Here is a 248,259-nt window from a genome sequence, read left to right as displayed (position 1 = left end):
CCAGTGGCCCTGAAGCACCCGTGCAACGCGTGGTATTAGGCTGGGGTCCTTAAAGGCAGAGGCGGGGACAGGCATTTTGGTGCACTAAGGGGTCTATTGGGGAGGCGGATGCCTGGGCCAGATCCACCTTGAGCTGTGGACAGAGTTTCTCACGAGGCTGTGCAGTGGGGCCAGGACGCCCACACTTGTGTCATCACCCAGTCATTGGGCAGGGGCCTCCAGGGTGCATCTGTAACCTCCCAGGCAGTCCTGGGGCAGGGACAGCCGTGAGTGGCTGGCAGTGATGCCCCAGCCCCAGGGAATGGGTACTGGGCTCAGAGAAGGGGACTCAGGGGCCCCAGCAGCAGCTCCAGGGGATGTTGACACACCCATGGCCCAGCAGAGCACGGGCTGCCCGCCGGCTGCTGTGGTGTGGTGCTGGGGAGGGAGGTCTGCAGCCGCCAGAGGGGACGGCCCTTTACAGCCGCAGGCAGGCGCTGCGGGACTCTGTGCTGCCTGGGTGGGGCCTGTGGTGGGCGGAGCTGCAACAGGGATGGGGCAGGGATGGGGCCGGGTCCCAGTTGGGAGCAGCCCGGGATCCTGTGGGGTCAGAGGCCTGTTTTCCAGGCCTGGGTACCTGCTGAAGCTCTGGTTACTGGCACCAGTCTGCAAAGTGGGTTGGGTGGTGGGAGCCTTCAGGATGGGCTGGGAGGGCATACTGGGGGAGGGGAAGGGTTACCACATGGGTGGGGGGGTCCAGGTGCTGCCGCAGCCTGCTCCCCACAGTGGGTGGCCAGAGCCCCTAGTATCCAGCACCCACACGTGGCGGCCTTGGCATCTGAGTGGCTTTCCCTGTGAGCCCCTCCTTGCAGGATGGAGCCTCTGGGAGTGGGGAGTGAGGAGTAAAGGTGTTGGGCCGTGCAGCCCCTGCCTCCTCACTGGTGGGACCCTGCCCTGCTGTGCAGTGGGGTCCTTCATGCTGGGATCTCTGTGGTCCCCATTCTTGGAGAGATGCCCAGGGCAACAGACAGAAAGGGTGGAGGGCAAAGGGTGGGGAGGAGAGAGAGGCAGGCCGAGGGGTGGGTCGGGGGGTGGGCTGGGGCAGTGACTTCCATGGAGGAGAGGCCTTTCATAAGCTCCAGACTTCCTGTGGCCACAGCAGGACCAGAGTGGACCAGCGCACCCCAGGAGAGAGGACTGGGGTCCTGGGAGGAGGAGGAGGTGAGTGAGTTCCCTGTGGTCCTGAGGCTGGGTGGATAAGGGGCTACCAGGAGTTCCACTCAGCCTGTGATCTGAGGATGACTTTGACTTTCAGAAAAGTCAAGATAGAGACCAAGTGCCCCTGTGAGCCACAGGACCGGGGTGCCCGGCATGGAGTGTGGCCAGGAGGGGCTGGGGCAGTGGGAGCCTGCGGCTGCCTGAGCTCTCCCGAAGGACTCCCTTCTGTGGGTCTCAGACAATATCAAGGGCTGTGGGGGAACAAGGAGAGTGGACGTCGAGCAGAGAGTGGCTTGTACTTCAGGCTGGATGCCTGTGGCCCTGGCAGGGGTCCCACTGAGTCAAGCCAGGTTTCTGGGGTGGGAGGGTCCAGGGACTGGGGAGCTCTTGGGCTGCCCACTGGTGCCTCTGTGATCAGATCAGGAGCCCAGCCCACAGGTGCCTCCTACCCCAACGCCTGGGTCTTATCTGACTGGCCTTGGCTGGGGCGGGCAGCTTTCCCACCTAGTGAGGTCTTTCCCTTGCAGAGGGGCTGAAGTCCCTGATTTAAGCCAGCAGCTTTCCTGCCGGGTGAGGCCTTTGCCTTGCAGAGGGGCAGATTCCCTGGTGGGGATACTGGGGTCACACACTAGGAGGGGGTGTGCAGTGGGGGGGGGTCCCTGCTCGGCTGCAGGGAGTGGGAGGGCCTGGGTCACTCAGGACCCTGGAACCCTACTGTGTGGGAGGTTGGTGCTCCTAGACCCAGGGCCTTCACTCAAGTCATGCCCTCAGCTTGTGCCCTCAGCTCAGCACAGGGGGGTAAGGGGCCTGACCGGGAGTACTCTGCCTCCTGAAGGCCAGCATTGGTGCAGGGTGAGGGGCTGGGGTGAGCAGTCGAGGGGAGCGGGAGTGCAGGGGAAGCGGGGAGTGCGGGGGAGGGGAGTGCGGGGGAGGGGAGTGCGGGGGAGGGGAGTGCCGGGGGGGGGGAGTACAGGGGGAGGGGGGTGCGGGGGGGGGGGGAGTGCGGTGGGGGGGGGAAGCAGGGAGAGAGGGAGTGGGGGGAGTGGGGGTGCGGGGGGGGAGTGCGGGGGGGGTGCGTGCGGGGGGGGGGGGGGGGAGGGCGGGGGGGCAGGGGGAGTGCGGGGGGAGCGGGGAGAGGGGGGGGGGTGTGGGGGAGTGGGGGTACGGGGGAGCAGGAGTATGGGGGAGCCGCATGAGGGGGAGCGGCGTGCGGGGGAGCGGAATGTGGGGGAGGGCGGGGGAGGGGAGCGCGGGGGGAGCGGGAGTGCACGGAGCTGGAGTGCAGGGGAGCCTGAGTGCGGGGGGAGGGGAGTGCGGGGGGAATGGAGTGCAGGAGAACCTGCAGCATTTCTTCTTCAGCCTCGGGCCTGGCAGCTGACATGCGCCCCACATCTCCGAGTGGCACCTCTGGGCACTGGTCCCTGGCCTCTGAGTGCCCCTCAGCTGCTCCTCAGAGCACCCTAAATCCAACCTCCATTCCCAGCCCCTTTGAGCGGGCCCAGCCTGGTTTTCCTTGGCGCTCCTTGTGGCCCACTGAGTTCTCCAGTGGCCCTGGCCGCCTCCCTGTCTCGGCCTCAGAGCGGCGTGCCCATGGCACACACACCTTGCACCCCCGGCTGGCGTCCCCCAGACCCACCCGCTGCCCACTCCCTCTTGGGCAGCTGTCACTCTCCTCCACAGGTCTCTGATGACCCTTCTGCCTCCAGGGCCAGGCTGGGGCCAAGGGACTCCACTGTTCAGCAATCAGACATTGCCTGGAAAGCTCGCGCGTGGCCTCAGCCCTCCACAGCCCTGAGGAGCCCCAGGAGCAGGAGGCCCCGTGCCCGTCCCAGCCACCCCTGCACTGGGCTTGGGGACAACTGGGGGCTGGGGGTCCTGCTGTCACTCAGAGCAGCCCCCAGTGGTGTAAATGCCAAGAGGAAGGAGAGAGTAGGAGGCAGACCCAGCTCCAGCCTTGGGTCCTTGAGTTTCAGGCAGCTGGGAGGTATCCCCTAGACAGCAGGTTGCAGGCCTGTGGTCCCCACACGTGAGGAGTGGAGCCTGTTGTGGGGACAGCCTGCCTGGCCTTCGAGGATGTGGAGAAGCTCTGGTGTTGTGGTCAGGGAGGGGACAGACCCAGGGACGGCTGAATGGCATGGCCTCTTCCCCTCCACAGCCCGAGCACCATGAGCTCCCGAGCCCCTGCACACCTCGGCCTCGGCCTCTGCCTCTGGCTGTGGCTGAGCACCACTCTGGGAAGAGAGCAAGGACCAGGTAAGGACACTGGCAGTGGACCCCTGCTTGCCCCCAGGCCACACCTGCCCCACCAGTGCCCACCAGGGCGGATGAGCCCTCTGCCCCTGCGCCCGGCTTTCCTTATAAGTTGAATGCCTGCTGAATTCCGAGCAGCTCCCACAACAAAGGGAAGAGGATGGGACGGACGGGAGGGAGCGTGTGCTCCTGCCAAACCCTCAGCCTCGCCTTGGAAACGCGCCTGTGTGGTTTCGTTCTCTGTTACATCAATGCTTGGCTGAGAGTTACTCCACGAACACCTTTTGGAGCAGTCTCCAGGAAGCAGGAGGCTGGGGTGAAGATGGGGCCGCCTTCCCTCCTGCCTGCTTCCCACTGGCGCCTCCCACTGGTTTTTTGGGCACATAGCCCTCTGGCTTCTCCCAGTGAGGCACCCGCATTTCCACGCAGCACCACCTCCTCCGTGCACATCCCCGGGCGACTGAGCCACAAGCACCACGTCCTCAGAAGGCCCCTCCAGTCTGGCCGCTACCGGTTGGGGCGTTTGGGTAACATAGGGCACCGCCCATGGCAGCAAAAGGAAATGTCAGAGGTGCTGTGGGCTCACCTGTCTGAGCAGCTTCTTCCTCCCGTTGAGAAATGTGGGTTTAGATTGATTCCAGGAAGGTGAATCTCTGTCTGTGGAAAAGGCTTTGGGCCTCGGCCACGCTATAAACTTGTTCCTGGGCTGGGCCAACGCGGCCCCTCCCGGCACCTGCAAGCTCCTGGGAGGTTTTGGGCTCCCACTGAGTGATGGTTTTATTCCGCTGGGGTGAAAAGCAGGAGGCGGCAGCTCCCCCTTCTAATGTGCATTTAAAGGACCACCACCAGGGCCTGACAGGCCGGGCGAGGGAGCCTCCACGGGTCGCTGCCGTTGCAGAGGGGCAGGTGAGATGCGGGAGCCCAGGTCTAACATGCTTCCGGATTTCGTGGCTTGTCTCGCGTGCTGAGGTGCCCAGTTTGCCCTGCACACAGGCAGCAGGCTGTTGCATGAGCAGGTGCCTTGGTCCCCTCAGCTCAGGCAGGGTAACCCTGCCCTGAGGCCAGTGGAGGCCGAGATTTCAGTTTGAGAGAAGCTTCCACTGTCAATTTGAGACAAATCAGTAAGTGGTTCTACAGAAACAATTTGAGTTTAGGCAAATCTAGTTCTGTCTAGTTCAGGATTCAGCGCGATGGGGCCGCCCCTCACAACAGCCTTTCAGAGTCCATTGAGTCCCCGAGGACAGCCAGGTGGGCCGGGGGCACTGAGTCCAGCCCAGGACAGGTGGGAGCCCACACGCTGGGGCAGCCCTTCCCAGGATGGCCGCAGTGCGGCCACAGTCCAGGGAGGGGAGCGTGGTCCTGGTCCCACCAGCCGCTGTCTGCCCAGCACCCTGCTCAGGCCCCAACAGTACTGTCCCCCAGCAGGGAGCTGGGGAAGGGCTCCCTGACATTCTCAGGCAGAGTGGAGCAACAGAAGGCTCTTCACAAGCAGGGGCTGCGGGAGGGGCCCTGCTCACAGCTGGCCTTCAGAGCCCCCTTCTCATCCCCCCCACATTCCTGCCTTTCAGCTCCATCCGGAGACCCGGCCCAGCTGCTGCCCGCTCTGAATGGGTCATTGTGTCTGCCCCAAGTGCCCCCCAGCCCCTGCCCTTCCCCCTGAGCCCCAGCTTTCCGGGGGGCAGCCCAAAGAAGCCCATCTCTGTCCCCATTTTCCAAAAATAGCTGCCCCTACTGCAGAGCCCCGGAAGCTTCCAGGGGCCCCAACCCTCTCCAGAGCTCCAGGAGGTTGGCCAGGCCCCTGCCGCCCCCTCCTCCTCTCAGATGGCCTGGCACCCATCCCCCACCGTGGGAGGCAGCCCTGTCTTGGGGGTGCGGGGACACACACGTGCCAACGCGCACGCACTTCCAGTGTGGGATTCTGCACCCACACTCCCCACTGAGGGGGCACGTGCACCTGGCAGTGACCTTGGCAGCGAGGGGTCTGCAGCTTGCATGGGCACTTGTCCCGGGACCCAGCTCGGGGGACTCAGCTTAGGGGCCCCAGCCCAGGGACTCAGCCCAGAGGACTCATCCCAGGGGCCCCAGCCCAGGAGACTCAGCCCAGGGGACTCACCTCAGGGGTCCCAGCTCAGGGGACTCAGCTCAGGGGCCCCAGCTCAGGGGACTCAGCTTAGGGGCCCCAGCCCAGGGACTCAGCCCAGGGGACTCACCTCAGGGGCCCCAGCCCAGGGGACTCAGCTCAGGGGACTCAGTTCAGGAGTCCCAGTTCAGGGGTCCCAGCTCAGGGGACTCAGCCCAGGGGTCCCAGCTCAGGGGACTCAGCTCAGGGCCCTGGGCACGTTGCCAGCTGCTGTGTTGGCTCGGGGCCTCCGGTCACCAGTGGGGCAGTTGCTGCCCTCCCAGGCGTGGGCCTGAGCCTCTTCCTGGTGGGAGGAACCCTGGAGAGCCAGGCCGGGACCTCCCTGGTGGGACTGGACTCCCTCTCACCGAAGCTACCGGGGTGGCCCTGTCACTGCGGACCCCGGGGAGGGCCGGGTTCTCCTCAGTGCCCGGGCGAGGCCTCGTCTCCCCAAGTGGGGCTGAGTCCCGCTCAGATACCCTGGATGGGCTGTGTCTCTTTGGGGTCCCCCGGGATAGGACTGTGTCCCTCCCAAATGCTGAGGGCAGGATGCCTGTAACCCCCACAGCTGGTTAGGTGGCTGGGGAGGCCGGGTCAGTCCTGACCACTATGTCCTGTTTCTGTAGCAAGTGGCCACCTGAGGCTGACTGTGCTGCCTGAGGACCGGCTACAGATGAAGTGGAGAGAGTCGGAGGGGAGCGGCCTCGGCTACCTGGTGCAGGTGCAGCCCATGGCAGGTGAGGACCTGCGCCCTCCCAGGCCCCCTTCCCCGTTAGCACATGCTGAGGACAGTCAGTGTGGCGGCCGCAGCCACCACTCAGGCCCACGGTGTCCCTCCCACCAGCCCCTTCGTGTGAGCAGCTTTCTGGCCTCAGTGTCTGCTGTCCCCACATTGCTTTCCAAGCCCTGTTGTGTACAACACAGAACAGGGAATGCGGCTCGTCTGTCCCTGGCACGCAGCCCCTGCAGAACGCATTCAGTACATACTTTTCATTTTTTTAATTTTTAATTTTAATTTTTAATTTTTTTAAAGACAGGGTTTTGCTCTGTTACCCAGACCGGAGTGCAGTGGTGCAATCAGAGCTCCCTGGAGCCTCAATCTTCCGAGCTTAGATCCTCCCACCTCAGCCTCCCGAGCAGCTGGGAGTACAGATGCACGCCGCCACTCCTGGCTGATTTTTGTATTTTTTGTAGAGAAGGGATTTCACCATGTTACCCAGGCTAGTCTTGAACTGGGCTCAGGTGATCTGCCTGCCTCAGCCTCCCACAGTGCTGGGATTACAGGCATGAACCACCACTCGCAGTCTGTATTTTTTAAATAAATGACTCCCTTCTCAGAACGAGTCTCAGCAACTCAGGGGCATTCAGAACAACCTGGACTCCGCACAGTGAACCCCAGAAGCACCTGCTCCCCACGTGTTAATCCTTGTTTACAGGAGCAGGGCCTTGAGGACACCTTTACAGGGAACCCTGTTCCTAGAGCACGGAACAGCCCTAACCTGACGATGGGTGCTAATTTTAAAGCTTTTCAAAACTCAGGTGGAAAAGCACACAGGCGTAAATGCTAACTGTATGAGTCAGCACAGTGGGGTGGCCAACACAAACCCCTCCTGGGGTGGAAAAAGACCGTCCCGGGTGCCCTTCCCAACGTCCACCCTCCCCTGCTGCCCAGACGGCCGCCTCCGACAGCACAGACTAGTTTGCCTGTTTCAGAACATTCTCTAAGTGGAATCACACTGTGGTGACTCCCTCATGTCTGTGTCTTTGGTGGGCATTTTGTGAGGTTCACCCCGTGGTGTGTAACAGCCATCTGTTTTCTTTGCTGTATAGTATTCCCCTGTGTGATTTGTTCTGCTGTTGATGGACGTGTGGCTTGTGTCCAGGTTGGCTGTTGTGTAGATGCCGTGTGAGGGATCGTGGTCCGTGCGCATGTTGTTCTGGGTGTAAACCCAGGAGTGGAAGCACCACAGCATGTACGCGTTTTCAGCATCAGTAGAAAACGTTGAACTGTTTTCCAAAGGGGTCGTGCCAGTGTATACTCCCATCAGCAGCGTACGATCGCTTCCGTTACATGACGCCCTTGGCAACCAATGCTTGGCGGCGTGACTTGAGCTACTCTGGTGGGTGTTCAGTGGTATCCTGTGTTTCTTTATTGAGCTGTAATTTACATGCAGAAATATTCACCCTTTTGAGAATAGCTCTGTGAGTTTTATTTATCACATGAATTCAATCCTGTAACCACTGTCACAATTGATGTGGAGGACAGTTCTCTTACCCCAAGGTCAGCCCTTAGCCCAGTACCCCATAACCACTGAGCTGTTTTCTGTCGTTCTGCCTTTTCCAGATAGATGTGCCTTATCAGGTTAAGTCCTGTTCTGTTCCTACTTAGGCTGAGTTTTTACCAAGAGAATGCATTATTTTTTCCAAATTCTTTCTTCAGTGAGGTGGTCATTTTCTCCTTTATTTGATTCATGTAGTAAATTACAGTGGTTGATTTTTTCAATATTAAATGTAATATATATATCTCTCAAGAGACAGGGTCTCACTCTGTCCCCCAGGCTGGAGTGCACAGTGCAGTGGCACAGTCATAGCTCACTGCAACCTCCATCTCCTAGCCTCAAACCGTCTTCTCACCTTGGTCTTCTAAAGTGCTGGGATTATAGGGGTGAACCACTGTACCTGGCCTATCCCCTTTTATATATTATTAAGTCAATTTGCGAATATTTCATCTAAGTTTTTTTTTTTTTTTTTTTTGAGATGGAATCTCACTCTCTTGCCCAGGTTGGAGTGCAGTGGTATGATCTCAGCTCACTGCAAGCTCCGCCTCCCGGGTTCAAGCGATTCTCCTGTCCCAGCCTCCCAAGGGGCTGGGATTACAGGTGCCCACCACTACGCCTGGCTAATTTTTGTATTTTTAGTAGAGACGGGTTTCACCATGTTAGCCAGGCTGGTCTCAAACTCCTGACCTCGTGATCCGCCCACCTCGGCCTCCCAAAGTGCTGAGATTACAGGCGTGAGCCACCGCGCCCAGCCCATCTAAGATTTTTATACTTATATTCATGAGGGAATATTGGCCAAAAACTACCCTTTCTTATAAAGTCCTTTTGGTATCAGCTTTATACCTCATAAGATGAGGTGGGGAAGGATTCCTCTTACTCAGTTTTCTTGAAGAGTTTGTGTAATGGTGGTATTTTTTTCCTTAAATGTTTACTAGAATTCGCTGGTGCTGACTTCTGGGCTTGTGTTGTGTGTGTGTGTGTGTGTGTGTGTGTGTGAACATTTTACATAATTGATTCATTCTCCTCAACAGACATAGGACTACTCAGATTTCCTAACTTTTTTGGTCAGTTTTGGTAAGTTAGTTTTTTAAATAGGAATTTGTATTTTATATAAATTTCCTGATTAATTGGCATAACATTTTTCATATTATCCCATAGATGCTGTAGTTATAGCACCCTTTTCATTCCTGTTATTGATTGAATCTTCTCTCTGCTTTCAAAAGGCAATCTGGAAGTTTATCTACTTTATTAGTCTTTTAATAAAACACTTTTGTCTTGGTTGGTCTGTCATTGATTTCGTTTGTTTTTTATTTTATTTGTTGTTTCTATTTCTTTTACTCTCTTTGTGTTTACTTTTCTGTTCAAACTTAAGATGGATGCTTAAATTCATTGATTTTCTGCCCTTCTTTTATAAGATATGAAGTTAAAACTATTGAATTTTCTTATAAGTATTAGCTATAACTGCATTTTGATATGTAGAATTTTCATTGTCATTCAGGTAAAAATATCTAATTTTTGTCATGATATTTTTATTTGACCCATAGGCTACTTAGAAGTGTGTTTCTTAGTTTTAAAACATGGGGGGATTTTCTTACTTTTTGTTTTGGATTTCTTCCTTAATTGCATTGTGGCCAGACATGTACAATATGCTTTCAGTCATTTGGAAAGTACCTTGCTGGCCGGGCGTGGTGGCTCATGCGTATAATCTCAGCTCTTTGGGAGGCCAAGGTCGGCAGATCACTTGATGACAGGAGTTTGAGACCAGCCTGGCCAACATGGCAAAACCCCGTCTCTACTTAGCTGGGTGTGGTGGCACACACCTTTCATCCCAGCTGCTTGGAAGACTGAGGAAGGACAATCGCTTGAACCCGGGAGGTGGAGGTTGCAGTGAGCCGAGATGGTGCCACTGCGCTCCAGTCTGGGCGACAGAGTGAGACTCTGTCTCCAAAAAAAAAAAAAACGAAAAACCTCGCTTTATGGTCCTGCATATGATCCATTTTGGTCAGTGTTCCATGTGACTTTGAAAATATATGCAATTTGCAGTTGTTGGGTAGAGTTTTCTAATGTTCCAGTTAAGTTATTTACCTTATTTTTCAGATTTTTTATATAGTTACTATGTTTGGGGTCTACTTATCCTGCTACTGAAAAAAGTATTTCATATCTCCATTGTGATTGTAGATACATCTTTCTTGTGGTTGTCTTACTGTTCTTTGCTTTGTGCATGAGGCTCGGTTGTTGGGTGCATACAAACTTGGAATGATTGTATCTTCCTGGTAGGTTGACCCTTTTTCATTTTGAAGTGCTCTTCATTATCTCTCTAGTGCTGTTTTGTTTTCCTTGTATCTTACTTGTTGTGATGGTCTTATTGCTTCACCAGGTAGTGTTTGCATTAAATCTCTTTTCTCCTTCTCTTACTGTTAACTGTTCTCCGGCCTTTCATTTTAGATGTGTCTTCTAAGCAGCATATAATTGGGTATGGTTTTCATCCAGTGTGACAGTCTTTGTCTTTTTATTGAAAGATTTTTTCCATTTATATTTAATGAAATTAATGATCTGTTTGAGTTTATATCTATAATCTTCCCTTTTTATTATACTTGTTATACATTTTTATTCTCTGCTTTCTTGTCTTTGTTTGAACTGATTTTTTAATGGAAAAATTTAAACACATGCAAAAGAAGAGACCATAGTATAATGAAGCCTCATGTTTTCATGATGTAGCTTTCAGCAATTACCAGTGTGTGGCCAATATTGTTTTATGTCCCTCTCCTCAACCCCCTTCTACATTCTATATTATGTTAAAGCAAATCTCAGACATCATATAATCCTGTCTATAAATATTTCAGTATGTTTCTCTAAAAGAAAAGACTCAAACATAACCCCAATACCATGAACAGCTCCGAAATTTAAAATGTTTCGGTACTATCATTGAATATTTAGTTGTGTTGAGTTTTCTAACTTGATGCATGTCATTTATTTATTTATTTATTTATTTATTTATTTATTGAGATGGAGTCTCGCTCTGTCACCTAGGCTGGAGTGCAGTGGCATGATCTTGGTTCACTGCAGCCTCCTGCTTCCAGGTTCAAGCGATTCTCCTGCCTCAGCCTCCCAAGTAGTTGGGATTACAGGCTCATGACACCATGCCCAGCTAATTTTTGTATTTTTAGTAGAGACAGGGTTTCTCCACGTTGGCCAAGCTGGTCTCGAACTCCTGACCTCAGGTGATCCACCCGCCTCGGCCTCCCAAAGTGCTGGGATTCCAGGCGTGAGCCACCACGCCTGGCCTTAACACGTGTCTTTTACAATTGATTTGTCTGAAATGGGATGTGAACAGAGTCTGCACAATGTTTAGTTCCTGTGTCTTAAGCAATTTTTAATCTAAAACAGTTTTCTCCTCTCCGTTTTCCTTGACATTTATTTGTAGAAGAAGAAACAAGATTGTTCTGTCGAACTTCCCACTTTCTTCTCTTGCCAGTGGCATCTTTGGGGAGCCATTTAGCTCGCTCCTTCCTCTCTCCACCCTGTCTCCACAGACTGGCAGTTAGATCCTGGAAGTTTGGTAGAGGCAAGTTTGATTGTGTTTGTTAAGAATTCTTTATCAGTGGTGCCGTGTAATTCCTACGTCACCTCAGCTGGCAGTACATAATGTCTGGTGTGTCTTGTGAAGTTAAGATTGTTCAGTAGGTATGGGGTGATTCTTCCCTGATACCATCAACTTGGTGATTCTATGTTTGTTTACCCTTCAAGTAACCACGCTAGTGACCACAGCATGCAGTCTTTATTTATCAGTATATGATATACATGATGGTTGTCTTGGCTGTCCCCAGGCAATGCTAGGACCTTAGAACATCACAATAACATTTATCCCATTTTCAAGCACCTTATTTGTCGATTTTTGAGATGGGGTCTCACTATACTGCCCAGGCTGGATTCAAACTCCTGGGCTCAAGTGATCCTCCCACCTCAGCCTCCCAAGTAGATGGGATTATGGGCATGCCCCACTTTTAAAATTCTATATTTGTATTAAATGACATAAAACTTTTCCATGGTTGTCATTGCTTGTTAATCACATGTTTGTGCAGGAAGCTTGGGAATATGACAGACCTGGGCTGCTATGCCACTTCTCCTGTGGAGTAACTGTGTGATTGATCCTTTGTGCCTCAGTTTTCCTATCTATAAGATGGGTGTAATGGGGCTGTGAAGATTATGAGGCTTGATACCTGTGAAATGCTTAGGATACTGCCAGGCACGCAGTGAAAACTCAGTAACAATTAGCTATTGATGGTAATGATAACACCCCTGCCTCCTATTTGCTCAGCCGAGAGCAGAGGGTCCTCCCTGGCTGGTCACTCCCTGGCGCAGCGCTGGGTAGGGCTGTGGGGAGCTGCTCACTGCGCAGGGAGGATGGTGTCAATTTTCTTTCCAGGTGTGCAGGTGTGAGTTCCTCCCTCCTCTTCCCCCTCCAGGTGTGCAGGTGCGGGTTCCCCCCTCCTCTTCTCCCCCCAGGTGTGCAGGTGTGAGTTCCTCCCTCCTCTTCTCCCCCCAGGTGTGCAGGTGTGGGTTCCCCCCTCCTCTTCTCCCCCCAGGTGTGCAGGTGCGGGTTCCTCCCTCCTTTGCTCCCTCGTCTTAGCATTTGAGACCCAGAGAATCACCCAGTGCCCAAAGTGCCTCTTTAGGTCTGACTGCCACCTCCTGAGTGCTATTTCAAGGCCATTTCTTCTTGCTCTTTCCTCTGAGAATATGACAGTGTCCCCTTTGGAATCATTTGTTTGCTTTTCACACTTGAAATCCAGCCCTAACTTTAGAATCATGGGGTCACACAGCAGAAAATACTGCGGCTGGTCAGTCTGCGCGGCCCATAGGGTGGGAGACTGTGGGAGTGGGCAGGGCCCTGGCCCCAGACTCTTCCTTCTTGGACCCGGCCCCTCGGGTCGTCATCCCCGCCCTGGGCAGCCCCATCTTCATACTGGACAGTGTCTCTGAGGGTTGATGGGTTCTCACCTCACCATGTGACGGATTCCTCTAGGAGGTTTAGTAAGTGACATCTTCTTTTTACTGCCCCAAGACCCATTCCCTCTCACACTGTTACCCAGGAGCCCATGTCCTTGCATCAGACCCTCTCCCTTTCTCTCTCCCTGGCCTCAAGGGGAGGAGCTGGGGTGGGGAGGAGGAGCCAAGAGGGTTTCACTTCCCACCATGACAGATGCACACACGTGTGCCCACCTTGGCCTCTAAAGCTCTCCCTACCCCCACCCAGGGGACTCGGAACAGGAGGTGATACTGACCACCAAGACCCCTAAGGCCACAGTGGGGGGCCTGAGCCCCTCCAAGGGCTACACCTTGCAGATCTTCGAGCTCACTGGCTCTGGGCGCTTCCTGCTGGCTCGGAGGGAGTTTGTGAGTAAGTCCACGGGGTACTGCCAGCTGGGTACCCCCTCCTCCAGGCCGGGTCCCACCGTCCTCTGGGCCAGGGTTCCGCTGTCCTCCAGCTGAGTCCCACCATCCTCCAGCCCAGGTCCCACTGTCCTGGGTACTGCCAGCTGGGTACCCCCTCCTCCAGGCTGGGTCCCACCGTCCTCTGGGCCAGGGTTCTGCTGTCCTCCAGCTGAGTCCCACCCTCCTCCAGGCCAGGGTCCCACCCTCCTCCAGGCTGTGTTCCAGCCCCAGGGGTGGGTGTGTGTGAAGCAGCTCTGGGCTGGGCTAGGGCCAGGTTCGAGTCCTGACTCACCAGCGAGGCTGCCTTGCCCCTGACGTCTTCGCATGCCAGCCAGGGTCCTGGGCGCTCAGCACCTGCAGATGCGCCCTTGAGGGAGTGTGTGTGCAGCTGCGCCAGCGGGCCAGGCCCTCCGCTCCCACCTGATTGAGGGAGGGTGTGTGCAGCTGCCCCAGCCGGCCAGGCCCTCCGCTCCTACCCGATGGCCCTCGGTGTCTCCCTGCAGTTGAGGATCTGAAGAGTAGCTCCTTGGACAGGAACAACCAGAGACCTCTCAGCAATGGAGCCCTGGAGCCCACCCCCTCCCTCATGGGGAGCCCAGACCCTGAGCAGGCTTCCGAGCCCCGAGTTGCCTTTGTGCCAAGCCGGGATCCGCCCATTCCTGGTGGGTCAGAGTGGAGGGAGAGTAAGTCTCTGGGGAGGGAGTGACCTTTGGTTTCCCACCGTGAGGCCAGGAAGTTCTTCCTCGTGTCTGACCACACACTCTCTAGCTTTAACTTAAGGCTGTCATGTTCCCAGGTTCACTCAAGCCAGGCCACTGGGAGCAGATGGTCCCACTACCTCTGACCCCTTTGGGAACCTCCAGCCTGGGTCTAGGGGGTGGTGAGAGGGTTGGGTCATGCTCCACCAAGAGTGGGATCAGGAGCAGAGCTGGTCCGGGGGCCCTGGAGGGAGGGCCCTGCCCAGCCAGCCGCAGGTGTGGAGAGGCAGAATTACACCAGGACAGAGGAGAAGCCGGGTAAGGGGTAGGCACAGACAGGGGAGGTGCCCTGTGTCTGCCCACAAGGCCTCTGCAGGTGGGGCCGGGCTTTGTCTCCTCCATCAGATTGGGGTCCTCAGAGGCAGGATTCTACCTCCCCTGTCAGACTTGGAACTGAAGGAAGTGTCCACCTCCTCAGACTTGGACACATCCCTCCAGAGGTCCTCGGGTCTGGTGCTGTCCTCCCCTCAGAGCAGCTGGGCCTCTTCGGTCGCCCCACGGGGGGCTCCACCGTGATGGCTGCTGGCCTCGTTCAGGCATCTCCCCAGGGATCTGGTGCTGGCTCTGCGGCCCGCCCCACCAGGCACTGTCCCTGCCCCACCAGGCACTGTCCCTGCAAGACTCTGGGGAGCGCCAGGCTGGGGGTAGGGGTTTTGTCTCCACAGCACCGCCAGGGCAGTGCTCACGGTGGCTCTGCTGGAGCCGTCTGCGGTGCCCACCCTCCCCTCCTCATCCGGTTTGCACCCATTGGGCTTCTGGGCCTGGTATCTGGGTGGGCAGCAAAGGCCGGCTCCCGTGCAGATAGCCACGTGCAGCCGTGGGGGACAGAGGTGCCCGAGCACCAGGCTGCCTCACGTTAGTGGTGGCTGGACTGTGCAGCCGTGCCGGCATGGGGCTGTCTAGTCTGGTGAGGCCTGAGGGTCTTGGAGTCCTTTCCCTGATACCTGGCCCAGCCTGCCTCACTCTTGTGGCTGGAGCCCCAGGGAAGGTGATCTGGGGGCTGGGGCCAGGCCGGGAGCAGTTTGGGGGTCTTGGACCAGGGATGGGCTTCACCTAACACCTCACCCGCTCCCACCACCCCAGCCAGCCCCCAGTTCCGCTGCCTACCCCCTGTGCCTGCTGACATGGTCTTCCTGGTGGACGGGTCCTGGAGCATCGGCCACAGTCACTTTCAGCAGGTCAAGGACTTCCTGGCCAGCGTCATTGCACCCTTTGAAATCGGGCCGGATAAGGTCCAAGTAGGTGGGTGCTGGCCTGGCCTGCCTCTTGCCCTACCTGGGCGTGGTCCCCACAGCTCTGACTGCCGGCGGAGGCTGTGACCTGTGGGGGTCCCCGCACCAGCCAGGGCTCCCACCTTGTGAGGTGGGACACCTTCTCCCCTGGGGTGTTCTGGGGACGCTCTGTGTGGAGGCCCTGGCTCTGCAAGCGTACTCTCTCTGGGGACTGGCTGCTGTGGCCAGGGACACCGCAGAGGCACGTGCAGCTCTCAGGTGTGCCTTGCGCCAGCTCCCTGGGCCCCTCAGCATTGGAAACTCAGCCCGTGGCCACGCCCCTGCTCCCCAGGCCTGACTCAGTACAGCGGCGATGCCCAGACTGAGTGGAACCTGAACTCCTTCGGCACCAAGGAGCAGGTGCTGGCAGCTGTGCACCGCCTCCGCTACAAGGGGGGGAACACGTTCACAGGTACGGCCCAGGCCGCCCCTCCCTCCATCCAGAGGGCGGACCTCCTTCTGCCGCCCTCCCAGACCCTGGGAGCGTGTGTGTAAATTGAGCTCTCAGTGGTGTGGACCTGAGCCCTGTTCACACCTTTATAAAGGGCAGAGTCACCCCCTTGTTTACCTTGGACGAAAACGAGGGCCCATGTCCAGCATGTGGCTCCTCTGTTCCATGGCAGCTCTGGCTGGGGCCACACCCAGCCCAGTCGGGGTGCTCACCTTGCAGGTAGGGCCTGGCTGGGGAACTTGGGGTGCCACTTGGGGCCCCTTCACAGGCAGACCCTCCCTGCTCCCTCAGGCTGCCACCTGGCCTCCTGGCACCCTGCAAGGGAAGGAGAGGAGCATCTCTGCTGTCTGGTTGCTGCCAGCCGAGCACCAGGAGGGGATGCTGGCAGCTGCCTGTCACTTTATTCTTGCTGCTCCCAAGGCCTCGCCCTGACCCATGTGCTGGGGCAGAACCTGCAGCCGGCGGCCGGCCTCCGTCCAGAGGCGGCCAAGGTGGTGATTCTGGTGACGGACGGCAAGTCCCAGGACAATGTGCACACTGCTGCTCGTGTCCTCAAGGACCTGGGCGTGAACATCTTCGCTGTGGGTGAGCACTGTGCAGCCCCCTGGCCCTGGGCTGGAGCCTCACTGTCAGGTGGGCTTTGGGTTGCAGCTGGGAGCTTACATCGGGCACCTGGTCCCTGAGCCCCAGCTTCCACATTCACGACATGGAGCTGCACGCAGAGCTGGGCACTACCTGGCACTCAGAGGCGACTGCTCCTTTTCAGTCACCTGCTGTTTGGTGCCTTCCGTAGAATCCCCCCCAACCCCACCCCTGTGGCGTGAACCTCCCTGGTGCAATATTCACTGAGCAGCTCCAGCTGCCCCCTCTGGCCACCATCCCTGTGCCTGGCGACTCCCGCCTGCTGTCCCCTGGCGAGGAGCTTCCTGGCACCCTCCAGGGCCTGGGATTCACAGGTGAATCAACTCTGTCCTGTGGGGAGGAAACCCCAGATTTTGAGGCAGGAGTCCTGGGAGCAGAGACCCTTCCTTGATGCCCCCAACCCCTCAGAAGCTCCTGGCCCGGCATGTGGGTGGCAGGTGGGCCGAGTACAGCCTATAGGCCTCTTCGCTCCTGACCCACTCTCCACGGAGACCTCCACTGCAGGCGGCCCCTCGGGTGACCCCAGTGCAGGCCGACCTCACCTCCCTCCTCTCGAGCAGGTGTGAAGAATGCCGATGAGGCTGAGCTGAGGCTCCTGGCGTCCCCGCCGCGGGACATCACCGTCCACAACGTGCTGGACTTCCCGCAGCTTGGCGCACTGGCTGGCCTGCTCAGCCGCCTCATCTGCCAGAGGCTGCAGGATGGGGGCCCGCGGCGGGGCCCAGGTGCGGGGCAGGGTCACCCACACAGGCTGCAGCCCCACCTGGCTGCTTTGGGCAGGGGAAGGGGGGACGCTGTGGCTCCCGGGTGGTACCTGAGGCCGGTTCCTGTGGCTCTGAGGGGGTTTGCAGTCCCCGCTTACATCTGTCCACAGAGGGTCTGGGGAGCGGCTCTCCTGTCCCTCCTGTGAGTGGCCGCCAGGGGGAGCGTGGACACACGGACTCCTGTCCCTCCTGCGAGTGGCCGCCAGGGGGAGTGTGGACACACGGGCTCGTGTCCCCTCCTGCGAGTGGCCACCAGGGGGAGCGTGGACACAGGGGCTCGTGTCCCTCCTGCGAGTGGCCACCAGGGGGAGCGTGGACACAGGGGCTCGTGTCCCTCCTGCGAGTGGCCACCAGGGGGAGCGTGGACACACGGGCTCGTGTCCCCTCCTGCAAGTGGCCACCAGGGGGAGCGTGGACACACGGGCTCGAGCGCTGACCACCTGTCCCCCACCCCCACCCCTCCAGCAGCAGCGGCTCCAGCCCTGGACACCCTCCCCGCCCCCACCGGCCTGGTCCTGAGCCAGGTGACCTCCTCCAGCATCCACGTGTCCTGGACTCCAGCCCCCCGGCTCCCCCTCAAGTATCTGATTGTTTGGCGAGCCTCCAGAGGTGGCACCCCCAGGGAGGTGAGGGGCTGACATACAGGGCTCCCCGAGCCGGTCTGCAGCCGTTGTGGATGCGATGAGCCAAAGGGAGGGCGGGAATAAAGGCCCACAAATGACTGGGTCCAGGCTGAGAAGGGGGCGGTGAGGGGCTGGCCACCCAGGGACTCACCATGGAGCTGTGTCTGGGAGGTAGCCTGGGGTGAGTGCGTTTTGGTGGCCGAGGAGGGCAGAGCAGGGGACGTTCCGAGGGTGCTGGGGATAGGTTCAGACTCAGAGCGCCTTCTCCCTTTGAAGGATCGATCAATTGATCGATTGTGGTGGGCCTGCCCACACCGTGCCTGGCACCACTCTGTTGTAGGTACCGGGAGCCCAGGCCTGTGGGAAGTGGGGTACCCGGCGGGCCCCAGCTGAGTTCACACGCCAGATGACAAGCTCCCCGTCTCCCAGCACCCCCCTTCCTGGCTCCGTCCTTGCCCACTCTGTTCCAGGTGGTGGTGGAGGGGCCTGCCGCCTCCGCAGAGCTGCACAACCTGACCTCCCGCACGGAGTACCTGGTCTCCGTGTTCCCCATCTACGAGGGCGGGGTTGGCGAGGGCCTGCGGGGCCTGGTGACCACAGGTGGGTGGGGCAGAGGCAGTGGCCAGGTTCTGGGTGGGAGGCCCCACTTGTGACCGTCCCTCAGAGCCTGGCACCCCAGGGTAGCATAGCCCTGGATCTTAACCACCCACAGTTGGCACCATGCCCAGCTTGCTGTGTGACCGAGGCCGAGCCACTAGGCCCCTCTGACCTTGGTGTTCTCTTCTGAACACCAGCTGTACCATTGGTATCATCACCCCAACCATAATCACAACCCATTATACTCCCTGTCCACAGTGTTCATGGAGTTCCCCACTGGTTGGGCCCCAGCACGTGGCTTAGCTTGCTGGGTTCTTGGACCCCCAGGGACTGCCATGAGCTCATCTGTAATAGCTTTGCTGAGATGAAATTTACACACCGTATAATCTAACCATTTAAAGTGTACAACTTCAGGGGCTTTGGTATATTCAGAGCTGTCACCCATGGCTACAGTCCATGTTAGATCATTTTCAACCCCCCCCAGAGGAACCCCTGTACCCCTAAACACCCGCCCCCCACCCCCGCCCCAGCCACCTTCTGTCTCTGGATGTGCCTGTCCCAGATGTTTCCTGCAGGTGGAGTCACACCATGTGGCCTTTTGTGTCTGGCTGTTTCCCAAGGCCCCTTTCACCCTGGAGGCCACATTCCTCCCATGATCTCAAGGCAGATGGCCTTAAACAAAACCTGTGGGGTGGCCTTGTGTCCCCAGAGCTGGAGCCACAAACCTTGGCCCAAGGTGAAGCCTGGGAAGTGCCACTTCGAATCCTGTGCATCTGCCGGGCAGTGGCCGCGCCCACCCACTCTGGTGTGGGTCCTCCCATGCGTGGGTGTGATCTCTGTGTGGGCTCCCTTCCTAAAGTGCCCCCCCATGGCCCCCCAGCACCTCTGTCTCCGCCCCGGGCGCTGACCCTGGCCACAGTGACTCCCAGAACCATCCACCTCACCTGGCAGCCCTCGGCCGGGGCCACCCACTACCTGGTGCGATGCTCACCTGCTTCCTCCAAGGGTGAGGAGGAGGAGCGAGAGGTGAGCTGGGCCGGGGGGTGATGGGAGGCAGAGGAGTGGGGCAGAGCGAGTGGGGGCTGACCTGGGACGTCATGTTTCTGCAGGTGCAGGTGAGGCGGCCCGAGGTGCTGCTGGATGGCCTGGAACCAGGCAGGGACTATGAGATCTCGGTGCAGAGCCTGCGAGGCCCTGAGAGCAGCGAGGCCCGGGGCATCCGTGCCAGGACCCGTGAGTGTCCCAACCCTGGCTGCCCTGCAGGACAAGTGCCCCTTCTTGTTTCTCAGTCTTCCATGGCGTGGGGGACCTCAGGCCCCCTTGGTCCCAGCCCCTGCCCTACCCCACCCTGCTGTGGAGGCCGCGTGCTGGCCTTGAGGCTCTGCTGTGCTCTACAGCCGTCCTGGCCCCCCCGAGACACCTGGGCTTCTCAGACGTGAGCCACGACACAGTGCGAGTGATCTGGGAGGGCGCCCCAAGGCCTGTGCGCCTGGTCAGGGTCACCTATGTCTCCAGCGAGGGTGGACACTCGGGGCAGGTGAGAGCAGAGCCTGCCAGGGGCCCGAGTGTCTCGAGGGACCACAGGGCCCTAAGGCAGGCCTGGGGTAGAGCCAACCATCAATAACACACATAAAACCACGGCCGCCACGAGGCGCACTGGGGGCACCTGGTGTGGGGCACCTGGTGTGGGGGCAGATGCGGGTGTAGGGGCAGATGCGGGTGTAGGGGCTGTGGGGGACCAGGCTGGGGAGGCCCCACCCCAGCCGTCCTGCAGTTCTGTTGCCCTCCCATCTCTCAGGACAAGCCCATTTTCCCATTTTTTGGGGGGTCATGGGGTAGTCCTGGCCGCAGGTGCTGGACCTCGGTCTCCGCCTCAGCAAGGGCTCCAGGCACCGGCTGGGCCTGCCATGTCGGCCTCCCGCCTATTGCAGACAGAGACTCCTGGGAATGCCACCTCGGCCGTGCTGGGGCCCCTCTCTTCCTCCACCACCTACACTGTCCGCGTCACCTGCCTCTACCCTGGGGGTGGCTCCTCTACGCTGACTGGCCAGGTCACCACCAGTGAGTGGGGAGAGGTTGGGACTGGGGGCCCGGCGAGGGTTCTTCATCCTACCCCACTAGACAGTTCACATCAAGTGTTGTGGGTGCCTGCCCTGGGCTGGTGCTGAGCCAGGTGGGGATGGGCACCTGACGGGTGTGATGGATGGGGGTATAGGGTGCTCCTGGGTGTGGCTGCCCCTTCTCTGAGGCACCCAGACTCAGGGGCTGCACCCCCAGCCTGTGTCTCCACTTCCTTCAGAGAAAGTTCCCAGCCCAAGCCAGCTGTCCGTGACGGAGCTGCCAGGGGACACAGTCCAGCTGGCATGGGTGGCCGCAGCCCCATCTGGGGTGCTTGTCTACCAGATCAAGTGGACACCCCTGGGAGAGGGGAAGGCTCACGAGGTGGGCAGGGATGGACATGTCCTTCAGAGGGGCCCCCCCTGGGCTCCCAGTCCTGAGGCCCAAGTCCAGGGCTCAGAGCCCTGTGTGCACCCACCCTGTCTCCCAGGGATGCCTCACTGCCCATGGCCTGTGCACCGGACCCCCCAGTCTGAGGACTGCACTGTACCTGGTGACCCCTGGGGCTCTCCTCTCCCTAGATCTCTGTCCCAGGGAACCTCGGCACGGCCGTCCTGCCTGGCCTAGGGAGGCACACGGAGTATGACGTCACCATCCTGGCCTACTACAGGGATGGCGCCCGCAGTGACCCTGTGTCCCTCCGCTATACCCCGTGTAGGTGTCCCTCCACTTTCCCTCTGCTGAGTGTTGGGCAGGGATGGCCCAAGGGGACCCCTGACTCACCCGCTCCATAGGCCCAGGACCCTAGACTCCCAGAACTGCTGGCAGGCCGGCTCCCGGAGCCCCTGACCACTGGCCTGGTCACTGGAGTCTGCACGGGGATAGGTGTTCCCCCAGTGGCCGAGTGCACAAACCACATCATGTAGTGTCTTGCATGGTGGGTGCATAAACCATGTAGTGTCTCACAGAGCAGCCCAGGCAGCAGCCCAGGTTGGGGGTATGGTGGGAGCCCTGGCAGGTGGCATGATGTGGGTGTGGCAGGGGCCCGGCGTGGGCTGTGGCAGGGACGCAGTGTCAGCTGTGGCGGGGTGCAGTGTGGGCTGTGGCAGGGGCGTGTTGTGGCGTGGCAGCGCGATGTGGGCCGTGGCAGGTGGCGCAGTGTGGGCCGTGGCAGGTGGCGTTATGTGGGCCGTGGCAGGGGCACAAGTGTGGATGTGCTGGGGTGTGGTATGGGCTGTGGCAGGGGCATGGTGTGGGCTGTGGCAGGGGTGCGGTGTGGCATGGCCGGTGGCGCAGTGCAGGCTGTGGCAGGGGCGCAGTGTGGGTGTGCCAGGGGTGTGGTGTGGGCTGTGGCAGGGGTGTGGCTTGGTGTGGTGGGGGCATTACACAGAGCAGGGTAGGGGCTGGGCGGCTGGTCCTCTGGCCACTGGGTGCCTCCTTTCTGGAGGGGCCTGAGCCCCAAACAGCCCGTGCTCTCTGCCAGCCACAGTGAACAGGAGCCCCCCCTCCAACCTGGCCCTGGCCTCGGAGACCCCCGACAGCCTGCAGGTCAGCTGGACACCCCCACGTGGCCGCGTGCTCCACTACCGGCTCACCTACACGCCCGCCTCTGGCTCAGGACCCGAGAAATCTGTGAGTCTTGGTAGAGTCTGAGACTGCCCCACCTCATGGGGCCTCCTGGAAGGGGTATGGCCCTGCTGTCTGCAGAGGGCGGCAGCTCTGCCGTGGCGGGACTCGGGGAGGCAGCTGAGCCGTGTGGACAAACAAAGTTGCCCAGGAAGTGGGGACCAGGTACCCTCCCTTCCCCTAGGTCTCCGTGCCAGGACCCAGGAGCCACGTGACACTCCCCGACCTGCAGGCAGCCACCAAGTACAGGGTCCTGGTCTCAGCTGTCTACGCAGCAGGCAGGAGTGAGGCTGTGTCTGCCACCGGCCAGACAGGTGAGTGGGCACCAAGACCCCAGACCCAGGTAGACCCAGACTCTGGCAGGCCCTAGCTCCCAGCCCCAGCCAGGCCCTAGACCCCAGACCCTGCCAGCTCCAGACTCATCCGACCCCAGACCCAGCCAACCCCAGACCCAGTTGACCCCAGGGGTCACAGGCAGGCAGGGGTCCCGGGGGGCTGGAGATGCCTGGTCCCAGGCTGGCCCCGCCTGGATTCTCCAGGGACGAGGACATGGTCACAGTTGCCTGGGGTCTTCCACGGTGGGAGCCGCTGTTGCTGGTTTTTTGTCTCTCGCTGGTTTCCTGGAGAACCACAGGTACAGGGCGGGGGCTGTCAGAGGCATGCAGCTCGACCTACCGGCTTCCCTCTGGGGGAACCTCCCCATTGTGGGGTCTTCCAGTCTTGGCTTGCACGCCCTTGGGGTCGCGGTCCTCACTGCCTGGGTGGCTACCCTGGTGAGGCGGCCTTCCCATGGGAGGGGAGAGCAGCTTCTCCTGTCAGGGGTGCTCCTTCCTGCCTTCTCTGCCCATGAAGGGTTCTGAGCACCTGCCATAGGGCAAGCCCATGTCCCGAGGCCCCCAGGACACGCGTGCCCCCAGCCTGCCCGAACACCAGGCATCTCCCTGCCCCCAGAACACACATGCCCCCAGCCTGCCCGAACACCAGGCATCTCCCTGCCCCCAGAACACACATGCCCCCAGCCTGCCCGCACACCAGGTATCTCCCTGCCCCCAGGACACACGTGCCCCCAGCCTGCCCTCACGCCAGGCATCTCCCTGCCCCCAGGACACACATGCCCCCAGCCTGCCCGCACACCAGGCATCTCCCTGCCCCCAGGACACACGTGCCCCCCGCCTGCCCTCATGCCAGGCATCGCCCTGCCCCCAGAACACGCGTGCCCCCAGCCTGCCCTCACGCCAGGCATCTCCCGGCCCCCAGGACACGCGTGCCCCCAGCCTCCCCGCACGCCAGGCATCTCCCTGGCCCTGCCAGCTCAGGGCACACCTGGGTGACCAGTACCCTCGAAGGGTATCACACCCAGTGGGATGCCTGGTACGACCCTGGGCCCACCGGCCTGTCTTCTGTGGGGACAGTGGGGGCAGCTGCTTCACTCAGTGAGATCCAGAGGGGCAGGGACCATCCCTGTTCCCTTGCTCTTCTGGGAGGCGTGGGGACCACTGGTCTTGCGGGTGGCAGATGGGACACAGCACAGTCCCACCTGTGCAGATGGAGCTCAGGCTGGGGCATCATCCACGAAGCGGCCGCTCCCCAGTGGTCCGTCAGGCATGGGGGGCCGGGCCGCGTCCACTCACACTGACCCCGTCTCCTCCCAGCAGCCTGCCCAGCCCTCCGCCCGGACAGCTCCCTCCCAGGTGGGTCCTGCGCGCCCTCCCCTGCCCGCGCGCCCTCCCCTGCCCGCCCGCCCTCCCCTGCCCGCGCGCCCTCCCCTGCCCGCGCGCCCTCCCCTGCCCGCGCGCCCTCCCCTGCCCGCCTGCCCTCCCCTGCCTGCCCGCCCTGCCCTGCCTGCCCGCCCTGCAGTCTCTCAGGCTCTTCCTGGGCTTGGGGGCCAAGGGTGTCGTGACCTGGGACCTGGGGGTGGTGCAGTTGGAGGATGTTTGGGTGGGTTTGCACCTCCACAGACGTCCCTGTGGCTGGCTGGGCGGTGATTATTCTTGCTTCTCACTGAGGGAGCCGAAACTTGTGCAAGGTCAGGGCCAGGACCTGGCAGAGCCCAGGCAGCGCTGGGGGCCCTGGGTCCTTTCCAGGCCCATTCCAGGGTCTCGGCTGACCGGAGCCTGGGGTCCTCATTCCAGTTGCCTGAGAGTGAGGCCCTCCCCGGAGAGGGGCTGAGAGGTGGACGACTCGAGGGCAGGGGACGGTGCCCCGAGGGTGCAGGGAGGCCTGCGGGTGGTGAGAGCTGAGTCTCACCTAGGGCTTCAGCGAGTGAACCTCCGTGGGGCTGTGACTGCTCTGAGCCTGCAGCAGGGACAAGACAGGACGGGGGGGCAGGCGGGGATGGTGGGAAGGCAGGGACGGCCGACTTGAAACAGGCCTTGGAAGGGGCTGCGGCCTCTGCCGCCTCCTGCCCAGACCTGCTGGCAGCACCAATAAGCAGCAGTGTGAATGGGGTTTCGCCCTTCACTTTGTACCAGTTAGTGCGGGAAAGGAGCTGGGGCTTCGAGGATGGCGTTGGCCCCTACGGCTCTGTGCGGGTGGGGCTCGCCGGGGAATGGGGTCATTGCGGGCCCCCAGGCAGGGTGGATGGAGCGAGCCGGCCACGCTGTGTGCCAGCAAAGGGGAGCTCACTGGCGGAGGCTTCCTCCGAGGGAGAAGGACCCTAGGTGGGCTGGGATGCTGTGCAGTGGGCTTGCTGGGGGGCAGGGGTGAGAGGTGGGAGTTGGAGCTCATGGTCGGGGGCTGGGCTTCCACCCTGTCCATCTCTGGGTCTCTGAAGCTGGGCGTGTGGCCCAGTGATTTCCCAGGGAGGCCTGGGGGGCCCCTCCCAGTGTGTTGGATTCCCCTGGGGAGGGATGGGGGGCGATGCCCAGCCCAGGGCCTGAAGCAGACCCCTGCCCAGCCCCCAGCCCCTGTGCTGACTTCCCACCCACCCCACTGCGTCAGCCCCTCCCTCCCACCGTGCTGCAGCCACTGGGTCCCTCTTGAGTCCCCGCTCCTGCCCCTCCCTCCCCCCCCGCCATCTCTGATGGTCCCTTGGTGCCCCCTCCCCCCTCCATGTCCCCCAGGGTTTGACCTGATGGTGGCCTTCGGCCTGGTGGAAAAGGCTTATGCTTCCATCCGGGGCGTGGCCATGGAGCCCTCTGCCTTCGGTGGGACCCCAACCTTCACGCTTTTCAAGGACGCCCAGCTGACAAGACGGGTCAGGTGTGAGGGCGAGGGCTGGGGTGGAGCTGGAAGCCCATGCTGGGGCCACTGAAGGTTAGGAGGAGATGGAGCCGGGGCACGGGCAGGAGACCTCCTGGAGGCTGTGGGACGTGGCAGCGCTGCCACAGCAGCAAAGGGTTGACTCACCCCAGTACTCACACTTCGGAAATTCACATTTGACAAATTAATAAAATCTCCATGGGCGGAGTGAGGGCAGCCCCTTGGCATGTTTTTGCACCCAAGTATGGGTCTGTTTGCCATGATCAAACGTGCAGGAGCCCCAGGCTGACCTCCTGTGAGAGCCTTTCTCCCACCTGAGGCGATGGGATGAATCTGCCAATAGCTGGATTTAGAGGAAGCGATCACGCTCAAATAGCTTCTCATGAGATTTGGGACGACTCCTGGTATCTCATGACGCTCCTACCTTATTTACAGAGGTGTTGTTAATTGTGAGCCTGAATTGTGATGTATGCTGCTGACATTTTAAGTTGAAATGTTTGATTATAAAGGTGGAGGTCAGGTGTGTTGGTGCACATCTGCAGTCCCAGCTACTGGGGAAGCTGAGTCCAGGAGGCTGAAACTAGCCTGGACAATGCAGCAAGACCCAACCTCTACAAATAAACAAACAAACTTAGCCGAGTGCAGTGGCAGGCACCTGTGTTCCCAGCTACTCAGGAGGCTGGGGTGGGAGCATGTCTGTCTCAGGAGATGGAGGCTGCAGTGAGCCAGGATTGTGCCACTGTAGTCCAGCCTGGGCAACAGAACAAGACTCCGTCTCTTTTTTTTTTTTTTTTTTTTTTTTTTTTTTTTTGAGACGGAGTCTCGCTCTGTCGCCCAGGCTGGAGTGTAGTGGCCGGATCTCAGCTCACTGCAAGCTCCGCCTCCCGGGTTTGGGCCATTCTCCTGCCTCAGCCTCCTGAGTAGCTGGGACTACAGGCGCCCGCCACCTCGCCCGGCTAGTTTTTTTGTATTTTTTAGTAGAGACGGGGTTTCACCGTGTTAGCCAGGATGGTCTCGATCTCCTGACCTAGTGATCCACCCGTCTCGGCCTCCCAAAGTGCTGGGATTACAGGCTTGAGCCACCGCGCCCGGCCAAGACTCCGTCTCTTAAAAAAAAAAAAAAAAAGTTACAAAGGTGAGTTACATTCTGTAACAGAGATTTTAAAATTACAGAAATATATTTATTTAAAAACTCATCTAGCACTGCTGGGGCTTAGGAATGTCTTTCCCAGCCTGTTTTCTCCCCCCACAGCCACCAGCCCCTGTGCTGTGCTCGGCCGTGGCCCCCTGGTCACCACGGCGTCTTCGTGACTGAACTCGATGACTGTTCCCCAGCTTCCCTCACCATCCTCTCCCTCCCCCAGTCTTGCTGCGCACACCCCCTGCGCTCCGCCCCCATGGCAGTTTCTTTTCAGGGTGATGTAGACACCCTGCCCTCCTCTCTGGGCAGCGGGCTGCAGAGCCCTCTTACTTGGTGGTCTCAGGTGGTGTAGATGCCCCCTGCCCTTCTCTCTTCTTCCTGAGATGTGACCTGAGATGTGACCTGAGATGACCTTGGGCCTGGTGCCTCCGAGTACTTCTGTTGAATCCTTCTCATTCCATGGGAGCGGATTCTGTCCTTTATGTACCCGATGTTACTCATGGGAAACCGAGGCAGGGAAGCCCCATGTGGCCTCATAGACCCTCAGCTCTGTGGACCCACCAATCTGGGCTCTCAGGGAGCCAACGGCCTCCACGCTGAGTCTACAGCTGGGAAGGGCGTGCGGGTGCAGGGGTCCACCACGACCCTCAGAGCAGCTTCAGGGACTGGGGCTGGGGCTGCGGCTGGGTGAGCGGATCGTCCTGCCAGGCTTGGCCGCCCTCGGGTCTGCTCATGTGCCTCCCCCTCCCCCAACCCCACAGTGACGTCCACCCAGCCCCGCTCCCTCCAGAGCACACCATCGTCTTCCTTGTGCGCGTGCTTCCCGAGACGCCCCGTGAGGCCTTTGCGCTGTGGCAGATGACGGCCGAGGACTTCCAGCCCGTCCTCGGGGTTCTGCTGGACGGTGATGTGGGCCCCGCATCGCCCCCAGCAGTCAGGAGGAGTGGGGGCAGGGAGGCCCCAGAGCCCTGGGAGGCTGTCGGAGGAAGTCCAGCCTCCAGGCCAGGCCCTCAGCGCCCCCAGGCAGCAGGGGTGTGGGCGCCCACCCTGGGTGGGAGGCAGGTGTCCCGGTCAGGGGGCCGTGGGCCACATTGAGGGTCACCTTCAGTTTGGCACCCTCAGGGCTGCTCCTGGCCTGTCGTGAGGGCCGTGCTGCTCAGGGTGTAGGCCCGGCTGGCTGCAGCCCGTTCTCACCTGCTCCACCCCTTCCCTGGCAGCCGGGAGGAAGTCCCTGACCTACTTCCACCGCGACCCCAGGGCTGCCTTGCAGGAGGCCACCTTCGACCCGCAGGAAGTGAGGAAGATTTTCTTCGGGAGCTTCCACAAGGTCCTGGAAGGCTGCAGTTCACACCACTCTCCCCCGTTCCCCCAGCCCAGCCCCAGAGGGCCCTGCTGGATCCCTACTCCTCTCTCTAGAAGAGCAGGACCTTCCTTGGGAGGGAAGGTTGACCTAGGCCTCTGTCCCTCTACCCAGCTCTTCCATCTTAACTGGAGTCGAAGAGCTTCCCAGCCCGTCTCTTTGAGACCCACAGACCCCAGAGGCTCCTGCAGCAGGTGCCATTTGGTCCATTTTACAGAGGGGAAGCCGAGGCACAGCAAGGGGGAGCTCTCCCAGGGTCCCCCGAAACCTAAGGGGAGATCAGGCTCCTGACCCCAGGCCCCGGTGATGGGTGTTACTCCCCAGCTCTGGCCTGGCCTTGGGGGCTCAGGTGGGCACTGGCCCTGCCTGGGCTGTGGGGAACCTCCCGTGCTGTCTCGCAGGTGCACGTGGCTGTGGGCCGCTCCAAGGTCAGGCTCTATGTGGACTGCCGAAAGGTGGCTGAGCGGCCCCTCGGGGAGGTGGGCAGCGCACCCTCTGCCGGCTTCATCACACTGGGGAGGCTGGCCAAGGCCAGGGGCCCCCGGAGCAGCTCAGCCGCAGTGAGTTGTCTTGCTGGGCCGCGCTGGTTGGGGCTGGCCGCCTCTCTGAGCCCCTGGGACTGAGCCGGCTCCCCTGCGTTGCAGTTTCAGCTCCAGACACTGCAGATCGTGTGCAGTGACACCTGGGCCGACGAGGACCGGTGCTGTGAGCTCCCTGCCTCGGTGTGCCCCATCTCTTGCCCCTGTTCCACGAAGCAAGTTAGGGCTGGTGCCCACTGAGGGTCAGAGTGCCTGGGGTCTTGGCCTGTCCAGATTGCCACTGTGCTGGGAGAGATCAGGGAAGGCTTTCAGAGGAGGTGGCCTCAGGGCCAGAGGGTGAGCCCAGGGGGGCTGGACGGAGAGTCCTGGAGGCCCTGGGAACCCCTGGGCTGGGAACCCCTGGCCCCACTCAGGGCCACGCCCACCTCTGTGGGCCCAGCCACATGCAGATGAGTCAGGAAGGGTCCCACAGCCAGGCCAGAGAGCCCCTCCCAGCCTCGGTGACTCCTCTGTGTACCTGTGCTGGGCTTGGCTGTACTGGGGGCCCAGATGGGGGGGAGAGGGAGGGAGAAGGCACCACTCTGTCCTGGGCTCATGCGGACAGCCTGGCAGGGTGGGTACCCAGGGCTGGCTGCACACGCAGGGGCTTATGGCCTGAGCCCGGGACCTGCCCACTGTGCACTTGTGCCCCTGACCTTCACCCCTGCCTCCCAGGTGTAGGCCTGGAAGTGTCCCTGGAGCCCAGGTGTGCTTGGCTGAGCTCAGCTCTCGGGTCAGGCGAGAGCCGGGGAGAGGGTCTCTCTGATGAGCAGGTGTCTTTTCTTCCAGAGGGATGGAGAGACCTGCCCGGCCTTCGTGTCTGCCTGCTCCTGTTCCTCAGAGACCCCTGGGCCCCCAGGGCCCCAGGGACCCCCAGTGAGTCCAGTGGTGTCTCCCTGGGGTGACCGGGGAACCCTGGCCAACGTATTGCTGCCACTGGTGGATGTGGAATCCAGGCCCTCCCGCCCCAGCCCATCCCCCCCGTCCTGCCGCAGAGCTGGGATGTACTTCATGAGCCTCCGCCCTGAGACCTGGCCCAGCGCCTGCCTTCCCCCAGGCTGGGCCTCCCGGGCAAGCCCTCCTCTGGTGTGCAATCCAGTGTTTCTCTTTTTTTTTTTTTTTTTTTTTTTTTTTTTTGAGACGGAGTCTCGCTCTGTCACCCAGGCTGGAGCGCAGTGGCCAGATCTCAGCTCACTGCAAGCTCCGCCTCCCGGGTTCACGCCATTCTCCTGCCTCAGCCTCCCGAGTAGCTGGGACTACAGGCGCCTGCCACCTCGCCCGGCTAAGTTTTTGTATTTTTAGTAGAGACGGGGTTTCACTGTGTTAGCCAGGATGGTCTCGATCTCCTGACCTCGTGATCCGCCCGTCTCGGCCTCCCAAAGTGCTGGGATTACAGGCTTGAGCCACCTCGCCCGGCGAGTGTTTCTCAATGTCAGGGTTGGGCAGGGAGTCCAGGCGCAGCTCCTTCCTTCCCCCAGGCTGCCCCCGCCCCCACGAGCCCTCCCCTGGTGCAGAATCCAGTGTCAGGCTTGGGACAGGTCCAGGTGCAGCTGGGATCCAGAACTGTGCTGTGGCTGCAGGGTGTGACGCGGGCCGGCTGTGAGTCACAGCCACTCGGACGGCCGCTGTCCTGGGTGCTGGCAGCCCAGCTCACCTGCAGCAGGAGCTGTAGAGTCCCTCTGCCCAGGCCTGGACCCCTGCTATGGGGACCTGAGAGGTCACTGGACCTGCCATGGCCGCAGCTGCCTCTGCTCACCCCAAGGTTCCAGCACCCCGCAGGTGATGGCTGGGGCTTCCAGAGCTGGCTCCCTGGGACCGGTCAAGCACACTCACTCTGAGCGCAGTGTCCACAGCCCTGTCTGCTCAGGGGGCTGGGGTCTGAACCTGGAATGCCTGACTGTGAGAGGGAAGGACGGGCTCGTGTGTCCTTGCCCTGGAAGCCCCTTTCCTTCCGGCTGACAGCAGTGGACAGACCAGGGCTGGGTGGGGTCAGGTGCTCAGGGTGGACCCGGCATGGGGCTGAGCGGCTGGTCTGTGCCCCTGTGCCTCGGTTGGGGTGGTTCTGGGGGCTTAGCCCTGTTTGTGCCTCTGCAGGGCCTCCCTGGGAGGAACGGCACTCCGGGAGAGCAGGGCTTCCCCGGGCCCAGGGTAAGTTTTTGGTGAGTCCTGGGAGGTGGGGGGCCTGGATCCGGCCTGCCAGAAGAGGACACCCCTCCCAGGGTGCTCTTGAGAGTGCAGGGAGCTGCATGGAGCCTCCCTAGGCAGGGCGGGGCCTCCCCAAGCTGCAGACAGGCAGGGACCCCAGCACCCCAGGGGTCCAGGGGGTTTGGACTGGCCTCTCCCGTGTGCCTGCTGGGCGCCTGGCCTGGGCCTGGTTACGGTGGAAGTCCCCTTTTCACCCAGAGAGGGAGGATGAACCCCATGGCCCGACGGGGGAAATCTGAGGGTTGGGGAGGTGAGGCCACCTGTCCTGTCAGCCCTGAAGGCCGCCCTTGATTTCTACGGGGCAGGCACGAGCCAGATGCCTTCTCTGTGCTGGGCTGGGCCCAGGAGCTTAGGCCCACAAAGTATTTTCAGATGTAGCAGCATATGCGCAGTGTGCGGGGAGGTGTTTCGGGGGTGGGGGTTCTGGTTCTGCAGAGACGGATGTTGAAGGCAGTGCACCCAGCAACGACAGCAGCACCCACCCCAGACGTGAGAGGGCCGCCCTCCGGGCTCAATTCTAAGCATTTACCTAAACCACGGTACTGCACAAGCATGACGCAGATGCCAAAAGTGTGGTCGGCGTGCAGCGAGGCCGTCCTCCTTCCGACCCCGACACCCGCCTCTCTCCCGGCAGCCTTCCGGAGAGTTCCACATCCCCGTGAGCACAGACGTGAGCCTGGCTCCGGCGGGGCTGTCCTGTTGCACCTGCACTGCCTTTGTTGGTGGTTGTGCTGGAGCCTGAGCGCGCATCCCAGGCTCAGATTCCCTAGGAGAGTTGCTGGGTGGAAGGGCACACACGGGCCCCTGTGCTTTGGGGTGGATGTCCCCACACTGGCCCTGCAGAGCCGTGCAAGGTGCTCCCCCGCGACAAGCCAGCACTGGCTTCCCACCCCCATCTTGTGTAACTGGCTGCTTCAGGAGCCATCTGATAGATGAAAATGCATTTCTCTTCCAAGCAGCGTGAACGCCCTTTGAAAGTGGCCCATGTTTTCTTGCTGGAGATGTCCTCTGCCTTCTCCACTGTTACTTTTCTTAATAATTGGTGGGCACGCTTTTTACTTGCTGGAACCAGCCCTGTGTCTGTGATGTGAGTTTTGACTGCATTTGGCATTTTCTTGTCTTTTGACCTTGTTGGCAATGTGCGTTTCCATACAGAGTTTAAAATAACTTTGACGTAGTCCGTGTTAGTGCTCTGTTCTGTGGCTTCTGTATCCTGTGTTAAAGGGTCTTCCTTACTCCGAGAGTAGAGAGCGCCTCCTCCTGGTTCCTCCTGGTGCTTGCAGGCCCTTTTCAGTACTCCAGGTGGATTCCTCTAGAGCTGATTTTGTTACAACGCTGGGGAGGACGGAGGACGGGGAGGACTCCAGCTTCACCTCTTCACAGACCACCGATGGTCGCCTGAGTCTTTCCTTACACAGCCCGCCCCTCGTGGAAGTTAAACGCTGTTGCTCTCGTGATGTCCCGAGGCCCCTGTGTATTTTGGGGGTTTTCAGGCGCTCCAAATCCGTCCTGTTGATTTGTCTGCTGTTCACATGCGAGGGCGGTGCTTCTTAAATTACTACAGATTTCTTTAAAATTTTAATGCCAGGCGGGCTGGTCCTCTTTTGTATTCCCCAGAATTTTTTTCCTGGCTCTCTTTGCTTATTTCATTGTTCAGTGAACTGTAGAATTGACTTATCCATTTAACCTCAACAATTCAGTTGGTGTTTTTATTGGGACCGCATTCGCTTTATAGACATACTCGGGAACAGATGACGTTTTTATGGTATTGAATCTTCTCGTCCAAAAACACGGCCATCCTGCCGTTGGTTCACAGGGCCTTTTGTGGCCCTCAGTACAGCGCGGGGACAGTCTCTTCCTACAGACCCGCTCGGTTCTCCTTCATCCCTACGTAGTTCCTCTTTTTTGTTGCTATTATAAGTTAGGTCTTTTCTCTCATTACAGCTTCTACCTCATTATTTTCACACAGGTTTCTTTCTTTTTTTTTTTTTTTGAGACAGAGTCTCGCTCTGTCGCCCAGGCTGGAGTGCTGTGACACAATCTCGGCTCACTGCAAGCTCCGCCTCCTGGGTTCACACCATTCTCCTGCCTCAGCCTCCAGAGTAGCTGGGACTACAGGCGCCCGTCACCTCGCCCGGCTAATGTTTTGTACTTTTTTTTTTAGTAGAGATGGGGTTTCACCGTGTTAGCCAGGATGGTCTTGATCTCCTGACCTCGTGATCCGCCCGCCTCGGCCTCCCAAAGTGCTGGGATTCCAGGCGTGAGCCACCGCGCCCGGCCTCAGTTATCTTCTTTATGATTTTCTTGGGTGTTCCAGGATTACAGTGACATCACCTGCAAAGAAACACTTCACCTTCGGCTTTTCAGTCTTGATCAGTCCGATTTCTTTTTCTTATCTAATGGTGTTGGTGAATACTCCAGAATTTTGTCAGAAAGCCGTGGTGGTAGCAGATATTCTCATTTTCTTCTTGGCTTAACAAAAGTGCTTCTAGCATTTGACCATTAAAATGCTGTCCTGGAAGCAGAGACAGGTGCATTTTGTCATGTGGTAGTGAAGTCCATCCACTCTTATTTTATTAGATTTAAAACATCAAGAATGCGCATTAAACAAGCTCTAGTGCTGTTATGGACATAATGAAATGACTGTGCCTTTTGAGCTATTAATTGTAGGATATCCCTCAATACTGGATGATTCGTGCATCTGTCGAAAATCTGACACGGTCGCTGAATTCTCGTTATCCATGTCACGTGCTGCAGAGTTCAGCTTCTGACATTTTGTTTTGGATTTTGCATTGATGCTTATAAATAAGACTGTCGCAGTTTTCTTTATAGTGTTTGGAACCTCGATTTGCTTTGTTCAAAAGATAATTTGAGTTTAAATAGCAGCAGTGTGCGCCCCACAGGGCTGGATTTCCCGTAAAACCTGAGTCTAGTGTTTTGGGGTCCAGGGCTTAAGAAAGTCTTCTATCTCTTCCTTACAGTTGGCCTGTGGGGGTCTCTGGCTTTTCCTCAGTGATTTCTGCAATGCCCCCCACACCCCCGTTGGAACCCAGAGTTGGGCAGGGGAGGGCTGGGGGTGGAGTTGGTTGGAACTGGCTTCACAGGCTTGGCTTGGCCGTTCTCTGGCGCTGCAGACCCCGACTGTGGGTGCTCCCAGACCCTCCCAGGGTGGGCAGTGAGGGTGCTGGGGCTGCCCCTGCCTCTTTAATGGAGATGTCTCCATGTGGGCCTGGGCCTGAATGCCCAGAGGGCTGGGAGGGCTGGCTGTGACCCAGAGGGACCACAGGAGGGGCAGCCAGCGTGACCTTTTCAGGCCCTCCCCACTGCCTGTGTCTCCAGGGAGAGCCCGGGCCACCCGGACAGATGGGACCAGAAGGTCCTGGAGGCCAGCAGGGGTCACCGGGGACCCAAGGCCGCGCAGTCCCGGGGCCTGTGGTAAGTGTCACCCATTCCCCGCCCTCCTGCCCTGTGCCCCCTCCGCTTCACTGTCCAGCCCATCATCCCCCTCCAGGGTCCACCAGGGGTCAAAGGAGAGAAAGGAGACCATGGGCTCCCAGGCTTGCAGGTAGTGTGGCTGGAGCCAGGGGCCACAGGGGTTGGTGGCGGCGGGGGAGGGGGGAAGTACAGGGATGGAGATGGGGAGTGCATGGGGGACACAGGGGTCGGGGGGTGAGGCCTTACAGGCAGGGCCACCTCTTCTGGATGTGACCTTGGCCCCTGCCTGGCTGGCTCCTCTGTTCTATCCCAGGGCCACCCCGGCCACCAGGGCATCCCCGGGAGAGTTGGCCTCCAGGGACCAAAGGTGCTGACTCTGGGCTTGGAGGGTTCTGTCAGGGTGGTAGAGACTGGCCTGTGGTGGTGGGGGGACTTGGAGATGGAGGCTGTGGGGTAGGGAGAGGGAGGTGCTTCCTCCTGGGCTCCTGCCTCACCCACTGCACCACCCCCTTCAGCCTGTGGCCTGGCCAGAAGGCAGGAGAGCTCCAGCCCACCCCAGGCAGGAGCTGTCACTGAGGTGGGGTCAGGTGGGGGGTGGCTAAGTAGGAGCCTGGCAGCCTCAGCTGCCTCACCTTTGCTGCTTGGGTTACAGGGTGTATTGGGTGCTGCTGGGGGCTGTCACCATGGGAGGGCTGGGTACAGGTACAAACCCCACCCAGCTTGTGCCTTCCTATGCCATCAGGGAATGAGAGGCCTGGAGGGAACTGCTGGCCTGCCCGGACCCCCTGGCCCCAGGGTAGGCACCAACCTCCCATGACCCCCACCCCCACCCAGGGCTCCTACGTTCCAGGGTCCAGGCAGAGGCTAGTCTGAACACCAGCTGTCACCCCTAGGTCACCCCAGGAAGTGGCCTGGGAGGGCCTCACTTCTGCTGGAACTTTCTGCAGGGCCCTGTGGGTGGGTGAGCGTCTGCCCAAGAGCACTACATGCCCCCAAGTGAGGGCTCTGTGCTGAGGACTCAGTTCCTGGGAGACCTTGATGGGGGGTCTCCTGGCGTTGGCCTCGGGCTGAGTGCTGCAGGCCAAGTTGCCTCCCCATAAGCACCACTTCGGGGGAAGCCTAACTTGCAGTCACACTGGGGCAACTGGAACAGCTAGGGACATTTAGAGCAGCGTGGGTGCTGACAGCACTGGAGGAGGAGCACAGGGCATGGGGAGCCAGGGCCTGGAGGCAGGGGAGGCACCGCCTGCCAGAGGAATGGCCTGAGGGAGGCTGGGGCCAGCTGGGTGTCCACTGCCCTTGTCAGGTCAGGGGGGCCCTGGGACGTCCGGGAACCAGGGCTGAAGTGGGAACAGATTTGCTGGGGGCCTAAACCAAACCCTGACTTCTGTGTCTCTGCAGGGGTTCCAGGGCATGGCAGGGGCCAGGGGCACTGGTGGAGAGCGAGGACCCCCAGGGGCTGTGGGGCCCACAGTAAGTTCACTTCCAACACCCACCAGCCAGTCAAAGGTGGGGGAGGGAAGGGTGCAAGCCCCATATTCTCAGGGACTTCCTGCTAACCACCCAGGGACTTCCTTTTTTTTTTTTTTTTTTTTTTTTGAGACGGAGTCTCGCTCTGCCGCCCAGGCTGGAGTGCAGTGGTGCGATCTCGGCTCACTGCAAGCTCCGCCTCCCGGGTTCACGCCATTCTCCTGCCTCAGCCTCCCGAGTAGCTGGGACTACAGGCGCCCACAACCGCGCCCGGCTAATTTTTTGTATTTTTAGTAGAGACGGGGTTTCACCGTGGTCTCGATCTCCTGACCTTGTGATCCGCCCGCCTCGGCCTCCCAAAGCGCTGGGATTACAGGCGTGAGCCACCGCGCCCGGCCACCCAGGGACTTCCTGTTGACAGCCCATGGACTTCCTGTTGACCACCCAGGGACTTCCTGTTGACCTCCCAAGGACTTCCTGTTGACTGCCAGGGACTTCCTGTTTACCACTCAGGGACTTCCTATTGGTGGCCCAGGGACTTCCTGTTGACCACTCAGAGACTTCCTGTTGACCACCCAGGGACTTCCTATTGACAGCCCAGGGACTTCCTGTTGACCACTCAAAGACTTCCTGTTGATCACTCAGGGACTTCCTGTTGACCGCTCAGGGACTTCCCATTTGTTATTGGAGGCCTGTTCTGAGCTGGGAGCTTGTTGTTGGTGCTAGTGCAAGAGAGTAGAGCCAGGGGCTGGTTCTGCACCTCCCCCAACCCCACCCAGGACAGACCTGGTGGAGGGGAGGTGGTGGGGCGGCAGGCTCCGTGGAGGCACCACCATCCCCCGTAGGGGGACAGACGTGGGAGATGGGGGTGTAGTATCCCCTGGGGGATGCCTTGACTTTCAGCAGCTCCATGGGCCCCCACTTAGGTGGGCTCCAGGTTCCCCAAGGAGCTGGAGAGGTGGAAGAAGACAGAAGTTGGCAAGGAAGCACTGGCACAGGCCTGGCCTGGGCCCGGGAAGGGTCTGTTCTCTGGGCAGTGTCCCACACCCACCATCTCCCCTAGCACAAAAATCTACAGCCAGAGGCAAGTCCTTTGTGGCACAAGTTCCAGCCCCACTCAGGACTCTGCTGCAGAACCAAACTCCTCACATGCCTGCTCTGGGGTGCAGGCAAGGACCACAGGCTCCTAGGATCTGGGAATTTGGGATTGGGCTTTGGCTCTGCCTGCCCTGTGGGGTCACACTGCCACTGTGGCTATCAGGCTGCCCAAGCCATGATCCACCCCAGGGCCATCTCGCACTTCTCATGTGTGGTCTCAGGCCATCCCTGCTGACTTCTTTTCTCTTCTCCTCCTCATCAGGGGCTGCCGGGGCCCAAAGGGGAACGAGGAGAGAAGGTGAGTGAGACTGAGAGTCTTTGGCTCAGCTCGGGATCACCTGGGAAGGCACCAGCCACACGGGTCCCAAAGCTGCACCACCTTCCCTTCCAGGGCGAGCCGCAGTCCCTCGCCACCCTCTACCAGCTTGTGAGCCAGGCCTGTGAGTCCGCCATCCAGAGTGAGTGAAGCCAGTAGCCCTGCACCTGTGCCCAGCACACCTGTCTGTCCTCACAGTGGCCAGGCTGAGGGAGGACGCCTTTACCCACCGTTAGCACACCTGGGTATCCTGGCATGGCCTGCCCAGGCCTCGCATCCCCTGGCTCCCACTGCATCCCGCTGCCACCCTTCCTTCCCACAGCACACGTGTCAAAGTTTGACTCCTTCCACGAGAACACCAGGCCCCCAATGCCCATCTTGGAGCAGAAGCTGGAGCCAGGCACTGAGCCCCTGGGGTCCCCTGGCACCCGCAGCAAGGCCCTGCTTCCTGGAGAATGGAGGCATGGTAGCCGCCACCTAGAGGGCAGAGGTACTGGGCTCCTGGCTCTTGGGGAGGGAGTTGTGGCCAGCGGGGAGCCGGTTGTCCCCTGGTCCTGGGGCTGGAGCATCGATCTGTGTCAGCACAGCAGCCCCTGCTGGAGACACCACTGTCCAGCCTCTGGGGTGCTGTGGCGAGGACACGGGGCTTCCCTAAGCCCAGACAAAGCCAGTCATGACGCAGAGCTCAGCCTTGGCCTGGCCCTCCGAGGCCCTCAAGGTGACCCCTTCCCCAATCTTCAGGAAACACGAGCTGCCTGCTTAGGGCCACCCAGGAGGGCCCAGCCTACCTCCCATCCTCCCTCCCTCCCTCCTGCCCTCGCGTCCTCCCCGTCCCCCCCCTCCCACCCTCTCATCCTCCTGGCTACTGCTTCCCCCACCTCTCCCCACCCAGCACGGAGCCGCAGGCTCCCGTGACCTTGGTGCTCCTCCTCCTCTGAGGCGGCAGCGGTGGGTCATGACTTGGATGCTGAGATGGAGGAAAGGCTGATTTGGGAGCTGGAGCTGGAGAGGGGCGTCCATGGGGAGGACAGACAGGGAGATGACCCAGCCAGATGAGGACTGAGTTCTGCACTGACCGAGGCAGCAGCAGCTAGACAAGGGTGACAGGCACTGTCACAGGGCCCCTACCTGACACCTCCCCACCTGGCCATGCCCCCCCAAACCTGTCATGGAGCCCAAGGGGCACCTGTGTGGGGCACAGGGACCTGGCACGCTGCTCTCCCTCAGATCTCAGCCTCCATCTGAGGACCAGACCTGCTGCCTGCACCCAGGGAGGGGCCCTGACACCCTCTGTCCCCGTCAGAACAGGGCCCCAAGCCACTGCATTGCTCCATCCTCATATACTCTCCCTTTCCTCGCAGGGGAGCCTGGAGCTGTTGGTCAGACGGGCAGCCCTGGGCAGCAGGGGGGCTAGCACCCAGGGCCTCTGGGAGCGACAGGTGAGCCCCTGCTGCCTGCACCTGCCAGGGCTGAGGGCATCCAGGAAGGAGGAGCTCCTGAGGGGCTGATGGGTGGGGCCTTGTGCTATCCAGGGTGGGGTGCTGCGAGCACAAGGCCCAGCACAGGCAGGTGAGGTGGCCCTGGGGAAAGTAGGGTCAACTGTGGACCCCGTAGGGGCAACAGGAATGTGGGATCACAGGCCCTGGGGCCATAGGGCGTGGGGTCCCAGGGCGTGGGGTCCTGGAGACGGATTGGCATGCCGGGAGCCTGCTCGACCTCGTGGGCTGCAGAGTTGCATGCTGGGATGGAGGACGCCCTGACCAGGGTATAGTGCAGTGGGGAGAGTGGAGCTCAGGTGTTTGCTCAGTGGGCACCTGGTCCAGTTGTGGGGAAGCTCACAGGAGTCCCAGGAGGGGCCTATGAGGCCCCGGGTATGTCGATGAGAGAGGCAGGGTGGGGGCTGTGGTAGCCCCAGGTAACCTCTGCCTTCCTCAGGAAGCACTGGGCAGGTGGCCCCTGTGTGCAAACTTAGCTGAGGGGCTGGTCCCAGGAGCAGGTGTGGGGACAGGGTGCAGGTGGGTACAGCACAACTCCGGCCTCAAGTAGCTTCAGGGGCCAGAGTGTGGCACGGGTGTGTGACCTGGGCCCGTGAGGGGCCGGTGCCTTTGAGCGAGGGGACTCAGCAGGGGCTAGGAGGGCCAGGGAGCACAGGCAGGAGACTCAGGGGCTCCTGGCCAAGCTGGGGCAAGAGGGCAGCTGCCCGAGATGCCTGAGAGTCAGGACAGAGCCCAGGGCTAAGGACAAGCAACCTTGCTTCTCCTCCACAGACCCATCAGAGAATGACCCTACCCACAGCCCTGCCCACAATCCTGCCCACCCACGGCCCTGCTGGACGCAGCGTGTGGAAACCCAGGCACTGGCCCTGAGCCTGTGTCCAACTGTCTTCAGTCTTTCAGATCTGTCCGCCCTTCTCTCCTGCCGGGACATTTTCTGCACTGTCCCGAGGAACCCTGCGCCTTCCTCCATGGTTTGTCTGGACACCAAGAGCGACCACATCCTGGAAAAGCCAGGAGAAAAGCTCAGGAAGCACCTGCAGGTGGAAGGAGAGGGAAGGAGCAACCTTGGCCAAGGCCCACCCCACGCCCTTGGCTCTGTAGCATTTCCAAGTTCAGATAAACCACTGAGTGCTCACCCACCCAAGCGAGGCGGGAGTCATTTCCCTGGAGGGTGTCCCCCACCCTGGCTCCGTGCACCCCACCTTGAGGTCCTGCAGCTCCAGCTGCAGTGGAGAAGGGGAGGGGCTGGGCTGATGGTAAATCGGGTCCAGGAGGGCAGTGGTGCCCCATGGCCGTCTCACTAGCTGTCACACAGGCTCACCAGCATGCCCCGCCCCTTTCTCTGGGCCTCATCAAAGCCTGGCCGGGGCCCTGCAGACCCGCCTCACGCAGGGAACAGACGGCTCCACTGCTGTCCCACTGGTCACCTGCACGGTGGTTCCTGCCTCAGAACAGCACTCCCACCCTGACCCCAGCACCTTTGCATCTGGGAACAGGCAGGGTCCTGCCTGCCTCATCGTCCCCTCTGTCTCCAGCCCAAGAAGGAGTCCAGATCCTGTGTGTGAGTGGCCACCCCTCACATACCCGGCCCTGTGCTGAGTTCCTTGTGCAGGGCCATTGCTTTGAGACTTGGCACCATCAGCCCTGGTCCTTAGGGTCTCAGAGCAAGGTCATCCCTCAGCAGGCTTCTGACCTGCGTGCTCCTCAGCACTTCTGCCCAGGTCTCTCCCAACCATCACAGACACTATGAGCTGGACTTCCTGCCTTATCTCCACTCTGTCCCAAACAGCATGGGGGCAAGCTCAGAACACATACCTGGGCTTCTGGGCCTTGTGGCCTGTGGAGGTGATGTGGGAACTTCTACTTCCTTTCCAAACAAATATTCAGTAACTAGTCCACTATTACCACTTAGCCAGCTAAGCAAGATAGGTGCCAGAAATGAAGAAGGAACCCATATCATTGAGGAGAGAATGAAAAGTATTAAAAAGGAACAGAGAGAGACCCTTGATATTGACAGAAGGAAAACCCACCAAGATCCCTAGTGCAGCACTGCATGCACCAAAGCATACCTCAAAGAGGTGAGTGCAAAACAGCTTCAGGGCAAACACTTTGTCTGTGATTCAACCGTTCCAGGAACTGACCAGACCTGGAGACCAAATGGAGAGTGATAGGCAGGGTCAGCAGGATGGGAGAGAGTGCCTGCACCCACAGGAGCTGCAGCCCTGACTGAGGCCAGGAAGTACCCCCAAATGCCAGCTCCCACTGCAGCATGAGGACAGAAACAGACCACTGAGAATTCCCAAGGTTTGTGGACAAGTCAGAAGTCAAAGAAGTCAGGTGGCATCAATACAGATTTTGCCCTGAGGGACAAGGAGAGCATGTGGCCAAAGTAGGTGCAGGTAAGGCAGCATCTGGGGAAGAGTCATAGCCTTCAGTGCAGGTATCAGACACAGTTGTTGAGAGCAGCAGCCCAAGCCAGCCCCTCCGTCCTGCAGGGAGGACACCTAGGTCACTTGACTTCTGCTGGGGAGCTGAGTTGCTTCAGATCGTGTGACCAGTGACACAGCTTGGTTGCACTCACTTGGTTTCTCTAGGGCTGGGAATTAAATGTCTCCTGCTGAACTGAGAAGGCTCTTTGAGCAGTGGAGTGAGCAGGCTTTGTCATGAGGCAGGAGTGGGGCTAGAATCAAGCCCAGAGCCCATAGGGCATCCAGAGCCTTCCAAAGGAGCCCCTCTCCTGGGCTCTCCAATTTGAAGGGACTGGGCACTGGGTGGCTCATGGAGACCACACTGGCAGCCGGGAGGAGGCAGCCTGGCGGGGAGGAACCAGGGTCACTCCAATCCCCACCAACCTCTCAGCTGCCCTACCCTCACCACCCTGCTGACACCAGTGATAAGGCTCAGCCTCAAAATGGGAGTCCGGGTGCCTTCAGGAAACTGAGTTCATGCTGGAGGCCAACTAAAATGGCACAGCAAAGGCAGCGGCCAGCTGGTGCCCAGGCAGCTTAGGGACTGGTTCCTGAGGCCCCACCCACCCCAGCCTGTGCAGTGAAGCTGAGTACGAATCAAAGGTGAGGATGGGCAAGGGAGCTGACAGCAGCCCCCGAATGCAACGCACCGGCCTGGCTCCTCTGTTTACAGGAAGGCAGCCTCCCCGAGACCCAGCCGACCTGCGCGTCTCCCATCAGCCCCGACTCCACTGCATCCCTCCGGGTTTTTAGGAGCCCCTGGGGACTGAGCTGAGGCTCACGCTCCTGGCCAGAGCTCTGGGTTCCTGGCAGTGTCTCCCCGGCTCCCTTCACGGCCACAGCTCTCCCCTCCAGAGGCCCCTCTATAGTGGGCCTCAGTTCCCTCTCCACCCCCAGAGGTAGCACAGCTTCAGCCCTATGCAGTGTGGGGGTTCGGTCTTGGCCTGGAACTCATGGCCTTAGGCGCTGCCCCCGTGTCACCCCCATGCCCTTGCAGTCCAGGATGTTCAGCTGAGGCCACGAAGGTGGTGTGATGCGAGGCTGATCTGATGCTAAGCTCAGGCCCCTGAGGTCATGGGGGTTGTGGGGAGGTCTTGGAATCTCGGGGCTCATGCTGGCGCCACAGGGTGGTGTGGTTGTGTGGACTGTAAGGGGCCCTGCAGCCATGCATATCTGACTTGCCCTGCCCAGGTCTGCAGGCAGTGCCAAGTGACTGCCTGAGGCCCCAAGAGCAACCCTGGAAGCTCCAGGCCTTCACGGTCCCCCCGAGAGCCACCTGCAAGGTGGGGAGCTGGGAAGAATGGCTCAGTGATGAGCTCGGAGGGAGGGATGGGCACAGCCCCCAGGAAGGCAGGTGGGTGCAGGCCTGGGAGGAATGTGTAGCAGGAGGCAGGGGGTGCTGTGACCACAGGACCACCAGGTGAGGCATGTCCACCCGCAGAGGATGGCTCTGGCCCAGGCAGTGTCAGAAACGGGAGCTGAGGAAACCCAACCCCAATTGTAGAGGAGGCTGCCCTGATGCCATCTGCACCTGGGGGGTGATGTATGGCTGCCAGGCCCTTCATCTACCAAGGACCAGGGCAATGGCAACGGGAGAGCAGGGACACGTGGACCCACACATGCACACACACCAGGGCAGACGGTGGGGGAAGCCAGTGTCTGAAGATTCAGTTCATTTCTTGGGGAAGGGCGTGGAACATTTGAACTTGAGCCAGAGCCCAGAGATGATTTCCTAATACAGCCCACCATCATGATCTGATGGTGAGCACAGAACTCCATGCCCAGTGGAGAAACACTGTCCTCTCACATGTATGGAATATCCACACACTAACCATGAACTCGGCCACAGAGAAACCTTACATTCCCAAGGACCATGCTGTTGAGAACTCACTGACTGATGAAACTAGAAAAGCAACCAACGATAACAAGCTAAACAATGCCTCTAGAAGCTAAAAGACACACCCATGACTCCACAATAATTCATGGGTTAAAGAGAAAAAAGGAAACGTGAAGATACTTGTAACCACATAAAGATGGATGCAGCACCATGTCAGAGTGTCTGTGCTGCAGCTAAAGGGGTACCTAGAGGGCAATTTATAGCCATAAATACAGTGCTTTGTTTTGTGTTTTGTTTTTTGAGACAAGGTCTTGCTCTGTCACCCAGGCTAGAGTACACTGGCATGATCTCGGCTCACTGCAACCTCTGTGCCACCCTGGGCTCAAGTGTAAAGTCCTGTGGGCAGGAATGGACACTGAGAGAATCCCAGGCTGTTTGGCCGTCCTTGGCATGTAGCTGGTCTTCATCAGAAGATGGCTGCTGCTGCTCCAGGAGTTACACCTCACTGGGGGGAAGGGGCGGGGGTCATACTGGGTGAAGAGCAACAGCGTTAACAGGAGTCCCGCTTGGAGACATCTGCTTGTACCTGATGACAAAGACTGCAACTCTCCTTGTCCAGAAAACAGAGGTTTTAGCTGAACACATGACCACCTCCCACAAAGTCAGTAAATGCATCATGTAGGGCTCGATGTGGCTTCAAGTAACAACAACAGGATAAGAGTGACTCTCACAGCATGGGAAGTGACCCTGTCAGAGGCACGGGGAGGCCCTTTCCCTCGGCTGGCTCTGCATCCTCCACACAGGACACTGCCCTGGTCTCCGCTGCTGGGTCACCTTCCAACAACAGGAAGAAGAGAAGGGAGGAGAAGGGCTGGCCTGGAATCGGGTCGTATTCCAACAACAGGAAGAAGAGAAGGGAGAAGGGCTGGCTCGGAACCTTGAAGGGCAGATTCCAAAGGTGTCCTTGCCACTGTCAGCTACATCCCCGTGGCCAGACGTCGTCCCACGGCCAAGCGGAGCTGCAAGAGTAGAGCCTTTTCTGGATCCTCCCTGAGGCAGGAGGGGAAAGGGAGGGTGGGGCCAGCCGTGGGCCAGCCACGGGGAGGAAGGCGGCCCCCATGTCCCCCAGGGCTCAGTGAAGTGCACCTGGCCTGAGAAACCACAGAAGCCACCACAGCGCTGGGGCAAAGAAGACAAAACCACAGATGAAGAGGCTGAAAACCAGAGCCCTCTGACCCATTTTACGCCAACAGATCTGCAGGCCCAGGTGAAATGGGCGTTCAGGCATCCACATTTCCAGAAGAGTCACCACAAAGACTCCTGGAAACAAGATGGCCACTAACAGAGGCTCCTGCCCAGCGAGACGCAAGGATTGGGGAGGGAGCCCAGCAAATCCAGGATCTGAATACAGAAGCTGAGAAACCCTGAGGATGACTCAGGCCACCCTGTGTGTGCACGTGTGCGTGTGTCCGCGTGCACGCGTGTCTGCATGCCCATGTGTGTGACAGTAGCCCACAAGAAACCATTACATGACAATGGACTGTCTCCTCCCCAAATGCGTACACACACACACGAGGCATGCATTTGCACACACACACCCGTACACACACGTCCTCACACATTCGTGCACGCACAGCGCTGTTATCCATGTTGAGGGGACGTATTCACAAGGGAAAGTGAGGTGTCCGAGATCAAAAGCATTGGGAGAGACAAAACAGAGAATCTGTACCAGGCAGAGAAGAATTCACGTTTGTTCTCTTTGGTCTATTAATTTTTTAAAATTGTAATCTCTTTAAGAGGCAAGGAGGGATATCAGTAACATGACACCAGAATTACAGGTATAAAGGAAAACCAACTAGGAATATGATGTGTATAAAACAAATGAGAAATTTTAAAAGCGGAGCTGTAAGATCAGGTCTGAGACGCCTCCTGGGAGGCTTTGGGGAAAGATAAAAAGGAAACAGAACATGTGTTAGCACCCACACGACGGGGGCTCTACGAGGAAAGAAACAGCAAGAAGTGGGGAATGGTGAACATAACTGGGTTTTCTGAAGATTTGTGCATTAGAGAAAGATTTAAGAGCTCAGATTTAAAGGGCTCAGAATGTCAAATGGAGTGAGTTTTTAAATGTACCCTTAGGTTCCTCAATGCCATATATAATGTAATACATAATGATGACGGAGAAAAGAATTCTTTAAAAAATCTTTAGTACAAATACTAAAATTGGAACGATACAGAGAAGATTAACATGGCCCCTGTGCTGGGATGACACACAGTCAAAAGAAAAAAAAAATAGAAAGATCTTTCCAGGGAAAACCTGCAGCCCAGACTACAGAAGAACCAGGGGCCAGCAGAGGAGACGCTGGGACGGTGGCTCCATAGGGTTCAAGAAAACATGCTCACGTTTCATATCCAGAGAATTATCACTTAAATGAAGGAGACAAAAATACCTTCTGCATCCCAGAGCGTCAGAAGGAGTCAAACACAAGATCTTCTCTGAAAATACCACTGGAGGAAGCATTCTGCAAAAAAGGGAAAATGATCAGAAATTATGCCAGATACCTGGGAAAATCCCACAGTCAGTGTAAAACTTAGTAAAGTTCACTATGGACCAAATAACGAAGCCCTTCATCCCAGACAAATCATGTCTGTGGCAATCCAGAGCTGAAATTCTAGGTTATTCCCGTGTGGCTGGCGTGGGGGAGGCCACAATTCCTGAAGGCTCGCTGGGGTACTTGTCTTCTTTGGAGGTGGGAGGCATTCTTCAGATCAATATACTGAGCTCTTGAAAAACATAAATGCGCCGGGCGCGGTGGCTCAAGCCTGTAATCCCAGCACTTTGGGAGGCCGAGACGGGCGGATCACAAGGTCAGGAGATCGAGACCATCCTGGCTAACACAGTGAAACCCCGTCTCTACTAAAAAATACAAAAAAAAAAATTAGCCGGGCGAGGTGGCGGCGCCTGTAGTCCCAGCTACTCGGGAGGCTGAGGCAGGAGAATGGCGGGAACCCAGGAGGTGGAGCTTGCAGTGAGCTGAGATCCGGCCACTGCACTCCAGCCCGGGCGACAGAGCGAGACTCCATCTCAAAATAAATAAATAAAAATAAATAAATAAATAAATGCTTGTTTTGAGTTAGGAGCAGTCACCAGGGAATGTGTAGCTTCCAGAGCAACTGACTATACCAGTTTCTCCCACAGAAGGGATGGAACGTATTTCCACAACAACAACAACAAACCACAGAGATGGCCTAAATATATCCCGCTGTAGTAGAAATTGCAATACCTCTCGCTGATCGAAGGATGAATTCTCCAGATGGCATTTAAAGACGACATGCAGCCTTCTGCTTCCAGCCATGGTAGAGCCGTCCTGGGCCAGTAACAGCCGCAGAGCTGGGCAACACGCTCGCAACACCATCTCCAGCCACTTCCACGGGAACGGAGACCAGACAATGGGCCTCCACCCTCATCTCACGCCAGACACAACAGTTAGTTCAAAGACTCTCACCTAAACACCAGAGCCAAAACTACACTTTCCAGAAGGAAAAAGCGGAAGATCACGTTTACAGCCTTGGAGTGGGCAAAGGCTTCTCAAACAGGATACACGAAGCACTAACCGTTAAAAGAAACAGAAGGAAAAAATTTTTGTCAAAATTCAAAGCTTTTCTTCAAAAGGCAGCATTAAGAAAATGAGGGCTGTCAGAGGCAGAGAGGACCTACTCTGACCACAAGTCCTGGAGGGAGGTTTTATATCCAGAATGTACACAAAACTCATACAACTCACTAAAAGCAGACAATCTGATAAAACCATGGGCAAAGTATTTCAACAGATCCTTCACAAAAAGAAGACATACGAGTGGCTTGTGAGCACCTAAAATGATCAACATCACCATCATCAGGGAGGCACATATGAAAATCACACTCACTGCAACAGCTAAGACACTGGGTGCTGGTGAACACGTCGGGGCGTGTGGATGCTCCAGCCACCCTGGAAAACAACGTGGGGGCCCCTTACACTAAAAATTGAAACCCCGTCTCCACTAAAAATACAAAAAATTAGCTGGACATGGTGGCATGCACCTGTAGTCCCAGCTACTCGGGAGGCTGAGGCAGGAAAATCACTTGAACCCAGGAGGCGGAGGTTGCAGTGAGCTGAGATCGCACCATTGCACTCCAGCCTGGCGTCAGAGCAAGACTCCATCTAAAAACAAACAAACAAAATCAGAAAAGTACAACTATCCTATGCCCCCAGCAATTCTACTAGGTATTTGCCCCAAAGAAATGAAAGCAGGTGTCTGCACGAAGCCTGCACTTGAATGTTCACAGTCACTTTAATCAGAGCAGGTCCAGACTGGAAACAATCCACATGTCCATCGATTACTCAACTAATTGCAGCAAATTCATAAAGACGAGTGAATTATGTCATATCCACATAGATGAATGAATTACATCATATCCACAAAGACAAGTGAATTACATCATATCCACACAGATGAATGAATTACGTCATATCCACAAAGATGAGTGAGTTACATCATACCCACAAAGATGAGTGAATTATATCATATCCACACAGATGAATTACGTCATATCCACACAGATGAATGAATTACATCATATCCACATGGATGAATGAATTACGTCATAACCACATGGATGAATGACTTACATCATATCCACGTGGGTGAAGGAATTACGTCATATCCCCATGGATGAGTGAATTACGTCACATCCACGCAATTGAATGAATTACGTCATATCCACAAAGGTGAATGAATTACGTCATATCCACGCAGATGAACGAATTATATCATATCCACGCAGACGAATGAATTACATCATATCCACAGAGACGAGTGAATTACATCATATCCACACAGATGAATGAGTTACGTCATACCCACAAAGATGAGTGAATTATGTCATATCCACACAGATGAATGAATTACATCATATCCACACAGATGAGCGAATTACGTCATATCCACGCAGATGAATGAATTACGTCATATCCACGCAGATGAATGACTTACGTCATATCCACGCAGATGAATGAATTATGTCATATCCACAAAGACGAGTAAATTACATCATATCCATAAAGACGAGTGAATTACATCATATCCACACAGATGAATGAATTACATCATATCCATAAAAATGAGTGAATTACGTCCATTCAACAACTTGGGTGAATACCCCAAGGACTAAGCTCTGATTTCTTATCTTGCCCAAATTCCTATCAAAGGGGTCTGGGGAGTCATGCCCTACAACCATTCTCACCAGATGTGCTTTATTTGACCCTATATATCATGACTTACTTTCCAGTCTCACTCTGGTGTAATATTATGAGACAAGGAAAAAAAAACATTTTACGCCAAAATATATTTCCTTGCCATACCTTGAAATTGCCCTGCGAAGTCTCTTGTGGGAGAAACCCACATTCTATAGAGAATCCCCTTCCCCTTTGTTTTCGTTCCTTTCCAGATCCAGGAGATAATCAACTAAGCGCCAGGCACCCTTTTAGGTCCAATAAGAAACATTTCACAATCTGCTGTCTCTGAAGTCTGCTGTCTAAGAGCTTCCTCTGCACCAATCAAACTTGGTCTCCACAATCCTTTATCTCAACCTGAACATTCCTTTCCATTGATCCCAGGTCTTCAGATACACTCAACCAGTTGTCAACCAGAAAATGTTTGAATTCACTGTGAATTGTCCCACCTCTCTGAACCAAACCAATGTATTTCTTAAATGTATTGATTGATGTCTCCTGCCTCCCGAAAATGGATAAAACCAAGCCGTGCCCGACCACCTTGGGCACGTGTCCTCAGGACCTCCCGAGGGCTGTGTCACGGGCCATGGTCACTCATATTTGGCTCAGAATAAGTCTCTTCAAATATTTTACAGAGTTTGACTGTTCGTCTACAACCCCGAACGCCATGCTGTGTGACAGAGGCTGTCCACAAACGCACCTGTTCCACCTACATGAAGTTCTAGAACATAACAGAAGTGATCCACAGAGCTGGGAATCATGTCAGCAGTTTCCTGGAGCGCAGAGGGTTTTAGCTACACAGGGACATGAAGGAGCTTTCCGGGTGACAGAAACATTCTGTGTCTGACTAGGATGGTAGTTACCTGTTGTCTGCAAGAAACCCTCCTTATATGTAATGAAATGGAACAGTAAGGTTAAAAGGAGAGACTAGAAAAGGATCTACCAACAACTCTCGAAAGACGGCTGGAGTGTCAATGTGACGATGAGAAAAGGAAACTTGAGAGTGTGGAATGGTACGAGGGATAGAGAGGCCGTTCCATAGTGAGCAGGTGCCCCCACCGTGAGAACACAGTAGCCCTGAACGCGACAGAACAGAGCTTCCAAATACGCGAAGCAAACGCCAGCACGCCCGCGAGAAGGGGTAAAGCCACGATTCTCCTTGGTGACCTCAGCTCCCCTCTGAAGCCTCCTACACCATGTAGACAGAACACTGGCCTGGGTGTAGAAGGCTTGAAGGATGCCTCAGCAGGAGGGACCCGGCTGGCATTTCTAGAACATTCCCTGAAGCAGAGTGGAAGATGTGTTCTTTTCAAGGCTGCGCAGAACCCTGACGTGGACAGACCATATGCTGGACCCGATAACAAGCGTGACAGATTTGAAAGCACTGAGATGAAATGGAATACTTCCCTGACTCCAGAGGAATTAAATTAGAAATAAAAAATAGAGATTCAAAACCCTGACAAAAGATAATAGGCACATCATAGAAGAAACTTGAATAGTCGATAAACGTGTGAGAAGATGCCCCAACTCTAGTAACTAGAGAAATGTAATTTAAAACAGAGAGAGAACTGCATTCCCACCGGACTGGTAAAAATTAAGAACCCTTGGTACGGGGGAGAGAATCGGAACCCTGAGAGGAGGTGATGTCAATGCAGTCGCGTTGGCAAACCCTTCGTCAGCAGCTCCTTGAGCTGACCACGCGCCCTTCCTTCCCGCCACTGAGCCGGAGCTGCTGGGTCTGCCTCCCACGGAGACACATAGGTGCCAAGGTCTGTTCACAGCAGCCACGAGCTGGCGATGGATAAAGAAGGTGGTGCCACACGGCAGAGCCCGCAGCACAGCGAGTAACGACCCGGAATCGGGAGCCGACAGACGGGCACACCTGGCACGGCCATGCACAGAACCCAGGGCCAGCAACGCCAGGCAGAGGTGTTGGGTGACCTCGGGGGGGTCGTGGCTGGCCGGGCTGAGCAGGGGATTCCCGGGCGCTGGCTCTATGCACACATTCGGTCTGTGAAAGAAAATGCCTTGTCATGCCGCCGAGGATTCATATGCACGCCGTGTACGTTACCCCGCAAGGCAGGCAAATGCCAGGAAATGTCAACTCGGATTAGCGCAACGGGAGCGCCTGTCTGCAGATGGGGAGTGTAAACGGCACAGTCACATGGAAAGCACGTTGGCGTTATCTCCTAAAACCCAGTGCAAACCCCTAACAATTCCACTGCCAGGTATTCTGTCCTAAGCAGCGAGCTTCCAACCGTGGGTCAAGAAATCAATTCTGTGGGTCACACCCAGCCTTTCCTACAGATTGAAATAGAAGAAACTTGAATAGAAAATGCAGGGCACAGCACACGTGGTGAAGGGGCATTTTACTCACTGAAGTCTGTGCACACGCTGAGAGCACGTTCCAGGGCTTGGCAGACGTTTCCTGCAGAAGCCGGGAGCCGCACCTGGGCTCGGCGGGCCACACGGTCGGCGGAACTTGGTCTGTGGGGCTGGCTGGGCTTGCGTCCCCAGGTGCTATGTGTGCTGCCTGATCCAGCATTTCTAGTGCAAAGTGAAAGGACTCAGCCACTTTAGAAACCCGAAGCCACCTCTGCTCCGGGGGGCACCTGCTAACCCAGCAGTCCCGCAGCAGCTGCGTGCCCTGGAGTGTCCTGGGCCCAGCCATAACTTACAAGGGAGCCTGAGTGACAACTCCGGAGGCCGATGCCCTTGAGAGAGTACCACGCTTCCTGAGAGGAGGGCCACGTCACCCCAGGCCGGGCCACACGGGAAGCACCCAGGCTGTCCGGAGGCAGAAGGGGCTGGGAAGCCCTGGCCGGGGCCTTCGTTGGGGCCTCCCCTGGGAAGGACCGGGCAGGGTGGCATGAGCAGTTGCAGAGGGGCCGGCGCCCCACAGGCTTTGAGCTGCAGCGGTGTCTCCCGATGCCTGGTGCCCGGCTCGCGCAGGGCGGGGAAACACTGGCTTAGTGTAAGACTTTGATAGGGAGTCGGGGGACACAGCCCTGGCAAGGCGGGCTCTAGGCAAGCTGTCCACCCCTGGGAAATAACTGGCCCTAGGAGGAGCAGTCCCGGGTCTGAAAGATGCTAAAACATGAACAGATACAGAAAATCAACATACACAATGGATAGAGCGCGAGACCATCCGTGTCCCTGTGCACACACCGGCACCTCCGTTCCTAACCACTGACAGCTGCAAACAAAGTCCACTAACAGGTGATGGACAAACTATGTCTTAGTTTATTCGGACAGAAGAACACTGCTCACAATTAAAAACGAAGGAACAAATAGCAATGAGCTACAGACACACACGACAGCACGGATGAAGCTCTAAGTCATATGATCAAGAAGCCAGACATCAAAGTCTCCAACTGCAGCATTCTGACTCCTTGAAGGTCATGAGCCGGAGAGGTCAATCCACCGCGCTTAAGTCAGAGCCACAAATGGGGAAGGGACGCCAACAGGAAGGGCTGGAGGGACCTTCTAGGGGCTGGGGTCCCCGCTGAAGAGCATGCATCTCACCATACGTAAATTTTACCTTAATTAATAAAAACAGTGGACGCAAATACGCCAACATTGTTGTCCAGGTTAATTTGGCGTGGTGGGAATATGGTGCTTTATTTGGATTTTTTTTTTTTTGAGCCTCAAAAAAATATATATAAAGAAGAAGAAGAAAGGGGTCTTCCCCCAGGCAAGCGGCCACCCCCAGCAGGAGGGTCCCCCAGCAGGAGCGTCCCAGCCACTCCGCAGTCGCTCCCGACCCAGAAAAGAACAACCACAGCTGGGCCCAGCACCCCGGGCCGCTCCCTGCAGCTGCCCACACATCTGGCAGCTGGATCTGCTTATGCAATGCGGATCCGGCTGCTTATATCTGAAATCTGCGTCTCTCTCCCTCCTCTGAGACCAGTGTCTCCTGCCAGCTTCCATGGCCCCAGGATGAACTCACTCGCCCAGGGTCTCCCTGCATCCTGGGTTCTCTGGCCGTCTGGGGTCTCTCTGCATCCTGGGAGCTCTGGCCGAGGGGCAGCAGGGGCTGATGGCGAAGCGGGGACAGGTCAGAGTTCAGCAGATGGAGTCCTGAATACACAGGGGATGTGGAGGGGCCGGGGGGCTGGGGATGCCCAGGATTTGGCACGAGGGTCTCTGCGTCCCACCCACTCCTGGCACAAGAGCCCCAGCCTCAGGACCCCAGTCACAGGCACCTGGGGGTGGGGGTGACCAGCAGCAGTTCAGAGGCAGGTGTGGGCAATGTGAGCCTGAGTCTCCTCCCCACTCATGTCACTCCCCGCGGGGACACAGTGGCATTTCCTGGGCACTCAGTGTGCTGCGTTCCAAACTTCAATTATTCATTCTGCTCTCAGACACCTTCTGAGGAGACCCTGGCCCAGGAGAGCTTGGCTCAGGGACAGACGGATGAGACACAGTGGGACACAGGGCCCGACCCCAGCCCCGCCCCGGGCTGGATGGGGTCTGGGGGTGGCAGAATGTGGACCACTCAGTGGGAGGTTTCCTGACTGCCTTCCTGAACCAACGTCACTCTCAGGCAAGGGACACGCCGTCCTGGCCCCGCCCCTCTGAGCCCTTAGAATCATGGAGGGGTGGGGCAGCCTGTGCCCACCCCCCGGGGGAAGTGTGCCCCTGGGGATGCTGGGGGCCTGCCAGGTGCGCCGTCTTCAGGGGGTGCACTGCCGGGCTCCAGGGTCATGCCTGGAGACACTTCAGGCCTCCGCCACCTCTGGGTACCGCCTGCAGGGGTGAGGCCCTGCTTAGCCCTGCTTGCCCTGCCAGGATGGAGGGCACAGGCCTGCGTGGAAACCCCAGGGCTCCCTGACCCCCACGAGGTTTCTCGGGAGCTTCCTGCCCCGAGGGTCCCAGCATCTCTCAGGTGGAGGTTCTCAGGGATGCCCCCACCAGCTCCCCAAGGCTACTGTGACGGGAAATCCTTCTTCCCAAACCCAGAGCCCTGGGCAGATCTCCCAGGCTGTGCACCAAGGTAGAAACCTTCAGGGTCCTGGGGGAACCAGGGCCCGGGTCTGGGCTCCATTTGGGACCCTCCCAGCCCTGGGAAATCACAACACAGAAGTAATCCCGGGGCCAGAGCCACTAGGCCTCTGTGGAGCCCTGGCCACCTGCCACAGAGCCCTGGCCCCACACCGGGAAGGCAGAGCCCTGGTCTCGGGACTCTCTGGGGCTCGGTGCTCCTGTCCCCCGTGGAGGGCCTGCCACCCGATTCTCCCCACGCGGGACCAGCTCCACAAAGCTCTGTTCTCCAAGGGTCCTCGGGCACAAGACTTGAGTTCTAACTTACCCAAAACACAGCCGAACACAATCCCTGCCTGGACCCACTCCTAGTGAAGGAGATTGGAGCGCCGCTGACTCACGCTTATGGGGCCAGCGAGGCCCGAGGACCTTGGGGGAGAAGCTGAGGCCCACACAGGTGCGGGACGCGGTGGGTGGGAGAGGTGGTCAGGCCTCCAGAAGACGGGGCACTTGGGGCTGAAGGAGCATGAAGTCCCTTCAAGGGCCCCTCGGGGCAGTCGGGACCATCGCCGGGTCTGCTGAGGGACCGGGAGGAGGGAGTCCCACCTGCAGGGGAGCTCAGGAGACTCTTGCACTGGACTTAACCTGAGTCCTGCAGGTAGAAGGCGCTGCTCCAAGCCGCTGCTCCAAGCCGCTGCCTCCTGGGGCCTCAGCCCAGCTGGAAGCAGCTCTGCACTCATTCTCCCCAGAGGCTGTGTCCCTGTCCAAGGCCGTCTTACAGCAGACACAGAACAGGAAGGATAATGTGGCAAACGTGTGGCCCTGCAGAGTCCAGGGAGGAGCCAGCCTGGCCCCAGGCCGGCCGCATGGACGCCGACCCCGTGTGCTGCAGCCACAGGCCACGCAGGCTCCTGGTCCCTTCCTAGATCATGCCAGCCAGCCAGGGCGGCAGGAAGAGGCCCACGGTCCCCAGCAGGCAAACGATGATGAACATCCAGAGGAAGATGCGGTCGATGACCATGGCCACGTACTTCCAGTCCTCCTTCACCTGCAAGCACAGACGCCGTCACTCCAACAGGCCCGGCCGCCCACGGGAGAGCCCTCAGGACCCTGGCACCGCCGGCGGCAGCTTCTCCACCTCCCACCTTCCACCCGAGGCAGCCACGCTGCCGGTGCACCCCGCACACACCTGCACCAAGGGGAGGAATCGGGGAGCATGGGAGAGCCAGTGCTCTGCAGGGGGCGGCATCACTACGGTGCAGGGCAGGAGGACCTGGGAACCCTGGGAATTCCGGCTGGGCAGACCCCCATGTGGAGACAGGCTCTGCACTGTGCCCTGAGCGCCCCCACCTCTCAGCAGGCAGTCTGCGCTTCAGGAAGGGGGCACGGGGGAGGGGGGTTCAGGCGCCCCGTGGGGGGTCTGCTCTCAGTTCACCAGCGCTGGGAGGCGCACCATGGAGGCCCATCCTCCTCCCTGTTTTGCAGATGGGAAAATGAGGCCCGGTGGGGGCACAGCCTCGCTGAGCAGGGTGAGACAGGGAGCCTGCTGGGTTTGGGATAACGGGGCCTAACCCCACATACTGGTCGTGGGCAGCATTGCCAGCTGATGCTCCACAGGGAGGACCCGGGGCCAGAGGGCGGACGAGAACAGCACACATGGAAACCGCACAGCCACCACCGTCTGCGATCTCTCACTCGAGCTTCCCCTGGCCTGTCCCATTTTCACACTGAGGTGCACAGCTATCAGGGGTGGCTGCGGTTACACATCTAAACAGGGACAGTGGGTGCCGGCTCCCGGTCCGGCATCTAATCCCACACTCCTGGGGCTGATGCAGGGCGGACCCCACCCTGAGTGACCCCTAGGAGCAGAGGCCTGGGGACGGCAGAGGCAGTGGCCCGGTCAGGCCTGGAGTCGGGAAGCCATTCTCAAGACAGCTGCTGTGTGCAGCTAAAGGTACTCGTGCAGCTGGTCGCTTCCCTGGCCCCGGCTCCCCTGTCCCGCGTCTCCGGCTCCCCCGTCCCGCGTCTCCGGCTCCCCCGTCCCGCGTCTCCGGCTCCCCCGTCCCGCGTCCCCGGCTCCCCCGTCCCGCGTCCCCGGCTCCCCCGTCCCGCGTCCCCGGCTCCCCCGTCCCGTGTCCCCGGCTCCCCCGTCCTGTGTCTCTGGCTCCACTGTCCTGTGTGTCTCTGGCTTCCCCGTCCCGCGTCTGTGGCTCCCTTGTCCCGCGTCTCCGGCTCCCCTGTCCCGCGTCTCCGGCTCCCCTGTCCCGCGTCTCCGGCTCCCCTGTCCCGCGTCTCTGGCTCCCCCGTCCCGCGTCTCTGGCTCCCCCGTCCCGCGTCCCCGGCTCCCCCGTCCTGTGTCCCCGGCTCCCCCGTCCTGTGTGTCTCTGGCTCCACTGTCCTGTGTGTCTCTGGCTCCACTGTCCTGTGTGTCTCTGGCTCCACTGTCCTGTGTGTCTCTGGCTTCCCCGTCCCGCGTCTGTGGCTCCCCCGTCCCGCGTCTCTGGCTCTGCTGTATAGAAGGACCTGAGACGACCCCAAGCTGACGAGCTGCCTCTGGGCCAGGCCATGAGGGTGTCCTGGGTCCCGGGCCTGTGGATGATGAGGGATGGGAGGGGACAGTGCCGCCTCCTGCTCTGATTTTTTGCAGCAATCCCGGGTGTCCTGATCATGTTAAACTGAACCAAAATGGCCGTATTTATTTACGGGGAGCCTGAAGGCAAACGGGGTCACTTATAAATAAAGTCCTGCTCGGGCCTCGGCTCTGGGGGAGGGACGCGGCCACCCTCTCACCCTTTCCCATGTGCCTTTAGTTCCCTGGGTTCTGTGTGCCGCGTTCCATCCGCCCTGAAGATGAAACGCAGCGACAGACCAAAGCCTTCCCTCTGTCCCCGAGGCGCCTCCTGTGAAGTCAGCTCTGCTCCCCACAAGCCCAGAACCAGGTCAGGCAGCGGCAAAGATCGGCCCGCAAGGCTGCTGGAGGGGGCCCAGGCTGCGCTGGCCGCCGAGCTCAGACCCACTGCCGGCTTCAGGGCCGTTTTGATCAAACACCTAAAAGCATCTGACCTCACAGTGGCACGGCCTGGGCACAGTTGCCTCTGGCTTCAACAGCTGGCAGCAAAGCAGGGTCCTGACACTTCTCCAGGCTGCTCTCGTGACCCCAGAACATTCTGGAACGTGCAGGTGGCTTTGCAGCTTCTTGGGATTCAGTGGGGGTGGCTGTGTGGGGCAAGTGACTCCCTCATTTCTCAGGGGTGTAGAGCATGTGCCCCTTGCTTTGGGGCTCACTCAGTTAGTGGGGGCAGGCACCAGATGCGTCCTAATAAACCATCGAGGATGGCACTCTGGGATCCTGGCAGAGGCGGCCCACTGAGGGCGCCAGGCCCTGGCACTGGGAGGAAAGCCGGGAGGTGCCGGCGACAGCAGGCGGATGGCAGGACAGATGCCAAGTTGTCGCTGTGGACGTCACGGGCTGCACGGCTGAGGCTGAGACCCTCGGCCGCCTGCGTGCCCCACCCATCCGGCCCCATTGTCCCGTCTGTGGACCCTGGCCCCTGCGCCTCCCCACCTGCGACAGACAGCAAATGTCTGCGGAAGGAAACAGGGAGGCTACCTGGTGCTAGGGTCAGGCAAAGCTGGGTCTGCCCCGGGGCCTCTCCTGCAGGGAACGGGTAGGAGACCGCAGAGCCGCGGGTAACACAGACATGGCTGCCACTTAGCAGAAACCACGGCTCTGGAGGCCGCTGTGCGGCCGGTGCCTGGTGCGTGAGGGTGAGGGCAGGTGGGCTGGCCCAGGGCCCCGGGGGGCCTTAGCAGTGCGGCCTGTGTTTTCTGCCCCCAGCCCATGGCTCTCCCACCCCTGTCCCCAGCGTGGCCGCGTGGGGCTGACGGTCTTGGGGCCGTGTTCCTGTCCCGGATCCTTCTCTCCTGCCACCAGCCCATCCCATCCCATCTTCTCCAAGCCCCCTACCTCCAGGCCCCAGGTACAGAGGGGCCCTAGGGAGGCCCACGGGGCAGGCACAGGCAGGCCCTGGGGAAAGGGACTTGGCAGTGCCTTGTTGCGTTCTGGAGACTTGGGCGTCGCTGGGCAGGAGTTCCCAGAGCGCCCCCGTGCTGTGCTGGAAGGACGCCGCCTGTGGCCCCTCACCCTGCCATCTGCGAGGCCCAGTGTGTCCCAGAGCCGGAGGCGGCACCAGGATCCACCCTGTGCCAGCCCCTCGGGGCCACCTGCCCCGCTCAGCCTGGGACCTGCAGCCACGTAGCAGCTCGGGGCAACGCTGCTGCAGCAGGGGCCACGCCCTGCACCCCAAAGCAAAGCAGCCTGAGGCCTGGGCCCAGCTCCTGGATGACGCACCAGGAACGGAGGGTGTCCACCGACTCCATCTGGGCCAGAGGCGCCCAGCACGGCCATGGGCGGGACTTACCGAGAAGTCTGCGTCTTCAGCCTTCAGGTGGTCCGCGATGTACTGGACGCCCTCCACCGCCCGGGTCAGGGCCGGCGACAGGGGCAGGTGCCGGGGCGGTGCTTTGGTGCTGCGGGCCTTGAGCGTGGCGCTCGGGGACACGGAAGGGGGCTCCTTCCCGCAGGTGCATTTGCGCGGAGAGGGCTGGTCTGGGGGCGGGAGCTCAGCCGAGTGGGTCTTGCGAGAGGCCAGGGCGCCGGCAGCCTGGACGTCCGCCTCAGGGGCGGCATTGTCTCGGGGAACACAGTACTGGATGCTCCGAGACCGGCACCGGACACCACCTTCCACCGCTTCTCCAGGGCTGGACATGTGCTGGACGCTGAGGGACCTGGCTTTGGCCAGCCCTGGTGCCTGGGTGCTGTGGGGTGGGCGGTAGGGTCCAGGCGAGGGGTGGGGACTGGCTTTCTCAGCTTCCGGGGGCTGCAGAGCGGGGAGCTGGTCGGAGGGCGACTTGCAGGCAGGCCCAGACTCAGCCGGCACATCCAGGGGGACACAGGACGGCGAGGGCGGGTGCCGGCTCTGGGTGCCGCTTGTGGCGGCGGGCTCCCCCTCCGGCTCGGGCCAGAAGCGCGGGGCACTGGCCATCTTGTGCATGGACTCAATGAGTCGCCGGCAATTGTCCTTGACCACGGACGGCCGCTTCATGAGGAGCAGGCGCGGCACGATGTCCAGGAAGACCCTGCGTACCCAGGCGGGCATGGTGTGCGTGCGCGGCGAGCGGTGGTGTACGTTGAGCACAAAGACCGTGATGACGATGGACAGGGTGACGAAGATCATGGTGAACAGCAGGTACTCGCCGATGAGCGGGATGACCAGTGAGGTGGACGGGATGATCTCGGTGATGAGCAGCAGGAAGACGGTGAGCGACAGCAGCACGGAGATGCACAGTGTGATCTTCTCGCCACACTCGGAGGGCAGGTAGAAGACCAGCACGGTGAGGCAGGAGATGAGCAGGCAGGGAATGATGAGGTTGATGGTGTAGAAGAGCGGCAGCCGCCGGATGACGAAGGCGTAGGTGATGTCTGGGTAGATCTCAGCACAGCACTCGTACTTCCTGGTGTTGTAGGTGCCCACGGCGTCCACGATGACCCATTCACCACTCTCCCAGAAGTCCAGCTGGTCCACGCGGCTGTGCATGTTCACCAGGTCAATCTTGGCCTTGTCGTAGGTCCAGGAGCCGAATTTCATGGTGCAGTTCTGCTGGTCGAAGGGGAAGAAGGTGACATCGATGCTGCAGGAGCTCTTGTAGATGGCCGGGGGCGTCCACTGCACCCGCCCGTCATGGAACAGGTGGGCCTTGGTCAGGTGGGTGACTGCGAAGTCCCCATCAGCACTGGGCAGGAAGATCGAAGGGAGTGAGACCCCCACGTCCATGCCCACGTCCACATCCACACCCATGCCCACATCCACGTCCACGCCCACGTCCATGCCCACATCCACATCCACATCCACATCCACACCCATGCCCACATCCATGTCCACGCCCACGTCCACGCCCACATCCACATCCTCATCCACATCCACATCCATGTCCACGCCCACGTCCATGCCCACATCCACATCCACATCCACACCCATGCCCACATCCATGTCCACGCCCACGTCCACGCCCACATCCACATCCTCATCCACATCCACATCCATGTCCACGCCCACATCCACGCCCACATCCACATCCTCATCCACATCCACATCCATGTCCACGCCCACGTCCATGCCCACATCCACATCCTCATCCACATCCACATCCATGCCCACGCCCACACAGAGGCATTCTCACATCACAGGAGCATAGAAAGGCTGGCGGCCTTGCCCAGGTACACTGCTCGTCTCTTCATTTACTCGCGCACCTCAGTTTATCATCCCTGAGCTGGGGGTAGCATGTGGTTCAGAGAACAGGAAGGGACCTACAGGTGTCTGACACACATAGTCACTGCTGCTGCTGATTCTTCTTACCCGTGAGTGGCACAGGGGTGGGGCTAGTCTTCCAGCGACACCTCCTGGGACACACAGCATCCCCACGTCCCTGCCCCTCCAAGCAGCACCCCGGGCCACCACAGGAATTCCTCACCCAGCTTCTGCCGTTAACCCCAAGGACTTGGAGGCCACCTGCCGGTGTGTGAGCATGAGGACACCAGGGGCCACAGAGGCAAGGACAGGTGCTCTGGCCACCCAGGGACAATGCAGTGAGGCTGCATATGCACTGCCCAGTTCCAGGGCCACATCCGAGCCACTGGCTCTGGACTCTCTTTTGCCTTGAGGACATGGGTCTTCTGTCCACAGGCCCAGGTGGGCAACAGAGCAATGGAGCGAGGGGCTGATGTCCCTTGAACTCCTCCTGGTAGGCAGAGCTCCCAGACCCAGCCCCTAGTTCCATGGACAGTGGCTGGCTGGGTAGGACACACTGCAGGAGCACGTTCCGGCCTGAAGCAGCTGATCCCCCACCCCCCACCCACAGAAGTCCCCACCGATGGGAAGCCTGAGGCACCATTAAATCCACAGCGTTGGTGGGTGTGGGGCCAGGCTCAGCTCTGTGGAGGACGGTGGGGCACGACGTGTCCCGGGGAGCGGCTGCCCAGCCACACACCTTCTGCCCACCTCTGCCAAGTTGCCTGGACCCCTGCCCATCCCTCCTCTGTCTCATTCCCTGAGAGCCTGCTCAAAGGCCAGAGCCTCCCCAGGTACTTGGGCAGACCTGGCCACTGTTCCCTGAGCTTCCTCTGTGCCTGCCCAGGAGTCCCAGGGCCGGGCCTGCACCTCAACCTCCCTCCCAACCCTCAGGGACCCTCCCTTTGTGGAGCTGCCGCTGCTGGAGCTCTGCCCTCCAGGTCATGGAGCCCTGGCCCCCCACGGTCTCGGTCGGTGCTGAGGCTCTGCCCCGCTGAACTGGTCCTGAGCCAACACCGCCGGCTGGGCTGCCGCTCGGCTGGGAGGGAGACCCGGGAAGAGCCACCAGCTGCATCTCCACACAGCTCCGGCCCAGCACAGCCTGGCCCCCGATTTCAGTTTGGGTGGAATCAGGCTCAAGTTTGCTCCTTCCCCCCAGCCCATCTCTCCAAAAACCAACGCTCTCCACCTTCTGAGGCACAAACGGAAACCTTCTCATACGGGAAGCGGGTGACTACTCCATTCAGCACGCACGCTGCAGGGGCTCAGGGCTGTGCTTGGGAACAGTGCAGGTCACTCTGGGCAGGGCCCCCCTCCCAGGGTCCTCCACCCGTGTCACAGGAAACGGGACAAGGTCAGGGCCAGGTCCCCCAGCCCCCAGGTCCCACAGCATCCCTGGGCCACGTCCCTGCTGCTCCCTGCCCTGCCCACCCCTGACTCCGGCCGCCCTCTGGGGAGCCTTTGAGGAGAACCCTGTTTGGGCTGAACCACCCAGCTGTGAGCTGGTTCTGGAACGCTGCACCCTAGGAGCAGGCAGGGTCTGAGGAGCCGCCCAGTCTGGCAGGTCCAGGTTCCTGCTCCAGGGCCCACAGGGTGGCATGAGACCCTCTGTCCCCTCCACCCCGATCCCCAGGTCAGGGATTTCTGGGCTCCTGCCCCAAAGGGCCAATCTTAGAGAAGCCCCAAGTGGACAGCAGGGCCCCCAACTGGCGGTGGCCAAAGCCCAGAGAAGGGCTGAGGCCTCCCACCCTGCAGCCTGGCCGGCCACCAGCCACGGTCACCTGCTGTCCCAGAAACAGGCCTTGGTGGGAGCAGACCCCAGCCCCAGCACCGACTCCAGGAACCCCAGGTCCTGTCCAGAGAGAGCCTCAGTGACAACCCCAGCCCTGAAGAGAAAACTGGGGTCACCCGACTGTATCCCACAGGTTACCCCACTACCTCCCACAGGCTGTGGTGAGGAGGAGACCCAGGAGGACATGGGGTGGCAGCACACCCCCCTCTCCTGAGCGGCGGTCCTAGGGGGCTGCGGTCCTAGGGGGGCTGCGGTCCTAGGATGCTGTGGTCAGGCGAGAACTGTGATCCTTGCAGGCACTGCGGTTCTGCGGGAGGCGCTGTAGCCCTAGGCAGGGATGTGGTCCTGGGGGGACTGTGGTCCTGGCAGGGAATGTGGTCCTGGGGGAGCTGTGAACCTGGTGGAGGCTGCAGTCTTTGGAGGGCTATGGTCCTGGTAAGGGTGTGGAAGCTGCAGTACTCGGGGTCTGTGGTCCCGGGGGTTTGAGGTCACAGTGGGGGCTATGGTCCTCAGAGGCTTTGTTCCTGGGGGCTGCATTCCTGGAGGGCTGTGTACAGGCACCCAGAGCTGCTTCTCTGCCCGGCCCATCCTGGGCATTTCCACTTCTCCCTGAAATATGTCCCTGTGAGTCACACAGGCGGATTCGGTGCACGGTCCTGGTGGCGGGGAGCTAGGTGGCTGGGCAGCTTGCAGGGGGCAGGGAGCCTGTCCTAAGGGAAGACCACTCGCCACCCATTCACCACTGACCACCTCCCCTAATGCACCCTGGAAGAGCGTCCGGCCCCCTTTCACCCCCCTTCCCACTGCCATTACTGGAATCAATTGAGTTGGAAGAGGAGCCCAATGGTTCTTAATCATACAGCAGCGTTTGTAGGTCAGGCAGGCGCCCTGGGGCCTGGAAGGGGCTGTGGGCAGATGGCTGGGACAGGAGAGGAGGAAGAGCTTCCATTTGCTTTGTTTGTGGGAGCTTTGACCCTGCCGCGCCCAGGCCCTGAGCCTGTCGCGAGAGATAGTCCCTGGAGGACTCAGCTCAGAGAGTGCTGGCTGCCAGGCGCAGGGCCCTCGGCACAGATCTGTGGGAAGGACAAGGTGGAGGACAGCAGCCTCTGGAGGCCACCGTCTGCCATGGCCAATCCCTGGCAACGCTGCCCTGGTTTCCAGGCACAAGAAACCCGTTTGCATGACCGGACTTCATCTTGGCCTCCCTGGAGCCTGACACAGGCTTGGCCCAGCCTGAGGCTTTGTTTGCTGGGGACCTGGTGTGATGCTTGTCCTGGGCAGGGCCTGAGTGTGCAGAGCAAGCAGAGGCCTTGCTGGTGTGGGAGCCGTCTGGGGCTTCCTCACCCCTCTCCACGGCACCCTGCGGCCCACACTATTCTCCCAGAAATCCCAGGATGGGGTCTGACCGTGAAAAGCACTCCAGCCCAAAAGGGCTCTCCTGCAGCCATCAAGGGTGGGGCAAAGACGTCCGGGGTCAGGAGCCAGCCCCCAGGCCTCAGGACTGGTCCAGGCAGGGATGTTGTGCCCAGGTGCCACAGCCACTCTCAGGCCCCTCTGTCTCTGAAGCTCCAGTGCTGACCCAGGGATGCCCTCAGTTTCTTTGCTGGCCTGGAGGGACCCTTCCCTCCTCAACCCCCACCAGTTTCTCCATTGCTCCTGCTTCTTCCTTCCTGGACCTGGGCTGGCATGGATGGGGCTGGCATAGGCCCTGCTGGGCCAGGCTGGGCCTTGGCAGAGCTCCCCAGGGGACTCACTTGTTGTAGAGGACGATGTCCGGCCGCCAGATGAGCTCGGAGGGGATGCGGATGGAGGTGACGTTCTCGTAGTCAGCTGGGTCCCAGCGCAGCTTGTAGTCATGCCACTCCTGGACGGGGTGGGGTGGGGGGAGGCCGCAGGGTGAGGGGTGTGGGGGAGGGTGGGGTGGGGCAGGGCCAGGGCAGGGCAGCAGGGTGAGGGGTGTGGGGGAGGGTGGGGTGGGGCAGGGCCAGGGTGGGGCAGGGCCAGGGCAGGGCAGCAGGGTGAGGGGTGTGGGGGAGGGCAGGGCTGGGGCAGGGCCAGGGCAGGGCAGTGCCCTCCCACTAACCTGCTTCACCCATACGTTCGTGGTCATCATCTGGTTCTTCTCGTCCTAGGGCACAGAGAGAAGAAGGGGGCCAGTGACCCCTTGGTGTCTGTCTCTGGCCCTGGGTTTCCTCATCCACAGCCACTGGCACAAGGACAGGGCCAAGGTGAGACATGGTGGATGGGCGACCTCTGGAGGGGGCGAGTGCCCCGTCCCTGGAGGCAGCTGAGCCCAGGATGGGGACTCTGAGGAGACCTAGGGATGTGGGGACAAGGCTGCAAACATCTCCAGCAGGAAACTGGAGAGGAGGTCAGTGGCCTCACAGGCTCCCCCAGCTAAGGACGGGTGTGGCAGGCATGGGGAGCCTCCTTCTGCCTGCCTGCCTTGCTCCCTCCTGGCCCTTGGGGGCAGCCCCTCTGCAGACGAGGCCCCCCACGTGGGCACACACAGCCAGCAAAGCTGCCCCGGCACATAAGTGGGTTCCACTGCTGGCCAGGGTGGCCACTCCAGGACTGTGCCTCATGACCTGAGCAGGTGGGACCTGTCACTCAAGGTCACTGTGTACAACTGGGCCACTCACCCCAGCCCCTTCCAGCCTGCCCCACTCACCTCCTTCCACATCCCCACAGACCACATCCCCACAGGACCACATCTCCACAGACCATGTCCCCACAGAACCATGTCCCCACAGGACTACATCCCACAGGACCATGTCTCTATGGACCATGTTCCCCACAGGACCACATCCCCACAAGACCACATCCCACAGGACCACATCCCCACAGACCACATCCCCACACAACCATGTCCCCACAGGACCACATCCCCACAGGACCACATCCCACAGGACCACATCTCCACAGACCACGTCCCCACACAACCATGTCCCCACAGGACCACATCCCCACAGGACCATATCCCACAGGACCACATCCCACAGGACCACATCTCCACGGACCATGTCTCCACGGACCATGTCCCCACAGGACCACATCTCCACAGACCATGTCTCCATGGACCATGTCCCCACAGGACCACATCCCACAGGACCACATCTCCACAGACCACGTCCCCACACAACCATGTCCCCACAGGACCACATCCCACAGGACCACATCTCCACAGACCACGTCCCCACACAACCATGTCCCCACAGGACCACATCCCCACAGGACCACATCCCACAGGACCACATCTCCACAGACCACGTCCCCACACAACCATGTCCCCACAGGACCACATCCCCACAGGACCATATCCCACAGGACCACATCCCACAGGACCACATCTCCACGGACTATGTCTCCACGGACCATGTCCCCACAGGACCACATCCCCACAGGACCACATCCCACAGGACCACATCTCCACAGACCACATCCCCACAGAACCATGTCCCCACAGGACCACATCCCACAGGACCACATCTCCACAGACCACGTCCCCACAGAACCATGTCCCCACAGGACCATATCCCACAGGACCACATCCCACAGGACCACATCTCCATGGACCATGTCTCCACGGACCATGTCCCCACAGGACCATGTCCCACAGACCACATCCCCACAGACCACGTCCCACAGGACGTCTCCACCGAACCTCATCCCCACAGACCACATCCCCATAGACCACGTCTCCACAGGGCCACATCTCCCCACAGGACCTCATCCCCTCAGGACCTCATCCCGTGTATCCGAGGAAGCTCCAGGGTCCTCAGAACCAGCTTCATGTGGCCAGGCCTGGCCCTCCTGCCCAGTGTCCTTCCCTGCTCCCTTGCAGCCATCACTCTCAGGTGCCCTTGAAGCTGGAGGGCAGGTCAACACCGTACATTTCACCACCACTCAGCATTGGCTGGTTAGAAAAGCACTGGGTCTTCCAGACCCTCCTGTGCAGCCAGTCCTGGGGCCTGAGCTTACATATGCAGCTCACATCCCCTCCAGGACAGACCCTGGTGATGGCATCTATAACAAGTATATGAGCTCGCAAAGGGGGCACATGTGAGTCCCCAGCCCCTGGTGGGACAGACAGAGTGGGCCAGACACAAGACAGCCCCTTCCGCATACACGTGACCCTCGGACTTAGGCCGGCACCCAGGAGCATCAGCACCCACGTATGGACACAAGGCAGCCCCTTCCACACATACGTGGCCCTCGGCCTTGGGCACCCAGGAGCATCAGCACCCACGTGTGCATGCTCGTGTAAGTCAGCCGGCTGCAGGGTGGAGAGAGGGGTGGGCAGCTCTGGGAGTCTTGGTGCTGGGTGTGCTCCTGGCCTCAACGTCTCCTGAGCAAACTGGGGGCTCTGTGGTGGTGTAGGGAGCCATGGACTGAGCCCTGAGAAGCTCAGGTAGGCAGCCAGGTGGGGGGTGGCAGACCTAGAGCCTTGGGCAGCCGCCAGCGGCCGCCTCTGCCAGCCACCACTTTGCAGCCGTGTTTGCAAACCTCAGCAGGCTTGCCAAGCCTGTACAACCCGCATTGTCTTCTGGCTGGGCCTCCGCCAGAGACACTCCACAGGAGCCACTCAGGGGCAGTTCCAGGACACTGAGGGTGGAGGTCTGGTGGCCGACCCTGGACGGGGCTGGCTGACTGGAGTCTCCATGGGCAGCCCTGCGCAGGCAAGTGCCACCACTGACCAGCCTGTCCGTGGGAATGTGGCTGCAGCTCCCTACACCTCTCAAAGCCCCTGGGGTGTGGTCCACTCACCCTGGGATAGTGAAGCAGCTCTCACCCCGTTCCACAGGCCCCAGGCCCAGGGTTACCCAACACACGCCAGCCTCCCAAAGAGAGGAAATACTCCTGCAACCTGGCAGCTCCTCCCACAGCGGCAGACCCAGGCTTGGCGTCCTGGCAAGGTGTGGGCTGGGCCTCTGCAGCGTACAAATGCCTCCCCGTGTGGGGGTGCCCTCCCTGGACCAGCAAGCTGGGATTTGGCAGCAGGGCTGGAGCTGGCGGACTCCAGTGTGGAAGACACAAGCCCCTGCAGCCCAGCTGGCCATCAGCTGCCCACTCGCAAGCAGGCCAGCTCCCAGCGGCCACGGCCTGCCCAGCCTGCCTCTTCCATGGCAGGAGCTCCCAGGTTATGCACCCCCACCCAGCCCGGTACCCTGAGGGATGGTCTCACCCTATCTGGAGTGGCTGAGCCTGGCTAGGAAACGTGGAACTGTCTCTGCTGCCCCTCCCCCGGCCCCTCTAGGGCCGCTGAGACCCCCAGACGGTCTGGTTCAGGCCTGGGTAGGTAACCAAGCATCTCAACCGAGCACAAGGCCGAGCCTCCCACAGCTCAGTTCTCTCAGCCTCGAAGCCTCCTGGTTCCTATCCCCACCTCGGGGCTCCGTGTGCACTGGCCCACGCTGCAAGGGCCTGGCTGGACCCCTAGGCATCCTCCCAGCAGCCTCCCGGGCCCCCCACCAGAAAGGAAACACACTTCAGACAAACAGAACTTGCCCAAGACTCGCCCAAACCCCACATTCCAGACCTGTGGGTGAGGGGCTCTGGGGCCAGCCGAGGTTAGGGTGCTACCAGGACACCACAGTGCCTGCCCCTGCCCCGGCCCCTTCCCCGGTCGGTTGTCCTTGTTGTTCCCAGGTCACAGCGTGCCCCGCCACCCCCAAGCAAGGCCTTTGCTGTTCTTCCGAAGGTGCCTGGGCTCTGTACTGAGAACCTGGCCATGTGGAGTGTTCCCACATCGAGGGGGAGGAAAGGGTAGGGCCTGGCTGGGATGCTCTGAACCAACCCTTGGCCGGGGCTCCGGCAGGACGGAGCTGGTGGCTGCTGTTCTGGCATACTAGCCCAGGCCGGACACTCACAGCCACGGCGAGTGTTGATGGCTGTGTCCCCTCTGCCCACCCAGACCCCGGCGCTCCTTGCAGGGTAACCTCCGTCACAGCACATGATGGCCACGCCCCCACCTACCACATCAATGAGCTGAGCAATGGACAAGCCGAAGCGGACAAGGACCACGTCCGAGATGTTGGCCACGGGTCGGGACCACTTGTTGTAACCCGAGAAGAGTTTCTTCAGGAGCCGCTCCTCGGCGTGGGCCCGGGTCTCCACATGGCTGCTGGCTGCGGGGAGAGGCAGGTCAGTGCTCAGGTGCAGGTGGAACAGGAGCCAGGAGCTGTCCTGGCTGCCCCAGTCCCCTGCCCAGCACGCTCAGCCACGTCCACTTCCTTTCAGCTCCTCACAAGAGCACCGCCCACCCCAGGACCTCTGCGTGTGCCGGGCGTGGCATGCGCTGCCCTCCTTTGGCTTCCGTCTCTCTCCCACCCCTGGGTGTAACTGTGATTTCCTCTGGGAAGCTTCCCAGGCCCCTCAGCCCACAGAGGCCTTTCCAGCAGCTTGCACCGCACCACAAAACCAGGCAATGGATGGGTGAGAACTGCTTTGGGTCCCCTAACTGACTTCTAGGGAAGGGCTGTGCATCCAGCGGCCGGCGAGTCAGAGGACACTTGGGGGTAACAGCAGCACGGGATGGGGCACAGGGCAGCGGGGCCAGCCCAGGCAGGGAGAGGGAGGAAGAGGAAGGAGGAACGGCCCCCAAAAGCGCCCACTTCCTAGGGAATCTCCTGTGGTTCATCAGTCCCCTGATGCTGGAGAAGTGTTTCAGATGCAGGTGCCCAGCCCCCTCCGCACCCCAGCCCTCCGCACCCCAGCCCTCCGCACCCCAGCCCCCTCCGCACCCCAGCCCTCCGCACCCCAGCCCCCTCCGCACCCCAGCCCCCTCCGCACCCCAGCCCCCTCCGCACCCCAGCCCTCCGCACCCCAGCCCCCTCCGCACCCCAGCCCCCTCCGCACCCCAGCCCCCTCCGCACCCCAGCCCCCTCCGCACCCCAGCCTGCCCGAGCTCTTGGTCAGACCCAGAACGCCCTTGATGAGTCGCTCTGGAGGAGCACAGCCCCAGGTCGAGCACAGCCCCAGGTCCATCTGTGCTCCAGGTCTGGGCCCCGGGGTCTGAGGCGTTCCCCGCCTGTCCTGGGCGCTGCCACATGGGGCGGGTCTGGATGGAGGGGGACCTTCCACCTCCCTGCTGGGCCCCGCTCGCCTGAGAGCGCAGACAGGACTGGGGAGGGGGAGGGGGAGGGGTCAGTTCTACACCCCTGGGAGCCTTGACTCCAAGTCCAGAGTCCCTACTCCCGACTTTGTTCTTCCTGCAGAAAATGTGGGTGGGGGCCGCCAAGGGCAGAGGCCACCCCTCTGATCCCCTAAACCGGAGGAAGCAGGCATGGGAGTCTTCAGGGAAATTTAGCCTGATGGATGGGGGAAGGGCGAAGGGGGCCCCACCTCTGTTCAAGTTCGAGCTTTTGGGTCCAGCCCTGAAACAGCAGCGGAACCCCCACCCCCCGCGGAAACCCCCTTTCCCAGCCCTCCGCATTCGTCGGCGGTTAACTCCCTCCTCGCCTGGCTCAGCCCGGGTGCGAGCGCAGCCTGTGCGGCTGGGGATGGGGAGCCTCTCTGCCGCCCCGTTGCGCGCACCCGCGGCTTGGGACCGCAGTCAGGAGCCGCCCTCCCTCTGGCTCCGGGGGTCCCAGGCCACCCGAACGCGGGCGAAAGGGGGCCCATCCCGCGCCCCGAAACTTACCGCGCAGGAGGCCGATCCCCAGAAGCAGCAGCAGCGGGGGCAGCAGCCGCGGCGCCCCGGGGCCCCCGAGCTCCATGGCGCACGCACCTCGCGGGCTCTAGATGCGGGCGGCTCCCGGCTCCCCCCGGCTCCGAGGCCCGTGCGCGCCCAACTTCATGCCTCCCGCGCCTCGCGGGCCGCTTCGGCCGCTGGGCCCGGTTCCGCTTCTTCTGCGGGGCGCGGTGCGGCGGCGGCGGGGCCGGGAGCGCCGGGCTGTGGGCTCCGTGGCGCGGCCCCGCCCGGCCCTGCCCGCCTCAGCCGGCTGGGAGGGGGAGCAGGGGAGGGGAGAGGAGGGGGAGCAGAGGAGGGGGAAGAAGGGGAGGGGGAAGTATGGGGGGAGGGGACGGAGGGAGGGAAGGGAGGAGGGAGCAAGGGCCGGGGAGAAGGAGCGGTGACGGACCGCGCGCCCAGGGGGACTGGGAGGCTGCGCTGGGCCCCGGGCAGGGGTAAAGTTTCCTTGTCCGCCCGGGGTTCCAGACGTGCCTGAGTCAGGGATGGGGACCTCGGGGTCACTGCGTGCGACTGGGGGGTCCCGGAGCGGGTCTGACCTCCCTCCCCACATCTCCAGCCTGGGCGCCCGCTGCCTGCCTGGAGGGGTGGGGGCGCGTCTAGGGGATCCGGCTCAAGGAGAGGCGCCCCTAGCACATCTGGGTTACTCCATCGCGCCAGCCGGTGTCTGCAGCCTGAAAATCTCTGGTCTTGTTCTCCCGCTAGCCGTTCAGGACTCTCTCCGCCTGCAGCCCCCGCCTCCCCCGGTACCTCCGCCAGGATCCAAGAGGCATCCAGAGGGGAGCCCAGGCCCTGCGCCCGCCTTCTGGTGAGGAAGATCCCCTCCCCATCAAGGTCCAGCCTGGGGTCAGGGTCTGTCGGCCCCCACCCCTTGCGTGGCCTGCGAGCCCCGTGGACTTCGTGGCATGAAGTCACGCCCCCATCCCCCCTGCAGTGGGTGAGGGCGTGTAACAGAGCGTCTCCCCGGCCGGGTGCTTGGAGAGCAGACCCGAGGCGCCCCTGGCCTGGCATTGAACAATACGGGTCGCCCCCGGAGGTGGCGCACGGTCCCCAGGGAAGGGCCCCGCCCTCAGGTGGGTGGCGAGGTGGCCGCCCACAGAGTAGCAGGTGCGTTGGAGGAGGGGCGCCTTGTGCGGCTGAACTTCGCGTGCAGGAGGAGAGGGCACTGGCTCTGCGGAAACATCAGACCCGGCCATCCCTGCAGCCGCGCCCCTGGCCCAGCCTCAGGCTCAGCCGCTGGGACACAGCCCCCGAAAACGGAGACTTCCGTCGTCGGTAATGGAGGGCAGAGCAGAAGGGGCTGGAGAGGTCCCGAGGCCCTCCGCTTTCACGCCCCTCCCTCCAAGGCTGCAGGTCGGGCGACGGAGCTGTCAGTCAGGAGTCCCCTGGAGCAACCCCCACTCCAGTACAGGCCTCTGGAGCCTTACAGCTCCCTTCCTATCGACTCTCCCATCTCCTCTGTCCCCACCCCGCACCTTCCTTCTCCTCCTCCTCCCAGCTTCTCTGAGCAGCCACTGCTCCTGCCCACCTGCCTCTCCCCTCTCTGCCCACCTCTCCTACACTCCTGATTCCAGGTTGAGCTCATGGCTCCTCATACACCTGCTCTGGGACGGGCAGGAGCTCCTCCTCACTGGCCGGAGTTGTCTGTCCGCTCTGTGGGCAGTGCCTGCAATTAGAGCTTTCAGAATGCACAGCTGCTGCGCAGTGGCCGGTTCCGCGACAACACCTGGCCTGCTTCTGTGGCCCTCCCAGTGCTGCTGGCCCAAGCAAGCTGGACGCAGGGACCCCCTGCACTTCCACGGCCCCCTCAAGGTGGGCTCTTAAGAGATAATGCAAGTGCAGAGAGGTTAAGCAGCTTGCTAAAGCTCACACAGCAGTACTGGGATTCCAACCCAAGCCATCTGGCTTTAGGGTCTGCACCCCGGCCTCCTACTGGCCTCAGGTGTAGTTTTGGGCTGAGGTGCCCTTACTGGGACAGATCCCAGGTCTGCTTTCCTGCAGTCTTTCCTGGAGCCACCAGTCTCCACCACCCACCCTGCTGACGGCTCTCCCTCAGACCACCCTGCAGATCCAACCCTCAATGGTTTCAAGGTCCTGTTTCCCTAGGCAGACTGAAGTCCCCCAAGGAAGGATTCCCTCTCTTCCTCCTCCTCTCCTTGCTCTCCCCAAGCCCCTGGGCAGTGCAAGACCCTGGTCCTTCTGGTCTACATGAAGCCCCTCCATGGGCAAGTTCTGTGCCAGGAACTAGAAGGTTCCAAGCTGGATGGAGATTTGGGCTGAGCAAGCAGCTGGTAAACACAGGGAGGGGAGAAGAGCAAAGTCCCCCTGAGGCCCCGTGAGGGCAGCCTGCTGACCTCTGACCCACTCACAAAACCCCACCCCCGCTCCCTGCGGCACAGCCCACGAGGCTCCCTGCTCAGGAAGGGGATGGAGAGGTGGCAAGGCCGGTGGCTCCCGCACAGGATAGAGCAGCCTGTGCCCTTTGGTTCAGGCCCCACCTTGGTGAGAAACCCCTGCCTGTGGTGTCGCAGAGCAAATGCCATTGGCAGAGCTGATTCCACATTCTTTTGTTGGTGGAGAGGCCAGCCACGCTGCGGTCCCGGCTGGAGTCCCTGTGAAACGGGGTTTTCGTTTCTCTGACTTGGCAGCTGGTCGAAACGGGGCTCATCTGCTGCTGATAAAGTGATGTCCGCCTCGTGGGTTCCACGCCCACACCCTGTGCCCCACCCTCCCGTGGCAAACCAAAGACCCCTTTGGGAAGGGGACGCCCCTGCTTCTGCGCTTGAGCTCATGGTTTCGCCCTGGACTTGCTAAAATTGAGGCCTCCTGCGGAGGTTATCTGGGGTCAGAGCAGGGGAAGGGGCGTGTGGTGAGCTGGGTGAATCCCTGAAGGGCAGCCTGAGGGCCACGGGCATCCACTCAGCTGGGCACAGAGGAGTTTGTTTAACTCCAGATTCTGGAGCCCCACCCTCAGACACGGTTCAGTCTGGGGTGAGGCCTCCACATCTGTGGCTTCCACCAGCCATTGCTGGGCAGCTCTGATGCAGGCAGCCTCGGAGTGCCCCGAGAAATGTCGGCTTAGAGCCACTTGGCGCAGGGCTGATGCAGAGGGTCAGTGTCCCCCATCCCAGCCAGGGCTCAGCCCGAGCCTGGTGTCCTGGCCTGGGGCAGGGGCTGGAATTTGCCCCGCGTTGGTGCAGGGGAAGAGGCCATGGGCCTCTCGGCAGGAACCTGGCAGAGGCTGGGAGGCTAAGCCAGCTTTGCCTTTTCTGTCTCCTGCTCACTTTTCCAACAAAACAGGCCCAGGCTTCCACAGGGTCTAGCGGTCTCAAGCCTGCGGCTCTCCCTGGTGGATTCCCGCAGGTGAGTTTGCTCTGAGAGCTCAGCCAGGGCCAGCAGGCATGTCCCTACCAGAGCCAGGGGCCAGGCCAGGTCAGCTGGATGTCCAGGGCTCTGGCGACACAGCCCTGTGGCCAAGTGCGCACGCTCCCACGCATCTGTCCAACCTCGCCGGCTTCCCCTTTGGATTTGCTAATGCAGCAAGATTAATCGGGTCTAACTCATTAATTTGCACAGCCCCTCCCTTCCACCTGCGCCCGCTGGAGAGCGCTGGTTGTGGGAACCCAGTAATCACCAAGGCTGAATTAGATTTCGACTCTGCGTCCTGGCCCTTGCCTCTGCTGCTCCTGAAATTTCTGCTGCAAGGGAAACAAAAGCTCTGGGTTCAAAGTCCAGTGAGACCAGATTTGGGGGCACAGTTCTTCCTTGGCCTGAGTCGCCCTAGGGGGCTTGCGGGTGGGTTTGGGGACACAGCCAGGCCCTTGCAGACACCAGCCCCCCACCCCCACCCATGTCACCACCAACTCCAGGCTGTCACTGGCTACAGTGCAAAGCAGCTGCCCCAGGAGGACGGCTCTGGGGGTGGTTTTTCTCCCTCCCTCACTGCCCTCCACCTGCCCATGGTAACCAAGGGTTTGTAGTAAAGGTGAGAGCATTGGGGGGCACCAGCTGAGCCTGAGCTGCACCCGAGGAGATGGCTGCGGGAGGCAGAAGGCACCGCGCTGTGGGCTCAGCCCATGGACGGGGGGCCCTGCCTGTGCTCCCATCACCCCCGAGGACTCAGGACCTGGGCTCAGGACCAAAACCCTCTGTGGGGCCAAGTCACTCGCACCCCGTCTGTGAGGCCTGAGCACGACGCCACGCTTTGCTGCTCACCTGAGTCTGGCCTGCGTCCCTCCCACCCTGTTCCTCTGAGGCAGGAAAACCACGAGGCCACACTAGTGAGCAGCCACGTCGGCCCCCAGGCCACCTGCCCCTTCACAGACATGAGTAACCCGTAAATGAGAGTGGCCTCCTGGAACCTCACCAGAGCCCAGGTGCTCCCGCAGGCTTGGCTCCCTGCCCCAGGCTGTGCTCCCAGCTCCCTGCCCTCTCCTGGTGCTCCCTGCCCTCCCTACCCTCTCCTGGTGCTCCCTGCCCTCCTTACCCTCTCCTGGTGCTCTGCCCTGCAGGGAACAGACAGTGCTTTTCCTCCGGCTTAGAGAGGAGATCTTGGAGCCCTGTCTGTCCATTTTACTCAGCCCAGGTTTTGAAGACCGTTAAGTATAGGAGAAACATGGGAACTGGGCCCAGATTGCCAAAGGGGCAACGCGTTCTCCTCACGCCCCCTCTTTCCCCACCTGCAGCTGCTTTCATCCTGGGCCCTGGCTAGAGCTGCGTTTGCTGAAAAGCTGTAGGGCACAGCTGCTGGGGTGATAGTGGGAGACGGAGGGTGATAGTGGGAGACGGAAAGGTTGGTTGAGAGGCCTGATTCCTTCCAAGCATCACAACCTGAAAATCACCAAAGGTTTTCCTTGTTGAGAAGGAGTGAATGGCAGCACTGGAAGCCAAGGCCCCTCCCCACCAAGACACCAGCAGCTGATCCCCACCTTCCCAACCAAAGCCACGAAGCAGAGGCCGAGCCGAGCCAAGGTCAGGGCCTGGGGCCACGGTGGATTTCCTCTCGTGGGAACGTCCTTAACATCCGCAGCTCGGGCCTGAGGGTCTGCCACCGGACCCAGCAGCTGCCACAGGTGTCCTGGCTCAGGGCTGGGGCTGTCTGCAACTCCCCTCTCCCCTGAGCCCTCTGAGTGGAGTTCCCCAAGCTCCGAGGGGCTCCCGCCACACCTGGGCTTCCTGGGGGCTCTTTGTAGACAGTGATTGATCTCCCATTGGCTCCAGTTTCGTGGCTGTGTTTCTGCCCCTCCCTCCACACTCCCTGCCTCTCTGCTGAGTAGCTAATTCACTCTAAGCACGCTCCAGAGGAAGGCTCCAGCCTCGCAGTGGAACTGCAGCCATGCATGAGAATGATCCGGCACCCAGGTCTGCCTCCACGTCCCGCTGATGGCCCAGAGACCGTGCAGCGGGAAGGTTGGCAGCGAGCTGAGGGTTGGAACTCTGGCTGCGCCCCTGCTGCCAGGGGACCTCAGGCAAGTCATCTTTTTCTCTGAGCCTTAGTTTCCTCAGCTGTGGGGACGGTTCCAGCCCTGAGTCACTGGGCTGTTGTGAGGATGGAGATGAGGTCGTGCAGGCTCCTGGGTCCAGCAGTCATTCTTCTGCACTCTCAGGGGAGCCCTTGCCAGCATCTGAGGGTCACGGTCCAGTGGCTTCAGGGTCTGGACAGGGCCGGAGGCCAGGCCCAATGTGGTGCAGCTAGGGGAGAGGGCAGGCCCTGGGGGCCGTGGGCCATCGGCTCACAGCCACATCAGGGGCCAGGAATCCCACTCAGGGCTCAGCCCTAGGCTCCCCCCAGCACCCCCTACCAATCCAGAGGACACTTCCAGCCCTGAGCAGTGGGCTCTGGGCAAGCGACTGGAGAGGGAGTGCATCTCGGTTCTTTGTGAGGAATTATGTCCTGACAGGTCACTGGCACAGAAAAGCCCTTTGTCCCAGCCAGCTGGCTGCCTAATGATGTCCAGCCTGCACCCTTCCAAGGCCACCTCTGAGTCCAGAAAGGATGGAGCTGGCTCCTGCCTGGGAGGCACAAGGGCCACAGTTTCGCTGGGGTCGGGGTGGGGAGGGTGGGTGAAGGCTCCGAACACCTCTGCACGTTGCCCCGGAGCTGCGGACGGAGCTCAGGTGGCCGCCAAGACTTGCTGTAGATCCGGTGACCCCTCCAAGGAGAGTGCTGAGTCCTGGAAAATTCTCTTCCTCCTCCTCCACCTCCCTGTCACCTTACCCTCTCCTGTGTTCCCCAACCAGGACCCCAGTAGAGAGGAGACCCCTGCCGTTGTGGATGTGGCTTTCCCCAGTGCCCACGAGACCCCTGGGGCCTGGCCCCTCTGGGCCCATAGAAGCTCCCATGAGATTCTGATGCATGGTGAGGGCCTCACACCCTGCCCTCTGGCTGCCCCTCCTCCCTAGGGCATGTACCCAGTGCCCACCTCAGCCTCCCCAGGCATATCAGGGCCCCCACTTTCTGGGGTATGTGTGAGCCACGGGACCCCGAGTCAGGAGATCCACGCCTAAGCCTGATTCTGCCCCCTCCAGGTTCGGGACCCTGGGCAAGTCCTCCCACCCATCTTAGCCCAGCCTCCCCACCCATAAAATCGGGGCTGCTTGTCCCGGCTCTGAGGCTTTGCGAGCAGGCCTGTCTCTAACTGAGGGAGGGTGCTGCAAACTCCAAAAGGCCCCCGTCCCAGGGAACACTGGGGGGAACTGTCAGAGAAGCGACCCCTGGACCAGAGCCCTGAGTGGGCTTTCTTCCCCTCCCCACCCTGCTGAGACCACCCAAACCTTGTTAAGATCAAAGGTTCCCTGGGGAGCCACACAGCCATGCTGGACACTCCCTGCCAGACCTTCTAGACCAATTCCTGGGGACCCATGTCCCACAAACACCAGCGGGAAAAGGCAGCAACATGGGGTCTCCCTCCCCCTCAGCCAAAGTGAACTGTGTCAGCAGGTGTCTCCCCGCTGCTGAGAAGGAGCCAAGGGACCAGGATGGCCGCTGGCTCCTGCAAGTGGAGAGGGTCTCCCTGGGGCCTGAACTGGCTGAGGTCTTGCAGCAGGTGAGGAAGCTCTGGACAGTCCCGGCATCTCCACCAAAGTCAGCAGAATGGCTGCAGGCCCAGAGGCACAGAGCACAGATCATTTTCCTGTGTGTGTATGTGGGATGTGTGTGTGCGTGAGATGTGTGCACAGTGTGTGTGTGCATGAGATGTGTGTGTGCATGAGATGTGTGTGTGCATGAGATGTGTGTGTGCAGGGTGTGGGTGCACCAGGCTTGTAGATGCATGCACAGGGTGTGTGTGCACACGTGTGTGTGCATGGACTGTTTCATGAGATGTATGTGTATACAGGGTGTGTGTGTGCACGTGGTACATGCTTGAGATGTGCCCTGTGTGTGCACGCACTGTGTGTGTGTGTACAGTGTGTATATGTGCATGGAGTGTGTGTACACAGGGCTTGTATATGCACAAACATGGTGTGTGCACAGGAGCATTTTTTCACAGGCATGAGTGTGACAGTCACCTGCTGACAGGCGGCCTCACCCCTGCCCTCTGTCCCAGAGCCCGGCCCCAGGGCCTCAGCTCATTTACCCCAACATCTGCCTGGGAGGGTCTCGTGCAGAGGGGTGTGGCCCACGCATCGGCAGCCTCAGTCTCTCTGTGTTGTTTTCCCTGGATCTGGGGGTGGGGACCCCCATAGCACTGCCTTTTTCAGCCTGTAGTTATGGGATCTCAGGTCCCCAGGCCCAGGGGCTAATTTCAGAGGGAGAGGTTTCCTTTGCCAGGCAGTTGAATTTTCACATCAGCAAATTCCTCTGAAAGTCAGGGCAGAGGGTGGGCTTTATCCCTGCAGCCGCTAGGGGTCCTTGGGCATCCTCAAGCTCTGCCTCCCAGCACCGGGTGCCGCAGACTCCTGAGGCCGCTTGGGGAACTCGCAGCCTGCAACTCGGGCACCTTTCGTAATGTCGGGAAAGCAGGGCGCTGCTGTCACGCTTGGCTGAGTGCAGGACACCTGAACGCCTGGTGCCAGGCCCACCCTCCCATGGCAGCGTCGGTGCCAAGTCTGGGACCCTGCCTGCCTGCTGAGTGGCACACCCGGTTCTCCAGGAGCTCAGTTCTTCCTCCACTCAGTGCCTCCTCCCACCTGTCCCTCCTCAGCCCTGCCCTCCCCAGCACTCAAGGCAAGACCAAGACCACACCTCAGTCAACCCCTCCTCCTTCCCAGCCCCACCCACCCTCCTGGCCTGGTGTGGGGCCAGCACCGCCACAAGTGTGCCCCATGCCAGAGTCTCCTCATGCCCTGGCCCCAGCTGGGGGCCCACAGCAAGCCCCCCAGCCTGGTCTCCTTCCTTACAGGAAGGGGACACTGGACACTTGACCCCCTACAGGGAGCCCAGAGCCAGGACTGGGTGAAGGTGCCTGTGGGAGGAGGCAGAGAAGTGTATCGATTGGGACCCAGATGGACAGGTCCCTGTGAGCCGGCACAGGTCCTTGGTGGGTGAGTGCCAGGTTGCCCTCACGGGGACTTTGCACTCTGAGCAGGAGGGACAGCTCAGGTCCCGCCCGCCTTGGGTTTCTGGGCATAGCTTTGGAGGGCAGGGGTCGTTTGCAGCACGGAGCCCTTGTCAGCTTCCAGCGTGTTCTAACATTTGTCATACCAGATGGATTGTCGCCAGCGTCTGGGGTGACATTATTATTCTGTTACTCCCATGATGACAGAGCCAAGGGCTGGGGAGAGGGACCCAGTTCAGCCTGACCAAGCCCAGGGCCCTTCTCCTTCCTCCACCATCACAGCTTCTTGACACCCCATTCCCCAAATCCAGGACCCCAATGCCCAGGGACTTGGGCTGCCCCCGCCCCAGCCCCAGGAGAAGAGCCCTGTCCTCCCCAGCCGTGCCAGAGGGTTCTGTCAACTAGCGCTGCTTCCTTATCAACAAGGACATGTCTACAAATAGCTCATCACGTCTCCAATCCAGAAGTGCTGTGTCGTTTCAAAAATGAGCAGAGCCAATGCAGCCGCCAGCCCAGCCGTGGCTACCTGGGCAAGGCTGCTGGTTCATGAATATTCACGGCTCCGATGGCTCCGCGAGCCTCCTCACCATCCGGAATTAAACCAACGAGCTTCCCCTCACAGGCTGCACTCACTGACTTTCAGCTCCTCTCCAAATCGTTCTCTTCCTCGCAGCAGATGGGGACGTGGGGCGGCCTCGACCCTCCTGTGTGCCTGGGCTGTTGTGGCACCAGCACCTTTGCCCCAGTTCCCCATCTCTTAGGCGCTTGACACGTGTCTGCCCCGTTCTCAGGAAGGCCTGGACCCCGTCCCAGCCCTGGTGGGGATAATTACCCCGATGTTCGTTTGCAGCATTTAATTTGCTTCCTCCGCGCTGGAAGCCCACGTTTGGCGATGTGTGTGTTAGGATGGCCACGTGTCCTTCCCCCATCAGCGACAGGATCTGGGGAGGCCAGGGAGGCTCCTCATTACGCTCCCAGCACCAAGCCCAATCACAGACGTTGCACATGGAGGCACCAGACCCTGCCTGTGGGGAGAGTGGCTGCCAGCTGGGGCACCCGGACGTCCCTGCGTGCCCTGTGCTGGCACAAGGCAGCTCTTCTGTGCTTCCGTGGTGCCTGCGGTGAGGCTGCCTGGGACGCCCCCTGTAGATGCTGCCTCCAGGGTCTGCTCCAAGGAATGGGGAGAACGGGCTTGTGGTGCTGGGGCCTTGTGTGAGGTGGGATGCTACAGACTGGAAGGGTGGGTGGCCTGGAGCTGCTCTGTCTCCAAGCACTGACCACAGCCCGCGCCTCTGCGTAGGTCCAGGAGAAGTGTGGCAGGGCTGGGTGCCACCACCTGTGAGCCCCTGAACCTCCCCAGGCTGCCAGATCTCACTTCAGAGTGGCCCTGGGCTGCGACGGAGGGGCCTGGGCGTGGCCTCAGGTCAGTTCAGGTGAAGACTCTATTCCTGGCTCAGGAAAGCCACCAGGACAGGTGAGCCCAGCGGCACCTTGTGGAGTGAGGCTTTGAGTCCCGTGTGAACAAGGACAGGACACCGGGACTGCCACAGGTCACAGAGACCCTGCGTCGGCACCTGCGTTTTGAGGTGTGGAGACCAAAGTTGAGACCTGGCCACGAAGCAGGTCTGCAGGGACCTCAGAGCCCGGGGCCACTGTGCTGTCCCCAGTCCCATTAAACGCCCAGGGCCACTGTGCTGTCCCCAGTCCCATTAAACGCCCAGGGCCACTGTGCTGTCCCCAGTCTCATTAAATGCAGTAAACGTCTTCTGGGCATGCCGCCAGCCCCACAGAAAACCAAAGCAAAGCAGACTCACAGCTCCCACATCCCGGAGCTCAGGTCCAGGAGGGTCTCTGGAAAGGACGGGGCAACTGGAATACTGTCCTAGTCCCGTCTCGGCCCCAGGGCACCGCAGGGGTCTCTCTTGCAGGTGTGTGGTTGGTTTTAGAAGATGCTGAGCCCCTCCCTGCGCACTCGTCCCCACCTGCCTGGCCCTGGCACACCTGGCTGCTTCTCATTCGGGCCTTGAATGAAAGGCCCCCTTCCCCAGAGTCCTCCCTGACTCCCCTCTCACAGGAAGGGTCTCTCCCGTTCCCCGCCATGGAGAGTGTTGGTCAACTCTCTCTCCCCAGCCACCTGCGGGGCCCAGGAGGGCTGCACCTGCCTTGGCCATCCCAGACCCACCACCCAGGGCAGACCCTCCACCCAGGGCAGAGCCTCGGACATGGTTGAAGGCAGGAAGGGCTGAAGATGAGGGTGGGTGGTGAGAAAAGGCCTCTGGACGGCAGGGACTTAGACATGGTTCCAAGTATGCACGAGGGGAACAGCTGGGGGCCGTGGGCCCCTGCAGGCCTGATAGAGGAACCCACGGGACTGACTTTTCCTACAGAAAATCCTGCGCAGGGAGATCAAATCCTGGCATCCCAGAGGAAAGGCCCGTGCCGGCCGTGAGCTGCCCACAGCTGCCTGACCCCAGTCTTCTCCAATGAAGTGGCTCTGAGAGGTTTTGTGGTCAGTTATCATTTCTGTGTTTGATTTTAGCGCCTGGTCTGGACGGCAAGCAGGAAGAGCTCAGAGCTTCCTCCAGTGTCTCGGGGTGCAGCCGGGAGGAGCTGCCTCGCCCCTGCCTCTGCCTCTGGCTCCTTGCCCCACCGCCTGGCTCTCACCTGCAGCCTGAGAGGAGTCCAGGCCTGGGCTCTTGAGTCTCTCTCTGGCCCGCGGGAGGGGCACACCCGGGTCCTGTTCAGAGACGCAGGCTGTCGCCCCTGCTCCTGCTGGAACGTGCAACCCAGAGGCCCTACAAGCACCTCATGCTGCCTCCCTCTTTGTGATCCCCCAGCCCAGCCCTCAGTTAACTGAGTCCCTGCCTGGTAAACGTGCAGCAACACGGCCACAGCAGGCTCGGCCCAGCCACAGCCACAGCAGGCTCGGCCGCCACGGCCAGCAGCACGGCCACAGCAGCTCTGCCCAACAACGGCCACAGCAGGCTGGACACAGCAGGCTGGCCCACACGGCCACAGCAGGCTCAGCCCAGCCACGGCCACAGCAGGCTCGGTCCAGCCCGGGCGCCTCCCCGGGTTCTGGTGCTCAGGCAGTTTCCTTCACCTACGTAAGCCCCGACTTTCTCATCCGTAGAGTGGGACAAACGACGCCCAGTGCTCAGCGTGATATCAGAAGAGCCCAAGACAGTGGAGGGCTCAGCACAGAAGACCCATCCATCCACAGAATCGCACCGAGAGCAGCTCCTTCAAGGGAGCCCGGGACGCCCCGGGGAAGCCACGCTCAGTGACTGGCCCCAGCTGAGGGCCGAACGGGCCAGGGGCTCGGCCGGGGGAACCCCAGGGCTGAACGGGGGCTTGGCCGGGGGAACCCCAGGGCTGAAGGAGCGGGGGCTCGGCTGGGGAACCCCAGGGCTGAAGGGCCGGGGGCTCGGCTGGGGAACCCCAGGGCTGAACGGGCCGTGCTGGACTGAGGGACACTGCCGGGGGCTCGGCCAGGGAGAACCCCAGGGCTGAAGGTCAAGGCCACTGCAAGGCCCCGGGCTCAGGGGAGAGTGGGGACACAGGACCCATCCTCCTCATCTCAGGCTGGTCCTTTTCCCTCCCATGTGGGGGCACCATTGCCAGGCCAATGCCAGTCACTCTGTGATGACCAGGTTGGAGAAAAGCTGAGAACCCCAAGTACTGGGCAAATCCAGAGTCTCGTGTCTTCAAACCAGAGGACGTTAAAAGCTAAGTCAAGAGGTTGGCTTCTTCCACGAGTCCCCACCCTGGGCATTGCCTGGAAGTGAGGGGCCGATGGATTGTCAGGCCACATACCTGAGGGGAAGGGAGCGGTCGGGGCAATGCCCTGGGCAGGGCGCTGGCTCGGGATGGAGGGAGGAGGGTCTCAGATGGCAGGCTTAGGCAGACAGCTCACTCATCCCTGCCTCCAGCGCCCTCGGCCCCTCCACATCAAACTTCCGGTTAACGAACCTCCTCCACGCTGGGAGGTGGAGGCCGGGGAAACCGCTAATTAAGGTTGCTGCACTTTGGCTTCCGGCTTAGTTAGCTGCAACACCCCCAGTGCCCGCAGGGGTCCTTTTCTGTCTCCCACAGAGATGCCCAGGAAGCTAAGCCCAGGCAGTCACCATGGGTGGGTCCTGTGTCTCCTGCGGGCTCCAGAGGCATGGGCGGCGTTCCACCTCCAGCCGGCCTGATGGGGCAGAGACACTTCCCCTCAAAGAGATGCACGGTTTTAATAGGCTCTCTGTGCCCAAGCCGAGCTGGCTGGATGCAACCTCTAGGGAGGAGGTGGGCAGGTGGGAGGCAGTCAGGGCCCCCCCTACTCCCTGCGCCCCTGGAGACAGCTCCCAGGCTCCCCCACTCCCTGCGCCCCTAGAGACAGTGCCCAGCCTCTCACCAGAGGTGCCATCTCAGCAGCACATGACAAAGGCATAAGGTTACGGCTTTCCTGGCCCCCAGAATGCGTCCCAGGGTTGGGCAGGGCTCACCCTCACCAAGGTTTAGGACATAACTGGTGTCCACTCTGGAGTCAGCTGACCTGGCCCAGCCCCGAGGTCTCTCCTCCACCTGTCTGCTCCAGGACAGTCGCAAGCCGCTGTGTTGGGCGGCGTTTCTAACCTTGTTCTATCCACAGAACTCGTCTTCAAAAGAAAGTTTACATGACAGAACTGTTTAGAAGAAGGAAAAAGCAGAGAGGCCTTAGCTGAGGTTTTGGTGGTGCCGAGTCAGATCCACCGGCCTGAACTCCATCAGCCCTGCACCCCACCACCCCTGTACCCCACCACCCCTGCACCCCACCACCTCTGTACCCCACCACCCCTGCACCCCACCACCTCTGTACCCCACCACCCCTGCACCCCACCACCCCGTACCCCACCACCCCTGTACCCCATCAGCCCTGCACCCCTTCAGCCCTGCACCCCATCACCCCTGTACCCCACCACCCCTGTACCCCTTCAGCCCTGCACCCCACCAGCCCTGTACCCCACCCCCCATGAGCCCTATACCCCATCAGCCCTGCACCCCATCACCCCTGTACCCTACCACCCCTGTACCCCACCACCCCTGTACCCCTTCAGCCCTGCACCCCACCAGCCCTGCACCCCACCACCCTGTTCAGCCCTGCACCCCACCACCCCTGCACCCCACCACCCCTGTACCCACCACCCCTGTACCCCTTCAGCCCTGCACCCCATCAGCCCTGCACCCCACCAGCCCTGTACCCCACCCCCCATGAGCCCTATACCCCATCAGCCCTGTACCCCATGAGCCCTGCACCCCCCTCCCACCAGCTCTGCACCCAACAATCCCTGAACCCCACCCCTACCATTCCTGCACCCCAGCAGCCCTGTATCCCACAAGCACTGTACCCCACTCCCTACCACCTCTGTACCCCCAACTGGCCCTATGCTGCTACCACTCTTGCACCCCACCAACCTGACCCTCACCACTCCTGTATCCTCCAGTCAGCCCTGTATCCCACCCCCACACTCCCCACCAGCCCTGTACCCCCCACCAGCCCTGTACCCCCACCACCCCCACACCACCAGCCCTGTACCCCCACCACCCCCCACACTCCCCACCAGCCCTGTACCCCCACCACCCCCACACTCCCCACCAGCCCTGTACCCCCACCCACCCCCACACACCCCACCAGCCCTGTACCCCCACCAGCTCCCCCCACCAGTGTACCCCCACCAGCCCTGTACCCCCACCAGCTCCGTACCCCCACCAGCCCTGTACCCCCACCAGCCCCGTACCCCCACCAGCTCCGTGCCCCCACCAGCCCTGCACTCCAGCCCCAGCTCCCTGTGCAGACTCCGAGGCATTTCCCGGGAACCCAGGATTCCAGGAAGCACCGTTCAGAAACGGTGGTCTGCTTGTGTCTGTAACTCAGATCTTGTGTCAACTTTCTCAGCAATAAGTGATACCCACTTCGGGGGAGAAGCTACTCCCAGGTTCACTGATTTTTCTCTTTGTACACTTTTCTTTTAATGAATTTTTAATTCCGTGGGTAAAACACGAATAGGTTTTCCTTAGAAAAGAGTTCAAAGCAGCCAGACAAAGGGAACTTCCCGTGACGGCTGCCCAGTACCTGCTGTGGAGGAAGCGGGGGGTGGGGGGAGGGCAGGCGTGCCCCTCCCTCTCCACTGCTTTCCCACAGCGGGGTGTGGGGTGGGGGTGTCGAGGTCGGGGGAGCCCAGGAGCAGAGGTGTGAGGCGCAGGTCCCCACCCTGAGAGTACACAAGGGCCTCCGTGGGAGCTGCTGACCTTTGCGGGCTCGTTGGCCACTGGCTTGGGTCGGCAGTCTGGGCAGAGGCCACACAGCCTGGGCCCCTCGGGACGGGTTCCCTGGAAGAGGGGCTCCCATTTTCACCCTTGACGCACGGTTCAGAGGCCAAGCAAACCAAGTGTCTGTGGCAGGTGGGTCGGCAGCTCACGTCCAGGGCCCCCTGCCTGGGCTCGGTGCCAAGGCCTCTGGGAGACCCCTCTACGCAGCCCCCAGGGTCACGGTCTGCAGGCTCTCAGGCATCTGCTCTGAGGACAACTCAACCCAGGGCTGCCAGGGGCGCAGCTCTGCCCCCAGCCACTCTGGTTGAAGGGCTGCCGTGGAGCTGTGCCGGGGAAAGCCCCTCCCTGTGGGCCTCCCCGACCTGGGTGGGCTGGCGAGTGGCTTTGCCTGGGAGAAATAAAGGCTCTGGGTGTAGACACAGCAGAGGAACTGGTGGGCCCACCAGAGAGCCCCCGGGCGACTGCCGGGACCGAGGACCTGGGTTTCCCCATGATCCCTCCTTGGGGGGTGGGGGCAGAGGGAGCCCCCATTCAGCTATCTGGGGAGCTCAGTTCTTTGGCCCTTGGCCTGGGCTGAGAGCCAGGGGCACCCAGGCCCCTCCAGCTCGGAGCTGCGCCGGGGAGGGGTGTGTCTGGGGGGAGCGTCAGCAGCCAGTCGTGGTAGCGGCTTTGCGTCTGCACACCCAGACCAGGGAGAAACGGGGAAAGCTTCCATCCCACGGCTGGCTCTGCCGAGACGTTTCTAAATAAATGAGCTTTGCGGGCGGCAGGTTGATGCGTCTGGAGTGTGGGGTCTCCCCCAGCTTCCGGAGCACATGCCTCCCACTGCACCACCACCTCCCTGGCTCTCTGAGGAAAATTCATTCATCTTTCAACACCTCATCCCTGGCGAGACCATCCAGGCCCATCCCCCACCCCGAATAGCCTGTGCGTGTTTCCATAGCAACCTGCATGTGCCTCTGCCGGCCACATTTCATGAGGCCGTGAGCTCTTTGAAGGCACGGCCTTGACTTGAATCATTCACAGGGTGCAGAGTGGACGGGTGAACCGTGACCCGAAGCCAGCCTCAGGGGCAGGTGAGCCAGCCCCTCCCGTACCATTCTCTGGACCGTAGCTCATCCCCCCGCCGATTGCGTCTTACCATCATTTGACAGACAGAGGCCAAGGCCCAGAGAGAGGGGGCCCTCCCCTTCAGCAGCAGGAAAACGGGGGTCACGCTGGCCCGAGACAGCACGCCCCTCCTGGGGGGCGGCACAGGAGACGGAGCTCTGCAGATGGGAAAAGCCAGCTGCCCCCCTGCACACCGGGGCACGCTGGCCCTGCTTCTTCGGAATGAAGGCTGCACTGGCAGAAGCAGCTCAGACGTTCACCTGCTTCAAATCCCGGGCCGTCCTCTGGTCTCAAGGCCAGGAGGCAGGGCCCACTGTCTGCTCCCTCCTGCCGGATGGAGCCTGGGGAGGCTGAGGATAACGGGGGCGTGGGAAGGGCTTCTGAGCCCCCGTGCTGAGCAGCAACACCAACCCTCCGAATGCCGGTGAGAATTCCGGAGCAGCTGGTTGACTCCGTCTGGCAGGCGTTTCCCTCCCAACAGCAAGGCAGCCCGGGCTTCCAGTGTCTACCTTGTAAATATCTAGGGCATTGCAGGGAAGCTGAGCTGGCACCGGGTGAGCCGACGTGAGCTAAGGGTCAGCCCCGGGGCCGGTGGTGTGATGGCACAGCTGTGGCCCAGCCTGGGGGCTTCCGTCGCTGCTGAGTGCCTCGCAGTGTGGCAATTGAAAAAGCCTCCTCCCTCGGCATCGAGCTGCTCCTCGCCGGAGGCATCTGAACAACTAGTATAATTTCAGATACACACAGGCACTCTGTTTCAATTTTTGACAGTAAAACCATTATTTCTGATGCCCATTTCTCACCCCACAGAAATTACTGGAATTTATCTGCATTAGGAAATAAGGAACGGGCACCGGGCCGGGCCAGCCTCTGTTACCCTGTGCATTAATTAATCCATTCATTCATTCTTCATCAAACTGTCACTCCTCTCCCACCATCTTCCAGCCAACACTTGGCAAAGTGCAACGGGGGGAGCCGTGCCATGAGGACATCTTCTCGGTGGGCTGTGGGGTCGCGGAGCTCTGACCCGAAGCTGCACGCTTGCAGGAGTGGTAGTAGGGCTGTTAGGAGCTGAAGCCAGGGGGCCTTACTCAACGCGGGGCCTTCCCCAAGCGACAGAGCTATCCAAGGTGCTGACCTCACCTGCTCCCCAGGATGAGCAGCTCCAAGGGTCACCCAGGGAAAAGAGCAGGGGAGAGTCTGAGGTGGAAGACGCGGAGTGTGGGGGAAGGGGTGCATGCACACAAAACAGCAACTCCAGCCTCCCAACACCACCCTCCGCCTTGTGCTCCAGGGCCCCCCATTCACCCGCGCTGCGTGGTACCCTCCTTTAGGGCCATGCCTGTGCTGTGCTGTGTCCACACTGCAGTTTGCTCACAGCTGGCCCTCCATACAGATCTCCTGGTGGATACCCTGTGTTATTCCAGCTCCAATTTTCAGAGAAAAGGAGGGGCCTTTCTTCAACTGCTCAAAAATCAGAGCTCAAGCCCACAGGTGCAGCGTCCCCTCAGGCTCCTTCTGCATTTTTTCCATGACCTGTTCCCTTGATTGTGTTGGAGGCAGGGGGAGGTAGGAGGCCGGCATGTAACCAGGCTGGAATACCCAACGGTGAAGGTGATAGCAGCGGCGGCCCGTCTAGAGTGGGCTGCCATGATGCTGGCTGCCATCGGGGAGGTGTAGCCGGGACTGTGTACTCTGTGGAGCTGGTGGGAGCTGGGCACAGGTGGAAGCTCCACCCACTTCTGAATTGACAGGGTGGGGGCCCAGCTGTGGCTGCAGACCCAGGCATCTCTGCACTCTCAGAGGCCCAGGAAGCCCCTGCCCCCGCTGCCTGGCCTCTGCCTTCTCCCAGTGCCTGTTCTGATTTCAGAGCAAAGCAGAGGCTGAGCCCAGGCACTGTCACAGCCCAGCCAGGTGTACTCACGCTTGCAGCAGCACTGACACACCAGCCCTGCTGTCTTGGCCCACTTCAGACTCTGGGCACTGACAAGCATGGGAGGGAGGCTGAGGGACGCTAAGGGCAGGTCTGCGTGGGCCTGCAGGCAGCCTTCAGCACAGCCTGGGCACGGTGGGCACTGTGGATAGCAGGTTAATGGTGGCAGGGGGCAGATGGGCTCCTGGGTGGAAAGGCAGGGTCCCAGTGAAGCCCCATCTTCAGGCCAGGGCTGCCAGTTCTGTGGACCAGAGTGAGAACTTGTGGTGCTTTTTCTGGGCCCACCCATGACCACCCACGGACCAATCAGCAAGCACTTCCTCCTCTGAAGCCCATAAAAACCCCAGACTCAGCCAGACTCCAGGTGACAACGGGCCACCCTGCTTGCCAAGAGGAGTGACCCGCTGCAGGCCACCTCTGAGTTGTTCAGTAAAGCTCCCCTTTGTCTGGTCACCCTCCACGTGTCCACATTCCCCTTCACCTGGTCACCCTCCACGTGTCCACGTACCTCATTCTTCCTGGTGTGGGACAAGAACTCGGGGCCCAAATGGCAGGGATGAAAGAGCCATGACAGAGTTGAAACATGCCCCCTTGCTCGCCACGCTGTGGGTGATGAGAGGGAGATAAGAAAGGAGGAGAGAAGAGCTGTGGCCCTTCGGGGAGCCCAGACCTAGGAGCTCCCTGAGCCAGGGCTGTGACACTCTCTTTGGGGCTCTGCAGTTCCTGGCGCCTCCAAGCTTCCGAGCACCACTGTGTTCCCTGGTGCCAGCTGTGGAAGCCACTTGTGGGGTTCACCTGGTCCAGCTCCGGCCTCACAGGGAGCCGGCGTGTGGAGCTGTCCACCCTGCTGCAGCCAGCGTGCCTGGCTGTGCGTAGTGGCTGGACCCCACACCCACTCACTCACACACCGCTCACCACTCTGTGCCTGGCTCACCCTCAGCCAGTGTGGGGCCCAGGTGGGTAGCATGAGCCAAGTCCAACCTGCCAGGCCGAGTGGGTGGAACGAGCCCAGCAGGCCCCAGCAAACCTTGGCAAAGGTGCCATCAGCCAGAGTCTTCCAGCAGGAAAAGTGATAGCCCAAGGGTCCCGTGACAAAGGGAGAAGCCTTCCAGCAGAGGCAGAGGGGAGGCACGCAAAGGTGGAGGGCTCCCACCCTCCCACCCAAAGGCCGAGGCCTGGGTGCTGCCTCCTGTGGCACCCTAAAAGCCCCTACGATGTGTGCTTTCTCCCAAGACGAGCTCATTCAACTGCCAAGATAAGCTCCCTCAGCCTCCTCCAGCCCCCTCAGCCTCCCAGACTGGCCCCCTCAGCCTCCTATACCAGCCCCCTCAGCCTCCCAGACTGGCCTCCTACACCAGCCCTCTCAGCCGCCTAGCCCAGCCCCCTCAGCCTTCAGAACCTGCTCATTCCAACCCAGGGTCGGCTCCTTCACCTCCAGGGCCCAGCTCCCCAGCCTCACAGACCCCTGGCCTCTGTGGTGTGCCCAGTGCTGCACCACAGGTAGCACTGCCTGTGCTGAAGGTCTCTACTTTCTGGGAGAAGGAGGTTAAAATAGGAGCTCATGGGAACTGAAGCCTGATGGCTGCTTGGATGTGAAACCCCATTCTCACGGGTTACCCAGAGCTAGAGGCAAGGTCACGTGAGTCTGGGGGTCCCCCTCATTCCCCTGGTGTCCCCTGACTTCCATCAGAGGAGAAAGAAAAGTAGGGAGGCACAGATGTGAACTCGGGATCCAGGGTCTGCCCCTGCCTTTACACAGAGAGCTGCTTTGGCTCAGAGAAACAGAAGGGTAAGGCGGGCACCTGTCACCCACCTCGGGCCCCTCCCAGCCCGTCCCTCACCTCCTGTGTGGCTCAGGGCCCCTGTGGCCTGCAGGCCCTTCCTCCTGCTCTCAGGCTGTGCTGGTACTGCACCAGGAACCACGCTCCTGCCTCTGTGTTTTTGGCTGGGGAGTTGGCGCAGGGGCTCAGTTTGTCTCCAAGGTGGCTCCTGCCTCTTCTCGGGTCAGGGCAGAGACGGAGCCTTCCCAGGCAGAAGGCAGCGTGGAGGGGGCTTCAGGAGTGTGGGGCTAACCGCTTTCCCTCCAGGGCGCTTGACCTGTCCAGAGGGACCAGGGAAGATGCAGCTCCAGGGGAGGGAACTGGGAACTGAAACCCAGGAGGTGCGGTGACTACTCTGCAAAGCACTGCTGGGCTTGGACTCAACACTGTTTACCTGAAATCCGTTTCCAGTTCAGGAGGAAACAGACTCCGTGGCAACACGGTTTTTCCACTGGCCTCCGGATGCTCGGCTTTCCCTCTGCCAAGGGGCTCCAGTACTGCAGCTGCAGTCGCGGTTCACCGCAGGCTGGAGGGAGACCCTGACCCCAGCTCCAAGCCCCAGCGCGCAGCCGAAGAGCCGGGGCCGCGGAAGCTGTCCCTGCAGCACCACCTGCTGGACGGTGCTGGAAGTGCTGCGGCACCAGCAGCGGCTGGGGGGCTGCAGCGGGCAGTGAGGACCCCGGGGTCACGGGTCAGGGTATGAACCCTGAATCTGCCATTTGGTCCTGACCATAGTCTCCTCATCTGTAAAATGGGGTCACCAGCACCCCCAGCTGTAAGGACCCGGTCCAGGTCCATTCTGGGGAGGGTGTCGATGGAGAGAGCTGGGGGTGGGGAGGTGGGAAGAGAAGATGAGAAACCAGAAAAGGGGGGACCTTCTGTCCTTCTCAAGGTGAGGGTGGTCCCTCTGGGGACCTGGACTCCTTCATGGCCGGCACAAGCCCCCAGTGGTCCTGGCCCTGCAGCCTCTGGGGTGGGGTGAGCTCCTCGGGGTGGCATCAGGGCAGAGGGCCTGGGCAGGACCAGGAATCTCCCCACGCATTTTACCCCCAGAGAGGTCTTAGCCAACCCGCTGATGGGCTTGGTAATCTCCCCAACCCGTGTCCATGAGGGGTTCCAAGGCCCCCTAGATAAATGCTTGTGCACCCAGTGCCAGCTGGACACAGTGCCAGCCGGACCCAGTGCCAGCCGGACCCCAGTGCCAGTCGGGCCCCAGTGCCAGCTGGACCTCCCGCCGCCCCACCATCCCTGCATGGACTGTCACCGGCCCCACCCCTCCCACAAGCAGGTCTGGCCTCCCCTGGCCCAGTCCCCCTCCTTCCCTTAGGGCTGGGCTGCACCCCAGTGGGTTTCTCCTGGCCGATGGCAGCCCTGGTCCCCAGCTGCCCAGAATAGCCCTAGGAACCCTTCCTCCCGGTGCTGGCAGTGAGCAGGTGAGGGGCAGGACTCAGCCCGGGGGCATCTGACTGAGAAAGCCTTCTCTTAGCTGATTTTTTTTCTTTTTTTTAGACCCAGTTCACTCTGTCACCCAGGCTGGAGTGCAGTGGTGCAATCTCAGCTCACTGCAGCCTCCATCTCTCAGGTTCAAGCGATTCTCCTGCCTCAGCCTCCTGAGCAGCTGGGATTGCAGGTGTGCACCACCACACCCAGATGACTCTTTGCATTTTTAGTTGAGACGGTGTTTCACTAAGTTGGCCAGGCTGGTCTCAAATTCCTGATCCCAAGTGATCCACCCGCCTCGGTCTCCCAAAGTGCTGGGATTACAAGTGTGAGCCGCCGTGCCCAGCCTGAATATCTCTTTTAAAGGCACAAAAAATATTTACCAGGCCATTTCTTGCCTCTGGAACCCGAAGAAAATAAAATTCACTTTCACATCCGCAGCAGCCAAACGGCCCCTTCAGATCCACCTGCTGAGGTCATGGCCAGCCCCGTCCCCAGCGGTTTCCCCGCCCCCAGCGGTTTCCCAGGCTGCGTGGCTCGGGGGTCCAATCACAAACCACAGGAACTTTATTTTCAAGGCTCCTGCCTGGCCAGGGGGCTTGGGTTCCCACCACACAGGCCAGTTTATCACCAGCCAGCTCTGCCTCGCTTCTTTTTTATTGTTTTGTTTCCTTAGCAATAAAATCGTTGACTGACTTGTCTGGGTTTTTTAAATTACAAAATGAATGCATGATGCCTGTAACCATCTCAAATAAAGAGTTATGCACGGAATTAGAATGAGAAAGTCTGTCTCACACCTCCCCTGACACCACCTGCTAGGGCTGGAGGCGGGAAAGGTGCTCCCATTGACTCTGGCAGCCAGGATCACTCAGGGGACTGGGACGCGGAGAGAGCTCGGGGATAGGGCCTAGGAGTCACCAGGTCCCGCCACCCCCCGGGCACCCGTCCAAGCCTCAGCACCCTTGCTGTGCTGGGCCTGAGTCGGCCTTCTGGCGGCCTGGAGCTGGGGAGCATGGCTCCCCCAGGATGGTCAGGGATCTTTGGGAGCAGGAGGACAAAAGCCCAGGACAGCTCACCGGGGCTTCATCCTTGTGGGCCACTACAGACAGAGCCCACAGCTGAGAGGTGCAGAGAGGAGCAAGCCAGTGCCACCCAGACTGCAACCCTGACCCCACTCCACGCACCGTCCTCCCCCAGTGGCCAAACACCCCCAAACTCACAGATGCCACATCATAGGCACCACCATGGAAATGAGACCTGTTTCCAGGAAACCCCTCTACCCCCACCCCATCCCCCAACCCCAACCCCAACCTCACCCCCACTCCTCTTGTCACCTCCACCCCCCACCACCCATCCCTACACTCTCGGTGGCTCTCAGTGGCGGCCACATCAAGAACAAACCCATTGGGTCTCTGGGATACCCCACAACAGGTGGAATTCTGAGAGGTGGGTAGGGTGGGCATTCAGGGGCTGAACTTGGATGAGTGAAGGCCCAGGGGCAGGGAGATAGAGGCAGCCATGTGTGGGACAAGGATGTCATGGTGATTCAAAGAGGCTTTGGGGCCAACATGCAGTAACAGGGCCAGGGTCACCTCCCGCCTGAACAACAACAGACAGAATATCCAGAGCCACAGCGTTAGAGACCTGGGACGTTGACAGCATCATTAGAGACCTGGGACGTTGGCAGCATCATTAGAGACCTGGGACGTTGGCAGCATCATTAGAGACCTGGGACGTTGGCAGCATCATTAGAGACCTGGGACGTTGGCAGCATCATTAGAGACCTGGGACGTTGGCAGCATCATTAGAGACCTGGGACGTTGGCAGCATCATTAGAGACCTGGGACGTTGGCAGCATCATTAGAGACCTGGGACGTTGGCAGCATCATTAGAGACCTGGGACGTTGGCAGTATCGTTAGAGACCTGGGACGTTGGCAGTATCGTTAGAGACCTGGGACGTTGGGAGCAGAGCTCCACAGTCCCTGAGAGGACGAGCCCTCCGGCTGCTGCAGCTTCTTCCTGGTGCAGTTCTGGGTTGACAGGACCGAGCTGGGAGCCTGGGGAAGCCAAGGCTCCTGGTAGAGAGGGAGAGGAGGGAGCTGCACTGACACGGAGCCTCTGGGATCTGCTCTGCACACCCTGGGCGGAAGCGGCCCAGGCCAGGGAAAGGCCCAGCTAAAGGAGTCGGAAGGAGCAACCCTGCATTCCCACAGGACCGGGAGAGGACCTGTTTCCCAGCCCGCCTGGAAAACCTCAAAATCCATGGCACTGTCAGGGGAGAACTCAGAAGGGAGACACTGGGCAGTCTCAGTGGAGGAATAATTAGGATGAACAAACCTGAAACACAAAAAAACCCAAAATTAAAGTATTGCGAGTAACACATCACCCCATAACAAATGTCAAAAACCAGGACTAACCAAATTATTGTGAATTAAAATTCACAACTTACGGCATTAAATCAAAGATTACTAGGCATGAACAGAAATATAAAAATGTGACCCCCAAATCAATTGATTGAAACTGGCCCCAAACTGATGTAGATTTAGAGTTAATAGACAAGGATATTTAAAATGTTATCAGAGGCTGGGCACAGTGGCTCTTGCCTGTAATCCCAGCACTTTGGGAGGCCAAGGTGGGCAGATCACTTGAGGTCACAAGTTCGAGACCAGCCTGCCCAACATCGCAAAACCCCATCTCTACTAAAAATACAAAAAAATTAGCCAGGTGTGGTGGCGGGCAGCTGTAGTCCCACCTACTCAGGAGGCTGAGGCAGGAGAACTGCTTGAACCTGGGGGCGGAGGTTGAAGTGAGCCAAGATTGCACCACCGCACTCCAGCCTGGGCAACAAAGTGAGACTCCATCTCAAAACAACAACAAAAAAAGTTATCAGAGCTGTGTTTAATTTTTGCAAAAGGTTAAGTAGAGACATGGGAAATGTAGAAAAGAACCAAATATAAAGTATAACTTCCAGAGATGAAAATTGGCCGGGCACGGTGGCTCACGCCTGTAATCCCAGCACTTTGGGAGGCTGAGACAGGCGGATCACGAGGTCAGGAGATCGAGACCATCCTGGCTAACACGGTGAAACCCCGTCTCTACTAAAAAATATAAAAAACTAGCCGGGCGAGGTGGCGGGCGCCTGTAGTCCCAGCTACTCGGGAGGCTGAGGCAGGAGAATGGCGTGAACCCGGGAGGCAGAGCTTGCAGTGAGCTGAGATCCGGCCACTGCACTCCAGCCTGGGCGACAGACCGAGACTCCGTCTCAAAAAAAAAAAAAAAAAAAAAAAAAAAAGTATAACTTCCAGAGATGAAAATCAAGGTACCTGAGACATGAACATACTGCATAGGATCGATGGCAGACGGACGTTGCAGAAGAAAAGAGGAGGGAAGTTGCAGCAATAGAAACTGTCCACAATGAAATGTGGGGACAAAAGAATTTTTAAGCAATTAAAAGAGTATCAGTGATGAGTGAGACAACATAAAGTGGGCAAATATATTTGTAATTGCTGTGGCCAAATGAGGAGAAACAGAAAAAATATTTGAAAAAGTAAAGTATGTTCCAAAACACTGCAAATTTTATGAAAACAACAAGCCCACAAAGCCAAGTTCATCACCCCACGCACAAGACACAGATGACGAAAACCACATGGAGTCACATCATCTTTAAATTGTTCAAAATCAGCAAAAAAGGGAAATCTGGCAGTGTCAGGAAAGGTAATCAATAAAGCAGCCAGAAAAAAAAAAAAGACACATTAGACAGGAGAATAAAGGACAAGAGCAGGTTCACCCTCAGAAACAACGTGAACAGCAAGGGTTTTGGAGCAACAGCCTTAAAAGTCAATCTAGAATTCTATACCCAGCACAACTATCCTTTGCAAACGAAGACAAGCCTTCCAGCCTGGGCTAAATGCAAAGAGACGAAAAGACCATCACACCCGTGCTTACAATGCGGGAAACACAGGAAAGCCTGGAAATGAGCACCTTCTGGAAGCTATCAGAAAGCTCAGGTCTCGGCCAACCACTCATTCCAAATCTGTGGACATACAGGGACCAGGCTCTGGATGCGAGACACAGAACCTTTGGAACCTTTGGTTCCAGTCTTTGGTTGCCTGGAACACACTGCTGGATGCCAGATAAGCCAGGAAGAAGATCCAGCTAAATGTCAGCACATTCTAAAGTCTGCGTGAGGCTGGTCTGACCCTGGGAACCTCCACAAAGACACGGGGTGGAGGGTCCCCCTTTTGCAGAGTCTACCAGGGGCTCACAGGAAAGGTCGTGGAAAATCATGAGCAATCTTTCCTCTGGTGCTAGCGGGCGAGGAGGATGGCAGCCACCGCCAGACAGCACCATCTCCTCACCCTCCTGTGAAACGCACTATTCACTTGCAGAGGGAAGAGTGCAGAAACCGTCACCCCAGGACACTGCGGGAAGACACTGTGGTTGAGTGAGAGGAAGTGAGAAGGGAGAAGCCCTGGTCCTGGGGAACAGGAAGGAAAATGCTTGGCCCAGCTCCGTGGCTGGAAAGGAACCAGTGCACTCGTGAAAACCACACGCCTGAGACCCGAGGACACAGTGCCTGCCTAAGATGGAGCCAGAAGCATTCTCCACCCTTTCATGCAAGACTAACAAGGGCTCCATAAAAATAAAACTGGAAGAGCTGAAGGAGAAGCATTCTCCCTGGGTATGAAACCAAGAAAAGACACAAAGCCAAGGAAAAGTCATTGAGAAAATACCTGGCACATGGCCTATCCCCTAAACACAGAAGGTAACCATAGCAACAACCTCAAACCAAGTCCAAGTCCTGACCTGAGTAATAAAACCTCCACACCAAAGACCTAGAGAAGGAAGGGCAGGTCATCACCCAGCATAAAGCCGCTCATGGCAGTATCTACTGTCCTCCACAAAATGCCTGCCTTCCAGTAAAAAATTGTAAGACATGTGAAAAGCAAGAACAAACAGACTCCAAAGATGCAAAATAATCATCTAAACCAGAATTGTGTATGACACTGATGTTGGGACTATCAGGCAGGGACATAACAACCTTGAGTAGTATGTTAAGGGCTCTAACGGAAAACGTAGACAATGTACAAGATGAGATGAGTAATTTCCACAGGGAGATGGAAACTATAAGAAAGAACCAGATGGAAAGACGTCAAACCAAAACCCCAGCTACAGAGATGAAAAATGCTTTCGATGGGGCAGTAGAAGCAATGCAGTGGAGGAAAGGGTCAGTGAACGTGAAGATAGATCAACACCCAATAACCAACACACGCACATGCACACACACACACATGTGCATGCCTGCACACATGCACAAGCACACAGAAGCACATGCACGTACACGCCCACACACATGCACAAGCACACAGAAGCACACGCACATGCACACCCACATACACACGCACACAGAAGCGCACACACATGCACGCCCACATGCACACAGAGAGAAGCACACTTATGTGCACACACATGTGCATGCCTGCACACATGCACACACACACAGAAGCACATGCACATGCACATCCACACACAACCACTTGCACGCAGAAGCACCTGCACGTGAATGTACATGCATGCACATGCATGTGCATGCACACTCACACACCCATGCACACATGCACACACATAGGCACACACACATATGCACACACATGCACACACACGTACACACCCACACACGCATGCACACACCCCCACGTGTGCATATGCGGACACACACACATGCACACAAACACACATGCACACACACGCACACACACATGCACGTACATGCTGACACACACACGAACACACATGCTAATCCAAACACACTTATGCACAAACGCATACACCCCCACACACATGCACATGAACACACATGCCCCCCCACACATACGTGCATGCATGCACATATACACACACAAACACACACGCACACACACACGTACACATGGAGGTGAGGGAAAGGCAGAGCATCCAAGATCACGAGGAAAAGAGAAAGTGGGGAAGAGCTGTTTGGAGAAATAATGGCTGTATCTTTTTCAAAATTAATGACAAACACTAGGCCACAGATCTAAGAAACTTAACACTAAGGAGGGCAAATACCAAAAATAACTGCACCTAGGCATATCAAATTCAAACTTTTGAAAACTAAAGGCAAAGGCAGCCCTGGCATGGTGGCTCACACCTGTAGTCCCAGCTCAGGAGGCTGAGGCATGAGAACTGCTTGAACCTGGGAGGCAGAGGCTGCAGGGAGCCGAGATTGCCCCACTGCACTCCAGCCTGGGTAACAGAGCCGGACTCCATCTCAAAAAAAGAAAAAAGGAAGCTAAAGGCAAAGTAGAACTCTTGGAGGGATCCAGTGGCCTGGGAGTGCGGGGGTGGTGGGAACACAACACCTAGAGAGGAACAGGATATAAGAATCACAGCTGACTTCTTGTCATAAATCATTCAAGGAAGAAGCCAATGGAGTAGCATCTTTAATTACTGAGAAATGACACAAACCTGTCAACCCAGAATTCAATCGCCAGCAAAACTATCCACCAAATATGAAGGATGCAGTCTTTCTCTGGCAAACAAAACCCAAGGGAATGCACGGCCCTCAGGTCTACTCGACAGGAAATGCCGAAGGAAGTTCTTCAGGCAGAAGGAGCGTGGTGTCCACCGGGAACTTGGGTCTACACAAAGCAATGAAGAAAGTTGGAAATTGAATAAAATAATTTAAAATAAAGTTTACTTTTTCTTATTTTTATTTGCTCTAAAATATAATTAACTGTCCAAAGCGAAATGTACAAAGTGAAAAACAGAAGCAATGTATTTTGTGTCTATAGCACATATAAATGTAAAATATGCAATAATTCCCAATATTGCAAAGGGTGTGAAGGAGTAGCTGGGACTGTTCAATTACTCCAAGAAAGATTTTTTTAACAAAGGGAGGAAAGAAACTGAGCCAAATGAAACAAACACAAAGTAGCTAGCAAGATGGTAGATTTTAATCCAACCATATCAATAATCACTACAAATGTGAGTGATCTAAAAGCACCAGTTAAAAATAAAGAGATTGTCAGATTGGATTTTAGAAAACAATATCTAACTACAGTGTGTGAAAAAAATCACTTTCAGCATAACGACAAAGATGGTAAAAAGCCGAAAGATGGAAAAAGATGTACTATCTAAACACTAAGCCGCAGAAACCTGGAGGAACTCTGTTCATATCAGAATAAGTAGCTTCAGAACAAAGGATATTATCAGGGATAAAGAGGAACATTTACCTCATGATAAAAAGGTCAGTTCTCCAAGAAGACATAACCATCCTAAATGTGTAGTCAGCTCATAACAGAGTCTCAAAATGCATGAAGTAAGCACTGAGAGAATTAAAAGGAGAAACTGGGAAATCCACAGTTTCAACTGGAGATGTCAGCACTCCCCCAGCAGTAATTGACGGAACAGTCAGGTAGAAAATCAGTAACATCTTGGCCAACATAGTGAAACCCCGTCTCTACTAAATACAAAAAATTAACCAGGCGCGGTGGCGGGCGTCTGTAGTCCCAGCTACTCAGGAGGCTGAGGCAGGGGAATCGCTTGAACCCAGGAGGCGGAGGTTGCAGTGAGCCGAGATCGCACCATTGCACTCCAGCCTGGAGACAGAGCGAGACTCAAAAAAAAAAAAAGAAAGAAAAGAAAAGAAAGAAAATCAGTCACAATACAGATGACCTGAACAACCTCAGCCAATTGGGACTAACTGACACGTGTAAAACAAAGTAACACGCAGAGACCCACAAGCACCTTCCTCGCAGGCACACGTGAGATTCACCAAGACAGCCTGTATTCTGGTCATAAAACAAACTCTCAAATTTAAAAGAATAGAAATCACGCAAAGTATGGTCTTAGTACATAAAGAAATTAAACTAGAATTAAATAACAGAGTATGTGTGAAGTCTCACAAATATTTGGAAATTGAATGGCACACTCTAAAATAATCTATGAAAGAGGAAGTATCAAGAAAAATTCGAAAATGTTTTGAACTGAAGTGAAAATGTAAAGAATAACATCAAAATTTGTGGTAGGTAGGTAAAGCAGTGCTTACAGGAAAATTTATAGTATTAAATTATTAGAAAAAGAAGAAATATTTCATATAAGTAACTCAAACTTCCACCTAAAGAAACTAAAAATGCAGAGAAAATTAAACCTAAAGTAAGTAGAAGGAAGGAAATAATAAAGATTACAGCAAAAATCAATGAAATTGAAAGCAAAGTCAACCAAACCAAAATCTGGTTCTTTGAAAAAATAAAATTGATAAACCTTAGACTGAACAATAAAAAAAAGAAAGAAGGAGGCTGGACATGGTGGCTCACGCCTGTAATCCCAGCACTGTGGGAGGCGAACATGGGGGATCACTTGAGTCCAGGAGTTCACGACCAGCCTGACCAACATGGTGAAACCTCATCGCTACTAAAAATACAAAAATTAGCTGGGCATGGTGACGGGTGCCTGTGATCCCAGCTACTCAGGAGGCTGAGGCAGGAGAATCGCCTGAACCAGGGAGGCAAAGGTTGCAGTGAGCCGAGATCGCACCATTGCACTCCAGCCTGGGCAACAGAGCAAGACTGTTGTAAAAAGAAGATGCAAATTATATCAGAAACAAAAGAAGAGGACATCACTCTCAATACCACTCATTAAAGGAACAATAAAAAAACACATTAAAGGAACAATAAAAAAAATACTAGGAACAACTCTATACCCAGGTTCAACAACTGAAGTGGACCAATTCCTTGAATGACACAAACTACCAAAACTCTTTCAAGAAGAAATAGATAACCGAGATAGTCTTATGCCTGTTAAAGAACCTGAATTTGTAGCTAAAAGCCTTTCCAGGCCGGGCGCGGTGGCTGAAGCCTGTAATCCCAGCACTTTGGGAGGCCGAGACGGGCGGATCACAAGGTCAGGAGATCGAGACCATCCTGGCTAACACGGTGAAACCCCGTCTCTACTAAAAAATACAAAAAACTAGCCGGGCGAGGCGGCGGGCGCCTGTAGTCCCAGCTACTCGGGAGGCTGAGGCAGGAGAATGGCATAAACCCGGGGGGCGGAGCTTGCAGTGAGCTGAGATCCGGCCACTGCACTCCAGCCCGGGCGACAGAGCCAGACTCCGTCTCAAAAAAAAAAAAAAAAAAAAAAAAAAAAAAAAAAAAAAAAGCCTTTCCAAACAGAAAATTTTAGGCTCCTATGGTTCCACTGGTAAATTCTAACAAACGTGTAAGGACGGAGTAACGTCAGAGTTACAGGATCAGTTTCAGGAAAGAGAAGTCGCTGTGTATCTGTTGCTGAATAACAAATTGCCCTAAAACATAGTGGCTTAAAAATATGAAAACCATTTATCATCTCATAGTTTCTGCAGCTCAGGAGTCAGACAGCACGCAGCCGATCTCCACTCCCAACGTGCAGGGCCTCTGCCATAAACCTCGAAGGCTCGTTCACTCACATGTCGGGGGCTGGTACAGACTGTCGGCAGAGGCCTGAGCTGGAACTGTTGACCAAGACACACAAGTGGCCATGTGGCCTCTGGGCTTCCTCACAGTGTGATGTCTGGATTCCAGGGGTTGGCATCCTGAGAAAGAGCCAAGCAGAAGCAGCCCTCGGATCCTTGCCTAGCCCTGGAGTCAGGCGGTGTCACTCCCGTACCTTCTAACCTGGGCCCCCAGGCCCAAGAGGAGGAAATGGAGACCCCACCTCCCAGTGGAGGGAAGGCAAGGTCCCGCTGTTGGGGAAGCACATGGGATACACCCGTGCGGCTGCTGCTGGAGAAGTGAGTTTGCCATACCCGTTTCTTCTATGGGAACATCTGCCTGCATCTCACCTGCTAATTCCTGGGTGCCGTTTGTCCATTTTCACTGCAACAGGGGCCCCCACAGTACATGCAGACCAGGCTTCTTCAGAGTCCTGGCAGGGCCTGTCTGAGGGGAAGGCCCAGGTTGGTCCCTGGGTGACAGGCAGCCCTCCGAGCAGCGCCCACATCCCCACGGAGGCCACAGCACCCAGCCTGCCACTTAGAGAGACCCCTCAGGTTCCCTCTGGCCTGGTCTGCACCGTGGAGGGCGGGGGTCTCACAAGCACAGAAGGAAGAACACAGGTGTCGCCCACAGACCCCCATCTCCTGGCTATGTCTTGAGGGCTGAGCAGGGGCTGGGGGGCACTGGGACCTGTGGCCCCTCCCAAACCCCTACATGGGTTCCTCCATGCTCCTGTCACTCTGCCCTCCTCAGATTCAGTGCCCCTCGGGGCAGCCCGGGCAAAGCCCGCAGTCCCTGAGAAGGCATAGGGTTGCGGAAGCATCCCCCTCCAGCCACGCTGGCCTGTGCTGGATCCCGGGACCTCACCCGTTCACCTGTGGCAGGAAGTGACCCCGTCTTGGGTAGTGACTATCTGGGGCTGGTGCTGTGTGGCCATAAAAAGAATTTACCACAACAGTTGTAGGTAAAGAAAGGCAGATTTATTAGAGAAGGTAATGCACCTGCTGTGCACGTGGCTGGATCCAGGAGGCACTGCTGGCCCTCAGGGCGGACGGAAGGGTGGATGGATGCATGGTGGCAGGCCCCCGGCTGCAGGGAGCATGCAGCACAGGCTGATTGGATATCAAGTGAATAGCCTGTCCTGTGCTGTGCTGGGGTGCAAAGGAATGAGCCACGTCAGCCACGACCCAAGCGGAGCTGACCAGGGCTACGTCTATGAAATGATGGAGGGGCTAGGTGTGGCCAGAGCTCACCAGGGAAGAGTGACCCTCCAAGAGGGCCACTCAGGGAAGCTTCGTAGACGAAGCAGAGCTTGGGCGAGGCCTTGCGGTTGGGGGAGGGCCAGGAAGGGCAGCTTTGTCCTTCCAAGACAAGGGGGCTGGAGGTCTCGGGGGGGGCAGAGGTGGGGGCACTGCACGAGCTGTAGAGCGCCAAGTCTGGGCCTAGGTGGTCTCGCGTCCCAGAGCCTGCCTGTGGCGAGGCGGGCAATGAGGCAGGTGGCCCATCCGGCCACTGCCTGAGCAACCAGGAGGATTTGGTCTCCGACCAGCAGCAGGGAGGAAGTTAACGTAAATCTGTTCCAATGCAAATGTCAAACCAACCCTGCACAGGAAAACTTAGCAGCTCTGAATGTCAAGGAGGGAGTCCCGGCTCTAGCTGGCAGCGCGGCATGGCTGAGCTGTTTCCTCCAGCTCCTGGGCTGTGGGAGGAGGCTGCTGGCACGGGGCCACTGCCTGGCACGGAGGGGCTGCCAGGACCTTTGAGAACTGAGGCACACCAGGGAGACGATCTGGAGACTTATCACTGGGGGGAAGGAGCCCCAGCAAGCACAGCCCAGTCCAGGGACTCCTGTCCGCATAGCCTGAGGCACACGGGAGCCGGTGCGCCAAGGGGCCTCCCCTCGAGACCAGGGCTGCTGACGACAGAGCCAGGATGCAGAGCAGAAGGTAAATCCTGCAGCAGCAGGATGGCATCTGAGCCAAGGCTGAGGAAGCAGCACCGGGATTCACTGTCAGGCCAGGAAAAAGCGGAGGCGCTGGTGGGCCTCAGTCCCCCGGACACCACCTGGCTGTGTTATGAAAGATCTCCTGTTTGGACAGGGGAGGGTCTGGGGCCACCGTCTGGGTGTGATGCCCGAGGGACCTGAGTCCAGGCGGGGGCTCCACCCTGAGGGGTGCGTGGGTGACGGGCTCCCAAGACATGACCAGGCTGGGTGTGAAGACAAGGCCACATGAGGCTGGAAGACAGTGCAGGGCAAACCAAGGCCAAGCAACTACCCATCGTGAGGCTGCAAGGACCGACCCCGCACGCAGAGAGGCACAAGGTGACATCTGAGGCAGGGAGCACATCCAAGACCACACAGGACGGCATTTCGGAGAGACCGGGCACCATGTGCTCCCCACCCTTGGAGCTACCCCCAGACCCTGCTCCTCCCTCAGTCCCCCTTCAGCAGGTACAACCTCACTTCTCTTTCCCTTCCCCCACTTCCAGCAGGTGCGGCCTCACCTCTCTTTCCCTGCCCCCCAGCAGGTGCGGCCTCACCTCTTTCCCTGCCCCCACCAGCAGGTGCGGCCTCGCCTCTCTTTCCCTACCCCCCCAGCAGGTGCGACCTCACCTCTCTTCCCTACCCCCCCAGCAGGCGCGGCCTCACCTCTCTTTCCCTGCATCCCCCCAGCAGGCGCGGCCTCACCTCTCTTTCCCTACCCCCCCAGCAGGTGCAACCTCACCTCTCTTTCCCTACCCCCCCAGCAGGCGCGGCCTCACCTCTCTTTCCCTGCCCCCCAGCAGGTGCGGCCTCACCTCTGTTTCCCTACCCTCCCCCAGCAGGTGCGGCCTCGCCTCTCTTTTCTGACCCCACAGCAGGCAGCAGGTGCTCCTGCCCATGTGAGAGGTTGGTGCAGCTCCCTCTCTCCGCTGGCTGACGGCAGACCCCGGGGTCCCGGCCAGAGTCCCTCCAGGCAGAAGACGACACCCGGCACGGTCCTTGTCTCCTGAGATGAACTCGAGCTGAACCATTTTGCTTTTAAATTTAAGAAGAAATGAAGTGTTTTGCATTTTATTAAAGCAGATATGGCTGCAATCGGGCTCCTAAGGACTTAGCCAAGCTCAGATGCTGGGACTTTCCGGTGGTCACCGTCAGCGAATCCCCAAGCCCGCGGACATGGCCCCGGCTGGAGGGAAGGGTGGGGGGGACGGATGGAAACGGAACCAACACCCTCAGGACGCAGCTCCAGGCAGGGGATGGTGGTGGTGGTGTAGGGGGCACTGGTTCAGGGCAGCTGGGGGGCTCCAAGGAGGAGGCAGGGCTGGAGGTGGACTGGGAGGGACCAGGAAGTTCAGGAAGGTTCTAGAAGAGAGTAGAGGCTGGGCTCGGTGGCTCAAGCCTATAATCCCAGCACTTTGGGAGGCCGAGACGGGCGAATCACGAGGTCAGAAGATCGAGACCATCCTGGCTAACACAGTGAAACTCTGTCTCTACTAAAAAATACAAAAAACTAGCCGGGCGAAGTGGCGGGCGCCTGTAGTCCCAGCTACTCGGGAGGCTGAGGCAGGAGAATGGCTAAACCCGGGAGGCGGAGCTTGCAGTGAGCTGAGATCCGGCCACTGCACTCCAGCCTGGGCGACAGAGCGAGACTCCGTCTCAAAAAAAAAAAAAATAGTAGAGAGGAGGGAAGGTGGGTGTGGGGATGGCACAGAGGGTTGCCTTCAGAGGGTCCAGTGCTGCTAGAGAGCTGGGGACTTGTGCACCATGCAGACTTCAGGGTAGGGAGCACCACAGTTGGGGGATCCGCGGGCAGCGGCCAGGAGGGAGGAGGTGGCCGGGGCTGCAGGAGGAGGTGCGGGCTTGGCTGGGTGGAGGTGGAGGGGCTGCAGGAGGAGGCACAGGCGGGGCCTGGTGGAGGTGGAGGAGCTGCAGGAGGAGGTGCAGGCCCAGTGGAGGCGGAGGGGCTGCAGGAGGAGGCACGGGACAGGCCAGGTGGAGGGGTTGTAGGAGGTCCTGGACAGACAAGCTCACAGGAGCAAGTGTGAAAGTCCAGCTCTGTACACACAGAAGCAGCTTCCAGTCGGAATCCTTAAGCTGGCAGCTTGTGGGTTGGTCTGAGAAGATCCATGTGCTTATGTCTGGTGTGTGGCTTGGGGGCTCCCTCCCTCCTTCGGGGAGTGACCCAGGTGCTCCGCCTCAGTGAGCCTCTGTTCCGCTCTTGCGAGCTCCCGCGTCTCTCAGTGGCGTGGACGTTTGGGGTTGGCGGTTGGGGCGGGAGGTGCTGGAAGGTGAGAGGTGCCTGTTATCTGCCCCTCAGGGACACCCAGTGACCTGGTGGTTCTGAGTCCTGCCAGGAGTAGGGGCCACAGGCGGCCGACTCCGGGTTCTGCCCACAGAATGGCTATTTCCCTGGGCCCCCTTGTTCTACTCTTTGGGCCTCAGTTTCCAATTCCTCAAACCAGCAGGTGGATGCTGTGGGCCTTTCCTACAGCACCCCAGAGCCAGGGGAGGAGGCGAGGAGGGTGTGGACCAGGCAAGGCGTTGTGTGGGGTCCGTTCCCGGGTGTGGAAGGTGATGGACGGGGCAGGGAGTGAGGAACAGGAGCCGACTGGGATGGGGCTGGAGCGGGGCTACACTGGCGCGTCCACACTGGACACAGGATGAGGCCATCTCGGAAGTGCCCGGAGGCGATGCTGAGACCTCTAGGCCATGGAGGATGAGGGAGCCCTGGAATCCCTGGCCCAGCCCACGTGTGCTCAGATCCACTGCCCTGAGCCCCGCCCCAGCGCACAGACCTCAGTCTGCTCAAAACTGACGAAGTTCTTGTAGCTGCTAAGCCTGGTTTCAGGCCCCAAGGAGATCGCCATGGACTTGTCGAGGCCTCTCTGCTGGCCGAGACCCAGCCCAGGAGGAAGAGGGCTCTACCCTTGTTTGTTTAAATTGTAAAACACACAGCAAAAAAGTTACCATCATCACCATTTAAAGCACGCAGTTCAGCGGTTTAAGTATAGCACATTCCCACTGTTGTGTGACCTTTGTCACTGTCCATCTCCAGGACTTTCATCTTCCCAAACTGAAACTCTGCCCCCATTAAACACTCACTCCCATTTCTCCTTCCCAGCCCCTGGCACTCACTTCCTACCCGTTATCTCTGAATCCGGCTACTCTAATACCTCCTACAGGGAGAACCATCCTACCATCCATCTCTCTGAATCTGGCTACTCTAATACCTCCTATGGGTAGAACCGTCCCACCATCCATCTCTGAATCCGGCTACTCTAATACCTCCTACGGGGAGGTATTAGAACCATCCTACCATCCGTCTGAATCCGGCTACTCTAATACCTCTTACGGGTAGAACCATCCTACCATCCGTCTCTCTGAATCTGGGTACTCTAATACCTCCTGCAGGTAGAACCGTTCTACCCTCCACCTCTGAATCTGGCTACTCTAATACCTCCTGCAGATATAACCGTCCTACCCTCTGTCTCTAAATCTGGTTACTCTAATACCTCCTACAGGGAGAACCGTCCTACCCTCTGTTTCTGAATCCGGCTACTCTAATACCTCCTACAGGTAGAATTGTCCCACCATCCGTCCCTGAATCCGGCTACTCTAATACCTCCTACAGGTAGAACCGTCCCACCATCCATCCCTGAATCCGGCTACTCTAAAACCTCCTGCGGGTAGAACCGTCCCACCATCCGTCTCTGAATCTGGCTACTCTAATGCCTCCTGCAGGTAGAACCGTCCCACCATCCGTCTCTGAATCCGGCTACTCTACTTCCTACAGGTAGAACCGTCCTACTATCCATCTCTGAATCTGGCTACTCTAATACCTCCTACAGGTAGAATCATCCCACCATCTGTCTCTGAATCCAACTACTCTAATACCTCCTACAGGTAGAACCGTCACACCATCCGTCTCTGAATCTGGCTACTCTAATACCTCCTACAGGTAGAATCATCCCACCATCTGTCTCTGAATCCAGCTACTTTAATACCTCCTGCAGGTAGAACTGTCCCACCATCTGTCTCTGAATCCAGCTACTCTAACACCTCCTATAGGTAGAACCGTCCCACCATCCATCTCTGAATCCAACGACTCTAATACCTCCTACAGGTAGAACCGTCACACCATCCGTCTCTGAATCTGGCTACTCTAATACCTCCTACAGGTAGAATCATCCCACCATCTGTCTCTGAATCCAGCTACTTTAATACCTCCTGCAGGTAGAACTGTCCCACCATCTGTCTCTGAATCCAGCTACTCTAACACCTCCTATAGGTAGAACCGTCCCACCATCCATCTCTGAATCCAACGACTCTAATACCTCCTACAGGTAGAACCGTCACACCATCCGTCTCTGAATCTGGCTACTCTAATACCTCCTATGGGTAGAACCGTCCTACCCTCCATCTCTGAATCTGGCTACTCTAATACCTCCTACAGGTAGAACCCCATCCCACCATCCGTCTCTGAATCCGGCTACTCTAATACCTCCTATGGGTAGAACCGTCCCACCATCCATCTCTGAATCTGGGTACGCTAATACTTCCTACGGGTAGAACCGTCCCACCATCCGTCTCTGAATCTGGGTATGCTAATACCTCCTACGGGTAGAACCGTCCCACCATCCGTCGCTGACTCCGGCTACTCTAATACCTCCTACAGGTAGAACCGTCCCACCATCCGTCCCTGAATCCAGATACTCTAATACCTCTTATGGTAGAACCATCCCACCATCCATCCCTGAATCGGCTACTCTAATACCTCCTACAGGAAGGTATTAGAACCTTCCTGCCGGGCGCGGTGGCTCAAGCCTGTAATCCCAGCACTTTGGGAGGCCGAGACGGGCGGATCACGAGGTCAGGAGATCGAGACCATCCTGGCTAACACGGTGAAACCCCGTCTCTACTAAAAAAAAAATACAAAAAAAAAAACTAGCCGGGCGAGGTGGCGGGCGCCTGTAGTCCCGGCTACTCGGGAGGCTGAGGCAGGAGAATGGCGGGAACCCGGGAGGCGGAGCTTGCAGTGAGCTGAGATCCGGCCACAGCACTCCAGCCTGGGTGACAGAGCGAGACTCCGTCTCAAAAAAAAAAAAAAAACCTTCCTACCATCCGTCTGAATCCGGCTACTCTAATGCCTCCTGCGGGTAGAACCATCCCACCATCCGTCTCTGAATCCGGCTACTCTAATACCTCCTACAGGTAGAACCGTCCCACCATCCGTCTCTGAATCTGGCTACTCTAATACCTCCTACAGGTAGAATCATCCCACCATCTGTCTCTGACTCCAGCTACTCTAATACCTCCTGCAGGTAGAACTGTCCCACCATCTGTCTCTGAATCCAGCTACTCTAACACCTCCTATAGGTAGAACCGTCCTACCATTCGTCTCTGAATCCAACACTCTAATACCTCCTACAGGTAGAACCGTCCCACCATCCGTCTCTGAATCTGGCTACTCTAATACCTCCTACAGGTAGAATCATCCCACCATCTGTCTCTGAATCCAGCTACTCTAATACCTCCTGCAGGTAGAACCATCCTACCCTCCGTCTCTGAATCCGGCTACTCTAATACCTCCTACGGGTAGAACCGTCCCACCATCCATCTCTGAATCCAGCTACTCTAATACCTCCTATGGGTAGAACCATCCCACGATCTGTCTCTGAATCCGGCTACTCTAACACCTCCTACAGGTAGAACCATCCCACGATCTGTCTCTGAATCCGGCTACTCTAACACCTCCTACAGGTAGAACCGTCCTACCGTCCATCTCTGAATCTGGCTACTCTAATACCTCCTACGGGTAGAACCGTCCCACCATCCATCTCTGAATCCGGCTACTCTAATACCTCCTACGGGTAGAACCTTCCCACCATCCATCTCTGAATCCGGCTACTCTAATACCTCCTACAGGTAGAACCGTCCTACCATCTGTCCCTCTGAATCCGGCTACTCTAATACCTCCTACAGGTAGAATCATCCCACCATCCGTCTCTGAATCCAGCTACTCTAATACCTCCTGTGGGTAGAACTGTCCCACCATCTGTCCCTGAATCTGGCTACTCTAATACCTCCTGCGGGTAGAACTGTCCTACCCTCCGTCTCTGAATTCCTGGGGCACTCTGGAAAACCTCTCCTGACCATCCTGGCTAGCTTCGGGGCCCACTCCTGACGGAGGAGCAGAGGGCGGCGGGTGTGGGCCCCTCAGAACTGGAGCTGTGGGAGGACCCGGAGCTCGCCATAAACACCCACCGTCCCTGGTGACCCGGTTTTGGCTCTGGGTCTGAGTGGGCTTCCCAGGGCATGTTAACTCGGACTGGGAGGGCACACTGGCTTCCAGGAGGTTCCGACGCCTAGGAGGAGACCATGGCTGGAGCTGGGGGCCCGCTGCCGGACAGGGTGGGGGCAGGATGAGTGCTGGAGGGAGGGTGCTCTGGGTGCAGGGCTGAGTCCTAATTAACAAACACACCTGGGCACAGGACGGCTATAGAAAGAAAGGCAGGAACAAGCACGGTGAGCACGTGCAGACGCAGGAGCCCAGCGCTGCTGCCTGTGTGTTCTCTGCCGTGGCTGTGCCATTTCACCTCCCCCCCAGCACGGGCGCCCCTGAGTCTTGGGCAGGCGTTTCCGTTCCCCCGTCCCTCTCCGGAGCAGCAGGCAGTGGCCTGTTGAGTTCTGTGATTCCTGCGCTGGGTCTGGGCTTCAGGCTCCTGCTGGACTCAGTCTGTGGGAGGTCTTGGGGCACGTGCCTGTTTGGTGAATGAATGAATGAATGAGTGAATGAGTGAATGGGAGAATTCGTGCCGTCACTTGCTGCAATGCCTCTGGGCCTGTTTTCGGGCCTGCCATAATCGGGGGCAGAGCAAATTCGGAGAATTTAGGTCACAATTCTGATTCCGCCTGTCCTTGGGACTCCAGGTGCTGGCTGACCCTGCACAGTAGGGGGCGCTGGCGTCCAGGTGGCTGCTGTGGCCCAGCACAGGGCAGGCGAGGAGCAGGCCGGGGGACTGGACAGCCCAAGGCCGCCGGGCCAGGGTGGAGTCCAGGCTGCAGGGACTGAAGCCACAGAGCAGCCCCTCCTGCTCCAGCCCTGCAGGAGCTCCCACCCAGGAGCCAGGAGCCAGGCCTGGGGAGCCTGGGATCTGTGTGCCTGTCTAGCTTTGCCCGCCTTGCCGACGGATGGGCACACACAGAGGGATGGGGACTAACGCACACGCCTCTGCCATGCGTCCAGAGCTGTGGCTGTGGCCTCCCTGTGGGGAAGAGCCAGGTCATCTCAACTTAGCTGTGGGTTTAGCCGAGCAGTTCCCGCCCAGGGTGCAGGTCAGGTGGGCCTTTCAGGGCCTCTGCTGCCAGGTGGAGTGGGTGCCCATGGGGAGGAGTGGGTGCCCATGGGGTCCTCCTCTGGGTGAGCCTTGCAACCAGGTAGGCATCGTAGGCTTGGTCACCAGCTGGAGGGGGCCGTGGGGTCCGTCCCTGGAGGGGGCCGTGGGGTCCGTCCCTGCAGGGGGCCGTGGGGTCCGTCCCTGCAGGGGGCCGTGGGGTCCGTCCCTGGAGGGGGCTGTGGGATCCGTCCCTGGAGGGGCCGTGAGGTCCATCCCTAGTGAGGCCCCTGCAGGCCCAGCTCATGGTGGGGCTCCGCACTCACTCTCTGGCTGGCCCTAGACAGGGGACTCCTGAGCTCCCCTGGAGACCCCTTGTTCAGGTGGTCCCCCCACCCTGTTTCCCATCACCATGTTGACCATGGCCCCCTCTAGCCCCTCCCACACCCTCACATGTGCCCCTGTCCCCGTGTCCTCTTCAGACTGGAGCACTCGGGGGCTCCTGCAAATGTGCCCCCTTTGTGAGAGAACCCGCAGGTGTGGAGAAGCACCCAGCAGCCCCCAAGGAACTCAGTGTCACAGCAGGAAGGCGGCAGCGTGGGCGGGTGGACACCTGCGCCCTGTGTGGGGGCATAAATCACCCTACAAGGCGCTCGTCACCAGGTGGGATGTCGGCCTCGCCACAGAGCTCCCCAGCTGAGGGCCTCAGCGAGCGTGGGGGGCAGAAGAGCTTGTCCAGAGGCCAGAGATGGGCAGAGGAAGATGTGGGCAGGGAGTGGGGGCAGGGAGACAGACAAGCAGACGGGGGGCCAGGCCAACAACAGGAGGTACCCAAGTGGACACGTGGTGGCCGGCGATCCTGCCCAGGCGAGCTGATGGACCGCAGGTGCTCCAGGAGCAGGCCCAGGCCCCAGCATCTGTCTGGGTGGCTGCAGGCCTCAGACGGGAGGGAGAGCTCGGCACCCCCAGAGAGAGCCCAGGGACCACAGTGGCCCCTCCTCTGGCCAGAGCCCTAGGACCCGGCTGCCCCTGCTCCTCACCCACTGTGACCCCCAGCCCCACTGTTCCACAACACCCCAGCTCTTTCGTGCCCTGAGGAGAGGGACCACCCGTCCGCACACCCGGTCCACGGCACCGCACCCGACCCAGCCCCAGCATCGGCCAGAAGTCCCCGGCCCTCAGACCGGCCACCCAGAGACAGTGGGAGTGAGGAGGCCACACACTGTCCAGGTTGAATCACTGCGTTTTACTGAGTGCACAGGTCCACCTGGCGTCCGAACTCGTCCCCGTGGCAGCAGGGATCCCCAGAACCTTCCACCGCCCTCCTGGCCGCAGGACCCCACACCCGACGTCCCCCACAAACCCGCACTGGCGCATTCTTGTGGCTCTGGCATCAACCTGTCCGTGTAAGTTAATATCTCGGCTAATCTGTTAGAAAACTAGAGTTCATTCCCTGGGCGTCTATCCCTAGAAAACGGACGGTGCACAAAGTTGAGATTGAAGTGTGCGGGGTAACACATCCACCAAAAAAAGGCCTGGTCACTATGGCACAAGGACACATACAAAATGGTCAGAAGTGTACGTCGGTACTGAAGGCATTATGAAATATTCTTTGGAGCATGAACAAAAGTGCAGACAGCCAGAGGCAACGGCGCAAATGGGGAAGCTGCAGCCACCGGCACGGCCAGAGGATGGCAGACTGCAATGGCGTGGGGCGCGGGCGTGGCGGGCGCGCGAGGGCTGAGTGGATCCCAGGCAGAGGGATGGCGTCCAGCGGGACCGCCTGCTCTGGGCGCCCCAGTGCGAGACTCCTCCGTGAGACCCCTCCTGCCCTGCACTTGTCTCTGGAGCCCACCCCTTGGGCCCCTCACCCACCCCACCTGGAGGCAGGGTCCAGGGCGTCCGTACCTGGCAGAGCCAGGGGGCACGGGGTGACCTCAGGGAGTTCCTGTCCACATGCATTAAGGCAACGACTTTGTAAAACCCAGGCAGAGTTGGTGTGTGGCGTATGGCGATGTGCATGCGCCTGCCTGGCAGCCCTGGGGACCGGCCCCTCCTTGCTGGTGCCTGGCCAAGAGTCAGATGCTGAGGACCTCTCAGGACGGGGCCACTGGCCAGAGCCAGTCTCCTCGGCCAGCCAGGGGCACCACAGCAAGTGTCCAAGCCCAGAGCACACTCAACCCCACCCCACAAATGCCTTTTAAAACTTTGAAGAGGCCCCTCCCTCCCAAGCGGCCCTTTCCCGTCTCCTCCACCGTTTCCCACAACCTCCTCAGTGACATCACCTCCTCCTGGATCTGCCATCAGCCCCCACCCTTACAAGACAGCAAAGTTCAGCAAACTGGGACCCCCATTCGCTCATGCTCCCGGGCTCACGGAAAGCTTCTGGGTGTGCAGCTTCTCCAGGTCTCCCGGAGGGACAGGAACCTGGGTATTCCCTCCACCCCGGAGTCCACCATCCCACATCCTTCAGGAAGCTGCCCTGGCTGTCTGTCCTGCTCCTTAGCGCTTTGCTGGGGCCGAGGTGGAGCCTGCCCCACTGGGTGGGAACACAGGACGGCTGGCCCAGCACAGCCACACAGGCTCCCCGGGTGGTCATTCCATCCTGCAGCCCCCAAAGGCCCTGACCAGGCCTCTCCACCCCACCCTCATGCCCTGAACATACATACATGTGGCCTGGGAGTTTTGCATGGGTGTGGGGGTTGGGGGAGGTACTGGACAGGGTCGGAGGATACTGGGGGCACCCGTGCACTGAGCGCCCACCCCTCAGAGCTCAGCCCCCTGCCGGGCACCCTCCACGGCAGGTCCAAGCCTGGTGAGCCATCCCTCTCACACCACGTTTGCTATAAGGGTTTGTGTCACTGGGGCTGTGCAGTGTCCACCTGTGATCTCGCCAGTGCCCCGGCCTCCGCTCGTACGGCACTCACAGCTCGGGGTGGTGGGGACAACAAGGGTGTTTCTGCGAAGCTCTCACGGCTCCTTCGGCTTCTAGGAAGCGACTAGAAATAGCTCAGGGCCCAGTTCTTTCTAGAAAGAAGGGGGTGTCCTTTACGGGGGTCCCTGACTGTGGGGGACCGAGCCCAGCTGGGGTCTTCCTCCCCTTCTCTCTAGCAGCAGGTCTCTCCGGCAGCAGGGTCTGGAATCTAGAAAAACAGACCTCCAGCCCTGAAGGGGGTAAATGTTAAAACGCACGCCCCGGCTGTGCCTCTCCTCCGGGCGGGACTTGGGGTGATCAGACCCACAGCTCAGAAGGTGCCCCTGGAGAAGCCCTCACAGTGCCTGGGGCGATTCCAGCCTCCAAGTGGGGGCTTGAGACAAGGTTCCCCAAAAGTTAGGGGCATCGCTGAGGGGCAGTGTGTCCTCCAGTGGGGGATGTCGGGCACCTGCCCTGCTCAGACATCTGTGTGTGGGAGGCGTGGGAGGCGCAGGAGGCGTAGGAGGCGCGGGAGGCGTGGGAGACGTGGGAGGCGTGGGAGACGTGGGAGGCGTGGGAGGCGCGGGAGGCGTGGGAGACGTGGGAGGCGTGGGAGGGGCCCTCCCCCAGCGTGTCCCAGCCGCGGTCACAGATGGAAGATTCACGGACTGCAATTTTACGCAGAGGAATAAGGAGAAGCTGGGCCAGGAAACCACAATGGGCAGCAGCGCCTGCCTGGGCCAGGGCCTGGGATTCGAGGCTGGGCCACCCATCCCAGGAGGGCCCAGCACCTCTAGGGCAGACCAAACACAGGACCCAGATGAACACACATACAGACGCTGGGACACCTTGGCATCTGACAGAGCCCCTCCTCTGGATGGCTGCCAGGCTGTGGGCGGGGGCAGCACAAGACCCTGACTGGGCTCTGCCTAGCACTCTGCCACTGTGGACCAGGAACCCAGACAGTCGGATACCCCACCACAGGGCTTGACATTCCGGCATCACCACGACCCCTAAAGCCACAATTACTCCCTGTAACCCCTCCCTAGGCAGCTTAAACCCAGCAGGGTCAAAGAGAAAGACCAGAGACAGAAGGGCTCCAATGCTGGAGGTGGGAGGAGTGTGCACGCATGCGTGTGTGTGTGTGCATGTGTGCCATGTGGTCTGTGCACTTGTGTGTGCACGTGGTCTGTATGTGTGTGCTGTGTGGTCTGTGCACTTGTGTGTGCATGTGTCAGTGCTGTGTGTGGTCTGTGTACTTGTGCATATGTGTGTACTGTGTGTGACCTATACATGTGTGTGCATGTAAGAGTGCATGTGTATACCTGTATGCAGGAATGTGTGTGCACATATGTGTACAGTACATGGTCTATACACGTGTGGTCTGTGCACATGTGTGCACATGTGTGTGCATGTGTGCAAGCATGCACGTATGCCTGTATGCGGGCGTGTGTGAGCACGTGTGTGTGCCAGTGGGCATGTAGGGATATGCGCTCTAACAAACATCGTGGGAGCTCTTTGCCATGAGGCGGCACCAGTCCTTGGCCACGCTCATTCACGCAGACACCCGAGGCGGCGCCGCACCACCTCCAGCCTCCTTCCCGCTGCACTTCTCTGAGGTGAGGTCCCGGGGCAGGGGGTGGCTGCACTGCTTAGGCTGGAGTCTGGGGGGGCCCAAGAGAGACCCTCTACCCCCTTGTCTCCCAAAACAGGGCCCCCCAACCATCCCAGGACGTGTACCTTCCCTCTTCCCAGGGACCAGAGACTTCCCAGGTTACACACCACAGGCTCCTTGCTGGACATGAGTCTGGCCTCAGTCCCTCCTGCTGGGCGGCCAGCTTCTGGTAGGGAAGGGATTGGCCTGTCTTCCCCATCCTGCAGAACCCCAACCTGTGCCCAGGTGCTCATGCCTCAGAGGCCCTGGGGGGAGGAAAGAGCAGGCGGGGCCACACCTGGCAGGGGACACACAGCACAGCCTCCCTCCACTGCCAGGTCTCTCTTCTCCGGGATCTGGAGTCCGGGTGGCTGAGCCGGAACTGGGGACGTGGGGAGCGGTGGCTGGGGCTGGTGCTGCGCTGGGCGGGATGCACTCACACCCCTGCCTGTGGGCCCCGCTAGGGATTCCCTGTCCCATGATGGGAAGGCGAAGGGATGTGGTCCCCGGGCTCGAGCCAGCCCAAGGGAGACAGCAAGGGCACCGCCCGTGAGACGCTGCCCAGGAAACACACCAGAAGGGATGCTTCTTGCCACCGCAGGGCCCGAGGCCACACACACGCTGCCTTTGGGAACAAAGCAGACAGGCAGTGGGAGCCTGGACAGTGGCTTCTGAGGCCTCCCAATGGGCACCTTTTTGGGACAGGCTCCGGCACAGGGAGGGGTAAGGAGACGGCCCAGCGGAGGCACCCCAATGACGATGTGGCCTGGGAGTGCCCTGGCTGGGCTGGGGGTAGGCACAGAGGCCAGGGTAGCAGCTCCCCACAACGGACGCCAGACATGGCTCCCCAAACACCCTGAGCGCCAGGACCCCCACCAGCCAGGGGCGTACGACCCTCACATGCTGCTTTCAAAGTCCTCTCCCTCAGGACGTGTTCCCCTGCTGACCTCAGGGCCTCAGGACCTCCCAGCCAAGCCAAGTGAACTTAAAACCAAGGTGGACGAGAAACGGGCCCAGGGCTCCCGAAGGTGAAGGAGAAACGGGCCCAGGGCTCCCCGAAGGTGAAGGAGAAACGGGTCCAGGGCTCCCGAAGGTGGAGGAGAAGCAGGCCCAGGGCTCCCCGAAGGTGAAGGAGAAACGGGTCCAGGGCTCCCGAAGGTGGAGGAGAAGCAGGCCCAGGGCTCCCCGAAGGTGAAGGAGAAACGGGCCCAGGGCTCCCCTGCCCTTGCTCTCTGGGAGTATTTGTGCCCATGACCCCAGCCCTGCTCCTTCCCAGGGAGGCCACTCTCCAGGAGCCCAGGCCCGCCTTCGATGCCATCACCCCAATGCCAGATGCTCCCAGGCTCTGGTGCTTAAGTCTGGAGCTAGGGACTCGCTCCCCCATCACAACCGCCCGCCCCAAGGGCCACGGTGCCCGCAACAGGACAGGTGTGGGATGGTGCATCCCTGAGGCCTGAGACTCCAAGAGGCCCAGTTAAGGAATCGGTCAGTGGAGAAGGGGCCGTCAGCTCCAGGGGCGCAGGAGAGCAGGGAGGGCGCTCAGCTGGGCTGAGGTGGGGGCGGCTTCTTCCGGAAAGGCGGGGAGGGTGGCCCTGTGCTGGCGTGAAGGCTTTCCTGGCCCACCGCATCACGGCCCAGCCCTGCCCCAAGTCTGTCAGGGCATTGGTGGACAAAGGTGAGGCGGATCCCTGGCTAAGAACTGTGAGGCCTGCTCACCAGGCAGGTGTCCCAGTGCCAGCACCCAACCAGGGCAGTCAGGAGAGAGGGGAAGACTTGGGGTCCTGCCCCCTAGGTCTCCGAGGCTGGGGTGCTGCTGGCTCTCACGCACCCACGGAAAGGCCAGGGCGAGGCAGCTGGAGCCCCCAAGGACCCCCTTTCTGAAGACGCTTCAGAGCTGGATCCCTGGTCCCACCGTGAGCCAGGCCTTCCCCCCCAGAGGCCAAGACCAGAGGGTTGGACGTCCACTCTGGGCTCCAATTTGGTTCCAGGCCCCACCTGCTCCTCAGCTGCCAGTGAGGGTCTCCACCTCAGGGCTGGTTCCCACCAAAAGATCCCTCAGATCCCAGGAGGTACGGGAGAAGATGCCAATCAATAGCTCTGTAATTGGGCACCCCTGAGGTGGGGCACGGGAAAGTCCGCCGGGCAGGCCAGGTGTGAGGGCAGAGGCCACACGCAGTGGCCGGCCACACCCACCCGCAGCTGCCCAGAAATCCCACCAGGCCCCAAGGCCCACAGGTCCTCATGGAACAGGCCTGCCCCTTGTGCCTCCCCTGGGCTTGGCTCCCTGAGACCATCCCCCGCCCGTCGCCATGCCAGCCACACCCCGTCATCACTCCCGCCCCTCCTCACACCAGGCCGATGTCTGCCACAGCCCTGAGCAGAGTGGACAGGGCGGCCTTACTGCTGCACGCTGCTCCTGGAGCCACAGGGCCCTGCCCGGCCCTCCAGCCCCTGTCGGAAAATAACTTCTGTAAAAGGTCACTGCCAGGAGCCCCGTCCTTCAGCCCACATGGGCCCCTCCAGGGCCCACCCTTCCCGCCACACTCAGTTACTGTAACAAAAGGGCCCCAGAGGGTTCCTGCCTCAAAACCTCGGAGGCACTGTGCTGAGGAGGGCCGCGGACGGGTCCACTGGCCCAGCGCTGCCTCACTTCCTGGGCCCGGCCCAGCCCACGTCACCAAAGGGGCCCTCGCCGGTGGCCGAGCGTGGCGGTGGCCCGCAGGGGGTACAGAGGTCGGAGTCGGTGTCTGACTCTCCCTCCGCGATGTAGGGCCTGACTTTGGCACAAGGCGCCACGGCCGCGTAGCAGCTGTTGAGAGCATCCAGGTTCTCCTTGGACTGGGAGATGCTGAAGCCGCTGAAGGAACGCTCCAGCTCCTCGTGGTCCACGGACGGGATGGAGATGGACGTGTCGCTGTCCCGCAGAGTCCCCTCGGGGGGCCTGCAGCCCGGGGCGTCTTCCTGCCTCAGGAACTCTGTGCTGGCGCGGTTGCCCCCGCCGTAGGCGGACAGTGACCGCTCGTGGGCAGGTGGCGGCGGGATGCGCACCAGGGAGCCAGGGTCCCCCACGGGGGAGGTGCCGTGGCCCTGGCGCGGGTGGCTCTGTGGCTGCCAGGAGGTGGAGGGCGGACACTGGACAGGGGGCGCAGCCGGGGGCGCCGAGAAGTTCTTCTGGCCCGTGGAGCTGCTGGAGCGCACAATCTTGACGATGCAGCCGTGCCTGTCGACGTGCTCCCGGCTGTCTTCCGGGCTATGGTACGGAGGTGCCGGCTCTGGCTCTTTGGCCCCAAAGTAGGCCTCAGTCTCTGTCGGGGGGATGCCCATCCGCTGCATGTAGATGTTCACCAGGAAGTCCAGCTTCTTCTCCATGGACAAGACCTGCAAAAGGGGCTGCTGGGCTGGGCTGCGAGGGCCCGTGCCAGGAGACGGGGGGACCTGGGCTGCTTCCAGGAAACGGGGGGACCCAGGCTGGTCCCAGGAAACAGGAGGGACCCAGGCTAGTCCCAGGAAGTGGGGAGGACCCAGGCTGGTCCTAGGAGATGGGGGGACCTGGGCCACTCCCAGAAAGTCAGTCGACTTGGGCTGGTCCCAGGAGGTGGGGGGACCCGGGCTGCTCGCTGGAGAGGTGCAGGGAGGGGGGACCCCTGCTCCCTGGAAGCTGGAGGAGCAGGAAGAGGAGGCCCCCGAGCAGCTCCTCCTCCTTCCCAGACCCCTGGGGGCTCAGCCTCCAGCTCCACGGTTGGGGCATGTGTTCAGAGCCAGGCCCTCCTGCTGCCCACTGTGGAACCCCCTTCAGGGAAAGCCCCACAGGGCAGGACCTGGCAGTTCCTCCCTTACTGCTCAGGCCCAGTTCTCAGACGCAGACCCCAAAACAGGGGTCCTCTGCGGTGGTTTCTGAGAATGCACCCCCAGAAGACAGTGGCTGGGGTGTCGGGCAAGGAGGACAGAGAGGAGGAAGGCCAGGCAGGTACAACTTCTGGCACATTCTACAGGGGACGTGGAAGCAGCAGACTCTTGGGGACTGTCAGGAGGGAAGGCACCCCAGGCCAGGGGCGGGGGGCTCATGGTGGGGTGTGAGGGGTCTGCACAGAGCAGCTGTCAGTGGTGACAGGGGCATGTGCCCCCTAGACTTGAGGAGCCTTCTGTGGCACCCAGCCCTTGAAGCCCACACTGCCACAGGCTGACAGTAAGGGCCCCAGGACAGCAGGCACCACAGCCCTCCAGACCCGCACCCCTCCTGCCCAGCCTCTCGCACCTGCTTCTCCACCTTCCCAAGCCGTCCCATCATGCTGGGGTCCTCAGGCAGCTCCGCCTCGGCCGGGCCCTTGGTGCGGTCCTTGTCCGTGATCGCTGGGCCCCGCCCCACAATCTGGTCCACTCTACCAGGAACAGAGACCGCAAAGCATGAGTTCGGGTGGGTGCAGCAGGGCCCCTGCCCTCTCCTCCTGGGCCAGGCTGCAGGCCCAGCCCAGAGCCGACCAGGGGGCAGCGGGTGCCAGGACAGATGGACGGGGTGCACCCCGTTCTCAGCCCGTCTTCTGGCACTGCGAGGTTCTGCTCCTGCCCGCTCTGTCCCCGAGGGGCCTGGCACATTAGCGAGGAGTAAAGGAAGCTCCCACCAGGACCAAGTCGCCTGGCTCCTCTCCGTGGGCTCCCGGCTCCCTCCAGCCAGCCCCACCTGCTCACCCTCTTCCCTGCTCAAGGCCTATTGACCCCACAGCCCACGGAGGGTCTCCCACTGCAGGGCCTGGAGCCCACTCCGGAGGATGCCCCTCCCCCTACCCATGCCCACCCTGGAGCTTTACTCCTACGTAATGTGCCACTGAGGCCGTCGGCCCCACCAGGTCTGATGGGGACAGAGTTAAATGTCTGCGGCGGGGATAACAGAAGCAGAAAAGGCGTGAGAGCTGCAGCTCCATGCACCAGGACAAGGAGGGAGGGCACAGAGCAGCACAGGAACCAACGCACAAACCAGAGGAGGGGAGACAAAGCTGCGAGGGTGTGTGCACGTGTGTGTGCACGTGTGTACCCAGGCATGTGCATACTGCATGTGTGTGTGCACGTGTGTACCCAGGTGTGTGCATACTGCACGTGTGTACCCAGGCGTGTGCATACTGCACGTGTGTGCACGTGTGTACCCAGGCGTGTGCATACTGCACGTGCGTGTGCACGTGTGTACCTGGGCATGTGCATACTGCACGTGTGTGTGCACAGCCAGGCGTGTGCATACTGCACGTGTGTGTCCTCAGTTGTGTGTGCCCTCTTGCATTGCACAAGTTTGTGTGTGCACACGTATGCATGTGTTCATCTGTGCAAGACTGTGCACATTTGCGTGTGTGCCTATGTGTCTGCAGGATGCAGAATTCAGCTGAGCTGATCTCCAATGAGGCCATAGGTCACTCATGACAATAAAAAGGGAGGGAGGCTCCTTTGCCCTCAGGGACAGGGGCTTCTGACCAGTCTGGTAGCCACAGAGCCATGGCCGCTGCTGGGCTGGTGGGGGCCACCACGGTGGGTGTGCGCTGAGGCCTGCAGCTACATGGGAACTCACTTGGAAACGAAGGCCCTGCGGTAAGTCTATAAAAGTCCAGCTGGACAAGGGCAGCTCGAGACAGGGTGTGGCTGAGCAGGACCCACCCAGGCGAGGGCACGAGCTCCCGAGTCTCCTCTGGACTGGGGCCTGGTACATGAAGAGCGCCCCACACCAGCCCGACGGGGCCGAGTCCTCACTTCCTGCCACTGGGCTGCCCTACCTGCCTCTGATGGGGGGGGGTGGGCCGGGGGGGGTTTTCTTCTTTCTGTTGCAAGAAACAGACGGGGTTTCAGGCTCGCGTCGGCCACAGTGCAGCTCCTCATGCTCTGCGGGGCTTCATGCTGGACTCATGCAATAGGGCCAGGAGGGCGGGAGGGGACGGGGGAGGGGCAGCGGGAGGGGACCCTCTGGCTCCGAGCAGACGCCAGTGGCGATGGAGGAGATGGGGGTCCCTGGTGTTCGGGGCGTCCACACAGTCCAGGCAGATGCTCAGCACCTTCGCCCCTGCCACATGACGGGCCGCCCGCCTGCTCAGTCCCAATAGGAGCCCTGGCCACGGGCTCGGCCTGGAGCTGCTGCTGGGGGCTCCTCTGAGGACCCTGTGCCCCTCCTGCCCTGGACCCCAGACTGGGGGAGACTTGATCCTTGAGTGCTCAGTGCCCCGTGAGGTGGGGCAAGTGCTCCAACTGTCCCCCGGCCCCCTCTCTGTGTGAACCTACGTCTCCTGAGGACAGAGGACCTTCCGAGTTCACAGCTATGGACGCCCAACTGCTGTCCCCTGTGGCAACGCACAGGAGGACGGAGGACCAGCCCCAGGGCACAGCACCCTTGGGCCTGGGGGGCACCGCAGAGCAGGGAACCCTGCAAACACTGTCTGGGGCTGCCTTGGGTTGGGCAGTAACAGACGACGCCCTGCCTGCTCCCAGAAACTCCGTTCTCATGCGAGGAGCACGGGGTTTACGTGTCCAGTGCACAGAACCTCAGCCTCACGGGCAGAAACCCCACCACAGACGGAGGGGGCGTCAGATTCGCCCCGGACGCTGCCCCCAACAGCCTAGGCCTGGGCTTCATTTGCCCAGACACTGGCATCGGCTGTGCCCAGAAACCCTCTGCCCTGAGCTGTCAGGAGGGCCAGGGGTCTATGCTCAGCCTCCAGGCCTCTGCCCGGGGGGCTCTGCCCTCCCTCAGCCTATCAGACTTGCCAGAAGACGGGGAACCACCATCATCTGAATGGTCCCTGGGAGGCAGGAAGGCCTTGGAAAGTCTGAATTAATCACTACAGAATCGGCTTCTGCCAGCTTACGTGGGCCGCGCCTCTTCTGCCCATCGGCTGGGGCTCTCGCCAGCTCCTTTATCAAAAACACTAATTAGGATGCTGGCGGCTTGAAAGCCAGCACCGGAGCTGCTCAGCACACGTCTGTGCCGGGCACCTGGCAGGCCTTTGCTCACATTTCTTCCCAGTGGCTTAAGGGGTAGATGCTGTGACCATCTGTATCTTCCACGAGAGGGAAGAGCCACAGACACGCAGCTCCACCTGCTCAGAGCCACACGGGGCCGTGCACACGGCCAAGCCCACCCCCGCCGTGGGCAGGTGCTGAGGGGCAGGTCAGTGCCTGGGGAGGCTGGAGGGCCCTCTGCCAGGAGGGGCCTGTCCAGGGGGCGGGAGCAGGGCAAGGGGGACATCCCTGAAGGTCTGATGGCATCTGATCCTGGAGGTGCTGCCCGGGGGCCCCCCAACTCCAGAGGGAAGTCTCACAGGGCGTCCAGAGCCCCCGGCTTCCCCAGGGCACTTGTCGAGAGGAGCAGTGGGGCCCCTGGCAGTCCTGACATGGGCACAGCCTGCCTGGGGCCCTGGAGGAGGAAGGGCCTTCTCCCTCATGTGGCCTTTTCAGGCACAGAGAAAACCCGAGCATCCCCTCTGGCCCGGGGAAAGGGTGGTACAAGGTGCTGCCGTCATGTGGCCTGGAGCGAAGGGGCCGGCCATTCCACAGACACGTCGGAGAGGTGCTGGCATCCTAACCTAGGTGAGTACTGGGGTGACTCTCTCGGAGGGGCCGTGGGTCCTTTGGTGGGGTACTTCTTGTGCCGGGGAGTTGAAGGGGGTGGGGGGCCCACAATCATATCTATCCTGGCAGAGTAAACAAGAAAAGAGACACCAGCAAAATGCATCGTAAAGCCACATGAAAGAAGGAGCTGGCCAGGAACTGGCGGAAACGGAAGGAACACCCAACAGAAGCAACAGTGAGGCTTCATCAAAACAGGTGCTCTCCCACAGAGGGTGCGGATGCCACCTCGCTGGACCTTGGATTTGCCAAGTCCTTCCCGTGTTTCAAGCAAAGTGTTTGACTCGGGAGCAGTGGCGGGAGGCCCCACTGCGGAGACCCGGGTGCTGCGCCCCGGAGCGTGCAGTGCAGGGGAGGTGCCTGCAGCGGGAGCCGGTACCAGACAGGCCGCTGCGGGGCAACGTGAAACGCATTGTCAGGAGCCGGCCGAGGACTCCTGGGGTCCTTGGGCTGTTTGGTTTGGTTTGTTTGTTTTTCCAGAGAGAAAGGGAAGGGAAGGAAAGGGAAAATTTAGGACGAGATCCTGGTGAACAAAAACAGCTGAAGTGAGAGAGATGTGGAGACAAAGCACAAAAGTCGACAGGAGGGCGTTCCGCACGCGCACGCACACGCACACGAGGCCAGCGCTGGCCGCTGCTCCAGAGACGACGCTGGAAAAGAGGCCTCGCGGCTGGAGCCCAGCGAAGCGCAGGGGATGGCTCGGCAGCCCCTGCACAGCAGCAGTGGGCTAAGGCCTGGAGGCGCCCCTTCCCTGGCCCCCTGAAACAGGACTGGGCAGGAGCCCCAGGCTGGGGTTCTTGACTGCCTCAGAGGAGAGCTTCACTCCGCTGGAAGGCCCGGAGTTGGGCTGTGACCCCGGGCTGTCCCTGACCATCCCAGCCTCCTCCCCGTAACAGGGGCCCAGCCTCGCTTCCAGGGCTGGGAAACTGCTACAGCCTTGGTTGGGGGGCCTGGGAGAGGGAGGGGACCCTGATAGGCAGGAGCATGTCCCCTACTGCAGGAGAGACTCCCAACAGCCGTGTGTCCCCCTTACAGGCAACATAAACACCCACTCGTGTGTATATGCCTGTTTGTATGTGCCTGAGGCTGCATACGTGTGGACTTAGGGGACACCTACACCAAGAAGGGCAGGTAGAAGAAGAAAAGGTGCCAAATAGCATAACTGCTGCCTGGCGGGGCCCACGGGAACCCTGCAGCTTCATGTCTCAACAGAATTACTCCATCCCCAACACACATGCACACACATGCGCACATGTGTACACACATGTATGCACTCCCCACACACGTGCATACATGGCAGAGCAGAGCCACATGTGCACACCACACACATACACCTGTGCGGAAGCACACGTGTGCATGCGTGACTTATACACACACACATGCACACGCACGTTTTCAGGGACCCACACACGCAGGTGCACACACTTTTCCACCGCAGTGTGGATGGGGGAAGACGGGGGAAACAACAGAAATATTAAAACCGACTTTGTGAAGACACAACAGAAGCTGACAGAGGCCGACATGGGTGGGGGGGAGGCCTCCCCCGCACACCCCCCTGCACTCCCACCGTGGGCCACAGTGGGCTTTGTCCCAGAAGCCCACCCCGCTCTCGTCCCCTGCTGGACAGGCAGGCGAGGCTCTTGCCTGGACTGCAGGCTCTTAATTCGGGACAGCATGTCCAGGTGGCCGGCTGAGTACTGCTCAATGACGTCCATCACGTCGTAGGGCCGCAGGCTCTCCTTGAACTTCCGCTTGGACACCAGGAACCGCATGACACTGCAGGGGGTGGGTGGGGTCGTGAGCCCTGGGCCAGAGACCCCAGCCACATGCACCAGGCTGGCCTGCGTCTGCCTGCCTGTCGCCCTCCCAGCACCTCTGAGACCACGGCCCCTGAAGATGGCTGGACTTGCCCGTCTTGTCTGCCTCCCACCAGCTCTACACACAGAAGGGCCTGTTCGTGGCCCTGCTATGCCCGTGACAGGTGGGGCTTGCAGGCCTGGCCATGCCCCCCGGACTCCGTGCCACAGCAGGCACAAAGTGGCTGAGCTGCTTCCTAAGCCAGGTGGCACCAGGCCTCAGGCCTCTTGCTGAACCAGCGTCCCACCCGAAGCCCACCCGAGTCCCAGAGTGGACTCCAGGACATTCAGCCAGGTTGCCGTGTCTTGGCCCTTTCTTTTCCTGGTAGACCCTGTCTCTGGGTGGCTCTGTCCAGCCCCATGAGCACCTGCAGGAGGCAGGACCACCGAGCGGGAGGCCTCTCCTCACTCCCCCAGGCTCCCGGCTGGGCAGGGGCCTCACCACACGGCTCTGATGCTGACTTTGAGGCCCGGGGTCAGGTCCTCAGTCACAAACTCGCAGGGGCAGCTCTTGTCATCCACAATGTCCTCTCCAGGGAGGCTTGCTTCTGGGGGGAAGGAGACAGGCCGTGAGGGGTCGAGGGGGCCGGAAGACCCATTCCCGGGGTCCTGCAGGGCACACCAGCTGGACAGAGCGCCAGGGAGCCCTTTGAGGCTCCCTGGGGTGCCCCATGGGTGCACCTGCTTTTCTGGAAACCCTCCCCTCTGCATCCGGCTGACCTTCCCCGGCAGCCTGTGGCCACAGGGAGTGGTCGACGTGGGGCATCAAAGGACACCCCAGCCAACGGATGAACAGAACATGGTGCATCCACACACACATGTTAACAGTGGAAGGTGCGGGCCTGACACCTGAGGCTCAGTGAAGGAAGCCAGACCCGACGGCCGCGTGCAGGAGCCGCGGACACACACGGCCCGAGAGCAGTGGGTGCTGGGGCTGAGGCGGGGAATGGGGTGACCACTGATGGGGCCGCAGTTTCCTTCCTGATGAGAATGTTCTGGAACTAGGCTGAGGTGGTGGCAACCATGCCACCATGAGTGTGCCAAATGCCACTGAATTCCTACACTTTTAAATCGTTAATTTTAGGTTGCATGAGTGTAACTCAATTTTAGAAAGGATGGGGGTTCCCACTCCAAGAGCAAGCACAAGAGGCTGTGATGCCACCGGGTGTCCCAGTGGCTCGGGCACCACCTCCATCCCCGGAGAGGGCGGCGCGGCCAGACCCACCTTCGGAGTTCTGCCGTGACGCGGCGCCCTTGATGCGGAAAGCCTGGCGCGCCCGGCTGCGGTCCCCGAAGCTCCAGCTCTTGGGCACCTTGCTGGGGCTGTCCTCGAGGCTCTGGTCGGCACTGGGCGACCGCCGCACAGTCTGGGCCTGCGGGGACCCCTTCCCCTTGGCAGCTACGCCTCGGGGGCTGGAGAAGACACGATCTTTCAAACTGACCTTCTGGCTGCTCCCATGGGAACCGACAGACAGACAGACAGACAGACAGAAAAACAGCGAGAGAAGTCACTCTGGAATGTCTGCTCACGGCCAACGCCACCCACGCGCTGCAGGGAGACACAGGTCTGAAGAACAGCCAGCCACACAGGTGGCTCAGAGCAGATGCCACGGGGACTGAGCACCGGGCGGGAGGAGGGAGGGAGGGGAGGCCACGGGGACCCAGCACCGGGCGGGAGGAGGGAGGGAGGGGAGGCTGGGTGGGCGGCAAGCTCCCCCGGCTGGCCCAGGCGTGGCCAGAGCTCGGCCGTGTCGGGGGAGTTGATGTCTGTGGACTCTTAAATCACTTTCCGCTACCACCGTGAGGTGCCAGTGCCTTCTTCACGCTGTCCCGCCAGCCCCTCACCCAGTGACACGCAGGGCAATGGGCGTCCCAAACACCAGGGCTGCGGCTCTCCTTCGGGCACCTCTGTCTGCCCTGGCCCCACCCGTGGTTTCCCCTGTGGCCTTTTCACACCCGTAACTGCTCCCAGGAAGCAGCCTCCCTCCTGCCCGCCCACCGCCTGTCCCTCTCCTTCTGCCCCAGAGTCAAGGGGCCGGGGGACAAAAGGACGTTGGGGGCCGAGTCTGCGGCGGACTCTTCCGCCACACTCCAGCCTTTCCACCCAACCCGGGGGACTGCCTGGTGGGACGGGCTTCGGGAGGGCTCAGGCCTCCCCTGTCGGGCTTCCCTCCCACCAGGTGCGTCGTCAGAGAACTGCTCCTTCAGGCTTCTGGAAGGAAGGAATGGATAACGGGGCTCCTCCGCCAGCCGGGCCTCAAGCAACAAGCCTCACTGTCCAAGTCCTGCCCCAGGGCAGGGGGAGGCAGCCTCGGAAGCTGCAGTGCTGTGGCCCACCCCCTCGGCCTGCGAGGCGTGAAGCAGGATTTGCAGCTGTGTCTGGCTGGATCTCCAGCTCCATATTCTCGGGGGTCCTTGGGCCTGCCTTGCTCCTGAGTTTTTTGGTGACCGTGGCGACAGGTTTGCACCCAAGTTCTTCAGCTCCAGCGTCCTCCGGGCGACAGTGAGGGGAGGGGAGGGGTCACTGTGGTTGGGATGCACCCGGCAGATGCGGCCTCCTGAGGTCTGGAAAGCATCAGAGTCCTCTGGCTCCCTTGAGGACAGTGGGGCTCTCGTGAACTGGGGACCCGCTCGTGCCCAGCCATGCTTAGCAGCCACGGAACTTCTCAGGGCGGCTCTGGGCAGGGCCCAGAGTACCGTTCCGGGGGCCTGAGACCAGCCCTCGGGTGGGGAGGCCCAGCAGATCCCTGACACACTTCAGAGAGGAAGCCCAGTGCCTCAAGGGCTCACTGATCCCACGGCAGCTCCACAGCCAACAGCGAGGGACTGAGGTCCCGGTCAGCAGCCACCATCAGCCCCAACCCCGGACCCACAGCCAGAAAGACACGCCACCAGACGGCACAGAGATAACCAGCCACAGACACGAGACCCACCGCGCCCATCTGCCCGGCCTGGACACGCGGGTGGCTTGGCTGCTCCTCCCCACCCCATCCCCCGGGCAGCAGGTGACCGCCCAGACCATCTGTGCCCACTCGGGTCTCTGAGAGAAAGAAAGAAGCCCCCGGTGTGGTGCCCGCTTGGAGAAGCAGAGACGGAAGCCCCCGGGTGTGGTGCCCGCTCAGGGAAGCAGAGACGGAGTGGCTGAGACCCCCCGAGGTGGCGCGTGCTTGGGGGCATCAGGAGCCGATGGTACAGGCTCGCTCAGGACCCCAGCCCTGAGTCCACAGCCCTGCACTGCCTGAGGCCAACACGCTGTGCCCGTAGGGGCCAGGGGTGCTCAGAGTCCTGGTGCCATGGGGGCCTCTGTCCCGACAGCCTCTGGTCCCTGTCCCAACAACAAAAGCACAGGTGGCCGGGGAGCACCGGACCAGGGCCGGGGAGCACCTGGGTTCCGTGGGACTCTGGTCTGGAATGTTTTCTCTTCCTCCACTGCATGAGCCATTCCAGAGGTAGGAACAGGCCCTCCTGGCCCCGCTCAGGCCTTAGGACAAGTGGGAGTCACTGGAAGACTCAATTCCTCTCTCCACCTCTCCACCCCAGGCAGGTCCAGTCGCCAGAGAGAGAGAGAAGCAGCCACCTCCTTTCTCATGGCAGCTGGCAAAGCACCGGGTGGAGGGCAGAGCCGGTCGGCCCAACGGCAGCTTCGGGGCTGCCCCTGGCTGGTCTCTGGGCAGAGCCCAGTGCTGAGGGCTTGCAGTGGGAAAGGCACAGCTTGAGGAATTGGCATCAGATTCCTTCCTGCGGCTTCGGAGACAAACGGGTCAAACACCCAGGCCGCCACACAGACGTGCCGGCCAGGAAGGGTCAGGCCCCGTAGTCCGCAGGGAGTTGCAGGAAAGGAGTGGTGTGGATTCCGCAGGCCCCAGGAGAGAAGACCCGGCCCCAGTGACGTCTGCTTCCCATTTTCCAGTGGGGAACTCCCCCTCCCCGACACCACGAGGAGCCGCAGTCCCACAAGCGGCAGGCATGCCCTGCTGGACCCGATGCCAGCACAGTCCCAAGGGCCACCGGGACGCAGCCCACGTGCACTGCCCCAAGACGGAGCCGGCGGGAAGGAGCCTGCCCTGGCCTCCGCACGGCCCTGCCGTCCCGGGTCTCGGGCTCCGCTCCCACCTCAGATCTGTGAGGGAGGCTCTGCCAGGGAGAGGAGGCTGGTGGGGCCTGGACGTGTCTTTCCCTCCCCTGGACCTCCACCATGACCCAAACTCTGCACCCTCCAAGCACAGCCGGTGAGGCTCCATGCTGCAGCCACCCGACCCCGCCAGCCTGAGCTGCCAGGAGCGCACATGGCCTCACGGGAGCCTCCCTCGGCGCACAAGCCAGGAACAAGCACACGCAAAAAGCTGCCGACGCCCGCGTGGGAGGAGCCCTCGGCCAGAGCTGCCCTCTGCGTGCGAGGGGCGTCCGTGGCACCTACGCTTGGCGCTTACGGGGCTGGGGCAGGCTCAAGAAGCACCTAGGAGTGCCACCCCCACCCTGCCTGCCACCCTCCCTCCCCGTGGGGAAATTCAGATGTGCGGTGCCTGCAGGAAACAGGAGGCTGAGGAGCATCCAGAGCCCCGCCCAGCTGGTGTCTGGACCAATGATGCCCAGGGAGTGTGAGGATGAAGGGGCTTCCTGTGGGGGCTGCTTGCAGCAGGACAGGACCTGCCACGGGTCGTCTCTGGCCTGGGCTCCCACCCCCACTTCCAAACCCTCTGGTCCCCAAGCAGCCTGACCTCAGCCCCTGCCCTGAGGGACCAGCATGCGGCCAGAAGCACCCTGGACGGAAGCTCTGGACAGAAGCTCTGGACAGGCAGAACATCCTGCTAGAACCCCAGCAGGCCGTGCCCCGGGCAGCCCACATGCCCGTCTCCCTCTCTGAGGCTGCCAACAGTCTGCCCGCAAGCACCGACTCCAAAGCACACAAGCAGCAGAGCAAAGTCGCAGGGAGAGGGTGGCCGGGGGAGGTGGGGGCTGCGGGTCCCCCGTGGAGCAGGGTCTGGAGCATGCGCGGATACAGGTAGGCAGCATGCAGCCCCACCAACCCTCCGAGGCCAGCACCACGGGCGGCATGCACGCGCCAAGGAGGCCCCACGTGAGCACGACACAGCCGCCTCCACCTTGCTGGGCTGTGCTGGCCAGGAGGGAGGGGCCCCCAGTGCAGGCCTGCACACACCCCACAGCAGACAGGGGACGCAGGGACAGGGGAGGTGCGGGTCACAGTGCAGGCCAGGAGCCCACGGTGCAAAGGGGGCGGCTCCTCCCCCGTCCTGTTTCCACCTGCCCTAAACCAGGCCTGTTGTTGGGAGAGGGAGCCGCGGGCCTCTGGCTTTCTGGGGCTTCTGATGCATCAGGACCCTGAGGAGCCCGGCACACGCAGACGGAGCTGCCTCCCGCGGGCGAGGCAGCCAGGAAGGCTCAGTCGTCCTCAGGTGTGCAGCAGAGGTGCTAGAGTGACAGCCCCAGGGGAACGCTCCCTGAAGAGCAGTCGGGGACCCCAGGAGGCACGGACGCCTTGCTGGGTTCAGAGCCCCTGGCTGGCCCCTCCAGCTGCGTGCAGGACATCGCCAGGCGTGGGGAGCAAGAAGAACCACCTTCGCCCAGCTCCGCCCTGCAGGCAGCTGTCGGCTGGAATAGAAGGAGCTGAGCCCGCACCGCGAGGGCGGTGGGTCAGAATTGGGGTTGGGGCGCCAGCCTCCCCCTGGCTCCTCCAGAACCTCTAGTAAGCAGGGAGGGGCAGAGGAGCCGTGCAGCAGCGGTCAGTCCGTGCGGCGCGTTCCGCGGTACCTAGAGCGTCCGGGGCAGCATCCACACAGGGGCCCTCTGCACGGGCTGCCTTTACTGGAAATGAGGAGAGCACAGTTAGTCCTGGGCGCCGGCAACAGCACACGGCCGGGAGCAGGGAAACTGAGGCACCGCCACCACCCAGGGTGTTGTGTGCAGTCCCCAGCAGCAGAGCTTGCGCCCAAGCAAGGTCAGCGAGGAAGGTGCACCATCGTCTCCACCGTCTGGAGAAGAAAACACTTCCCTACTTCTGAAGGAAAAAAAAATCCCTGGTTTTTGTGGATTTTTTTTCCTCCAAAAATACCTTTTCCTTCCAAAGCCACAGTTTGGGTTCATGTCTTAAAAGATGTATTATTTTTTGCAGTGTTCATGCCACAAAACAATAATACACGTGGCCTCAGACGCTGCAGAAGCCCCGCTCGGGATGGACGTGATCCCAGGAAAGGGTGTGGGTGGGAAGCACATTTTTTTTTTTTTTTTTTTTTTGAGACGGAGTCTGGCTCTGTCGCCCAGGCTGGAGTGCAGTGGCCGGATCTCAGCTCACTGCAAGCTCCGCTTCCCGGGTTCACGCCATTCTCCTGCCTCAGCCTCCCGAGTAGCTGGGACTACAGGCACCTGCCACCTTGCCCGGCTAGTTTTTTGTATTTTTTAGTAGAGACGGGGTTTCACCGTGTTAGCCAGGATGGTCTCGATCTCCTGACCTCGTGATCCGCCCATCTCAGCCTCCCAAAGTGCTGGGATTACAGGCTTGAGCCACCGCGCCGGGCCGGAAGCACATTTTAGGGAGAAAAACGTGCAGCTGTCCCACTTCGCAAACCAATCAGTGACGTTTGGCCACGCCAGCCAGGCCCCCAGCTGGAGATGGGTCTCGGGTTACTCAGGAGGTGTGGCTGCCGCTGCAGGCGTGGCTACCCGGGGGTTCAAGGGCTCCCCTGAGGATAGTCACGTCGGGGCTCGGTGGATCCCCTCAGTGCAAAGCCCTTCACCGGGGCAGCCCCCGCTGGGCGTTCCTTAGAAAAGGCTCAGAAAACTTGGCACGCTTTCCCAAGAATCTCCCCGAAAGCCCTGGCGATTTATCTCTGCATCACAGTATGCAAATGATTAAGCAGAAAATGAAAGCAAATCACCAAGAACGACAAGAACCCTTCCTTTTCCCCGCCCCAGCCACCCCCACCCGCTTTGCCGCTGCTTCCTGAGACAGCACTTCTCAAACGAGGCGCCCCAGGAACCCCAGCGTGACGACGGCCTTCCACTCAGAACACACAGGCTCTGGGAAGAAAGTGTCCCGCCTCCTGCCTTCTTGCACACGCGTGTTTAGACACCAGCGTCCCTGCATAAACCCGCTGGCAGCTCTCCACGCGGCGTCACGGACACGGCTAGCTCCAGTCATGGCAGCACTCGGCCACCCGGGTAGCTGAGGGCTCCGGACCCTTCCGCGAGCCCCACCGGCCTGCAAGACCCCAAGGACGGGTGACCAACTTCCACCCCAGCCCCCGTGCCGGTCCCGCTTTTTAGGTCACAAGCAGCTTTGGGGTCCCCAGGCACTAAGGGATATAGCAAAAGGCCGGACTCTGTTTGCTGGTTAACCACGAACGCGAGGGCGGGACGGGGCCCGACGTTCTGGCTGCTCACAGAGTCTCTCCACTGTGGCCACCGAAGCCACGATGACACCCAAGCCTTCCTGGAAGGCAAAGACCTCAGACTCCCACCAGCGCCACCAGGGTGCCCAGGCCCAAGCACAGAGCCCCTGCCTGGAGGGCCCCAGGAGACCTTCGCCACCCCGGGGAAGGAGCATGAAGGAGGCAGAGTCCCACTTCCCCAAACCTCCCAAGGTCTCCTGTTTTGACCCCATCACGATCGCCTTGACCAAGAGGCCCCTCCCGGGCTGCCCCTGCCACCCAATTCTGCGATGGAATCGTCCTGTCGCCACACTGAAGCCCTGGCTGTCGCCACCAGGCACCTGAGACTCGAGAGTGAATCTCTAATCGTGCCCATTTTAATGCACATTATTTTAACAGCCACCCGTGGCTGGCAGCTCCTGAATGGGGCAACGTGGTCTGAGAGCCAGGGAGAGCTGGTGGGGAGGTGCTGCAGCCACAGCCCCCCAAGACCCCCAAAGTTTTGTGGGGGGCCCATGCAGCTGCACCTCACCCTGGGGTCTGCAGCTGGCACTGGGCTTCCTACCTGCCCCATCAGCCACAGGGAGCTGCACACTGTGTGAGAAGGCGCCGTGACCCGAGGCCGGACAGGCAGGCGAGCCCGAGACCCACAGATGCTGACCAAGACCCGACAGGACAGACAGGCACCAAAAACACGCGGACACTTGTGCTTGAGAAGAGGAGGAGGAGCCCACAGGCATGAGGGAGCCCACACAGGCACGAGAGGGCCCACACAGGCACGAGGGGGCCCACACAGGCACGAGGGGGCCCACACAGGCACGAGGGGGCCCACACAGGCACGAGGGGGCAGCTGCTGTTGGGGGCTCCTCCAAGCACGGGGGCAGGAGGCAGTGAGATGCAGGATGCGACAAGACAGCACAAGTCAGAGCCGCCGTGGCCACAGAGACCCCCCAGGACCCCCCTGGGGCAGCACAGCCTGAGCCCCCCACCTTGCCACAGAGACCCCCCTGGGACCCCTGCCCCGGGCAGCCCAAGCCCCAGCCTGCCTGGCTCCCCACCCAACCCCAACGCAGACGCCTCCTCTGACTCCAGCACAGCCCCAGTGGTCCCTACGGGAACCGAGCCCCCGCCAGCCGGGTCGCTTGCCACCACATGCCTGTGTTCCGTGCTAGGATGGGGGTGAGGGTCTCAGCAGTGAGTGAGGGTCCCTGTGTCCACACCATCCACCTGCCAAGACCAGCTGACACCAGCGGGGTCCTGCCATGTGGGGTGCGGGCTCCACCTCCAAAGGGCAGGCAGAGGCACGGGTCCCACCGGACTCACAGAGCCCAGGTCGGGCAGCAGAGGGGCACCAGGAGCCGAGCTCTCCCTCAGGCTTCACAGAGCAGGCCCCTCACCCAGCAGCCCAGGGACGTGGCAGGTAATGATTGCGGAACAACTTCCTAAGCACAGCCCTGCACTGGACAGGCTGCGGCGGCCCCAGGCCAGGGAACAGAGACGCCACCCCATTACCTGACAGGTGAGCACCCCAGGACGGGCAGGGAGGGCCTTCAAGGGCAGAGACCGCTCCTCCCTCCCACTGCACCCCAGGCACCTTCCGGAAGCCCCAGACCCAGCAGCCCCACGTCCCTCACCACAGGCGTCCCAGGAGGAGGGCCGGGGCAGGTGGGCGCTCGCCCATGGGGGAGGGCATGGGAGGCACAGGCAGGCAAGGACCCCCGGACACATGGGGAAGAGACGGGGGAGGGGTGGGGAGCCACAGAGCTTACCGGAGAGCCCGGAGGCTCCCGCGTGTCCTCACCTGGAGTTCGCTTTCAGGGCCAGCACCTCATCCCCAAAGAGGGCAGACGAGAGAGGGGCCCAAGAAGGGCAGTAACAGGGATTAAAGCGCTTGGGGGCAGCGGGTGTCCAGATGGGTGGGGTGGAGGGCGGGAGGGAGAGAGAGAAAGAGAGAGGCTGAGACGAGAACGTGGAGCGGCCGGGCGGGGGGCGTCGAGCACGAGGGCCCTGAGGCACGGGGCATTTCCGGCGTCGCTCTCAGCAAGGGCATGGGGCCCGGCTGCGCGGAAGCCTCTCGTCCACCTGGGACAGCACCGAGGTTCCGCCCAAATCACAGGCGAGGGTGCCCATTGTGGGGGGCACGGTGTCCATCCCCACAACCACTCCCAGCCTCAGGGCCAACAGCAGGGGCGGGGGAGGCAGTGACAGGAGAACGACGCGGCCCCGGCAGTGGCAGCAGTGGGGGGGCACCAGCAGAGGCCGTGCTGCCCATCCAACTCTTTCTGGGCCCTCGTCCGTTTTCTTAGCCTCTGAGAGGACGAACGGGCCCCTAGTGGTTCTCTTGGTTGGTTTGGGCCGGAAGCATTGCCCATCTTTCCAGCTCAAGGCACTGACCGTGACCCCCCTTCTGTGGGATGTGGGGTGGCTGGAAAAACGGAACTCAGCCCCACTCCATCTCCCCACACCCAAGCCCCCCAGTGTCTCGCCAGCTGTCACCCTGTCCAGGAGGGCACGGGCGTGAAGCAGCCAGGCATCCATCTCGGACTCCAGGTCCGAGGGGCCAGATTTACTCTGCAACATGTGGATGGGGCTGAGAGAAGCCTGGGACCTCCTCAGGGTGACGCATGGGGGGCTGGGGCTTGGCAGACATAGAATTCACTTGTGAAATGATCTTGATTTTCTCTGTCTCCATCCTTCACCCCTTACACGAGTCCTGTCTCCAATCTGCCTGACCCGCAGAACCTCAGGGGCCCGGGAGAGGGAACCAGGCTGAGCACCTGCACCCTTGGCTCACCTTGACCTTGGCAAACAGGGAGAGGAGGCTGGCCAGAATCTCCACCCAGGGGCGCGAGGCAGAGAGGATGTCCCACCCTCCCCGGAGGACAGGGGGCCCCTGGTCTGTGCCATGTGCTCCAGATACTCCCGACCCAGAACAGCGGGAGGGAAGGCCAGAGGCCCACTCGGAGCTTCCACTCCGGCCGGCCCGACTCAGGCCAGCTGTGAGCTTAGGCTGTGTGCCTGCGGCTGGAGGGAGTGCGCTAACAGAAACCCCTGCCTCCGAGAGCCCTGGGGCCAGACTTGTGGGCGGGGTGGGGGATCCCCCCGAGAAGCCACCCAGCTGCCCGGATCCACAGTGCTGCAAAGTAAAACCGAATCACTGGGGAGGGGTGAGCAGGAAAAGTGATTTAAGGGCCCACATCACCGCCAGGCGGGGGTCTGGACACAGTCACACGGTCACACACGGAAGCACACACGAGGCCCTCACGTCTCCACAACAGGTTGTGCCAACGTGTGGGAGAGAGACCAGACGGTTGTGTACACGGCAGACACCAGGGCAGCGGCGAGGGGCACTGACCTTGGAGACGGCTCCGGCGGGGGCTCCTTCCTTCAAACAGAAGCAATAGAGAGTTAGTGGCCGCCCGCTCAGCACCCTTGAGGGTCCCCTAACCAGCCCAGCCCCCCACAGTCCCATGGGCCAGGGGCTGCAGGGGAGGGGGTCTCAGAGAAGGCTGGGCAGGGGTGGAGCTGGCTCACCCACCCCAGAGAGCCCACGGCCCCAGGAACGGGCACCCCAGGGCCCATGGCGGCAGCTCTGAGAGGAAAGAGGGACTCCGCCGGGGGCTTCTGCTCTTCTGACCTGGGGGTCACTACCCCCCACATTCACGGACACTCATTTTAACCAGAACCACACCAATATTAATAAAGTTCCAAAAAGTACATGTTTGCTGAAGAAAGCTCCGCAAGGGAGTTTAGTTTACAATCAATTTTCGAGACAGACTGAGCTGCTCCGACTCTTTTTCCCACGCTTATCCCAATGGAATGATTCTCTTCCGCACGACTCTCCGGGGTGGCTCCATTGCGCCACAGTCAGTGAGCCCAGGGTTTGTGCCACCAACCAACTGTCCCGGCCTCGCCCTGCAGGCAAAGCTGTCTGGGCCTTCCGGCGTCTCACTTGGGGCTGTTTCTGCTGGTAAAGGCATTGCAGATCGAGTAGAGATCGGTGGATTGTGATTCGGCTCATCCATGGGGAGGCCCCAGCGATCTCGTCCAAACACCTGGGCTGGTGCCCCGGCTGGTACGCCGTGTTACAAGCAGGTTCTTTGGTGCACTTCCAAATACTTCATGTGGCAGGGACCGTGTTGCCGTGCTCTCGGGGAGGGTCCCTCATCGCCTCCGTGCTCTCGGGGAGGGTCCCTCATCGCCTCCTGCAGCTCCCGGTGGCCCAGGTGTCCTTGGCTTGTGGCTGCACCACTCCGTCTCTGCCTCTGACTCTCCATGGCACTCTCCATGTCTCTGTGTCTTCCCCTCCTCTACCTCTGTAAGGACAGCTGTCACCGGGATAGGGCCCATTGGGATGATCCAGGGTGATCTCATCTCAAGATCCCAAACTCAGTTATAGCTGCAAGGACCCTCTTCCCAAATAAGGTCACATTTGCACATTCTGGGACATTTTGGAGACCAGCATTCAACCCACTGCAGTCCCCCAACCCCCCAAAATTCATGGCCGTCTTATGTCCAGAATACACTCACCCCTCCCAAGATCCCCCAAAGTCTCCACCCTCTGCAGCACGGAATCTGTGTCCAAAACCTCATCGAACTCCCATTTGTTGGCCGGGCGTGGTGGCTCACGCCTGCAATCCCAGCACTTTGGGAGGCCGAGACAGGCAGATCGCCTGAGGTCAGGAGTTCGAGACCAGCCTGACCAATATGGTGAAACCCCATCTCTACTAAAAATACAAAACTTAGCTGGGTGTGGTGGCGGGCGTCTGTAATCCCAGGGACTCGGGAGGTTGAGGGAGGAGAATCACTTGAACCCAGGAGGCAGAAGTTGCAGTGAGCCGTGATCGTGCCATTGCACTCCAGCCTGAGTGACACAGGGAGACTCCGTCTCGGAGAAAAAAAAAACAGAAAAAGAAATCCCATCCATTCAAAAAGTCCCAAATCCCATCATCTAAAGTCATGGCAATCACTTAAATCAGGTGTGTGTGAGACTGTGGGTGTGCACCAACCTGGGGCTAAAGTCCTCCGTGCACGCACCTGTGAATCTACAAAACAAGTCATCTGCTTAAAACATCAACGGCAGAGGCCGGGCGCGGTGGCTCACGCCTGTAATCCCAGCACTTTGGGAGGCCGAGACGGGCGGATCACGAGGTGGGGAGATTGAGACCATCCTGGCTAACACGGTGAAACCTCATCTCTACTAAAAAATACAAAAAACTAGCCGGGCGAGGTGGCGGCGCCTGTAGTCCCAGCTACTTGGGAGGCTGAGGCAGGAGAATGGCGTGAGCCCGAGAGGCAGAGCTTGCAGTGAGCTGAGATCCGGCCACTGCACTCCAGCCTGGGCGATAGAGCGAGACTCTGTCTCAAAAAAAAAAAAAACACATCAACGGCAGGACCGCCCTTCCCACTCAGAAAGGGAGAATGACAGAGGGGCCACCGGCCACCACAGTGGGCAAACTCCACGTGGCACAGCTCTGGGGACGCTCCTTGGGGGCTCTCGGCCCCACCGGCCTCTGCGGGAGCCTCGGCGTCGCTCTCCGTTTCCTGAAGGGCAGCTTGTGTTCACAGCTGAGGACGCCACCGGCCTGTTTCCTGCCTGCAGACTCCCGGAAGTTCGATGCCTTCTTACCTTCGTCTGACGCTGTCTCTGCCCATCTAGTTTATGCTAGTATGAAACTCCCCAAAACCTCCAGGGCCTCCTGAATATGTCACAGGGCGCGATGCCGTTAGACAAGAGGCCGCCCTGCACGTCCTTCCCGGATAGCTCCATCTTCACGCCTCTGTAGAGACGCTGGAGGCTGCGGCCGCACACCTGGCACCTTATGAGGCTGTCTGGCCACACCTGTGGGCTTCTCGCCAAACCAGGCTTTGCCAACAGTGAATCTCCTAATTTAAGACCCTTTGCAAGCTGGACAGGCTGAGCACCTCCCAAACCTTCACGTTCTGGTTTCTTACAGCAGTTCTGCCCTGAATGCTTTCTTCTTCTTCGTTTTTTTCTTTTTTATAGTCTTTTGGCGGATCGGCCAGGTGCCATTCCAAATCTCCCTCTTTCCTCTCTCACTTTACTATGAGCAGCAGAAACAAATTAGGCTGCACCTTCCACACTTTGCTTGGAAATCTTCTTGGCTCAATATCCCAGTTCATCACTTAAAAATTCTGCCTCTGCCCGACAGCAGTGCACAGCCTGGCGGATTCTCTGCCACCAACAACACAAGGACAGCCTTCCCTCCAGCTTCCAATAGCTGCATCCCCACTTCCTCCTGAGCCCCACCATCTCTTCAGGACACCTCAGTTTCTTCCAGCCTGCACCTCAAAATATGTCCAAAATCTCATCTAAATCCCATCAGTTCAAAAAGTCCCAAATTTCATCATCTAAAGTCATCAGAGGCCGGGCACGGTGGCTCCCGCCTTTAATCCCAGCACTTTGGGAGGCCGAGACAGGCAGAGCCCTTGAGGTCAGGAACTTGAGACCGGCCTGGCCAACCAACATGGTGAAACCCCGTCTCCACCAAAAATAACAAAAATTAGCCGGGCGTGGTAGCAGGTATCTGTAATCCCAGCTACTCAGGAGGCTGAGGCAGGAGAATCGCTTGAACCCGGGAGGCAGAGGTTGCAGTGAGCCGAGATCGCACCACTGCCCTCCAGCCTGGGTGACAGAGCGAGACTCCATCTCAAACAAAAATAATAAATAAAATAATAAAGTCATCAGAATCATTTAAATCAGGTGTGTGTGACTCTGGGTGTGAAGCATGCTGGGGCTGAAATCCTCCACGCGTGGACCTGTGATTCCAGGAAACAAGCCCCCGCATCACGCAGTTCTGAAGTCGCGCCCACACTTGTAGGTGTTTAGCACAGCAGCACGCGGCTCCCGGGATTAAAGTCTGGATTCACGTGCTACAGCTCCTGTAACTAAGTGCCGCCGGAGTGTACAACAGACTTTTGTTCTTTCACCGTCCCAGAGGCCAGAGTCCAAAACCAAGCGGCGGGCGGGCGGGCGGGCGGACGGGCAGGCGGGCAGGGCCTGCTCCCTCCAGCAGCTCCGGGGAACGCTCCTTTCTGCCTCTTCCAGCTTCTGTGGCTCCAGGCAGCCCTCGGCTGGTGGCCACATCACTTTAGTCCCTCTCCATCCTAGTTGGCTGTCTCCTCCATGTGTTTCCCCATCTCCCTCTCCTTGTAAGAACACTGATCGCTGGACTCGGCCCGCCCCGAAAATCCAGGATGATCTGAGATTGTCCTGACAGGTTCCAGGACAGAAAGGTGTCTCCAGGAGGCAGAGACCAGCATCCAACCCACCAGAAGCTCCTGCCCCACCAAGGGCTTTCCGACACAGAACTGCATGAGCACGGCCCTGGGCCTGGGCAGGCCTGGCAGGTGAATGCGTGGTCCACGTCTCCCGCTCAGCAGGCCCTTCTGCAACCTACCTCGGCGCCCGGCACTCTGACAGCCGTGGGCTTTGGGCCGGAAGGAGAGGCAGCAGGTGCCGCCGGTGCCTGAGTCACCACCAGGCCCTCGGGAGGATGCAGGGCCGGGGGTCCGCAGGGCCGGGACACTTCGTGTCATACGACCCACACACCTGGGTCCCACGTCAACCTTTGCCCCTCCCTCTCTGCCCGTCCCCCAGACCAGCTGCCCGTCTGGGGATGGAAGTCCAGACCAGGTCAGCAGACACGGAAAGAGAAAGCACCACCATCACCAAGTCCAGCGTCCCTGTGCATCCCAGCTCCCTGGAGGCCCCGGGGCACTGTCCGGGGCGAGTCTTCTGTGGGCAGCCGGGGCCCCCAGAGGACTGAAACGCCCACCCGCCCCACCGGGAGCTCCCTGGCTGACCTGAAAGCAAGTCCAGATTTACTCTTGAGGTTCCTCAGCAGCTCCAGCTGATTCAACGGGGGGATGAGTCTGGGGGAGAGGAGAGGGGAGTGAGCGTCTCACCCGCCCGAGTCCTGGGACACCTCCCTCAGCTTGCACAGCTCCACCGGCCGACGCCTGCGGTGCCAGACACCCGGCAGCGTGTGATGTGGTCAGGCTTTCAGGCAGCTGCCCACTGGGTCCTGGGCTCAGGCCCACCTCTCCTGGGCAGTCCCAGGAGCCACCTTCGTTCTCTGGCTGTGCCTGGGGCCTTGTCAACCAGCAGGGACAGCAGAGAGGAGGGAGGAGGGAACAGGCCACCCATGCAGCCCCAACCCTGCAGCCTGGAGCAGGTGGAGGAGGGCGCGCAGGTCGGGGGAGGCCCTACTCCCTGCCCCCCTTCTAATCCCTGAACATCCCAGAAGGACAGCACCCGAATATATTTAGGGCACCGGCCTCTCTCTACACAGCCACTTTCTCTGCCAAAGCTGGAGGAGTTGGGAGGTGGGGATACAGAAAAGGATTTTGCTTGGCAAAGGGAATCTTATTCTGGAGTCTATAGGATGAGCCCAGGCTCATCAGGCCCAGATGCCCAGCTCTGCTCCAAGCCCCCTTCCCAGTCCTGGTCATACCCACCCCCATCTTCCTGCCCTGCCGCCCACAGCCACCAGCAGGACCAGGTCCGGGTCCCCTGAAGCCCCCCAGGTGAGCGTGCAGGCGCCTCCCCATGTCTGGGTAGGACGTCCCCCTCTTCACCCCCCCACCACTCCCCCCCACCTCACTCCGCCTGCTCCTCACCGCCCGTGCCCTCAGAGTATTCCAGCTAGCCTCAGAAAAAGATGCCCTCCTCGGGAGCCTCTGCCCCACCCGGCTCCCTGACCCACCCCTCCGCCTCCTCAGCCTCTGCTCCTAGGCCCCGCCATCCCGTCCACGGCCTCTTTGTTCCCTCTGCAGCCCCAGAGGTGCCCCCCAAAATGCTGGCAGGAGTGGGGCTCCTGTGAGCCCCCTCCCTCCAGAGGGCAGTCCGCTGTCCAGATCAGAGCAGGAACCCAGGCGACTGGTGAGCTGGTGTTGTGGGCGCAGCAGAGCCCAGGTTGGCTGGAGTCTGTCCGGGGGCCACAGGTGGCTCCCCACCTCTCCTTGGCGGGACCCACACGCACACAGGCCCAGATGAGAGACACACACGTCAGCCCTCAGAGCCACACAGGAGGCCATGCCTCGAACACACAAAGCAGCAGCGCCAGGGCAGACAGGTGGGCAGCATGGCCAGGGCAGGACAGGGCTGTGGGACGAGGGCGCAACAAGGGGAGGGGGCGGCCCTGGGAGAGAGCAGAGGCTGGGGAGGGGGCAGCCGGCTTCAGCGCCAGCCACCTGGCCCCAGGGGCGTCAGGGCCTCTGCAGACATTGGAGATGTCTTATGGCTGAGCATGTCGGGGGCAGAGGTGCCGGGGACCCACCACTGCCCAGCATCGCACCCACTTCCCTTCTGGGAATGGAGGGTCAACATTCTAACAGTTCCCAGGAAGGGTGGCCAGGTCTCTCCTCCAGGATGGGTGACTGGCCCCTGGAGGAGTCATCAAGGGCTTCTGTGCAGGAAGCCCTCCCAGTCCATGTGGGGAGCGGCTGGCCCCAGGCTCTGCAGGGCGGTGCCGTCACAGAGCACAAGCTTGCCCACCCGACAGGGAGGGCCCTTCGTGCTGTATGGGGGTGAGGCTTCCCATAGCGGCTCACTGCCCTCCAGTTTGAACAAACAGCCCTGTTTCCCGCTCTCAGCAGTGGGGAACGCACAGGGGTGGGACGGCCCAGAGCCTTGGGGTTCCCCTGTGACACCAGGGCAAGACTCAGGAGAAACTTGAGTCCAGGGCAGAAGACCCTGAAGCAGACCCCTGAGGTGAGCTGCCCGCAGAGGCCACCCCGTGAGCCACGGTGGGACAAGGACCATGGCCGGCCTGGGGGTCCTGGCCTGGGAGCACCTTTGGCCCCAGATGGGTGCCCAGTGCCAGGGTGGGGGAAGCCCCCCATCCACCATTCCTGCTCTGCTCACAGATGGGGCCCGTGGGGTGGGGATGGAGGCACGAGGGGAGCCAGGCCGGAAGCAGGACAGGACAAGACCACAGGGGACACAGGCAGGCCGGCAACAGGAAGCAGCGGCTGGGGGCAGGGACATGGTGAGAAGGGTGGATGGGCCTGGGGAGGGCAGGGTTGACACATGGGCTCCAGGGAGGGCAGGGTTGGCATGTGGGCTCCAGGCAGGGGAGGGCCCAGGGTGATCGGGCCGCCCAGCATGGGGCCACGCAGGGCAGGGGTGCAGGGATGCTCGGTGGGCGGGGACAGTGGTCACTCTACAGACTGGGTGGGCTGTGGGGCTCCGGGGGCTTGCCTGGTCACAGTTCCAGACACAGAATGAGAACCACACACACACACAGGGCTTCTGTCCATGCATTTCCTACCTGGAGGCCCCGTAGGTTTGAGTTTGCGAACTTTCAAGTGTTTCCACACACACAAAGGGAAAAGAACGGAAAATTTCAAAAAGAACGGGATAAGAAAAAGAAAATGAAACAAATAGTCGAGGAAAGTAGGGGAAACAATAGAACAAAGAAAATTAGCACAAGGGCTGCTTCTGTCCCCGCCCTGGGCTGAGAGAGGCCGCTTTGCAGAAACAGGGGCATGGCCAACATTCCTAGGAAAGACGGGCAGGGCCAGACTCCTAAGGTCAGGCTTCCAGGAGGTGCAGGGGGGATGGTGCTGAGGGAGGGGTCGGGGCAGACCCCGGAGGGCAACTGCAAACATCAAGGACCACCAAGGGCTCTGGCACCCTCCTCCCAAGTGACACCCTGAAAAGGCAGGTAGCAGCTGAGGATGGCCATGGGTCTGTCCACCCTTGCCAACTCAGGATCCTCAAGAAGAATCCTGGGCCCCACCCCAGCCTAGAAGTCCCATCCACACTGTGCACCTGCCCCACCCTCAGGGAAGGCTCTGCTCTCAGGTAAGTCTCCACCCACAGGGAAAGCTCCACCCTCAGGGAAGGCCCCACCCACAGGGAAGGAAGACCCCACCCACAGGGAAGGAAGACCCCACCCACAGGGAAGGAAGACCCCACCCACAGGGAAGGCTCCAGGCTCAGGGAAGTTCCCACCTACAGGGAAGGCCCCACTCACAGGGAAAGCTCCACCCTCAGGGAAGGAAGGCTCCACCCTCAGGGAAGGCTCCAGGCTCAGGGAAGACTCCACACACAGGGAGGACTCCACCCTCAGGGAAGGCTCTACCCACAGGGAAAGCTCCACCCTCAGGGAAGTTCCCACCCACAGGGAAGGCTCCACCCACAGGGAAGGCCCCACCCTCAGGGAAGGCTCCACCCTCAGGGAAGTTCCCACCCACAGGGAAGGCCCCACCCACAGGGAAGGCTCCACCCTCAGGGAAGGCCCCACCCTCAGGAAGGCTCCACCTTCAGGGAAGGCCCCACCCCCAAGGAAGGAAGGCTCCACCCTCTGGGAAGACCCCACTCTCAGGGAAGGCTCCACCCTCAGGGAAGGAAGGCCCCACCCACAAGGAAGGAAGGCTCCACCCACAGGGAAGGCTCCACCCTCAGGGAAGGGAGGCCCCACCCTCTGGGAAGGCTCCACCCACAGGGAAGGCCCCACCCTCAGGGAAGGCTCCACCCACAGGGAAGGCCCCACCCTCAGGGAAGGCCCCACCCACAGGGAAGGCCCCACCCTCAGGGAAGGCTCCACCCACAGGGAAGGCCCCACCCACAGGGAAGGCCCCACCCACAGGGAAGGCCCCACCCACAGGGAAGGCCCCACCCACAGGGAAGGCTCCAGGGAACAGAAACCCCCTAGCAGCAGGTGAGGAGGGCGCCTGAGCTGGGAAGTCCCCGGGCTCAGTTCCCCACGTCAGAGCAGAGGGCGGGCGCGCGGGCAGGGTGGTGCCCACATAGACGGACTGGAGGGGTCAGGCCCACGTGGACCAGGAGAAAGGCCCTCGGAACCCCTCATCTCAGACCTTAATTTAAGCAAGAGCTAGGCACCGAAAATCCCAACTGGCTGCCACCTGCCCTTTTGTAAAACAAACAAACACGGGAAAGCTGCCCTCCGACCACACAGGCTCACAGGACCTGCTGGCACTGCCTCGACTGGCACTTTTTAGGCCCCCTTCTCTGCTGCCCGAGGGGCTCCAAGGTTGTCTGTGTGCTCTGTCCTGTTGGGGGACACCTGGGACCCCCAGGATAATTTGAGTCTCCTGGTCCGAAAGCCTCACTGTGAGCCGGGGTTACTTTCCTGCCCCCCACGCAGGAGCCCTAGGTCCTTGCTGGGGGATGGGGTCACAGTGCTGGTTCCACTCATGAAGCCTGGGCACCTCGAGCTGCTGGTCCAGAGCAGCCCGGGGAGAGCTGTCAAGCTTCCTGGGGAGCGTCCTTGCAACGCACACAACACAGCATGACCCATGGCCAGGACGATAAAGCAACGGGGGAGGAAATGAAAGTGAAAAGAAAGCCGCAGCTCTAACACAAAGGGCAGAATCAACGCCTTGAAATAAACCACACACAGAACTCCTTTGTGAAAAATACATACATTTTAAAGAAAAAAAATCAATCAAAATAATGAACAACAAAAAGTGGGGTTTAAGAACAAATGGAAAACAAAAACGAAACAGATGCGTGGTGGCAGGTGCCTGGCGGCGGTACCTGTACATGGGCACGGTGACCGTGCGCTCGTAGTACTGCCACGTGGAGTGCAGGTCTGTGCGCGAGAGGTTGGTGGCGTAGAATCTCCAGGCCGACTGCGGAGGGAGAGACGAGGCGGTTGTCAAGGGGCAGGTGGTGAGGGGTGCGCCCAGGAGGGCCAGGCATGGAGGGAATGGGGCAGAGAGGACCTGGGACACCCATGCTGTCAGCCCGGCACTCAGGACTCTGGGCCAGCAGGCTGGGCCCCAGTGCTGCATCAGCCCCACAGCCTCAGTTTACCCCCTGCCGGACAGACAGGCAAGACCGCGTGTCAGACGGTGGGGCCTGAAGGAGGGGAGCGGTCAGGGCTTGACTCGGGGCCCTCAGATAGTTCGCAGGGAGGCTGCGTTCTTTCCTTTCCATGACTCTCGCCTGGCCCCTGGCGGTTATCACCTGTCCTGGGTGTTAACCTTCCTGCCCTCCCTGTTGGGCCCTGGGCAACCTGAGGCACTGGGGGTATGGGTAGGGCCAGGGACCCCAACCTCCATCCTCCCAGGGCGGGGACTCAGCCTGGCTCGGGGCATGAGCCTGTGGGTTAGACTGAACCTTGCCTGGCTGGATTTCCATTCTCTATGCCTTTGTTTTGTTTTGTTTTGCGGTGCTGAAATAGACATATCCTAAAGTTCACCATTTTAGCCATTTTAAAGTGTGCGCTTCAGTGGCACCTGCACACGCAGTGCTGCGTGACCACTGCCCCTATCTAACTCCACACTTCTTCGTCGCCCCCAAAGAAACCCCCTACTACCCCCCACGTCCAGCAGGCACTCCTGGTTCCCTGGTCCCCCAGGCCCTGGCCACCGCCAGGGTGTACGGGGCTCCACGGACTTCCCCGCCCCGGGCGTTTCCTGCCAAGGACATCGCAAGCTGCACGGCCTTCCCTGTCCGGCTCCCTCCGCTGAGCGTGACATCCCCAGGGCCCATCCTCGTCGTAGCAAGGGGCAGCGCCCGCTCCTCCTCATGGGAGGATCATATGGATAAATCATATTCCGTTCATCCATTAATAGACATTTCAGCTGTGTCCACTTTTTGGTTCCTATGAGTGGTGCTGCTGTGACATTTGTGTGCACGTGTTGGTTGAAGGTCTGTAGAACGGCTGGGCTACGGGGTAACCCCACGTTTCCGAACTTTCTGAGAAATAAACTGCTTTCCCGGGTGGCCGCATCGTTACATTCCTCCCAGCAGGGGGCCCAGTTTCCACACATCCTACGCTTGGTTTCCCATTGGTTAACACGTCAGCCACCCTGGCCAGGCGCCGAGGCTCGCCGCACCTTGGAGGCTGAGGCAGGTGGATTGTCTGAGCCCAGGAGTTCAAGACCAGCCTGGGAAACATGGCAAAACGCTGCCTCTCCTTTAAAAAAAAAAAAAAAAAAATTAGCCAGGTATGGCGGCGCACCCCACAAGGAATTCCTTGTCAGGACTGCAGCAATCCAGACGAGATGCTGTAGGAGGAACGCTGGCCCAGCAGCGGCATCTCCACCAGTGAACGGACGCCAACTCTGGTTTTCAGCCTCCAGAGCCAGTGAACTCTGTTTCCAAGCAGCTTATGTGAACTTCTCAGCCCGGGAGAGCTTCCCTGCCCCTCCCCCTCCGGCACACGGGCAGCCTGCCACACTGGTTCATCTCTGGATGAGAGCTCCCCACCCTCCGGCCACAGTGGTTCATCTCTGGTTATAATCCTTTCTTCTAATTCCCAAACACATTGGACACATTTGGAGATATTTTTTCTGGTTTTTTTTTTTTTTTTTTTTTTTTTTTTGTCGACAGAATCTACTCCAGGTGAAGATGCTGTGAACAGTGTTGAAATGACAAGAAGGATTCAGAACATTAAATAAACTTAGTTGGTAAAGCAGTGGCAGTGTCTGGGAGGACTGACTGCGAGGCTGAAAGCAGTTCCACTGTGGGTAAAATGCTATCCAACAGCATCGCATGCCACAGAGAAATCTTTCGTGAAAGGAAGAGTGAATCGATGTGGCAAACCTCATTCTTGCCTTATTTTAAGAAATCGCCACAACCACCCCAGCCTTCAGCAGCCCCACCTCATCAGCAGTGGCCGCCGGCATCGAGGTGAGACCCTCTGCTGGCACAAAGATTACAACTCGCGGAAGGCTCAGGTGATTGTTAATATATTTTAGCAATTAAGTATTTGTAAGTGAAGGTACGTGCAGTGTTTTACTGGTTTTTAGACATAATGCTACTGCACACTCAGGCTACAGCATGGTGTAAACATAACTTTTTTTTTGAGACGGAGTCTCACGCTGTTGCCCAGGCTGGAGTGCAATGGCACGATCTTGGCTCACTGCAACCTCCGTCTCCCGGGTTCAAGCAATTCTGCTGCCTCAGCCTCCTCAGTAGCTGGGATTACAGGCATGAGCCACCATGCCTGGCTAATTTTTTTATATTTTTAGTAGAGATGGGGTTTCACCATGTTGGCCAGGCTGGTCTCGAACTCCTGACCTCAAGAGATCTGCCCACCTCGGCCTCCCAAAGTGCTGGGATGACAGGTGGGAGCCACGGTACCCGGCCTGTAAACATAACTTCCACATGCACTGGGAAACCACGAAATTCGTGTGACTCACTTTATTGCCGTTATCTCTATTGCAGTGGTCTGGAACCATGGCTGCAGGACCTCTGAGGTGTGCCTGTGGAGAGGCCCAACGGTGCTCTGGAAATGTGCACCAGCTGCTGTTAAGAGTGACCTTCGAGGGGAGCAGGGCGCACGGGACCCTGGGTGCTCAGGTGCTGCCTTTTCTGGCACTGTTTTAACCTTTTCACCACATGTACGTGGTCATTTTTTAAACCATCAATAGTGGAGTGAGAGTTGGGGGCATTTTTGTTCTTCTTTATAATCTTTTGCATGAAAATAAATGGCTGTTTGTAGTTTTTATAGTGGAAGATAAATACACACCTTAAGGTGGGCTGGGCCCAGAATTTCTCCAAGACCACGAGAGGCACATCCCCTGCTGTTGCCACCGACACTCCATGGCTTGTGGCCATGTCTCCAGTCTCTGCGTCTGGTCACACTGCTTTCCCCTCCTCTGTGTCAAATCTCCTTCTTATAAGGATGCATGTCATTGCATTTAGGGCCCACCTGGTGTAACCCAGGCTTATCTCCATCTCAAGATCTGCTGTCTGAGACAGGAGATAGCCTATAGCCACATCCAGCTGGCAGGGACCTGGTCAGTTCTGAGGGTCCAGTGGATGGAAGACTTTGGGGAGGAACTGTAAGAATGGCTGGTCCCAAGGGGGTCCTGCTGTCTGTCCATATTTTCTTTTTTTATTATTTTTTATTTTTTTGAGATGGAGTCTCACTCTGTTGCCAGTTGGAGTACTGTGGCGTGATCTCCGCTCACTGCAACCTCCGCCTCCCTGGTTCAAGCGATTCTCCTGCTTCAGCCTCCTGAGTAGCTGGGACTACAGGTGCACGCCACCACACCCGGCTAATTTTTGTATTTTTAGGAGAGACGGGGTTCACCATGTTGGCCAGGATGGTCTTGATTTCCTGATCTCGTGATCTTACCACCTCGGCCTCCCAAAGTGCTGGGATTACAGGCGTGAGCCACTGTGCCCAGCCATTGTCTGTCCATATTTTCAAGGTGGCTCAGGAATTACTTGTGGATGCCAGAGTGGTCACTGCACCCTACCTACCCCCAAATGGTGGGACGGGGCTGGGTGGGGTCCGGGCAGGCATCATCGGGGCCTACAGCCAGCATCAGGGGGCAGACGGGGTCAGGCACTGACTCTGCAGCATGTGGGCTCTGGGAGCCTCAGCCCTGCAGCTTCCGAATGGGTGCACTCGCCTCCCAGGGTGCGGTGGAGAGGACCTGATGGCTGGGCCCCAGCGCCCACACAACGCAAGGGCCACCCCAGCAGCATCTTCACACAAACCACCCTGTGCAGCCTCAGGGGTCGGAGCCATTTCTCAACACACACACTCGCATCCTGGCTCCTTCCACACATTCCCGCAGAGGGTGAGGGCTGTGGCCCCATCCGCAGATAGGGCAATGCCAAGGCCCTGGCGGCCTCTACTCCTGGACAAGGTGGGACCAGGACGAGGGCTGCGCTGGTCCCCAGGGGACTCACCTGGATCAAGCCTGCAGCCGGGTTCCGCCTCTTCTCAAAGTGCTTCTGCCGGTGCTGCTCCTGAACCTTCAGGGCAAAGCCAGACCCCAAGATGCCCTGCAATTTGTCAGGGTCAGGCCACATCCCAGGGACCCCCACACCCCAATTCATCAGGGTCAGACCACGCCCCGGGAACCCATGTCTCCCACCTTCATCAGGGTCAGACCCGTCTCCACTGATCCATACCTCCCCCACCTTCATCAGGGTCAGACTGCATCCGGGGACCCGCGTCCCCACAATCCATCAGCACCAAGAGGAAAGAACCCACTGGCTTGCAGGAGACATGGCAGGGCCCACACTGAACTCAGGGTGGCCTCTCCTTCCCTTCCACCCGGAAGAGTCTGCATACCCATCTTGAAGGGCACACAGTGAAGGAACCACCGGGGCCAGCCTCTCACCGTGCACCAGCTGCCCTGCCCTGCCCTGGGGCAACAAAGGTTGGCAGGGCCCCTCCACCTTCCTCTGAACTGGGTGGGCCTCACTGCGTGGAGACCCACGAGGGAGCTGTGTCACCAGCCGCCCTGCCCCTGGTCACAAGGACGTCCTGCTGGGCCCCACTCAGACTAAGAGGGGCCACCAGTGACTAACAGAGCCCCTGAAGCTACAGCCACAGCCCTGGGCATGCTCCTGCTAGGGCTGGGGAACCCCCCACTCCAGTCCTCGGGGAACAAGGCCTCTGACCCTGAGCTGCCACCTCCAGCTCCTGGGGGCTGTGGACCTGCTGGGAGCCGCTCCTGCCCCAGGTCCCACCCAGGGAACTGTGCCCAGGGGCCTGTGGTTACCTGGGGAGCCTACAAGACCTCGTCCCCCTCCAAGGCAGGCAGGGCAGCTGGACTTACTGCAGGAAGCGCGAAGAAGGAGACACCGATGAGGGTGAAGGTTGCCGCCAGGAGCCTGCCGTTCCAGGTCTGTGGGTACTTGTCCCCGTAGCCAATGGTGGTCAGCGTGATCTGTGGGACCGCAGGCTCCGGTCACATGAAGGGCCTGCTCACACCCCTGAGGGCAGGCTAGACGCCCGCAGGCGGCTCAGGGCTTGGGCTGGGACAGATGTGGTACCACTCCCATGTCACCACCCACACAAGGGCCCAGTGAGGCCAGGGTTGGGGTCGGCCGCCCTTCATCCCCAGAGCCCTCTCTCCTCTTCCCCTACAGGCCAGAAGCAGGGTCCAGCCAAAGGCTGTGTCCCCATCTCACATCGAGAACCAGAGGCCCAGTGACGTGACTCCCACGAGGCTCGGCTAGGACGGCAGCCCTCGCCCATCCCCGCCGGGTGGAGAGCGCAGCTGGGGAGGAGGGAGTGCCGAGAGGGACCCAGAGGAACAGGCGGGGCGTGCAGGGGGCTCGCTGAGCCTGACCTGAGCTGAGGCCAGAGGAGGGGGTGGGCGGGAGGAGGCCATGATGAGAGGCGGGGGAGTGGTCCCCACCGGGCCATGGAGGGGTGGCTGCTCCTGGAGCAGGGACCCCAGGGGTTGTGTTTAGAGTTTCTCTAGGGGTGGTGGGCAAGGGGGCGGTCGGGCCAGGTTGGGCCTCCCCAGGGGTCCCAGAGAGCCCAGGAGCCCCCAGCTCAGAGCTTGGGTGAGGGAAAGTAAAGGACGGACACGTCTCCAAGCAGCTCTGACAAGAGACGCCCGTGCCGGGGCCGAGGAAGGCGGGGCAGGTGCCCTGCACTCAGTGCTGGACATGTGGGGGCCGCAGCCCACCCCCCTTTGCCAGAACCGCATGCACCACAAGCCAGGGGGCTCAGGACAACCGCACAGAGGCCACTCTGGCTTGGACGAGAAGGTGGGCCCGGGACAGGCCCTGGGAGGGCAGGGTCTTAGACAAACAGAGGGAGGGGTCGAGGCCTGAGCACAGACAGCGGGGCCGGGAAGGGGAGACCTCTCCCCAGGACCCGCAGCCCCACCCCGGGGAGTTTACCCCAGGCTCTGAGGACGCCGCTGTGTGGTCTGAGGACAGGGTGGGCCGGCTGGGCCGCGCCCGCTCCACACTGAAGGAAGCCGCAGCCTGGCGCGAAGTAGCACCTGCACTTGGGGGCCTCGGCTGCCGCCACCATGCGGAGTGCACAGAAGGCTCTGGGAAGGAGGCTGCCACATGGAGTGGGCGGGAGGTTGGGCGAGGCCTGGACCCAGAAACCTCTCCTGGGGAGACCAAGCCAGGACCTCAGCCCTCTACACAATTTCTTTACCAAAGGAGGCATTTTTTTTTTTTGGTTTGTTTTTTGTTTTTTTATTTTGAGACAGAGTCTCGCTCTGTCCCCCAGGCTGGAGTGCAGTGGCGAGATCTCGGCTCACTGCAAGCTCCGCCTCCCGGGTTCATGCAATTCTCCTGCCTCAGCCTCCCAACTAGCTGGGACTACAGGTGCCCACCACCACGCCTGGCTAATTTTTTGTATTTTTAGTAGAGATGGGGTTTCACCGTGTTAGCCAGGATGGTCTTAATCTCCTGACCTCGTGATCCGCCCGCCTTGACCTCCCAAAGTGCTGGGATTACAGGCGTGAGCCACCGCGCCCAGCCAAGAGGCATGTTTTGGAAGACATGAAACAGTGACTATTGACATTCTCAACTCAACCACATGACAGCAAGGGCTGAGGGGGAAGGCAGAAAACCAAGAGGGAGAGGATGGGGACTGAGACGGAGATAGAGACAGAGAGATGGAGACAGAGAGATAGAGAGATAGAGGCAGAGAGACAGAGGCAGACATAGAGACAGAGAGATATGGGCCTGGCACGGTGGCTCACACCTGTAATCCCAGCACTTTGGGAGGCCAAGGCCGGTGGATCGCTTGAGCCCAGGAGTTCAAGACCAGCCTGGCCAACATGGTGAAACCCTGTCTCTACTAAAAATACAAAAATTAGCCAGGTGTGGTGGTGCACACCTGTAATCCCAGCCACTCAGGAGGGTGAGGCAGGAGAATCACTTGAGCCCGGGAGGTTGAGTCTGCAGTGAGCTTTGACTGCACCACTGCACTCCAGCCTGGATGATAGAGGAAGATCCTGCCTCAAAAAAAAAAAAAAAAAAAAAAGAGAGAGAGAGAGATGGCAGAGAGATGGGCGGGGCAGCGAGACATGGACCCTAGCTAGAATGTTGTGGGGGACAGGGGAGTCGAAAGAAGCCAGAGAATCCCAGAGCAGCTTCCAAGCCCGGGTCCCACTGAGGGCCAGGTCTGTGAAAGGGGGCCAGGCCCTCCACCCTCCCCAGGGGGGTCACATGGATGGGACACTGTCACACACAGCTCTCCTAAAATTTCTGCCCCTGAAATGTTCCCAGCTGCCATCCGACCTGCTCCTTCAAAGTAGGCGCCAACTCAAGGGAAAGGAAGCTGGAGGCCTGGCAGATGGGCCCTGGCCTGCCGGGGAGGTGAGGGCGGGATTCCCCCCACACTGGTGAGGACCCCCAAAGGCTGCAAGAAAGGGAAATTGGGGGTAGATCTCATCCTATCCCAGCAGGAAGCACACAGTTAGTGTGTTTGAATCAGAAATACCAGCATCTCTATTTGCTGTTTAAGACTAATCAGGTAAACCCCAAAGAAAAACACAGAAGCAGCCGCAGCCGCAGCCACGGCAGAGGGACCCAGCGGGGAGGGCACCGTGACCACAGAGCGGGGCTGTATTCTCACCATAAGGCTTAGGAACTGTCTGACATTTAAAAATATACACAGGCATTACTCAGAAAAAACACCCAAATAAAAACCCCAATTCAATCGTAAAGATAAGAAAACTTGCCCACAAAAGACCTGGGGGATGGGCTTGTCCCCACTGAAAGCCCGAGGGCCCAGCAGTCACAGCTCAGGATGCCCTGGGCCTCACGCTGACCCTACGGTGGGGCCTGAACCACACGATGGCTCAGTGAGTCCAGGTCGTCTGCCTGGTCCACAGCCTGGGCCCCGGGGCACGCTCAGCTCTCAACCCCCACCCAAGCCCTGCCTGGGAAGACAGTGCCTGGGTCTCATGAAATTAATAACTTCAGATCAGCTGCATCCAGCTTAGGCACCAGGTGGAGCTGCCCACACCTTTCCCACAGGGCTGAGCCCACTCAGCCAGCGTGTGCGGGGCTGGGCCTGGGGTCTGGTCTCAGCCTCCCAGGAGACCACAGACCCCGCCCCTGCACACCACCAGCCTGAGGGTGTCTGTGGCCCCAGGTGAGGAGGAGCCCGGGGCCCAGATCTGTTCAGACCTGATCAGAGTGGGGCCTGCAGAGCCACCTGGTCTCCAAAAACACAGGGCCTCGGAGATCCCACGTCCACCCCACTCCAGGGGGTCCTTCAGAAGGCTTCCAGGAACCCTCTCGACAGGGGTGACTTGCTCCAAGAGAAGCCCGGCCACAGCACAGGGACAGGTGGCCAAGAAAGTGGGCTGGGGTCCCGGCAGCAGGGAGGCCAGGGAGGGGGTGACCAGTAGAGGGGCCACAGACCCACAGGCTCCAGACCACCCTGGACAGACAGGCTGGAGGCTGAGCTGGGGCCAGAGGATCGGCTGCCCTTCAAATTCTCTCCTCTCACCCTGAGGGGCAGGGCCAGGGGTGGGGGCCAGGAACAGGAAGGCCCAGGACAGTGGCAGCCAGCCATGGGCACAGAGGGCAAAGCCTCCCACTCACCCACCCCCACAGCCACCAGGTCATGGGGTTGGTCCCTGGACCAGGGTTGCCCAGGACAGATCTCCTAGAGATGCCTCTTCTCCCCCTTCCCCCAACGATCAGGACACAGAGCAGGTGTAGGATCACTCAGGAGGAAGGATGATGCCCACCACAGCTGAGCTCAGGCCCCATGGGGCCCAGCCCTCCCCACCTGCTCCCCCGCCAGCGTGGCAACCGCCACCCCGCCTCAACCACGAGCCATCATGACCACGGGCGGCCAGCAGGTGGCCCCAAAGAGATGTATGGAGCCGGCTCAGCCAGCGACAGTCTGGTCCCAGCACAGTGACAAGGGCACGTCCTCAGTTGGTGGGCAGGTGGGACAGCAGGGAAAGGGAAAGCCACAATGACCACAACTCACCAGGCCCCACCAGAGTGCATCTGCGTAGGTGTCAAAGTGGTCGTTCTCCCCCTTCTCTGCCAAGTACACCAGGAACGAGGCCAGGATGAGACAGAGGAAGCCGATGTACCAGGCGGTGACCAGCTCCTGAGAGGTAGAAGGTACCACCATCATCACCACCATCACATCACCATCACTACCATCATCACCACCACCACCACCACCATCACCACCATCACCACCACCACCACCACCACCACCATCACCACCACCACCATCACCACCACCGCCATCACCGCCACCACCGCCATCACCACCACCACCGCCACCGCCGCCGCCATCACCGCCGCCACCACCACCGCCGCCATCACCATCACCACCACCGCCACCATCACCACCATCACCATCACCACCATCACCACCACCATCACCATCACCACCACCACCACCATCACATCACCACCATCACCACCGCCATCACCGCCACCCACCGCCGCCATCACCCGCCGCCGCCCACCACCACCGCCGCCGCCACCACTGCCGCTGCCATCACCATCACCATCACCACTACCACCACCACCACCACCACCACCACCACCACCACCACCACCACCACCACCACCACCACCACCATCACCACCATCACCATCACCGCCATCACCACCACCATCACCACCACTGCCATCACCGCCACCACCGCCATCACCGCCACCACCGCCACCACCGCCACCATCACTGCCGCCACCACCGCCGCTGCCACCACCGCCGCCGCCACCACCATCACCGCCACCACCACCACCATCACCACCATCACCACCACCATCACCATCACCACCACCACCACCATCACATCACCACCATCACCACCGCCATCACCGCCACCGCCGCCATCACCGCCGCCGCCACCACCACCGCCGCCGCCACCACTGCCGCTGCCATCACCATCACCATCACCACTACCACCACCACCACCACCACCATCACCACCACCACCACCACCATCGCCACCACTGCCACCGCCACCACCATCACCACCGCCACCACCACCACCACCATCACCACCGCCACCACCACCACCATCACCACCACCATCACTATCACCACTGCCATCACCACCACCACCACCGCCATCACCATCACCACCATCACTATCACCACCACCATCACCACCACCACCACCATCGCCACCACCACCATCATCACTGCCACCACCACCAGCACCACCACCACCATCACCATCACCACCGCCATCACCACCACCACCACCACCGCCACCACCACCACCACTGCCACCACCACCATCACTGCCATCACCGCCATCACCACCTCCACCACCATCACCACCGCCACCACTACCACCACCGCCATCACCACCGCCACCATCACCACCACCACCACCATCGCCATCACCACCACCACCACCATCATCATCACCACCACCACCATCACCACCATCACCACCACCACCATCACCACCACTACCATCCCCACCTGCCACCTGCCTCCAGGAGCACTGCAGCCTCGCCAGCCATCCCACTTTGGGCTCTGTCTCCAGGGATATGGGGGCTGGACCCTTCTGAGGCCAGTAGAGGCTCCACGCCAGAGTTGGTGGCAGGGCTGGCACAGGGGAACCTGCAGGGGCCACTGGCTTCACCATCTTAGCTACAGCAGCCCCTTCCCCTGTGCTTCCTGGCCTGGGCAACAGCGGCTCACATGGCCGGCCCACCACTTCCTCCAGGGTCAGCAGCGTCTATCCTGCGGCCAGCAGGGCTGGAGAATCTTGGGACTGTTGAGACCCTCCCCCAATCTCCCTGAGCCTCCAGGCACAGATGTGAAAAAGGTGACCACTGCAGTCAGCATTCAACCCCCACAGCATCCAGGGAAGGAAGGGGGCCACTGGGGGCTGACCCCTGCCTGTTCTGCAGCCAAAACCACCACCCTGGCAGGGCTCAAGAGGGAAGAAAATGGGGAAGGGCCGTTTGAGCAAATGAGCCCACCCGTGAGCAGGGTGGACAGACAGACAGCACGGTCTGGCAGGAGGGGGTCTCGGTCACTGGGGGGCCTGGGGCCCCTGGAACTCAGCATGTGTGCCTACAGCCACCCCGTGGGTTCCCCGGCCAGCAGCCGCCACAAGCCGCAGCTTAAACAACCACCAGGCAGGTGACTAGTGCGATATATTGATCCAGGCACTAAAAACCCAGGAAAGAAGACGCCCAGCCACAGAGCCAAGGGTTCGCGGCAGGAAGGTGGGGGTGGCAGGGGCCGAAACGGCCTGGCCTGGCCTTTCGAAAAAGCAGCTTTCTGGAGACAGACGACAAAGATGGACCAAGCCATGGGAGGAAGCACTGAGAAGAAAGGGGAGGGAGGCTCGTTCACACCTGATGGGCTCCAGCCAGAGCCACCACTGACCTCCATCCCTCCAGCCAGGGCTCCCGGAGCAAACCCCAGGCAGTGGTGGGGCCCAGTCTGGGCCAGGACCCTTGCTGGCTGGGGGCGCCCATCGCCAGCCTCGGCGCCATGACTCACCTTGCTGTGGGCATAGACCACAGAGCCCAGTAGCTTCCAGGTGCCTCCCCGCCGGTCCATGCGGATCATCCGTAGAATCTGCAGGAAGCGCAGGCTCCGCAGCGCGGATGTGGCAAAGACATTGCCCTGGGAGCCGGCGGCCAGCACCGCAATGGAGGCGATGAGCACCATGATGTCTACAAAGCGGGCATAGACTGGTGAGCTGGTGGGCCGCCCCCTGCACCCACGTGGAGAAACCCCCACCCCAGGTTCCAGGAGGCTGTGCAGAGGGGCGGGAAGGTGTATGCCCAGCACCTGGTGTGGGCTCTGTCAGGACCCAGGAAGGACATGACTATCATCCACCTGCCTGCAGGGCCCGGGACGGGCAGCCCGGCACAACATCCCTCTTCCTGACATTTAGGCCGGGTTAACCACAGGCTCTGACTCCAAGTCAGCAGGTGAGAAGAAACTTCCAGAAGGAGCCAGTCCTGCCCAGCCTCTCTGGCCCACGTAGACCTAGCCCCAGCTCCCCCCAGTGCTGAGTCTGTCCCTGGGTCCCTGGCCCCGATTCCAGCAATGCCGCCCCCACCAGGCCTCACCAATCACACAGAACGGCTTCCGGGCAAACTTGAGCCGTCCCCTCCAGCCACGGTACCGGCAGCAGCAGCCTGCGGCCCAGATCCGCACGAAGTACTCCACGCCAAACACCACGATAGTCACGATTTCCTGCAGGGGAGGAAAGCTGAGGCCACCTCGAGACCCGGGGGAGGCCCTGGGGGCCCAGCCTGGCCCCCCACAGGGGCAGTTCTGGCCCAAGGACCAAGCCGCAGGACAGGAGGCCCCCAAAGGAAACTGCAAGCTTGGACTGACCCACACAGGGCCCCCATCCCTCTCTAGCCTCTGGGCAGCAAGGTTTAGGCCCTCTGGAGACCGTGCATCCGGGAACACAGCTGAGCACGAACACCATGGAGCCACCCTCCCCACCTCCCTGTCTGCGTTGGGGGCTCTATCTGAGCTAGGGGACCCTGTCTGAACGGGGGGGCCTGTCTGAGCTGGGGGGCCCTGTCTGAGCTGGGGGGCCCTGTCTGCACTGGGGGGCCCTGTCTGAGCTGGGGGCCCTGTCTGAGCTGGGGGGCCTGTCTGAGCTGGGGGGCCCTGTCTGTGCTGGGGGGCCCTGTCTGAGCTGGGGGGCCTGTCTGAGCTGTGTGGGCCCTGTCTGAGCTGGGGGCCCTGTCTGAGCTGGGGAGCCTGTCTGAGCTGGGGGGCCCTGTCTGAGCTGGGGGGCCTGTCTGAGCTGTGTGGGCCCTGTCTGAGCTGGGGGGCCCTGTCTGAGCTGGGGGGCCCTGTCTGAGCTGGGGGGCCTGTCTGAGCTGTGTGGGCCCTGTCTGAGCTGGGGGGCCTGTCTGAGCTGGGGGGCCTGTCTGAGCTGGGGGGCCTGTCTGAGCTGTGTGGGCCCTGTCTGAGCTGGGGGGCCTGTCTGAGCTGGGGGGCCTGTCTGAACTGAGGGGCCCTGTCTGAACTGGGGGGCCCTGTCTCAGCCAGTGGGGGGCCTGCCCTGTCTGAGTTGGGGGGTGCACAGCAGGGCTGAGCTGAGGGAAGGCCCCAGGTAACTACAAAGGGGGTCACAGCCTCCACCCAGACTTTGGGCAGCCCCAGGACAGAGGGGCAGGGCGGGCAGTAGAGGGGGGTGCATTCGGATGGGGATCAGTCTCCTCGAGGGCCCCCTACCCCGTTACCAACAGCGACACAGGAACTGCACTCCCGTTGCCATGGTGCCCACCCTGCCCTGGCACAGGGTTGCTGCAAGCGTCACAGCCCCCACCCCGACGCCCACGTCTGCCGTCTGCTGGGGACACCCCACAGCTCTGGCTCCAGAGATAGATAACGTGGGGAGGGAAAGGGAGGGAAGGAGGGAGAGTGGACCTGCCCAGGGTGGGGTGATGGAGGCGGGGCTGTCAGCCACTGTGAGGTCACCATGAGGGGTGAGGTGAGGGCTGAGTTACAGCCAGGGTGGGGCTGGGGCACAGCCGGGGCTGTGGGGCTGGGGGCAGGTGGGAGCTGACGGAGCACAAAGACATGGCCGGAGCTGGGGCTGCGGGGGCTGGGACGGGGCTGGAGGCAGCAGGGCAGGGGAGAGGCATCGGTGGTGGGGGTGGGGGAGGCCTTCACAGGAAGCCAGGGTTGGGGGCATCAGAGGCCCTGTAGTAACAGGAATGAGGGACAGATGCCCAGCAGCTCTGGCTCCTTCCTGGGCCCCTCCAGCCCCCACCCTCTCGCGGGGCTCACCAGGATGTAGAGGGCCCCCTCCGAGCTCTTCTCATACTCCTTGATGGTGGAAAACACAGACAGCACGAGGCAGGAGAACACCAGGAGGAACCTGGGGGCAGGGAGCGCGTGCTCAGCCAGGCCACAGCAGGGCACCAGCATGGCTGCGTCTCCAGAACGCAAGACCCCACTCCCCACCCGCCCCACCAGAGTCCACTCGGTCCAGAGGGCACCCCCACAGCCACCTCCCGGGACCCCAAACTCCACAGTGGCACCATGCACAGCTGCCCCCTCCAGGATGCACCCCCTCTCCACTCTGGCCCTGCCCCCTCTGTCGGGTTTCAGCCTGGTAGCCTCATCCTTCGGCAACGTCTCCAAAACTCTCAGAGTCAAATGGGAACAGCAAGGCCCACCCATCGACGGCTGCAAACACAGGAACAAGCAAAACCCCTGGGGCAGAAGGCACCGGATCAACCTTCCCTGGTCCTCGCTCTCAGCCACCTCCTCCAGACCCCAACGCAGAGGGCTTCTCTGCCAGTTAAATCCGGAGCCAAGCAACAAGAGCTCCTGGGATCACCACCTTTCCAGCCTCGTCCTGGCTGCCAGGAGGCTCAGTGTCTCCTTCCTCCTGGGTTGCAGGTGCCTCCTCCCACCAGTGACTTCCACCGTGATTGCTCTTCCCATCCACGTCCCACGCGATTACCTCACTCACTGATCCTTCTTCAACTTCCCCTCAGACGCTCAAGTTCATGCCCCACCAAAATTCCCCCAAATGCATGTTTTTTGTTTGTTTTGTTTTGTTTTGAGATAGAGCTTCACTTGTCACGCAGGCTGGAGTGAAATGGCGCGATCTCGGCTCACTGCGAGCTCCGCCTCCCAGGTTCAAGCGATTCTCCTGCCTCAGCCTCCAGGGGAGCTGGGATTACAGGCATGTGCCACCAAACCAGGCTAATTTTTGTATTTTTTAGTGGAGATGGGGTTTCATCATATTGGCCGGGCTGGTCTCGAACGCCTGGGCTCAAGTAATCCTCCCGCCTCGGCCCCCCAAAGGGCTGAGATTACAGGCGTGAGCCACCATGCTTGGCCCAAATGCATGACTTCTCCTCAGCCCTGCATCCTCCTCTGATACAAGCGGCTCTGCTACGCTTGCTCCCTTGCCCACCCCAGAAAGCTGCAGACGGGAGGAGCCCGCCACCCCCCAAGACCCTGCCGTGGGAACCCGGCTTGTGGCCGGGTGAAGTCGCCGGACACACACACACACCAGAGAGAAACCCACTTCGCGGGAAGCAAACGCTTTGTCCCGTTTACATTTTTCACAGGTGTTCTGGGATGTGAAGGGGACGTGTCCAACATCCAAGTCCTTGGTCACAGCCATAAAGGAGGCGGCGCGTGGGACACGGCCTCATTCCAGGCAGCGGGAGAGACGCCCTCCCCTCCACCGTGTTGCTGCCTCTCGTTCCAACCGTGCTCAGAATCAGGAGCGGCGGGGACAGAGCCACGGAGCAGCCGCTTCCCCGTGTCCGCGCCCTGTGCTGTCTTCACACTCGCCATCACCTTGCACACCCGGCGGCACCGCACGGCTGCCACGGAGCCGGCGGGGCCCTCCTGTGTCTCAAACCCGAGCCCTTCCCCGGCGCCCACATCCAGGTAGGAGAGTCCCCACACTCAGGATCTCCTGCCCTCTGTCCCCGAAGCAGTGCTGCAGTCCAGCCTGGGTTCTGGGGCACTGTCCCGGCTCCCCTCTCCCCATTCCCACAGAGGAAATAGTCCTTGGATGCCCAGACCTGCAGGGCTGAGACACTGGGCCGGGTTGCTGGGCAGGGGCACGGGGCCAAGACGCTGGGCCGGGACGCTGGGCAGGGGTGCTGGGCGGGGGCGCTGGACCGAGACGCTGGGCCGGGGCACCCAGCACACACGCCGGACAAGCGTGGCCACAGAGGCCCAGCAGAGGTCACAGGCCCAACACACACGCCGGACGAGCACGGCCCCTTCCAGAGGTCACAGGCCCAGCACACATGCCAGACGAGCGCGGCCGCAGAGGTCACAGGCCCAGCACACATGCGGGATGAGCACGGCCGCAGAGGCCCAGCAAGACCACCACACATGGGGTCAGGGCTGGATCTCCCTCGCCAGGTGGCTTCAGGCTTCCAGGAATAAGGCAGCACTGATGCCGGCCCCCGCTCCCGGGACCCGGGGCTACCAGAGGTGTGGGAGGCCATGGGTGCCCCAGGCAAGGGTCAGGACTCCCTGAGGCAGCACTGGGCGCTGCAGTCACCCCTGGGGGCAGAGACTGAGAAGACGGCTGGGGAGGTGGGGGAAGCCAGGGGATCCCTAGCCCAGAGGTCACACAGGGTCATGGTGGGGTCAGGTGGGGTCAAGGTTGAACAAGAGTGGCAGGTGCCGGCCGGGCGCGGTGGCTCAAGCCTGTAATCCCAGCACTTTGGGAGGCCGAGACGGGCGGATCGCGAGGTCAGGAGATCGAGGCCATCCTGGCTAACGCGGTGAAACCCCGTCTCTACTAAAAAATACGAAAAACTAGCCGGGCGAGGTGGCGGCGCCTGTAGTCCCAGCTACTCGGGAGGCTGAGACAGGAGAATGGCGGGAACCCGGGAGGCGGAGCTTGCAGTGAGCTGAGATCCGGCCACTGCACTCCAGCCTGGGCGACAGAGCGAGACTCCATCTCAAAAAAAAAAAAGAGTGGCGGGTGCCCAGGTGAGAGCTGGCAGAGCAGCGTCTGTGGAGCCAAGGCTGTGGGGACTCGGAAGCAGGGGAGGGCAGGCCTGTGCACAGAGCCCTTGGCATAACTAACTCCATCTTAGAAAAAGACTCCATTTTGTCTCACAGGGCACTCTACCGAGAAGGAAAAGATGTTCTGTTTAAGAACCAAAAAGCAAAAAAACAAGAAAAACTGGCCGGGCATGGCGGCTCACGTCTGTAATCCCAGCACTTTGGGAGGAGGCCGAGGTGGGCAGATCACTTGAGGTCAGGAGTTCAAGACCAGCCTGGCCAATATGGTGAAATTCCATCTCTACTAAAAATACAAAAATTAGCCAGGCGTGGTGGCGCGTGCCTGTAATCCCAGCTACTCGGGAGGCAGAAGAATCGCTTGAACCCAGGAGGTAGAGGCTGCAGTGAGCCAAGACCACGCCACTGCACTGCAGCCTAGGTGATAGAGCAAGACTCTGTCTCAAAAAAAAAAAAAGAAACAAATAAAAAAATAGAGTCCAAGTCCAACCAGATAAGGACACACAAGCCCGTCCGCCGTGCTCAGTTCTCCCTGGAGGCTTCTATCTTCACCGCCATCTCACAGCTGCCTGCAGCAGCCCAGGCCGGGCCTCTGGGCTGGTGTTAACCCTCTGTCCTGTGTCTTTTTCCTCATGATGTTAAACCTGACTTTGGGTGGAACGTGGAACCTGACCGGATGAGCACACGGCAGTGTACGGCCTGCAGCACTGACCGGCGTGGAGTGGCCGTGACCGCAGTGTGACCCAGAAGCTCTAGGGAGAAGCTGCCTGCTTGAGAACTCCACGTAGCTCGTGGCGTCTGTGATTGAAACAGCATCAGTGAAAGTCTGACCTTGTGGAAAGACACAAACCTGAGTGGACCTCGTGTCAAGCCCGTCCTGTGTGCAAAGTGCCTCCAGGACCCGGGGCCTTGGGCAAGCTCCATTCAGCCAAGAGCAAGAGGGTGACCGAGCCACTCCAGGTTCAATTCACGGCGGACACCCCCATGGCTTCCCTCTGCCCGGACCCAGTCATCTCCCCCATGAACACCCCCTGGATGTGGGGAGGCCGGCATGGCCCCCTGTAGCCCCCCTCCAGCTCGCTGGAGACCCCCACATCCAGGCAGCCTGAGTCCTCCAGCCTGGGCAGGCACAGTCCCCGTAGCTCTGCCTTCCGACTCGCCAGCAGCGGCCTCTGCTGCGCCGCCGGGAACGTTGTCCAGGGCAGGGAAGGCGGGACACAGGGTGGTGCTCCCGAGACCTGCCCCGGGAAGGACCACGGCCGTGTTTCAGAAGCACCCAGGACCATGCGGTCTGAAGCAGAGGTGGAGGTTTCGGGCACAGGCAGCCCGGCCGAGGTCAGCCCCACCACCTGCCCATCCCAGCACCAGAGCCAATCGAGGCCGGGCACTGCTGAGCCACCGGCGACAGTGGTAGAAACCGTGCCTTTGAAGGCTCTGGCCACCGAGCACCCACACCAGAGATGGAGGTGCAGGGGCCAAAGCCACATTTTAAAGCATCTCATGTGAAAACTGTCAGCATCTCTAGCGTGAGCCCCAGTTCACATTCTACCCACACCCTCGCCGAGGACGTCCCAGCCCCGTGCCATTGAGAAGCAATAATCCAGCGCCCGCCTCTGAGCCGAGGGCTTCGTAAAGTGCAGCTGCAGCTTCACTGCGACCCTTAAAAAGCCAGTGATGGTCAGTGCCCACAGCCCCCACACGGCCGCCAGCGTCTACAGCACTCGGACCAGGCCAGGCGGGGCCAGCGGCTGCCTGCCCTCTGCCTTCCCCCGATCGCCAGCCTCCCCTCCCTCCTTGTCCCCCTTGCGAACATGTATCGAGGGGACACCACAGCAGGGGTGGGCCCGTGAGGCCGGCCACCTCCGTGTCTCCAGGCTCAGCATCCGCTGACCATCCTGCGGGATCCACAGACGACAGGGGTTGTGTCTCTGGGCTCAGCATCTGCTGACCGTCCTACAGGATGACAGGGGCTGTGTCTCCGGGCTCAGCGTCCGCTGACCGTCCTACAGGATGACAGGGGCTGTGTCTCCGAGCTCAGCGTCCGCTGACCGTCCGTCCTGCGGGATCCACAGATGACAGGGGCTGTGTCTCCAAGCTCAGCGTCCGCTGACCGTCCGTCCTGTGGGATCCACAGATGACAGGGGCTGTGTCTCCAAGCTCAGCGTCCGCTGACCGTCCGTCCTGTGGGATCCACAGATGACAGGGGCTGTGTCTCCAAGCTCAGCGTCCGCTGACCATCCGTCCTGCGGGATCCACAGATGACAGGGGCTGTGTCTCCGAGCTCAGCGTCCACTGATCATCCGTCCTGCGGGATCCACAGACGACAGGGGCTGTCTCTGGGCTCAGTGTCCGCTGACCATCCGTCCTGTGGGATCCACAGACGACAGGGGCTGTGTCTCCAAGCTCAGCGTCCGCTGACCGTCCGTCCTGTGGGATCCACAGACGACAGGGGCTGTGTCTCCAAGCTCAGCGTCCGCTGACCGTCCGTCCTGCGGGATCCACAGATGACAGGGGCTGTGTCTCTGGGCTCACCGTCTGCTCACTGTCCTGTGGGATCCACAGACGACAGGGGCTGTCTCTGGGCTCAGTGTCCGCTGACCGTCCGTCCTGTGGGATCCACAGACGACAGGGGTTGTGTCTCTGGGCTCAGCGTCCACTGACCGTCCGTCCTGCGGGATCCACAGACGACAGGGGCTGTGTCTCTGGGCTCAGCGTCCGCTGACCGTCCGTCCTGTGGGATCCACAGACAACAGGGGCTATGAATGCAGTTTGTCCCTAACGCCTTATTCCTCAGGTGAAAACTTTCTAAAGAGAAACGTCTAGAAAGAGAAGACCCATTGGTCATGCTAAGGTTGCTCTAGAAAAGCAGGATACATGCTTCATTCTTTTGATTTTCTCGGTGTAAGTTTTCAAAATCGGATCAGCTCCTTGAGGTCTTCCAGAGGAGGTAGATTGGGTGCGGTCATTTGCTTTTTTTCTGAGGACCGTGATGAAGCCATGGCTCCAGCTGCCCGAATCAGCCCGTCCACCTTTGCCCAGCGGGAGTGTGGCCACCAGAGCAGCTCGTTTCATCTGCGGATGCCCAGGGTCCTTTCTACCCCCGTCAGTTCTGCCCGCACCAGCCTCTCTGCGATGTCTCCCCAGGTCCCTCCAGGCAGGAGGAGGGAAGGTCATTCCATCATGGACAGAAAGGCTAGAGGGCCCCACAGGCCATGTACCCACCAAGCTCTCCCAGAAACAGCCGACTGGGCAGAACCCGGTGCATGCGGGGACTGACTTTGAGGAACGGGCTCCTGAGCGTGTAGCGGGGGCTGCTGAGTCAGCGGGGCTGGCCAGAAGCACCAGCAAGAGCTGAAGCCGCCATCTGAGTCCGAATTCCACAGGGCAGCAGGCGGGAAACTCGGCACGACTTCCGCGTTGCCGTCTTGAGAAAAATCTCCTTTCTTCTGGAAACCTCAGTTTCTGCTCTCAAGGCCTCAGCTGCTGGGACGAGGCCCACCCCCATGGCGGAGAGCCACTAGCTTCACTTGAAGTCCGCTGAGCTAAGTGTTCCCACCAGAAAACACCCGCACAGCAGCATCGAGGCAGGTGCGTGGCCACCAGCCGGGCACTGTGGCACGGCTGAGTGGACGCGTAAAGTGGGCATCACGGACTGGGAGAGGACACGGGCCTCAGCCAGGGGCCTGCAGCAGGAATGAGCTGACTCAGCGGTGCAGGCCCAGAACGCCCTGACTGGTGTCCAGGACAGTGGTGGGCAGAGCCAGGTCTCTCACCGGAAGCTCAGCTCCAGGGCAGGTCCAGGCCACACACCAGCCCAGGACCCCACCAGCCGGCCTGCAGCCACAGAGAGAGGCCCCACCGGGACCCACCTCGTGGGAGCTGGGAGCCTCCACACAGGCCAGCGAGAACGCCTCAGCCCAGGACGACAGGCCAGCCGGAGCTCCAGCTGCAGGGGCAGAGGCGGGGGGGGCAGGGGCCTCCAGGAAGCAGAGTCCCTGCAGGCTGAGGGGAGGGTCCAGGGCCGCATGAGAAGCTCGAAGTGCAGCACCGCGTGTGGAGGCCGGGCGGGTCCAAGAGCCAGCGCCCGTCCCTCGCTGCACCCCTCCCCGCCACTCCCAAGACCACAACCCACAGCCTGGTCCTGCCCTGCCCAGGGGCCGCCCCGCAGCGGACATCGGCACAGCAGCACCAGGAAGGCCCTGTGTCGGGCACCCCAGGAGACACCAGCTGCCCCCACAGGCTGGTCCTGCCCTATCCAGCTGCCATCCCACAGTGGACACGGGCACAGCAGCACCAGGAAGGCTCTGTGTCGGGCACCCCAGGAGACACCGACTGCCCCCACAGGCCCACAGCTTCCAGCTCGAAGGCACTGGCCGGGAGGCACCGTCACCAGGGGGCCTCGGCCCCGCCCACGTGTGCGACCCAGAGGCCTCCGCCCGGACCCCAAAGCTCCCAGCTCCAGGCAGGGGACGCGGGCAGCAGTGCCGAGGCCCAGGCAGACAAACCACACGCGAGGGACGTCCCATTTCCAAGCCGCGATTAATTTCCCGTGCTCGTTGGCCAAGTTCTTCAATTAACTGAGCCCTGGGAAAAGTGTGCAGACGTCTCGTGCGTCTCGTGCGCCTTCTGTGGGCGACTGTCTGCCTAACGGGGTTTTCTCTGGACTCTCAGCGCGTGGGAGCAGGGGAGGATGGGGGGGTCCCTGGCTTCCCAGTCAGGAGCCCGGAGGCTTGGGAGGCGGGAGGGGCACAGCGGGGACACAGAGGGCATCACACACCACAGGAGGGGCTCAGGGACCCAGTTCAGCCCAGCAGAGCCACGCACATAATCCGGTGGGCGGCTTCCCGAAGGAGGCACGTACGGGGGCTACAGGGCAGAGGGGTTGGCCACAAGGGGAGAAGGGAAGGGCATTCCCAGCAGAGGGCATGGGGAGGGGTGGGGAGGCCTGGAGAGAGAAGGGCAGGCGTATCCACCTCCCACGAGGATGAGGCTGCCCGGACTTGAGAACAGGGTGGGGTAGGGGCAAGGACAGCCCCACAGACTCGAATTCTGAGTCCTTGGTGCCACATCCAGGCAGGCAGCTCCTCGGGCTGCAAGGAACCTTCCCGTAAATTAAAAAAGAAGGAGGTCCAGATCCCGGGTGTTCGGGACCCGCTTCCTAAGGTGGCTCCGACCAGGCATCTCGGAGCATTCCAGAAACGCTGCAGACAAATGCACCCGGATGCGGCCGAGATCTGCGGCTCCTCCCAGCAGGCATGAACCGGGAGGAATAAAGCCAGAATTCAGGGAGATGAATCTCGCAGCCAGCCCCTCAGAAGGCTCCGGCTCCTTCCAGCTCAGCTTCCGCCCGTCTGCCCCCGCCTCGCCGGCCCGCAGACCCCGCACGGAGGAAGCCGCTGCCCCTCCCGCCGCAGCCCCGCTGAAAAGTGCAGGCAACAGTTCCGAGTTCTGTTTTTTAAGTTTTTGGAACAGATGGCACAGATGGCGCCGCCGGGGGCGGCCAGTGCAGGGGAGGCAGAGAGACGGACACATGAGAAGAGCCGCGGAGGAGGGAGGAGGCGGCATGGGGTGCGTCTGGGCCCGTCTGGGGGACACAAAGATCCCGCTGCCTCGGCCATGGCTCCAGGCCCCGGGAGAGACCAGGGAAGAAACCTCCAAACTGATCGCTCCCGAATACGCTGGCCAGACATCTGGTCGGCTGAACTGTGAGGAAGACACAGGGGCCTCCAGGCCTCCGTCCACACACCGCGGTGTCCCCAAAACATCCACACTCATGCTCATCTTAGAGAACAGGAAACTGAAGCTCACCGAGGCGGGTGAGGGCCTCTGTCTCTAAACCAGGGGAGAGGGCGGCCGGAGACCCCGATGGCATCCCCCAGGCCTCAGGAGAGGTGGCTCCCGGGAACGCTGGGACATATTCCCTGCCCATGTGGCCTCGGGGTCCGGGCACGGCAAGCGTCCAGATGTGGGACACTCCCTGAGGGCCAGCCGCCAGGGGCCTCCCAGGGCAGGGCCATCACCCCCTCAGAGCAAGGCCCACAGCGTGGGTACAGCCCCTCCCATGCTCAGCCGGGGAATACAGCCCACCACAGGGCACTCAGCTGGGGTCTCGCTGGCTCGGCAAGGGCTGCCCACCCCCTCCTGCCCAGGCAGTGGCCAAATCTGCAGGGAAAGAAAAAAGAGGTTTCTTACAGGAGGACGGGGGAGGATGAGGGGAGGACGGCAGGAGGACGATGGGAGGACAGTGGGAGGACCGAGCAGCTTCTCTGAAGCCCAGAATTACAACACAAAGGGTTTCTAGGCTAATTATGATAATGGGTTCAACTTCAGGAGCTTCCCTGGCAGCCGTTGCCAAGGAGACGAGGCAAGTAGCTGGTCCCCAGCCCCAGATTCGGGGAAAGAGTCAGGGTGGGGGCGGGGAGGACCCACAGAGCCCTGGCACCCACCACTGAGCAGAGGGCGTCAGCTGGGGCTCACCACATGTCCCTGATGCACAGCCCAGCCCCGTGCCCATCAGACAGCCCCAAATAACGAGAGGCCGTGGCGGGGATCAGGCACCCCGAATCCAGCCACAGCCTGAGCGTGGAGCAGGGGGGGGTCCCCTCTTGGGAACGGGGATCCAAGAGCAAACAGGAGAAGCTGGGCAGGGAGGGGCCCGTGGGAGGGGCCAAAGGATCGCCAGGCCACAAAGGGTGCCCAGTTAAGGCCAGACCACAGTCCTGGGGCCTCCACCGCTGGTACCCACAGGCCATGAGATGCAAAAGCTCCTCTGCTCACGGGGGCCCCCACCTCCGGAGACTCCTCTGCTCACGGGACCCCCCACCTCCGGAGACTCCTCTGCTCACAGGGCCCCCCACCTCCAGAGACTCCTCTGCTCACGGGACCCCCCACCTCCAGAGACTCCTCTGCTCACGGGACCCCCCACCTCCGGAGACTCCTCTGCTTCTGGGTTCCCCCACCTCCAGAGACTCCTCTGCTCACAGGGCCCCCCACCTCCAGAGACTCCTCTGCTCACGGGGCCCCCCACCTCCGGAGACTCCTCTGCTCATGGGACCCCCCACCTCCGGAGACTCCTCTGCTTCCGGGTCCCCCCACCTCCGGAGACTCCTCTGCTTACGGGACCCCCCACCTCCGGAGACTCCTCTGCTCACGGGACCCCCCACCTCCGGAGACTCCTCTGCTCACGGGACCCCCCACCTCCGGAGACTCCTCTGCTCACGGGACCCCCCACCTCCGGAGACTCCTCTGCTCACGGGACCCCCCACCTCCGGAGACTCCTCTGCTCACGGGGCCCCCCACCTCCGGAGACTCCTCTGCTCACGGGGCCCCCCACCTCCGGAGACTCCTCTGCTCACGGGACCCCCCACCTCCGGAGACTCCTCTGCTCACGGGACCCCCCACCTCCGGAGACTCCTCTGCTCACGGGACCCCCCACCTCCGGAGACTCCTCTGCTTCCGGGTCCCCCCACCTCCGGAGACTCCTCTGCTTCCGGGTCCCCCCACCTCCGGAGACTCCTCTGCTCACGGGACCCCCCACCTCCGGAGACTCCTCTGCTCACGGGACCCCCACCTCCGGAGACTCCTCTGCTCACGGGACCCCCCACCTCCGGAGACTCCTCTGCTCACGGGGCCCCCCACCTCCGGAGACTCCTCTGCTCACGGGACCCCCCACCTCCGGAGACTCCTCTGCTCACGGGACCCCCCACCTCCGGAGACTCCTCTGCTCACGGGACCCCCCACCTCCGGAGACTCCTCTGCTCACAGGGCCCCCCACCTCCGGAGACTCCTCTGCTTCTGGGTTCCCCCACCTCCGGAGACTCCTCTGCTCACGGGACCCCCCACCTCCGGAGACTCCTCTGCTCACAGGGCCCCCCACCTCCGGAGACTCCTCTGCTTCTGGGTTCCCCCACCTCCGGAGACTCCTCTGCTCACGGGACCCCCTACCTCCGGAGACTCCTCTGCTTCCGGGTCTCCCCCGCCTTCCTTCCCCAGTCTGGTTGAAGGGGATACTTCTTTTCTGGGAAAGCATGACACAGATGCCACCACCCCGCTCCTCACTCACTTTACACACTCAGGGAAGAAGACTCAGCGCGGGAGGGGTCAGGGCCCCCCGAGGCCAGTCCCACAGCCAGCCCCCTCGCTCTGTGACCCTGGATCCTCCGGTCAGGACCCTGCCCCAGCGGCTGACTCCGAGGTGGCTGGGGCTGTTCATCTCATCTTGCGTATTCAGTTAAATGAAAACGGAACACGTGGACGGGCGGGCAGGAGGGAAGGCGCGGCCGCCTCGCTGCCACCCTCAGCCCCTGCCTCAGACAGAGCTGCGGTTGGGTCAGGAGGGGCCCCTGACATCAAGACCCCACTCCCAGCCCCACGGGCTAAGCTTCTCAGCACACCCACGACCTGCCAGGAGGGAAGCAGCCCTACAGTAAGGAAGACGCTCACGTGCCCATTTCACAGACGGGAAAACAGAGGCTCTAAGGAGACTCTCAGAGGCCCATGTGCGGACTGGCTGGAGCAGGCTGGCTGCACAGCCCCCACCATGCACCCCTCTCCCACTGCAGGGGGTCCTGGGGCATCCCATGCGGCCTCCTTCAGAAATTCCCTGTCCAGAATAGGGCTGGGAGCCCAGCAGGGCCCCGGGGGCGAGTAGGAAGCCGGCGTGAGGCCGGAGCAGGCACCAGGTCCAGGACTGCTCGAGCCTCCCTGGGGGCCCCGCTCGTCTCGTCCATTAGGCGGCCGCTGCGCTGCAACCTGGAATCTAATTTCACCGTCTAATGAACTGCTCTGTTTCCAGGACGCACAACACCTCCCACCTCGGAAGTGACGGGCGCGGGCGCTGCTGACAGAGTCCAGGCGTGAACCAGGCGTGAACCAAGCGTGATGGATGGCCACAGACCGCCAGGGCTGGAGGGGACACAGGCCACACTCCTGCAGAGCTGCACATGGAGACCTCTCGCCTCATGCTGGGCACCACGTGGCTTGCACCTGCCAGGCCAGGGTCCACCCTCATTCGGAGCTTCTGGCAGCACCCACCTGAGCCAAGGCCATGGGGCAGGGATGGGAGGTGGTCCAGGTGGGACCGAGCCTCCCGAACACTGAGTGCTCAACTGGACCCTGACAGGCCACAGGTCAGGAAGTCTCAGGCCCTCAGAAGGCCCAGCTGCTGGCCTGGTGCTCACGGCCTCCAAACGGCCTGGGCCTGCCTGTGCCCACCTGGCACCTACAGCCCTCCTTCCAACACCCCGGGCAGGAGGCACTCTCAGGGGGGCTCTCGATGCCCCCACTCACCATGGCCCCAGGATAGCCACTTCCCTCAGCCAGCTGTGGCTCCCTCGGGAACGGGAGCGGAGGAGCTGGAGGCGGGGTCCTGCCCACCTCCCGCAGCAGACGCCCAAGGCTTACAGGGACCCCCAGCCCCCCAAAGAGCACCACCCCCAGCCCCCAGCACTGCTGCAGCAACCACAGGTCCTTCCAGGGCCTTCGCCCCGGCCCAGAAAGAGGGGGCGTCCACCGTGCACCCCAGGGGCTCTCGGAGCTGCAGCTCTGGGCAGACTCCCAGGCCCCGGCAGGAAACCCGCTGGCTCAGCACGCAGTGAAATCAGCTCCCCGGGCACTGCCTCGTGACTTAGCAGCACCTGCTCACGGTCCCTGGAGACAGAAGCTCCACAGGGCTCATTTGTTCTCCATTAGTCACCTGTCCCACCCAGACCACAGATGCTGGACAGAGACCCGGTAGGCGCTCCAAGAGGCTGGCCAAAGTGCCCAGCCCAGCCCCACGCAGAGGTCCTGGCCCTCCCTCCTGGACCCTGCAACGCCCGTCCCCCGACCTCCCTGGGCTTGCAGCCCCTGGCCTGGGGTCCCCGGACTGTGCTCTGCCTCCCAGCATGCCCCGGCCGCCCACTCTGCACTGCCCCATTCCAACCCACGGAGCCCGCAGAGAAGCGTCCCTGTACCAGCCACTTCGATCCCAGAAGCAGGCAGAGAAGCTGGGTGGGAATGGCGGCTGGCATAGGTGAGCCCCAAGCCCTGAGGACAGACCCCGCCCTGGTCTGGCCCTCGAGGCCTCTGCCGTCCCTCATGGTGGACCCCATGCAACCCATCCACCCTGCTCCCGTCCTGCCCTCAGCAAGCGCCCTCCCTGCCTCAGGGCCTTTGCACGTGCGCTTCCTACTGCCTGGAATCCTCTCCTCCCCACAGGTCCCCGGGCCGCCCCTCATCCCCCAGGCTTCAATCTCAGGTCACTTTCTCTGAGGTCCCCGGGCCGCCCCCTCATCCCCCAGGCTTCAATCTCAGGCCACTTTCTCTGACAGGCTGCCTGACCCTCCCTTCCCTGGGCAGCCCCAACTCTCTCTGGTGTATTCTCTCCAGGGCCCTAAGCCCAACCAAGCACTGTCCCCCCAGGGCGGGGTCTGCTCGCCCTCCCAGAGGCAGCACCCCCACATCCTCTGCTCACAGTGGCCCCAAGTGCCCAGCCCAGAACCTGCACAGAGGGTCACCCCACATCCAGGCAGGCCCCCGAGACAGCCACGCCTAACCCCCTCCGAAGCAGGCCAATGCCCTCAGCTGGTTCACAGCCTACAGCTCCAGCCCCTGGCCTCCTACAAACTTCCTAGTGAGTGCTCTCTCTTGTCCTCCACTTGCACACCTCTGGTGACGGAGGGCTCACCCCACAGAAGGAACCTCGTTCTAACACAAGCCCCTCCTGGGCTAGCCTGGGTCCTCCCTCTCCCCTCACCAGCCTTCCTGGCCAGGGTGGCCTCATCACCTAATCACATTCAGGCAGACCCGGGGCCTGCAGGACGGCCTTGGATGGGACACATGTGGATTCCCCAAGCCTCAAGTGGACACGTCCCCAGGACAGCTGTGGTGTCAACATCCATGCAGGGACACCGCACAACACGGGGACTCTGTTGTTACCCGTGACCACAGGCGGCTGGACAGGCACTGCAGTGGCCCCAGGTCAGAGACAGGCTGACCACCTGGCATGTGAGACTCATCTTGCCCTGAGAAGTGCAGACAGTATGCCGCTAACACTGCAGAGGGACGGGGACGCCTGAATCCTATTCTGTTCAGAAACGCACAGGTGGGCACAGACAACCGGAAAGAAATCAGAAAAAGCAAATGTCCTTCCCTGTTTTCCACACTTTCCCAATCTCCTGCGGTGAATGTGCTTATTTTGTAATCAGAAGAAAATAAGCCACGATCAAACGTTTCTTTAAGAAACGAGGGTGGCCGGGCGCAGTGGCTCACGCCTGTAATCTCAGCACTTTGGGAGGCCGAGGTGGGCGGATCACGAGGTCAGGAGATCGAGACCATCCTGGCTAAGCCAGTGAAACCCCGTCTCTACTAAAAGTACAAAAAATTAACTGGTCGTGGTGGTGGGCGCCTGGAGTCCCAGCTACTCAGGAGGCTGAGGCAGGAGAATGGCGTCAACCTGGGAGGCAGAGCTTGCAGTGAGCCGAGATCACACCACTGCACTCCAGCCTGGGGGACAGAGTGAGACTCCGTCTCAAAAAAAAAAAAAAAGAAAAGAAACAAGGGCGGCAGGGGCCGCCAGACCCCCTTGCCCTGACAGACGCAGCCCTGTCCACCCGCCGCTCAGGCCAAGGCCCCCCTACTTTCTTCACGTGATCTTAACTCAGCTCTTGGCTAATTAAACGGCACCCATGGGAAGGGATGGTCTCGGATAAGCTGGCTCAGTGTTAATTGTAAAGCGGAGAAGCTGGCCGTGTACCTTGCCCCAGCAGCCACCCCCGATCATTCCTTGGGCAGGCACCAGCCCCTTTCCCAAAGCTGCTCAGAGGCGAGCCAAGCCCCTGACTCTATGGCCTGGGCAGATGCCAACCAAGAATGAGTCACACAAAGGGACCCTCTGGCCCACGAGGAGACACAACTGCAGCTCCTGGTCAGGACCACGGCCAGCACCCGGGGGCCGGCCTCCTCCACCATCCCCAAGAGTGGCCCCAGCGCCTAGCCAGGTAGGAGAGCAGAGATACCACCTACCCGGGGAAGCAGGGAGGAGGCGGCACCTACCCCAGGGAGCAGGGAGGGGGTGGCGCCTACCCCAGGCAGTAGGGAAGAGCCGGCACCTACCCCAGGGAACACAGAGGAGGGGGCACCTACCCCAGGTAGCAGGGAGGAGGCAGCACCTACCCCAGTCAGTAGGGAGGAGGCAGCACCTACCCCAGGGAACAGGGCATCTGCCCCCCCACATCAACTACCTGAGCAGCAGGCAGCCAGGAGTGGGGCCCCAGAGCCTCCTTTCCCTGCACACACCTTCTGTCTCCAGCCTGGACGGGTTTCCACAAAAATGTAACTTTTCAATGACAGGAAAAGTGAGCGTTAAACTTCTCTGCATATCTGGTCCTTTGGGATGAGAACATTTTTACAGCCACCAGGCAGCTTCTAGGAATTCATCCTGCAGACCTGCACCTTGTGTGAAGATGTGCACGGAGCCCCACGCGGCACCGTTTGCAGAGGCAAAGTCCTTGCACCTGCTTCAAGGTCCATCAGTGCAAACTGGTCAGAGAAGTCGTGAGCACCCGACGGACCTAGAGGGGGACAAGCAGGGAGAGGGGGCCACACGCACAAGGCAGGACACGGAGTGACTCCACACGTGTGAAAAGAAATGAGTGAACACACACAGACACACACGTGCCGTACCGCGGCCCGCATGCAGAGAACAGGTCCAGGAGAGGGGCCATGGCTGACCCAGTGAGGAGACAGGGCAGCACGGAGGGGGCAAATCATTTGGGCTGGACGTCATTTTATATATTCCAGGGTTTCCGTGGGTGTCTCTTCTGAGTGTGTGTGTGTGTCATGTGAATTTGACCTATTCTGGAAGAACGGGTAAGAAGGGGGTCATCTCCCAGCTACTCAGGAGGTCAAGGCAAGAGGGTCGCTCAAGCCAGGAGCTCCGGGCTGCAGTGAGCTACAATCACACCACTGCACTCAGCCTGGGCCACAGAGCAAGACCCCTACTCTTAAAATAAAGAACAGAATACAGACATCAGGCCCTGCCTGGCCCTATCTGGTCTATAAAGGGGACTCCAGTCTGCCTCCTGCTCTGTCCTGGGGTGACGCTACCCAATATCCCTGCTTCCCTGACCGCCCTCCTCCAGGAGAAGGAAGCCCAGTCGGCCGAGTGTTGCTGCTGCTTCCCTGGGGCTCAGCCTCCACGACAGACAAACTTCAAAGTCCCACACACGTGCCCTCTGCACCCTAAGTCCCAGTGTAGAGCCCTACACCACACACGGGCAGAGACACATTAACCAGGCGCCCACGGCCTCCCGCCCACAGCCCTCGGGGCAGGCATCCCAGCCTCTCACCCCTGCCCGAGGCTTCTCCCCACCTCCTCCCAGGACAGGGAGTCAGGGAGAAACTGGCCCTTTGCTCCCACTCACGCTTCCCACGTGTTTTCCAAGACTAAACGGAAAAGCAGAAGCTCGAAAGGTCTCAGGTTTTCAGCTGAGGTCAAGGGTAAGTGCTCCGTGGGGAGGAACAGAACTGAGAAGACCTGGAGGACGAGACGGGGGCAGGCAGAGGCAGCAGCCGCCTCCACGCCACAGATACGGAGGAAGAATCCAGAAGGAGGCTCCTTGCAGGCCGGGCAGCCTGGAGCCCAGCCCCGCCACACCCCCCGGAGCTGCCCGTCCGCCCCCACTGAGATGATTCAGAGACGGGAGACTCCGAGGTCCAGCCGACTCCGGCCGGACTCCCTGCAGCCGCCACTGCTCTCCTGAGTGTCCACAAAGCCACTCCCAGGAATCCAAAAAAATTAAAGACTTAATTGTATTCAAGCTGGGCAGGCAGCAGAGCCTGAGGACAGTTCCCGAGCACGTCTGGAAAACATCCTCATCCTCAAAGCAAGGTGGCCACTGTCTGAAAACTGCCACTTCCTCTTCGAGAGGCCACCCAGCAGCCCCTGTCTGGGGCCAGCACAAGCAGCTGGCACTGGGCTGGGAGCTCTGGGCAGCTGGTGGCCAGGGAGGAGCCTTCTCCGACGCCAGCCTCTCCACCGAGCTGACATCTCCTGCAGGTGCCCCGAGGCCTCGGGCAGGTACCTTAGCCTCACCCACCCCAGCCCCTCACCTGGCACAGGGTCTGTGGTTTACATGACGGAAGGGACAGGAAGCTCTGTGGAGAGCTCACATCGCCCCATCCTCCACCACACATCATCCTGGGGACCCACATGCAACACCCCCACGCACGGCAGCCTGCATCCCCGAGCTATGAGCCCCTTTCAAGACTGAAGCCCCCACCGGGGCCACCGAACCCCACGGGGAGCACAGCACAGGCCCACTGCTAACAGGAAGAAGCACCTGTACTCTGGCTCCCCGACGCTGGAACAGGGCCCTGGCCCTGCACCCCACACACCAGCTCCCCTCTCCGCAGGAAAGGGCTCCCAGAATCCAGCCACTCGGTGTGTGGGCGCAGGAGCCCTCCTGACTTAGAAACAAGTGGCACATGGATCAGCATTCACACTTGCCAGCCAATCACCCACAGCCCCGTGCAGACTCTCCCCAGTGGGACTGAGGGGGCTCTCCCGCCCTTCGCAGGGGTGTCTCCCCCACGCGCCCCCAGTCCCATCCTCTCCACGGCTCCAGATGCTCACAACCCCAGAACACTCAATGGGACAACTCCGAGCGGGCTACAGAGAAAGAAAAGCCACACAAGCTCACCAAGGGCACTCCACTTCAGAAGTGCCTCCCTCTCCTGGGAATGTCGACCCCGAAGCTCTCACTGGGAAACCTCTGGCCTGGCCCCCGGGAAGCAACAGGCATGGGTTTGGGGCTGAGGCCGTCCAGCAGCTCTGTGGCCTGCCAGACCTCAGAGCACTCCCGTCAGGGGCGACAAGAGCCAGAGAGCTCTTCAGCCCCATGTCCTCCTGGATGAATTAAAAGCACGACCCATCCCAGCTTCAGACAACAAAAAGTCTAACCCTCCATTTCCCAAACTCCAGACCAACCCATTTGCTAAGCAGCGTCCTGAGTCACTCCCTCCTCCAGCTCTGTGGGTACGGCTTTCTCAGGCTGCAGGGAAACAGACAGGCTTCTCAGGGCCCACCCGCCTTGCGCTGGCCGCCTCCAGCACGCCGCCCTCACCCATAGCCATCAAGGACAGAGCCTCGTCCTGCAGGGCCCGCCGCTCTATCACCCGCTGCGGAGGCCAGCGGTCGGCAGGGCCCTGCCACTCAGAGCCCACCAGGGAGGCAGGAACCAGAACCCACTCCGAAATCAACAGAGAAAGCTCGGCAAACAGGCCGGTGAGCGTAGGGGTTGCACGCAGGGGCCAGCGGGAGCCATTTCCAGAGAGTTCCTCAGGGATAAGCTCAGATCTGCAGACCCCTCCTCCTTCGACCTTGGACCTGTTAGCCAGGTCGAAGAGGTGCTGCCCACCCTATGCAGGACGCGCTTCCTCCTCTGAGCATGTCCAGGGCCTCCCCTCAACAAAGGCGCCGTTTTGAGACTCCCAGAGCTGTCAGCCAACGGTTGTCGGAAGGCAGAGCTGAGCTCCAGCCCTGCACAGGGCATCCCCGTTCCGGACACAGCTGTTTCGGCTCGCCGCTCCGTGCTAAAGGCGGCGGCATTGCCGGGCCCGTGTCGGCGCTGAGGCATCCCGGCGGGTTCTCTGGTGCGGTCTGCGTGGACACTTGACGCTTGCACTGCAGCTCTTTCACGGCTTCCGGGGTTCACTGGAAAAACCTACCCACAGTGGTTTTTCAAGCCAAAGATCATTCCTGTCCTCCAAGCCTCAACCCTCAGGATGCTGGGAACATGCCGGAAGCCACAAACAGGAAGACAAACCCCCAAACACCCGGCACACACAGGGCAGGCAGCCTTCGTTCCGGGGAAACAGCCGGCCAGCCCCACACGACAAACAGGCAAGCTTCCGACGCTCGAGCCTGGGCCTCGCGCTCCAACCCACAACCTCGCCCTCAACAGCGGCGCAGGCCTCTCTGTCACGGCCCAGCCGCTGACCAGTGGGGCTGAGAATCGGCTGGAGGGGTGGATGGCAGAGCGACGCCGTCCCCGCTCCTGGCCTCCACGCTTCGTCTGGGGTGAGGCCTTCCGTTCCGCTGAAGGCGCCTCACGGTCACGGCGATGACGGCTACGAGCTCGGTGAACGTCGCAGGCATCAGGCGTCGTGGGGAGTGACTCACGCGTCGAATCCCGGCGGCAACCACGACAGACGCAGAATGGTTATCCCCACCATGCAGACAAGGAAACTTGGGTCTAGGATCCCAACGCTGGCCAGTCTCAGCACAGGACCCAGCCAGAGCCCCAGCCCTGCCCTCCCCGAGTCTCACACCCCACAGGTCATGCAGGGCCTTCGGAACCGTCTTCACAGGTCACAGCTGCACAGGAGCACGTCTCACATGGGCGGAGGCCCAGAGGGGAGCGGGGCTGCACAGTGGACAGCACATACACCAGCAGTTTCCCGTCTCAGAGCTGCCCGGCATGCACACTGGAAAACAGTTAAGGTGACCCCCGGCGAGGTAACGCTCTGTCTGCGATAATGAGATGTTGGACACAAGGCCAACGTCTCTCCCAAGGGACATCGTGGGCATCACCCCACCATCCTTGCCCCCCCATCCTCCCAAAACGGGCACACTGCTCTCGCCTGAGCCTTTAACAGGACACGGCCTGGCCGCTGGCCCCAGCCTCCCGTCCAACCTCAAGTGGACACTCGGAGGTCCCAGGGCACAGGCTGCCCCTCCCCAGCCTCTAGGCAAGGCAGCTCGGCCATCCCATATCCCTTCTCGCCAGATTCAAGGCCCCCACAGGTCCCCCTTGGTCCTCCAGACCTGCCCATTTTCCTAGAAGGGAACTCACTCTGCATAGCAGATTCATCTCCCCACACTGGAAGCAGCTTCAGGCGGAGGCCAGCCAAGCTCCTCTACCGCTGCGAATGTCACTCCTACAGCGCTTGGGCCAGCCTGGCTCTTCTGTGACTTCGGAACGTCATTCCTATGGGGCCGAGGCTGGCCCAGCCCCGATGCAGCTATGGAGGCTACGGAATGTCACTCCTACAGGCAGAGGCTGGCCCCGTGCTCTTGCGAGCAGCTACAGGACGGACTTGCTGAGTGTGCACACGGGGGCACGGACGTGTCAGGAGCACAGGGACTGGCGGAGATCCACAGACTCATTCGTTTATCAGCTAAAACAAACTGGGAAAACCACTGTGTTAAGCCACTCTCCACCACTGGACTCAGCCTGTGCCCTGAGAAGTGACCACAGCTCTGAACACTCCAGGATTTAAGCGTTTTCCAAACTGGAGACAGGACTCCCACGTGGTCAGCATCCTGGGGGTCGAGAACCCTTAGCGCCCAGCAGTGCCCACATCCAGGGCACCGGCGCCTCTGGAGCGACCGCGTCTCTGCAGAGATTGGCTGGCAGCGATTTCTAATAAAACGGATTTCCTCTGCTCTAACTGTGGAAGGATCAGGAGGAGCGTTCCTGCTTACCCGTTAGCTCCCATCCTCTCGCAGACACAGAATGTGCAGAGACTGACTCCACCTCCACTGCGTAACGAGGCAGCGTCGTGTACAACATCTTACCACTCGAGTAATCTCACTTTAAATTATTTGGTGAGGGACAGAATCCTGCGAGGAGGCCCAAGACCCCCCGAGGGGCCCAGGAACCAGAGAAGTCCAGGTTTCCCCGGAAACCACAACTCTCCAAGGCTTTTTCACCTTTTGGGAAATTTCCATAAGATTTCCTACCCAGGAGGCTGTTGGAAGAAGCAGAATGTGGCCGTTCAAACACTCAAGTCTCTTTCTTGGCACACAATGCTCTGTCAGCAAAGACCGGACCCTGGTCCTGCCAGGGCCCCGCTCTGTGTTGGGTAAAGCCCAGGCCTGCACTCACCCCTCAAAGCAGCCTGACCAAGAAGAAGGTGCCGGGCGCCTGCTCACCCCAGCCAGCCCTTCGAGGGCTCACACCAGCCTCTGAGCTGACCGCGGGGGTGGGAGAGGGGCCCGGGCACCCTGTGCTCAGCACCATCCGAGTTATCCAGGACTGTGAGGGGACACGCCTGGGCCCCGGCACAAGGGGACTTGAACATAGGCCCTCCAGCCCCGGGCCCCTCTCTGCAGTGAGATGGGAGACAGCACCTGGTCAAGCAGCCCAGGGCCATAGGCCCCTGCAACCCTGGACCCCATCTGAGGCCTGGCCCAAAAGCCAAGATGGCACAGTGAGCCCCACGGACAGGCCCTCCCTGGTGCCAGAGTTCCCATCTGGCCTATTTTAAACACAGCTTCACCCTGGCCATTCAACGTGGCTGGGCTGCTGGCAAGCTCAAGCAATCTGCACCCTCAGCTCTCATCTCAGGCTGGGACCCCTCCTTTCAGTTAAGCAGGATGACTCTGGAGCTCACTCAACCGTCCTCTGCCTCAGTTTCCCCATCCACAGGGACGGGGCTGAGTGACCCTCTCGTAGGCTGTGACTGAGGCCCACACCCAGTGAGAACAGAGTGGACACGCCCAGTGACCCACGTGGGGATCCCGGACGAGGAGATTCAAGTCCATGGTGCAGCCGCGCCTGGCTCCATCCTGTGCACAGAGGGGCAGCAGAAGAGAGGCTGGAGCTGGGGATTCAGGCTCCAAAGGGCACCCCTATGGTGCTCTGGCCCAGAGTCCCCGACGGCAGCCCCAGGCACATCATCTGCTGAGTTTGGGCCATTTCCGCAGCTCACACTCCCTTTGGGAGGGTCTGGGAGAGGGGGGCCGGCACGCCGCCCCCACCAGGCAGAGAGCAGGTCTGACTCAGGGAGGCCCTGTCTCCGGAACCTCTGGGAACGCACCAGGCAGCGCGAGAGCGGAGGCCGCAGCTCCACACAGAGGAGCAACGGTGGAGAAAGCCCCTCTCTAACTCGGTGCTGACGTCTCCGCCTCCCCAGGGCCGGGGCAACGGGGGCCTGGCCTGATGCCTACCAAGCCCTGGGGCCATAGGGCAGCAGCCCTCTCTACCCCAGACAGCGGCCACCCCGGGTCCAGCGGGGATGCCCAGAGAGGTTCTCACAACTTGACCTCTCTGAAGCCAGACGCTGGGGGCAACAGGCAAAAGGGAGGTGGGCCTGGGGACCTGTGTCCAGCCACAGCTGGGTGCGGCAGCACAGGGAGCCCTGGCCTTCCCCCTACTCCCGGCTGCCCCAGGCCCAACTCAGCTCCATCTCCGTTTAGCTGATGAACAAACAGACCAAATGATGCCTAATGCACAACCCGGCCAGTCCATGCCGGGCCAGGCAGGGGACACGGGGCCATCGGGCCTCCCAAGCCGGGGTGGAGGCTGTACCCCAAGGATGGGCTGGGCCATGGGGACAGCAGAGAACTCCACACCTGGGGGCTGGGTGGTGAGTTGCACCCCTTTCACAGAGGGCACTGGGCCGGACTGGTAGAGTGGGATGCCCCCCAGCAGCGGGGCTCACAAAGCCCTTGAGTGAGAAGCAGCTGTGCTGATGTTACCCACAGAAAACTGAGGTTTGCAGAGGTTCTGAGACCAGCCCCCAGTGTCCAACCCGGGGCAGGATCAGAGACCCTGCTCTCCAGCCCTGACCCTCAGAAAAAATCCCCCTGCCAAAGGGGCTGCCTCCCTGAGGCCAAGCCACCCCTGCAAAGGAGCTGAGGAGAGGCCTAGTGCAGGCTGGAGGGCGGGGCTGTTCGGACGTTGAGGGGCTCGCCTGAAGCCCCCACAAGCTGCTGCTCTGTAGAGACTCAGGGTCGTCAGGAGGAGACGGCGCAGACCCCACATGTGCAAGCGCTCCCCATGCTTCACCCCAGTTCTGGACTGCCACTCTCAGGAGGCAGAGACAGGAAGGAGGAACGGAGGGGCTGACCCACACAGGCCCAGGCAGGGGGCGGCCAGCGGAGAGCTGTGGACCCAACGGGAAACCTCAGGAATAGCCAGGCTGGGCCCTTGGATCATGGGCTCAAAGCAGAACAAACCCCGGGCAGCACCGTGGGTCAAACGCAGAGTGGGGCTCCGGCCACTGAGGCCGTCGGGGCAGGAGGGCTGTGGGGTGGGTTCTGTCCTGTCCTCGTCCCAGGAGTCACCTTGGGCTGAGACCTGGCTGACCAGTACCGGCCCTCCAAGAGCCCCTTTGGTTCCCAGCCAGGTGGGGGCCATAAGGAGAGGCCGTTCCTGAGACATAGAGGCTCATCCAAGGATTCGGGCATGGACCCTGGACTGGAAAGGCCAGACTCACCTCCTGGGGGCGGCAGGACCTCCAGGACCCAGGAGGTCGGAGAAGCCTCTGCTTGGGGGGTCCCAGGCTGGGTGCCCAGGGGCCCTCCACGGAGACACCCTCCCTGCAAGCGGCCTGGCATTTCCCTCTGAGATCTTCTCCCTACCCCAGAACCCTCCCATATCACAGCCCACGGAGGGTCTGCTGAGGGCACACTCAAGGCCACACACACGCTGGGGCACACACCCCTCTCGGCCCAGGTGGGCGCCCGGCCAGCTTGTGGCGAGTCTGCCCCTCAGTCCCATCCCAAAATGCCTCTCACACAAAATGGCCGGTCCCGGAGCTCGGCGGGTCCCTTGTTCGGCTGGGATGGGAGAGCAAGCGCCCTGGCGCGGGGAGGCTGTGCACACCCGCCGCACAGGCCGCACGCGCAGCGGGCCGTGCACATTCCACACGCGAACACCCAGGTGCACACGGACGCAGGCTTCGGCCGCCCCCGCCAGCCCTGCCCCAGGAGGCAGCCGTGCCCTGAGCCTCGCCCGGGGAGAGGGGACAGCCCCTTCCAGGCCCAGGGCTGGGGGTCCCGGGTCTGCCGCAGCCCCTTCCCCGGGCCTCGCTCTGCCAAGGAGGGGTCCTGAGCCCGGGATGTGCACGGGGGCGGCCGGCGGCGGCAGAGACGGGTCAGCGCCGCGCTGAGCGCCGGAGCCGAGGGGTGTTCGCGGGTCCAGGGAGGGGCGTCGGCGCCGAGGCGGCAGGACAGACAGCTGCGCTCCGCCCGGCGGGGGTGGGGGTCATGGGAGGGCCCCTCCCGCATCTCAGGAACCCAAAAGCTCGCCCCAGGCTGAGGGAGAGCGGCTCGGGAGGACGGCGAAGGACAGGCCAAACCCTCCCCCGCCGCCCCCGCTTGGTCGGGCGGCCCCAGCCCCGCGGGTCCCCGAGAGTCCCGGAGAGTCCAGACCCAGCGCTGCCGCCCTCCCTCCCCGGCCGGCCCTTTGTTCGGCGCAGCGGCCGCGGGGAAGGGCCTGCCAGGCTGAGGAGGGGGCTGGGGCGGCCGCACGTCTCCGTCCTGCGGGCCCGGAGCCCCCACCCGGCCCCGGCCCCGATCCCGGAATCCTTCCTGCCCGCGCGCTGCACAATCGCTCTCCGGTCTCGGCCCCGGACCCAGACCCGGGCGCAGGGAGCCAAACCCGCCGCAGCCAGCCCGGCCGGGGTCGCCACGGGGGTCGCCACGGGGGCGCCGCCGGCCACTCACACGTAGGCGTGGTAGATGAACGCCCAGCCGCGCGGCCGCTCCAGCACGTTGTAGAGGAAATTCTGCAGCTTGCGGTAGAAGGCGTTGCGCTTGGGGGGCTTCCCGGCGCCCGCGCCGCCCGCGCGAGGTTTGCTGAGGATGCTGCCGCGCTTGGGGGCCTCGGAGCCGGCGATCAGCAGCGCCCCGTCCCGGGTGGAGTCGGGCGCGCCGGGGTCCAGCCCCACGAAGCCCACCTTCAGCTTCTTCTCCCCGCCCGGGCCGGGGTACACGCCGCCGCTGCGCGACTTCTGCACCATGGTGCCGGGCGGAGGCGCCCCGGGCCGGGCGCAGGCTCAGCGGGGGCGGTGCGCGGGGGGCGGCGCGGGCCCCAGCCCAGGCCCCCGGGCCGGGAGCCGCATGGCCGAGGCGGCGGTTCCGCGCTCCTGACGGGCTTGGGCCGCGCGCGGAGACGCTGCGGCCACCTCGCTCCGCGCGCACCTCCGCGCCTGGCCCGCGGCCGCGCCGGCTCCGCCCGCCGCCTCGCCCCGCCCGGCGTTAACCCCCGCGACGCCAGTCGGAGGAGGGGAGGGTAGGAGAGGAGAGGGGAGGAGGGAGATGGGAGGGAAGGGGAGGAGAGGGAAGGGGAGGAGAGGGGAGGAGGGGGAGGGGGGGGGGGGGGGGGAGGGGGGGAGGGGAGGAGGGGAGGAGAGGGAAGGGGAGGAGAGGGGAGGGGAGGGATAGGGGAAGGGGAGAGGGTAGACAGGAGGGGAGACAGGAGGGGAGGGGAGGGAGAGGAGAGGGGGAGGAGGAGAAGAGACGGGGAGAGGGGAGCGAAGCGGGGAGAGGGAAGGGGAGGGGGAGGTGAGGGGGGAGAGGGGAGACAGGAGGGGAGGGGGAGGGGAGGGGAAGAGAGGGTGGGGGAGAGGAGGGGGAGGGCTGGGGAAAAGGGAAGGGGAGGGTAAGAGGGGAGACAGCAGGGGAGCGGGAGGCGAGGGGAGGCGGAGGCGGAAGGGGCCAAGGCCCGCAGGACCAGACCTCTGGGCTGAGCCTGCCCGTTCCCCCGGACCATGTGCACACTGACCCTGCAGTCACCTTTGAGTCAGGTGGTACTAACCAAGCGGACCTGCCTGGTGGCCCCGTCGCTCCCTGGGGTCCCAGAGCAGTGCAGAGCCACCTGAGCAGGACTGGAGTCCTCTCAGCTGGGCCCTGGAAGTGGACACCTCCGGGAAGGGGTGGGGGTATGGGCCCTCCCCAAGACTCTGTTGGGGCTCGGCCCATGGTGACCTCATGCTCTTGGTGTCAGGGTTGCCAGGCAGTAGGACCCCCTAGACCCCAGGGTGTGTGCAGGGAGGGTCTGTGGAGGCTGGAGGTGCCCTGCAAGGAAAACAGCCCAGGGGAAAGGGGGTGGCCCCAGTGGCCCGCAGGCAAGAAGAGGAGAAAGGGCCATCTGAGTTGGGATGGGAGAGTCACTCCTAGAGGGCCTTGAACCCCCCACGGGGCCTAGACTTCACTCTGCAGACTCCAGAAGGGGCCTGTGGCAGGGGCAGGGATTGGAGGGTGGCCCCAGGGCAGCAGAGAGGCCAGCGGGAAGCCCAGTGCCACCCCTCAGGACAAAGGAGGCAGATCTGTGCCTCCTGGACACAAATGGGACAGTGTTTCCTTGGGGGCAGGTGGGCAGAGGTGGCCTCCCCACTGCTGGGGGCCATGCGTCCTGGGAGGGGTCCTTCTGGAGCTGCTACTGGGAGACCAAGGGACCCCTGAGGCTCAGTGCTGCCCACCCCCCGAGGTACCCCGCCACCGGGCCCTCCTCTGCACACCCAGGAGGGGTGTGATCTTTGAGTGCATCTCTGACTACATCCAGCCTATTCGCGCGTTTGCCTGGCACCATGGATTCTACCTAGAGGCGGCCTCTGCTGAATCGCTGGTGCTGTCCTCACAGGGGACCTGCTCATAAAACAGCCCTAGCCCTGGCGCAGGGTCAGCCCGTGGGTTGTGTTTGCCCTTTGGTTTCCAGAGCTAGTGGCCACGGGGCCTGTGTTTGTTGTTTTGTGTTTCGGCTGTAAACAGAAGGGTCGGTGCAGGCAGAATGCTACCCTGTACATTATCCAGGATGTTGGGGATAGACGGCAACTTACACAAGCTAGTGCACATTCGGGGGCACGCTCCGGACCCCCGCCTCCCTGCCTCTGTGCCCACACATGGGCTGTGATAACCAGCATGAAGTGGGCTTGCCCCAGGCGGCTGCGGTTTCTCTCCGTTGTTAAGGGAGGAGGCACCAGCCCGGTGTGTTCAGGGAGGGAGAGGACGTCAGTGCGCAGAAGGAAGAGGGCACCGCAGCATCTCCCCTCACACGCTGGCTGGCGCCGCTGGTCTTTCCCACTCACCAGAAGACCCGAGGGAGCAGCCGTAGCTCAAAATGTAAACCCGGCAGGGCTGGGGCCCCTCATCCTGTTGGGGGAAGCCTCAGACTATCCGGTGTCCCTCGGCAGTGCCCGGGCTGTGCGCAGCCCCTCCTGGGGAAGCAGTCGTCTCAGGTTTGATGTCAGAGCCACGTGGGACCCAAGGTTAGGGCTGATCCATAGAGGATGAAGGAAAAGTGATCCCCAGTTCCCGTTGTAGCAGATGCACCAGAGCTGAGATGGGAGCAAGGATTAAGGTGCTCTGGTGTTCCAGGACATTGGGAGAGACAAACCTGTTCATCTTATTTTTCAGGAAAAAAAGGGGAACACCCTCCTGAAGTCTTGGGGAGCCATCAGCTGGCTTCACAGCCTCCTGGGGGTGGCTGAGAGTGTGGCCCCTGTGGGGATGCCAGGCTGGAGGGGCCAGCTCTGGATGCAGGTGGAGCTTTGCACCCTGCAGCTCGTGGTTCTCCCGTCTACAAATGGCGTTGGCTTCAGCAGCTTTGCCACACCTTGGAAGGTTCTGGAAAGCAAATCCTGCATCAAGGCTTGAAAATCTTTGCTTCCTCCTTTGTTTAGGATGTCCTTTCAAAGAGCTAGCTCATTAATCATTTATGTTTTTAATTTTGTGTCTTGCACACCCACGGGCTACATTGTCAGCAATCTGGTTACCCGCATGCCTACCCCCTGTCCCCTCCTCTGCGCCCAGGCAAAGCGGGTCGTGAAAATGCCCAGTTGGGGTAAATTTCATCCAAGCATGAGGAATTCCATTTATTTAAAAATAGATGGGAAAAGCATTCAGGCTCAAGCAATCTTTGCCAAGACTGCATCGACAGGACTCCAGAGAGGATGAGCAGAATTCAGACGTACGTGGCGCCCAGCTTCAGCGGGGGAGACAGTCGGTCCTCACCCAGGCGGCCAGGGTGGCAGCAGATTCCACACGGGCGCTGTCCCTTCAGCACCTCCAGCACCGTCCTCTCGCAGGAACCTGCAAGCCCAGCCCATTCTCTGATCTCCTCCAGGGAGGTAACCTCGAGGCCTCCCCAGCCTCCCACGTCACTGGGCTGCACCAAACGACCAGAGAACATGAAGGCTGCACTGCCAGGACTGGCTGCTCCTGCCGATCGAGGCCAGTTCATCTGTCCCCAGAGTCCTCTTTTGGTCTCCCCCCCGCCAGCAGAAAGCGAACCACAGGGACTGCGGCCGCCTGCTGCCCGGGTCCCCTGGGGCTTCTCCCACTGTCCTCCCTGAAGCCTGGCGCAGAGAGGGGCCCAGAGTCGATGGTTGTTAGAGGACAAACAAGCATGTCTGGGTCACTGCCAGGGAGAACCCATAGGGTAACCTTGCCTATACAGTACAGGTCACAGAGCAGCCCTCCAGAGCCCACCTCTGCTCCCCCTCAGGTGCAGGTGCAGTCCTGCTGGGTCATGACTCCAGTCTCACAGGCTCGGCACTGGAATGGTGGGACCAAAAGTGAAAAACCGAGGCCAGGCCAGGCGACTTATGCCTGTAAGTCCAGAGCTTTGGGAGGCTGAGGTGGGCAGACTGCTTGAGTCCAAGAGTTTGAGACCAGCCTGGGCAACACAGAAACCCTGTCTCTACAAAACTGCGAAAATCATCTGGGCTGGGTGGCCTGCCTGTGATCCTAGCTGCCCAGGAGGCTGAGGTGGGAGAACCGCTTTAATCCAGGAGGTCCTGGCTGCAGTGATGGCATGATGGCACCACTGCACTCCAGCTTCGGTAAGAGAGACCCTGTCTCAAAAAATAAATAAATAAATGAAACTTAGCTGGGCTTGCTGGTGTGTACCTGTTGTCTCAGCTACTCAGGAGGCTGAGGCAGGAGGCTCACTCGAGCCCAGGAGTTGGAGGCTACACTGAGCTCTCACTACACCACTGCACTCCAGCCTGGGCAACAGAGCAAGACCCTGAAAAAAAAAAAGGAAAGAAAGGAGGGGAGGGGACGGATGGGAGGGGAGGGGTTAATTAATTAAAAACAAAAATGAGGGCTGGGCGCGGTGGCTCACGCCTGTAATCCCAGCACTTTGGGAGTCTGAGGTGGGTCGATCACCGGAGGTCAGGAGTTCGAGACCAGCCTGGCCTACATGGTGAAACCCTGTCTCTACTAAAAACACAAAAATTAGTCAGGTATGGTGGCAGACACTTGTAATCCCAGCTACTCGAAGGCTGAGGCAGAGGAATCACTCGAACCCGGGAGGCGGAGGCTGAAGTGAGTTGAAATCATGTCACTGCACTCCAGCCTGGGAAACAAGAGCAAGACTCCGTCTCAAAAAAAAAAAAAAAAAAAAAAAAAACAGGCCAGGTACAGTGGCTCACGCCTGTAATCCCAGAACTTTGGGAGGCCGAGGTGGGTGGATCACCTGAGGTTGAGAGTTAGGGACCAGCCTGACCAACATGGAGAAACCCCGTCTCTACTAAAAATTCAAAATTAGCCATGCATGGTGGCGCATGCCTGTAATCCCAGCTACCTGGGAGGCTGAGGTAGGAGAATCACTCAAACCCGGGAGGTGGAGGTTGCAGCGAGTCAAGATTGCATCACTGCACTCCATCCTGGGCAACAGTGCGAGACTATCTTAAAAACAAAAAAACGAACAAAAGCCCCCAGAAACCAAGCACAGGCAGTGAGTTGAGAGGCATATGGGCTTCCTCTGGCTGCCTCCTGTGTGGGGCCGTCAGAAGCGGGGTCCGGGAGGCGGGGGCTGCCACAGTGAGTTTGTGCAGGACGGCTACATGGTGCTGGTGGCCCTGGCAGGTTGTGGCCCCTGCTAGAACAGCCCAGATTTTATGCCCTTTTGACGCTGTGCCGTCCTAGGTGGGATCTGTGCCAGGGTGCTCAGCTTCACCTGCATTCCGAGGGCCTCGGCACCAGTGACAACGGCCCCCTGGCTTAAAGCAGGGCCTCGCAGGCCACCACCCTGTGCCTCCTGGTGGAAACGGGGGGAGCTGCTTCCCCGTCTCTGCGCCTTCAGAAAAACAGACGACCCCACAGAGGCCTGGAGGAAAGCTCTGCCGGCCAAGAAACAAGATTTAATTTGGGAAAATGAGGAAATGAGGAGAGACAGATTCTCAGTCATCTCACCTGGGCCAGACCCGCTGCGGCTTTAATCCTGTAATTTGGGCGACAGGAAGTGCCTCCCCAGACAGAGGCCCAGCCCCTCCAAAGGAATTTTCCATTATTAGGAGGAAGGGCTGTATTTATCCAGCTTGCAGGGGAGCAGGGGAGTGAGGAAAAGATTTAGATATGAAAGTATTGACTTTTTTTAACATCTTACACTAAAGTCAATAAAAATTTAATTTATACTTTTTTCTAAAGGACCAGGGCTCTCAACAAGCTTCCCTAGCCCCTGGCAAGCCAGCTAATTGCATGAGGGAGTTGCTTGTACTTCCCGGCCACCAATAATACCGTCAATTGAGGAGCCCGTGGTCACCTGTGACGGCAGGAACAGGCTGGGGAGCGACGGTGGCTCTGGAGGCATCCGGAAAGGGCAGAAATCGACCTGTAGCTCCGGGACTTCATCATCGACATCCCCAAACCCCGTATGTTGTCATCTCCGGTCCACAGGTGTCACAAGTGGCCTCCCACGCGCCCCCTCCTACGCCTTCAGCCACATGGAGAAGCTGTGACAGTCGTCCCCGTGCTGTGGCAGATCCATCGTGAGGAACGCAGGCCCCGCGCTCACTCGTGGGAGAGACCCAGGCCCCACCGTGGATCTACACACCCAGACTCCCTGGCACCTCGACACTACCCACACACTTTCCTCCTCGAGGCCTCCTCGCTCCTGAGACCTGGCCCTGCCACATGCTCCAGGACCACCGGCCCCTCTGCCCCCGTCCTCCCTGCCTGGGCACATGGCCACCCCCACTTCCCTGAGCACTTGCGTGTGCTGTCCCCTCTGCCCACCAGGATGGCAGACACTGCGTCTTCTCAGGGAGGCCCTGACACGGGGACCCCTCCTCACCTTCTCTGGAGCTGATCCTCATCCCGACAGGAAACTGCTTTGCCTGGGACCGCTGGCCTACTGCACACTGAGTGCGGGGCAGGGGGGCGGGCACAGACACTCGGCCCAAGGAAGGTGCGTGTCAACCTGTCAGATGACAGATGGCCACTTTGACCTGGGTCTGGACGTCGCTGGAGCCTCCAGCCAGATGTGGCCTCAGTCACTGGCCTGGGGCTTGTGTGGTTCAGGGCTGCCGGAGAGACCCCAAGAGGACATGGGTAGCTGGAGCTCAGGGCCGGCGGAGCGGCCAGACGTCCTGCCCACGCAGGCTGCTGGCATCTGTGCCCTGACTGCCCGCCCACCGACGGCCCAGGCTTACCAGGGCCTTGCTTGGCCAGTTGTCCAGTAGGCTTTGGGCAGGGCCGCCCAGCCTTGGCAAGGCCCATGGGCTGTCACAGCCCTCCCCACGCCGCATCCGGAACAAAGTCACCTAACGCCACACCAGGTGGATGGTTCAGAAAGGCTGGGTTCTCCAAGCAGCACAGCAGGGGCTGCACAAAGCTGGAATCTGGCCAGTCCTGAGGCTCTGCAGGCGGCCTGCTGCCCCACCTCACCAGCAAACACGAGGGCACCACCCTCGGGACCCAGCAGGCTCTGCCTCAGCCCCTGTAGAGGGTGGCGCTGGTGTGGGCTGCAGGGCATGGCCTGCAGGCAGCCACCGTGGGCCTGCCCGAGCTGAGTGGCTTTCAGCAGGCCAGGCAACCACTCAGGGCTGCGTGGACTGGATGTGCCCCCAGAATCCACATGCTGAAACCCGCCCTCCAGTGCGATGGTGTTAGGAGAGGGGGCCTTTGGGGGCGGCTGGGTCAGGTGGGTGGAGCCCTCGGAACAGGACCAGCACCCTCAGGGGAAGAGACACGAGCGCTGGGTCCTGTTCTCTGCTTCGTGCCACGTGGGGACATGGGAAGGCGTCGTCAGCAAGCCAGGAAGCCGGCGCTCACAGGAACCGAGTCTGCCCGCACCTGGATCTTGACCTCTGGCTTCCAGAACTGTGAGAAATAAATTTCTGTTGTTTAAGCCCCCGAGCCGTAGGTACTTTGTTGTAGTTGCCCAAGTGAGATAGAACCTCATGCTCCTCAGACAAGTGGAGAGGATCGGCCCCCACCTCACGGGAGGGTGGGGATGGGGACAGGGAGAGCCTCATTCTGAGGGCGTCAGGAGGAGGGCAGGAAGGTGCCCGGGTGAGTGCAGTTCCCGGCTCGGACACGCCCCTCTTCCCTGGTCTCGTGCAGGAAGGTGCACAGGTGAGTGCAGTTCCTGGCTCGGACACGCCCCTCTTCCCTGGTCTCGTGCAGGAAGGTGCCCGGGTGAGTGCAGTTCCCGGCTCGGACACGCCCCTCTTCCCTGGTCTCGTGCAGGAAGGTGCCCGGGTGAGTGCAGTTCCCGGCTCGGACACGCCCCCTTCCCTGGTCTCGTGCAGGAAGGTGCCTGGGTAAGTCCACTTCTGGCTCGGACACGCCCCTCTTCCCTGGTCTCTCAGATCCTCCCACTGGTTGAGTTGAAGAGAGCATGATGTGTCCATCCCTGCGGCTCGGACGAGCTGGCCCCATCCTGGAGACCAGGCTTTTGCTTAATCACACTTCCTGGCATCCCACCTACAGAGATGAAATCCATTTAGGTCAATTGTTCTCACCCAGGGCTTTTGTTCCCAAGGGAGCATCTAGTGCATCTGGAGACAGTTTTGGTCGTCACAGTGGAGGGGCAGATGCTACTGGTATCCAGTGGGTGGAGGCTGGGGGAGGGGGGGCACCAAGCACCCTGCAGGGCACAGGGCAGCCCTCACAAAGCACAGCATCATCCAGCCCAAATGCCAGTTGTGCTGACATTAAGAAAACATGGTGTAAGGCCAGTCGCGGTGGCTCACACCTATAATCCCAGCACTTTGGGAGGCTGAGGTGGGCGAATCACAAGGTCAGGAGTTCGAGACCAGCCTGGCCAACATGATGAAACCCCATCTCTACTAAAAATACAAAAAATTAGCTGGGCGTGGTGGTGGGTGCCTGTAACCCCAGCTACTCAGGAGGCTGAGGCAGAAGAATCACTTGAACCCAGGAGGCAGAGGTTGCAGTGAGCCAAGATCGCGCCACTGCACTGCAGCCCATGCAACAGTGCGAGACTCCGTCTCAAAAAAGAAAAAAGAAAAAGAAAACATGGTGTAAGTTAACAATGTCCTTTCTTAAAATGCAAATAGGCCGGGTGCAGCAGCTCACGCCTGTAATCCCAGCACTTTGGGAGGTCGGGGTGGGCGGATCATCTGAGGTCCGGAGTTGGAGACCAGCCTGGCCAAAATGGTGAAACCCCATCTCTACTAAAAATACAAAAATTAGCCAGGCATGATGGTGGGCACCTATTATCCCAGCTACTCGGGAGGCCAAGGCAGGAGGATGGCTTGAACCCTGGGAGTGGAGGTTGCAGTGAACTGAGATTGCACCATTGCACTCCAGCCTGGTGACAAGAGCGAGACTCCATCTCAAAAAAAAAAAAAAAAAAAAAAAAAAAAAAGAGCAAATAGTTCTGGTATGTTAGTCATTCACACTTTAGCATGAAACAGCATAAATAAATGGACTTCCTCCCAAGAGTTCCTAAATACACAAGCCAAGGGCTGAGAATCTTCATGAGAAAGGAGCCAGGAGTCCGGGCACTGGGTGGGGGAGCACCCAAGGAGTGAGGTCGGGTTGGGGCAGCCGTGGAGTTCAGCAAAGGAGCCCTGGGCGTTCTGCATTGGTGGTTCCCAGCCTGATGGGAAAATGCTGCTTTTACATCATCGCAGGACACTGGAGCCACTGCTATGTCTCACTCACTGCGAGCTTAGTTTGTGTGACTCCCGGCAGCTGCCAGATCTCCCCGCACCTCCACCTCTTCACCTGTGAAGTGGGGGTGCTGACCGTCGATAAGGATTGCGCCGATGGAGGAATGGTGCAAGGTTTGTAAAGCGTCTCGAGTGGCGGCAGGAGGCGGCGTCATGTGAGCGGGAAGGTAAAGATGCTGAGTCAGCTCCCGGCTGCCCCGTGGGCACCGTGCCCCGCTGTGTGCCACCCGCCTCACACCCAAGGTGAAGGCCTGGGTGTCGGGTAATGCAGTGTAAAGAAAGGGCAGTGGGAGGCGGTCAATTGAGGCCCCTAAAGTGCCAGAAACCCCCACTCTGGAGGCAGCCACAGCCTCGGGGAGGCCCAGGGACCCCTTTACAGCTGAAGGTTGCTCCCCACAGCCTGGAGGGTAAAAGGTTTACAGAGGCCCAGGGACCCCTTTACAGCTGAAGGTTGCTCCCCACAGCCTGGAGGGTAAAAGGTTTACAGAGACTAAGACATGCAGAGGGAGATCTTACAACCTCCCACTGTGGGACTCGGGGGATTTCTCCTTCCCCTGCCCCCCACCGTTCCCTCCAACTCCCCAGTTCAGCACCGCCCCTCCCCGCAGGCAGCTGAGCCCTGGAACCTCGCAGCTGGCAGCTGGCTTGGCCTGACCTGGCTTCAGACAGTGGCTGGCAGGGTCCTCATTGCCAGAGCCTGGGGCAGAGCTGCCAGCCCCTCCCCATGACAGGCTGTGTGGCAGAGCCTGGGGCTCCTTCCCCCGACATGTTCAGGGAGATGGGCAGGGCAGGGGGCGCTGGTTCCTGTCCCTCCAACCCCTCCAGGCTGGTCCTGCCTGGGAGCTCTGCCTCCTGCCGCACCCACAGCTCCAGTCCTGTCCCTGCAGGAGGCCCACAGGCTCTTAGGAACTGCTGTCCTGCAGCAGGAGGCCTGCAAACCAGGACCCACGTTTGGGCAGGGGGTCCAGGGGCAAGGGCTTCCTTCCTGCTCCCACCCCACACCATCCAGGGCCCCCACCCTCTCCCCCCTCCTCTGGGTGTTGGTGCCTCCCGCCCCTGCCTCGGGGTCCCCACAGACCCAGCCAGGGCCCTGGTTTGGGGCCGCTGACCCCGCCCACATCTGCTCTCCATCCTGGAGCTGTTCTCAGCCTCACACATCCTCCTCAGCATCGTCCACACCTCCCCCAGCCGACCCGCAAAGCAAAATGCCAGAGCAGCATGAAGCCAGGAAATAAGCCAGACCCCACAGCTCCTCCAAAGACCCCTGACATTCCTGGTTGACCCTCTCACGGGGACGGGGCTTCCCTCCCTCCCCTCAACAGAGTCAGGAGCTGCCTCAAGGCCCATGCACCTGCCAGTCCAGCCCGTCCCCCAGCCGGCTTCTCCCTCCCTGGCTTCGGGACAGGGACCGTTGCCCAGTGCTTTCTGGGTCCAGCCACCCGGTGGGCACCCCCCCAGAGACTCAGCCCTGACTCCAGGCAGCCAGCCAGCAGCACAGGCACAGCCAGACGCCCGACACACAGACACGCAGGCACAAATGAACAGACACACGAGCACATACACCCTGTTTCCAGGGGCTCCAGGACCCCCCGCCAAGTTCTCCCCTGCACCCCACACAGTCACTTACAGGTATGCACAGTTCACTCAGGTCACATACATGCACCAGGGTATGGATGTAACCCCATGCCTGCAGTCCCACTCCGGGACACAATAAGTCACCCACAAGGACAGTCACAGCACGTGGGAAATCCCCAGCGTCCCATCGTGGAGGCCCGACCGGCTGCCACAAAGCCCAGCCCCTTGGCAGGGAGCCCAGAAGCCGCTGCTCAAACCCAGGACTGCCAGGGGCACCCAGGCCCTTCCAGCCACCCTAGGAACCTGGAGTGGGGTGGGAAGGTCCTTACTGCCTGGGTTACAAGAGGGCACCGGGAGCCCGGCAGAGACAAGGGCAGGGGACGGATGGCATTTGGCCACTCAGCGGGGCCCCGTAGCCTTCCTGAGGCCTCAGGAACTTTTCAGTGATGTCCGAAGTGCAGACCGAAGCCGCCAATAGGGTGTCTTGGTGGATCCTGTTTTAAAATATTCACCAACCCGGCCGGGCGCGGCGGCTCACGCCTGTAATCCCAGCACTTTGGGAGGCCGAGGCGGGCGGATCACGAGGTCAGGAGATCAAGACCATCCTGGCTAACACGGTGAAACCCCGTCTCTACTAAAAATGCAAAAAATTAGCCGGGCGGGCGTGGTGGCGGGCGCCTGTAGTCCCAGCTACTCGGGAGGCTGAGGCAGGAGAATGGCGGGAACCCGGGAGGCGGAGCTTGCAGTGAGCGGAGATCACACCACTGCACTCCAGCCTGGGAGACCGGGAGACTCTATCTCAAAAAAAAAAAAAGGCCGGGCGTGGTGGCTCCCACCTGTAATCCCAGCACTTTGGGAGGCCGAGGCGGGTGGATCACAAGGTCAGGAGATCGAGACCATCCTGGCTAACACGGTGAAACCCTGTCTCTACTAAAAAATACAAAAAAACTAGCCGAGTGAAGTGGCGGGCGCCTGTAGTCCCAGCTACTCGGGAGGCTGAGGCAGGAGAATGGCATGAACCCAGGAGGTGGAACTTGCAGTGAGCCGAGATCGCGCCACTACACTCCAGCCTGGGCGACAGAATGAGACTCCGTCTCAAAAAAAAAAAAAAAAAAGTATTCACCAACCCAAGCAGGGTGGAGCTCCTTCCCCCACCCATGCCCTCCCTGACTTCAGGACCTGCTCTGGGGCCTCAGCAGCCCCGGGACTGACCCTGAGTCCCAGTGGCCGCCAGTCGGAGCCACTCTCTGGGCCTTGGGGCCCTCTTCAGCCAGACAGCAGCCCAGGTGTCCAGCCAGCTGCAAGCATCCATCAACACCCCACTGAGGCCCTCGGGCTGCACAGTCCCACCTTGCAGAGCTCCAGGGCACTGTCTGGCTGTGGTCCGCTGCCCTCACCCTGCCACCGCCCTCCAGCTGCCCTCAGGCTCCCCAAGCCGACACCCACAGAGCGTTCTGCCCTGACCCCAACCCCGGTGAGCTCTGCCCCTCCCCACGCCCCTGCATCCACCTGCTATGGGGAAAATCCCACCCTCCACTGGGCCCAAGGGAGCAGCCAGAGCTCACACCTCCAGTGCAGCCCCTGTTCAGGGGGCTGGAGAGGCAGCCGCAGAGGCCCTGTGAGGCCGTGGCTTCCTTTAATCCTGGCCCGACCCTCAGGGCAGGTGCAATATAACCCCCTTTCACCGATGGAGAAGGGGCACTGTGGCATCTCTGGCTCCATTACCAGAGCTGGGACCCCAACCCTCGCCTTCCCCACTGCTCTGCCGCCTAAAGTCTCAGTTCACAAAACACGGTCCAGGCCCCCTGGGGCTCCCAAGAACCTTCCAGAAAGCCCCAAGGTCAAAACCTGTTTTCACAGTAATGCCAAGGCTTCTCACTCCCGTCTTCGCTTGGACAGTGGAGTTTTCAGAGGCCATAAGAGGTGTGACACTCCCCTGCTTTCTCATGTCTTAAATATTCTCACGTTTAGTTTCCAGCACACTAAACAGCAGCAGATGTAACCTCCCTGACTTTTAACACCACGCAAGGGTCCTAAGACGAAAGCTTTGAGCATTACTGGCCTGGAGGCAGAGCTCTGCCTGACGTGTCCCCAACCCCCCTTCCTGATGAGCGAGCACAGCTTGCTTCCGTTGGTCTCTCGAAGCTCCTCCTACCCTTGTTGTAGGTGGCACCAGAACTCCCCGGAGACCGAGGGCTGGGGCCCCCAGGGCGGACTTTGGCCAAGCCCCTGCTCCACCCCCCAGAGCTGACAGTGGGTTGGACACAGGGTATCCCCTGCCCAGCATCCAGCAGGGCAATCCTGGCACCGTGTGTGCTGCCTCCACCCACGATGGACACCAGGAGCCCAGTCCCAGATTCCGGCCTCCTCCAGCCACTGCCGGTCCCCACCCCACAGCCCCCCACCCGAGCATGCGGGGCGCAGCAAGGCCCGGAGCCCTGCCAGGCATCAGACCCAAGGACTTGGGCCTGCCTTCATTACCCCAGAAGGGGAGCCGAGGTCAGAGACCCTCCCTGGAGACCCACCCTCCAGGCTACCACGGCCAGGACTCTCATCTGCTGAGGACCCCAGTGGGAACAGGGAGTGCTCCCATCTCTCTGTCCTCCCTGTGCTCCTCTCCACCCCAGAAACACACGCACCTGGAGGGGGGCACTGTGGCCCCAGCACAGACCATGGCAGGCAGGCTGGGCTTGCCCCCCACCAGCAGTGCCTGGGTGACCAAGGCTGCCAGAGTCATCCAGAGTTTGCAACTGCAACTGGGACATGGGGGTGAGGGGACCCCTGAGCACCTCAGGGACCACCCAAGGGGGCTTTCTGCAACTGCAGCTGGGGGCTGTTTTCCACTTTTGTCCCATCTCAGGCTGGCAAATTTCTCCCATTTGGCCCCAGTTCTAGCCAGGTCACGTGTGAAAGGACAACTTCCTTCCAGACAGGCCCTGCAGGGTCCCCCTCGGCCCCTCCCATCAGCGGTGGCCCCACAGAGGCCCAGGATGGGCTGGGGTCCATCAGGAACACCTGTGTCCTTGGGCAGGGCCACCAGGTAAAACACAGGACACCCAGTCAGATCAGAATTTCAGATAAATAAGGAGTACCATTTCTGTGTAAATATGCCCCAAATATTTTACACTAAACAATTATTGGTATATATCCAAAGTCCCGATGTGACTGGGTCCTGTATCTCCTCCTTAGAGGCCTCGTGGATCTGATGTTCATGGGTTCAAATCCTCCCCACCTGGGGGCCCAGGCTCCCAACCACATCCCTGCCTGATTGCTCCACTCTTCCTCCCATTCTACCTCCCTTTCGTGTGGGTTTGAGGCCACCCCACTTTGGGACTGGAGAGAGACATGAGCAGGCCCTCCAAGGGTGCCCCCAGACAGTGCCCCTGTCACCACTGCCTGTCAGCTGGGCTGGCCTCGTTTCAGTCCTCACCCAGCCCAGTGGGTCTAACATGCCCCAAGGATATCAGGCCCTCAACCCTGGAATCTGTGGCTGACTGCACGTGGCAGGAAAGGATTTTGCAGATTTGGTTAAGGATGTTGAGATGGGGGTAATCCTGGATTATCCCAGGTGGTCCCTAAATGCAATCACTCGCATGCTCGTGAGAAGGGGATTTGACACAGAGGAGGAGAAAGTAGTGTGACGGCAGAGGCAGAGTCTGGAGTGATGCAGCCACAAGCCACAGACTGTCGGCCGCCACGGCAAGGGGTGAAGCAGGGAATTAATTCTCCTGGGGCCTCCAGAGGAGCAGAGCCCTGTTGACACCTTGATTTCAGTAGTGAGGCTGGTTTTGGCCCCAGGAGGCCTCGCCATTTGCAGTCATTGGTCACCGCATCCCTAAGAGACTAACTCACTACGGGGCCTTGTGGTCAGCCTGCCTGCTCTGCAGGAGAACCCTCCCAGTCAGGTACCCAGCTGCAGGCGGGGAGCTGGGGGTGGGTGACAGGCCCACCTCAGTGCCGTGTACAGGGTCAGGGAGCCTGCCCACCCTCCACCCTGACCTCACCTGCATCCTCAGGGAGGCTGCCCTCCCTCCACTCCAACCCTCCTCCTCTGCATCTTCAGGGAACCTGCCCATCCTCCACCCGACCCTCCTCTGCATCCTCAGGGAACCTGCCCACCCTCCACCCCACCCTCACCTGCTGCAGCATGACTGGCTGTGGGCCGGGACCACTTTCCCGGAGCAGGGAGGGGTGGAAAGGAGCTGCCCTCCCCTCTCCCCACCCCTCCACCCTGGCCAGCCGAGGTCGGGGCAGGTTCTAGCCCAGAGAGACCAGGGACCCCAGGGAAGATGCAAAGCCCCCAGCCCACGACTGAAGTCACCAGTCTTTCGGTTTCAGGGGCTGGAGTTCCTACAACCATGTACAGAAGGCTTGGACCCAGGAGGAGGATGGGCAGATACGGACTCCGGCCACAGGTGACCAGCTTAGGAGAGTGAGACCAGAAGTGCGGGACCACAGGAAGAATGAGTGTGTGTGACAGTCACTCTGGGCGGAGAAGCCCTCAACTCTCATGCGGCCCCCAGAGATCCCGAAACCCGCAGCCCCATTCTGTGGATCTGAAGGGACCATTCTCTGCGCTGGGTAGCCATGGCGAAGCCCCTCACAGCCACCCAGGCCAGCTTGGTGCTGGGCCACGGCCTGGGGGGCACCAGGCACTCCTCACCCAGCGCTCAGCGCTCACCCTGGGGTCCCCAGGCAGGGAGTAAAAGATGCTGGGCTGGCCACCGGGGCAGGGAGGGGCCCACCCCCCCAGCAGGACCCCCCAGCAGGAGGCGCACACGGCTCCGGGGTCGCTCAGTTTATTGGTAAAACGGGCACTGAGCGTGGCGAGCGCTGGGCGCGGAAGCCTGGGGCGGGGGCGCCTTTCCTCTTGAAGAACTTCCACTGGACCTTGATGGCGAGCATCCAGTCGCTGACCGAGGGCCTCTGGCAAGCGGAGGTGCAGACATGCGCCTGGCGGGGGTGCGGGGCGCCGGGGCGGCGCGCGGGGGCGGGGGCGGGGCGGGGGCCGGGCCGGGGTTCGGGGCGCGGCGCCGCCGGGGAGGGTCGCGCCGCGGGCGCCCGCGCTTCACTTGCCCGCCTTCTGCGCCTTCTGCGCCGACTTGGTGACCTTGCCGGCGCCGCCGCTCTTCTTCTCCACGTTCTTGATGACGCCCACGGCCACCGTCTGCCTCATGTCGCGCACGGCGAAACGGCCTGGGGGCGGGGGCGGCGCGTGAGCGGGGCCGGAGGACTCGTCCCACCGCCCCCCCAAGAGCTCTCGCCGGGCGGGGGCGCAACCACAGAACGAAGCCGGGTCGGGAACGTCCTCGGAACACCCTTAGCGCAGAGCGCGCCCTTGTGAGGACGGCCGGCCTCGCCAGAGCCCTGCCTGGGTGGCTGCTCCATGGCCTGAGGGGCGGCCACGGGGCAGGGGCAGCCCGAATGCTGCCACTGGATGACTGTGGGCCTTCCTCACTCGCGGGGCCTTCCTCACTTCTGGAGCCTCGTCTGCACACAGGACCCACCCCAGGTCCTCCAGGTAGGGTCACCTGCACTAGTGACACGGAGGCCGTGGGTCTCCTGCCATGCTCTGGGCCAAACTCCGCAGGACAGGGGCCCACTGCTGTCACCCAGCGCCCCATCCCCGCAGTCCTCGGCCCTCAGCCTGGGTCAGCCACTGCCTGGGGGCTGCACCTCCCCGGACCACCCCGGCTCACCAAGAGGCGGGTACTGGGAGAAGCTCTCCACACACATGGGCTTTCCCGGCACCATCTCCACAATGGCCGCGTCTCCAGACTTCAGGGACTTGGGGTTGTCCTCCAGCTTCTTGCCAGAGCGCCGATCAATCTTCTCCTTCAGCTCCGCAAACTTGCAGGCGATGTGGGCCGTGTGGCAGTCGATGACCGGGGAGTAGCCGGCGCTGATCTGCCCCGGGTGGTTCAGGATGATGACCTGGGAGCGGAGCCACAGGTGGCCATAAGGCACATCCACGGTGGGCACCAGGAGGGAGCCAGGGCAGGGCTGGGAGGCCCAGTCATGGGGCCCCCCCTCTATGGGTTCCTCAGCCCCGAGGGCTGACTGGAGGACCCAGCCCCCAGACCTGAACCTCAACATCCTCATTAAGCAGAAGATAAACAACTGAGATCCATTGTTTCGAAGGGGCAGGGGCAGCACCTACACGGCCAACCCCAGCTGGAACTAAGGCAGGGGGGTGACAAAACTGGACCTCAATTCCTGTATTTCAGTTGTATCTCAATAAAGCCACTTTTAAAAATCATATGAAGAGACCGGGCACAGGGGTTCACGCCTACTGTAATCCCAGCACTTTGGGAGGCCGAGGTGGACAGATCACTTGAGGTCAGGAGTTCAAGACCAGCCTGACCAACATGGCGAAACTCTGTCTCTACTAATAATACAAAAATTAGCCGGGTGTGGTGGCGCATTCCTGTAATCCTACCTACTGGGGAGGCTGAGGCAGGAGAATCACTTGAACCCGGGAGGCGGAGCTTGCAGTGAGCCAAGATCATGCCACTGCACTCCAGCCTGGGCAACAGAGCGAGACTCCATCTCAAAAAAATAATGATGATAATAATATGAAGAGGGCAGCAAAGAGGGGGCAATGAAAACTGTAGAGAATAAAAGCATGACAGAGATGTCTCAGGCAGTAAGTTAACAAAAGTGTTTTTCCAGGACGAATGTAGGACCTTAAAGGCTGGGCAGCCCAGCGGTGTGGCATGGACAGCAGACCCGGGATTGCACAGAGGCTGGGGAGCCATAGGGCCTGCACCCCTCCCAGAACGGATTTATCCCCCCACTAAATGCTCGGTGGGCCCCTTGGTGGAATGGAGGTCTTTTCTCTTTCCTTTTCTTTTTTCTTTTGAGACAGAGTCTCGTTTTGTCGCCCAGTCTGGAGTACAGTGGTGCGATCTCGGCTCACTGTAACCTCCACCTCCCGGGTTCAAGCAATTCTCCTGCCTCAGCTTCCTGAGAGCTGGGACTACAGGCGCGTGCCACCACACCCGGCTAATTTTTGTATTTTTAGTAGTGATGGTGTTTCACCATGTTGACCAGGATGGTCTTGATCTCTTGACCTCATGATCCACCCACCTCGGCCTCCCAAAGTGCTGGGATTACAGGCATCAGCCACCGCGCCTAGCCTGAGGGTCTGTTTTCTCCCCACACCAGGTGACCTGCCAACAGCAGCCTCACCCAGGACAGTCCTGCTGCTGCCCAGCAGGCACCAGCCCCCTGGACCCAGCGCGGCCCCCAACCTGGGAGGTGAACTGAGCGGCCTCCTGCGGCGGGTCAGACTTGCTGTCCCCACACACGTTGCCCCGCCGGATGTCCTTCACTGACACGTTCTTCACGTTGAAGCCAACGTTGTCACCGGGCAGAGCTTCGCTCAGAGCCTCGTGGTGCATCTCCACCGACTTCACCTCAGTGGTGATGTTCACCGGTGCAAAGGTCACCACCATACCTGGCCGCAGGATGCCTGTCTCCACCCGGCCCACGGGCACCGTGCCAATGCCTGCAGAGGAGATGGGGTGTGAGGGGAAGGCAGGGCCCGAGAGGATGCTGGGGCAGGATATTCGGGGACAGAGCCTGGAAACCAACAAAGCCTGGGACTGGATCCCCCCGACAGGCCTGGGGGTTGGGGCCACACGGGCAGAGTGCAGGGGGAGGCCAGGGACAAGGCAGACCCAGAGATTCCAAGGCAAGTGAGGGCCGCCCCACCCAGCTGGGGAGATAAGAGGCTGAACAGCAGAGCTCCCAGGAACCCAAGGAAAAGCCACAGGGGCAGAGAAGGGGGAGGATGGGCAGAGAGGGGCTGTCTGAGCCTGGCGTCCCATCCATGCCCCCGGGGAGCACCTTCCCTCGAAGAGGGCACTATGGGACCCCTCCTTTGTCTGAGGACTCCTCCCTGTGAGTGTGGGCCAGACCACTGGACTGCTCCTGCCTGGGGCCTGGTAGCCCTGCTCCCTGCGGGCTCTCTGGGCCCCACTTGGAGGCTGCAGGTCTCTATCATTAAAGGGGCCTCTCAGCCGGATGCAGCACAGGCACAGTGGCACCTGAGCGTCCCTGGCATTTCTCGTGGATCTGCTTACACCAATTGTGCAGCTGCCACAAGGGGGTCTTGTCTCCCCCAGGCTACCAGGTCTCCACCCTCACCTCCCAGGGCTGTGATGGAGGCCCACTGTAGCCTCCAGCAGACTTCACTGAGCCTGCGGGCTGTGCTCTGTGCTGGGGTGAGCATGACGCCCCCACTGTGCACATAGAGATGCCTGCAACATCTTTGGCTGCAGCCCCCTGGCTGGGGGTCTCCTATCAGTGCCCTTTCTCTGGGGTCTCAGATTTATGGTTTCTTGTCTTGGCAAGATGGATGGATGGATGGGGAGGTGGATGGACAGAGGATGGGTGGGGAGATGGATGAGGGGGGAGATGGATGGATGGATGGATGGGGAGGTGGATGGGTGGATGGAAAGAAGGATGGATGGGTAGGAAAGTGGGTGGGTGTGTGGATAGATGGATGGATGGATGGATGGGGAGATGGAAGGATGGATGGATGGGGAGGTGGATGGACAGAAGGATGGGTGGGGAGATGGATGAGGGGGGAGATGGATGGATGGATGGATGGATGGACGGATGGATGGATGGATGGGTGGATGGATGGGGAGATGGAAGGATGGATGGGTGGGTGGATGGATGGATGGATGGATGGATGGTGGGGAGGTGGGTGGATGGGTGGATGGATGGATGGGGAAGTGGATGGATGGATGGATGGAGAGATGGATGGATGGATGGATGAGATGAATGGATGAATGCATGGATGATGGAGAGAAGGACGACTGGGTAGGGAGATGGATGGATTGATGGATGGATAGAGAGGTGGATGGGTGGATGGGGAGATGGATGGATGAATAGATGGATGGATGGGGAGGTGGGTGGATGGATAGGTGGATGGGGAGATGGACAGAAGGATGAATGGGTAGGGAGATGGATGGATGGATGGATGGATGGATGGATGGATGGGGAGGGATGGATGGGTGGATGGGTGGATGGACAGAAGGATGGATGGGTGGAGAGGTGGGGAGGTGGATAGATGGAAGGAGAGGTGGATGGATGGATGGAGAGATGGATGGATGGATGAGATGGATGGATGAATGCATGGATGATGGAGAGAAGGACGACTGGGTAGGGAGATGGATGGATTGATGGATGGATAGAGAGGTGGATGGGTGGATGGGGAGATGGATGGATGAATAGATGGATGGATGGGGAGGTGGGTGGATGGATAGGTGGATGGGGAGATGGACAGAAGGATGAATGGGTAGGGAGATGGATGGATGGATGGATGGATGGATGGATGGATGGGGAGGGATGGATGGGTGGATGGGTGGATGGACAGAAGGATGGATGGGTGGAGAGGTGGGGAGGTGGATAGATGGAAGGAGAGGTGGATGGATGGATGGAGAGATGGATGGATGGATGAGATGGATGGATGAATGCATGGATGATGGAGAGAAGGATGACTGAGTAGGGAGATGGGTGGATGGAAAGTGGATGGGTAGATGGGGAGATGGATGGATGGATAGATGGATGGATAGGTGGATGGATGGATGGACAGAAGGATGAATGGGTAGGGAGATGGATGGATGGATGGGGAGGAATGGATGGATGGGTGGATGGATGGACAGAAGGATGGATGGGTGGGGAGGTGGGTGGATGGATGGATGGATGGAGAGGATGGATGGTGGGGAGGTGGGTGGGTGGATGGATGGATGGATGGATGGAGAGATAGATGGATAGATGGATGGAGAGATGGACTGATGGATGAGATGGATGGATGGATGGATGCATGGATGATAGAAGGATGACTGGGTGGGGAGATGGATGGATGGATGGATGGAGAGGTAGATGGATGGATGGGTGGATGGACAGAAGGATGAATGGGTAGGGAAATGGATGGATGGATGGATGGATGGGTGGATGGACAGAAAAGTGGATGGGTGAGGAGGTGGGTGGATGGACGGATGGATGGAGAGATGGAAGGATGGATGGATAGATGGATGGAAAGAAGGATGGATGGCGGGGAGATGGGTGGGTGGATGGATGGATGGATGGATGGAGAGGTGGATGGATGGGTGGATGGACAGAAGGATGGATGGGTGGAGAAGTGGGTTGGTGGATGGATGGATGGGTGGAGAAGTGGGTTGGTGGATGGATGGATGGATGGATGGATGGGGAGGTGGGTGGATGGATGGATGGATGGATAGATGGATGGAGAGAATGATGGATGGGTGGGGAAGTGGGTAGGTGGATGGATGGATGGATGGGGAGGTGGTGGGTAGATGGGTGGATGGACAGAAGGATGGATGGCTGGGGAGGTGGGTGAGTGGATGAGTGGATGGATGGATGGATGGATGGATGGGGAGGTGGATGGATGGATGGATAGATGGGGAGATGGATGGATGGATGGATGGATGGATGGATGGATGGATGGATAGAAGGATGGATGGGGAAGTGGATGGATGGGTGGAGAAGTGGGTTGGTGGATGGATGGATGGATGGGGACGTGGGTGGATGGATGGATGGATAGATGGATGGAGAGAACGATGGATGGGTGGGGAAGTGGGTAGGTGGATGGATGGATGGATGGGGAGGTGGGTAGATGGGTGGATGGACAGAAGGATGGATGGCTGGGGAGGTGGGTGAGTGGATGAATGGATGGATGGATGGATGGATAGATGGGGAGATGGATGGATGGATGGATGGATGGATGGATAGAAGGATGGATGGGGAGGTGGATGGATGGGAAGATGGATGGATGGATGGATGGATGGATGGATGGATGGATGAATGGATGGATGGGTGAGGAGGTGGGTGGATAGATGGATGGATGGGGAGGTGGGTGGATGGGTGGATGGATGGGGAGGTGGGTGGATGGGTGGATGGACAGAAGGATGGATAGAAGGATGGATGGGTGGGGAGGTGGGTGGATGGGTGGGTGGATGGATGGATGGGGAGGTGGGTGGATGGGTGGATAGAAGGATGGATGAGTGGGGAGGTAGGTGAGTGGATGGATGGATGGATGGATAGATAGAAGGATGGATGTGTGGGACAATGGATGGATGGATGGATGGATGGATGCACAGATGGATGGAGAGAAGGATGGATGGGTGGGATAATGGATGGATGGATGGAGAGGTGGATGGGTGGATGGATGGATGGACAGATGGATGGATGGACAGAAGGATGGATGGGTGGGGAGGTGGATGGATGGATGGATGGATGGATGGACAGAAGGATGGATGGATGGGGAGGTGGGTGGATCAGTGGATGAACAGAAGGATGGATGAGTGGGGAAGTGGGTGAGTGGATGGATGGATGGATGGATGGATGGGTGGGTGGATGGATGGATGGATGGATGGATGGACGGGGAGATAGGTGGATGGATTGATAGAGAGAAGGATGGATGGGTGGGAAGATGGATGGATGGATTGATAGAAGGATGGATGGGTGGGACAATGGATGGATGGATGGATGGATGGATAGATGGATGGATGGATGGAGAGGTGGATGGATGGATGGAGAGAGAGAAGGATGGATGAGTGGGACGATGGATGGATGGATAGATGGATGGATGGGGAGATGGGTGGATGGATTGATAGAGAGAAGGATGGATGGGTGGGAAGATGGGTGGATAGATTGATAGAAGGATGGACGGGTGGGACAATGGATGGATGGATGGATGGATGGATGAAGAGGTAGATGGATGGATGGATGGATAGATGAATGGAGTGAAAGATGGATGGGTGGGGAGATGGATGGATGGATAGAGAGATGGATGGATGGGTGGATGGATGGGTGGGTGGGTGGGTGGATGGATGGATGGATGGATGGATGGATGGACGGACGGACGGACGGACGGACGGACAGAGGATGGATGGGTGAGGAGGTGGGTGGATGGATGGATGGATGTGGGATGGACTCTTCCCCAGAAAGTGTATAGTAAGGGGAGAGATTGGAGACAGCCCAGTCTTGAGATGCCTCATAGGGACCCCTGGTCTAGGGCAGGCGGAACTGGCTGGGCAGGAGCTCCAGCACAGCGCCCTTGCTCACCGCCGATCTTGTACACGTCCTGCAGTGGCAGGCGCAGGGGCTTGTCCGTGGGGCGCGTGGGGGGCAGAATGGTGTCCAGGGCCTCCAGCAGGGACACGCCGCTTGCGTTGCCCTCCTTACGCTCCACCTTCCAGCCCTTGAACCACGGCATCTGGACCGAAGGGAGAAAATCAGTCCATTACAGAGACATTGGTGGCCTCCCCACCCTCAGGCCTCCCCAGGGTGCCTCCAGGAATCCTGCTGTTCAGGCTAAACTTGCCTCATGCCCTTTAAGATGAGGAATTTCCCCAACCTGCTCCTCCCCAGCCCATAGCCCCAGCATCACAGGGACCCTGGGAAGGAGATCCCTCTTAAAAGGAGGAGGACAAAGAGGTAAAGCACCCTTCCCAGCCCAGGCTGCTCAGGAGTTGCTGACACTGTGAACAAACCCCCAGTCCAGCCCCAAGTCCCAGAAGGCCCCAGGCCCCTGACCATCAGCTCTAGGCAGGGCAGGTGACTTGACTAGGAGGATGCCGAGTCTAGACAAGGGCCAGGCCAGGGACAGAGCTGGAGGGGGAGCCTCGCCCCACCCTAGCTCCTGGACACCGTGCTGCCTCCAAGCTTGGCACAGCCCTGTCTGGAGCTTCTCCTGGTGCGGCCCCCACTCCCACCCCACGAAGCCTCCCTCTGGGCCACCTGCCACAAACAGGGAGCAAGGGAGGGAGCCGGCAGCACTGTGCCCCAGCCCCCCAGGGCCTGTATAAGCATGGGCCACCTAGCAGCTCAGGCCAGAGGGGAGTGTGGGTTCCCTGATGGCTGGAGGCCTCCCTGGAGAGGCGGAGAATGGCGTTCGCCACATGATACCCTGTGAGGAAAATGCCATCACAGGTAAACAACACCCAGCCTCATGAGATGGAGGCAGGGCTGGGGGAGCCCCTCTCAGCTCTGTCCCCAGACCTCAGCGCTGGGCTCAGTGCTGCTGGTCTGTCTCCCCGCTGTCTCTAGACTCCACACCTGTACCCTCACTGTTGGCAGCTACACTGCTGGCAGAGCCCAGTGGCAGCCATTCTGGTGTCTCCTCTGGCTTGGAGAACCCTTGGAACACAGTCTCAGGTTCTACAAGTGTCTCTACGTGTCATCTCCAGCCAAGGCAGAGTCCCTGGGCCACAGACTGTTCGCACGCTGGGCTCCCAATTGACCGGCCAAGAGCCAACCCTTAGCCCTCCCAGCCAGCCCAGAAGCATGCACACTTCCCAAAGCCAAACCCTGCTCCAAGACCCCAGGGGAGGCAACCGGGGAGGCCCCCACGGCCCAGCCCACAGCCCCTGCATGTTTTCCAGAGCCAGGACAATGGCCTGACAGAGATGAAACCGACCACTCCCATGGCAGGGCTCTGGAGACCAGGCACATGGGCCGTGCTGGAGGCCACTGCTGTCCCCTGCTGTGTTGACATCGGGGATGGGCCCTGGCCCTGGCCAGCCGTGTGGGAGGCTGAGTGTAGGAGCAAAGCCTGGTGCTGAGGGGGGATGGGGCTCCCCGCCGGGCCTTGAGCCAGTTAGGGAAACCCAGCAGGTTTCGTGGGGAACCTGCATTTCCCTGGGACAGGCCCTCCACCTCCCCCTGCCACCTGCCGGTGCCTCGCTCTGGGGCAGGGGGTCCAGCCAGCCCGTGTGGCCCGCCTCGCCCTAGCCGCCACTCACGTTGGGGGAGGGCTCCAGCATGTTGTCGCCATGCCAGCCGGAGATGGGCACGAAGGGCACGGTGGCCGGGTTGTAGCCGATCTTCTTGATGTAGGCGCTGACTTCCTTGACAATCTCATCATAGCGCTTCTCGCTGTAGGCCGGCTCCGTGGAGTCCATTTTGTTCACGCCCACGATAAGCTGCTTCACACCCAGCGTGTAGGCCAGCAGGGCATGCTCCCGCGTCTGCCCATTCTTGGAGATGCCCGCCTCGAACTCACCCACGCCCGCCGCCACGATCAGCACTGCGCAGTCCGCCTGCCCAGCGGGGGACACAGTGAGCCCCACCCCACCTGCCCAGCAGGGGACACAGGCATCTCCAGGCAGTGGGCTGGGGCCTGAGCAGCCCACTGGGGCCTTGGGGAGGGAGACATGGGGGTCCCCACTTCAAGGGCAGTGTGGGGGGTTCATCGCCAGGCCATGGGTCAAGGGACCGAGGTTCAACCCTGGCTCCACCACCAGTGGGCTGTGTGTCCCTGGACAAGTCACTCAGCCTCTCTGGTCCTGTTCCTCACTTGAGGACAGATTGAGGTCACAGTTATCAAAGCAGTTTGGAGGTGGTGGCACGTGTCCTGCTGTCTGCAGGATGCTGTGTCTGGGGTGCCCGTGCATCTCTGTGAGTGCCCTGAAATGTCATACAGTCCAGGCCTGGCTGGTGGCACCTCTGCCCACTGCTCACTGTCCCCATCCTGGCCTCTAGCCCCTCTGTGCATGAAGGTGTGTCCATGTCCACATCTGCCCCCATCTGTCTGGGGACTCTGACACTGGCTGGGTGTCCTCACAGGCACTGGGTCAGATGCCAGAGCCCTGGATTCCTTCTTGGGGGGGCTCTAACCCAGACCGGGTGAGGGGTGGCCCAGGTGAGGGGTCCCCTGCCCTCACAGGAAGCACAGGAGACCCCACCACCCCAGTGATCCCAGGGGCCCCCAGTGTCCCTTGAAGGGGTGCAGCGGCCTCTTCCCCAGCCCCACCTGCTGTGCCCTGCTCACCTGGGATGTGCCTGTGATCATGTTCTTGATGAAGTCACGGTGGCCGGGGGCATCGATGATGGTGATGTAGTACTTGGTGGTCTCGAACTTCCAGAGGGAGATGTCGATGGTGATGCCGCGCTCACGCTCCGCCTTCAGCTTGTCCAGCACCCAGGCATACTTGAAGGATCCCTTCCCCATCTGGAGCAGGTGAGGGTCACGGGTGAGGGTCACAGGTGAGGGCGAGACCTGGGACCCGGGGAGTCCCTGGCGGTGCGAGCTGCTTGTCACAGCAGAGTGGCCGCGGGAGGCGGGAGATGGGGTCCAGCCCCCGCTTGCTCCCCGCCGGGGTCCTGGAACGCCAGCCCCTCCGTCTGGACCCCACACCCAGACCCTGCCCCCCATGACCGGCCTCTGCACCGGCTCCGGAATGGGTGCGGCTACGCACATCCACCAGCAGGTGGCGCGAGGGCCTGGGAGTCGCCCGCTCTCCCAGCGAAGCCGCCAGATGGGATAAACCCCTCCCCCGCCAGGGCTCCCCTTTATCTGAAGCTGCGGACGCCCCCAGATCCCTTCCTCAGCCAGAGGCCAATAATACCACCGTGTTTGGGGCTGTCAGATAAATAACCCTCGGTGTTATTTTATTTTAAGGTGAGGAGAAGGGAAAACGGAATGAGGTCAGGAGGAGGCCCTGGCTGCACCGCTCCTTCCCGCTGCTCCAGCCTCCCCACCCCCCTGAGGCTTCTCCTCCCCTTCCTCGCTCTGCCGGTCACGGGAAGCTGGGGGGCCTCAGCCAGTGAGACCCCCACAGGAGGGGACGGGCTGCAGTCAGGGCAACAGCGATGGTCACTACCCAGCTGGGCATAGCTCCCCACCAGGGCCTTGCACAGACTGGACTCTTGCCCTCCAAGAGGCTGCCCAGCCTGGAGGGGACCCAGACGGGACCCAGCTGGGGCCTGAACCAGCGGCCCTCTGAAACCCCGCCTTCTCCCGACGAGGCTAGGTAAAGGGTGATGCAGCCCAAACTCAGGGGTGCAGCTCAGAGCACCCACCTCACCAGGGCAGAGACTCAGCCCAGGACAGCGAGTGCCCCCCTCCCCAGGCCCTGGCCTCCACCTTCATCATCCAGGTGAGAGCTCCCACAGGCCCTCCCAGAAGTGGGCTTCTCCCCAGAGCCCTGGGCAAGGGAGGGGGACCAGAGAGCAGACCCTGACTCATGGCCGCTCCCCACCACTGTCTCAACCACCAAAGAGGAACCGCTTCAAAAGGTCAGCCAGAGGGCCGCCTCATCCAGGACCCCCACCCCAGGGGTGCACTGGACAGCAGCCCTCCACAGCCCAGCACAAGAAAATGGAGCAGACGGGCCGGCTGCCCATCAATCAGCTATTAATAGCAGCGTGCGTCCTGGCAGGGCCCTGGGACAAGTGAGGGCAGCACCACCTCCAGCCCCAGCCTTGGCCCTGGGGGGAAGGGGGCAAGGCTGTAGGGCCCTCCAGCCCCAGCTCAATGTGGCAGAGTTCCAGAGCCTTCTGTGGACCCTCCCAGGTCACCTCCCTCACCACAGGGCAAGTCCGGCAGCTCGATGGCCACCCCTCCCCCACCAAGCTCTCCGCAAGAGAGGCTGCCCCACTGGACCCTCTGAGGCCTGAGTGCCCCACAGCAGGGGTCCCTCCTGCCCTGGAGGTCTCCTGAGCCACATGTCCTGGGGCTGGGAGATGCCAAGCCTGGCCACCACAGGAGTTGGGGGTTCCTTCTTAGGGGGCCAAGACCAGAGCCCCCGGAGCTCACCTCAGCTGCCTCCTTCTCGAACTTCTCGATGGTCCTTTTGTCGATGCCCCCGCACTTGTAGATGAGGTGGCCCGTGGTGGTGGACTTGCCAGAGTCCACATGGCCAATGACCACGATGTTGATGTGGGTCTTCTCCTTGCCCATTCTGCTGGGAGTGTGAGGGGCTGGCGGGACCCGGGGTGCTCTGGCTCGGGGCGAGGGGGGGGCTGCAGTGATTCTGTGGTGCCAGCAGTGGGGGGGAGACAGGTGATGGGGAGCCCAGGGGGGAGAGACCAGCAGAGACTGTCCTGGCACAGGCTGGGCACACATCTCTGCCCACAAACCAAGCCCCCATGTTTGGTGGGGAGGGAAGGGCCCCCACCCACAGCTGGGCCTGGCCAGGGCAAGTAGAGGCTGTACACTGCCGCCACCCCACACTTGAGCCCAAGCAGCCCCATCTGCTGTAAATAACTGGGCGTTGGGAGCCTGCGGGGCCGCTCCTTGGGAAGGGGTTAGCCACCATTTGGAAGGACCACGCAGTGCCAGGCTAGGTACGTCCGTGACCAGCAAAGCAGGGTGATGAGTCACCTGCCCAGTGCTCCAGGGCCCTGTCCTCCACGCTCGCTCCCCTCCCCAGCGGCAGGGCCAGGGACACGGCGCCCCACCCCCACCCGCTGCCACCGGGGAGAGATGGCCACTGCTCCCCACTCCCCTCCTCAGGCAGGGACGGCGCCATCTTCCCCTCATCCCTGCCCGGCAGGCTGGGCCAGAGCCCCGACGGAGATGCGCTGCCCAGATTAGGGACCCAGAATAGCTCTACGTGCCACCCCCCCAGACTCTCACAGGGGCAGACAGTGGCCAGGAGGTGGGGGTCCCTGTTCCAGCCTGAGGAAGGAGGACCCGGTCCAGCCAAGCCCAGCAAGTGTCAGCTGGAGATGCCCTCGGCCCGGTGGGGATATAGGGGGCACCCTCCCTCCCCCCTCCCCTCCGGTCAGGGCCCTGGGTCACAGCCCCGTCCCATCACAGAGGTCAGTGGAGAAACCCACACTGCTCCTCGGGGACAGGCGGCTGGGGGAGGCAAAGAGGATAGAAGCCACCCTGGGGTGGGAACACGGGTGGGGGTGGGGAGGCCAGGGCCCCCAGATCTCACCACCTCCCTCAGCGTCCTCTGGCCCAGCGCCCCGAAGCCCGACCCCCATCAGCCCCTGGCACTGAAGACGCTGCCCCCAGCCCGCAGGGTCCCCGCGGCCCCAAGGTCATGGCTACGGGGAGATGGCCGCCCAGGACCCGGCCCCGCCGCCCCGCGCCGCCCCGCGCCGCCCCCCACCCCCGGCCCAGCCCGGCCGACGCGGGGACCCCCGGGAGCCGGAATCCGGGCGCGCGAGGGGGCGGGTGTGGGTGCCGGGCCCGGCCGCCCTCTGCCCCGCGGGACCGGCCCCGGGGGTCCCTCTTCGGAAGACGGGGACGGGGGCGGAGGCCCGGGGGCCGAGCGTCCTTACCCGGAGCCGAGGTCTCAGCCAGAGGGACTGGCGGCGCCGGCGCCGGCGGTTTTATCTCCGGGAGGGGGTCCACCTATTGACGGTGGCGGCGCAGTGCACCGCGCCCTGCAGCACGCCAATGCGGAACCGCGCGGGAGGGGGCGGGGCGCGGACGCGCGCGGGCGGGCGCCACGGGGACGCGAGGGGATGCGGGAGGCGCGGGCTGCAAAGACGGACGCGGGAGGCGGGAGAGAAACGCGCAGCGGGCGGGGGCGGGGCGGGGGGCAGGGCGGGGAGGCGGCGGGAGGGAGGGACGGGGATGGAGACCGCGCTGGGAGAGCGCGGCGGGCCCGGGAGACGGGGCGAGAGCCGGCTCGGGGCAGGAACACGCTTCAGCCGCGAAAAGCGGTCCCCGGGGACGGGGCAGACGCCGAGGACCGGAGCCGGCAGGCGGGGGAGGGGAACAGCTGCGCTGCAGCCTGGGAGACGAGCCTGGGTCTACCGGCCCCTCCCCGGCTGCTCATGAGGGACGCCCAAGAACCCCCGAAGCCCGGCTCTGAGGGGCTCTCCCTAGTGAGGCCCGAGGGTGCAGGTCTCAGGGTGGAACCCCGGAATCTGCTGGTTTCCAGCCCCTGTCCTCACGTGCCTGCCCTCCTGGGCGCACCATGACAGGCCCCCAGGATCCGGCGCAGAACCACCCTCCCCGGAGAGGCTGGTCCCACGGTGCAGGGAACGCCGGAAGCCCGCTCCCAGACCCACTGACATCTTCCAGGGACCCTGCCCTCCGGGGGCGCCTACTGCCGGCTGCTGCTGGGAAACAGCGCCAGCCAAGGGCGAGTCAGATCCAGACAGACCCAGGCCCCCGCCCAGCGCCCACCCCGCTGCACCTCGGCGCCTTGCGGCTGTCCTCACATGGGGTCAGGATGCCAAGCCAAAGACCGGGCCACGCTCTGCAGGAAGTGGGGAGTCCCTGAGGTCCTGGGCACCCGCGGGTGATGACCAACGTGGGATGTGAGGAAGGGGATGTGGCGGCCATGTGTTGTGTGAAGACCAAGGTCAGGGGCTTCCTCCCAGACCCCAAGATCATGTCGTCTCACCCAGGTATTCACATCTTCCCTCCCACGCTGCCCCCCCTACTCGGATCTTCCTGCCAGCAGGGTCTCGGGGGGTGTGTGCTGAGTGGGGGCAGAGCCCTGGCACCTGTCCTGTCAGCCCTGAGTGCCCACTGAGTGTTGACATGGAGGGCCTGGGTCGGGCCCGGCACCTGCCACTGGGTAAAGCCATGGGGATCCCCAGAGACTGGACCCCTACCAGGCCCCCTGGCAGGTGTGAGGAGGAAGGAAAGGTGGGGGCCCAGGGTCGGGACCAAACAGTTCTCCCCAGCCCATGGAGAGGGTCTCTCAGGAGGACACTGGTCTGTGGCTGCGTCTGCCCCATAGGAGTCCAGGGACTTGAGCTCCTGAGCCACAGGCAGGAGAGGAGGCAGGGAGGGCCTGCCAGGTGCCCCGGCACTTCCGAGTGCTGCTGATGCCATCAAACAGGAGCCAGGAATAAAAATATCCGCCTGGCGAGAAAGCAAGTCCCGCCCCACCCCACCCAGCTGGTCTCTATATTTAACGCCTCCCCTGCAGCCCGAAGGTTAGGCAGGGATTTGGGAAGTGGGCTTGCTGCAGGGGCTCCAGTGGCCCAGGCTGGGGTCCCTGGCATGCCCACCCCACTCCCTCAGGGGACCACCAGGACTCTGGGCTACCTTTTCCAGACACCCCTTCCCCCTCAGCTCCCGGCTCGCCCACAGCGGTGCCAGGGGCTCACATATGCCGGGGGCCTTGCCACCCACAGGAGTGGCCCCTGAGAGTCAGTGGAATGTGGCATCCTCCCCAAAGCACCTGTGTGCTGACCCTGGGCAAGGGTGTCAGTGACTCCTCCAAAGAGTCTCCTGGGCTCTTTGGGTCCACGGTGCGGCCCTTTGGGGTCCTGGGAGCTGCTGACTCAGTATTCGGAGACACTGGGAACACACAGCTAACGGGGCTGCGGTCACAAGGCTAAACACTAAGACACCGATGGTTCCGAGCCCTGCGAGACTGAATAGTACTGAATGACTACTAACTACGGAATGTTAACTGCTGAATAACAGCAGTGGCCTGACCACGTCCCCAAAGTGCACGAGCTGTAACTTAATCCCTAATGCAACAGTGCTGGGGGCTGGGGCTTTCAGGAGGGTGTCTGGGTCATAAGGGGTTTGCCCTTCTGAATGGACTCGTGCCCTATAAACAGGACTCATGGCAGTGGGTTCTCTTTTGCTCCTCCACCTTCTCCCACATGAGGACGCAGCAAGAAGACCCTGCCAGATGCCAGCACCTTGATCCTCGACTTCCCGGCCTCCCGACTGTGAGAAACAAACTTCTGTTTACTTATAATAAACATAACTTATAAATATATAAAGCAAACTTTATAAAGTAAATTTTTAAATTTAAGTAATGTATAATTACCCAGTCTCAGGTATTCTGACATAGCACAACAAGCAGGTTGTGCTACTTGTCAAGCAAGCTACTTGTCAACGGACGGGTAGCACCAAATGACTTTGAGTACCAAGCAAATTAGCCACAGCCAAGTCGCCCAGCTGTATGAGTTCACAGTGTGGGGGACGGGGGACAGGGGGCCATCCATGGTTGTGCACAGTGTGCGGGGATGGGGGCTGCGGGGACAGATGCTACGAGGTAGGCCCCCCAAGGCTGGCCGGAGGACCTTGAGAACCCGTGAGGCAACTGGGCACAGAAAGGCCAAGATTCCTGTCCAAGGACACACAGCAAGTAGGGGGCCTGTGGCCTGTGCTTTCCCTGCCCTCCCCCAGGTCAGGATTTGGGCCCCTCTTCCTGCATCTGAGTCCCTGGTCACAGTGCCCCCCTTACCAACAACCTGGGGGGGGTAGGAGGGGGGATGGTGAGTCGAGGGCACCAGCCAATCAGGGCTCCCCTGAGGGCAGGCCCCGCCCCTCCTCGACCCCTCCCAGAGCCCCCAGGCCCCGCCCCTCCTTGCCCCCTCCCAGAGCCCCCAGGACCCATCCCTGAGCTGTTTGGGGAGACACAGGCAACCCCTTCTTTGGCTGGCTAGGGTTTCACGAGCCTCGGGGAAGAAGATGCAGCTAAAATTAACCGCTATCAAGCTGTCAGCCCCGGAAATAAACCTGCCTCCCATTGGCTGCTGGTGACGTCACTGCCGGGTTAATAATAGCCTCCGAGTGCCTAACGAACCACCTGTGCATGGGGCACAGCCAGGCCATCACCCCGGGGCCACCGCCGCAGGCAGGTGGAGGCTGGCAGCCCAGAGGCAGACAGGGGCTTGGAGGCAGAGTGGGGAGCAGGGCCGAGGCGGCTCTCTGGCCCCCAGTGTCTCAGGATGACCTCAGCCCTGGCCTGGCCCCAGAGCAGGTGCGGATTCGGTTCCCAGTCAAGGAGCATCTCATCTGCTGGCCCACCTGGGCCCCCTGGATGGCCACCAGGACAAGGTCCTCCCCCACGGCCATGCCTTGGGGCTGGCTCCCTGGGGACTGAACATGCCCTTGAGGCAGTGAATTAAACAGTCTCCATGGCAGCAGAGAGCTCCTGCCTCTGGAGCCTCCCTTAGAGGAGCAGCTCATGTTCCCCCAGATGAGAGAAGCTGGGGCTGGGCTGGCAGCGGACAAACATGCCTGAGGGTCACGCCACAGACCTGGCCCAGCCACGGCCCCAACAGCCCACCCTCCGACCCGGTGTCCGGGTGTGGCTGAGGCAGACCTAGTCTACCAGGCAGGCCCAGGAGGGATGTAGCCCCTCGGAGAGGGGGAAGGGCGGCCTGGCCTGCCACCCCCACCTGCAGGCCCCAGCAGGAGCGTTGCCATGGTGAGAGGCAGCAGCAGCAGGAGGCCCCTCCCTCCAGGCCCTGCTGCCCGGGAGCCCAGCACCCACCCTGGTGGGGAGCAGACAGCACGTGCTCCTGCCGCAAGCAGCACTTTCAGGGCTTCCGGGCTTCCAGCTGCAGCCCCCCCAGCCCCTCCCGGCTCCTGGCCGTTACAGCCCATTGCAGGCTGGGAGGCTAAACAGGAGGCCGGGGTCACCGATCAGGGTGGGGTCACCTCTTGGACCCAAGAAGGGCAGCCCCTGGTGCCAGCCCAGGGGCACTGTGCCCTCCAGTGCCCGGAGGTGGAGGGGGAGCCTGGGTAGGGTCTGCAGACCATTAACCCCACAGCTGCCTCCTCTGGGCCCTGGAGGAAAAGGGACCCATCAATTGTGTCTCACTCTGTAGCTGGTCCAGAGAGAATGGGGGGTCCGGCGTCTGTGGTCAGGTCTGGAGAGAATGGGGGGTCCAGTGTCTATGGTCAGGTCTGAAGAGAATGGGGGGTCCGGCGTCTGCGGTCAGGTCCGGAGAGAAGGGGGGGTCCAGTGTCTATAGTCAGGTCCGGAGAGAATGGGGGGTCCGGCGTCTGTGGTCAGGTCCGGAGAGAATGGGGGGTTCGGCGTCTGTGGTCAGGTCCGGAGAGAATGGGGGGTCCGGCGTCTGTGGTCAGGTCTGGAGAAAATGGGGGGTCCGGCGTCAGTGGTCAGGTCCGGAGAGAATGGGGGGTCCAGTGTCTATAGTCAGGTCTGAAGAGAATGGGGGGTCCCGCGTCTGCGGTCAGGTCCGGAGAGAAGGGAGGGTCCAGTGTCTGTGGTCAGGGCCCCCTCAAGGGCCCACTGAAAGCAGAGCTCCCTTCCTGTGGCCCCACCCAAGGTCCCAACTCCCGTCCTATGTACCCGGCACCAGGTTCAAGGGGGATCTCTCGAGGTGGGGAAATTGCCCTGGGGAACCTGAAGTCCATTAGCAGCTCTGGAGGCCCTGTTTTCAACCCTTTGAATAGCCCTTCCCTCAATTAGGCAGCTGGGGGTCTTATGAAGAGAATAACAGGACCCTGCCCGCACCTTGGGGATGAGCCTCCCAGGGGCCACCGCCCATCATCGCCTCCCACAGAGACTCAGAGCCTCCCCACCCCTGGAGGGACCTCCCCACACTGCCAGGAACCGAGCAGCCGGGCCAGGGCAGGAGGAAGGGCAGGGAGAACACAGAGGGACGTCTGCCTTTTTAAAGACATGACTGTGAGCATACACAGATAGAAGTGGCACACTGCAAATGTGCCTGGTGAGTTACCACCAGGAGAACACACCCAGACCAAGAAACAGCATTCCCTCCCGCCCCTCGGTAAAGGTGACTTCTGACGCCACCGATCACGTCTGCCTGTTTTTAAACTTTATGTAAAGGGAACGCAATGCACGGTGTGTATCGTTTTGTCTGGTTTCTTTCACCCACGACTGCGTCTGTGAGATGCGTCCATGCCGTCCCATGCAGTAGGCATGTGTTCATCTTCATTACTGTACCGCATTCCACCTCCAGTTCTGAACAACTACAAATAAAGCTGCTACGAACACTTGTGTGCGTGTCTCTTGTGTGGGTGTGCCTGCTTAGTACACATCCCAGGATGTTCCAGCCACACGATAGGTGCATTATGCCAACCACTAGTTTATTGTCTCTTGGCTTGAAATTTAACCTTCAACACCTGCTGCCCAGCAATGGACAGAATTACTTTAAGCATTTCTCCTTTATACTGGGCAGATTCATTTTTTTCTTTTCTTTTCTTTTTTTCTGAAACAGGGTCTCACTCTGTCCCCCAGGCTGTAGTGCAGTGGCACAATCATGGTTCACTGCAGCTTCGGCCTCCCAGGCTCAAGCAAGTGGCCCCATCCAAGGTCCCAACTCATTGTACAATAACGTACAATAATGCCTACTCAAGGTCCTACCTCAGCCTCACAAGTATTTGGGACTGCAGGTACACACCACCACACCCAGCTAATTTTTGTATTTTTTATAGAGATGGGGTCTCACCACGTTGCCCAGGCTGGTCTCCAACTCATGGACCAAGTGATCCACCCGCCTTGGTCTCCCAAAGCCCTGGGATTACAGACGCGAACCACCACACCCAGCTGAGATTCACTTTTTCGAGGAAGGCAATAAAGGGTGAATTTGCAGCTGAGAAAAAATCAGTTGATAATTGGCCTTTTCCCTTGACCGTGGGTTGCATTGTCCTGTTTCTTCATGTGTCTAGTGATTTTTGACTGAACACTGGACATTGTGTGGAGAGTCTGTTCTGCTTCCTCCTCTGAAGCTGTCAGTGTTTGCTTTGCAGGTCGTTTCATTGCTGAGCCCTTGTGGGCTTGTTCTCATGTTTTGTTGGTGTCAATCTGTGGAAAGCCCAAAGTGTGCTTCCCAAGTCCTGCTACCTGGGTAAGATTCAACCCTCAATCTCAGTCTCCCCTGCAGATCTCTCTGGGGCTTGGTCTGAGCTTTCATTAGATGAGTGTGGAGTAGGCATTACTGTACATTGTAGTCCTTTCTCCTTAAAAAAAAAAAAAAAAAAAAAAAACAGTAAGGTCTCTCCACTCTGGCCAGGTCCAAATGCCAAAATGCCAAAATGCGACCTGACACAGCTTGTCCTCTAATATCTTTGTCCCGCTCTAACTTGGGGTGGACTCAACCTCAGGTGATCCCTGGTGAGTTGCAGCCTTGAATACTTTCCTCTGAGAAACACTATGGTTTGTGTCCAGCCCGTAGGCCACAGAAAGGTGATAAGTCACTCTGTGATTGGCTGCATCATTCAAGGCTCTGTCCTGGGGGACGCCCCTGCTGTCTGTGAAGATACAGCTGCTGGAAGGCCTGGGAGGGGGCCTGTATCAGGGAACCAGTGAGTGACCCCAGGCTGCCAGCCAACAAGCAAGCGGGGACCTCAGTCCTACCGCCACAGGGAACTGAGTTCTGCCAACAACCACGTGGCCTTCAAAGAGGACCTCAAGCTTCAGAAAGAAACACCAACACCTTGGTGGCACTCTTGAAACCCCAAACCGGCCGGGCGCGGTGGCTCAAGCCTGTAATCCCAGCACTTTGGGAGGCCGAGACGGGCGGATCACGAGGTTAGGAGATCGAGACCATCCTGGCTAACATGGTGAAACCCCGTCTCTACTAAAAAGTACAAAAAACTAGCCGGGCGAGGTGGCAGGCGCCTGTAGTCCCAGCTACTCGGGAGGCTGAGGCAGGAGAATGGCGTAAACCCGGGAGGTGGAGCTTGCAGTGAGCTGAGATCCGGCCACTGCACTCCAGCCTGGGCGACAGAGCGAGACTCCATCTCAAAAAAAAAAAAAAAAAAAAAAAACCCCAAACCACCTGGTGGAATTGTGTGTGAGCTCCTGACCTCCCAAAACCGAGAATAAATGCATGGGTTTTTTTTGTTATTTTGTTTTTTTTGGTTTTTTTTGAGACGGAGTCTCGCTCTGTCGCCCAGGCTGGAGTGCAGTGGCCGGATCTCAGCTCACTGCAAGCTCCGCCTCCCGGGTTTATGCCATTCTCCTGCCTCAGCCTCCTGAGTAGCTGGGACTACAGGCGCCCGCCACCTCGCCCGGCTAGTTTTTTGCATTTTTTAGTAGAGACGGGGTTTCACCATGTTCGCCAGGATGGTCTCGATCTTCTGACCTCGTGATCCGCTCGTCTCGGCCTCCCAAAGTGCTGGGATTACAGCTTCAGCCACCGCGCCCGGCCAAATGCATGGTTTTGTTTTGTTTGGTTTTGTTTTGGGGTTTTTTTTTTTTTTTTTTTTTTTTTTTTTTTTTGAGACGGAGTCTTGCTCTGTCACCCGGGCTGGAGTGCAGTGGCCGGATCTCAGCTCACTGCAAGCTCCGCCTCCTGGGTTCACGCCATTCTCCTGCCTCAGCCTCCTGAGTAGCTGGGACTACAGGCGCCCGCCACGTCGCCCGGCTAGTTTTTTTGTATTTTTTAGTAGAGACGGGGTTTCACCGTGTTAGCCAGGATGGTCTCGATCTCCTGACCTCGTGATCCGCCCGTCTCGGCCTCCCAAAGTGCTGGGATTACAGGCTTGAGCCACCGTGCCCGGCCTCAAATGCATGTTTTTTAAAGCTACTAAATTGGTGTTGATTGGTTATGCAGTGACAGATAACAGCATGGGGCCTATAATCACTGCTCTCTGGTGAACCTCCAGTGCCTCCTCACCATCAGCCACAGGCTTGCAGAGGTCCCAAGCATTCCCTACCAGCAACATGCACGCTTAAGCCCCTCGCTCCAGTCTCTGCCTCTCATCCCAGGGGGACCACCGTGCTCTGCCTGGAGCTCTGCTTGTGGGGTGGCCGAGGAGAACCGGGCACGTGGGCACCTCCAAGCACCCTCTCAGTCTTGTGCTGTCCGTACCCTGCTGCCTGGAGAGAGCTGTGCACAAATTTTGTCTGGTCTCAGAGTCGTTTCTGGAGGGAGACGTACCTGGCAGCAGCTACTCCTCCACAACTGGAAGCAGCGGTTGACTCCACACCAATATAAAGATAATTTTTTATTTTGCAATGATTTCAAACTTACAGAAAAGTTGCAAAACTGGTACCAAGAACTCCCCGACATGCTTCGCCCAGGGTCTCTAATTGTTCACATTTTGCCCATTTGCTTTCTCATTCTTTCTCTGTCTTTCACACGTGGACTCTTTTTTTCTGAAGCACATGAGAAAAGGTTGCATAAATCACTGCCTTTAGTCCTCCATGCTTCTGTGTGTACTTCTGGCAGATACAATAAGTACTCCTACAGTCCACATTCCGACTGCCTACAGTCCACATTCCGATTGCCTACAGTCCACGTTCCAATTGCCGCGGTTAACCCAGCGGAGCTGTCTGTTGGGATCGCTGATCAAGGCTCGTAGCCTCCCTCAATCTCAGATAGCTTATCAGTTCCTCAGTCTTTTTTATTTATTTATTTATTTATTTATTTATTTATTTATTTATTTTTTGAGACAGAGTCTAGCTCTGTCGCCCAGGCTGGAGTGCAGTGGCATGATCTTAGTTCACTGCAACCTCCACCTCCCAGGCTCAAACCATTCTCCTGCCTCAGCCTCCCGATTAGCTGAAATTACAGGTGCCCGCCACCACACCCAGCTAATTTTTATGTTTTTAGTAGAGACAGGGTTTCACCATATTGGCCAAGCTGGTCTCAAACTCCTGACCTCAAGTGATCCTCCCACCTCAGTCTCCCAAAGTGCTGGGATTGCAGGCGTGAGCCACCACGCCCAGCTCAGTCTTTTTATTTTTATATTATTTTATTGTTTTAGTATTTTCATGCTATAGACATTGGGCCTGTCTTTTTAAAAAATCTCTTATGAGCTGGGCAAGGTGGCGGGCGCCTGTAGTCCCAGCTATTCGGGAGGCTGAGGCAGGAGAATGGCGTAAACCCGGGAGGCGGAGCTTGCAGTGAGCTGAGATCCGGCCACTGCACTCCAGCCTGGGCAACAGAGCGAGACTCCGTCTCAAAAAAAAAGTCTCTTATGACACTGAAACTTTTGAGGAATGCAAACCGGGTGTTTTGTAGATGGTCCCTGCGTTGAGTGTTCCCGACATTTCTGCATGAACAGATTGGCACAAGAGCCAGGCGTCCTTCCCAGCGCATGGGACGCTGGCTGCCCACAAGCGGCAATGGTACCTTTGATCCTCTGGGTAAACTGGCATCCACAAGTTTCTCGCAGCAGAGTTACCACTTTCCCTTTGTAACTGATAAGTAAGCCGGGCACGGTGGCTCACACCTGTAATCCCAGCACTCTGGGAGGCTGAGGCGGGGGGATCACTTGAGCCCAGGAGTTCGAGACCAGCCCAGCTAAAATGGGGAAACCCCATCTCTACTAAAAAACTAGCCAGGTGTGGTATGTGGTAGCACATGCCTGTAGTCCCAGCTGCTCAGGAGGCCGAGTCACGAGAATCACTGGATCCCAGGAGGCAGAGGTTGCAGTAGCCGAGATCACGCTGCTGCACTCCAGCATGGGTGACAGAGTGAGAGAGAATCCGTCTCAAAAAAACCCAAAAATTAAGAAGGAAGTACTTTTGATACCGGTGGCCAGGGGAGGTCCCCAAATGCCAGTGAGACCTTGACCCAGGCCAGTGTCCGCCTCTTAACACCATCATAAAAGGAATTCAAGGACGAGTTAAAAAATAATGAAAGTAGAGATTTATTGCAAAGCAAAAAGTACACCCTCAAGAAAGCAGAGTGTGGCCGGGTGTGAAGGCTCACTCCTGTAATCCTAACACATTGGGAGGCCGAGGCAGGAGGATCACTTAACCCCAGGAGTTCGAGACTAGCCTGGGCAACACAGTGAGACCCCGCCTCACAAAAATAAATAAGTAAATAGAAAAAAAAACATAAAAAAGAAAGGGGAGTGCGGGTGTTCTCAAGAGAGCGAGTCGTGAGGCAGGGTTTGGGGCCCCTCCCTTGAATGGGTTTCTTTAACCAAGGAGTGGAATATTCATGAAGATTTCTGGAAGAAGATGAAGATTTCTAGGAACTGTGGTGCCACCCATTTTTATACCAAATATGTGTGTTCCTGGAACTGTCATGGTGCTGCTGAGTGTGATTGTGTGTTGATGAGCATATAATTAGGTCACTGGTGCAACCCCGGTCAAGTCTGCTGCCATGTGGGTCCAGTCGTGCAGTCGTCTCAGCCGGCTTGGCCCAGTGTGTCTGGCTGTCCTGGCCGGCTTGGCCCATGTCCTGGTTTTCAGGGTGTGATCACCCCTGGCCTCTGCAGCTTTTTCAACAGCTCCCTTTTGATAGTCATGAAACGGCTGCCTGGAATCTTCTGTTCTCCTGTGGCCACCCTGTCATAGTCCTGTCTCACTTTGGATTAGGTAAATGTCCTGTCCCTCGTCAGAATCCATCTCTGGACTTAGCATTCGTGGATGATTCGAACCTGGATCAGCGTTTACTACGACGGCTGTGGGTTTTAAATCACCGTTTTATCTGTCGTTATTTTTTTTTGGAAGTTGACTTTTTTGGAACATATATGACTCTATGGATATTCACACACACACATATCGCCACCGCCGTGGTCAGGAAGCAGGACATCCCACTACTCGGAAATCTCCCCAGACACGCCATTTGCGGTGACCCCTCCTCTTCCCCATGGAAACCCCATTTGCTCTAAGAAGGTTGGACGCGGCCCAGGACACAGATGCACCGGGTTGCGCTGGGGTCTGGCTTTTCTCAGTTAGCACAGCGCTGTGGAGACCCACCCGGGGGTTTCACAGATCGAGGGCTCGTTCCTCCTATCACTGAGCAGTATCTCGTGCACGACGCACCAGTCTATCCCCTCACCCGCAGGAGGACACCTGCAATGGTTCCAGGTTGGGCAGCTATGAATAGAGCTCCCACACGTCTGTGCACCGTCTGTTAACGTAAACCTGTTTGAGTTTGTCTTGGATAAATGCTCAGAAGCGGAATCGCTGGGTCACGTGCCAGGCGCAGGTTTCCCTTCGCCAGAAGCCGCCGACCTGGCCTCGGGAGGGAAACCCGGCCGTCTGCACCCCCAGGGGAGTTCCCGGAGCCTCACGGCCTCCACCCGCAGCAGCACTTGGCGTCCTTGGTGTTTGGAATTTTTTTTTTTTTTTAGCTGCTGTCATAGGTAGCCTCTCACGGTGCTTTTAATTTGCATTTCCCTAATGTTGAAGAACATGTCATGGGCTGGTTAGTACATGGTCTTTGGTGAAGCTCCCATTAAGTCTTTTATCCTTTTATTTATTTATTTTGAGACGGAGTTTTGCTCTTGTCGCCCAGGCTGGAGGGCAGTGGCGCGATCTCGGCTCACTGTAACCTCCACCTCCCGGGTTCAAGCGATTCTCCTGTCTCAGCCTCCTGAGTAGCTGGGACTACAGGCGCCGCCACCACGCCCGGCTAATTTTTTTTTTTTTTTTTTTTTTTTTTCCAGTAGAGACGAGGTTTCTCCATGTTGGTCAGACTGGTCTCAAACTCCCGATCTCAGGTGATCCGCCTGCCTCGGCCTCCCAAAGTGCTGGGATTACAGGTGTGAGCCACCGCACCCGGCCTGTTATCTTTTTTAAAAACAGCTTTATTGAGATATCATTTACACGCCATAATATCCACCCATTTAAAGTGCATGATGCAATGGCTCTTCGCATCTTTACAGAGCTGTGCAACCTCACCATAGTCTAATTTCAGAACATTTCATCACCCCGAAAAGAAACCTTGTACCATTTAGTCATCAGTCCGCGCTCCCCTCCCACCTCCAACCAAGCCCTGGACAACCACTCATCTGCTTTCTGACTCCACGCATTTGCCTGTTCCGGGCGCTTCGTGCGAACGGAGCCGCGCCCACTGTGTGGTCTTTGCTGACTGGCTGCTTCCGGGTTTGGTTTCTGGGCCTCGCAGCCTGCGTCAGTGCCTTATTCTTTCTTGTTGCCAAACAATCCTCCGCTGTAGGGATGGGCCACGTTTTGTCCATCATTCATCTGTTGATGGACATTTGGGTTATTTCCCTTTTTTTTTTTTTTTTTTTTTTTTTGAGACAGAGTCTTGCTCTGTCACCCAGGCTGGAGTGCAATGGCGTGATCTTGGCTCAGTGCAACCTCCACCTCCCAGGTTCAAGTGATTCTCCTGCCTCAGCCTCCCAAGTAGCTGGGACTACAGGCGTCCGCCACCACACCTCGCTAATTTTTGTATTTTTAGTAGAGACAGGGTTTTGCCATGTTGGCCAGGCTGGTCTCGATCTCCTGACCTCAGGTGATCTGCCTACCTCGGCCTCCCAAAGTGCTGGGATTACAGGTGTGAGCCACCTCGCCCAGCCTGTTTCCACTTTTTAGCTAACATGAATAATGCTTTATGGGCGTACAAGTTTTTTTGTGTGGACACATGTTTTCATTTATCCCAGGTAGATATTGAAGAGCAAAATCCTGTGACTATATTTAACCTTTTGAGGAACTGCCAAAATGTTTTCCGAAGTGGTTACACCATTTCACATTCCCAGCAGCTGTGTAGCCAGGTTTCCATTCCTCTGCTTTTATTATTGTGTGTCTTTTTATCAGAGCTCTGCTGGGTGTGAAGTGCTGTCTCATTGGGGTTTGGATTTGCATTTCCCTAATGACTAACCCTATGGATCTTTTTGTGTACCTTTTAGCCATTTGCATGTCTTCTTTGCAGAAATGTCTATTCAAATCCTTGACCCTGGCCGGGCGCGGTGGCTCAAGCCTGTAATCCCAGCACTTTGGGAGGCCGAGACGGGCGGATCATGAGGTCAGGAGATCGAGACCATCCTGGCTAACACGGTGAAACCCTGTCTCTACTAAAAAATACAAAAAAACTAGCCGGGTGAGGTGGTGGGCGCCTGTGGTCCCAGCTACTCGGGAGGCTGAGGCAGAAGAATGGCGTGAACCCGGGAGGCGGAGCTTGCAGTGAGCCGAGATTGCGCCACTGCACTCAGCCTGGGCAACAGAGCGAGACTCCGTCTCAAAAAACAAAACAAACAAACAAACAAAAAAACAAATCCTTGACCCTTTTTTTTTTTTTTTTTTTTTTTTTTTTTGAGATGGAGTCTCACTCTGTCACCAGGCTGAAGTGCAGTGGTGTGATCTTGGCTCACTGCAACCTCTGTCTCCCAGATTCAAGTGATTCTCCTGCCTCACCCTCCTGAGTAGCTGGGATTACAGGCGCACATCACCACACCCGGCTAAATTTTGTATTTTTTGTAGAGATGGGGTTTCGCCATGTTAGTCAGGCTGGTTTCGAATTCCTGACCTTGTGATCCGCCCACCTCAGCCTCCCAAAGTGCTGGGATTACAGGCATGAGCCACGGTGCCCACCCCCTTGGCCAGGTTTTAAATTGAATTGTTTATTTTTATGTTTTGGTGTTGAGTCTTGAGAGTTTTTTATGTATGGTGGATACAAGTCCTTTGTCAGTTATGTGATTTGCAAATATTTTCTCCAAGTCTGTGGCTTATCTTTTTAATCTCTTAACAGGATCATTCACAATACAAGTTTTTTATTTCAGTGAAGCCCAGTTTATCCATATTTTTCTTAAATGGATCATGCTTTTAATATTGGATACTCAGGTCACAAAGATGATCTCTTGTACTTTCTTCTAGATTTTTTTTTTTTTTTTTTTTTTGAGACAGAGTCTCGCTCTGTCACCCAGGCTGGAGTGCAGTGGCCGGATCTCAGCTCACTACAAGCTCTGCCTCCCAGGTTTACGCCATTCTCCTGCCTCAGCCTCCCAAATAGCTGGGACTACAGGCGCCCGCCACCTCGCCCGGCTAGTTTTTTGTATTTTTAGTAGAGACGGGGTTTCACCGTGTTAGCCAGGCTGGTCTCGATCTCCTGACCTCGTGATCCGCCCGTCTCGGCCTCCCAAAGTGCTGGGATTACAGGCTTGAGCCACCGTGCCCGGCCTCTTCTAGATGTTTTATAGTTTACATTTTATATTTAGATACATTATCCATTTGTATAGTTAATCTTTGTATAATATGTGAGATTTGGGTCAACGTTTTTGTTTGTTTGTTTGTTTTGCATGCGAATGTCAAATGCTTCCAGCATCATTTGTTGAAAAGATTATACTTTTTTTTTTTTTTTGAAATAAGGACTCACCCTGTTGCCCAAGCTGGAGTGAGGTGGCATGATCTCAGCTCACTGCAACCTCTGCCTCCTGGGCTCAAGCGATCCTCCCACCTCAGCCTCCTGAGTAACAGGGACTATAGGCACATGCCATGAAGCCCAGCTACTTTTTGTAGAAACAAGGTCTCGCCATGTTGCCCCGGCTGGTCTCTAACCCCTGGGCTCAAGTGATCCGCCTGCCTCAGCCTCCCAAAGTGCTGGGATTGCAGGCGTGAGCCACTGTGCCTGGCAGAAAAGATTATACTTGCTCTGTCAAATCACTGAGGTGCCTTTTCTCAGAGAACATTTGGTCGCATCTGTGTCAGGCTGTCTCTGCACTCTATCCTGTTACCCTGATGTCTGTGTCTGGCTCTTCACCAAGACCTCACTGTCTTGTTTTGTTTTCTTCTGTTATTTTTGTTTTTCTAAGACATCTTGTTATAGCACACTGTCTTGATTATTGTGATTTTACAGCAATTTCTAAAATGAGGTCGTGGCTGGGTGCAGTGGTTTACGCCTGTAATCCCAGCACTTTGGGAGCCTAAGGTGGGCAAATTCCTGAGCCCAGGAGTTCAAGACCAGCCTGGCCAACATGGTGAAAGCCCATCTCTACTAAAACTACAAAAATTAGCCAGGCATGGTGGTGCACACCTGTAATCGCAGCTACTCAGGAGGCTGAGGCACAAGAATCGCTTGTACCCAGGAGGCTGCAGTGAGCCGAGATCGTGCCACCACACTCCAGCCTGGGCAATAGAGTGAGACTCCTTCTCAAAAAAATAAAATAAAATAAAAAGTGAAATAAAATAAAATGAGGTCGTATATGGAAAGAATAGTCTTTTCAACAAATGATGTTGGGATATCTTCATATCCACCTGCAATATAATGAGACCAGCTCTTCCCTCACCTGTCAATCAATATGATGAAGCCAGGCTCTTCCCTCACCTATCAATCAACACAATGAAGCTGGCTCTTCCCTCACCTGTCAATCAATACAATGAAGCTGGCTCTTCCCTCACCTGTCAATCAATACGATGAAGCCAGCTCTTCCCTCACCTGTCAATCAATACAATGAAGCCGGCTCTTCCCTCACCTGTCAATCAATATGATGAAGCTGGCTCTTCCCTCACCTGTCAATCAATATGATGAAGCTGGCTCTTTCCTCACCTGTCAATCAATACAATGAAGCCGGCTCTTCCCTCACTTGTCAATCAATACAATGAAGCCGGCTCTTCCCTCACCTGTCAATCAATACGATGAAGTCAGCTCTTCCCTCACCTGTCAATCAATACAATAAAGGAAGCCATCTCTTCCCTCACCTGTCAATCAATATAAGGAAGCCAGCTCTTCCCTCACCTGTCAATCAATACAATGAAGCCGGCTCTTCCCTCACCTGTCAATCAATATGATGAAGCTGGCTCTTCCCTCACCTGTCAATCAATACGATGAAGCCGGCTCTTCCCTCACTTGTCAATCAATACAATGAAGCCGGCTCTTCCCTCACTTGTCAATCAATACAATGAAGCCGGCTCTTCCCTCACTTGTCAATCAATACAATGAAGCCGGCTCTTCCCTCACCTGTCAATCAATACGATGAAGCCGGCTCTTCCCTCACCTGTCAATCAATATGATGAAGCTGGCTCTTCCCTCACCTGTCAATCAATATGATGAAGCTGGCTCTTCCCTCACCTGTCAATCAATACATCGAAGCTGGCTCTTCCCTCACCTGTCAATCAATACAATGAAGCCAGCTCTTCCCTCACCTGTCAATCAATACAATGAAGCCAGCTCTTCCCTCACCTGTCAATCAATACGATGAAGCCAGCTCTTCTCTCACCTGTCAATCAATATGATGACACTGGGCTCTTCCCTCACCTGTGTATCAATATGATGAAGCCGGCTCTTCCCTAACCTGTACATCAATATGCGACCTAATAAAAGTATAAAACTATTTGAAGAAACCATAGGTATAGGCTGGACGTAGTGGCTCATGCCTATAATCCCCCAGCAGTTTGGGAGGCTAAGGTGGGAGGATCATTTGAGCCCAGGAGTTCAAGACCAGCTTGGGCAATACAGAAAGACCACATCTCTACAAAAAAGTAAGAAATTAGCCAAGAGTGGTTGTGTGCACCTGTAGTCCCAGCTACCAGGGAGGATGAGATGGAAGTATCCCTTGAGCGTAAGAGGTCAAGGCTGCAGTGAGCTGAGAATGTGTCACTGCCCTCCAGCCTGGGCAACAGAGGAAGACCCTGTCTCAAAAAAAAAATAGGTAAACGTTCATGACCTTCTTAGATAAGACACTGAAACCACAAGCAAAGTAAGAAAAAGTAGGTAACTGGACTTTGCCAAAATTAAAAACTTTTGTGCATCAAAGGACACTGTAAGAGGATGAAAAGACAATCTACAGAATGGGGGAAAATATTTGCGAATCACAGCAGACAAGGGTCCAGCGTTCCTAATATACAAAGGACTCTAACAACTCAACAACACAAAGACAAAAACCCAATGTAAAATGGTTCCGAATAAACCTTTATCCAAAGAAGATGCCCAAATGGTCAATACCATTAGTCACTAGGAAAATGCAAATCAAAACCACAGTAAGACACCACTTCACACTAAGGTGGCTATAATCAGAAATAAGAAAAATATCAAGTGTTGGCAACAATGTGGAGAAATGGGAAGCCTCCTCCATTGCTGGTAGCAACGTAAAATGTTCCAGCCACTGCAGAAAACAGTCTGGCGATTCCTCAGTAAGTTAAACATAGACAACAGTGTCTGAGCCAGCAATTCCACTCCTAAGCACACACCAAAAGAGTTGAAAATAGGTATTCAAACAAAAACTTGTACATGGAATGTTTGCAATGGCACTATCTATAATATCCAAAAGGTGGGCCGGGCGCGGTGGCTCAAGCCTGTAATCCCAGCACTTTGGGAGGCCGAGACGGGCGGATCACGAGGTCAGGAGATCGAGACCATCCTGGCTAACACGGTGAAACCCCGTCTCTACTAAAATACAAAAAAAATTAGCCGGGCGAGGTGGCGGGCGCCTGTACTCCCAGCTACTCGGGAGGCTGAGGCAGGAGAATGGCGTGAACCCGGGAGGCGGGGCTTGCAGTGAGCTGAGATCCGGCCACTGCACTCCAGCCTGGGCAACAGAGCTAGACTCCGTCTCAAAAAAAAAAAAAAAAAAAAAAAAATCCAAAAGGTGGAAACAACTCACATGTCCATCAATGGATGAATGGAGAGACAAATGTGATCTATCCACACAAAGGAATGCTATTCAGCCATAAAAAATGAATCTAGAAAACTGGGTGAAAGAAACCAGAAACAAAAAGGCACAATTTGTATGATTCCATTTGTATGATGTGTTCAGAATAGGTAAATTCAGAGACACAGAAAGCATATTAGTGGTTGCTAGGGGCTGGGGATGGGGACAGGGAAAAGGACTGTTTAATGGGTATGGTTTCCTTTTGGGGAGATGAAATGTTTTGGAACTAGTCAGAGGTGGTGTGTGCACTGCACTGTGAGTGTTCCATGATGGGTGCACTGCATTGTGGGTGTTCCACGGTGGGTGCACTGCATTGTGGGTGTTCCACGGTGGGTGCACTGCATTGTGGGTGTTCCACGGTGGGTGCACTGCTACATTGTGAGTGTTCCACGATGGGTGCACTGCTACATTGTGAGTGTTCCACGATGGGTGCACTGCTACATTGTGAGTGTTCCACGATGGGTGCACTGCATTGTGAGTGTTCCACGGTGGGTGCACTGCATTGTGGGTGTTCCACGGTGGGTGCACTGCATTGTGGGTGTTCCACGGTGGGTGCACTGCATTGTGGGTGTTCCACGGTGGGTGCACTGCTACATTGTGAGTGTTCCACGATGGGTACACTGCTACATTGTGAGTGTTCCACGATGGGTGCACTGCATTGTGGGTGTTCCACGGTGGGTGCACTGCATTGTGGGTGTTCCACAGTGGGTGCACTGCATTGTGGGTGTTCCATGATACTACTGAAATGCATATTTTAAAATGCTTCATTTTATGATATGGGAATTTTACCTCAACAAAAATCATTGAGGTAGCATAATTTCTCTATATCATTATTATCTTTTTTTTTTTCAGACAGAGTCTCACTCTGTCGCTCAGGCTGGAGTGCAGTGGTGTGATCTCGGCACACTGCAACCTCTACCTCCCAGGTTCAGGCGATTCTTCTGCCTCAGCCTCCCGAGTAGCTGGGATTACGGCACACACCACCAGACCCAGCTATTTTTTGTATTTTTTGTAGAGACAGGGTTTCACCATGTTGGCCAGGCTGGTCTTGAACTCCTGACCTCAAGTGATCCACCCGCCTTGGCCACCCAAAATGCTGGGATTATAGGCGTGAGCCACCGCGCCCGGCCTCTCTATCATTATTTTTCAGAATTGTTGTAGTTATTCTAGTTCATCTTTCCATTTTAATCGTGAGAACTGCTTGTCTGTATCTTCAGAAAATCTGGCTGAGATTTGTACTGGAATTGCATTAAATATATAAATCAACACGGCAAAAATCAGGATCTCCACTGTTGAGTCCAAAACCCAGCAACACGGCACATCTCTCCGTTTACCTGGGTCTTCTTTGATACTTCCATTAACACTTCATTTTTTAAAATTTCTGATTTTAACTGTACATTGCTGGTAGAAATACTGTATTACTTTGTTCTTGCACTGTTATAAAGAACTACCTAAGACTGGGTAATTTATAAAGAAAAGAGGTTTATGACTCACAGTTCTGCAGGCTGTACAGGAGGCTTCAGGAAACTTACAATCGTGGTGAAGGGCAAAGGAGAAGCAAGCACATATTCATGCGGCAGCAGGAGAGAGAGAACGAAGGGGGAGTTGCTACAGACTATCAAACCACCAGGTCTCGGCCGGGCGCGGTGGCTCAAGCCTGTAATCCCAGCACTCTGGGAGGCCGAGGCGGGCGGATCACGAGATCAGGAGATCGAGACCATCCTGGCTAACACGGTGAAACCCCGTCTCTACTAAAAAAAAAAAAAAAAACAAAAAACTAGCCGGGCGAGGTGGCGGGCGCCTGTAGTCCCAGCTACTCGGGAGACTGAGGCAGGAGAATGGCGTAAACCCGGGAGGCGGAGCTTGCAGTGAGCTGAGATCCGGCCACTGCACTCCAGCCTGGGCGACAGAGCGAGACTCCGTCTCAAAAAGAAAAAAAAAAACCACCAGGTCTTGTGAGAACTCTCTCACCAGACAGCACTCGGGGATGGTGCTAAACCATTAGAAACCACCCCATGAGGCCAGGCGTGGTGGCTCACGCCTGTAATCCCAACACTTTAGGAGGCCGAGGCGGGTGGATCACGAGGTCAGAAGATCGAGCCCAGCCTGGCCAATATGGTGAAACTCTGTCTCTACTAAAAATACAAAAAAAAAAAAAAATTACCTGGGTGTAGTGGCGGACGCCTATAGTCCCAGCTACTCAGGAGGCTGAGGCAGGAGAATTGCTTGAACCCAGGAGGCGGAGGTTGCAGTGAGCTGAGATCGGGCCACTGCACTCCAGCCTCAGAGATAGAGCGAGATTTTTCTCTCAAAAAAAAAAAAGAAAGAAAAAGAAAAAAGAAACCACCCCCATGACCAATCACCCCCACCCGGCCCCACCTCCAACACTGGGGACCACAACTCAACATGCGACTTGGGTGGGGACTCAGAGCCAAGTCATGTCAAACACAGTGGATTTTTGCACGTTGACTTTGTATATTGCTATCTGACTAACCTCACTTATTCATTGAATTTGCTTTTTTGTAGATTCCTTGGGATTTCTATATAGACAATCATGTTGTCTGGGAATCGGGACGTTTATTTCATTTTCAATCTGTATGCAAATAAATCTCTTGTTTTCTTTTACTGGCTAATACTTCCAATAGATGTTTTTTTGTTGTTGTTATTGTTTTTGTTTTTTGAAACAGGGTCTCACTGTGTCACCCAGGCTGGCGTGCAGTGGCATGATCTCGGCTCACTGCAACCTGCACCTTCTGGGTTCAAGCAATCCTGCCTCAATCTCCTGAGGAGCTGGGACTACTGGCACGCACCACCACGCCCAGCATTGTTTGTTTGTTTGTTTGTTAGTAGAGATGGGGTTTCACCACCTTGGCCAGGCTGGTCTTAAACTCATGACTTCCAATGATCCACCCGCCTTGGCCTCCCAAAGTGCTGGGATTACAGGTGTAAGCCACCGTGCCCGGTGGGTAAATGTTGATAATAGGGGCAGGAGTGGATGTGCTCATCCTGCTCTGGGTCCTGGGAAAGGAGTCTCTCACCTCAGTACAGCGCTGGCTGTAAATACTTCGTCAGAGCTCTTAGATTGAAGGAGTTGTTTTTTCTTCCTGCTTTGCTCAGATGTCCACGGTGAACGCAAGCTAAATGTTGTCAAATGCTCACTGCCCATCACTGGATGTGAGGGGCTTACAACTGCATATTGGTGCATTTTTACAAATCCCAGCGTCTGTGCTATCTCAATGTTAGCATTTGCTGACTCTCGTTTTCCATTTGTTTGTTTTTTGGGGGTTTTTTGAGATGGAGTTTCACTCTTGTCACCCAGGCTGGAGTGCAATGGCATGATCTCAGCTCACTACAACCTCCACCTCCCGGTTTCAAGCAATTCTCCTGCCTCAGCCTCCTGAGTAGCTGGGATTACAGGCATGCGCCACCACACCTGGCTAATTTTGTATTATTATTTTTTTTTTTTGGAGATGGAGTCTTGGTCTGTCACCCAGGCTGGAATGGTACAATCTCGGCTCACTGCAACCTCCACCTCCCGGGTTCAAGAGATTTTCCTGCCTCAGCCTCCCAAGTAGCTGGGATTACAGGTGCCTGACACCATGCCCAGCTAATTTTGGTATTTTTAATAGAGATGGGATTTTGCCATGTTGGTCAGGCTGGTCTCAAACTCCCAACTTCAGGTGATCTGCCTGCCTCAGCCTCCCAAAGTGCTGGGATTACAGGCATGAGCCACCACGCCCAGCCTCATTTTCCATTTAAATTGAGATTTTCCTGGTTCACTTATGCCAAGTAATTGTGGATCTTAACCTGTGGGCAGCAAGCCATCCAGGTGCCAAGGTGAGAGACGGAGGGCATGAGCTGCGCCAGTCTGATATAATACATAGAATAAGAACAGTTACACTAGATATACATCATAGGTACGATTATACATGAATATCATTAATCATTAGTTTGTAGCAATTACTCTTTATTCCAATATTATAATAATCCTCGCTCTACAATCATAGCCTAGGAAAAGCCAGGTCATATAGAGACAGGAGCTGAGGGGACATAGTGAGAAGTGCCTTCTGTTATGCCCGGGCAGGGCCACCAGAGGGCTCCTTGGTCTAGAAGTGACGCCAGCGTCTGGGAAGATGCCCGTTGCCAAGCAGACCATGGTCTAGCAATAGCGTCAGTGTCAAGGAAAAACACCTGTTCCTTAGCAGACTGGGAAAGGGAATCTCCCTTTCCTTTCCTCGGAGGAGTTCAGAGAAGACCCTACCCCTCCACCTCTCGTGGGAGGCCTGACATTGGTCAGACCCGCCCGCAGTTATCCGGAGGCCTGACCGTCTCCCTGTGATGCTGTGCTTTAGTGGTCACGCTCCTGGTCCACCTTCATGTTCCATCCTGTACACGTGGCTCCGCCTTTTAGATAACAGTAGTAAATTAGTGAAAGTACTAAAAGTCTCTGATATGCAGAAATAATGGCGTAAGCTGTCTCTCTCTCTCTCCCTCTCTGCCTTGGCTGCCAGGCAGGGAAGGGCCCCCTGTCCAGTGGACACGTGACCCACATGACCTTACCTATGACTGGAGATGGCTCTCACTCCTTACCCTGCCCCTTTGTCTTGTATCCAGTAAATATCAGCACAGCCAGGCATTTGGGGCCACTACCGGTCTCCACATCCTGGTGGTAGGGGTCCCCCAGGCCCAGCTGTCTTTTATCTGTCTTGTGTCTTTATTTCTACAATCTCTCGTCTCCGCACACAGGGAGAAAAATCCACCGACCCTGTGGGGCTGGACCCTACAATCCTAAAGTCCAGGGTTTTATTATTTATTTATTTATTTATTTTTGAGACGGAGTCTTGCTCTGTCGCCCAGGCTGGAGGGCAGCGGCGCGATCTCGGTTCACTGCAAGCTTTGCCTCCTGGGTTCGCACCATTTTCCTGCCTCAGCCTCCCAAATATCTGGGACTACAGGCGCCCGCCACCATGCCCGGCTAATTTTTTTGTATTTTTTTAGTAGAGATGGGGTTTCACCGTGTTAGCCAGGATGGTCTCGATCTTCTGACCTCATGAGCTGCCCGCTTTGGCCTCTCAAAATGCTGGGATTACAGGCATGAGCCACCGCGCCCGGCCTCGTTTTCCATTTGAGATTTTCCTGGTTCACTTATGCCAAGTAATTTTGGATTTTGTCCTAAAGTCCAGGGTTTTATTCTTTTTAGAGATGGGGTCTCTGTCACCCAGGCTGGAGAGCAGTGGTGCGATCGTAATTCATTGCAGCTTCGAGCTCCTGGGCTCCAGTGACCCTCCCGCCTCAGCTTCCCGAGTGATTGGAACCACAGCGCCTGGCTCTTTGACGAATACACACTCCTTGGTTTGCTGTTTGCCTTTGGTTAAAATCCAAAGAACGGAAAGGGTTGTTTCTGACTTTTGTTCAGATTTACAGGTACATTCTGGGGAGAGGGTTTGTTGACCTCCTCACCCCTCTACTCTAGAAATCTCTACTATATTTTATTATGAAATTCAATCTTCCATCCATTATACATACTGGACGCCTGCCTCCTGCAGGGCTGGCTCTGTCTCAACCACCGGGACCCAGGGTGAACAAATAGGCCACCTTCTCCTACAGTGCTTGTGTAATCACCAAGCCAATGTCCTGAGTTTACTTCCAATAGTGAAAAGTGCAGGGATTAATATGGAACTGTCACTGAGCACCTGCCCTGTGCCAGATACCAGTCCAAGCACCTGCAGGAAGCATCTTACCTTCAAGGTGGCCCCAGGAGTTAGCTATGCCCATCCCACAGGCAGGGACATTGAGGAACAGGGAGCCTCAGCCGCTGCCCCCCGGACTCCACCTGCCGCATCAGGTGCTGCCGGCATAGCAGGCCTTCATCAAATATTAGTCAGCACTTCTGTTCTCTTCTGCACATGGAGACACCAGCTAAAAGGCACCAGCCAGAGGGCTGGACAGCAGCTGCCACCCGGGATGAAGATGGGCAGAGCTGGACCACTGGGGCCGTGGTCCGAACACACCACTCTCCCTCCAGGGGCCGACGAAGGAGCTCGGGGGGTCCAACCCTGGCTCTGGCTTTGGCAGAACTCTCGCCTCACCCCCAGACACCTGTGGGAGGAGCACAGTGCAGGTGGCGACGGCTCCCACGGGCCGAGCAAGGCTGTGAGCCTCCGAGCTAGGGGCCTCTCCCATCTAGTCCTCCCCACACACTGGTTGACAAGGTGCCTCCATCATCCCGTCCACAAGGAAGGAGACAGTGGCTACAGAGTAGCAGGCAGCCCTTATGAGTAGGACTGGATGCCTTTCCCTCTCGCCCTGCGGGAAGCCTGTGGCCGTCCTCCCCAGCTGACTGTCCCCATCAATCTCATCCCTGCCAATGATCACATCCCGGCAGCAACTGAGGCTGGACCAGCCTCCTGTAGCCTGTGTACAAGGCATCTTCCGTCCGCTTAGTTTTTCTGTACCCATTTCCTGCAGCTGGGGAGGCTCAGGTGCAGTGTCTCTCCCTCCTCCTACTTCCTGAACCAGCGCCCATCTGTGAAGACCTGGGACCTCCCCAAAGCCCCCAGACACACCAAGGGCACCACCGAACCCCTCAGAGCCAGGGGAGAGGAGAGCTGGCGTTTCCTGAGCTCACCTTTCCTGGTGGCACGGGTTCCCTCTGTCTGCAGCCACTGTCATGGGAAAAGCCAGGCTCAGCCACTGGCAAGAGCAGGCAGCCTGAGAGAGGTGGACGTGGGTCCAAGTCCAGGCCATGCGGCTCCCAGCAAGAGCCACGGCCAGCGGCCAGTCGGCAGGTCCTCCGCCTGACAAGGATGTGGGCCAGCGTCGTCTGCCGCCTCCACTGCACCTCAGAGGAGACAAGATCCAGGGGGCAGCCCCTGAGGGCATCCCGCGGGTCCTCACAGAGGCTGGGGATCCCAACGGGCCCGGCAGCGTTCTCCCACCTTGGCCAGGATGCCCCGGGACCACCATGCAGCGTCTCTGAGGCTTACTGTGCAGAGGGGCTCACAGAGCCCCCACTGGCCCGGCTTATTAAATGCAGTTTTCACCTTTTCCCTTTAAAGGAAAATGAAAATCCCTCCTTTCCGACTCTGTGACTGATGTTGGTTGGTGAGGTTGAGAATGAGGTGAGCTGGGTCAGGCCGGCCTAGAGGGAAGCGGGAGACCCGAGAAGGCCTTGCTGTCCGGCGTGATCGGCAGATGGCCCCATGGCTCCTTCAGGGTGGGCTTGGGCCACAGACACCTCACCAGGGTCTCCCATCCCTGGGCAGCCAAATCTGGGTCCAAGCAAGCCACAAAGGCTATGCCAGCCGAGCCCAACGCAGGCCACCCCAATAGTCCCTGCCCGGCCCTGCACCCTCCCCACCCCTTCCCAGGTGCTGATCCCCAGTACTCACCCTGCACCCCAAACCCCGTCTCAGTGTCTGCCCCTGAGGACTGGCCTGGTACGGGTCTAACAGGACAGAGCCCCTGTCAGGAGGTGACCACAATGCGGCCGACTGAGTATCTTGCTCCCTGCAGGGTCCCAGACCTGGCCTGGCACAGGCTGACCCCAGCGCACAGCTAGCCTTGCCCTCGGCTAGAGACTGGCCGTAGCCTGTGACCCTGCCTGGTGTCCCTGCCCAGCATAGGCCTGCCCCCAGTGAGACAAGGTGTTGGCGTCCGGAGCTGGCTGTGGGAGGCTCTGCTGGCCAGAGCTGCAGGGTCAGTGTGAATGGAGCCCCATCTAATCCAACAGCACCAAACGGCTCCCCACTAACTGCCAATGATTGGCTCTTGAAGATAGAACAGCAGGTCTCCCAGCCCCCACTCGAGGGAGTTGCAACTCCAACCTGAGAGAGGGGCGTCCTGAGTGTCCCCCTAGTCTCACAGCCCCTCGGCAGCCCTGGCCCTCTTCTGCGATGGTCGAGGTGCCTCCATCCTTAGGGTGGGCACAGCTCTGTGTCGGGGATGGGAGTTCTGTGGCTTCTTGAAGGCCAGAGGGGTGGGTCTCAGGACCCCAAGCAAAGCGGTGAGTTAGCACTCTGCCTGGCCCCTTTCCCTTCACTGCCCCCTGACAGCTGCCCAGGCCTGAGCCAGCCTGGGGAGGCCACAGGGAGGAACAGAGCCTCAGTCCCACTGGGGAGCAGATGCTGTCTGGGCAGAACCTGGCTCCAGCCTCCCCAAACCCACCACTACCACAGCTCCTTCAGGCCCCGAGGCCTTCACACACGCTGGCCCTGCCGCCCGGAGCCCCTCGATGCTCTAGTGCTCACACTGCATTTACCCAGCCTTAGTTCCTGAGCTGCCACGGGCAAGGGTGGGGCCCCCTGGCTACCCCATCTCTGCCCACAGGTACTGTGCCCGGTCTAGACAAGGCCAAAAGCAGCCCCCAGCCCAACCAGGAGAGGTCTCCGGACCCCTGTGAGGGCCCTAAGCCAGCCCCCTTCTCCAGGGAACTCCTCAAGGCCCAGCCCTCTGTGCTCAGAGCCCCCATGGGATGGGTCAGCCACAGGAGATCTGACCCGGCGGTCCCACTCCCTTTGCCCACACTGGGGCAGTGCTGCTCCGAGAGTCCTGGCCAGGACCCCAAGATTTGGCACCAGCCCTCACCCCACCCAGCTGTACCCCAGCTCAGGTAACCACCATGCCCTGGGTTCAGCAGGGGCAGATCACAGCTTCAGAGATGGGGTATCCTGCTTCCCAGGCCCCATCCCCACTTCCTGGGCTTTAAGTGTCCTGGGCTTTAAGTGTCTCCCAGCCCCTGCCCACGCCGATGCACTGTCTTGACCCTGAAGGCGCAGTCAGTTTGAGGCCTATGTGAGGGGCTGTCTGGGGAAGTACCCGTGGCCCACACGGATGCAGGAGGCTGTGGTGGGCGAGCCCTGGGCTGTGGGTCCTTGGGCCGGCAGTGCAAGCCTCCACAGACAAGCCCAGGTCTTGCCAGAAACTTCCACCCTCCCAGTGTCAACCCGACTGACCCATCTGCCTCATAAGTGACCCCTCGGGGCTGCACACCTCTCCCATTGCAGGTCCTGGCACTGCTCCCCAGCACAGAGCTCCCCATCCCAGGTGGGGCTCGGGCGGTTCCCTGCCCTCCTTCCGCAGCCTTCCGCAGACCTCAGCTGAAACCTGAACCCCCCTCCCCTCCCACGCCCCGCAGCCTCTGCAGTGCTCCCCGCGGGAAGGCCGTTCTCCCTGGTTCACCGTTCCCTGCGCTTGGCTTGGCCATGAGCACATAGTAGGTGCTTAACACACTCGTGCAATGAACACACACAGCGGCGCAGGGCCCAGGACAGCGCCTTCCCCACGTGCTCGGGAACACAAGGGCGTCCCTCCAAGTCTTGCTCAGGGGCCTCCCAGGGTCCCTGCCCAGCTCTGGGTCCTCACTGAGCACCTGGCGAGGGCAGAGTCCTACATCCGTTGGCCTCGATCTCCGGAACACAGGCACACGGCCGTCTCAGCCAGCAACGAGAGCCACGAAACAAATCCACCCAGGCTGACTCCCGAAGCCCTCGGACTGCGCCGCCCCACGGACCTCCCGGACCCTCTCTGCGACGGGGAAGACACCGCCCAGCCAGGACCAGGTGTGTAAAGAAACGGGACTTCCGTAGGGGCAGGCCGACTTCCCCTGCGGGGCCGAGGGAGGTGTGGGGAGGATTCAGCTGGGGGGGGGGGCAGAGGAGGGACGGACGCCTTTCTACCTGGGAAGGGAAAGCGCGCCCCCTCCTGATTGACAGTTGACAGCAGGGCATGGCGGACCGTCCCCAGGGCCCTGCCAGGAACGCTCTGGGTTCCCCAAACATGGGGTCTCTGAGCAGCGGGGCCCAGCCTCTGCCTCCAGCGACTGGAGACTCACCTCACCCACCCAAATCCGCCGCGCTCTCCGTCTGGGCCCCGCCTCCCACTGCCCCTCCATCCGCACACCCTTTCACCGCCCCCTGCGGGCAGCAGGCGCAGCCTGGGGCTGGGGAAGCAGGTTCCGGAGCTGCCAGAGTTGCGAGGCGGGCTCGGGAGGGATCCAGGTTCCTCTGGCTGCGAAGTCCCTGGAGGCCGGGCCGGGGAGCTCCGCGCGCACAGCACTTTTTGGCCCGCCCGGCGCCCCCGTTGCCTCCACAGGGGCTGAAGAGGACGGGGCGGGCTGGACCAGGCTGGGCTCCGAGACGGGTCCGAGACGGGTCGCAGACGGGGGCCTGGGCCCGGGAGAGGGGCGGGGGCCGGACTCCTGGACCCGGAGTCTTTTGACCCCTGCAGACCCAGGCCCAGCCGGGCCGCCTTAAGAGAACGAACGCCACGGTGCTGGGCTCAGCTCACGCCAGACGGCAAGAGTCGCACCGAGGAGGAAGTTGAGGGCCGGGCCCGAGGCCGAGCGGGGCCCGGGGAGGGGGCGGGGCCGAGTGGGACCCGGGGAGGGGGCGGGACCGAGTGGGGGCCCGGGGAGGGGGCGGGGCTTCTCCGGGACGCGGGGAGGGGGCGGGGCCGAGTGGGACCCGGGGAGGAGCCGGTGCGCCCGCCCTCCGTGACGCGCCGCGGCCCCCCCGGCTCATATAAGTGGGCGCGTCCGCGCGTGCGCACCCCGCGCGCGCGCGTCTCTGTCGTGGCGCGGTGTCCCGCGGTCTCCTCTGCAAATGGGCTCCGTGGGTTAGCGTCCCCGTCCCCGCCACCCGTGATCGTGCGCCGAGGCCCGCGAGGGGTTGCCGCCCAGGTGAGGGGCGCGGCGCGCGGGTGGGACGAGCAGGCCGGAGGAGCTGGGGGCGCTGGGCAGGGCCGGGGCTCCTCTCCTCTCCCCCTAGCAAGCACTGGGCGCGGGATCCCGGGCGGGCTCTTCCCGGGTCGGGCGGGTTGGGACGGCGCCTACCAGGTTCCTGGCGTCCGGGCCGGTGCCCTGCGCACAAAGCGCCTTTGTTCCACCTCCTCGGCCGGTTCGGGCTGGTTGGAGCCGCCCGCGCCCCGCGCAGCGAAGGCGGTCCCGGGAGCTGGGGAGCCCCGCCTCGGTAAAGAACCCAGCGTGGCGGCTCCACCCGCTGGGGAGCGCCCTTCCTGAGGGAATCCCGCTGATCCGAGGGGCTCCCCGACCCCCATGCGCAGGTCCCACCAGCCAGCAAGCCAGAGCATGGCGGCCATCCCCTCCAGCGGCTCGCTCGTGGCCACCCACGACTACTACCGGCGTGAGTAGCCTCTGCCCCCCGCCCACGTAGATGCTCTGTTAGCGCCAGTGCCGCCCCCGTGCAGCCTGCGGAACCAGCGCTCGGCCTGAAGGCCGGTGGGCTGGGGGGGGCTCTGTGCCCCGCGTTGCTGACGGGACCTCTCCTCTCCAGGCCGCCTGGGTTCCACTTCCAGCAACAGCTCCTGCGGCAGTACCGAGTGCCCCGGGGAAGCCATTCCCCACCCCCCAGGTGAGTGCAGGACCGCTCCTCTCTCCCTCCGCCCCTGCCCCCAGGAGCTGGCAGCATCAAGACCCCACTTTGCTTCTCTCAGGTCTCCCCAAGGCTGACCCGGGTCACTGGTGGGCCAGCTTCTTTTTCGGGAAGTCCACCCTCCCGTTCATGGCCACGGTGTTGGAGTCCGCAGAGCACCCGGAACCCCCCCAGGCCTCCAGCAGCATGACCACCGGTGGCCTGGCTCGGGACGCCCCGAGGAAGCAGCCCGGCGGTCAGTCCAGCACAGCCAGCGCTGGACCCCTGTCCTGACCTGAGCGGTTACCACCAGCCCGAGGCCTGCGGAGGCGCCAGTCCACCAGAGCCCTTCCCCGCTCCCCGCCCCCGTCCCCTCCCCACCTCCCACTCCCCACCCTGTAGACCAGGCGGCTGCAGCAAGCAGACCTTCGCATCAACACAGCAGACACCAAAAAGGAGTTAGGGCCCCGCTCTCTACCGCCCGGCCCTGGCACTCGCTAGCTTTCCTGACGTCTGGAACTGTGCACCTGGCACCAAGCGGAAAATAAACTCCAAGCAGCCAGTACCCGATGGTGTGTTCCTGAACTGTGCGGCCCGAGGTTCCGTTTGAGTGTGAGAAATGGCTGAATCCCTCCTGACCTCCCTCCCTGATGGGGGCTGGCCCTGCTCCCAGGCCTTCCTGGGCCTCCTCACTCTGTGAGGCCGTTGCTGGGACTGAGAAGGATGGGATTCGCCGCTGCTTCCGGGGACCCTTGGACAAGCAGGCTCCAGGGCAGCCACTGAGGTGGGCCCCTGTGTCACCTTCAGCCGGGGGGAAGGGAGCAGGGAGGGCTGGTCCTCTGAGGGATTCGGGCCCCTTACCCGGAGCTGCGGGGGGAGTAGCCCCTGGCTGTGAGCTGGAAAACCCTCACTCTGGAGGGACCTGCTGGTGGGGTTTGGGCAGCTTCAGGGCTGTCTCCCAAGGGCCTCCCACGGGGGTGTTGCCCCAAGACAGGCTGAGGGGTAGCAGCTGCAGGCATCCTGGAGGGGTCTTCCTGTCGCAGGTAGCCCAGCTTAAAGGTCAGAGGGTGCAGGAACTGGGAGGATGGCTGCGTCTTTCTGGCCTAGTACAGGCATGGAGTGCTGGAGCCCAGGAGTGCTGCAGTCCAGCAGGGGTGGGGTCCACACACAGGAGCTCGTGGGCTGTGAGCTCAGTAGACTCCTCCATAACCAAGGTGGGTGGTGTCACCGCACCTCCAGGGGCCCACAGGGATTGACTCAGTTCTGTTGAGAGGCAGCTTAGTGAGCAGGTGGCAGTCAGTCAGATAGCTGGAGACTTGGTGTGTGGCCAGGGAGATGGTGAGGGGAGGGGCTGCCGTGGGGTGGGGAAGGGTAGGGCTCAGGAGTGGAGGGACCTCTCTGAGAAGGGGTGGGATTCAGTGGGGGAGGGGAGGGGCTCTGTGGGGAGAGGTGGGGACCAGTGGGTGCTCCCTGCCTGGTACCCTGCTTCACTGCACTATAAATAGCTGCACCAGTTGGTGGGAAGCTGGTGGGAAGGCATCTGGCTTGTGGCCTCTGATGGCTCAGCCTTTGTCCTGTCTGCAGGGTGGGGGCAGCCTCACCCAGCCATCCAAGCCAATGGTCAGTGTGAGGCTGGGTGGGGAGCCTCTGATGGACCCGGGAGTGGGAGGCTGCTCCCAATGGCAGTTGAGCTCCCTGCAGTCTTGTCTTTTGCAGTGTCCAGATGAAGCCCACAGAGATCCTCTCATGCACACACAGCCGTGAGGGTAGCAGGAGTTGGTGTTGAAGAGAGAGCCCAGCCACGCTCAGGTCATGTGGCCTGGGGGGGCTCTGCCCTTGGCTGAGCTGGAGAACTTGGGGTCAGAACCAAGGGTGGGTCCACCCTGCTTAGTTAGAAAGAAGCTGTGCCTGGTTTTTGGAGTTAGCGGGGCAGGGGCACTGCCCAGGAGCTGGTGTCTTGGAAGGGGCAGCTGGGAGGAGGGAGCAGTCAAGCCCCAGGCTGCCCAGGGCATCGTCCCCTGCCTCAGGTCAGGGGGCCCCTTGGCTGGAGGACCTCACGACCCTGGGAGTGTCCATGGCCTGCTCCTGGGAGCTGCATCCTCATCAGATTCTCTGTAGGGGGAGAAGTCATATCTTTTCCTCACCCATCACAAGCTTCATGGCTGAGACCTGTTAGAAACAAAATGCTTCCTCAGTGCCACAAAGAAATAGCACTTGAACATTAATTTTCTCAGCAAGGCCATTTTTATTTCTATAGAAGGGTGCAACTCGCGGATGGAGCAATGGCGAGAGCACACCTAGACAAGGGAGGGGAAGGGGTTCTTATTCCTGACGCAGATATCCTATATTGCTGTGTCGTTCCCCTATTGGGTGGGGTTGGACCGCACACTCTAAGCTAATTCTGATTGGCTATTTTAAAGAGAGCAGGGGTGTGAGCCAGAGTGGTGGGGGGAGTAGTTTGGTAGGAAGGACAATTAGGAACAGTTAGCTAAAGATGACTTAGAGCAGGTGACCAGGGGTGACTCAGGTCAAAGCAGGTGACCAAGGGCTGGGTGTGGTGGCTCACGCCTGTAATCCCAGCACTTTGGGAGGATCACAAGGTCAGGAGATCGAGACCATCTTGGTGAACACAGTGAAACCCCGTCTCTACTAAAAATACAAAAAATTAGTCGGGCGTGGTGGCGGGCGCCTGTAGTCCCAGCTACTCAGGAGGCTGAGGCAGGAGAATGGCCTGAACCCGGGAGGCGGAGCTTGCAGTGAGCCGAGATCACGCCACGGCACTCCAGCCTGGGCGACAGAGTGACACTCCATCTCAAAAAGGTGACCAGGATGGGTCAGGACGAAGCAGGTGACCAGGGGAACAGATGTGAACTATTGATTAAAACTGGTGGAAAAGGTTGTTTACTGAAACCACGTGGAAGTTAAACTTTAAAATGGAGAACAAAGAACTGCACATACTGACACGCTAATTCCTCAAAGAGACATCTAGAACTTAATGTATCCAACAGACCCTTGAACAAAAGACAGATTAAGCTGGGGGCGGTGGCTCACACCTATATTCCCAACAGTTTGGGAGGCTGAGGCGGTTGGATCACTAGATGCAGGAACTTCAAGACCTGCCTGGTCATAGTGACCAACGTGGCAAAACCCCGTTTCTACCAAACACAAAAAAAATTAGCCAGACGTGGTGGTGCATGCCCATAGTCCCAGCTACTGGGGAGGTTGAAGTGGGAGGATCCCCTGAGCCTGGGAGGCAGAGGCTGCAGTGAGCCAAGATTGCGCTACTGCACTCCAGCCTGGGTGTCAGAGAGCAAGACTCTGTCTTTAAAAACAACAACAAAAAAAACATACAAATGTATTTAATGCAAGTTCCATGTGATGTGGGCCCCTTCAAAACAAAGACCAAAGAAATAGGGGTATTTCACAATGGAGCAGGAGTGAGCGGAGGACGGAGGACGGAAGGGTGTGACTCTGGACTCTGACATCCCTTTTTCTCTGGTTAGGGGCGGGACACCACGTGACGGTCTGCAGGGTGAGAGTCCGGGGAGTGGCCTTCCTGGGTTTTATGGCCTGCTTCAGGGAAGAAGGGCAGGGAGGCCAGAATGGCCTCAACAGTGAAGTATTTATCTTTTTCTTCCTCCCTAATCCCTTCAGAATTCAGAAACTTGTTAGCAGATTTACATAAGTTCAGTAAGAATCTGTTCTTGTAATAGGGCACAATTGAAAACATTGGTTATATTACCAAGGCTCTGACTGGAATGTCCTATTTTCAGATATGACTGAAGGAGCTAGGGTTGACGGCATGGTCCAATAAATCCCCTTGGAAAAAAGCTGGCCTGGTACCTCACAGACGTGGTTCCCTTACAGATGAGTAAGGAATGTCAATTCCTTGGCAGCTCCCAGAATCTTAAGATACTTTTGGGGACCTCAAGAAGAGAGGAATTCCCCTAAATGTGTACTTATTGCAGGCAAAGTCTGGTGGCAAGTCTTGGCGATGGCTTCCTAGCCTCAAGAGGTTTTTAAAAGCCCAATCTCAGATTCCTTATAAAAAGTTCCAGTAGGCCAGGTGCGGAGGCTCATGCCTGCAATCCCAGCACTTTGGGAGGCCGAAGCGGGCGGATCACGAGGTCAGGAGATCGAGACCATCCTGGCTAACACGGTGAAACCCTGTCTCTACTAAAAATACAAAAAATTAGCTGGGCGTGGTGGCGGGCGCCTGTAGTCCCAGCTACTCGGGAAGCTGAGGCAGGAGAATGGTGTGAACCCGGGAGGCGAAGGTCACGCCACTACACTCCAGCCTGGGCAATAAGCAAAATTCCGTCTCAAAAAAAAAAAAAAAAAAAATTTGTTGACTGCAGGGAGAAAAATTATGTTTCAAAATAAAACTATCGTGCCCCCACTATTCGATTCTAGCCCAGTTCACTGTCTGGAGGTTTTGTCGCCCACCTGTGATCCAGACCAGGTCCTGAACTTCAGTGTCCTCTGATATCTGCCTACAGCTCACCAAACCATTCTTTCCATTTTTTTCTTCCACCATTCCTCATGGAGTCACTGAAAATTAAAGCTGCTCTTTTTCTGAAGCCCTGTAAGCTGAAGCTGCCCTACTTGCTACAGACTTCCGAGAAATCTGCCCAGCAACTCTCGTACAGATAGCTCTCATGCCCAGGCTGGGTCCCGAGGCAGGAGGATTGCTAGAGCCCAGGAGTTCGAGACCAGCCTGGGGAACATAGCAAGACCCTGAATCTACAGAAATAAATAAAGGAATAAAATTAGCCAGGTGTGGTGGTGCATTCCTGTAGTCCCAGCTATTCAGGAGGCTGAGGCAGGAGGATCACCTGAGCCTGGGGATTCAGGGCTGCCATGAGCTGTGTTCACGCCACTGCACTCCAGCCTGGGTGACAGAGCAAGACCCTGTCTTCAAAAATAAAAACAAAAAATGGTTTCTTAAATCTGGAAAGCAAACTATGAAAGAACCATAATGTTTCAGACAAAAGTCATTAAACAGTAACATCTTCGTCAGTTCATTCATCCCCATGTCATTAATTCTTGTTCTGGTTGATCTGGGACAGCACTTTTATGGACCTGCCAGGCTCCTCCTTCGAGTTCTGGAAATTCTTACCCAGTCCGAGGGTATGATCTGAACCAGAAACCTGTGCTCAGAGCACCTGTCAGAATCCTTCCCACAAATCTCTTTGAAGAAGAAACAATTTGGGACTAGCTGATTGCAAAGCTTTCAGAAAAAATAAAAGTAAGATAATAACTGTGAATGACCAAAGACTTAAGATAACCATGACTCAGGGTCTGATGAGAGTTTATTATATTCACGACACAGTTGGCAAGGAAATGTGGTTATTTCTGTGGCATACAGCATTTTAATGTGATAACCAAAATTACGACTGATAACATTGTACCAGATTTCTAGGAATAACATGTGAGATAGGACATATATCATAGGATAACATATCAGGTTTCTAGGAATTTTATAGAGTTTCTGCAACACTCATATCAAAAACAAACCCGTAAGTAGAACCTCCAGAAGACTTAGTGTCTCTTATTATTTCACATGCTTTCCATCTAATGCAGCGCATCAAATAAGCCTGATCAGTTTGACATTTCCCTTTCACAAGGCAGAAGACAAATCCTTTTGAGAAATCCTAGTACCTTTCTAGAAACTCTCAAAATTATTTTTCAAGGCTCACTGCAGCCTTGAACTCCCAGGCTCAAGTGATCCTCCCATCCCAGCCTCCCAAGTAGCTGGGACTACAGGCTCACACCACCATGCCTGGCTACGTTTTTTATTTTTGTTTTTATACAGACGGGGTTTCACTTTGTTGACCAGGCTGATCTCAAACTCCTGGCTTCCAGTGATCCTCCCACCTCGGCCTCCCAAAGTGCTGGGATGACAGGGGTGAGCCACCGCACCTGGCCTAAAAATACTTAATTTAGAATTTGACTCTAGGGAGTTGTCAAAAATGTCAAAAGGTAAAAACACTTGATTAAATATGATCTTGGCTATCTAATCAAAGTGACAACGATTTTAAAAGGCAAATACAGTAGGTTCCATAGTTATGAGCCAAACTTAGCTGTTATAATGTTGAGAAGACAGTTTTCTCAAGTAACAAAAGACCTAATAAAAGACAACATGGACCGGGCGCGGTGGCTCAAGCCTGTAATCCCAGTACTTTGGGAGGCCGAGACAGGTGGATCACCAGGTCAGATCGAGACCATCCCGGCTAACATGGTGAAACCCCGTCTCTACTAAAAAATACAAAAAACTTAGCTGGGCGAGGTGTCGGGCGCCTGTAGTCCCAGCTACTCGGGAGGCTGAGGCAGGAGAATGGCCAGAACCCGGAAGGCGGAGCTTGCAGTGAGCCGAGATCGCGCCACTGCACTCCAGCCTGGGCGACAGAGCGAGACTCCGTCTCAAAAAAAAAAAAAAAAAAAAAGACAACATGAAGCATAAGAAATTATCTTAAAACACAAAATTGTTGTTTCAGAGCCCAATTATTTAAAAGATAAAACTTTTCGTAATACCAAATTCTGGTTTTGCATCAGTACACTATTAACACTGAAGCTAATTTTAAAGAGAACTTTATCAATAACTTCAGTCAATCTTGGCCAGCGTTGACTACACAAGGTAAGATTCATTTTCAAAGATTCCTTTTACACAAACCTTTACCACTTTTTTTTTTTTAAACGTCTCCATCAGCTTTTCATTTTCCTCCTCCATCTTTATCTCATTCTGGAAGAACCAGTCATTCTGCTTTAGTAGAGAATTAACAGAGTGACTACGGTCAATAATTCATTGTACGTGTTAAATAACTAAGAGTAGAATTGGATTGTTTGTAACATAAAGAGAAGATGCCTGATTGAGCCGAGGGGTCTGCATGTACCTTGATGTGATTATTACACAGCGTACGGCTGGGTTGACATGACTCATGTACACCATAAATATATACAACTACTATGTACCCACAAAAATTAAATTTAAATAAAAAAAAGGAAATGGCCCAGACATTGAATATCTATTACTTAATTTAACTTAGAATAACTTTTGTTTACTTATTTTTATTTTATTTTGAGACAGGGTCTCACTCTGTTGCCCAGGCTGGAGTGCGGTGGTGCGATCCCTGCAGCAGCCTCGACCTCCCAGGTTCAAGCCATCCTCTTGCCTTGGCCTCCAGAGTAGCTGGGACCACAGGCAGGTGCCACCACACCCAGCTAATTTTTTATTTTTATATTTTTTAAAGATGGGATATCTGGATCTCCTTATGTTGCCTAGGCTGGTCTCAAACTCCTGGGCTCAAGCAATCCTCCTGCCTTGACCTCCTAAAGTATAAAATAATTTTTAGGCTGCAAATTACCAAAAAGATTTTGGAAACTGTTTATAAGTAGACAGAATTTATAAAACAATTATTGTTTTAAAGTTCATTTATGGGCCGGGCGCGGTGGCTCACGCCTGTAATCCCAGCACTTTGGGAGGCCGAGACGGGCGGATCACGAGGTCAGGAGATCGAGACCATCCTGGCTAACACGGTGAAACCCCGTCTCTACTAAAAAATACAAAAAACTAGCCGGGCGAGGTGGCGGGCGCCTATAGTCCCAGCTACTCAGGAGGCTGAGGCAGGAGAATGGCGTGAACCCGGGAGGCAGAGCTTGCAGTGAGCTGAGATCCGGCCACTGCACTCCAGCCCGGGCAACAGAGCGAGACTCCATCTCAAAAAAAAAAAAAAAAAAGTTAATTTATATCGGGCATGGTGGCTCATGCCTGTGATCCCAACACTTTGGAGTCAGAGGTAGGAGGATCGCTTGAGCCCAGGAGTTGGAGGCTGCAGTGAGCTGCGACCAAACCACTGCACTTGAGCCTGGGCAATGGTATCTCTAAAAAGTAAAAATAGGCTGGGCGCGGTGGCTCAAGCCTGTAATCCCAGCACTTTGGGAGGCCGAGGCGGGCGGATCACGAGGTCAGGAGATCGAGACCATCCTGGCTAACACGGTGAAACCCCGTCTCTACTAAAAATACAAAAAACTAGCCGGGCGCGGTGGCGGGCGCCTGTAGTCCCAGCTACTCGGGAGGCTGAGGCAGGAGAATGGCGTAAACCCGGGAGGCGGAGCTTGCAGTGAGCTGAGATCCGGCCACTGCACTCCAGCCTGGGTGACAGAGCAAGACTCCGTCTCAAAAAAAAAAAAAAAAAAAAAAAAGTAAAAATAAAAAATTTTAATTTAGGCTGGGTGTGGTGGCTCACACCTGTAATCCCAGCACTTTGGGAGGCCAAGGCGGGTGGATCACCTGAGGTCAGGAGTTGGAGACCAGCCTGGTCAACATGGCAAAATGTTGTCTCTACTAAAAACATAAAAATTAGCTGGACGTGGTGACAGGCGCCTGTAATCCCAGTTACTCAGGAGGCTGAGGCAGGAGAATCGCTGGAACCCAGCAGGTGGAGGTTGCAGTGAGCCAAGATCACGCCACTGCACTCCAGCCTGGGCCAGAGAGCAAGACTCCTTCTCAAACAAAAAAGTATTTAGAAATGTATTTATAAACTCTTATACCACTTATATTCACCTAATTCACTTGTTCTTAACAATTATGGTTGAACTGCTCATGAAGATTTCATGAAACATTAAATAAAACTGGCCATCATCGTGAGTTATTTTCCTTAGTGACCACAAATATCAAAAACATCACAGAAGCAAAGAAACTAGGGCCGGACGCAGTGGCTCACGCCTGTAATCCCAGCACTTTGGGAGGCCAAGGCGGGTGGATCACGAGGTCAGGAGATCGAGACCATCCTGGCTAACACAGTGAAACCCATCTCTACTAAAAATACAAAAAATTAGCGGATGTGGTGGCGGAGCCTGTAGTCCCAGCTACCCGGGAGGTTGAGGCAGGAGAATGGTGTGAACCCGGGAGGCCGAGCTTGCAGTGAGCCAAGATAGTGCCACTGCACTCCAGCCTAGGGAACAGAGCAAGACTCCATCTCAAAAAAAAAGAAACTAAAAAGAAAAGCATGGTATTCTCGCTCCTCTTTTCCCTCTGCTCCTCCCCGCACCCTCCTCCTCCCACAGCTGACCTGCATTAGCAATTCATTTTTACTGTGTATTCTGCTCTTAGTTTGGGTTTATAGTTTTATGATCTTAAAGACTGAGTGGTGGTAACATAAACTTGTTTTACTACTAAGCCCAGACCAAAACAAATTATACCTGCATTGTATTTAATGCTGACAATTCTGAAGCCATTCCTTTTTTTAATGTTACCAACATTCTTAAAACTAGTTTTATTTACCAAAGATTATCCCAGATCACAAACACTTATTTTAAAAATTTGGCGCCGGGCACGGTGGCTCACGCCTGTAATCCCAGCACTTTGCGAGGCCAAGGCGGGCGGATCACGAGGTCAGGAGATCGAGACCATCCTGGCTAACACGGTGAAACCCCGTCTCTACTAAAAAATACAAAAAAATTAGCCAGGCATGGTGGTGCGGGCGCCTGTAGTCCCAGCTACTCGGCAGCTGAGGCAGGAGAATGGCATGAACCTGGGAGGCGGAGCTTGCAGTGAGCAGAGATCAGGCCACTGCACTCCAGCCTGGGTGACAAAGTGAGACTCCGTCTCAAAAAAAAAAAAAAAAAAAAAAAAATTTGGCTTAGTTTCTATATTTCTCAGATTTTAGGAATA

General features: G+C 59.3%; 6 protein-coding genes and 1 pseudogene across 15 annotated transcripts; 4 read left to right on the top strand and 3 right to left on the bottom strand.

Moving 5' to 3' along the window:
- The first annotated feature begins 2,608 nt into the window (after positions 1-2,608).
- Positions 2,609-43,730, top strand: COL20A1 (collagen type XX alpha 1 chain). Its single transcript, XM_050806925.1, is given in 40 exon segments — positions 2,609-3,450; positions 6,193-6,303; positions 13,103-13,246; positions 13,785-13,943; positions 15,123-15,281; positions 15,603-15,722; positions 16,182-16,346; positions 16,964-17,128; positions 17,636-17,793; positions 18,261-18,390; positions 19,268-19,413; positions 19,497-19,620; positions 19,785-19,924; positions 20,319-20,448; positions 20,687-20,829; positions 21,027-21,159; positions 21,929-22,077; positions 22,256-22,385; positions 23,727-23,762; positions 25,134-25,272; positions 27,175-27,317; positions 27,631-27,740; positions 28,175-28,333; positions 28,418-28,495; positions 29,141-29,227; positions 30,446-30,499; positions 34,068-34,121; positions 34,305-34,358; positions 34,734-34,787; positions 35,393-35,464; positions 36,822-36,857; positions 36,951-37,017; positions 37,198-37,365; positions 38,237-38,280; positions 38,282-38,314; positions 38,408-38,444; positions 39,143-39,411; positions 39,749-39,932; positions 42,031-42,122; positions 43,524-43,730. Coding segments are annotated over 40 exon segments (4,707 nt in total). The 5' UTR covers positions 2,609-3,326.
- Positions 43,731-44,884: 1,154 nt separating this feature from the next.
- Positions 44,885-44,982, top strand: LOC126929884 (uncharacterized; annotated as a pseudogene).
- A 6,184-nt stretch (positions 44,983-51,166) lies between these two features.
- CHRNA4 (cholinergic receptor nicotinic alpha 4 subunit) lies at positions 51,167-68,812 on the bottom strand. Of its 3 annotated transcripts, XM_050746469.1 has the most exons (6): positions 68,711-68,812; positions 67,045-67,196; positions 63,152-63,196; positions 62,823-62,932; positions 57,351-58,722; positions 51,167-53,977 (listed from the first exon to the last, which is right to left on the bottom strand). In XM_050746469.1, the coding sequence occupies exons 1-6, from the start codon at positions 68,784-68,786 to the stop codon at positions 53,852-53,854; spliced, it is 1,881 nt and encodes a 626-aa protein (XP_050602426.1). In that variant the 5' UTR covers positions 68,787-68,812; the 3' UTR covers positions 51,167-53,851. The 3 variants fall into 3 exon arrangements, with proteins under 3 accessions (XP_050602426.1, XP_050602425.1, XP_050602427.1); XM_050746468.1 differs by lacking the exons at positions 63,152-63,196; positions 67,045-67,196; positions 68,711-68,812 and having other exon boundaries at positions 57,351-58,586; positions 62,823-62,909; XM_050746470.1 differs by lacking the exons at positions 62,823-62,932; positions 63,152-63,196; positions 67,045-67,196; positions 68,711-68,812 and adding an exon at positions 62,413-62,494.
- Positions 68,813-69,079: 267 nt separating this feature from the next.
- On the top strand, positions 69,080-71,575 carry LOC126964089 (translation initiation factor IF-2-like). The gene is made up of 2 exons (XM_050806924.1): positions 69,080-69,195; positions 69,464-71,575. The coding sequence occupies exons 1-2, from the start codon at positions 69,080-69,082 to the stop codon at positions 70,035-70,037; spliced, it is 690 nt and encodes a 229-aa protein (XP_050662881.1). The 3' UTR covers positions 70,038-71,575.
- On the top strand, positions 69,121-238,882 carry PPDPF (pancreatic progenitor cell differentiation and proliferation factor). Of its 2 annotated transcripts, none has more exons than XM_050746488.1 (4): positions 69,121-69,132; positions 238,193-238,358; positions 238,509-238,586; positions 238,669-238,882. In XM_050746488.1, exons 2-4 carry the CDS (start codon positions 238,271-238,273, stop codon positions 238,878-238,880), a joined length of 378 nt encoding a protein of 125 aa, XP_050602445.1. In that variant the 5' UTR covers positions 69,121-69,132; positions 238,193-238,270; the 3' UTR covers positions 238,881-238,882. The 2 variants fall into 2 exon arrangements, with proteins under 2 accessions (XP_050602445.1, XP_050602446.1); XM_050746489.1 differs by lacking the exon at positions 69,121-69,132 and adding an exon at positions 212,403-212,406 and having other exon boundaries at positions 238,277-238,358.
- Positions 112,830-181,165, bottom strand: KCNQ2 (potassium voltage-gated channel subfamily Q member 2). Of its 6 annotated transcripts, none has more exons than XM_050746458.1 (17): positions 180,670-181,165; positions 156,510-156,600; positions 154,823-154,949; positions 154,245-154,420; positions 151,740-151,865; positions 147,589-147,699; positions 146,711-146,806; positions 142,592-142,686; positions 140,358-140,387; positions 137,890-137,958; positions 133,418-133,447; positions 128,447-128,500; positions 123,903-124,126; positions 123,120-123,225; positions 122,466-122,597; positions 117,481-117,604; positions 112,830-116,603 (listed from the first exon to the last, which is right to left on the bottom strand). In XM_050746458.1, the coding sequence occupies exons 1-17, from the start codon at positions 180,963-180,965 to the stop codon at positions 115,872-115,874; spliced, it is 2,619 nt and encodes an 872-aa protein (XP_050602415.1). In that variant the 5' UTR covers positions 180,966-181,165; the 3' UTR covers positions 112,830-115,871. The 6 variants fall into 6 exon arrangements, with proteins under 6 accessions (XP_050602415.1, XP_050602414.1, XP_050602417.1 ...); XM_050746457.1 differs by lacking the exon at positions 128,447-128,500 and adding an exon at positions 120,779-120,886; XM_050746460.1 differs by lacking the exon at positions 128,447-128,500 and having other exon boundaries at positions 123,120-123,222; positions 123,903-124,090.
- EEF1A2 (eukaryotic translation elongation factor 1 alpha 2) lies at positions 196,234-209,731 on the bottom strand. 2 transcript variants are annotated; one of them, XM_050746466.1, is made up of 8 exons: positions 209,502-209,731; positions 208,024-208,168; positions 206,257-206,436; positions 205,229-205,525; positions 203,550-203,700; positions 198,701-198,957; positions 197,147-197,381; positions 196,234-196,643 (listed from the first exon to the last, which is right to left on the bottom strand). In XM_050746466.1, the coding sequence occupies exons 2-8, from the start codon at positions 208,165-208,167 to the stop codon at positions 196,516-196,518; spliced, it is 1,392 nt and encodes a 463-aa protein (XP_050602423.1). In that variant the 5' UTR covers position 208,168; positions 209,502-209,731; the 3' UTR covers positions 196,234-196,515. The 2 variants fall into 2 exon arrangements, with proteins under 2 accessions (XP_050602423.1, XP_050602422.1); XM_050746465.1 differs by having other exon boundaries at positions 208,024-208,207; positions 209,502-209,730.
- Positions 238,883-248,259: the final 9,377 nt, after the last annotated feature.

This window comes from Macaca thibetana, chromosome 10, assembly GCF_024542745.1.
Source record: "Macaca thibetana thibetana isolate TM-01 chromosome 10, ASM2454274v1, whole genome shotgun sequence".
Lineage (NCBI taxonomy): Eukaryota > Metazoa > Chordata > Mammalia > Primates > Cercopithecidae > Macaca > Macaca thibetana.
Note: the sequence above shows the minus strand (reverse complement) of the source record. Positions and strands in the feature narration are given on the sequence as shown.

Bases quoted from the DNA above. Each gene is read 5' to 3' on its own strand.
- CHRNA4 (XM_050746469.1), bottom strand. From the start codon at position 68,786: ATGGAGCTCGGGGGCCCCGGGGCGCCGCGGCTGCTGCCCCCGCTGCTG. The intron at 62,933-63,151 runs GTTAGTGGGAGG...CACCCCGTCCAG, and splicing joins CGAACGTATGGGTGAAGCAG to GAGTGGCATGACTACAAGCT. The intron at 58,723-62,822 runs GTGAGTCCCCTG...CTTCCTGCCCAG, and splicing joins GACATCGTCCTCTACAACAA to TGCTGATGGGGACTTCGCAG.
- LOC126964089 (XM_050806924.1), top strand. From the start codon at position 69,080: ATGGGGGGAGGGGACGGAGGGAGGGAAGGGAGGAGGGAGCAAGGGCCG. The intron at 69,196-69,463 runs GTAAAGTTTCCT...TTCTCCCGCTAG, and splicing joins GCGCTGGGCCCCGGGCAGGG to CCGTTCAGGACTCTCTCCGC.
- KCNQ2 (XM_050746457.1), bottom strand. From the start codon at position 180,965: ATGGTGCAGAAGTCGCGCAGCGGCGGCGTGTACCCCGGCCCGGGCGGG. The intron at 154,950-156,509 runs GTGAGCCCCGCG...CCTCCCCTGCAG, and splicing joins AGGGGGCCCTCTACATCCTG to GAAATCGTGACTATCGTGGT. The intron at 116,604-117,480 runs GTGCGAGAGGCT...CCCCTTTTGCAG, and splicing joins TTGGGAAGGTGGAGAAGCAG to GTCTTGTCCATGGAGAAGAA.
- EEF1A2 (XM_050746466.1), bottom strand. From the start codon at position 208,167: ATGGGCAAGGAGAAGACCCACATCAACATCGTGGTCATTGGCCATGTG. The intron at 206,437-208,023 runs GTGAGCTCCGGG...CACCTGCTCCAG, and splicing joins TCGAGAAGGAGGCAGCTGAG to ATGGGGAAGGGATCCTTCAA. The intron at 205,526-206,256 runs GTGAGCAGGGCA...CCCGCTGGGCAG, and splicing joins TGATCACAGGCACATCCCAG to GCGGACTGCGCAGTGCTGAT.
- PPDPF (XM_050746488.1), top strand. From the start codon at position 238,271: ATGCGCAGGTCCCACCAGCCAGCAAGCCAGAGCATGGCGGCCATCCCC. The intron at 238,359-238,508 runs GTGAGTAGCCTC...TCTCCTCTCCAG, and splicing joins CACCCACGACTACTACCGGC to GCCGCCTGGGTTCCACTTCC. The intron at 238,587-238,668 runs GTGAGTGCAGGA...TGCTTCTCTCAG, and splicing joins AGCCATTCCCCACCCCCCAG to GTCTCCCCAAGGCTGACCCG.